Consider the following 288,358-nt stretch of genomic DNA (forward strand, 5'->3'; position numbering starts at 1 on the left):
TTTCCTCCTCCACGCGGCGCTGACGACGGCGATTCGCAAGCACTGGGGGACGGGCATGTCAGAACCGCCGCTTTCGCTGGGCTGCCAATACGTTGTGAAGATGGCAGGGACGGTCAAGGCGGTCACGTACTTATTTAGACGCATGGTCTCGGAGACCATCGCCCCACTCCTACCCCTGAAAGGGAAATGGGATGCCGACTTAATGACGGACATTCCTGAAGAGGCATGGTCTAGCATAGTGGAACGAGCCCGGAACGGGACGCGCAACGCTAGGATCCAGCTGGTGCACTTCTATGTCCTGCACAGGGCCTACCTGACCCCTGACAAGCTGCATACATATTTCCCGTCCCACCCAGCGAGCTGCCCGCGTTGTCCGGCGGACGTGGCTGACTTCCAGCACATGTTCTGGTCCTGCCCCCAGTTAACTTCCTTTTGACGGGAGGTAGTGGATATTCTGGGGGAGATCACGGAGAGGGACTTGCAATTCACCATGGCACACTGCATCCTACACTGGTTCCCACACACATCAAAGAACAAAATCACTAGTAAGTTTCTGGATCCAGGCCTACTCTTAGCGAAGCGAGCCATAACATCCCAATGGAAATCAAGTAGGGGTCCCACTATAGAGAGATGGAAGGCTGAATTACACAAGTGGGCCCGTTGTGAGGGGGAGCTCCGCATGCAGGCCGCGCTCAGGTCGGACAATGACACGGCTCTGGAGAGAGCCAGGGCGTGGGAGCCGTTGGTTCTCGACCTCCAACTCCTAGACCTAGAGGATGATGATACCCCAGCGCAAAGCCCTGCTCTGGGGGAGTAGCTGTCTGAGGCGGGGATGGCCTGGTCTCCGCCACTTGTTCCCTTGCTTCCTACGTGATGACTATCAATCTTAATTCATTTCTCCTGATGATCTGCCTTGGGTTCGGGTTAGCAGAATGATATGCAGATTTGCATTGGTGGTACTCTGACATGCCTGGGGAGGGTGGGGGACTAGGGGAGGAGGAGAGGGAGGGGGAAGGGGGAGGAGAGGGTGGGGGACTAGGGGAGGAGGAGAGGGAGGGGGAAGGGGGAGGAGAGGGAGGGGGAAGGGGGAGGAGAGGGTGGGGGACTAGGGGAGGAGGAGAGGGAGGGGGAAGGGGGAGGAGAGGGAGGGGGAAGGGGGAGGAGAGGGAGGGGGAAGGGGGAGGAGAGGGAGGGGGGGGAAGAGGGGTGAGGAGGGGGGGAAGGGGGGAGGAGGGGGGGGAAGGGGGGGGGAGGGGGGGTGAGGAGGGGGGTGAGGAGGGGGGGGTGAGGAGGGGGGGTGAGGAGGGGGGGAAGGGGGGGTGAGGAGGGGGGAGGGGGGGTGAGGAGGGGGGAGGGGGGGTGAGGAGGGGGGTGAGGAGGGGGGGAGGGGGGGTGAGGAGGGGGGTGAGGAGGGGGTGAGGGGGGGGTGAGGAGGGGGGGAAGGGAAGGGGGGTAAGGAGGGGAGGAGGGGGGGAAGGGGGTGAGGAGGGGAGGAGGGGGGGAAGGGGGGGAGGGGGGGAGAGTGGACAGGACGATGAAGGAGTTTGGGGGAGCTGGGCAGAGGGGGGGGTGTGTTTGGCGAGGGGGCTGAAGTTTGGTTGGAACTGTTGTTAGTTACAAAAGTGGGGGGGGACTGAGGGGACCAAAAAGCGGCCTTGCCATCTTCCAGACGATAAAAGCTCGCTAACCCATGTGACACCTCCCGGGATGGACCTTCCTCCACGATTGCGCCGCTCAGCCTCCGGGATGTGAGCTAAATGGCTGTGTGAGGGTTGGAAAGGGGACCTGTGTGCACATGGATTACTGTCTGGAAAGGAGAGTATACTATGTCATGAATACCTGTTCTTGCTGCAATAAAAATATATTTACCAAAAAAAAATGATGACCTACTAGACAGTAATGTTACGCGTACGATGTCTGATAAGATTGCAAATGTCCTTCAGGCGGAGTCTGTCCCTGTCGGTTATAGGCTGTGTTGCCCTACTGAAAATGGTAGTGCTGCCCAGACTCCTATAGTCCTTTGTGATTCTACCTCTCTTTATCCGCCGCCCTGTATTTTGCTCCTTTGAGCGCACAATGGGAGACTTCATTTGGAACGACACTCACTGCTGTGTCACACTATCTAAATTGTACTTGCCAGTGTACTGTGGAGGCCTCACAGTGCCCCACATGGAACACTACCATCTGGCAGCACAACTACAAAGGGTGGCTAGATGGGTAAGCGGGCAGTATCTGGAAGACATGGCTGTGCATCACCAGGCCTGGTCAGTTCTGTCCATCCTACGTTTATTCCACCCTGGGAGCCGCAACAAGATGCCTGGGCAGTTAATGCTGGCAGTGGCCCATAGGTGCTTCAAACGAGCAGTATTTCTCACCAGTGACTATGTCCCATATGTGCCTGCTTTGCCCATTTTTGGGCACACTGAGCGGCCTAAATAGCACCACGAGAACTGACCTACTCACTTGGCAGGAGGCGGGTTTGCAGTCACTGGGTGATCTACCATGATGGTCAACTGAAACCTTTTAATAAGCTGGCATCGGAAGATGGACTACCTCAGGGCCAGTTCATGTTAAACACCTCCTTGCTTTCTGAACTGAGGGCGCGGTGGGGCGACATGTCGCAGGAACTGGCAACGCAGCACACTATCCAATACATTCACACCATGGGCACGGGGAAGCACCTTGTCAGGTGGCTTTCTGACTCTTTGCACATGGGTCCGGCTTTCATACCTTTAAAGGCTATGTTTTCCCTCATACAGCTCTCCAGAATACGCAGGCCATATCTCATGCTGGAAAATATAAACAGATATTTTGGACATACTGATGCCAACTGCTGTCTCTGCCAGTAGGTGGATGCTGATCTCATCCACATGTTTTGGGGCTGCACTGCTCTGGCCACCTACTGGCGGGAGATCACCACACGCCTCTCCAATAGCACTGAGCGTAAACTGGGCAGCAAAGGCATGGAGGCATGGTTTCGCTCCCTTCACAAATTGGGCGCAGGCAGAAAGTGTGGCGCTGAGATGAGAAGACACCCTGGAGTTACTCAAGACTCCCCTAGCATCCACCTGAAATGCCATGCTCCTAGATCATCAGAACCCCAGGCAGAGGTATCGATCCCCACACTCTGAGTCCAGCAGCACACCTGAGATAGATAAGTCGGGAACTCCATAGGCACTGCAGACCGTACTCCACATCCAAGGCACAAATTTATCCCCCAGTCATTCAACCCCCCTTAGTCAGCACTACATGCACTTTGTACACAGGCAAGCTACTGATTGGCAGTGTACTAGAAATGGGCGGAAAACGGGGATTGAATCACTTTGGCACACAGCTGGGCTATATACAAACGACCTGGTTACATTGAACACTGAAGCTTTTTTGGTATTACATCAAAAAATGGGTATTTGTATACTCCTAGATAAGGCCATGCTCATTAATTAGCCATGCCCACCTTCAAGTGTTCTTCTCTAAAAAGATTTAAGTTTGTCAACCAACCACACATAATCTCACATCTATCAAAGAAAAAAAGGTGAGGAGTCAGAAAGTACCTCACGTAAGCAACACCTCTAGAGCTACTGGTTGGTACTCACCAGTTTGCTCGCATTGTCATCATCGGTAACTTTCATGACAAGAAAAGAAAGGGTAAAGTAAAAGTTGTGCCCAAGTCCTAAATTTGTGTGAGAGAAAGTAACATGTAGATGATCATATCATCCATTAACCGCCTGGACCCCGTCAAGTGCAAAACAAGAAAAATATATTTCAAAGCTAAAATGAGTTGCGGCCCATTTATTTCATACATGCTTTATATTCAACAGTGTCCACACTCAGATTTAAAAAAACGGCATGTTTAGACCATTTTAATTGAAACGTCCGACATGTTTCATTGCCTCGCACATTTATGGCAATTTCATCAGGGCTTGGGGACGCATCTCCACCTCACTGATGCTTCTAAAAAGATCTGTATTAGTTGACAAACAAAATAAAAGAAAGATAGTGCCAGAGACAAAGAATACACACATAAATTGTTATTCTGTGTCAACATTACCACACTTCTCTTGAATTATGTATATTTCATGCCATATTTACCAAGTAGTTGCCATGTGGACTCCTTCCAGCAGCTCACTAGGGAAGTTAACAACTTTTCCCCATAGAGTAAAAAAGCAGCCACCAGCAGCGTACCTGTGAATACATACATGCATTATTTCACCATTAGGAAATATTGATACTAACAACATTAAGTCACACTTTCCATATTTACCTAATAGTCTTCCGATGCCCTCTTCAAGTTTTTAGAAAATATGTGGTTGCTTTGCAAGGAGGTAACAACATGACCCAAGTATAATGCATTGCAAGCTCTATTAATTAAAACTTGTCATCCCGCTCGCCCACTATTAATAACAGGCTCCTGTGCTCAGTTTGTGCATCTGGAGACAAAGAGTCATACAGCCACCCTTTGGCTAACATCTCCCCACTCACTGCTATACCAGAGGTCTAAGCTCGATGACTCCACGGACGCCGAAGCAACTCGTGCGCCGTGTGAAGTACCATGCCGTGACCCAGAAGGGGGTCATTAGGCACTCTCGCTCACCTGGATGGAGAACAGTTGTTAACCAATCTGACACATCGAGCATAAGCGGGAGCGCTTACTAGACGATTCACCAGTCCAATAGACATGCATCAGATGCACGGGCGCCATCTTACAGTTATCATTGGCCACCTACACAGCAATTAGTGTCTGTTACACATTGCAGTGGCTGAATTTGCTACTCTGTTGGTATTGTAGTACTTCATCTATATTTTAAGGAATTCAGATGTTACCTAAATCGCACAACGGGGGACTTAATCAGCACAAAACACAATTCTGAATTCCCATATCTCAACTTCGTGAATTGTTTTTCAAAAGTTACCATCAGTTAATAAATAAAAGGGGAGGGGGGAAACTAATTGTTGCACTAAAACATATGCATGCCCGATATAGGTGCAGGAACATAAAACAATCCCATATGGTATTCGCCCATGGTGGCCCTCAAAGAGCCCGATTCTCATCTGAACTCTCCGCACCAGCGTAAGGCTGCCCTCACCTTCAGGCTTTTAGTGTGTATATATATATATATATATATATATATATATATATATATATATATATATATATATATATATGGTGTGAGTATGAACATATATCACCATTTATTCCAATAATGGCACCATTGCACATGGGTCCTGATGTATGTTGCCTCCTATTGCGGAACATTTAGGGAGCGTGACCTTATTTGCCTACCCTATTCCATTCAATAGTGTCATTCAGGCCCCTTTGATCTACTCTTTCTGAGAAAATCCAGCGAGGCTCCTTCCTGACTAGCATATCCTCAATTGCGTATGCATCACCCATTACCCTCTCCAACACTGTCCACTTCAAATCCCTGCAATTGTGTTTAGCTTCCTGGAAATGCTGGACCAGTTGCGTCGTCAACTTCCGTGCCTTAAGGGTGCTGATATGCCCTTGGTCTCTCACTTTTACTCTCCGTGAGGTGAGCCCAATATAATGTAGTCCACGGGCACATGTCAGTCTGTAGATCACGTTAGCGGTGCTACAATTGCTGAATTTATTTTGATACCAAATGTTTCCATCCACCAAGTGAACACTTTTGGAAGCTTGGGTCAGTTCACAGACCGTACAATTCCCACATGGGAAGTGTCCTGATGCTACCCCGTGTCCTTTTTCTGTGGGAGTAGGCGAGTGTGGACCAACCAATCTCTCAGGTTGGTTGCCCTTTTAGATGCAAATCTCTGTTGAGGCATTTTTTTGGGGCAAGTCTCCAACAAATTCCAATGCTTCCTAATGATTTGCCTAATTTTGTAGACAGGGGGTCAAAAGTAGTCACAGAGCTGAGCTAAGCTATGCAGTTCCCTCCTCCACGTTAATCTCCCCCCCCCCACATGCACAGTTATTCTACACTGGGATACTATTGGATGCAATCCTGCTTGGCCACCGCGCACGCAGGTCTCTCAAACACTGACCAAGGCATCACCACCATACCAACTCATGCCACGTCACGTTAACAGAAGAACGCTACCTACTTATTACCCAGTTGTTGAAATGTCTATGTAACTAATTATGCACAAGACGAATATATTTGCATGTTATTCTCCCATGTTAATCTTAAAACAAATAAAGAAATTTAAACAAAAAATAAATTGCAATGCTTGGAAAAGTGCTTTTAAAAGGAGTGGCTAACAAATATTAACTATATAAACACATGTACATAATGCATAAATACTTAAAATGGTTTCCGCAGGACAACCCATCAAAATGCTGGTACACTAGAGGTTATTCTTCGCATAAGGGAGGGTAACTGTGGCATATGGAATGGGAACAACCATGACAAAATGCTACCCTTACCCTACTGGTCATTTTTGACTTCAAGGACAACCATGTATATGGACATCAATATTGGAAAAAATTCTTGCAATTGCATATTGTGTAGTTTTGTCCGAAGGTGGTACCCATAGGCTATGGGGAAACTCATGACAAAATTTAGAGCAAGTATTACACTCCACCACTTTCATCTGTCATAAACTACCACTGCAAGAACAAAAGGTAAACAGTATCTTGACAAGTGCTATTTACTTTCTACAGCTTACAAAGAGATCAGCACATTATGTTTTAGGTTTTGTGAAATAAACTCAGCAGTGAAATGTCCACTCTTCCTAGTAAATAACAAAATGAAATAAAAATCAAAGACATTTTATACATGTTTTTGCCATTTTTCTTTATTGTGAATTCACAAGAAATTAATTATTTGAATAAAACTTCCCATCTAGTACTTTGCACGAATGATAGTGTCCTTACAAATGATCATACATGAAAATATATTAACTAAAAAGCAATACTTTAAGCCAATAAGATAGCTTATATTCAACATATGGTCTATATCAACGAGTAAATGTAGCCAGAACTACATTTGTTTCCTTTCCCTGTAATTCATCAATTCATGTCTTGCTGCAGTATATACACTAGAGGAACTACTAAATTCTGGCAATTTGTTGTACAAATACTTTAGGTTCCCAGTGCTGTTCTGTGGCACTATGTCCTCTTCTGACTAACGCAGCATTTCTCATGTACCACAAAGAGACGTGAGTACTGTTCCCCGGCATATCATGTCAGCAACATAATAATGATGGTATCTAAAATAGACACTTGTCTGTGTTGTGTTGTTTGTTACATTAATCATGCAGCTATTATAGAACTTCTGCTGTGTCAAGCCATGAGGTTTATATTATGCCAGGAAAGATTCTGAGTCAAAGGTTATATGATTTCATGATAATATTATGTTTTCTATCACCTTACGTTTTGACACCCAGGTTAATAGAACGGTGAGTTGCTGTTTTTAGATTATCAGAATTTGAAGAAAATTAAATTTTCTTCCTAAAGAAATGCGGGTGTCAATTGATATTGGTCTCATCATCTCCTGTTTAGACTACTGCAATGCCCTGTATTTAAATATCAGTTAAACTTCCCTAAATAAGCTCCAAATGATACAAAATGCGGCTTCATGACTGGTTTTATCTGTACCTAAATACGTATCGGTAAGGGAAGGCTTGAAATGTCTTCACTGGCTAACTCTATAGAAAAGGGTGTCCTTTAAAGCACTTTGCCTGACACACAAAGCCCTTTACTCGCAGGAACCATGCTATCTTAGAACTGCCCTGAACTGGTACGTATGCTCCCAGGAGACTTCTGAGATCATAAGGGCGCCATAAGGCAGCTGTTTTGTGTTGTAAAAAAGCTAGGTGGGGGAACTTGCCTTCACGGTGGCAGTGGCCAGGCTGTGGAACTCCCATCCTGAAAAGATCAGGAGCCTGAGCTCGCACCTACCATTTACTTAGCAACTCAAACCTTGGCTTTTTACCGATTGGCCTCTCGCCTAGAGAGTATTACTGAGGGTATGCGTGGTCTGGGCTAACACTGGTCATCCGGTTGTTGTCCATTGATAGCACGTTAATACCTTGAAGTCTAATGCACTTTATAAATAAAAAAATATAATAATATCCGTAAAAGGGTGTGTGATGTCAATTATGCTACCCCAGCCATTGTGGGGAATAGACATCTATGCATTTATAAGCCACATTCAAATTTGTTTCAATGATGAAGTCAGCAATGCAGCTATCAGAATGCATTTTTTTAAATATCAGGCTGAAGTTAGCTTCTTATTCCGCAAGCTTCTTAATCGTGGGCTGAAGTTAGTTTCGTATTTGGACAGCATTTATTTTGCAGGCAACATTATACTTAAAACCCTTCAAAGCCACCGGGGGAGCAAAGGACCTCAACCCCCAGCATTCCAAGCAGCAGTTCCCCACCGCCACCGTCACCAGCGTACCAGAAGGTGCTTATCTGCAGCTTGGGGCTCCCTCAAAGCGGAAACCCTTCACGGCCACCAGGGGGAGCAAGAGGACCAAAACCCCCAGCAGTTACACGCCGCCACCAGCGCGCCAGGAGGCGCTTATCTGCAGCTTGGGGCTCAAGTAGTGCTGGAACCCTGCACGGCCACCAGTGGTACGAAGGACCACAACCCCCAGCTTTCCAAGCGGCAGTTGCACGCCGCCACTGTCACCAGCAGGCGCTTATCTGCAGACGCCAAGGGCGGGCCCGTCCTAGCCAGTAACAGACTGGAGAAGGCGAGTCTGGGCCACCCCTCTGACACTCCTGATCCTAAATCTACTTAAAGGTACTGGTTCTTATACAGTTTCCAACATTGGGTATGCAGGACTGTCCCAGATTTCCAATAAAGTACTGATTGAGCCACCCTTCCCTAATTGGACACGTGGGGCATACCTATTGTTGAATAACCAACTTTTTGGACTACTTTGGCTATCAGCTATCACAACTGGTTGTTGTTCGTGATGGAGCAAGGTGGTGAAACAAAATTGTGTACCCTTTGTGAAATTATACTCTAAATAACTATAACTTGTATTAATGAAATATTGTGCAAGAATTAAACAACGTAGAATAAGAAATGCACCAACACAAATACACGTGGGAAATTATTCTTGCTTGTGTTGCAATCATAATCAACTAATTATGTGATTTTGTGATGTCCTAAACTAATAAGCAGCTTTAAATTAATGGAATGCGGCATATATGTGCTTTTGTCTATGTGTCTTTGTGTAAAAATGCGAAGATAAAGTAAGTATAATGCGCTTAAATGTAGCTATTTGCTAGGTAAATACTAATTGGGAAAACCTTAGAAAGGGGGATGTAAACAGAAGGGCTAATCGACTTAAATTAACCTTCGTTTGTGTTTGTTTCTATGATAGTTTCCATTTCTGAGTTGTGAGGCCTAAGAAAAATGGAGTCACTTGATTATTGTGGCCACAATATGAACCGAGCAATGCGTGAGTCAAAGACTAGATTCGAATGTGGGCTGCTTGTGCATGGAATGAGAAAAGTTCAAGAACAGACTGGCCTGGAAGTGCAGATGGCTGCCAAGTGATGAGCACAGTGGTACAGAACGTGAGAAAGTTTGGTAAAGTTACCAACCGAGAACTGGACTAGGCTGGACGCTTAATAAAACAATCGACCCATTAGAAAATTGCGGACGGAAGGAAATATAAGTTTCGATGACGAGATGTTGTACATCCACTGCAAAAATGTCCAATCAGAACCCGTATTTAAGTCAAAAGATACACTTTTAGTTAGCTAGAGGTAGTGAAAAAGGTGCTGATTTTACTGAAGGGGAATCGCTTCCTTCAATTTCCTCTCGAGATGCTGTCGGACTGATGATTTTTCCTGAGATGTAAGAAACCTGCCTAACTCTGTTTTTTTTACAGGGAAATGCACGTTATCTGAGAGTCTAGATAGGGAGATTAGGAGCATAGGTAAATGTTTGGGAACTATCTGTCTTTTGCTAAAATCTGAACTTTTCCAAAATGATAAAATGTTGGTTCTTAATTTTCCTTAAATAAATGATTTAACTGTTCTAAATCTGAATTCTTATATACTTAAATGATGAGTTTTCTGAATAAAATAATTAAAAGTGAATTATATTAGACATGCTGATTTGCTATTAATAAAAATCTGTTAAATAGAGAATCAAGCTGGTCTTGAGTATTCCTACGCCTAATTACTTACTAGCAGATCTATCGATCTCGATGGTGGTGTGTCTAATGAAATTATCGTATTTTATAAAACCATGGTAAATACATCTAAACTGTAGGTGTAAATAGTATAAATATGAAGTTTAGTTTTTAGGCACTCCGCTAGGTTACAGCAGCTTTTCCTTTGAAATTTCACAAATCCATGGAGTAATGTGCAAGTGTTTAGGAGTGATTTGCAGTGTTATGGGCCCCACTGTTTGATAGAATGTCAGAAATTATACTTCAGGGAGAGGTGACATGTCTTTAGAAATTATTTCTGGAGAAGCTCTGCAACAGTTAATTAGCTTGGTAGCAGAGCATTGGTTGCTATAGAATTAGCTAGGATCATGTACAAAGTATTTTAAAGGGTGTTTTATATTATGTGCATAATTATGACCAACATCTGTTAAGTACGTATTACGTTATATGTAGTCCTGAAAAGGCTTCCGAGGATTGCGTGAAGCTGGTTACTCTGTCTGCAGGCAGAGGAAATGTGGCAAGTGAAGTCACACGTCGCATTAGTCTGTTTCAAAGGGTAGTATCCTCGTATACTACGGTGGTATCTGCGCCTATCACAAGTTGTGTCGTCGCACATCACAAGTTTAGGGACCTTATGTGTGAAAGGATAAATGCATAGTGAGGGCAGTCTATGAAATCTTAGCCTTCAAGTACAGGGGTCATTGTGTATTCTGGTTTAAAACTGACTGCTGGGAGAGTAGTATGACTTAACCCGAGCTCGAAAGAAGGGTAAAGGAGTTGCGTCTACTTTACTAACGAAAGAGAAATTCTATGGTGGGTTAGAGGTAAGCGCTGCCTACTGGAAATACGGAATTATTGAATATATGAATAGGGATTTCCGTATAAACGTGTGTAAATGAAATAGCAATATGCGTTCTTGTGAAACTCTGGGATTGACTCTAAGGAGGTGAAAAAGATCTCTGTATGTGCCTTCCTGGAGAAACAGGTTTGTTATTGTCTGATAGAAGGGTAAGGAAGTGGGTTGTGCTACTTTATCGACAAGTCAAAGATCATGTGGAGATATGCGTCGTCTACTTCACATATGGGATATCTGCATGATTGAAAGTCTATCACTTTTATTTTAGCGAAACAGATTAGTGGAGTTGTTTTGTGTAAGTTACTGATTTTGTAAAATATCTTGTAAATACGGCTTCTTGAAAAATCCTTGTAAAGGAGGGGTCAGTCGGCGCTGCAGAAGCCGGAGCGTTGGTGACGTCAAAAATGTCGTGCTGGGATTGGTCCTCATGACCAAGACAGAGTAGGAGTTGATAGGTTCATCACGAAGAAACAGCAAAGTGATTGGTTAAGCACTAAGAAGACGTATCTTGTTCTAATTGGTACGCTAGTGTAAACAGTGCTGTGATAGGTTGGTGATACGGAACAGCAACAGGGAAGTACGTGATCTCTTGAAAGAAAGGGAATTTATTGAAAAATGCTTTTCTATTACGAAGAAGAAAGGAAGAAACCTTCAAGGTTTAAGAAATTAAAAAGTGTATTTGTGAAGGATAAGGAAATCGTGACCAGAGGGGGAAAAATACTTCCTCCACCAAAAACGCCTGCATCTTCTATGCTGTCAAAGTATTGTTACCATACGTGTGTTTGGTTAGAAAACTGTACAAGATATACTAGAAATGATGGTGTTTTGGCATTTCCAGAAAGAGGATCGTTTGATGTGGCGATTTTGAGAAATCTGAGAGATAAAATTATTAATCTTGACCCGAGACCTAGACCATCTCAATTTGAAGCACTAGCTGAATGGGAGGATGAGATGCATGAATTGGAAAGTGAGAGATTGTGAAGACATATCAGACCCAGAGGACGAGGTAGAAATCTTTGGGAAGAAACACATGAGAGTAGAATGCGTACATGGAGAGATGCTAACATGTGTGATGGTATGTATCCGGTCAGATTAGTGGATGATTATGAAGGGCGGAAATGTACATAAAAGAGAAACAATATAGAAACAGGGAATCAGAGCTATGTGAAAGTGAATCAGAGGATGCTGTAATGGAGGAAATATTAAATGGAAGACTACCACTGTATCAACCAGGTTCTTTATGGACTACCCCGAATGCCCTAATGGTAGATGATTGTCTTTGGGTTTCACTAATTCTATCATCAAATTTCAGAGAGTTCCCTAAAAGAGTAGAAATGAGATATATTCAGAGTACACCGATTGGGAAGGCTAGAATTACTGGTACTCCTGTTCAAATAAATGATTCGCACAAGACTGTGCAAAGAATTGAAAAACAAAATAGTGAACAACCAGATATCTCTGATTATGAACGTTCTGCACATGAACTGATCCCAAACCTTACAAAAAATATGGAAGCAGTGACTGTCCCAGTAACGATAGGTTTCAAAAAAGAGAGGGTACCCCACTTTCACCAGGGAACAGGGTAGGAAGACAGAAAGTCAAAGGGGGAATCCCTGGAGTCTACTTGTTCACCTATGCCCTCAGCCCTGTCTTGTCAGGGAAGAAGTACCTTTAGTGCACTGTATATCAGGTAATATAAAAAGGCTTCCACAAAGAAATAGAATTGTTAACAATCTAATTTTATTAAAAACCAATGTCTAGTCAGTAAAAAAAACAAGGCAAATTCATACAAATCATTACAATGCAGTTTAAAATCCAAGGAATGTACCTTGAAGGGATCATACATAAATAAAAACAATGTTACACAAACACAATAATAAAATGCACAGCTAATGGAGACGCGACATGTGCGCCCAGCCTAGCATGCATATATGTGAGCCTATTTGAGAACAGGCACATATACAATGAAGTGAGCCCATTCTTCGAAAATATTCGAAACTGGGCCCGCTTTATTGACGATATATTTTTTATCTGGCTAGGAACTAAAGAGTTATTGGAAGAATTCCTTACCTGGCTCAATCTAGGGGACCCTAACCTTAGATTCACAGCAGCGTACAGCAGGTCCAGGGTTACTTTCTTGGATATCTGCATCAAGAGTCAAGATAAACAACTAAAAGTAGAACTGTATAAGAAAGAGTCAGACCGGAATACAATTCTACATTACTCCAGCTACCACCCAAAAAGCCAGAAAGACTCGATACCATTCGGGGAGTTCCTACGGCTCAGGAGGAACTGCACGGATCTAGCAGATTTCCATAAACATGCCAAAGACATGAAAAAGAAATTCAAAGACCGAGGCTATCCGAAAAAACTGATTGACCACTCGCTTAAAAGAGCACGATACTACGACAGGGATTGTCTAATTAAGAAAGTCAGTACTAAGAAGACACAGGACAAAATAGTGATGGTGAGCCAACACTCAGTCATAGCCAACCAAATTAAGAACATCATCAATCACAATTGGAAAATTCTGAACAACGGTCCAGATGTAACTCCCCTTGAGCGTCCCCTATATGCATATAGGAAGAACAAGAATCTGAGGTCCAACCTCGTACATACGTATAGGGAGGACAGGATCGAGACCCAAACTACCCTAAGTGGACACAAGGCAGTTGGGAACAACAAGTGCGGAAACTGTTGTATTTGTGAGCTATGTATAGTAACCAAGATAGTGGAACACAATGGAACCACACACGCAATCACCACCCTCAATAACTGCAGAACAAAGAATGCTATATATATGATCCTGTGTCCATGTGACCAGGCATATATAGGAGAAACTGGCCGAGAAGTCAGGCTCAGGATAGGGGAACACAAATCCGCTATCAAGAACAACAAGGAAAATGCCCCTCCAGTGTCTCATTGGAAGGAAAATGGACACACAGTAAGAGACCTCAGATGGGTCATCCTAGAAAGAATAAGAGAACTAACCAGATCAGGCGACAGCACGATGAGACGCAAACAACAAGAACAATGGTACATGGTCAAGTTCAACACCATCAGGAAGGGATTGAACTCCAGGGAAGAGTGGGAGGCCCTTATCTAGCCAGTCAAACTAGGAACTGTACAACTTATTACATATGTGCCTAATGGCACACCTATATCCTAACACCCAATAGCCCATCCTAGAAGCATGCCTCCCTATAAGTAGACACTAAATGCTAATCAATATGGTAGGAGTATACTGTCAAACTAGGAACTGTATAACTTATCACATATGTGCCTATTGGCACACCTTTAATCTAACACCTAATAGCCCATCTTAGAAGCATGCCCTCCTATAAGTAGACACGAAACGTTAATCTATATCGTAGAAGAATACTGTGAAATATAATTACATCCGTGACCCCCTCTTAGATAGACAGGCAGGCCTTAACATCAACCTTGGCGCTGCAAACAATGAAATACTGGAAAATATACAAGGTTAGTAATATTAAAGTGGGTTAGAGCCAGGACGTTATTGCATGGAATTTATGATTGAGTAAGAACACAGTTATATGACACCCTCTGATGCCCGCCGAAAACGAGACTCTTATACCGAGTATGATAAATGAAGTACAGTTATCCAGTTGTGCACCAAAAATGCCTACACACTGTATAGGAACAGTGTCCCGAAAAGTCGCCTACGTTCGATTTGCGGACGAAGGCTGTGGTTCCTAGGCGCAACCACATATTTTTCAAACCGACGCGCACGTTTACATTCATGTATCACCTAATAGAGTAGAATTATAAGAAAGTTACAGTTCGATTGCATTGAGGAACAGTCCGATCTTGATACAACTACGCCCAAATATCACCATTCCAAGATGGCGCCCACGGGGATTCTGCAAACCGGGACGTCATTAATTGGCACATAGAGCTAGTATTCTCCAGTTACACATTTTAATATCTGAAAACAAGGTGGAAGTACAGGGCAGGCTTTGTCCTGACACATAAGTAATAAGGTGGGAGATGATACCGCATAAATCTTGCACCGCTTCACCACTTAAAGATGGCGCCCACGTTGGTTCCGTTAATCGAGGCGCGTAGCCACCGCGCGCTTAGCCAGGTGCATTCAATCTCACACTCGCGCTCACATGTAAATATAGGCACCACAACTCAACACTAGAGCGAGTGAGGGAACGAGGCAGACACGCGATTCCGGTGAAATCCAGGTAAGAGACCCCTGAGTCCGCGTTTCCATACGAGGGTTTACTATCCCTATGGGTAACCCCTGGGAGATCTTCTACACCAGTGGGAGTAATGGGCCAAGGTTCTTTTAAAGAAGTTAATTCATTAGCAACCTAGACGCTATGTGGAAGGGAGGATGTTTAGCCTCCATGCTTGGATCCCCTGTTAGTAACTAGAGACAGGACGCTAGCCCGTAATTAATCTCAAGGGTAGTGGGGATGTCCCTAAGCAGTCAAGTACCCCACTAAGGGCATGTCAGACTACCATATAAAAACAGAAGGTGCATAAAAGAATGTAAGCCTTGTTCCATATATAAAAATCGATATACAAACTGAGAAGGCTGGACACTAGCAGTGAATTTATGAGAGTATGAGAGGAGTAGTGAAGGGAATGTACCTTTTTAACAAGAGGCTTGGTAGAATGATAAATTAGATAGGATCGTAGAAAAAGTATTAAATTGCTCTTCTGTACCTACTTTGACAGAACATATCCAGTTCTTGGGAATACCGACGACATTCTATGCCCGTTCAAGGAACGTTTTAAAATACCTAGAGGTAAGACATACATATATCAACCACTAGGTTATAAACAGGAATATGGGCAAGACACAGAAAAGATACCATGTTTTTTACCCCTATAGATATCTGAAAAACTGTGAAATAATTTGACACTACAAAAGGAAGACACCCCAAGAGAAGGAGCTCCTAGGTCAGGAGAGAGGTAACTAGAACAACATAATTATCCTGTTAGATGATAACATATATCATGCATTAACTCCTGCTAACACATGGATATCATTTGATAGGAAATATCCACACTAAAGCTTGCAGAATCAAAGCGTAACGCAAAGCTGATCCTATACTGGAACTTCTCCTACATTAGTTGGGGGTGAGATTGAACTTCTTTTACTTTATATAAGGCCCTTACAGTAGAATCCCTCCCTAGTTTAAAGTAAAGACAAAACCGGTCTTCCACACTGAAAATGACTCGGAGGGAATGTAATGCTATGTGTTTAATAAATATACTGCAAATGTGGTTGGGTCGTACACTAGATGTAACGCACAGCATAAACAAAATTGAGTTCTCTGATGTATTCGATTGTCATATTACCAGTATAAAGAGGTGTCTCTATTGAGCAACTATCTAACAATTAGAAGATAGGGAACGACAGGCAATACTGGAATCTCATCCATAGTGGGAAAATAAGCAACACCCATCTAAGACAGGAGGAGTCAAGATAGACTGAATAAAGAGAAACTGGTACCATGTACGATAAATGACTCCATACGTTTCTTCCCATATATCTACAGATACGGTGTAACTAACCGCTTCTTGAAACCCCAGCAAGAAAAGTCCTGAGGAAGGTGCCACATAATCAACTGTACTGCACCGAAACGCGTCGACGCACTGTTTTTTTGACAAAAAGAATCCAGTCAGGGCCTGGTAAACTTTAGATGGATATCCAACATTATCACTAATGTTTACATGAGTCTAAGTGGTTTAGGCCGTTGGATCTAGGATAATTTAGTGGCAGAGATATCTGTGAGCCACAGTGATACAAGGGGTTTTTGTCATGATATGTAGTTTTGTCTTTTGTCCTTAAATTGCCAATATGTTCTTGATATGTCTCCATTAGCTGTGCATTTTATTATTGTGTTTGTGTAACATTGTTTTTATTTATGCATGATCCCTTCAAGGTACATTCCTTGGATTTTAAACTGCATTGTAATGATTTGTATGAATTTGCCTTGTTTTTTTTACTGACTAGACATTGGTTTTTAATAAAATTAGATTGTTAACGATTCTATTTCTTTGTGGAAGCCTTTTTATATTATCTGATATACAGTGCACTAAAGGTCCTTCTTCCCTGACAAGACAGGGCTGAGGGCATAGGTGAACAAGTAGACTCCAGGAATTCCCCCTTTGACTTTCTGTCTTCCTACCCTGTTCCCTGGTGAAAGTGGGGTACCCTCTCTTTTTTGAAACCGGTTAAGTACGGCCCTGTGCTGGAGAGTCTAGGTTTTTTGTGTTGACTATTACAGTTTTTCCTACCTCAATAAAACCCAATAGTCTCCCTCCAATCATTTAATGGACACACTAAAGACCTTTGGCTTTAGTGAGGAACAACTCAACAAAATATTGAGCTCCAATAGAGGGAGCAATAACATCACAGTCATCCCCAATGGGGGGGAGAAGTGGAACCAACTCATTAACCTTAAAAAGAAAATTATCAGAACAGAACTGCATGCCGACTTTATGACGCAATATGTTAGGGCAGGGAAGATACCAATAGGTCTCCAAACCTGCAACGAACCAGGGTTGTTTGTGGATAACCAAAAGTTCCTGGAAACATGGACTTTCATATGTAATAGGTGTAGCAGAGATCTTATGCTGCTCATCATCGAAACTGCACAAACCACTGTCCTGATAGAAATAAAAGAGATGGAGGAACTAGAGAAGGTCCTACTAGACAGCAATGTAATGGAGGATGCGAAAAAGAGACTAGAGGAGATAAATCAAGACATGAAGGGATACTGTGAATACTTAACCAACCGGAAGACTCAAAAATTAAGAAAGGACATAAATAAATTCAGTCAGGAGGTCGTGTACCCATTTCTGAGAAAGGACTACTATACAGAGAAGGCCGAATATAATAGAAATGAGTGCCCTAAACCTAGATTCCAAACAAGGTTCCAGCCGAGAAGACCCAGACATGTACACTTCTCGGGTACATCAGAGAGTTGCATAGAAGAGGAGGAACAATGCAGAGAAGATGCAGAGTATGCTGGACAGAATAGGGAATATGAAACCCCTTTTTTAGAGCAGCGCCCACAGAAAAGCAGAGGGAATTTTCGGGGCAGGGGGAGAGGCCAATACCCGAGGAGACCAGCCCAAAGAGAGCAGGATCAAGAGTACCAGCAAACCCCAGCCCCTCAGGAGTACAAAAGAACCAGGAACAAAGTATATTGGCATTAGAAAAAACACCAATTATAAACCTATCCCACAGAACACTAACATACACAGAAAAGCAAGTCTTAGGGATGGGTTTTAACTTTGTTCCTACAACAGGCATCAACAAATTTCAACTTGAGAAGGACCTAAGAGCCTTTTTTCGCAAAATCCGTCTACGCCGGTTCTTTGAGAACAGGCCAATCAGAGAACAACCCCAAGATTCGGGTCTGAGAACTAAGTCCACATTCACCCCTAGCCTAGGTATGGTCGACAAAAACTTGGAGATTTTTGAATCCATCGTAAAAATAGAGATAGGTCTTCTACTAGAGAAAAAGCATTTTCAAGAACACAATATCACTAAGGATCAGAGAGAGGCTATTAAATCCTTGTCCAATGACAGCAGTATAACAATAAAACCTGCGGACAAAGGGGGAGGAGTAGTAGTATTCGACACCAATGACTACGACCAAAGAGCACTGACCCTTCTAAGTAATGAACTGCACTATTCGAGAGTTCCGCAATCGAGATTGAATAAACTAAAAAAAGATGTGGAAATATTGCTCCTTACAGCCCTAACGGAGAGCAAAATAACTGAAGAAGAGTGGAAATTCCTAAATAATACTAATCCTAAAACCCCTGCTTTTTATGGACTACCAAAAGTCCACAAAAGCCTCAACGATCCCGCCCTAAGACCAATAGTGGCATCCATCGACTCATTACTTGAACCTTTGAGTCAGTATGCGGACGGATTTCTTAAACCATTAGTAGCTGAGCAAAAATCATATATCCGAGATACGGCGGATATGATAGCCAAAGTGGAAGGGACCCCGTTTGATGAGGAAAAGGAATTGATGGTGACTCTCGACGTAGAGTTACTCTACACCAACATACCACAAAAAGACACCATTGTGGCAGTCAGGATCCTCCTAGAAGAGACCGAAATAGTAGGGGGCAATAAAGAATTCATTGTTCAGTGCGTCTCTATGGTACTCCTCAATAACATTTTCCTTTTTAAAAGAGACCTGTATATCCAAAAGAAGGGGACCAGCATGGGCGCGACATGTGCGCCCAGCCTAGCATGCATATATGTGAGCCTATTTGAGAACAGGCACATATAAAATGAAGTGAGCCCATTCTTCGAAAATATTCGAAACTGGGCCCGCTTTATTGACGATATATTTTTTATCTGGCTAGGAACTAAAGAGTTATTGGAAGAATTCCTTACCTGGCTCAATCTAGGGGACCCTAACCTTAGATTCACAGCAGCATACAGCAGGTCCAGGGTTACTTTCTTGGATATCTGCATCAAGAGTCAAGATAAACAACTAAAAGTAGAACTGTATAAGAAAGAGTCAGACCGGAATACAATTCTACATTACTCCAGCTACCACCCAAAAAGCCAGAAAGACTCAATACCATTCGGGGAGTTCCTACGGCTCAGGAGGAACTGCACAGATCTAGCAGATTTCCATAAACATGCCAAAGACATGAAAAAGAAATTCAAAGACCGAGGCTATCCGAAAAAACTGATTGACCACTCGCTTAAAAGAGCACGATACTACAACAGGGATTGTCTAATTAAGAAAGTCGGTACTAAGAAGACACAGGACAAAATAGTGATGGTGAGCCAACACTCAGTCATAGCCAACCAAATTAAGAACATCATCAATCACAATTGGAAAATTCTGAACAACGGTCCAGATGTAACTCCCCTTGAGCGTCCCCTATATGCATATAGGAAGAACAAGAATCTGAGGTCCAACCTCGTACATACGTATAGGGAGGACAGGATCGAGACCCAAACTACCCTAAGTGGACACAAGGCAGTTGGGAACAACAAGTGCGGAAACTGTTGTATTTGTGAGCTATGTATAGTAACCAAGATAGTGGAACACAATGGAACCACACACGCAATCACCACCCTCAATAACTGCAGAACAAAGAATGCTATATATATGATCCTGTGTCCATGTGACCAGGCATATATAGGAGAAACTGGCCGAGAAGTCAGGCTCAGGATAGGGGAACACAAATCCGCTATCAAGGACAACAAGGAAAATGCCCCTCCAGTGTCTCATTGGAAGGAAAATGGACACACAGTAAGAGACCTCAGATGGGTCATCCTAGAAAGAATAAGAGAACTAACCAGATCAGGCGACAGCACGATGAGACGCAAACAACAAGAACAATGGTACATGGTCAAGTTCAACACCATCAGGAAGGGATTGAACTCCAGGGAAGAGTGGGAGGCCCTTATCTAGCCAGTCAAACTAGGAACTGTACGACTTATTACATATGTGCCTAATGGCACACCTATATCCTAACACCCAATAGCCCATCCTAGAAGCATGCCTCCCTATAAGTAGACACTAAATGCTAATCAATATGGTAGGAGTATACTGTCAAACTAGGAACTGTATAACTTATCACATATGTGCCTATTGGCACACCTTTAATCTAACACCTAATAGCCCATCTTAGAAGCATGCTCTCCTATGAGTAGACACGAAACGTTAATCTATATGGTAGAAGTATACTGTGAAATATAATTACATCCGTGACCCCCTCTTAGATAGACAGGCAGGCCTTAACATCAACCTTGGCGCTGCAAACAATGAAATACTGGATAATATACAAGGTTAGTAATATTAAAGTGGGTTAGAGCCAGGACGTTATTGCATGGAATTTATGATTGAGTAAGAACACAGTTATATGACACCCTCTGATGCCCGCCGAAAACGAGACTCTTATACCGAGTATGATAAATGAAGTACAGTTATCCAGTTGTGCACCAAAAATGCTTACACACTGTATAGGAACAGTGTCCCGAAAAGTCGCCTACGTTCGATTTGCGGACGAAGGCTGTGGTTCCTAGGCGCAACCACATATTTTTCAAACCGACGCGCACGTTTACATTCATGTACCACCTAATAGAGTAGAATTATAAGAAAGTTACAGTTCGATTGCATTGAGGAACAGTCCGATCTTGATACAACTACGCCCAAATATCACCATTCCAAGATGGCGCCCACGGGGATTCGGCAAACCGGGACGTCATTAATTGGCACATAGAGCTAGTATTCTCCAGTTACACATTTTAATATCTGAAAACAAGGTGTAAGTACAGGGCAGGCTTTGTCCCGACACATAAGTAATAAGGTGGGAGATGATACCACATAAATCTTGCACCGCTTCACCACTTAAAGATGGCGCCCACGTTGGTTCCGTTAATCGAGGCGCGTAGCCACCGCGCGCTTAGCCAGGTGCATTCAATCTCACACTCGCGCTCACATATAAATATAGGCACCACAACTCAACACTAGAGCGAGTGAGGGAACGAGGCAGACACGCGATTCCGGTGAAATCCAGGTAAGAGACCCCTGAGTCCGCGTTTCCATACGAGGGTTTACTATCCCTATGGGTAACCCCTGGGAGATCTTCTACACCAGTGGGAGTAATGGTCCAAGGTTCTTTTAAAGAAGTTAATTCATTAGCAACCTAGACGCTATGTGGAAGGGAGGATGTTTAGCCTCCATGCTTGGATCCCCTGTTAGTAACTAGAGACAGGACGCTAGCCCGTAATTAATCTCAAGGGTAGTGGGGATGTCCCTAAGCAGTCAAGTACCCCACTAAGGGCATGTCAGACTACCATATAAAAACAGAAGGTGCATAAAAGAATGTAAGCCTTGTTCCATATATAAAAATCGATATACAAACTGAGAAGGCTGGACACTAGCAGTGAATTTATGAGAGTATGAGAGGAGTAGTGAAGGGAATGTACCTTTTTAACAAGAGGCTTGGTAGAATGATAAATTAGATAGAATCGTAGAAAAAGTATTAAATTGCTCTTCTGTACCTACTTTGACAGAACATATCCAGTTCTTGGGAATACCGACGACATTCTATGCCCGTTCAAGGAACGTTTTAAAATACCTAGAGGTAAGACATACATATATCAACCACTAGGTTATAAACATGAATATGGGCAAGACACAGAAAAGATACCATGTTTTTTACCCCTATAGATATCTGAAAAACTGTGAAATAATTTGACACTACAAAAGGAAGACACCCCAAGAGAAGGAGCTCCTAGGTCAGGAGAGAGGTAACTAGAACAACATAATTATCCTGTTAGATGATAACATATATCATGCATTAACTCCTGCTAACACATGGATATCATTTGATAGGAAATATCCACACTAAAGCTTGCAGAATCAAAGCGTAACGCAAAGCTGATCCTATACTGGAACGTCTCCTACATTAGTTGGGGGTGAGATTGAACTTCTTTTACTTTATATAAGGCCCTTACAGTAGAATCCCTCCCTAGTTTAAAGTAAAGACAAAACCGGTCTTCCACACTGAAAATGACTCGGAGGGAATGCAATGCTATGTGTTTATTAAATATACTGCAAATGTGGTTGGGTCGTACACTAGATGTAACGCACAGCATAAACAAAATTGAGTTCTCTGATGTATTCGATTGTCATATTACCAGTATAAAGAGGTGTCTCTATTGAGCAACTATCTAACAATTAGAAGATAGGGAACGACAGGCAATACTGGAATCTCATCCATAGTGGGAAAATAAGCAACACCCATCTAAGACAGGAGGAGTCAAGATAGACTGAATAAAGAGAAACTGGTACCATGTACGATAAATGACTCAATACGTTTCTTCCCATATATCTACAGATACGGTGTAACTAACCGCTTCTTGAAACCCCAGCAAGAAAAGTCCTGAGGAAGGTGCCACATAATCAACTGTTTTTTTGACAAAAAGAATTCAGTCAGGGCCTGGTAAACTTTAGATGGATATCCAACATTATCACTAATGTTTACATGAGTCTAAGTGGTTTAGGCCGTTGGATCTAGGATAATTTAGTGGCAGAGATATCTGTGAGCCACATTGATACAAGGGTTTTTTGTCATGATATGTAGTTTTGTCTTTTGTCCTTAAATTGCCAATATGTTCTTGATATGTCTCCATTAGCTGTGCATTTTATTATTGTGTTTGTGTAACATTGTTTTTATTTATGTATGATCCCTTCAAGGTACATTCCTTGGATTTTAAACTGCATTGTAATGATTTGTATGAATTTGCCTTGTTTTTTTTACTGACTAGACATTGGTTTTTAATAAAATTAGATTGTTAACGATTCTATTTCTTTGTGGAAGCCTTTTTATATTACCTGATATACAGTGCACTTAAGGTCCTTTTTCCCTGACAAGACAGGGCTGAGGGCATAGGTGAACAAGTAGACTCCAGGGATTCCCCCTTTGACTTTCCAGTAACGATAGGACCTGTAATACCAGTATTCGAGAATCAAAGAATAAAAGAGCCAAGTTTGACAATACCTTTACAACAGAGTTTGCAGAAAATAAAAGGAAATATTTATCCAGATGTGTCAGAAATTAGGCTAACTAATAATGTGAATCCGCCTGAATTGACCCTTAAACAGAGTATACCATACAGATATGCAACTGGAGCAGAATCTAACTCTGCTACTCCTGAAAAAGTGTAGATAAAATAGATTTAACAAACACCTGTAGGACCAAAAGTATTGGATGTAGCAAAATTAAAAGTAGATATGGAGGAATTGATTATTGGAACAATTGGAAAAGAGAGACTAAAACAATACCAAGACAATGAACTTATGTTTATGTGTAAAAGTATGACATGGAAGGCGAAATCAATACATGCTCAATTGGAGAATTTGGCTGTTGAACTAGAAGTAGTGTTTGCAAAGAATAAATCGATACAGAAATCCTATAGAGTAGATTTTTCAGAAAAGGACATTGAAAACATGAATACGGCAGGAAGATTGTCCCAAATAAAAGAACTAATTGTTCTGTTACGAAAATGGGGAGATGTGAATAAATGGAGAGCCAAATGGGCAAAGAAGAAAGAGGAGACTAGTGATAAATCTACATTAGCATTTCCATTTAGAGAAAAGGAGACAGTTGTAAATGAATTCCCAATGAGAGAAATACCAGGAGGAGGATATGTGCATGTCCCATGGAGTAGACAGGATATATTATCATTTACAAATGATTTTCCTCGATTAAGAGAGAAACCGGTAGAATGGTATCGACAAGTACATAGATTTGTGAAAGTCTCAAAGATGTTGTGAGTTGATTTGGATGGATTGTTTGATATAGTTGTACCAGCAGATTTGTGGACTGAATGCAAAATTACTGTAAATTGGCCAAAAGAGGAATACCCACGAGATAAAGTAACAGGTGCTCCATCGCCTGAAGTAATGAGAAAATATGAACAAGTGATTGTGTTTCTGAAAAATAAAATTCCACCAAAAGAGACCGCTTGGGTGAAAATAGACAGAACTACACAAGAACCAAAGGTATCTGTACATTCATTTTATGAACAACTGTTGTTAGTATTTAAACAATACAGTGGGTATGAAGAGTTGAATGAGAAGGACATGAGCCACTTTATTTACAGATTTGTATATGAATTGAGACCAGAAATTGGATATATGATTAGGCACAACATGATAGGTTGGCATTCAGGGACTGTAGATTATGTTTTAAGAAAAGCAAAGTATTGTAGTGAGGAGATTGATGCAAAACAAAAGAAATTAAAAGAAAAAGCTATGTGGGCACAAGTGAAGATAGCAGAACACCAAGTGGCACAAATGGAAAATAAAAACAATGATACAAATCAAGGAAAACCAAGAGGGAATTTTCCAAAAACGAAATTAGTAGGGTATACAGATGAACTTAAAAAGAAGTTCCTGTGTCATAATTGTGGCAGGTTAGGACATTGGAAGAAAGAGTGTAAGTATCCGCCAAGAGTAAACACAGAATATGTATCATTGAATCCGCAGGTGCAGAATGAGGTAATTCGGCAACAACCCCAACAGTCGCAGATAGTTAATCAGCAAAGTCAGGTGCCACAACCGCCACTTCCACACAGTGTAAATCAACAGAGATACAGTGCAGAGACAGGATTCAGCGGAGTAGAGTATGTAAATAGATCGTCTAGAGAGAATGCTTGCCCTCAGTATTGGTTACAAGAGGAAGGTGGGAGTGAGTCGGATGAAAGTTTCTGACGGTGCCTGAGAGAGGGAGAAGAGTGTGTGCTTGGAGCCACTCTTGAAATAGGTCAGTCTGGTCCATTTGTAAGCGGAAAGGTAAACGATGTAGAAATAACTTTCCTAGTGGATACTGGTGCTACCCGTTCTACTGTTAGATCAGTGGTAATTCAAAATCTTCCTCTCTCGGGTGAGTCAATCCAAGTTGTAGGAGTTGCCAACAGACAGATTAAGACATCCTTAACACAACCAGTAGAAGTTAGAATTGGAAATTTTAAAGATATGCACCTATTTGCGGAGTGTGACAGTGGTCCTGTAAATCTATTAGGAAGAGATATACTGTGTAAGATGAACTGTGCCATATATTGTTCACCAGATGGCATAGAATTGCAAACCCCAGATGAAGATTGTCTGTACAAAATGACCATACTTATGGTTGAGGCAGAACAGAATAGATTGTTTCCCGTCTTTGATCGAGAAAAGATACCGGATGAGTTGAAAAAGGTAGTGACAGAAAAGGTGTGGGATTTCACAGGTGAAGATATTGGATTAATGAAAGATGTAGATCCTGTAAAAGTCTCTGTAAAAGAAGGTGCAAGTTATCCTAATATATCTCAGTATAAAATGACTGCAGAAAGAATTGAAGAAATAACACCTGTGATCAATAAAATGATTGAACAAGGTATACTGAGAGAGATAGAAAGTAGTCCTTATAATTCGCCAATAATTGGATTGAAAAAGACAAATGGAACTTTCAGAATAATACAAGATTTGAGAAAGGTTAATAAAATAGTTGTCCCATGTTGTCAGATTGTACCAAATCCAGCAGTGATTTTATATCAAATTCCACATGATGCAGAGTGGTACACTGTGATTGACCTGTGTAATGTGTTCTTTACGGTTCCATTGCACCCAGAGAGCCAACCAATTTTTGCGTTCAGATTTGGAGACCGTATTTTGGCATGGTGCCGAATTCCTCAGGGGTATACTGAGAGTCCATCTATCTTTAATCAATTGCTAAAGAAGTCATTAGAGAGTTTGAGTATGCCTGGGGAGTCAGTACTGGTTCAATATATTGATGATCTACTTGTGGCATCAAAGACAAAAGATGGATGTGTGACAGATACTATTGCACTATTGAATAAGTTGGCTGAAGAGGGACATAAGGTGTCACCATCAAAATTGCAATTTTGTCAGCAGGAAGTGCAGTATCTAGGTCATAAAATTGCTAAAGGAATCAGACAAGTAACTACAGAAAGAATCAGGATGATACAAGGAATGCAGCCGCCAAAAACCAAGAGACAAGTGAGAATGTTCCTTGGAATGGTAGGTTATTGCAGACAGTGGATTAGTGGATTTTCATTGATCGCAAAGCCACTTCAAAGATTAACAAGAGCAGATATCAGAGACCCTATAGTTTTGACTAAAACTGAAATGCAAGCATTCGAGCAGCTGAAAAGAAGTTTATGTGAAGCACCAGCTTTAGGAATAACCAATTATGAAAAAGAATTTGAGTTATACTGCAGTGAGCAAGAAGGATGTGCATTGTCAGTTTTGATTCAAAGACATGGAAAACTGAGGAAACCTATTGCGTATTTTTCATCTGTTTTGGACCCTGTTGCAAAAGCATTGCCAGGTTGCTTGAAAGCAGTAGCAGCTACAAGCATTAGTTTAGAACAAAGTGAAGGAATAGTGATGGGATTTCCTGTAAGAGTGTATGTACCTCACTATGTGGAGATTCTCCTTACTAGAACTAAGACACAGTATTTGACTAACAATAGGATGACCAAGTATGAGAAGGTAATTCTAGGAGCAGAAAATGTGAACATATCTATATGTGTAAATGTGAACCCTTCCACGTTATTGCCTGACACAATGGAAACAGAAGTGGGAAATGAAGTTGATCACAAATGTCTGGTTGTTTTTGAATACTGTACCAAACCAAGAGCGGACATTAAAGATGAACCTTTTCCTGAATCAGACTATGTGATGTTTGTCGATGGTTCATGTTTAAGAACAGATGAGGGTGCTTTGAGTGCAGCGTATGCTATCTGTACTGTGGCAGATGTATTGGAAGCTTCTTGTTTGAAAGGAATTCGATCTGCTCAAATAGTAGAGTTGATTGCCCCGATTCGAGCATGTGAGTTGGGAAAAGAAATCAAAGTGACCATATTGACTGACAGTCAGTATGGCTTTGAAGTTGTTCATGATTATGGACAACTGTGGTCCCAAAGAGGTTATATGACTTCTGTAGGAACACCCATACGAAATGCTGAATTTGTACGAAAGTTGTTGGATGCCATCCAGCTGCCAGACAAATTGGCTGTGGTAAAATGAGCAGCACACAGAAAGGGGGATGACTATATCACCCAAGGTAACAGGTATGTAGACTCAATTGCTAAATACTGTGCCAGAAATCTTGCATCAATTAATAAGGAACGGGAAAAGGAGCATGTTCCAAGTACTTTAATGCTAACAACTGTAGTTGAGACATGGCAGGAAGTAAGACAAATGAAGAAGCTGATGAGGAAGAGAAAAATGTCTGGTTAAAAGCAGGGTGCAGACAAAGAGAGGAAGATGAAATCTGGGTTTACAAAGATGAAAGACAAGTAATGCCTGATAGCATGATCTCAAATATGGCCCGAATGTACCATGGTCAAGCACACATTGGAAGAGATGCCATGCTTCGCTTGTTTAGACAGACATGGTATAATCCCAAGTTTAGGATGATAGCAGAGAGTTTGTGCCAAAGATATTTAGTCTGCCAACAGTTTAATCCAAACAGGAGAACAATTGTGAGTTTGGGAACCATAGGACGGAGGTAGGTCCATTTACAAGAATGCAGTTGGACTTCATAGAACTACCACCATGTAACAGACTCAGGTATGTCTTGGTGATCATCTGTCTGTTCTCCCGATGGGTGGAGGCCTTTCCAACGAGGAGGAATGATGGTCTAACTATTGCAAAACTGCTCTTAAGAGAGATCATACCAAGGTTTGGTTTCCCTGTGAAGATTGAAACTGATCGTGGTCCACATTTTCAGAATGAGCTCATGCAAATGGTATGTGAAGCACTGGACCTCTCTTCTTTTGTTGTTTGATACTTAACCGGGGATCAAGAGAGTGTCTCTGACTCTCCCTACCTCTCTCCTTGTTGATATATATCATAGCAGCGCACAGCTGTGAGAGCCTTCTTTTACCTCGAGCAAGACAATAATAACTTCTACTATTGCTTGTTCTTTTAACCAACATCTCACTATGGCGAACCTGGGTCTGACATACTCTGAGGCGGAGATCGAGGAGTTGATGTCAGATGCTGCAATCTTTGCAGACCCACACATATCACAGGCGATAGCCAACACTGCTGAATGGGACAACCTGTCAGAAAAAAAGAAAGAGCACATACGTACTGTCCTTCATGGCACGATCTTGAAGGGCTATCTAACGACAAACACAGCCCCGAAAGGCCTTTTGGTGGCTAATGCCCCACGCATCTTTCTGAACGATGCTGCCTTCCGGAAGGACTGGGCCGCAATCGCATGGCACTGCACACGCGATTGGATGGTCTTAATAATCAAAACAGCATTAAGACTCTCGGAATCCCTTATGATAGAAATCAGAGAAACGGAGTCTCACTTCAAAGCCACCATCACCGGCTACAAAAAACGACTAGATGAACTCAACAAGGAGATGAACGAATACAAAGACAACCTAATGCAATCAAAGGTGACAAAACTTCAAAAAGACCAAAAGAAGTTCGAGTTCGAGAAGGTATATCCCTACTCTGCAGCTTCATTCACTCCTCCAGCACGCAATGCCAACAACTCAGACTACTCAGATGATGACTCATCTAATAGCAGCGGTTCTAGTAACAACTCTTTCAAACAAACGAAAAGAAGAGGGAACCGTGGCAACAGAACCAACAGAAGTGGACATGGAAATCAAGGCAACCACCAACAGTGGTTCCCCCCACAAATGTGTGGATGGGCACACACCCCTATGCTTTCCAACAGCCACCCTATCCTTTCATGGGCTGGAACCCAGGCTTCATGCCCCCGGCCAATTTTCAACAGCAGTATAGACAGCCTTTTTTAGAGAGCGGCCGGAGAGGCCGAGGCAAGAGGAGAGGGAACACCAGAGTAACCTGGCAGGAAGACGACTCAGTAGCGAACCACAACCGGAGCAACCAGCAGCCGGGTCCGAGCGGAGTTTGAGTCTAGTGACCAACCTATCCACCAGAATACTAACTCCGGTGGAGATCCAAGTTTTGGAAAAGGGGCTGGGTTTTGTCCCTACAGCCAAACCAGATAAATTCAAATTGCACTGCGAATTAGCAGGGTTTTTCCGTAAACTGAAACTAAAAGCGTTTTTTGATGGAAAAACAGACCCAATGGAATCAGTTAGGAAAGGTGACACAGGCTTAAGACCTAGCTCCACTTTCATCCCGCCCTCACACACAATACCAGCGGCCATAACTGCTTTTGAGCAAGCTGTATTTAAAGACCTAGAACATTGCCAAAACCCGCGAACATTCGGGAATTTCAGTACTGCTGAATTCGAGGCATTGCAACAATTAAAAAACGCCACCTCCTTAACCATAAAGCCTGCGGACAAGGGCGGAGGGATCGTCATCCAGGATACAACTGACTATGAGATCACCTGTAAAAACCTACTCGGTGATGTTAGAAATTACACTCCACTGGCATCGGATCCAACCCCTGACCTCACAAAAAGGATCAGCTCCCTGGTAAAACAAGCAGAGGATCAAGACCATATATCCAAGAACGAAGCTGCATTTCTGAATAACACGAGTAGCATTATACCCTACTTCTACACTTTGCCGAAAATGCATAAGAACAAACTACCACCACCTGGACGCCCAATCGTCTCAGGAATTGGGTCGCTTCTGGAGCCGTTATCACAATTTTGTGATCACTTTCTAAAACCGTTAGTACAGTCTACACCAACCTACCTGAAGGACACAAAGAGCCTGTTGCGTCTACTGACAGAGATCACATTCCCTGAAAACTCTATCACCCTTGTAACATTAGATGTGGAAAGCCTCTACACAAGCATTCCGCAGGATGATACAATCGAGGTCCTCAAAAAGGTACTTGATTCAACCAACTGGGAATTCCAGACACCGAAAAAGTTCATTATCGATTGTGCCACTATAGCACTGAAAGAGAACTTTTTTTCATTCAAAGACCAACTGTACCTACAATGCTCTGGGACATCCATGGGCAGTACCTTCGCGCCGAGCGTGGCGGGGCTGTATGTGGCAGATTTTGAGGCCAAACATATCCTACCACCAACCGCCACCTTTTTTTCGTCAATGCTTTTGTGGAAACGCTACATTGACGACATTCTGCTCATTTGGAACGGTAGTGATAATGACTTGGAAAATTTTCTTTCATGGATCAACACCTTAGACCCTAATTTAAGATTTACCAACACTACAAGCAGAAGAGAAATTGTGTTCTTAGATGTGGTTATCTCAATCAGTGGAACGACACTGGCCACAAAAACCCACAACAAACCGACTGCAAAGAATAACCTCCTGCAATTTAACAGCTTCCATCCGCGTCCGCTAAAAGAAAATCTCCCTTACGGACAGTACCTCAGGCTACGAAGGAACTGCAGCACGACCACAGATTTCAAAGACCAATCAGTCAATCTGACGGAAAAACTAAAAAATAGAGGCTATCCTACCTCCACCTTAAATAAAGGATTCAAAAGAGCTAAAAATCAGCCAAGGGAGTCCCTCCTTGAAGAAAGAACTAACAATTCAGAACAGATCCCACTCACCTGTGTCACCACATACAGCAGTCTCTCAAACATCATGAAAAAGAGCATAAACAAACATTGGAATATTGTGAAAACCTTTAAAAAGGACTGGGAAAAACCCCTTTTTTCTTTTAAAAAGGGACGCAGTCTAAGAGATGCGCTGGTCCACACACGCCCAAAAGAGAAACCACAAAACACGACACCATCAGTGACAACATCATGGGGTCTCCCAAAAATCACCGGGCACTACCCCTGCTCGGACTGTAGTGTCTGTCACTTAACACAACCTACCAAAACTCTGGTGTTGGAAGAAGGGAAAGTGTGGACGCAACGTGACCATACTAATTGCAACTCATGCAATGTGATCTATTTGATCACGTGTCCCTGCCACCTCCGGTACGTGGGTATGGCTTTCTATTCCAAGCCTCGTTTGGATTCTAAGCGCGCCCCGCCCAGGTGGGCGTGTGCGCTCCTAGCCTCGCTCTGAGCGAGACACGCCCAACCCGGAATCGAGCGCGCAAACGAAAACAAAGCGCTCTTATACTCATTTACCGGCCCCGCTCTCCATCGTCGGGGTCCGGTTCAGAGGGATCTTGCAGGTTGACAAGCGGGTTGTGAGCGCTGAGGGCGTGAGTCTGCATCCCCAGCGGAACGTCTATTACGATCACCATAAGCTAAGTACCTGTGTGCTGTATGGGTTATGCTGACATTTAACTCCTTCTTTTCCTAGGATGTGCCAAGCGCGCTCCAACCCCCCTCCCGAGACCCATGGTGCTAGTAGCGCCCAGTTTTAAAAGTGAGATGCTCTCCATACTTACCATCTTAGGGGGGTCACCGACCATTTGGTCAAATTGATCCCTCCTCATGGAGAATTCACATCGTGTTTTTATCTCCCTCACTACAATAGTAGTTTTTAACCACCTCTAGCACTCCACCTCTTAGCATGTACAATATCCCCAAGGGCTACTTGGATGGTGCATAAGTTATCAGTTATTGTGTGCACACAAAGGTTTGCCACCATCTTAGGAGCACTATGATAAGTCTACGCTGGCATATACTAATCGTATGTATGTCCATATCTGTTTGTCTGTGTATTTTCTCTTACAGGTGCTGATACACCCCTGAAATTGGGGCTTTTTTGGAATGAGCAATTGCTCTTCTAATTTTTAAGCACTTTTTTCACTTTTCCTTTTTTCACTTTCACGTCCCCAGGTTAGGGTGGACTATTAGAGTGTCCATACCGCCGGGGTTTAGTCCTGAAGAATGCCATGGTGAATATATAACACAAGTAAGGCAGAAACATGTTGACTGATTAATTTTAATAACTCGTGGTATTTAGCTGAATTTAACCAAAATCCTAACAACCTTGGCCCTTAAATTCAGACACATATACCACTTACACGTGTCTTAGGGATCACTCATTAAAAGTTTTTTTTGATACCCTGTTAGTCACTTTTAATTTTATAATTTCCACAACACGTCCTCCCCACACGACCAGCTCCGCAGTCTTTCTGGCGTCGCAGCACACCGAAGAGACACTCGGTCTCTTCGGTGGGGCCCGATGATGAAGCATGACACTGACCAGGTCGGTGTGTGAGGGCTTTCCTACTCAAATAGAGTGACTGTGATCAAAACTACCCCCTTATCTTTTTGCTCCATATTTCTGGTAGCTTTGTGCTTGACCAGATCAGACCTCTCTTCTTTTGTTGTTTGGCACTGGACATTAGTCAGAGACTGCATTGTGCTTACCGACCTGAGGCTTCAGGAGTGGTAGAGCAAGTCAATGGAACAATTAGGATAGCAAAAATTTGCCTAGCAACAGGATTAAAGTGGCCTGATGCCTTGCCACTTGTTTTGATGACCTTAAGAAGCATTCCTGACAGGAAAACTGGATTAAGTCCACATGAGATCTTGATGGGCAGGTTAATGAGACAAGCGTATGTACCAGTTGATACATTGTTAACAATTAATGATGACATCATACTGGATTACTACAAAAACCTGTCTGACGTAGTAACTTCTGTGTTCCATCAGGTGGGAACTGAATCAAACACCAAAGAGAAAAGTCCAGCTCATGATCTAGTCCCTGGAGGATAAAGGTACACCGCAGAAGAAACTGTTTGGTGCCACGCTGGCAGAGACCAAGACAAGTTGTTCTGGTTAGCACTACTGTGGTTAAATGTGCTGGAGTAAAGAGATGGGTACATACTAGCCATACCATTCGTGTGCCTGAACCTGAAAATCTTGATGAGGAAGGTGAAAGCACAACTGATTCAGATTCAGAAGGTGAACCAGAGACGGAAGATCAACAGGAAAATCGATGATTAGAAATATCAGATGCTAGTTCTGCATCTGAAGGAGAAGAAGAGAGTACTGAAATACCGATTTCTGAAGATCGAGAATTGGTAAAGACGACACCAGTAAGGACAAGGGCAAAATAAAACTGGTGAAGAAGAAAATTCTGAGAGACAGACTGAAAGCTCTGAAGGCAGGAACGAAAATCTTGACACTGGGAAGGCGGAAACAACTCATGAAGAAGATGAGATTTCAAGTACCAGCTATGGAGATGTTCCTAACAGAGTGAAAGAACTGTCTAAAGATAGAGCTGACTCTGAAAAGGAAAGAGACACTGTGAAAGTCATTATCAATGAAGCTGTTGAAGATACTGACAGTGAAACTGATGACAGTGCAGATGAAACTCCATTGAGGAGGAGTCCAAGAAAAAGGGCTTGGAGAGTGGAACATAATACCACAGAGCCTAAGACTAAAATATTTTGTAAAGTAGATAATTGGCCTAAAGCAAATGATGGACTGAGATTTAAACTGGTTAAGAAAGAAAACCAACAAGAAGAGCAAGTACATGAAATAACCAGTCAAAAAGAAGCATTGGGAAAGGAAATAGAAGTTGTGCAAAGGCCAAAGAGAGTGAGAAGGCCAAATCAGAAATATAAATCACCTGAGTGGACGTATATAATACTACCTCCAATTGAGGAAGTAAACAGCAGTCAAGAAAATTTGAGTTGCCCAAAAACGAATGGGAAAAGTGAGTAAAAAGTTGGATCTGGAAGAAAAGTGGTAATTGATCAAAAGTAAAATTGTAAAATTTCAGAAAAAGGAAAGGATAGAAAGACAATTGAAAGTAGAAAGAATTTTTTTTGTAAGTAACATAAGGTCGTAAAAATCTTGTTAGAAAACAAAGCTTGTAAAGACATTAGGTCGAAGAAAAACTGTTAGAAGCATTAGGATTTATAGGTGACATAAGGTCGAAGAAAAACTGTTAGCAAAACTTGCTGTGTAAAAAAAAAAAAAAATGGTTACTAATGACCATAAAACGAAATGTTCTATTTTTAGAAAATGGTGTAGAATGTGTTTATTTTGTACTGGATTATTAATATTGGTATGGATAATTTTAGCTATTGTTATTCCTTTCCAAGATAGCTTAGTAAAACTGAAGCAAAATGAAAGCTCAAATGAAGAGAATGTTAAATCAAAATCAAATAAGCAGCATGTATATAAGCCATAATTGCATCAAGATAGTTCTATTAGTGATTTTACAAGGAATACTTTTTCAAGACTATTAACTGAATATGTTAGAACAATGGATGCTAGTTACTGTTATGTATGTGTAAAATTGCCTGCATCCGTTTCTGAGGGGGTGACATATCATCTCCCACTTACATATGGAGTCACATGTAGTGTGATTGCAAGTTTGTTTTATCAAACAGGTAAATTGGAATATCATTATTCTAATTCAGATGAAGTGTTTGCAAAATTGAAAATAGATAGTGCATTGAATAAGGAAAGACCTGCAACAGTTATGGGGGAATATTTCTTGGAAATAAATGAATTGAGTCATGATTATGCATTTAAAAACAATTTAACTTGTAAGATGAGAGTAGAAGAAAAGACATTTTAGACATGGTTGAAGAAAGGAGAATTGCTTATAAACGTAAAGAAAAAGTGAATCATGAAAAATCAAAATATTGGACATTTAATGATGAAAATATTGATGAAAGAAATGTGATTGTAGCAATAAATATAGACACTCCATTGTTAGGAAAATTTTGCATTAGGAAAGACAATACCATGTATGACAATTATTTTGTGGGATTAAGTCAATGTAAAGATACTTATCGCATCCTAGGGGGATGGGGACTTAAAGGTGGGAATGATCCTGTTTTTCCTGGAGTATATTTCATTTGTGGAATTAAAGCTTATTATAGGTTGCCTGACCATTGGTATGGGACATGCTATGTGGGTTTGGTCTTTCCTAAAATTTTCCATGTAGATAGAGGAACAAATGGAATTCATGAGATAGGTAAACCTTTAAGTCGTAGAAAAAGAGAGAGTGTTATGGAAATAATAGGTGATGTTTGGAGCACTGATACCAGCAGTGGGAATATCTTTCAATGCAAATCGAATTCGGATATTGTCAACGATAGTAGATCGATTGTCAACATATACAGCTGATGGATTCCTAATGGTAAACACCGAAATGGTTGCTATGAGAACTATGGTAATGCAAAATCGTCTTTCACTTGATATTATATTAGCAAAAGAAGGAGGAGTTTGTGGTATTTTGAAGGTACAACTTTGCTGTACATACATTCCAGATAAAAGTCAAAACATTGAAAAGTATATTACAAATATTACAGAATTGCATAGAGAAATTGAACCATTGGAGGTTGATGGTATCCTTGAACGACTTGGTAAAATATTAACAGCAATTAAACATTGGTTTCAAGAAATAGGTAGTTCAGTTATAGGTAAAATACTTATTCCAGTAAAAGTGATAATATTAGTTATTTTAATGATAAGGTTATGTTGCATATATAGAAAAAGAAGGAATGTCAGAAAGTCATAAAGAAAGTGATTCAGAAAAGACGAGAAAGAGAAAAAGGTGATATAGAAATGGAAGAGTTTTAAGAAAATGTTTTCAACGATACAAGAGATAAGGATACTAAAGTGTAGAAATACTAACAAGAAGAATTTGGAATATGTTTTGGGAAAATTAAAAAGTGCAAATTTGTGGGTGGTATTTGGTGATAAATCACCAAAGGGGGGAGTTGATGGAGCAAGGAGGTGAAATAAAATTGTGTACCCCTTGTGAAATTAAACTCTAAATAACCATAACTTGTATTAATGAAATATCGTGCATGATTAACCAACGTAGAATATGAAATGCACCTACACAAATACACATGGGAAATTAATCTTGCTTGTGTTCTCAGACAGAGGGAAAACATGGCGGCAGTCGGCTGACTGCAGCAGTGCTCCGCTCCCGTCTTGTCTCTCCTGATGCCTGACTCTTGGTGAATTTAGCTCGCCTACGGTATCGGCAGTCAGGACCACATTATTCAACTTCGCTTCGCTCCGTTTTGGTGGATTTGTGATTTGTGATTGGAGCTGTTCTCGATGTGCCTCGATCGGCCGGTCAGTCTCGGCGTGCGGGAAAAAGGGCGCGGCGGTTCCCTGGAGTCGGCTAGCAGCGGAGGTGAACGCCCACGTCCAGGGAAGCCCACAGCTGAGCTGCTACGCTGGGAACAAGCAGCCCTGGAGCTCCGCAAATCAAGGCGGATTCGGTGCCTCCGCAGCGTTACTCTTACCAGCGGTGCTTTTTACAAAATTAAGCCGGCATCTGGTACTACTGTTTTACCGCCCGAGGTCCCACCTTTCTCCCAAACAGCACAGGAGGGTGAAGTCAAGGGGCTTTCTACAGAAGGTGATCTCTACACAAAAACGGAAACAAACGCCAGAAACCTCCAAAAAACTGTAAGTTTGCCTCTGGGACACATGAGCACTGCAGAGTCTGCTAGGAAGTTAAGAGGTGCAGCTAAGGGTGTATTGGGGATTAGTACATCTAGTATATCCCGTAAAAAAGGAGTTAAAAGTGCGCCACAAGTATTGGAGGAGGAGGCTGGTAGGGAGGTTTTTGAGTTTGGGAAAAGCCCTCTTTCAAACTCTCCAAATTTAAACGCTGTTCGGGAAACATCCTCTTATCTGTCAACTGAGGTTAAGGCAAAAAGGGGCAGGAAACGCAGTAAAGCTAAATCCTCCACAGACTCTGTATCTAAAATAACTCCATCTCTGCGCTCATATTTCAAGGTTGTCCCACAGATATTGAATATTGACAAAGAGCATTCGCAACACAGAAGCAGCATCACGGAAATTTTGCCAGGTGTAGCGATCATGTCAGGTAACGGGCATGTTCTGTCCCCTGTGATAGAGAGCATAGAGAGCATAGAGTTAGCCCCTGTTAAATCCTCAGAACCTCAGCTTCAACCCATTAATTCTGATACCTCTTACATAACAAGACTAGAAAAGAGCTCATCTGTCGTGCCTGACGCAGAGAATCTAATGCTTAAGAATACTGCAGACCTAGCTGTGCAAAACATTGACATGTCAAGGGAAGTAGGTGAAACAGTACTTCCCTCTGCCTTAGCAGCATCAGCAGCTGGACTCAGCGCCTCTATCTGCGATGTCATTAGTATTGATCCAGTTGATCCAGTTAGCATGGAAGACAATTTTGAGGCTGGCATATTTTCTGAATTACCTATAACCTTCCAAGAATCAAGCGAGGTGGCCGGGTCACCCTCAGAACCTATTTCTGTGGCTTCAATACAATCAATGTTCACAGCTCTATCAGCGGAGATTAAGCAAGGCTTCGCCGAATCAGCCTCTAATCAAAGAGAGATAAGGAGCTTTTGTGAGTCTCTCGATGAGAAAATAGTTACCTTGTCACTAAGAACCCAAGCATTGGAGGAAACTGTGGGTCAGATAACGATGAGGGCCGAGGGCACCATCGAAGATATTACTAGACTGAGAAGAGACGATCAAGCTCTGTCAGAGAGAATGGAAACCTTAGAGAACAACGCAAGGCGTAGTAATATACGCATTTTGAATGTTCCAGAAGGAAGTGAAGGTACAGACATCAAGAGTTTTATAATCACTTTACTAAAGGAAACCTTAAATCTTTCACACTCCACTGAGGAGTTAGCAACGGACATACAGCGCATACACCGGGATCCCTTCAGACTTAACCCACAGCGGACTAAACCCAGGAAAATTCTGGTAAACTTTCATACTTACTCCTTGAAGGAGCATATTCTGAATCAAGCGCTTAGGTTAAAATCACAAGCATATAAAGGCTTCAATTTCCAAATTCGTTCTGATCTGTCCCGGTTCACCTTAGACAAACAGTGGGAGCTAGGCAAGAGGATGGATGCCTTTCGCAAATTTGGTGCTACGGTACAGATGGGTTTTCCTGCGTCACTCAAGATAATGTTAGACAACAAAATGTACAACATTAGATCAGTGCAGGCCGCGGACGATCTTCTATTATCTTTTGGTAACAGGAAACAGAGGGAGTAAAAATTGTGAGGAGTTGAAACCGTATAATAATAGCACCATCAGTGTAGTTCTTAATGCCTATGTGCCTATGTGCAAAAACAAAAAAAAAAAAAAAAAGTCTTGTTGAAAATCTGATTGTTTGCTAAATATCGAATTATCAGGAAAAAAACGGGATTAGGGGGGAAAAAAAAAAGAAAAAAAAAAAAAGGAAAAGAATAAAGGAATAAAAAAGGAAAGAATATATAAAAACAAAAAATAAAAAATGAAAAATAACATAAACTAATTAAACTAACACAAGAATAGCATTTGCCCATAAGATGTGTAGAACATTCAATGGCGAGTTAACACTAAATACAGTAGAGGCACACAGAGGTCGAGACGGGGAAGAGCTAGGGGCACTTACTTCCGGAAACTCTTCCGGGTGGTGAGCACAGGGTTTTCCCAGGGGGGGAGGGTTGGGCACGGGGGGGTGGTGGGGCATAAGCACATTTTCATAAAAAAGCTCCAATCATTGTGTTTAATTAAGTTTGTGGATACAAGGTTTTATACTCATCTCATTTTAGATAACATGAATCTATACAAACAGTCATATACTTTACTAGTCCTACAGTTAGCCTTACCAAGCAACCTAAAACCACAACATGATGAGTAAACTCAAATTATTATCCTGGAGTGTTAATGGTCTCCGCACCAAGCCCCGAGCGAATAAAATTATGCAATATCTTCGTGATACTGATGCGGGGATCATTATCCTCCAGGAGACACACCTAACAGAAAGTGAGATACACGAGTTGGTCCAAAGGAATAGATGGATAGTATCTTCTATTTCCACAACACAAGGTTCTAATATACGGGGGGTTTCGATCTTCTTCAAAAAATCAGTAAGGTTTAAGATAAAACAACAAAAGGTGGATCCTGGAGGGCGTTGGGTCATTGCAGCAGTAGAGTTAGGAGAAGCGAAGGTAACATTAGTGGGCTACTATGGTCCAAATATCGACGACCCCTCTGTATTGAAAACCCTCTTCAATCATCTACTAAATTTCCCAGACCCGGTGATTATAGCTGGGGATTTTAACATCACTTTAAACCCACTTCTAGACAAATCCCCTAACAGCAGACAAAAGACCACTTCTAAATCTAGATCTTGCTTAGTAGGCTTAATGAACCAATACGATTTTATCGACATTTGGCGGTTTAGGGAGGGTCTGAGGCAAGATTTCTCATTCAGGAACTCGAAGTATAGACACAAATCAAGAATTGATTTTATTCTCACTAGTAGAGTTCTGGTTGATAATATTACCTCAACATACTATAATCCAATGCATCTCTCTGACCACTCCGCAATAGTGTTAGAACTAAATTTGGACACGCCACCTTTAATAAGAATGTGGTCCTTTGATAGGTCGCTACTCACAACAACAGAGGATATCGAATTTCTACAGTCAGAAACTTGCCACTTTTTTAACACTAATATAGGTACAACCCCAATAGGAATTCTATGGGATGCATTTAAATGTACATTGAGAGGTCTTATTAAAAACAAAGTGGCCTATAGAAGAAGACAATATGCAGAGGAAGTAACCATTATCGAAAACAATATCTTACTACTACAGGCCGATATAGATAATACAGGAGTAATCGACAACGACCTCGCCGGAAAACACGCTGAGTTGGATAGGCTAAAGCACTCACTATCCGCAGTTCTAGAGAAACGGGTCCTTCAGAGATGGGAGGCAAGTAAGCTTTCGCATTTCCAATATGGGGAGGGAGCAGGGAAATTACTTGCCTGGAAAATTAAATCAGACCGGGTTCGAAATAACATTTCGTCTGTTACATCCACGGAGGGCACCTTTTCAAGGGATGATGAAATTAGAGTAGTCTTTAGAAATTTTTTTCAATCCATCTATAAAGATGACCTAAACGTTACCCAGAATGACATCACGAGTTGGCTAGCAGGTATCTCTCTACCATCTCTAACACCAGAACAGAACCACTCTTTGGATGAGGAGATAACTGTTACAGAGGTAGAAGAGGCAATAAAGAAAGCAAAGGGAGGAAAGGCTACAGGCACGGACGGTTTGCCAAGCGAAATATATAAAAAACTTATCACTCAGGTCTCTCCAATTCTAGTGACTCTTTTTAACCAAATTCTAGGACACGGCGAAATACCACCTGAATCATGGGACAATGCCTCTATAACTCTTATTTTGAAGCCCGGCAAACCTCCTACAGACTGCGGCTCATATCGACCTATTTCTATATTAAACGCCGACTATAAAATCTTTGCCACCATATTGGCCAAACGGTTGGGTCGGGTGGTGCCAGATATTATAGCACATAACCAAAAAGGGTTTATAAAGGGGAGACAGCTCTGTGAGCTCACGTATGAATTACTAGGCTCTATAGACATCGCTATAAAGGAGGCTATCCCTTTGGATGTCCTCACGTTGGATGCAACCAAGGCCTTCGACAGGGTGAATTGGTTGTACCTGTCGGAGGCCTTGAGGAAGTTCAATGTGGGGGACAGATTTCTGAGAACGTTGAATTTGTTATATAGGTGTCCATCCGCCGCACTTTTGATAAACGGGGGTTTGACTGAGACCTTCAGGGTCACCAGGGGAACTAGGCAGGGCTGTCCCCTGTCACCCCTTCTTTTTGATGTTTATATCGAACCCTTCGCCCAAACCTTAAGAGACAGCATACTCATTAAACCTTTTATTTTTGGTGGTTGGGATAAAAAGGTGGCACTTTATGCAGATGACATTATGATTTTTACAACGAACTATGATGAAGCATACCCAGAAATAATTGACCAGGCCCTAAAATTTGGTAAAGTCTCTGGGTACGAGATTAATGCCCAAAAGACAGAGTCAATGTCCTGGAATAGTAACTCAATTGGCAACAATGGCACATCTAAAACTCAATTTCGATATCTGGGGATCAATATAGTTAAAGACATCAATTTGATTGCTTCACTTAACTTCAATAAAATAGCTGCAGAGTGCCGGAAACATATGAGAGACTGGTCACACCTTCCTCTCACTGTTTTGGGAAAGGTCAACCTAGTGAAGATGAGTATCTTACCTAAAGTTTCTTTTTTGTTCAATTCTATTCCACTTTTTTTCGATTCAAAATTGATTGCAAAGCTACAGAGCGCGATTACCAGCTTTATCTGGAATAGTAAGAGCCCAAGAATTTCGTGGAAAAAAATCAGGCGACGGAGGGAGAAGGGAGGGTTGGCTGGCCCAGATCTCCAAATCTATGCATGGGCTTTTCAGCTCACGCACACCCGTATGCTACTTAAAACCCCTACTTTAATAGGGCTGGGCCTTCTTTTTTCTACGTTACTTGAATGTGAAGGAGTAGACCAATCTGCATTTTTGTTTAAATTTGGTGACCCCAAATTCTTCAAGAAAATAAAATTGAAAGTTCTACAAGGGATTGCATCTACCTGGTATAAAGTGAGGCATGCGATAAATGTTGGATACTACTCTGGGAGGGCTCCCATATGGGATCTACCCGTCCCCCCCTCATGGACAACAGATGCCCTTATTAACCCGCTAATAGAGGCGGGTATAAATAGGTGGGACGACCTGTTTATGGATGGGACATTACTTCCATGGGACTATTTAACAAACAGAGTAGGCACAAGTTTCTCGAGATTTAAATATATTCAGATTTCCAGCTGGTCACAGGCATACAAAGAGCAGCCAGCACGGATTAGTAAGCTGCCTATAGGTGGCAATAGTGACTTAGTAACTTGCCTCTTGGACAGTCCAGTCGCAAAAAAAGAAATTTCATGTTGGTATAACAAAATAATCGATGAAATAGATGCCAACTTTCATCTACCGACGTCACTATGGGCTGAATTAATGCCAGGCGTAGATGTTGAAGAACTTTGGATAGCTTCTTGCTCAATGCTCTGGGACTTAGTTAAACCGGCATGGCTTCGTAGAAACCACTTATTCACTATACATAGGGCATACTATTCCCCTAAGAGGTTGACTAAGTTTTCGTTAACAGGCCCAGTCTTATGCCCAAGATGCGGGTTAATCGCAGCATCAGACACTCATATGTTTTATGAATGTCCAAATTTATCCGCTTTTTGGGAAGCCATTAGTAATAAGCTTTCACAATTCCTGGGTGAACATATCTCCATAGACCTTGCTCTTGTTATATTTGGTCTCAAGAATAAAATCCGAAATGCCGCAACCAATCTAATATTCTACTCCATTCTAGCGGCGCGTAGGGAGATATGTAGGCATTGGAAAGACGCTCAACCACCTACAGAGCATGAATGGCGAGTCTCACTTCTTCAAATTTCCAAACTCGATCTTGCCAGAGCAGGAAACCCCAATAGGAGAGCTTTTTGGGCAATGCTGGGATAGTAGCGATAAACCTGGGTTTTTTTTTTTCCCTTTCCCCAGGTCCTATGATTAACACGTACATTGCTTATCCTTGCTGCCATGACTGTCAGTCTTGGAGCTATGGGGGTCTCGATAATTTGGACACTATCTCCTGAGGCACATCCCTAAGCAAAATCATGTTTGGCTGTTGTGATTGGTGCTGAGGGGAACCGGTCTTCTTCCCTCCCGAATGAACTTTCTCCTACCAGCTATAAGCTGAGACAGCACTGCACGCGACCATTCTTTTCTTTGCTCTGTGGCGGTCCTTTGGTTTTGATAGATTGGAGCTATGCACGTAATATGAGGATAAGAAAAGAAAAAAAAAAATAAAAAATCTTGCTTGTGTTGAAATCATAATCAACTAATTTTGTAATGTCCTAAACTAATAAGCAGCTTTAAATTAATGGAATGCGGCATATATGTGCTTTTGTCTATGTGTCTTTGTGTAAAAATGCGAAGATAAAGTAAGTATAATGCGCTTAAATGTAGCTATTTGCTAGGTAAATACTAATTGGGGAAACCTTAGAAAGGGGGAGGTAAACAGAAGGGTTAATCGACTTAAATTAACGTTCGTTTGTGTTTGTTTCTATGATAGATCCCATTTCTGAGTCGTGAGGCCTAAAAAAATGAGTCACACGATTATTGTGGCCACAAAATGAACTGAGCATGCGCAAGTCAAAGACTAGATTCGAATGCGGGCTGCTTGTGCATGGAATGAGAAAAGTTCAAGGACGGACTGGCCTGGAAGTGCAGATGACTGCCAAGTGATGAGCACAGTGGTACAGAACGTGAGAAAGTTTTGTAAAGTTACCATCCGAGAGCCGGACTAGGCTGGACATTTAATAAAACAATAGACCCATTAGAAAATTGCGGACTTAAGGAAATTTGAGTTTCAATGACGAGATGTTGTACATCCACCCCAAAATTGTCCAATCAGAACCCGTATTTAAGTGAAAAGATACACTTTAGTTAGATAGAGCTAGTGAAAAAGGTATAAAAAGTGCTGATTTTACTGAAGGGAAATCGCTTCCTTCAATTTCTTCTCGAGATGCTGTCTGACTGATGATTTTTCCTGAGATGTAAGAAACCTGCCTAACTCTGTTTTTCTTTTGCAGGGAAATGCACTTTATCTGAGAGTCTAGATAGGGAGGTTAAGAGAATTGGTAAATGTTTGGGAACTATCTGTCTTTTGCTAAAATCTGAACTTTTCCAAAATGATAAAATGTTGGTTCTTAATTTTCCTTAAATAAATGATTTAACTGTCCTAAATCTGAATTCTTTTATACTTAAATGTTGAGTTTTCTGAATAAAATAAATAAAAGTGAATTATATTAGACATGCTGATTTGCTATTAATAAAAATTAGATACATAGAGAATCAAGCTGGTCTTGAGTTTTCCTACGCCTAATTACTTACTAGCAGATCTATTGATCTCGATGGTGGTGTGTCTAAGGAAATTATCGTATTTTATAAAACCATGGTAAATACATCTAAACTGTAGGCGTAAATATGAAGTTCAGTTTTTAGGCACTCCGCTAGGTTACAGCAGCTTTTCCTTTGAAATTTCACCGATCCATGGAGTAATGTGTAAGTGTTTAGGAGTGATTCGCAGTGTTATGGCCCCCATTGTTTGATAGAATGTCACAAATTATACTTCAGGGAGAGGTGACATGTCTTTAGAAATTATTTCAGGAGAAGCGCTGCAACATTCGCATATAACAAAGTGAAGAAATCCCTTGCCAATAGACTAAAAAGTGAGTGAGGTAGATAAATAAGTGAATTCTGTAAACCAACCCAAAGTGAGGATCATGTGCTATAAGCACCTTCAACAAGAAAAATAACAGAGCTAAGTTACAACAATAAACACACGTTATCTTGAAAGAAACCTTTTGTTTACAACTACCAGTATTGTGTTGCAATGAAACTCAAAATTCAAACATATAGTCAAATATATAATGTTTTATTTAAAACTGTTATTGTGTTGAAAAAAGTTTTTTAATAAAAAATTCTAAGGTGCAAATACATAAAGTGACCAACTTGAATCAAACAATAATTTCATTAATACATTGCTATCGTTATCTCTATCCACTTCATTAAAAAAAACCCAATAAAAAAACAAGTTTAAAAAGCACAAGTTTAAAAATATACAGAAAACTGTTGATGCCGCGTTATGGTGAAAGTTTGACATATCTTCACCTTCAGGGCAATTTTATTTGCAGGAATAACAATAAAAACATTTATTATAAAAATATAAATATATAAAAGAATTTTCATTTGCAACACATATCTAATACAGCAACTTTAAATTCTCCCCTAACTTTACACACACTTGTAACTGACTTTTCAATAAGTGAATGTACAACAACAATTTAAACTGAGTATTCAGTTGTTGTACGTATATCGCATGTTCCATATGGTTTAACTATTTTATGGAAGAAATCTTTGTAGATGGAACGTTTATACTGTTCCACCTTGATGATAAGAGACTTGAATTTCCTGCATTTTTCTTTAGACATTATTTGCCTGTTTTGCGTGTAAAAGTAATCCATATTAGGGGAGAGATTACATGAGTATTAGTGAATTGATGAGCTGACTATGGGTTACACTCTTATCTAAGATGGCGCCTGTGAATTATGTTTAGCAACTTAGTCTGCTTATATTGTTCGAATCGGAATTATAAATTAGAAAAACAAATACGTCCGGACCTGTATTCAGGTAATCATGACTTAACGTAGGACTATTTGTTTGCTCTTTCTCGGTCTTAGTAAAAATTTAGACGAATCCCCCCATATATTTCTTTTTTTTGGTAGACTTATGGTTTTAGATTAATTCTTGGAGTAATAGTGATCCGTATACTGGGATATAAATCAGTATATATGTGGTGCCCATAACTAAATCGCGTCTGGGTCTAAGTCTGTTTTTGCTTTTTAATACTGAAATAAGAGGTAGGAATCGCAAGGGGTTGTGACCTATATTCGGGCACTCGTGGATCAACGCTGGATATTCGTGGTGATTTGAGGTAAGGAAGAAAGCTCTGGGGTGACTTGCGTGTATTTTAGAGTTTTAGATTAAGAAGGTAAAAAGGCATACAATATATAAATATTCTATATGTTTTTGTAGCTATTCAACGTACGATTTGGAGCAGGGTCCGGTGGATGGTCTATATTGATAAACGCCTATAGCGAAGGTGTGGACTTACCTGAGTTAGTGGAGTTTTACCACGAGCTAAGAAATGATAGATTTTAGGCTGTTGTGGACATATTAGTCTACCTTGGTAGTAATTATGTGCCTCTGTACGTCTAAGTCTTAGTTCACGGTTACCACCTCTGACGCCCAGAGGGACTGTCTCAATGCCAAAGAATCTAACCACTTTGTTAGTTTTGTCATTCTGGCAGGAAGCTACGTGTAAAGCTACAGGATATTTAGCATCACAGTTCAATATTGCCCTTATATGTTCCATTCAACATTGAGACAGTCCCTCTGGGCATCAGAGGTGGTAACCGTGAACTAAGACTTAGACGTACAGAGGCAACTTGGATTATGCGTCTGAGGTCTGTAGAACAAGGACTCAATTACGACCAGGAGATGCAGTATTTCCTGGGAGATTGAGCACTAAAATATGTAAACCCAAGATACAATACTGTAATACATCCGTACTGTATGTGGATCTGTGTTTGTTGAAAGATTACACAACTTATGAATAATTGATGTGAGTTACATTGCTGATCCTTCATGTCTTGATAACTCTCCTGTACTCTATAATGCTTTAGGACATGATTTTTTGAATGATATAAAATTTTGAGAGAAACTTATGTTAGATATATGTGAATAGGCAACTACGAATGTAATTTTATATTTGAACTTTTGATTCACGTATGACTGGGATCTGCACCGGGAGACTGATCATGTCTATTCACGGTGCTCACAATCCAGTTAACCTGGAGGTTCGCTGAGATCTTCTTTCTTTTTTCTGTCTCATGCTAACACTGTGATCATGAGTTCAGATAATTTTTTATACATGAAACCCTACCCCCCCTGTTTGTGTCAAAGGGCGACATCGTAACTTGATCCATCGACTTTTTCTTATCCATAATTGGCACGACAAATATCGACATAACAAAACTTGTGATACCAACCGCTTTAAAAATAACATCATAAATTCAGCGCTCTACAAGAGATAATATCTGGGTTTGATTGGGGACCCAACATGGACACATCCCCAATATAAGGTAACCGTTCTAGTCGACCGGGCACGCAGCGCGGTGACGTATATATAACGCCCTGGGAGACCCGGTCACGTGTCCAAACAGGAACACAGCCCGGAGGTCAGGACGCGCTACACGCCGCTCCAGAGTTACACACAGGTAAAGAGGGGAGATGGCACCCACATTGAGTTTGACATTCCTTATAGGAATTGGTCACGTCGAATTGGACGACGAGCTTGACTTCATCTAATTTTGGTATTATTTCAGCCTGGGGTTTCCCGTCGTTTTTTCGAGCCATACTCGGCATGAAAAAGAATCGGAACCATTGAATATGTAAGCCTGCACAACTCATCACCCTAGTTGCAATCCCATCACACATGGTATGGATTGGATGAATTCTTAACGGGCCCCTAATCATTTCAGAACAGCACCCTGTTCGACGCTTTCTCCAAGAATTGGAATCGCTAAATATTGTGACCTCCGAGCTTCATAGAACTTGCTATACTCCAGACATGTAAGTCTTTTACAATCCATTGATACTGTCTGTTAATGATATTCTAGATCCTGCCTTAATAGATGTGTCATTTACCTATGGGTAATTCTGGGTAACACTCAAAAGTGTCCACAAGTTGATATCTGCCCGTTTGATACCTTTTACGATGTTCCCATTAATCTCTACACTGTGTGTACTAGCTATGGAACCCATTTCATAGTTTGGATTGGTCACTGTTGCAGTCGTAAAGCTCTAGATAATGATATTTCTCTGGACGTACGTTTAGTGACCCATAATATTTGGTCTAGTTGCAGAACCGAGAACTTTACCCTGCATCTCATATACTCATACCGAGTACCATCGGTCACGGGCCCGGCTGGGTCGGAATTATCACCAGCTCAGCGGTGAGCCTCCATCCATTTTTTCTTACAGCCTCACTATTTTTGTGTTTCTTGACTCACTACTTTGACTATGATACTTAGTGATGAGGTTTTTCCCTTTCTGTTCTTGTCCATTTCTCATTGAATATACAGACCTTCTGACTTTGACACAGCCATTTAGGTATGTGCCCTTTTGTGCATCTAGTCACAGTTTCTATTACTGCTCACAACTCACAAAGCATGTAGTATGAATGAGTCGTACACGGATAGAACACTTTTCCGCTATGACATCTATTATTTTTCATATAATTCGTCTCATGAATGATATGTAAGTTCCTTCAACGTGCCATCACAAATTCACCAGTCACCAGCACGTCGACTAAAAATATCGGCATTTGACACACTTTCGACACAAATGTGTTGGGGTGGCACTGAGATGAAAACAGGTGAATTGCTGTACATTCACTGCAGTGGAAGCTAAAACAAGCATGTACAGACCACATACCGAGGTCTTGTTGTAACTACATCCATGCGAGACACATGCTCTATTGTCATTTATCTGTTTGTTTCAGCCCTGAGGAATCGCAAGTGCGATGAAACACGTGTCGGCTGGCTGTATACTTCATTAAAAGACTCCACGATTTACCCTTCAATTGGAGTTTTGTTGAAATACTTCTGTCATTTTATGTTCTAAAAGTGTTGTTGTATTGTTACTCAACAATCTATATACTGTGAATTGAGTGCATTGGCAACCCAGTCAGTCAGAAAAGTGGTAGTTTTTTTCTACTCAATCCGAGTGGTTAAAGGTTTTTCCACTCGCCGATTTGCACCCAAGAAAATTTTGTTTGCGAAACCTTTGTGCGTATGAACAGGCAGTGCACCCAGTGCTATAAACTGACCAAAAAGCCTTTGAATTCGTATCAAATTGTCAGTTGAGGGTAGCCGCCACGCACCATTTAACCTGTTTGTTCTCCCGTGCCACCTAGAATACCCCTAGGTCGGGACTTATCGCCTTTATCCAAAAATGGATCGTACTAAGGTGGCAGAAGAGTTATTTGAAAATCTAGCGAAAGGTATGTCCACCCAATCTGCTTCCACTAGCACCAATCCCCCTCGCAAAGAGGGTTTAAAAGACAAATTCCTCAAACTAGAGAGGTTGAAAAAATTGGAAAATTCAAAATGGTGGGATGGGGTCACACTGAAACAGTATCTGAGATTGAAACGCATTCCTAGAGGTTTAAGAGGCCAGATATTTACCACCTATGATGACCTAGATGCTGACCTCATGGTAAAATGGGAAGAATCTCTAACTAATAATTCCATCACTCTTATGGAAATACTGATTGTTAGCGCAGAGCGTAAGGTCACCAAACTGCAAGCTGAAATTGCAGTCCTGGAACAAGAAATTAAGGACCTAAATTTACCCGAACCCACAATCAAGAACTATACCATCCTAGACGAAATTCTATTAAAACACCAATCAGACATCAAGAATAGGAAAGCCAGACAATTGAGAAGGGACGAGTTGGATTATACTCGTGGTAGAATTTTCACATTTGATAAAAAGTATGACTCCCTGATCCCTAGCAGCTCTAAAGCTGACAATAAGAATAAAGCAAGCTCAGAACCGGCCTCCTTGTCATCCAGTAATACCTCTTTAAACTCCGTCAGTACCACTGGGGGGGGATTCAGATAATCCAGACAGACAAAGCATGCCAGCTTTTTTTCAAGAGGTTTTACGAATCAGGAAGGGCAACAGATACGTTCCGCCAAGAAATCAATCAGATCAAAAACAAGGAGGGGCAAGTGAAGCAAGTTCCGAAGACTACAGAAGGAAGCTGAGATCAGGAGCCAACAAGAACTAAACAGTGTAGATACTAGGGAAGTCCAGGTCATTAATCTCTCTAAACTACACCTAACTCCAGATATGATCTCCCTTTTAAGCAAGGGTCTCAACTTTAACCCTTATGCCACGGGGGACATCTGCAAGTTAAAGATTGATCTCTTTAAATTTGTAAGGAACTTAAAACTCAAGAAACATTTCTTTGGGTTGGAGAAAAGGGATAGAGGGACTAAAAACATACCTGTACAAAGCACCACTGATTCCCTATCAATAAAGGATGTGCATACAACCCACCTTCTCTTGTCATTGACTGATATGGAGGACTCTCCTCTAGATATGGATAGATTACTGGAAGAATTGGACATAGAATCCGACTACAGCATTGTCAGTGGGTTAAAATCGAAATCCAAATGGATTCCCACACTACCTGGTGGCAATGCCATAGACAATTTTCATAAACGTGTGGTAGAGGATCTAGACAACCTGAATCGTCTACGAAAGGACAGAATGTTTAAATACAAGGACAATCTCACCAATGGGGAAAGACGTGCACTCACTACACTCATGAATGACAACACCATCACTATCAGGGAGGCGGACGAGGGTGGCAACGTAGTGATAATGGACCGCGTAGATTACCACCAAGAAATTCTACAACAATTACGAGATGACTCCTGCTATTAACGCCTCACATACAACCCCATTGGTCCCTTAACACTGGAAATCAATTCACAACTTACAACTTGGAAACAGTCTGGGTTACTAAACGAGGAGGAGTACTTATACCTTAAAGTATTCAGACCAGCATATCCATGGCTATATACTCTTCCGAAAGTACACAAAAATCTCCCCTTTCCACCAGGGAGACCAATCGTTTCTGGCATAGGGGGCCCTACCGAAAGAATGGCTGAATATGTGGATCTCTTTTTGGGTCCCCTAGTCAGAAACTTACCTTCCTACATACAGGACACGAAACATATCTTGAGTACACTGGCAGACATTCAGTGGCAAGAAGGATCTCTGCTTGTCACGATGGATGTGGTTTCGCTGTATACCAGCATCAATATAGACCTAGGTATGCAGCCGATAAACAAATTTCTTTACAACAGACCAGCTACACTTTGGCAGCATACACTCATGTTGTCCACAATGATTGAACTGGTACTGAAAAACAACTTTTTTATGTTTTACAAAGACTGGTACCGCCAGAAGAAGGGAGTTGCCATGGGCTCGAAGATATCACCCTCGTTTGCCAACCTATTTATGGGTGCACTTGAATCCGACCTAATCTGGGGCAAGAAGGGTGCTGAATATATCGACTCTATTATATTCTGGGGTCGATATATTGATGATTGCATCCTAATTTGGTCCGGCTCAGAGGAACTTTTAAATGACTTCTTTAGACATCTCAATGAAAATACCTGGGAGATCCGATTCACTATGAATTGGAGTAGGACGAGCATTGAGTTTCTTGACATTGAGTTCTATATATCATCTAACTGTCTACATAGTAGACTTTTCAGGAAGTCCACAGCATGCAATGCAGTCTTGCATGCCTCGAGCTCACATCCCCCACATCAAATCAACGCCATACCATATGGCGAATTCCTGAGGGCAAGAAGGAATTGTAGTGAGGACTGTGAGTTCGGGAGATGTTTGAAAAGCATGAAGGAGAGATTTTACACTAGAGGCTACTCAACTAAAACAATAAAGAAAGCCAAAAGAAGGGTTAGAAAAGTCAAGAGATCCCACGCTTTAACCACTACACGAAAATCCACCATTTCTGAAAATGAACAAATCAGAATGGTGACTGATTTCAATTCACTCCATGATGTATTACGGAAAAGCCTTACCAAACATTGGGGTTTATTGAAATCAGAGAGAGCTTTGACAAATTGCATTACAGATAGACCACAAATTTCCTTCAGAAGAGGCAATACACTAAGGACCAAATTGAGTCCTACTGTGCCTCGTGACACGACACGTACAACTTGGATGACACAACATAGCCAAGGTTTTTACAAATGCGGATTCTGCAGCATGTGCAAATGGGCCAACCATGGTACAACTCAATTCACTGGTCCAGATGGTGTTTCTTTCGTCATCAAAAGTAACATTAATTGCACAACTAAATTTGTGATATACATCATAGAATGTGAATGTGGAAAGTTTTACGTGGGAAGCACCATCAGACAACTCAAAGACAGAATGATGGAACATATAAGGGCAATATTGAACTGTGATCCTAAATATCCCGTAGCTTTACACGTAGCTTCCTGCCAGAATGACAAAACTTACAAAGTGGTTAGATTCTTTGGCATTGAGACAGTCCCTCTGGGCGTCAGAGGTGGTAACCGTGAACTAAGACTTAGACGTACAGAGGCAACTTGGATTATGCGTCTGAGGTCTGTAGAACAAGGACTCAATTACGACCAGGAGATGCAGTATTTCCTGGGAGATTGAGCACTAAAATATGTAAACCCAAGATGCAATACTGTAATACATCCATACTGTATGTGGATCTGTGTTTGTTGAAAGGTTACACAACTTATGACTAATTGATGTGAGTTACATTGCTGATCCTTCATGTCTTGATAACTCTCCTGTACTCTATAATGCTTTAGGACATGATTTTTTGAATGATATACAATTTTGAGAGAAACTTATGTTAGATATATGTGAATAGGCAACTACGAATGTAATTTTATATTTGAAATTTGGATGTAATTTGTACTTTTGATTCACGTATGACTGGGATCTGCACCGGGAGACTGATCATGTCTATTCACGGTGCTCACAATCCAGTTAACCTGGAGGTTCGCTGAGATCTTCTTTCTTTTTTCTGTCTCATGCTAACACTGTGATCATGAGTTCAGATACTTTTTTATACATGAAACCCTACCCCCCCTGTTTGTGTCAAAGGGAGACATCGTAACTTGATCCATCAACTTTTTCTTATCCATAATTGGCACGACAAATATCGACATAACAAAACTTGTGATACCAACCGCTTTAAAAATAACATCATAAATTCAGCGCTCTACAAGAGATAATATCTGGGTTCGATTGGGGACCCAACATGGACACATCCCCAATATAAGGTAACCGTTCTAGTTGACCGGGCACGCAGCGCGGTGACGTATATATAACGTCCTGGGAGACCCGGTCACGTGTCCAAACAGGAACACAGCCCGGAGGTCAGGACGCGCTACACGCCGCTCCAGAGTTACACACAGGTAAAGAGGGGAGATGGCACCCACATTAAGTTTGACATTCCTTATAGGAATTGGTCACGTCGAATTGGACGATGAGCTTGACTTCATCTAATTTTGGTATTATTTCAGCCTGGGGTTTCCCGTCGTTTTTTCGAGCCATACTCGGCATGAAAAAGAATCGGAACCATTGAATAGGTAAGCCTGCACAACTCATCACCCTAGTTGCAATCCCATCACACATGGTATGGATTGGATGAATTCTTAACAGGGCCCCTAAACATTTCAGAACCGCACCCTGTTCGACGCTTTCTCCAAGAATTGGAATCGCTAAATTTTGTGACCTCCGAGCTTCATAGAACTTGCTATACTCCAGACATGTAAGTCTTTTACAATCCATTGATACTGTCTGTTAATGATATTCTAGATCCTGCCTTAATAGATGTGTCATTTACCTATGGGTAATTCTGGGTAATACTCAAAAGTGTCCACAAGTTGATATCTGCCCGTTAGATACCTTTTACGATGTTCCCATTAATCTCTACACTGTGTGTACTAGCTATGGAACCCATTTCATAGTTTGGATTGGTCACTGTTGCAGTCGTAAAGCTCTAGATAATGATATTTCTCTGGACGTACGTTTAGTGACCCATAATATTTGGTCTAGTTGCAGAACCGAGAACATTACCCTGCATCTCATATACTCATACCGAGTACCATCGGTCACGGGCCCGGCTGGGTCGGAATTATCACCAGCTGAGCGGTGAGCCTCCATCCATTTTTTCTTACAGCCTCACTATTTTTGTGTTTCTTGCCTCACTACTTTGACTATGATACTTAGTGATGAGGTTTTTCCCTTTCTGTTCCTGTCCATTTCTCATTGAATATACAGACCTTCTGACTTTGACACAGCCATTTAGGTATGTGCCCTTTTGTGCATCTAGTCACAGTTTCTATTACTGCTCACAACTCACAAAGCATGTAGTATGAATGAGTCGTACACGGATAGAACACTTTTCCGCTATGACATCTATTATTTTTCATATCATTCGTCTCATGAATGATATGTAGGTTCCTTCAACGTGCCATCACAAATTCACCAATCACCAGCACGTCGACTAAACATATCGGCATTTGACACACTTTCGACACAAATGTGTTGGGGTGGCACTGAGATGAAAACAGGTGAATTGCTGTACATTCACTGCAGTGGAAGCTAAAACAAGCATGTACAGACCACATACCGAGGTCTTGTTGTAACTATATCCATGCGAGACACATGCTCTATTGTCATTTATCTGTTTGTTTCAGCCCTGGGGAATCGCAAGTGCGATGAAACACGTGTCGGCTGGCTGTATACTTCATTAAAAGACTCCACGATTTACCCTTCAATTGGAGTTTTGTTGAAATACTTCTGTCATTTTATGTTCTAAAAGTGTTGTTGTATTGTTACTTAACAATCTATATACTGTGAATTGAGTGCATTGGCAACCCAGTCAGTCAGAAAAGTGGTAGTTTTTTTCTACTCAATCCGAGTGGTTAAAGGTTTTTCCACTCGCCGATTTGCACCTAAGAAAATTTTGTTTGCGAAACCTTTGTGCGTATGAACAGGCAGTGCACCCAGTGCTATAAACTGACCAAAAAGCCTTTGAGTTCGCATCAACTCTTTGTGCACAACACACAGAAGAACGGAAATTTTAAGTTCATTTTGTCTTGAATTATTTTATACACATTTGTGTTGTGATATTGTCGCATGTGCCTTGAAATTTTGAGAATTGTTTACTTTTATCAGTCTATGGATTGGTAATTGGGGAAAGCAGGGTGTGTCTCCCCTTTTCAAGGACACCACAGTAATAGAAGTGTCTGTAAGACTACAGTGCAATTCATGTGAGAGCCATAAACTCACACACCTAACAGCAGTAAAAAGAGTTTGTCTAGAAGGGTTAGGCAGCTGCAGTGGCATCTTTATTGTAAAGATAATGAGTGATAATTTAGATTGCGATAAATTGGCTGAAGAACTGTTTGAGAACTTGTGTAAGGGCAGCACAGTTTCAGAAGGTGTAAAAAGTCCAAATATGCAAAGAAAAGAAGGGCTTCCAGAGAAGTTCATTACATTGGAGAAACTTAAATGTAACGAAATGTCAAAATGGTGGGATGTGGCTAGGGAGAATTCCCAGAACCCCGAGATCCCAAATTATCCCGACGTATGACGATCTTGATGAGGATTTATTGAATGTGTGGGAAAAAGAGCTGACATCAAGCTTGTTTAAATTAATTGATATTCTAATAGAAAATGCTGATAGAAAGGTGCTAAAATTACAAACGGAAATAGCACAATTGGAAAGTGACATTTCCCTTCTAAATCTACTAGAAGCTACTGCTAAGAACTATGAAATTCTGAAAGAGATACTATCTAACCGTCAGACTAATATAAGACAGAGGAACGCACGGAAACTAAAGGGAAACTAAAGGGAAACGAAGCAGACTAAACTAGTGGTAGGATTTTCACATTTAATAAAAAATGACCATTTGGTTCCGGGAGATAGCAAAAAACAAACCTCTGAGCCTTTATCAACTAGCTCGAGTAGTGTCTCTCTTAGTACAATACCAACTAGTGCGAGTGAGAATGAGGCAGAAATGGGAACATCAGCTAGAACTCTAAACACTTTAGGGAATTTATCCTTCTTACTGGAAGTAAAACATATCAAAAGAGGCAACAGAGAATTACCTAGAAAAGGAATAAACACAGGAAAAGCAGGCGAGGTAAAAGAGGGGGCAGCACAAGGAGACAAGATGGGAATGAAAACCAGATCGTGGAACAAAAAGAACTAATACGTAATGGGACTAATCAATTAAATGTGATAAATATTTCTGATCAAATACTCAGTGATGATATGATTTCTGTACTCAAGAAGGGATTGGGTTTTTGTCCTGAGTATAAAAGAAATATATGTGATATGAAAATTGATCTTTTTAGGTTTATAAGATGTTTGATGTTGAAGAAATATTTTGCATTAAATCCACAACAGAATAAAGAGCATGATACAATGGCACAAAGTGTGACTCTGAGTACATCCACGATACAGGACATACACAACACTGTCCCCTTACTTTCAATCACTGAACTAGAAGAGGACCCTATAACCACCACCAAGGTATTGGACCACTTGGATATAAGAGCAGATTGAACACTCACTAGTGGACTAAAAATGAAGTCACGGTGGTCTCCTAACTTGTCTAGCGGTAATAATGTGGAGATCTTTCATAAATTGGTGACACAAGACTTAGATGACTATCTGACCAAACATGAACCTGCTCTAAGAATCAGTATTGACAACCTGACCTTTGATGAACAGAAGCATTAAAAAGCTTAGTCACAAAAGAAATTGACTATAAAAAAACAGATAAAGGGGGAAACACAGTGGTGATGAACTGAACCGACTATGAATGTGAGATCTATTCCCAATTAAATGACACTTGATGTTATGAACAGGTTCCACATAATCCTATGTTTACATTGGTGACAATGATTAATGGACTTTTAAAAGGATGGCATGAAAAATTTCCTCTTAATGAAGAAGAATATCTATATCTAAGGGTAGATCTGTCAAGGTATCCATGTATCTATACCCTGCCGAGGATACACAAAGATTTACCATTTCCATTGGGGAGACCGATTGTCTCAGTCATTGGAGGCCCCACAGAAAGATATCACAGTTTCTGGATATTGTCCTTTAACCATTGGTGGCTAACTTACCATCATATATAAAGGATACAGGGCATATACTTAATATATCGGGAGATGTAGTCTGGAATCCTGGAATGATTTTGGTGACACTGGATGTTGTGTCACTTTACACGAGTATCCGTAATGAACTTGGCATTAAAGCATTGAAGTACTTTTTTGGAAAACGATCTGCAAGCCTATGGGAGCATACCCAGATGTTGCTCACAATGACGGAAATCATCTTACCGAATAATTTTTTTCAGTTAACAGATAAGTGGTTCAGACAGATGCAAGGAGTAACCATGGGCTCCAGATTTTCACCTTCCTGTGCAAACCTCTTCATGGGGTGGCTGGAGGAGGTGATGATCTGGGGCCCAGATGGCAGCAACTGGAATAAGAATATACTGTACTGGGGTCCTATCGATGACTGTATCATGATTTGGACAGGGACAGTAATTGAATTACATGGATTTTTTGAATATCTAAACAGTAATGATGCAAATATTCGCTTCATTACACACTATAGTACAACTGAAGCAATATTTTTAGATCTGACACTTTATATCAAAGAGGAACTCATTTGTAGTAAACTATATCGTAAACCAACAACTCGATATTATGGAGGCCGCAATAAAGCAGGGTCCCTTTTGGCTAACTATCTTAATTCACACATATAACGCTCGCTCATCAAATCCATTCACTAGTCAGACAGATCCATACTATTCAAAGATCAAGATATTTTGCATGGATTTACAAACAAAATTCAACACCTGTATTCCCGGGAGTCCCCTGCCACCTCGTCTCTTATTGATGCATATCTCGCTAATGTTCCCTCTTCCTCTCATGACGCCTTGAACTTCTCATCACTTGACGCAGACTTAGCATTAGAAAATATTTGAAAGGCTTTACATTTTCTTTAAAAAGGTAAAACTCCAGGGCCAGATGGGTTTACAGTGGAGTTTTACTTACATTTCTCTAACTTACTACTACCTAAACTTTTACAACTCTTTCTTTATTTTCAGGACATGGGTGGAGCGAGTGGTACCTTTCAGGAAACCATCATTTTGTTTAATTCCCAAAGAGCAGCTAGGGCTCTGACATGCAACAACTTAAAGCGGTATTCCATTATTTGCTTTAATCAATGATAAACAATTTCATTTTAACAAATTTGCATTTTCATTCCATACAGTTCATAAACACTGTCAGTTCGGAATTACAAATGATACACACAAAATTCAACAATACATTTCAAATCATAACCCAATGCATTTCGGAACTGTACGTTCCTTCGTCGGGGGTTCTGTTGAAACACAAAAATAAAGGAAACATATTACTATTGATGCCTATCCTATATTCGTTGTAGCTTTAGCAAAATGTTGTCTCGATCAACACTTGTAGTAAGCGGGAGATAACAAAGCCTTACCGATTTGTGAGGTATTGAAAACACTAAAATACGCGAAATGCCACTGCTGATTGCTGGAATCTACATGTAAAAGACACGAAGAATTGCTTTTGTGGGTTGCATAGATACATGATTAAGTCTTGGTATTCTATCAAAGTGTATCCAGCTTACCTCTGTCGACAGCTGATTAGGTGGGGGCAATGACAACCTAAGAATACAAAATGAAACCTGTTCAGCCTTACATAATGAAGCCTTTAAAGATATTCAGTATTGGAAGAAATTAAAACTTTTCTAAATCAATGTATGACTGACGTGCGTGTAACTAGAGAAAAGCGTGGAATTTGAACGATGGCTGCATATAAAGAATATGTACAAAATAATTACAATCTATCGCTTAACGCGAAAAACCTATGAAAAAACAAACTATGGCGTTCAAACTTACCCGCAAGTGCGGGATGTTTAGTCGAGCCGCACGATGTTAACTGGTGTGACTCCCGAGCAGAGAAACTGCAGATAAAACAAGAATGTATTCACTAATACGTATCAAATTGTCTTGACAATGATACTTTTAGTTCGTCAAACCGGTTTGTCTTACCCGCTCGTTTTTGAAAATCCATCAAACAGGATTCCTCACACCATGTCGGTACCTTGACGAGAAGTCCGTCTATTTTGTTAATATGTGCTCAAATCATCGAACTAAAAAGAGGACTATTGTCGGCTATATTGGACTGCAAAAATACGCCATTTTGTAATGTGCTTGATATTCATAATTCGAATATCTGTTCCCTGTAAAGGAGATCCAAACGTTAAAGATGAACAATTGCCGAAGATAGTCTAGATGGTGTATTGAGAGTTAGTATCTCAAAAATAAAAATAAAATAAAATATACAAGCAGACATCAATCTGACATTGCACACATACTATTGCACCAAGCAGCGATTAAGGAGTGCGATTTCCACACACATTCATTGATTCATCACTTTCTGCCCAAGTGAAAATCTGCACCAACCCTCGGAAAACATGTCATTTGAATCTAACGCCAACATCACGGACAACCGTGCAACTACCAAAGTCTATACGGCTGACGAAGCTACGGAAATATACAAAGTGATAAAGGAAACTAAAACATTTGATGCCCAAAGCGGATCAGTTACTCAACAATTACGTCAACTAGAGTATTTAACTAGACGTGAGCTTAACCAACGATTGCATGTCTCGACCTTGATCCAATATCACCGGGTCAAACGAATTCCACGTGGATTAAGATTAGCAATACGCCCAACGTTATTCAGGTTGAACAACAACAAGCAATTTATGGAGAAATGGTACAGTATCCTGAACAAGTGTTCATTAGACCTAATACTCCTTCTGGTAGAAGAGTGGTCTAGAACAATCAATGAACTTGAAGAAGAAATCTACAATGTTAAAAAAGAATTGTCAAACAGACTGGAAACCAAACCGTGGGGAATTTTTTTTTAGAAGATTTGGATATACGCCTTGACAAATATGGTAAAGAACTACAGGAGACTAAACTCCGTAAATTTAAAAGGGATACCATTGACTATAAGTTGAACGAAGCTTATACGTGGGCTGAGGTGTATGCTCAAAGGAGATACAGTGGTAAAAAAACAACACAACCAGCTTCCTCAGAGGAAAGTGTCATCTCTTTGCGTACACTACAAGTTTCATATTTCTAGGCGCTTGACGGAAACGCCACCCTGGAGTGCACCCATCCTTTTAAACATCATTTAAACTATATTCAACCGGGTTGTGCACCTCCCATCCTCCTATTTCGTCAATTAACTCTGTCCGCCCACGGGCAGGTAGCACGCCATTAAGCATGCAATTCGAAGAAATTAACAAAAGCACTGAAGCAAGGGCTCACACCCTCGCATACAATGAAGACGAACGTCAACGAATTTATGCGCTGATTGAAGAAGACATCAGTCCCCCCACACCCACCCGCAATAAAGAGCAATGCCTTAAACAATTGTTATATCTATCTAAACGTCACATTAATCAAAAACTCCACGCGAGTACATTACTCAAATATCATCGAGCCCTCAGAATCCCATGCGGATTACGGATAGCCCTCAAACCGTCCCTCTGTAAGAATTCCAAAACTTTCAAGGAAAAGTGGAACGGAATATTAAACAAATGCAGCCTGGACTTGATCCTCCTCATTGTTGAAGAACTGGCCGGTATTCTTAAAGACCTAGAACAAGAAATCAAGGAAATTGACAGTGAACTTAAAGATTTATTGACACCAACTCCAGAAGAGCTCACCAACACACTTGAGGATATTAAAACAACTCTTGATAAACATCAAAGAGAAATTAATGAACGTAAAATCCGAAAATATCGAAAAGACACGCTTGACTACAAGCTAGACGAAGTGTACACGTGGGCCGATGTTTACGCCCAACGCCGACGTTACAGGCCTTATAACACACAGACCGACACATCATCTTCTGGAAGTGACACTTCTTACCGACCTCCACATAAAACTACCACCACAGCTCCTTCTAGTCAAACTTCCACTAACGATCAATCATCCACATCTACAACCGGACAAGAACAATCATCTACTGTTCATTTTTCAGGATCAGGCCCAGAAGCCACCGAAGACCCCGGAGGAGCAAGAAGAAAAGAAAAGGAAAAGAGTCCTCCGAACACTCGGAGCACGGTCACCAAGAAGGACCTCAAACCCAAAAAACTCACCTATCATCAACATCTCTGACACTACTATTCCTAAACATCAAATGGATCTCCTCGAGAAAGGTACATCATTTATTCCCGTGACTCAAACCAATCTACTTGAACTCGAAGTGAGCACTTTTAAGTTCACCAGAAAACTTAGATTGCGCCATTTTTTCGACAACATCTTACCTCCTAATACCAGTGTTAAAAGTGACCAACTCAAGGGCCTACGACCACCCAGCACCTATCAAGCTCCTAGTAGCCATAAGTGCATTGACCTATTTGAAAATCTTGTACGCAACGACTTGTCTAAAATACATTTCAAAAGTTCACCAAAACACAAAAACATCACACAAAAGGACCGAAACACCGCAGTACTTACTCAAAGAGTCAAAGAAAGATGGGAAGCTAGTCAGTTGGCACACTTTTCTTACGGAGAGGGATGTGGCAAGTTATTAGCATGGAAAGCCAAGAAGGATGCTATACGGAATCAAATTAAAGAGATTAAGAACCCGGGCACAGGTCAAGTCATAACAGAAAGGAAACAAATTGTAGAAGCGTTTCAGGAATATTTTGCGAATGTCTACACAGAGGACCTTTGTCCAGATAAGGTTGAGATTGAGAGCTGGTTACCCCTAATAAAACCACTTGCAGCGGAGGATATGTTGGAGTTAAATAAGGAAATTACTCAAGAAGAGGTGATGAAAGTGATTAAGGAAAGCAAAAGAGGAAAAGCCCATGGGCCAGACGGCCTTCCAGCAGAAGTATACAAAGCTTTAGGGAATACAATGGCCCCCACACTATGTCATCTCTATAATAAAATTTTTAGAGGGGACGTAATAATTCCAAGCTCATGGAACGAGGCAACTATTGTCCTATTACTTAAACCAGGGAAATCTCCAAAAAATATGGATGCGTATAGGCCGATCTCACTCTTAAATTATGACTACAAATTTTTCTCTAAAATCCTAGCTGACAGGCTCGGTAAAATCATTCATAAACTGATTCATGAAGATCAAAGGGGTTTTATTAAGATGAGATACTTAAAAGAACTTACCTACTCTTTGATAGGCATGATAGACTTAGCCTCCAAGTATGAATACCCCTTGGCAGTGATCGCGTTAGACGCTGCCAAGGCCTTTGATCGAGTTAATTTCGTGTACTTAAAAACACTTCTGCATTATCTCAAGCTAGGAGACAAATTTACGCAATCTATTTTTTCTCTGTATTGTGCACCGACATCACGAGTATTGGTAAACGGAGCTCTCACACTTCCTATTAGAGTAATGCGGGGCACCCGACAAGGATGCCCCTTATCACCCTTGCTCTTTAACATATATATAGAGCCTCTTGCATGTAAAATCAGAGCTTCAGAAGAGATACCCCCCTTTGTTGTGATGGACTGGTCAAAGAAACTTGGACTATATGCAGATGATATTATTGTTTATTCTTCTAATTTAGTTGGCTCTTTGGAAAATCTAGTTAAGACAACAAAGGATTTTGGTAGGATCTCTGGATATCAGTTAAACCAAGATAAAACTGAAATAATGACTTGGAATCTTAATACGGGAGGGGTAAAAACTACAGCAGTAATGAGATATCTTGGGATTAGGATTACCCAAAAAATTGAAGATCTGGCAAAAACTAATTTGGACAGAGTGAAAAAAGAGGTTGGTGACACGCTAAAAGGCTGGATGAACTTACCCCTGTCATTATATGGAAGATCTAACCTTGTAAAAATGGTGATTGTACCTAAAATTACTTTCTTGTTTGAGACTATTCCGTTGGGTTTTAAAAAGGAATGGCTGGTTAAGTTACAGAGTATGATAACATCATTCATTTTGGCGTCAAAGGCCTCTCGAATCTCATGGAAGAAAATAAGGAGGAGAGTAAATAAGGGAGGGTTGGCGGCTCCAGATATACAAATTTATGCATGGGCTTTTCGTTTAAAAAACTGCAGGATGTTGCTGGGTACCCTTCTTAGTTCTCAGATCGGCGGACTATTTGGAATAATGTTGAAAAGGTCAGGATACCATGAGTTTGGTTTTTTGTATAAGTTTGCAGACCCTAAATTTTTCAAAAAGGTGAGACTCAAGACTTTGAGAGACTTGGCCGAGATATGGTATAAAATCAGGAAAATATCTAAACTCCCCTATTTCAGCCATATGGCTCCAATATGGGAATCTCCTGGAGCTCCTTCCTGGACAAAAGACGCGCTAGCATTATATCTGAAAAAGGAACCTGCTTTGCAAAGGTGGAAAGATTTGTTTCAAGATGGCAATTTAATTTCATGGGGTTTTTGCCAGCAAATGTGGGGTCCAGTTTTTTCAAAATACAAATACTTACAGATTCAAAGCTGGGCAAATCACGTGGAATCAGACATCGGAACAGAAAATGACTTCGAGTTAAAATTGGAGACAGGGGCTTTTAAGAAGGAAGTAGCTTTCTGGTACTGGCAAATACTAGAAATGGAGGATGGACCATTCGACCTACCAGAGACCCTGTGGAAGGATAGCTTGCCAAAGATCGCGACAGAAGACCAATGGCAAGTAACTATGTGCATGCTATACAGAATTGTTAAACCTGCAAATCTAAGGCGAAACCTTTTATTTACCATTCACAGGGCATATTGGTCTCCGTATAGACTTTCTAAATTTAAAGATGGAGGGATTGTCGGATGTCCAAAATGTAAAGCTCCAAATGTCGATGACTTACACATGTTTGTATCTTGCCCAAATATCAAGCAATTCTGGATTGACGTAAGTGATTCTCTCTCGAAATCTCTGAACCAATGCATTGAGGTAAGCCCTGAATTAATTATTACTGGGAGATATGATTTACAAAATAGATTTTTGAATAATAATGTTAGACTTACTTTTTATGCCATGTTGCTAGCACATCGAGAGATATGTAAACTATGGGTCTCACCACTTAGTCCTATTTTAATGGATTGGATTTTGGCCATGAGGTACATGGCTAAGCTTGATATGTTAGACCGCTCTAAAAGAAATAGAGGATTTTGGATACCCTTCCTGTTAAATTTTGGTTGAATTACATTTATGTTAAAGTCTGATGATTAAGCCCGTGCCTGTCTCGCTGGTATATGGACTACCCCAGGACGATAAATAGAGATGGTGGAGGACACACATGTTGGGTCAGGTGGCCAAGAAGGACAGTTTAGAGGAAGGCCAGACTCAAGAATATGTGTTGTCTACGCCCCATTACTCTAATCCAGCCTAAGAGACAAAAACAGCCCAGTGGTGGATTAGTAAGAAGTTGTGGGCAGCAAGACGGCAAATGAGGATTAAAAAAAAAAAAAAAAAAAAAAAAAAGGACCGAGACACCCTCAAAACCCTGGCCAACAATCCACACATTAAGTGTGTCAAAGCCGATAAAGGAGGGGCCCTTGTGATCATCAATAGTACCATGTATACTCAACGCCTGTTTGAACACATACAAGATACCACCACCTACATGGAACTTGATAACAACCCCACCAGGGAGTTTCAAAGCATCTTACAAAACATAGTAGGTAAAGCACACCAATCGGGTTTCATTGAAGATCGCACGAAAAACTATTTGCTCAAGGAACATCCCAGAAGCCCCAGAATCCACATGAGTCCAAAGATACACAAAAATCTCCCATCGTTTCAACTAAAGGATCAATACATGAACCCACGGGCAGGTACATAGATAAATATCTTCAACCTTTGGTCACCAAATCTACCAGTTACATTAAAGACACTACAGAATTTCTTACCAAATTGGCCCAAATTCAAGTCAACACCAACGACTCATTGATACTGTGTACAGCTGATGTCAGCTCGCTGTACACCTCCATACCCCATCAGGGAGGGATTGAAGCTGTCGAATGAGTTCTCCTTGATAGCAACATTGACCCCCTCATGCAGACCTTCATCATGGAACTAATGGTGTACACGTTATACCATAGCTACTTTCAAGAGGATGACAAGTGGTATCTTCAACTATCTGGAAAGGCGATGGGGAATTGTGCGGCTCCAACATACGCCAATATCTATATGGAGAATTTTGAAAAAACACATATATGCTAATGTCACCTATGACAAAATAAAAATGTACGTCAGATACATAGACGATTTATTCATCATGTGGACTGATTCACAAGAGTCACTCAGCAATGCATTGACAGAACTCAACACCAAAGATGAACGCATCAAGCTCTCATGGCAAATCAGCAACACAGAAATCTCATTTCTTGATGTCCATATCAAGATCACTGAAAAAGGAATCATCACCGATTTACATCGCAAAACCACCGACTGCAATAATACATTGCATTTCACTAGTTTTCACCAGGGATCACTTAAGAAGCATTTGCCTTTTTCACAAATGTTACGTGTCAAACGGATTGTATCCGATGAACAAACTTACAACACTAGAATCAAGGAAATGCATCAACGCTTCCTAGACAGAGGCTATCCTGAAAACATCCTCAACGAAGCAGAAACACGAGTGGCTAACATCACCAGACAACAGAGCCTTTCCAAAAGTTTGAAACAACCCAACGAACGCATGGTCTTGATATCTAAATTTTCCACGGCCAGCAACAAATATAAGAAAATTATCCTCAACCACTGGCCGATTTTACAATTGGAACCAGATTTTCGGGACATTTTTCACACTCCTCCACTGTTTGCTTACACCCGCAGTAAAAACATCAAAGAAATTCTCTCCACTCAAACATCCACCAGCAATAACTATAAAGGAACCCAACCATGCTTAAACTGCAACAACTGCAATTGTATCATCAGAGGCAACACCATCAAACATCCTATGAAAGGCCACTCTATTAAACTACAAGTAAACGCCACATGTGACTCTATGAACCTTATCTACGCTTTGAAATGCCCTTGCGGACAAATGTACGTCGGCAAAACCGAGAGGAAAATAAAAGTTCGCATAAACGAACATAAATCCAACATCTGCACAAAGCAGGAAAAATCAAATGTCGCTATGCACTTTCACGAGTTCCATCACACCATTGCACAACTTCAATTCACAGTACTGGAAACTATTACTCGTACTGAAGGCATAGACAATCGCAAACTACTACTTAAAAAAGAACTGGAATGGATATACCGCTTACAGACACTCAAACCACATGGATTGAATGATCGTGTTGAATACAGTTGTTATTTATAATTGTCATTACACCTCATTGCTCTTTATTCCTCTCCATCCCTCCTCTGTTTAATTTCATTTCATGTCATTTTAGTTTCTTTTCTCCCTTACCCATTCCAAGATGGCCCCCGCGACTGCCTTTCCATCACCTCTTTTGTTTTTACTCCCGATGTTATTCCTTTCTCCATTTCCTGCACATCACTTTCCCTCTATTTACACCCCCTCGCTTGCGCCGCGCTAATCGAATCGGAACATCCGAACCTTCTGACTGAAGCAGCGACTCACTCCGCTACCTCCATGAAGTAAGCACTTTATTTACGTGCAGGTTCCCGTAGCAGAACCGCGACTTTTCTACTGCACCGTTCACCCGCCCACTCCTTTCACTTCCCTCCACCACGCCGACTCTCTGCCCCCAGCACCAGCGGTTGATGCTCCTCACTTTTTTATATCTCGCTGACTCTTCGCTCACGTACCTTCTGACCCGCATGTTTCACATCCAATCTTTTTTCTCGGGACACGACCCTATTGTTACATTGATCGGCACTTAAAACTTAATTTTCCTTTTTTGTTTTATTACCCGCCATCACTGTTTGAGCTTTATTATTTTTATACATATCTCCTCACTTTCCACCCTGACATGGGCCTGTTTCTTTCTTTTCAGCTCTCCTTGACAAAGGGCGTGCAGCCCGAAATGCATTGTAGTTCGCGTTTATGATGTACACGTTGTACTGTTTACTTACTGCATTGATATGATGAGAATATCATTGGAAAACAAACCTTTTTGAATGAAGATTAATTAATAAATCTACATTTCACTTTCAACTTTGGAATCATTGTGTTGATCATCCAAGGAGTGCCTCTTACAGGGGATTTACATGCATATCTTTGTGTACACTACAAGTTTCATTTCTGACAGTGACATCAACATCTCAAGACAACCGGCAAGTCAATCCAAACCTATGGAAAAAACAACAGATGCAACAACGGCACCAGATGCAACATCTTTGACCACATCTTCTTTTTTAGACAAGGAGGGATCACAAAACAGACCACCAGAACAGACAGTACCTTCAACATCAGAAAAAAGACAAGAAGAGGAAAGGGAAAAGGAAAAAGAAAGGTCTAAGGAGCAAAGGGAAAATCTCGTAATCAACATTTCACAACAGCCATCAACTAACTTTCAAATCCAAGTGTTGAACAAAGGACTCACATTTGTCAGCACTTATCACACAACGCATTTAGAAACAGAAATATCGTTCTACAAATTCATGAGGATCCTTCATCTCAAAAACTTCTTCACGCTGGTAAACCCTATCGAATCTGAGGACAATTCTTCGATTCAATTTAAACCTAGGAGTACATTCATTGCACCGATCTCACACAAAAGTCTGGATACTTTTGAAACTTCAGTCAAGGCGGATCTCAATACTATACAATACAAAAGGAAGTTGAAAAACCTCTCACAAGCAGAGTATAGCGCGCTGCAATCACTGGCTAAAAACAATGAAATCATCATTCAAAAAGCAGATAAAGGTGGAGGAGTGGTGGTAATGGATTCTGATTTTTACCTAGCCAAAGTCACAGAACACGTGATAAATACTAGGACTTACACCAAGCTGGACAAGGATCCTACAGCTGAAATAGCCAATACACTTAGTTCAATTCTTGATCAAGCAGAGAAATTGTATTGGATCAACACCTCCACCAAACGATATTTGCAGCAACTTTTCCCACGACGACCAAAGATATACTTTCTTCCGAAAGTTCATAAAGACTTAAATAACCCTCCCTTCAGACCAATTGTGTCAGGATGCCAGTCCATTTTTGAAAACATTGGAAGATTTATTGATTTTCACTTACAATCTTTTATCCAGCAGTGGTCGAGTTATATTGAAGACACATCTAATTTTTTGAGAAACCTTATGACAATCAACCTTGTACCTACAGACAATTTGATTCTATGCACTATTGATGTGGTTTCATTTTACACATCCATTCCTCATGCACTGGGACTGGAAGCGATTGAGTGGGCCTTGCTACAGGAAGAGAAATCAATCAAACTGATTTATTTGATCCTACAACTTCTTGAATTCTGTTTGGAAAACAGTTACTTCACGTGGCAGAATGATTTTTACCTCCAATTGAATCGAACAGCCATGGGGTTTCCAGGAGCATGCGTATACGCCAACATTTTCATGGCCAAGTTCGAGAATGACTACATCATGACAGACCCAACCTGGCAAGAAGGTCTCATTTACTACAAAAGATACATCGACGACGTATTCCTAATTTGGAACAAGACTGAAGCGTCACAAATAAATAAATAAATACATTTTTATTTGTTTTGGTACTCGACAGAGGACCACAAATATAAAACGGTTTACATAAAAATAAGATCAACAGTAATTAATATAACGTTAGAAATGACTTTAAAAATTTATAAAAATTATAACATACCCATTCGTTGGGTGGTTGTTTACACACAAGTAGCAGATTTTTTACTTTCGTAATTCTACATTTGGTATATATCGGGTCAAGATATCTTGACCGTGCTGCAACAAAATTTGGGTGAGGACATACAAATAAAATATGCTCAATATTCTGATCACCTCCTTGACAGAATTTGCATTTCGGAGATTCATCTGGTGACCATCTAACAGTAAAGGTTTGGACGGGTAGAATACCTAAGCGCAACATTGTTATTGCCCTTCTTGCACCATGGGTGAGGGTAAACCCTAAATATGGCTGAACGTGCTTGTATTCCAATGTTTCAGTGTAGAGTTTATACGAAGTTAACTTACTACAATGTGCAAAATCAAGATCGAAGCTCAATCTAGATGTAAAACATTTTAGAAAAAGCTTCAATTGAGAGGTAGACCAGGTGAGCAGAATATCTTTGCTAAGTTTAGCAATTTCAAATGCCGCTGTCATGTTCCTATAAAAAGTAAGCTTTATTGCGTCTGATTCAAAGGTCTCAGTCTTTAGCAAAGAACGCAATGATCCTTCCTTTGCATGCAGAATATGATCAGCCCATCTGATGACATTGGCGACAGCTGTAGCATAAGTGCTTGTTAATGAAAATTCAAGTCTAAGCGCTTGAACTGGTGTTGACTTTGAAACCTTCAGGATTTTTTTCAAAATTTTCCCTTCATTTAGGTCCATATAAGACCATTGTTTGATTGGAATGTGCTCAGTAGCATAAGATAATACCGGAGGAATTTTTACTCTATACACTTTTAACAAAGTAGAGAAGTGTCTGTTTCCTGTAGCAGAGTACAATCTGGAAAGGGCCCCGGCATGTATATCTGATTTTCACTTTAAGTTATTTATCTGTTTTGTATTTAGTAAGTTCTTTGTGAAAATCCTGCCGAGGTAGGTATATTCGTCCACTTCTTCTATTTTTACCCCGTCAAGTTTCCAACAGTATCTAACGCTTTGTTTCTTACAAGAAAAAGCTACCACTTTGGTTTTTGTTAAGTTTGGAATAAAAAAATGGGCTTTTGAGTATTCATTTAAGATGTCTAGAAGCTTTTGTAAGCCAAAGGGCGTAAGGTCCAACATTACTATGTCATCTGCGTATAACAGAGCATGTACACTTTGTGAGGCAATCTTAGGAGGCAGGCTTAAACTTTGTTGCAGATGGTATGGTAAATCGCTGAGATATAGTGAAAATAATATCGGCGCTAAGAGGCATCCTTCTTTAAGCCCGTTAGCCGTTCCGATTGATTTAGTTAATCCTTTTTCACTACCCATTTGCACCTGGGACCAAGTGTTGGTATGGAGATTAATTATAACCTGCAGTAGATATTCAGGAATTCCCAATCTCCTTAACTTTTTCCACAGCGTAGGTCTATCTACGCGATAGAAAGCAGTAGAATAGTCAATAAATGCAGCGTACACTGGCTGTGAATTTCTTACGGTGTATTTATCTATGATAGTCTGGAGAATGGAAATATTGTCCATAACCGAATGGTTAGGTCGAAAGCCTGCTTGGTGCATAGGTATTAAACTCTGCGAGAAGGCCCGATCTTTTAGTCTATCCAGTACCTCCGCGGCGAAGATTTTCCCTGTAGCGTCCATCAACGCTATTTGACGGTAGTTACAAGCAGCAATTTTACTCCCCTTTTTGTAGATGGGAATTATAATACTCCCCTGCCATGACTTGGGTATTCTCCCGGTTTTAAAGATATGATTAAAGAGGGGTAGTAGCATCTGACTCCACTCCTTTGGATTTGCTTGCAAGACCTTGATGGGTATTTGATCTGGACCTGACGCTGCGGTACTTCTTGCGTTTCTGATGTGCATTTCTATGGAAATTGCTGTGGTATCTGCTATCAGAGAAGAGTTCTTTTCCGTACTACTATCCGTATCGTTTCTGTCAGATTTATTTAAATTTTCCTTGTATAACTCAGTCAGATAATTTTCCCATTCATGAGGTGGAACTGGTATAGCGTGTAGCTTCTTTTTTGTTCCTGTCATTTTAGCAATTAAAGACCAATACTTTCGTTGATTGTGATTTTTTGCAGCAATTTGGATATCTACCCAGTTATTATCCTGCATTATTGTTTTATGTCTGTACTTTTCTCTTCTCAATTGATTTTTTCATTTGTTGATGTCTAGTTGACTTAAGGGGGAAAATTTCAGGTATTGTGCTCGAATGAGTTTGTTGAGCGTTTTCCTGATTACACTATTATTGTGCTTCTTATTAATTCTGGTAGTATTTTGTCTTAACATATCTGTGAGAGCACTCTTGAGTTTATTGATAATACATTCAAAGTTTGTAATTTGGTCAGGAGAATGAATGTTAGTTAAAAGTTGAGAAAATATAATCATTGCGGTGATGTTGTTCAGAGTCGCTGAATTCCAAAATATCCGTCGCTGATTTTTGTTAACTTCAATAGTGCTTTTATGGAACGCGATAGGATTTGTCGAGGAAGGATGAACCGACCAATCAGTTTTTAAGTGCAAAAGAGCATGATCACTTTCTTCTGAAAAGTTGATACTCAGATGTGATACTGTCTCCACTAGCTCCAAGCCACAATTTATGTAGTCAATTATTAATAGGGATCCGTTTCCTCGTCTTGTACAAGAGGCCGGAATGTCTCCTTCCACATTGCCGTTCAGAATTGTCCCATTTAAATTTGGCAAATACGTTAACAACAGTTTTCCTCTCTTATCAGAAGTTTTACCCTTGGGAAATTTCGGTATGGACAATTCTAGTTTTTCTTCTTCATAAAGATTTGCCCATTTTCTGATCTCGGCGTTTGAAATTTTTCCATTCAGATCGCCCATTATTAGATATGGTATATTTGCTCTATCTTCGATTATCTTTGTAATTGCTTCCATGGTGTCTGCGAAAGTGGAATCTTGGTTGGCGCCGGGTGGGGCATACATATCAAAAATTTGAAAAGCCTTTTTTGGATCGAGATTATGTGTTTTCAGCGAAACCTTGATACATTGAAAATTTTCAGTGTTAGATTTGACAACTTCTTGATCCCAAAAATATTCCTCGCTAAACAAAAGTCCACCCTTTGCATGGCCCCGGTTTGTAGCTTTAGCAGGAATATCATAGACATAATAGCCCTTCTGACCGAACGATTTTGTTGCCCAGGTTTCCTGCAAAGCCAGGATGCCAGGCTGATTTTTGATAGCTTCATTCATTTTATTTATAGTTTTTCCGGCCATGTTCCATGAAGTGATCGTTAAACCATTGTTAAACAGCGTGTTGTTGGTTGTAAGTTGCTTTGTTACTGTTTAATATCTCCGAAACCCATGCCCAAGACTTTATTGATTTGTTGTCCTCTGTAGCTTCTGGGTCATGACTCTATACTTTTCTTTCACCTTTGTTCACGTGAATTTTCAACGTGTCCTTCCTTAAGTGTGTTGATCGTAAGTCATCTGGAGTGAGATTTTTTTCATAACAATTATCATTTGGCATATCCATGTTTGTGCCAAAGAGACCAGTGATCGTTTTATTAGAATTAGTTTTCTTTGATAGAACTCTTTCGATAACATCATAACCACATTTGTGCAGTGTTTCTTTTTCATTTAGAATGATCCTAGGGAGCACTGATGACCAGAATGAGACCTCCACTATTTTACAGTTTTCTTTTATGGGAAAAATCACCAGGTCTATTTCTTTGCTTGTTAGAGATTGTAAAGGAGGTATTTGCTGTAAAAGGTTAATTATCCTTCCTCGGTTTAAAGGCGTATTATCAGTGGGAAAGAGATCTTCAAAAAGCAAATGCTTGGATAAGATTTGTTGTCCGCCAAGAGACATATTATTATGTTTTTCGCCTAATTTCTTATTTGTCTGTCCAGCTCTTTCAGTAAATATGGCAGGTATATATTCGTTTGCTCTGTGATTCAAAAACTTTACTGATTGTGTATTTTCAGTGACACTTGTTGCCTCCGATATGGAAATTTTTGGTGTTATATTGTCAACTTGACCCTCTTGAATTTTTTGAGGAGTGATTATGTTTTTAAATTTTAGCTTACGAGTTTTCTTTTTGTTTATTCTTCTTAACGGCTTCCTTCTCCTATGTTTCCCCTTTTTTTCTTGAGTGCTTTTTATTTGAGGAGACTTCTCTCCTCCGTCTTCATCAAGAGAGGGTTTGTTAAATTTTCCTTGTTCTTCCTTAACAATCCCAGTATTTTGCAAATTTATTTTATTTGTAGCCGAAAAAATGGGATACTGTTTGACGGTGTGTGAGGGCTCTTCTCTAAATAGTTTCTTCAAGGAGTATATTTTAACATCCTTTTGTTTTTTCCGGATTTTTTTATCTGGGTTTTCTAGTATTATTACGTCAGATGTTTGAGTACTGATGTCACATTTTGTTTGAGGCACTGTACTTTTGAGATGATTTGTAGAATCATTGTTGTTTTCCTTCATCTCTTCAGATATTTGTAGTTTTGTTATGGCATCAGCCTGTACTTTTTTCCTTTTTTCTTCTACTAGAAATTTTAGTATGCCAATTTGGACATCTAAAGTTTGGTCCGAGTTTTCCAATATGTGACCTAAAAACGAAAGGACCGATTCCAGAATTTCCTGTAGGGAATAGAGAGCCTTGGACATTGGTGTTGCAGTAATTGTTGAATTGATGTTTTTAGGAATAAATAAATCCAAAGAAGAATCAAGAGCTGGATCATGTTCTAATGGTTTTTCCTGGAACCTAGTGAATGACTTGTCTTGATTTGACTGTAGGTCCAGGTTATTGTCCATCGACATCATGTCATTTCCATTCGGTTCCACTACACAAGAAAGACTACCTATTCGTTTGATGGGTGTTAAGGACGATAAATGTAAGATTTCGCAGTTCGGATTTTGTGGTTCCTGTGTTGAAAATAATAACTTTTGATTAGATTCAACATCCATTACGCTAGAGTTATGAATAGTTTGATGATCCGAGAGGGGTAACTCTTTTGCCTCCATATTTTTAGAAATGTCGAGATTTATTGGGATTTCCTCAACATGTGTGGGTACTTGCTTTTTTGATGATACGGTTAGAAAATAGTTGCTGATTACCGGAGTTCTAGTTATCCGACCATGTTTGATTGCTTTATCAGAGGATTTTCTGACCGCTTCCTCAGTGCCCATTCGCTTCATGAATATCGTGCGAGATCTTAATTTTTTAAAAGCCATATTTCTTTCCTGCTATTGGCTTGCGAAGTGTGATTAGTGCTTCCTTCTCTATCGATGTTTGAATTGCACACTACTCACACAATCGTTTCCAATTCTGCAGATTCGAGTAATCAGATGTTACACTTACCACAATGGCATAGGTTGCTACTCGATCCCTGGATACCAAGTTCTAGTGGGTCACAGTTGGAAATGTAAATGAAAATGGTATGGCCCGTCCCATCCTTGGACGTCCCCGGACGGCCACAGACGGCCCGCCCTTTGCCTGGGCTTCGCCCGTGCTCCGTCCCGCGGTGCGCGTTACAGGGTTTATTTAAGTAGTGTGTTGTATTGTGGGGGCGTGGCACTGGGAGGGGGCGCGGCTCACGCGGGAAGAGGACCCAGCTAAAGGTGTTGGCTGCTGGTCCTCGCAGTCCCGGGGCCGGCGCCTCTCCCTCCTCTGCGGCCACAAGGTTTGTTACAGGCTTTTAGGCAAGTCCAGCAACAGAATTGGCACCTTATCAGCTACTCCAGTAGCGAGGCAAAGGCAAACACAGCAACAGCAACTTCTCTTAGACGAGCGTCACTCATTGGCCTCATTAAAACTCTGAACCAGGTGGACTCAAGAATTCAGTTTACTTCTCATATGGATATACAGGAGCTGCCTTTTCTGGATGTAATGGTCTCTTTAAAAAACAATAGCATCCACACGAAAGTATTCAGAAAACCAACGGACAGAAACACAGCTTTACTACATAAGAGTTTTAATCCGACGACTTTAATCAACAATCTACCTTTATCTCAGTTCATGAGAATTAAAAGAATCTCTTCAGATCCAATGCTTGCAATGAGGCACTTGAGGAGCAAAGACAGAGATACATTGAGAGAGGATACTGTCCCGAACGCCTTGATGCACAAATTAAAAAAGTCAAGGAAATGTCAAGACCAGTTCTCTTACAGAAGAAAACTAAGACATCAAATAAACGCATGGTCTTTGTGTCTAAGTACTCTTCAGCTTCACGTGACATCAAAAAAATTATTCTAAAACAATGGGAAATATTGGAGATTGAAGAAGACTTTGGACCTTTGTTCAAAGAAAAACCCATTTTCGCCAATAAACGAGCGCAGAACCTCAAAGAACTTTTGACAAATAACACTAGAACACAAACCGATGTAAGTCAAAAGATACACAAAGGCACAGGCAAATGCTGGAACTGCAAAAATTGTAACAACGCAATTGTTGGAAACATTTTGCTTCACCCCAGAACAGGTAAGAAGATCAAATTAAGACACACATCTACATGTGATTCTGAACATCTAATATACATGATCAAATGCCCATGTGGACTTTTATACGTGGGTAAAACCGAGCGCAAACTTAAGATCAGGTTATCTGAACACAAGAGCAGGATAAGGAACAAAAATGTGACCTCACCGCTAGCTCTTCACTGGATGGAACATCGCCACACGAAAGCGCAGATCAAATTTCAAATCATAGAAGTGGTACCACAGAAACTTGGCCAAGACAATTCAAAAATTTTATTATAAAGAGAAGTCTTCTGGATTAAAAAATTGCAAACTTTGACCCCTCTCGGTCTTAATGACAAGCTTGAGATGGCATGCTTTCTCTAAGTTAGGCTCTCAACACACCATTCACCGCAAATTATCACTGAGTACCCACACTTCATTACAACACTGACAGTGATTAACCAACCATACATAAATTGCCATAGGTTAGACAATGATGTATTGTTTATATGTTGTCATCCAGCTAATGATGGTTTGTTGATAATTAGGTCACACTAATTTAGGCAATGTAATTATGTGTTGAAGACTGTAAGACCATAAGACCATAAGTACATTCCTGATCACTGAAATTTGTGCAGTTTCACACGCGAAATCTAAATCAGATACGTTATACTTTTTTACATCTCAAAGCATTCAGCCGACTCCCTCGCCCCTTCATTTGCTAGCAAGATTGTTCTCCGCGTCAACAAAACCTTCTAAATTTAGTTTATTTTATTTTATTTTTATTTTCGAGATCCTAACTCTCAATACACCATCTAGACTATCTTCGGCAATTGTTCATCTTTAACGTTTGGATCTCCTATACAGGGAACAGATATTCGAATTATGAATATCAAGCACATTACAAAATGGCGTATTTTTGCAGTCCAATATAGCCGACAATAGTCCTCTTTTTAGTTCGATGATTTGAGCACATATTAACATAATAGAAGGACTTCTCGTCAAGGTACCGACATGGCGTGAGGAATCCTGTTTGATGGATTTTCAAAAACGAGCGGGTAAGACAAACCGGTTTGACGAACTAAAAGTATCATTGTCAAGACAATTTGATACGTATTAGTGAATACATTCTCGTTTTATCCGCAGTTTCTCTGCTCGGGAGTCACACCAGTTAACATCGTGTGGCTCGACTAAACATCCCGCACTTGCGGGTAAGTTTGAACGCCATAGTTTGTTTTTTCGGAGGTTTTTCGCGTTAAGCGATAGATTGTAATTATTTTGTACATATTCTTTATCTGCAGCCATCGTTTGGACAAAGTTCCAAGCGTTCAAATTCCACACTTTTCTCCAGTTACACGCAGGTCAGTCATACATTGATTTAGAAAAGTTTTAATTTCTTCCAATACTGAATATCTTGAAAGGCTTCATTATGTAAGCCTGAACAGGTTTCATTGGTATTCTTGGGTTGTCATTGCCCCCACCAAATCAGCTGTCGACAGAGGTGAGCTGGATACACTGATAGAATACCGAGAGTTAATCATGTATCTATGCAACCCACAAAAGCAATTCTTCGTGTCTTTTACATGTAGATTCCAGCAATCAGCAGTGGCATTTCGCGTATTTTAGTGTTTTCAATACCTCACAAATCGGTAAGACTTTGTCATCTCCCGCTCACTACAACTGTTGATCGACACAACATTGTGCTAAAGCTACAACGAATATAGGATAGGCATCAATAGTAATATGTCTCCTTTATTTTTGTGTTTCAACAGAACCCCCGGCGAAGGAACGTACAGTTCCGAAATGCATTGGGTTATGATTTGAAGTGTATTGTTGAATTTTGTGTATATCATTTGTAATTCCGAACTGACAGTGTATATGAACTGTATGGAATGAAAATGCAAATTTGTTAAAATGAAATTGATTAAAGCAAATAATGGAATACCGCTTTAAGTTGTTGCATGTCAGAGCCCTAGCTGCTCATAGGGGCTAGGCCACTTCCAGATATTTTCACGTATGTTAGCAGACATCAATCTAACATAGCACACATATCATACTATTGCACCAAGCAGCGATTTTCACACACATTCATTAATTCCCAAAGAGGGCAAGGATCCCTCGTTTTGTAATAATTATCAACCTATTTCTTTGATAAATGTAGATTATAAAATCTTTGCTAAAACAATTTCCCTGAGAATAGACCCTCTTCTTTCCATCTCATTGGTAAAGAACAGTGTGGATTTGTTAAAGGTAGATTGACTTCAGACAATTCTAGGCTCTTCTTCAATGTCCTCAATAAAGCCCCTCATCTCTCATACTCTTTAGCTGCAGTTTCCATTGATGCGGAAAAAGCCTTTGATACAGTTGACTGGTCCTTTTTACCTAAAGCGCTTGCATGGCATGGATTTGGACGTACTTTTATTTCTCTGCTCTATACTGCTCCAAGGGCGTCGGTATTGGTTAATCGACGGACCTCTCAATTTTTCCCATTACAACGGGGAGTTCATCATGGTTGTTCCTTGTCACCTCTTCTGTTTATATTAGCCCTCAAACCTTTCTTATCTCATATTCTTAATAACAAATCTATTTCTGGCTTTCAGTACGGTGAATGATACCTAAAACTATCTGCCTAGGCTAATGATATTTTGCTTTTTATTTCCAATCCAGTACCTTCTATCCCCCTTTTATTACAAGAAATGTTTGACTTTTCTTTAGTTTCAGGTTACAAAATGAATTCAGATAAAACAGAGACTCTTCCTATTACCAAATTTTACATTAAAAAATCTTTTGATCCTAATGGTTTACTTTGGAACAGTTCTAAGATTAAATATCTTGGTATTTGGTTTACTAGTTCTGTTGCTGATACTGTTACCCATAATATGAAAGAAGGTCTCAACTGAGTTGAGACGCTTCTCTCTTCTTGGAACCCGTTATTTCTCTCATGGTGGGGATGTTTGGATTCTATTAAAATGATGATTCTCCTTATATCCTTATATATCTTGTCTATGATCCCTCTTCCTATTTCATCCCCTTATTTTAAAAAGCTGGATTCAATATTATCTAAATTTCTCTGGAATAATAAGAAACCTGGATTCTCCCTACAATGTCTCAGACAGGCTAAATCTAACGGGGGTTCGCTTTCCTAATTTTTGTCTTTATCATAAAGCTTATTGTCTTCGGCAAGCTTCTAGATGGTTCCTTTCTGATGCTTCTCCTTTTCTACCTTTATGGCGTATTAGTGAACATTCTCTATAAGCACCCTTCTCTGTGAAAGAAGTTCCTGCTTTTTTCAAAGACGTCTGTAAACCTCCTCCCCATTATTTAAGCATATTTGCTCTTTGCTAAGTCCTCATCATCAATCCAAGATTCTTTCTAGACAGGACTTTCTTCAGTCACCTATATGGTATAATCGTCTTATCACTCAAAAATAGATTGATCTACTGGAAAACTTGGAGACTTAAGGGTATAATTTGGGTGCAAGACTTATTCAACGGCACGTCTCCCTGTTCATTTCCTCAATTTCAGATTAATTTCCGTTGTCCTTATTCCTTTTGGTATAAATATTCAATTCTTATGGAGGTAATTCTTCATGTTTTCTATTCACTTCCGGTATATGATGATACCCCTCCAGATGATAATCTTTTTAAGATCCTCACTCTCTTCCAGAAAGCTGCTCTGATTTACAACTTTCTAACAGCCCCGAACCCTGAACATACTAAAACAAAGCTGGAGCTTACTCGGGAGACTGAGTTGGGATGTGTTTGGAGCACTGATCTATGGGACAAAATTTGGGCTAGATCATTGAAAATTTCTAGATCTGCCTCCACTACTCAAACCATGTTTTTTGTCTATCGTAGATTATATCATAATCCAGTTAGCAGACTTACTACATCTCTTATTCACTTGCCCTCACACTGCCACATTTTAGAAATATGTTTGGGTTCGTATGTCACTTACTTGTAATTTACACTCCCCCTTGTCCATCGTATTCTTTTTTGTTGTAGTCTTTCTGACCTTGAGCTTACCCTGTTGTCAATGAGGTTTATTTGACCTCATGTTAGCTTTGGCATTTCAACAGATTACATTAAACTGGAAATCATCCTCAAAACTTCCAATCACAGCATGGTGGAATAATGTTATTTTGGCTACCACTAACTTCTTATTTGAATAAAGTTGCAAAACGACAATTAATTTGCAATTGTTCTGAAAATTGTAACCCCCATGAATGGTCTCTCTATTCCTTTTTTCAGTACCCTTAACCACTATAGTCATTTATTAACTTCCTTAATTGTTTAAGTTACTATATTTCACTGTATTATATTAACCGATCCTCAGTTGTATATTTTTTGCTCTACTCCTTCCTTTTTCCTTCCTTCCTTCCTTTTCCCCCATAGTTTCTTGTTTAAAAAAATTGTAAACAGCTTTCTCTTCTGCTGTAAGTTATCAGATCAGTCTCATTAATTGATATTTCATAAGGTATTGTTTGTATTTATTCTTTGTAGTTTTGCGGCTAATAAAGCTCATTAAACATTAAAAAAAGAATGTCCTATGTGGAGACTGGCTTTAGAAAGTTCCTATAAACGTATCGTCTATAAAAAGATACTGAAGCAAAATATTAAATGTTATTACTTGATATTTAAACTTTGACACATAATTGTTCATTTTACAAGGAATGTTTTATCACACTAAGGCGGCATACAACTGGCTTAAAGTGAACATGTACAAAATAAATGGCGACATATGTAAACCAAAAACATTCAGCATGGAAAAAATAGAAGTGGAGTAAATACTTGCAGATTATGAAGACAATATAAACTCTGCTGACAATTATGTTGGTAGCAACACTCATCAACAGCTATTTGTTTCTACTTTTTATATTTCGGCTATGGGTTTTTCTTTATCAGAGATTAGAGACAAAGAACAACTATGAGGAAAAAAAATCAATATCATATTTGTTTGCATGTATAACCAACACTTCTGGAGAGGCAAACCGTCTGTAAAGTAGCTATACTTCATGTACTCATTCACTACCCTAAAACCTAAACCCTGACAGAAAGCACTTGAATTAAAAAGTGATTTGTTTTATGCAATTTTTGTTTGCAAATTGTTTAATTGTTAGTTTTACATGCATATTATCTAGACACATCAACTCAACAGACAGCAGACACATCAAATGAAAATTGCAAGTATTATTTCATCCATGTGTCAGTTGGACAGCATCTACAATTTTCTCTAAATTCTTACCAATACAACATCAATAAGCATAAGCCACATCAATGAGAACATACATATAATCAACATCTGTACAGCCTGGGCAAGTAAATCCGGACACATGAAATATATTCTAATAAAGTAGCTGTGGTAGGTCTTTTACTTTGATTCTGTATAGAATGCGGGTTTGATAATGAAGGATAGACTATTTGTATACAAATTGCAGGCAGTAGCTTTCGGACTACATATTTGACTGCACTTTGTTGGTGTTGTCTGCTAGGACAGTAAAGGTGTTAGTACAGAAGCAGTTGCTTCTTAATTGCATGGCAGTCTGCAACTGAAGAATGCTTTGCATATGTACTCTAGATAAACAGTCATGCAGTGATATAGCAATGCAGAGAGAAACATTTTCCAATTTACTTCTTGCCCAAAAAGTCTCCAAATCTTTTTGATAAGAACTTGAGCCTCTCTGTTTACAAAAATGTTCAGCATGGAGCCAGAGCACTAACTTTGGCTGTCAAGTTTTTTTTGAGGTTTCAAACACACAAGCTATCATTGTTATGTTCTGAGCCTTTTTCCTGCTACTTCTGGATAAAGACTTCCCATTATTTTAGCCCTGTGGTTTCCTTATTGAAAGACAACAGGCCATCTTAAAAGCCACACACACAGCGCACCACACTTTTTTTAAAAAACATAATGTTATTTATTTTATAACAATACAATTCTCATATTCCACAGTGTTTATCTTGTACAGTGTACGGAAAATCCAATGCCAAAAGCTTTCCATTCATTCCTATGGGCCTTTATGCCCATAGGAATGAATAGGAAGGTATTCCTTAATTGCGATTCGCAATTACGGAATGTGTAGGAATCGCAAATATTTTTGCAAAACCTACATGCATAGGCAATTGCGATTCCTTAATTGCTATTAAGGAATCGCAATTGCCTAGCTTGATGCATGTGCCCCTTAGTCTTTTAGATAATAATTAAAATGCATTAAATTTAGCATGAACCATTTTCAATGCTTCCTTTATTAAGACCAATAACAATCTTTGTGAGCGAAGTTGATCTTTATGGGTGAAAGGATAGTTACTTTTTGTCTACAAGTCCTTAGGAATGCATTGGCTGGAGGCTGGCACAGTGGGTCGGGGTGGAAATATGGCTTGGCTGGAGGTAAATCCTCATGTACCTAGTAGGGTGATGCAGTGTTTTTTAAAAACAATATATGTGTTTGTAAGCCAATGTGACTTTCTGTAAGAGAACAATGATTACTTATTCGGATGGAACTCCAAAGGATTGCATTGACGTGAGGGCAACCAGTTTGGTGCCACCTGTGGTGACAAATTTTGCTTGGCTTGGGCAATTTACATACAGGTAGTGTAGAGGGGTGCTCTCTTTATTAGGATCGATATGAAAATTTGTGAGCCATTTTGATCTTCATGGGAGAAAGCATGATTTCTTACTAGCCTAGAGTACTGTAGGAATACACTGGCTGGTGGATGGCACAGTGGGCCCATGTTCTGGTGGAAACATTGTTTTGCTCAGGCTAAATCCTTATGGACATTGTAGGGGGATGTGGTGTCTTTTTTTAAAACAAACTACATATTTGTAAGCCAATTTGTTTTCCTATAAGAGAACCACAATTACTTATTTGGATGTAACTTCATTTGAATGCATTGAGGTGAGGGCAACCAGTTTGGTGCCATAAGTAGTGACAAATTTTGCTTGGCTCGGGCCATTTACATACAGGTGGTGTAGAGTGGTGCTCTCTTTGTCAGGATCAAGATGAAAACTGGTGAGCCAAGTTAATCTTCAAGTGAGAAAAAATGATGACTTACTCATCTATAACTCCGTAGGAAATCATTGGCTTGAGGGTGGAGCAGTAGGCACAGATGGAAACTTTGCTTGGCTCAGGCTAAATTACAATGGAGCTTGTAGTGGGATGTAGTGTGCTTGAAAAACATCATGCATATTTGGGAGCCAATGTGCTTTTCTTATAGGAAAACTACCTAATCTGATGTAACTCCACAGGAATGCATCAAGGTAATGGCAACCAGTCTGGGACAACTTGTCGTGACAAATTTAGCTCGGCTCAGGCAATTTACATACAGGTAGTACAGAGGGTGCCCTATTTATCAGGAACAATCTGAAAATTAGTGAGCCACGATGATCTTTAAGTAAGAAAGGATGGTTACTTATTTGCCTAGAATGCCATAGGAATGCATTGGCTGGTGGATGGCACAGTGGGCTCATTTTTTGGTGAAAATGTTGCTTACCGTAGGCTAAATTCTTATGGACGATGTAGGGGAGATGTGGTGTGTTTGAAAAACAAAATACATATTTGTGAGCCAATGTGGTTTTCCGATGAGAGAACTGAAATTACCTATTCAGACCTAATTGTATTGGAATACATTGAGGGGAGGGCACCCCATTTGGTGCCATCTGTGGTGAAACATTCTGCTTAGCTCAGACAATTTACGTACAAGTACTATGAAAGGAAGCTTTCTTTATTGGAATAAGATTGAAAACTGGTGAGCAGAGTGGATCTTCATCTATAAAAGGATGTCTTTTGTTGGCCTATAGCCCCGTAGGAAGGCATTAGCTGGTGGGTGGCACAGTGGACCTATGTTTTGGTGGAAACATTGCTTGGCTCAGACCTAATGGACCTTATAGGGGGGAGGTGGTGTGTTTGAAAAATATCATACAGATTTGTGAGCCAATGTGTTTTTACTATAACAGAACTGCAATTACTTATTCAGATATAACTTTACAGTAATGAATTGAGGAAAGGGCAACCTGTTTGGTGGCACCTGTTCTGACAAATGTTGCTTGGCTCAGGCAATTTACATATAGGTAGTGTAGAGGGGTGCTCTCTTTATTAGGATCCAGATGGAAATGAGTGAGTCAAGATGATCTTAATGAGAGAAAGGATTGTTATTTATGGACATTTTACTTCTAAGGAATGCTTTGGCTTGAGGGAGGTACAGGTGGAAACGTTGCTTGGCTCAGGCTAAATTCCTATGAAACTTGTAAGGAGATGTGGTGTGTTTAAAAAACATAATACATATTTGTGAGCCTATGTGTTATTCATGTAAGAGAACAACAATTACCTATTTGGATGTAACTATAGGAATGCATTGAGATAAGGACAATCAGTATGATGCCACCTGTTATGACACCTTCTGCTCGGCACAGACAATTTACATACAAGTAATATAGAAGGATGCCTCGTTTATTAGAATGTGTGTGACAATTAGTGAGTCAAGTCGATCTTGATGGGAGAAAGGGTTTTGTCTATAACTCCAGAGGAATGCACAAGCTTGAGGGTGGCACAGGTGAAAACAATGCTTGGCTCTGGCTAAACCGATATGGAGCTTGTAGGGGGATGTGAAGTGTTTGAAAAACATCATGCAAATTTGTGAGACAATGTGTTTTTCCTATAAGAGAATTGCAATTACTTATTCGGATGTAACTATATAGGAATGCTTTGAGGTCAGGGCAACCAGTTTGGTGACACTTGTTGTGACACATTTTGCCTGGCTCATGCAATTTACATACAGGTAGTGTGGAGTGGTGCTCTCTTTATTAGGATCAATATGAGGATTAGTGGGCCAATGTGATCTTCATAGGAGAAAGGGTGTTTTTTTATTAGCTGTTTGCCCCATAAGAATGCATTGAGTGATGGGTGGTACAGTGAGCCCATGTTTTGTTGGAAATTTTTCATGTGTCATGTTAAATCCTTATGGTTCTTGTAGGGGGATGCGTGTATTTGAAAAACATCAACCACATTTTTGAGCCAATTTGGTTTCCTATAGGAGAACTACAGTTTCTTATTCAGATGTAACTATTTAGGAATGAAATTGAGGTTAGGGCAACCAGTTTGGTGCAACCTGTTGTGAAAAATGTGCTTGGCTCAGGCAATTTACATATAGGTATCATAGAGGGGTGCTCTCTTGATTATGAACAATATGAAAATTGGTGAGACAAGTCGATCTATATGGGAGAAAGGATGGTTTCTTGCTCGCATATAGGTCCTTAGGAATGCCATTGGTTGGTGGGTGGTACAGTGGGCTCATGTTTTGGTAAAAACGTTGCTTTGCTCAGGCTAAAACCTTATGGACCTTGTAGGGGCATGGGGTGTTTGGAAAACCAAATGTATATTTGCGAGCAGATGTAATTTTCCTAATAGAGAACTGCAATTACTTATTCTGACATAATTTAATAGGAATACATTGAGGTGAGGGAACCCTGTTTGGTGCCACCTGTTGTGACAAATTTTGCTAGGCTCAGGCAATTTCCATACAGGTACTATAGAGGGGTGCTCCCCTTAATAGAAACCATATGAAAATTGGTGAGCCGAGTTGATCTTAATGGGAAAAAGAATGGCTACTTATTCCCCTATGACTCTTATGGAAGACATTGTCTTGAGGCTGGCACAGAGGAAACGTTGCCTCGCTCAGACTTAATCCTTTGAGCTTGTTTGGGAATGTGGTGTATTTGAAAATCATCTTAAATGTGTGTGCGCCAATGTGTTTTGCCTATAAGAGAACTAAAATTATGTATTCTTATGTAACTGCATGAGAATGCTTGAAGTGAATACATCCTGTTTGGTGCCACCTGTAGTGACAAAGTTTGCTTGGCTCAGGCAATTTACATACAAGTATGTTATGTTAAAAAATGTATACAGCGCACAAATACCAGTGGTGCCTTGGCGCTAGCAAACCGAGAAGCAGACAAAAGCATTAATCAGTGAAAAACCAGGTCTTTATGGCTTTCCTAAATAGCGTTAGGGAAGACAGATTTCTGATGTTGAACGGGAGGGAGTTGCAAAGCCTTGTGGCTCCCACCACAAATTTCCTTCCACTCCAACGTACCTTGAGGAATCTCTGAGAGAGTATCACTTTTGACTCTTGTAATCTCAGGCATCTGTATGGAGAGTATCAGTGCAGTGAGTGTTTCAGGAACTGAGGGCCAGTTCCATGTAGTGCTTTATAGGTAATGCACAGAGTTTTAAAACTGATCCGACTTTTGATTGGCAGCCAGTGTAGGCTCTGGAGGGGAGTTCCCACCGACTGGAATTTTGGGATATCCAGGAGAAGCCTTGCGGCCACGTTTTGGATCATCTGGAGCTTTCGTAATTGCTTCATGGGCATACAAAGGTATGACCCGTTCCAGTAGTCCGGTTTAAAAAGGATTGGGTAAGTGACTACCGTTTTCCTACTTTCTACGGGGATCAGAGGTAGGATTTTCTTAATAGTTTTAAGCAGAAAGAAACATGATGACAAAACTGCCTTCACTTGAGATTCAAAATCCAGTCTCTGGTCTATCATCACACCCAAGTTATTTGCTTTAGGGACTGAGATAGGTGCTGTTGCCAGGTATCTGGCCACCAAATCTGGAACCAGGAGGGGGGGAAATTACCGAACAGAATCACCTCTGTTTTCCCTGAATTTAGCTTGAGGCAATGCAAGCTCATTCATTCGCTGACTGCTGACATACAGGCCCTAAAACTATTTGCTGGTGGTACAGTATTTTAGCTGATGGCTACCACAATTTGGGTGTCATCCTCGAAGGATGTTAGAGCCATTCCAAAACATCTGATGAGAGCTGCCAATTCTGAGAAATACATTTTAAAAAGTGTAGTGTAGATGGGTGATCTCTTTAGAATCAATATGAAAATTCACGAGCCATATTGATCTTAGTGGCAGAAAGGATGATTACTTATTTGTCTATAGCTCCTATGAATGTATTGGTTTGAGAGTGGTAACATTGCTTGGCTCAGTCTAAATCCTTATGAAGCTAGTAGGGAGACATTGTGTGTTCAAAATATTTGTGGGCCAGTGTTAATTTTCTATAGGAAAAGTATGATTACTTATTCTGGGAAAAATCCTTAGTGATGCCTTGAGGTCAGGCGAGCCATATGGTGCCACAAATAATGACTGGCTTGGGCAATCTAAATACAGGTTTTGAAAAGGGGTTCTCCATTTCTTAAGATATGAATTTTGAGTGTGGCAAAGTTGTCCCATGTTTCGGTGGAAGATTGGTAGTGTCAGACTAAATCCTAATAGGCGTATTAGTGGTATATGGGGCGATTGAAAAACAACAAATTCATAATATGGCAATGTGAAGTGTGATAAAATGGAATTAGCTGAATTATTTAAGGTTGTGTTTTATATAAAACTTTGCCAACAAATAAAAATGTTAGCAGAATAAGATGCTGGCCAATAGGATGCTAACTTACAGGGCCATGTTGCTCTTTACTATGTTATGGCTGAGCTGTTCATCGAATCCTTCGGTGATAGAAAACATCATTGTTGGCTTGCTGTATTGTTGAAGTGTTTTTTCATTTTGCTTTTACATAGCGATAGGGTCATCATGACACTATTCTGTTTTGCATTAGGCACTTTATTATATTTGTGAGAAACTGTTGCAATGATTATTACTCAACTGTATATGCACTTTATAAATTCTGTCTATGCACTTTATTAATTTGAGAGGAACAGCAGTATTAAATATTTTAAATGTTAAGGTTTATGCATTTTTCGTAAACCTTAGTAATGAATTTTGCTTTTTAGATATCCTGCATTTATTAATAGGTTCAAACTGTCTTTCTGAAAGCTATACTTCTTTTGGTTTATATAAGTTAGTTTTACCTCCATTCTGTGATTTGCAATCATGATTGAGGAGTGAACTATTTCAGCTTTTAAAATTCTGCTAAAAAAATATATATATGAGAATTTACACCAGCGCTTAAGATGTTGGCTGAATAAGAAGCCAACTTCATCATCGTTATTGAAATGCTGAAAATGTGAGCATTGCTTCTTAGTTTAAAAAACAAAACAAATAAATGAAGGTATCAGATGTTTTAGTGGTCAAGGTTGGAAGGAACAATTCTTCATGCACAATACAAACTTCACGGATGAATTTACGCTTTTTTTTTAATTGAAGGTTTCAGCACAGAATACTTTATTGACAGACAACAACAATTGCTTCTTAAGTTCGGAGAAATCCGCTTCAGGCTGCGTTGAGCCCGCATCTGTACTTAAGACGACCCACTTTGAATGCAATTTAAAGGGCCCAACTGTTTACAGGAATTCAACGACATTCTAGGCTGACAAGTGATAGCACACTTAAGATAATTCAAAAAGAAACTTTGGCGACCCAACAATGCGAACACAATTATTGAAGTCCAACGTAATTATAATTATGATGAAGTGAAACATTGCCATCTGCTGTTTCGTTGGGTCTACGACAGCCTCGCCTGGCGTTCATTTTCCTAGCTTTCATTGTGTATGGCAACCCCGCATGATGAATAAAGAGGTCTGTGTTTTTTTTTCTTTTAAGGTGCTTTTGAGTTCGTGCGCACATTTGAAGACTGACAGTCGTGTACTCATTGACTCAAATAACAAACCGAAACAGTCGCCCTATAGAAAAGGCTACAGCAGCCAGACATCAATTACACGTACTGTGCTGATGAAAGGCCATGGTGGGCTCTATTCACGCAAGCCCGGGATATGCCTCGTCCGAACACAGACACATGAAACAACAACACACAACAAGCCCGCTCACATAAGAACTGAGCCGCGAGTACTTCTTCCGGATCATTTATAACCTCGGCCACGCCCGGCGGCGGCGCGACGCAGCGCTGTGTGCGTACGCTCCGCGTAGCCTACAGAGCCCGGGTGGCTTAATACTCAACGAAAGCATTAAGCATTCTCAAGTAAAACTTAGTGGCAAACCATAACTTATTTTCTAAACGGCACCACAGTAAGTATTCAAGTATATGCCACACGTGCGAGGTTCCCACCTATTTAGGCGGGGCTCTAAAATTCATGTATCTCACGAATATTCATAAACGTTGAGGGACAGGGGACTGCGCTGGGACCTGCGTTATGCCCCTGTTCGTTGCCTAACCCAGCCCCGCAAAGTGTGACACTTCAAGGGATAGTTTAACGCATAAGAAACGAATTCCATCCCCACAAGGACTGGAGATGGGTGAGCGATCAACTCTGTAAATAAGTGTGTTCTCTCTCTGCGTTACAGATGCTCATTTCCACTTTGCATTCACTGACAAACATAGCTGCCAGGGTTTCAGATTGCTTATGTGTGACATTTTCATAATTTCAGTGAACATATTAGTGACTTTTAACGACTATGAGTGACACTTTGTTGCAAGCAAAATCAAGCAATGAAGACACGGAAACAATGGATCCACATGCATTTCCACTCACATAGCAGCTGCCTTAAGGATAATTAATTGAAAGGGAACTGAGGTCCTTACTATCGCTGGGGTTTCCAAAAAGAATGCAAGCCCTAGGTGCATTCAGTCATATAATCATAACAACATTTTTAAATAGCACTTCAGCATTTCTATAAAGACTGGATTTTGGTGTAACAAATGTTACATCGCTCAATATACTGGCCTCAGGAGGAAAGACACTTTATTTTGCCTCATTTGGATTGGAGGTAGTGCTTTTTAAATTAGTCCAGTGCTTACAAGCAAGACGTAACTCATGTAGCTGATGTACAAACACTTGTCTTAAATAGTCAAGCTCTTACTAAGTGTTCTATCCAGCTGACGTGGTATGGAGGTGAGGCCTCAACAGTGACAAACGAAGGGCTATATTGGGGAGACAGTAATTATAGACACACTCAGTATACCGGTCTCAGGATAAAACCCACGTGGGGGATCCTCCCCTTTTATTAACACCTGGCCCGTGGTTGACCTGTGAAAGTATCCGGCTTATAGGCCGGCACACAGAACCGCAAACTATTACATCCCTCCACAACTTGGATCTTTAAACTCAGGTCCTGGAAGACCAGCAAGCACTTAAGAAGCCTTGGCATCAGTCTTTGATGTTTTAACACACAAAGTCTAGAAGATGCTGGTTGGGTCGGGGATTGGGTAGTAGGCTGTAGCGGTGTTGTTGACTTCAGATGGATGGTTCACATGGTGACAGTATGGGTGGTGGAGAACTGGGAAGCAGAGACCCTGATGAAATTGAGTCTGGGATGTTGATCTCTTCCTCTGTTCTGCATGGGGTATCCCTGTCCAGGTCCGGTGGGTGCCGAGGGTCCGACTCTAAGGACACTAATGGGACCTCCTTTAACCAGGAGATGTTTAGGGATATTTCCTTGCTCCCTTTCTGGGCTGTCACCATGATGCCAATTGCTGGCAATGACCGTCCATTTGCCTGGTTCATGGGCAGTCCGAAATTTTCCTCCAGGCCGGCGATCTTTGAGGAGGACTGTTGCACCTGGCCGGAGTGACCGGTGCACGGCGTGGTGTCGGATGCTTGCCTGCCGATTTTGCCGTTCTTGTGGGGTGTCCACCCTGGACACGTGGGGATCAGGTCTCTCCGCAGCCCCTTGGAACAGTGGCCCATTGTCGCTTCAGACCTCGGTGTGGAACCCAAATGTGGCAAACACTTTATCCAGGACGGGTGCCACATTGGCGAAGGCGGTCGACACGAATGGTTCCAATATGAGGTATTTGGTGTATGCATCTATGAGGACGAGCGTATGCTTCCCTCCCGGGAAGCTCCCAAAGTCTGTGCTGACTTTCAACCACAGGATGGTAAAGACCTCTTCTGTGATTATCGGGATCGGTCGCTCAAGTGCACTTGCCATCTAGCAGGCTGGGCAGTGGCATATTAGGTCCTCACCATCGTTTTGAGTCCTGGAAACCAGACCTTTTCTCTCATTCTGGTCATTATTTTGGTCACTCCTTGGTGATCCCCAAGGGCCAGTTGAGTTGCTCGTTGCCTCAGAGCTTGTGGAATTACCAGCCTCGGGCCTCGCAGGAGTACTCCATCTGACATGGCGCTCAGTTCGCTCCGCACCCTTCATATTTTCATCAGCTCTCCGCAGTCCTCAGGCACCCGCATGTTAGTTTGCTGGAGGTATATCTTCCATGACCCTTCTTGAACTGCTTGAAGAGTCCGGGTGTATATGGGGTCTTGCTCAGCGGCTTTCTTGATGTCTTCCAGCGTCATTGCCTGGGGGCATGCCGCAACGGAGATAATTTTTTATATACTGTTCCGCCTCCTCAAGGTCGTCTGTCTCCTCTTTCGGGGGTGAGTCTCGGGACAGGAAGTCAGCGGGGTTCCTCGCCCCGGGTCGGTAGACTACTTCCATTTGGTAGGGCTGGAGATGTATGGCCCATTGCTCAATTTGGGGAGGTGGATAAGGGGCTAACCTATTGAAAAGAGGGACCAGAGGCTGGTCGTCTGTTACCACAGTGAATGGCTGGCCTGTCAGGTACAGATGGAAATGGTTGCAGGCCCATTTTATCGCAAGCACCTTCCACTCAATTTGAGCATATCTTCCTTCAGTGGGGGCCAGCGACTTCCTGGAAAATGACAGAGCCACTCACCAGCCTGGCTCCTGCTCCTGGGCAAGCACTACTCCCAGCCCCACCGTACTGGTGTCTACCATTAGTTGTGTATGCTTCACTGGATCGAAACGGGCGAGGATGGCTTCTCCCAGTAGTGCGTCCTTGATGCTCTGGAATGCCTCCTCTTCCCACATTCCCCAGTTGCATTTGACTTAATCTTTTGTGTGAGCCATCAGTGGCTCAGCCTGGGTTGCAAGATCAGGGATAAACCTCCTGCAATAGGTGGGCATGCCAAGAAAACTCCTCACTTCAGTGGGCGTGGTTGGAGCTGGGGTGCTTCGGATTGCTTGTGACTTCTTCGGATCCACCTGGTGCCCTCCTGGTTGAACATGTATCCGGAGAATTCTAGAGACGGTTGAACCAACAGACACTTCTCCCGGTGGAATGTTGTGCAATGATCACTACGGCAGATCAGGATGTCGTTGCTGTCGTTTATCACCCCGGGCAGACCAGATAACATCTTGCGGATAGTGTATTGGAACACGTCTGCTTCGGAGAATATCCCAAAGTGCAGGTGTTTGTTACGACGCAACCCCAGGATGCTGTTGTGTGTGTGGAACGAGGAGTGTTGTGTTAGTCTCTACGCAAATTGTATGAAGCTCTTTCAACATTGTTGGGGCCGTTGTGGAGATTAAGCAAGCTATTGCCCAGAGTTGCAGAGTGGGACCCATGATTAGAATAGGCACAAGGCGAGAATTATCAGGTCTGGCGAAATTGAGCCCAAGACCCGCCAAGGCGGGAATTGAACCCTGGTCCGGGCCAGACGTCTGCATCAGGGTCTGCCGCTCTAACCATTGAGCCACAGTTCTCCACTTTATTAAAGGTTCATATGACCCTCTCGGCTTCACTATTTGCTTAAGGCCACCATGGTGTGATCTTGAGATGCTTCATGTTTTATCCAAAGTATTTGGCAAACTTTTGTCCATGCAAGGGAGGTTTATTATGCCTTCTGAGCTTCTTTAGCTGTCAATTGGTGGGCATGATTTTTCCAATCTTGATATTACCTCTTAAAAAACTGTTATGCTTCTATGTCTAAATATATGGTGTGCTTGTCTACATCAACCAGCATTTACCATTCATCATGTTGCACCAATTTCCCTTTTCCTCAAAATAGCCGGGGGAGGAGAGGTCAACGGATCTAGCAGCATGACTAGACAGGCAGTTATTTTAAACTTTTGCCTTCAGGGATTCTAGATTTGGGAAGCTCGCAATGCCTTTTATTGAAGTCTTCTTCTTGTCAATCTTCTATTGTCTGGCATGGGAAAGTTGTAGGGCCCTATTCACGAAGATACTTACGTGTAGTAAAGTTACGAGTGTAGAGTCTCGGCACTTGTGCCTGAGTCTTTTCCCTTGGGGTGGTCTATGTACTTGGGGCATAAACTCCTCACTTGGTGCAGAATCCCCACACTGAAAACTACATTGCGCCGATTCAGCCCTGAGTGCAGAGATTCTGCACTCGTAACTTTACTACACGTAAGTACCTTTGTGAATTGGGCCCATAGAGTGCAGGGGATGAGTGAGGCAGGCAAGAAATCTTGTGACACACAAAAGTAGCCCATCATCAGTCACTATGATCTCTCACTACAGAATATGGAGGGCCGTAAGGGTTTTCAGGTGCACAGAAGTCCTTACATTATGGATCTTCAGGTGTGCTTCTGGGTGGCATGGTTTACTACCTACAGTCACTATTCGCATGCAACTTTATCTCTATCACTTACCAGATCCAGTGTGATGGAGCAATGCTTGAAGTCTCCTACTAACAGGTGCAGATGCTCTTCTGGTGTTTGGGCAAAATAATGGAAAAATAATATGGTACAAAAATATCATGTCAAGAATATTGGGACATCAACAAATAATGGACGGGAATATCAGGTAAAAATATTGTTTTGAGTGTTCTTTTTAATATCAATGTAAAAATATTGACGTAGAAAATATTGTATGTAATATCATTTGTAAGTGTTAATATGTAATGTATTGTAGTGTGTTTGATTGTATGTTTTAAAAATTGTGTTTCAGTAAGATATTCCATTTATAAAATTGTTGCAATTTGCATTAGTTGTAATAATGTATATAATGAATTGCATTTTTTTTAGTAGCAGGATATTGGGTTTTTAGGGAATAAGGGTGGGTAGAGTTTCAAAAATGTAAATTGTATAGTCATAATTTTAAAGACACGCAAGTTAATAATTCAGAATTTTTAAATTTGTTATATTATTCTTTTAATATTTTTAAATTTGATGTTATGTTGAAATGCTTTTATGCATTTAAAATAAATATTTCAACTGTATAGATCCTAATTATTGTCATGAAAAAATTGAATTTCAATTTTAAGTAATCATTTTTTAAATGATATAATTACTTTTACATTTATGATTGTCAATTTACTTATATGATTTTATAAAGATGTATATAGAGATATGTAGTTTAGATGTGGGGTTTTAGAAAACATTTTTGTAAATTGTAGATGTAAATTGTACAGTCAATTTTAAAGATATGCAAGTTAATCATCCAGAATTTTTAAATGTATGTTATCATATTCAAAACTCCCACCTAGGAGCCTGCATCAAGGGGCAGACCAGGTCACTGCACTGGTTTTACAGTCCCCAACCCTTATAGCTGATAAGAGTCACAGCAGCATTAGTTGCTCTGTTAGGAGGATGAGCACTACCCAGGGGGTAGGTAGACCACTTGTAACAGATGCCCATTCCCCTAATGCAGATAGACATCTAGCCTCATCCAGTATGCAGGCTTTGTCTTGGAATCTTGTAGGACTCAGGGGCTCATTACGATGGCGGGTGGACATCAGTCCACCCGCCGGTAAGGCGGCGGTCCCACTGTGTGAATTTGGATGTGCCCGCCACTATGGCGGGCGCATCCAGGGCCCTGATCATTGCGGTTGGTGCTGCTGGCTGCAGCACCGTTCGCTGTGCCAAAATGCCATGTAGTGCATTTCTATGCACAACGTGGCAGGCACCACGCGGTGCCTGCAACCTTGTGCATGGAAATGTAGGGGGTATCAGGGGTACCCCCAGTTGACATACACCCTCCCCCCACACAGAGGGGGCCCGCAAGGAGCCCCTGAACCCAGCCTCCGCCAGCCTTCCATGGCGGTTCCACCGCCATGGAAAGACTGGCTGACGCCAGCATTGTAATCCGTTGGGCGTTGCCTGCTAGGCACCGCCACCATTTTACCCATGCTGACCACTCTGCCAGGCAATCGTGACAATTGCCTGTGGCGGAAGCGTGGAGGGCGGTCTTTGTGTTCGCCACGGTCACAAAGTGATTCCCCCGCCATCCTAATGTGGAGGGGGAAAATTGGAGGTAGATGGCGGAGGGACCTTCACCGGCACTGGTGGTCCTTCTGCCATCATAATGAGCCCCTTAGTTCCAAATTGGCCAATCCGGACTGGGGGGTATTTGTAGATCAACATGACGTATGTTTGTTCCAGGAAACCTGGTGCAGGGTGAAACCGCTGCGGTTTGCGTCTTTTAGAGCAGATGCTGCCACCAGGGGAAAGGGTAGGCCCTCTGGTGGGCTCTGTATTTGGGCTGGTTCACATATGGGTTGCACAGCTAAAAAGTTAGAGACCTCTTCAAATTACATTCTGTGCATTTTGCTTACCTTTATATCAAAGGCCAAAATTGCTTTGGTCAATGTCTACTCTAGACCTGTAAGTAATAGTCAAGAGTCTTCGACCTTGGACTAATTACTACCTTCATATCTACCATTCCTAATGATTATTCACTGATTATTGTTGGTGATTTAAATTGCTAATACTGGCCCCTGAATGGCCTCAATGGAGGAGCCCCCAGTGAAGTGTACCTTCACTGGGCAATCCCTGAGCCAAATATCCCCCCAACCAGGGCTTGGACACTGTTGGGGCTTCAGATCAAATATTTTCCTTTGAAACACTCTCAAAGGGCATGTAATGGCTGCGCAAAGTCAGATTCACCTGGGAACGACACCTTTAATACAGTAGGACACTTCCATTATAGATTATATTTTAGTAGAGATTAAGCTATGGCACAGGGTTTTGTACCCCAACACAACTGTGATCATAATGCCCTGATTTTGGAGGCAGCGATCCTGACCTCTGAGGCTACACCCAGACCAAATATCATACCCAGTGCAAGATTAACACTCACTAATTTCAGAAGAAGAGTTCGGTGGCCAACCTTACATTAATCCCCTGACAGGTTAGCAATCTTATATGAATCCAACATCTCATTTTTAGAGGCAGCTGAACATTCTATTGCATGATTGTATATCATTTCCCTCGTACGAGTTGCTGAGACACATAAAGCTTTGACATCTGTCCTGGCAGATTTCGTTTCCCATTTAAAAGTATAAGTAAACCCAAGAAGGCCTTACAGTCCTGGTTTAGTAACAACTGTCAAATGGTGCGTATGTTATTGTGTGGCTCTCCGTACGAATTGCCTATACGCGACGTTTACCGTACGAATCGCGTACACAGTCCCCGGTCCGGATCGTACTTGGCCGGTGGTACGGCATGTTTAAGAATCGTACGGTTCACTGTACGGGTGTATGCCGTACAGATTTTCCCTTGTCTTTGTACAGTTCGCAAGGATTCGGACGGAGTTTTCACCTACGGATCGTACTACGCGATTCGGACGGATTACTACGATTCTTACGGAAACAGCTACGAATACGAATCGTCGTACGGATTTGTTTCCCGAATCGGAATCGGCCCCATAATGTAAAAAAAATGAAACATATACATATAAAATATAATATATATATATATACTTAATAATATTTACAATTAATTACTCTAATAACTTCTAAATTGTTAAAAACATTAATTATACATTATAAATACATACATACACATATAACAATAATATAAATAAAAATATCAAAACTATATATCAGGGGGGGCGTGGCTGGCGGCCGAACATGGCGGCAGCATAGAGGACTAGCTCCGGCGGGGAAGCGACCTCTCCATCTATCCGCACGATAATCCGTGACTTTTTGTTACCTCCAACGGTAGCGCCGAACGCCCGGGACCGGGCGGGACTGGCAGCATGTTCCCGGACGAAAATCGTGCATTGGACGGCGGAGTTATCGTCGAATGCTGAACCAGCCGGAGCGCAGGCCCACCTCCGGGCCCTCGAGTGAAAACTGAGACCGACCAGAAGTGCAGCCTGCTCGGCTACTACAGACAGGAAGTGGTCGGTGCAGGAGGACCACGCCCAGTGACGGCCCTGCTCAGTGTCACTCGGCTCGCTGTATCCAGCAGAGGTTCATTGGAAGGGTGGCCGTACTTTATCAAGACTACCATCCGAACTTTACCCAACAGTCTGCCCTGCGGGGACCATCAAGGCGTCTCTCTCTTTGTGACGGAAGCCCCCTCCATCTTGAACTGAGGTCCGCATCGTGACTGCGCATTCTCCTGATACCCCACCGGACCGACGAACTGTATTCCCTCCGCGACCGAACGATGGCCGGGAAAGATGTGAAAGGCGGCACAACCCAAACTCCTATCAACCGCTTCACAAACGATAGAACCGCTTCCCCTCCGGCGGATGGGAGGAATCCCCCCGTAAAACCAGGAGAGCCTGGGGGAACGAAGAAGGCGACGCTGGATGATGTTATGAAGGCTCTTACGCAGGTCCAGACGACGGTGGGCTCTATCTCGACCGAAATCACCCTTATCCGTGCGGACTTTCACAAGATGGCCGAAAAGGTAGGCTCTCTAGAGCTTGTCACGAAATCGCTGGTGGAGGATGTCTCGGAACTGCAGACGGCCATGGAAGCGGTCATGGCGGAAAACAAGCTCCTTAAAGACAAGCTCGACGACCAGGAGGGCCGTTCCAGGCGGAACAATGTGCGCATTCTTGGCGTTCCGGAGACTGAAGGTGTAAGGGCTACGGATTTATACGTGGAGGAGCTCATCAAAACTCATCTTCAACCTAAAGGCCTGTCGACCTTCTTTTCCGTGGAGCGGGCCCACAGGGTCCCGGGAGGTCAACCGAAACCAGGGGCCGCGCCGCGGCCAATCCTAGCAAGACTGTTTAACTACCGCGACCGGGACGTCATCCTACAGGCGGCACGTGTCTCGCCACCGGTGAAAATCCTCAAATCAATGGTGGCATTTTTCCCGGACTACACGGCGGAGGTGGCCAGGCGGCGAAAAACATTCTTAGATATTAAAAAGGAACTTAGGAAACGTGAAATCCCTTATTCCATGATCTTCCCAGCCAGGCTTCGGGTGGTGGCGGAGAACAGGACATGGTTTTTTGATGACCCTGGCACTGCACGAGACTGGCTGGACGGCTGGCGTCCTGCCTCTCACTCTCGCCGCCCTGGACGGACTAAGAACGGCTCGCCTCACTCTGACCGCAACGCTGCCGGGGCCGAAGGTTCGAACAGTGGCAGAAGCTCTCCGGTACGAGATGAGGCTAATCTAAGTCTGGAGGTGGACCCTTGAACACATGTACGTGACATTGATGTTTGGGACTGTGGTTGGAACCGCCAAGGACACTGGGCCGAGGGCCTCCGTGGAGGGTACGAGGGGTCGCTAATTCCGGAGTGCTCCTCACCCCCAACGAGCAAGTAACTGTGTGTTTTCTTTGGGGTGGGTTTAAGCACTCTGCTAAATTGGGGTGGCGGGCAGTTTGGAGTCCGTGTAGCATGGAAGCAGGGTGGGTGGGGATGTTGGGAACGGGGGGGTTGTGTTGGTTGGTTAGTTTGAACTGTTTGGCTCTACTCCTCATTTTGAACATGCTAGTGGTCACGTCTGACCGTATTCCTGACACCGGGTATATTGCCTTTGATCCTCGAACACTGAAATGGCGCAAACACACGCTTAGATGCACAGGGATGGGGAATGCTCTACTTGATATGGCTCCGTCCCACCCTCTGGGACTCCCAACTGCACGCTCGATCACAAAATGGTGGATCTCTCACAGCCTACTGTAGTAACGCATGACACTGGGGTAGGGGCTGTACCACCACTACAGGTGTTGTCCTGGAATGTTCGGGGTTAGGAGATAAAGTGAAGAGAGGGCTAGTCTTACAATGTATTAAACGGCTGAATTGTGATATCGCCCTCCTTCAGGAAACACATTTGGTGGGGGTAGCCACCAAAGCCCTGGATAGGAGAGGATACCACATGGTAATGCACTCAGACTTTACTTCGGGGTCCCGGGGGACGGGTGTCTGGGTGAAGAGGACGTCACGCTTCATACATCACTCCACGAAAGCGGACAAACATGGCCGCTTCGCGGCGGTGTGTGGGCAATGGGAGGGCGTGCCCATTAACGTGGTGTCTGCGTACATCCCACCAGCGCTACATTCATCGGCACTTCCGGACCTGGGTAAATTTCTCTTAGAACTCCCGGAAGGGGATCTGTTGGTGGGCGGAGACTTCAATGCATTGGTTGATACTGACATGGACAGGTTCCCGGCTCGCTCCCTCCCCACTGGCCCAACGAAATTCAGGGACTTCTTGGAAGCACAGGGTCTGGTAGACATTTGGAGACAACTTCACCCCACTGATCGCCACTATTCATACTACTCTTCCACCCATGATTGCCTGTCACGCATTGACTATTTTCTCACACTGGGGGGTGGCAAACTCACTTTTGACAAGGTACAGATTGCGCCGCGGGGTATATCAGACCATTCTCCCTTGATCGCTACACTGTCCTGTTCGGCTACGGCTCGCAAACGACTCTATCCCATTTACCCTGGTTATCTTAAAATTCCTCCAATCCGAAAATCCCTCAAAACTGCCACTAAACATTATTTCCAGGAGAACTCCGGGTCGGTGTCCTCACCGACGATTCTCTGGGAAGCATACAAGACAGTACTGAGGGGCCAGGCCATTGCGACCATAACCGATCATAAACGTAAACAAAAACAAGAATTGGTATAACTGGAACTGCAGTTGGAACAGGCTAATGTGACTCATATGACCACACCGTCAGAGACCACTCGGCACGCGCTGACTCTCTGCCAGCAAAAACATGACGACCTTCTCTGCCGGAGGGTGTTGGAGCGTATAGAATCGACAGCGTGCAGAGTATATGATGTGGGCGACAAAGCCAATAAATTGCTGGCTTGGTTGGACAAAAAACGGGACGGAGGCAGGCACATTCTGCAGTTACGGGACCAAGTAGGGACGTATCACACGCACCCTCCCAAGATCGTCGACCTCCTGGCGGACCACTTCCAAGGGGTGTACACCCCAGAGGTGGTGGTCACGGCAGAAAAGGCGGAACTGGCACTTCAGGATGTGGAAGTGGAGGTGTTAACGCCGGAAGCGCAGACTGAGTTGGAAACGGACCTTACGGTAGAGGAACTCCGTATGGCGATGGGTGCACTGCACACGGGCAGAGCACTGGGCCCCAATGGGATACCGATCGAATGGTTCCAAACGATGTCGGACACACTAGGCCCGCCATTGCTGGCCATGTTTGAGAACTGCCGTGAGACCGGAACGCTACCCTTAGACCAGCGCTTGACGACGATAGTAGCTATCCCAAAACCTGATAAACCTCCAGAATGCTGTACATCCTATCGCCCGATCTCGCTCATCAATGCAGAGGCAAAGATCCTAGCGAAGGTGATTGCGAATAGACTGACTCCGCACCTCTCCCAGCTGATCCACCCAGACCAGTCCGGCTTTATGCCGCACAGGAGTACAGCGTTAAATCTCCGTAGAGTGCACGGCGCGTTGTCACGAGCACATTCCCTGACGGAGCCGGCGGCCATCTTGTCGCTGGACGCCAGGATGGCCTTTGACATGGTAGAGTGGCAGTACCTGTTCGCAGTTCTGCGTCGGATGGGCTTCGGACCGAAGTTTTTATCATGGGTCCGACTACTTTACACAGGCCCAATAGCCCACGTGGCGGCCAATGGCCATATCTCACGAGCGATCTCTTTAGCGCGTGGGACTCGCCAAGGCTGCCCCTTATCCCCGTTATTGTTCGCATTGGTCCTTGAACCCCTCGCGATAGTTCTCAGAAAGTCACCACTGCTGAAGGGCATCAGATGGACGGAGACCTGGGAGGATAGAGTATCATTGTATGCCGATGATATGTTGGTCTACGTGTCGGCCCCCGAATTGAGTGTTCCGATTCTATTGGCACTATGCGACAAACACGGTGCGGCCTCTGGCTACACGATCAACTGGACGAAATCGGTCCTTTATGCCAGTCCTCCCCGAACACTGTCCCTTGGTGTTGACCGATATCTCCTTCAAGTATTTGGGCATCCATGTCACTAGCGATACGGCCGTCTTCAACGACCGGAACTTGGCGCCCCCCCTCCTCCGTCTGAAGGCAGACGTGAGACACTGGTCGTCCCTGCCGCTCACACTCCTAGGCCGCGCTGCCCTGTTTAAAATGATGGCGCTCCCGCGCCTCCTTTACATCTTCGAAAATACTCCAGTTGTGATCCCGCCCTCCTACTTTCGGAGAATCACCGCAGTTGTCACCACTCTGCTATGGGGTGAGCGTCCCCCGAGAATAGCTCACCTCAAACTTAACCGCGGTTGGTACGATGGTGGGATTGCACTACCGAATGTGCAGCTGTACTACTGGGCATCCCAACTCAAAGTACTCAACCAGTGGATCCATGCATCACACAATGACCCGGCATACCTGGCGGACAGGGCCCAACTGGGAACACAAAGTCTTTTGGCCCCCCTCTATAACCCATGTCTCCTCAAGGACCTGATTGGCCCTACTAGACACACAGTCACCTTATGGTACAGGGCGCTCACCAAGCTACAGTGGAAGGGAATCATCACGAAGCTTACCCCGCTTTGGGATGCCAAGAAACTGGGCTGCCTCAGGACCAGTAAAGGGTTCACCCAATGGGATAATATAGGCATCTCTACGGTGGGAGATCTCTGGTCGTCCACAGGGGTGATTCCGTTCGAGCAACTTCAACAACAATATGCCCTGGGCCCCACAGAAACTTACAGATATATCCAAATCAGGCACACTCTCCTGGCGGTGTTGGAACCAGGAACTACAGTCCCAGAGTCCTCACCCCTGGAAGACCGGCTCCTTACGGATTTCATGCAAACAAGGGCCACCTCGCTTACATATCGTAAACTGCTAAATAATCTCCCAGACCCCCTACAGAAACTGCGAGAAAAATGGGAGGTTGAGTTGGGTGCTATGGATGAGACGGATTGGAATGCTGCTATGGCGTCTCCGAGAGAAGCTGGGGTATCGGCCAGGTTCAGGCTCGTACAGTTAAAAATACTACACAGAACGTATTATACAAGGACCACACTACACAAAATGCACAGGGCTGACTCCCCTCGTTGTCTTAGGGAATGTGGGGAGGATGGCACACTATTACACACACTATGGGGCTGCCCTCTCATCGCCAGATACTGGCAGCAGGTCATGCGCACGATCTCACAGGCCCTTGATACCTCCCTCACACCCGAGCAGCGCCTTTCTCTCCTAAATATATGGGAGGGCACTGATCTTACACTCAGACAACGGCAATGGGTTACAATTGGCACAATGGTGGCGAAGCGTGATGTGGCGCAGAGATGGGGGGTGGCGGAGCTACCTACTTTGGCGTTGTGGTGTAAAAACATGGACAAATTGATGTTGACTGAAAGAACTGTCTATAAACTCAGAGCGAACCCAAAGAAGTGGAATAGGGTATGGGAGGCTTGGAATAGGTACAGAGGGGACCTGTGTGACCCGCTGCAGGAGGATGAAGACGAGGACTCAGATGATGAGGAGGAAATGATTGATTAACCTGTGGGTTCCTGCGGGGTAGGTTTAGAAGTGTACTCTTGACCTTGGGAATTCAGCCCACGCTGTGCTGGGGGGTGATGGGGGTTGGCCTGGGGTTGGGGGTCGGCGTGTTCTACTAGCATCTCTTTTTTATATTGCTTTATGTCTATACACTACTATTGAGCCACTACGTTTGGTTTGGTTTTTATTTTTCATAAAAGGAACAAAACAAAAATGAACTTTAAAAGTAAAACTTCATGGCTCCGATAATTACATCCTGACGGTCTGACGATCATCTTCATCCTGTGCTGCCGGACCGGAGGGTTGTCGGCTGAATAGCTGTGTAGAAGTACGTGGTGTTTATGTTTATCTCCTGCCATGATTACTGTGTAAATGTACTGCTGTTAAGTGGATGATAAATGTCAATAAAAGTTTTACACCAAAAAAAAAAAAAAAAAAAACTATATATCACAAATTTTAAAAATGAATTTTAAATAAATTAGACACTACATTAACAAAAACAATAAATATTGGATAGCGTAAGGGTAAAAATTACTATTCCAACTCCAAAGGGTGAAAGAGTAGGGAAAGTGTTGGATAGCGTAGGGATTCAACTTACTATTCCAACTCCAGAGGGTGCAACAGTAGGGAAGATGTTGGATAGCGTAGGGGTAAAAATTACTATTCCAACTCCAGAGTGTGCAACAGTAGGGAAAGTGTTGGATAGCGTAGGGGTTAAAATTATTATTCCAACTCCAGAGGGTTCAACAGTAGGGAAAGTAGTGGATAGCATAGGGGTCAAAACAACTTACTAATAATTAAAATAACATATATATATTTTAAAATAACTATTTAATTATTAAATTACAACAAATTAATTAACAATACCAATAAATAATTATTTAAATATAATTACCAATTAATACATAATTAATAAATAAATGCAATTAAATAATAATTAGTACACATTTCTTAACAAATAATAAAAACATAAAAATTAAAAAATTTCAATACCAAAAAACAATAATTATTCAAAAAACATTTAGCAATTAATTAGTAATTAACAATACATTATTGATGAACACCAATAAATTATAAAAAATAGAATGTAATTACCTATTAATAATTAATAAACAATTATTTAAAAAATAAAATATTAGTAAAATGTATTACTAATTAATAATTGATAAACAATAATTTAATTATCAATATTCAACACTAAAGAAAATATTTACTTAATTACAATTAAACTACTTGCCACTCTATTACCCTATAACCTCACAAAACACATAATTTACTTAAATAAGTTATTACTAACTTCAAACATTTAATAGATATATTTTAAAAGTAGTACAAAAATTAACAAAAATTATAACCCTTCTACAATGACACTTTCCTCGAAATCCTGGACTCTACAGCGCCCCTACAGGAAAAAAAGTCTTCTCTAAGATTTACAAGCCTTGGTTTAATGATGGTCTGAATTTGGAGCATAGACATCTAAGAGCTGCAGAACGTCTTTGGAAATGCGCTCCTAACACTGTTAACCTTGAGCACCTTAGAAGGTTAAGGAATTCTTACAATAGGAAGATTCTTAAGGCAAAGGCAGACTTTTTCAAAACTCAGTTGAACCAAGCTATCAACCGGCCAAAACAACTCTTTGAAATCGTCAAGCAACAATCATGTAACACAACTAATTTTAGTGAGTTAAATGACCTGGCCAGTCCTACCTGTGACGTGCTTGCCAATTTCTTCCACGAAAAGACTAGGACCATCGAGCTAGACATCCAATCTAAGATGGCCCTCCCGCAACCTATCTCCAAGATCCTAAATTGGGCGCTTTATTCGAAGTACATTCTAATAATCCAAGGGAAGGCTAAAAAAACAATGCCTCTTGGCACACCTTCTGGACAATTTCTCAACAAACTATTGACAACACTCTTCAAGCAATCAACCCCTCCAATCATTTCTCGAACCCCATGCCTCCTGTCCTGTTCAAGATTTTAAAAACATCTATCTTACCACTATGAGCCAAAATTGTAAACGCCTCTCTGAGCCAAGGTGCCATTCTGGACTGTCTAAAAATAGGGCAGATCACTCCTATACTAAAGAAAGCTGACTCATCTCCATCTGATCTTAACAACTACCGTCCTATAACCAACATCCCCACCTTGGTGAAACTATTGGAGAAATGTGTACAAATTCAATTATGCAACCATATTGAGAACTACACCCTCTTAGACTGTTACCAATCGGGCTTCCACCAAGGACACAGCACAGAATCTGCACACACACACATTATGGATGATATACTAAAAATGCTTGACCACAATGAATCATGCCTATTGATACTTCTTGATCTGTCCTCCGCCTTCGATATGGTCAAGCATGACAACCTTCTGTCCTTATTGGAAAGAAGGATGGGCCTCTTGGGCACAGTGTTGCAATGGTTCTCCTCCTTCTTGACATAAGAGATCACAAAGAATCAAGATGAAGAATTCACTCTTGCAACGCTCCATGGTCACCCTTTGGGTGCCCCAGGGTTCTGCCCTTTCACCCATTCTTTTCGACCTCCTAATGGAGCCTTTTGCAAATGCACTGAAATCAGCGAACATTCTACATCACCTTTACGCAGATGACACCCAGTTGTATCTAAAAATCACCTCGCCTGATCACTTCATTGCCCTCAACACTACTCTACTGAACACTCAAGGTTGGCTCACTAACAACCATCTGATGTTGAATACCAAAAAAACGGAATTCATTCTCATCTCACATCTGAGCCACATTCCAAAGCTAGACCTCTGGTTAAAACACCTAACCTCCCTTGACTGTGTCCCCTTCATCATTGATCATCAAAATCCCTAGATATCTCCATTGACAAAAATTTGAATATGCAGTTGCACATCTCTACTGTCACCAAGGTAGCTAATCACAAGATGAGTATACTAAGGAAACTCAGACACTTCCTCACTCAGGCAGATCTAAAAATTGCAGTACAAGCCCTAGTACTGCCAAGATTAGACTACGGAAGCCTACCCTCTGTGGTCTCCCTAAATACAAGTTGGCCCCACTGAGAGCAGCACTGAATGCTGCGGCTAGACTGGTATCTGGAACCAAAAGAAATAGTCACATCTCACCAACCTTGAAAGCACTGAATTGGTTGCCGTATGAGGCAAGAATACACCTTAAAGTGGCATGCATGACGCACAAAGCACTTCACAACAATACACCCAGTTACTTGGAGCTAAAGCTTGAAAAGCCTGGAGGATGCAGACAATTACGAAGTGCAAGCACTTTCCTTCTGAAACCTCAATCGTTCCATAAGAAGAGAACAGGCTGTAGAGCTTTCTCAGGGATTGCACCAAAGATTTGGAACTCTTTACCTCCACTAGTGCGTGGAATCACTTCCTTTACTGCATTCAAAAAGGAAGTAAAAAGACTACTAATGAACAAATTAATCTCCTAAGTTTTAATTATAGGAGGTCACTAAGTCAACTTTAAGATCCTATCACTACTACCTATCTAAGATGGATTGGTATAGTCTACCGTATGTATGACTTATATCACAGACCTTTCTGCTCTATAATTGTATGTTGTCTAATGCTTAGTAGGCTCGTCATCTATACATTTTATATATCAACTTTGGATCGCTAGAAGTTATAATTTGTATGTTTGCTAGCGGTATGCACCTGTTACAACGCAATTTTTACTCCGCACTACCACTACAACGCAGGCATTACAACGCATACCATTACAACGCATTGCGCTGGAAGGCGCTCTAGGATAAGAGGTAAGTTTAATTTACTATCCAACACCTTCCCTAGGGTCCACGGGGACTGGAGTTAGAATAGTAAATTATACTTACCACTATCCAGCACCCCAAAGCGCTATGCGTTGTAACGGTATGCGTTGTAAATACCGCGTTGTAATGGTATGCGGAGTAAAAGTAAGCGTTGTAACGTCATACATCCTTTGCTAGCACAATCTCCTAACGTTCATAACTGTCTATTGTACAACGTCCTGCTGAATCGCGGTCTTCTATGTTTGTTATGTATATATTTTATATTGCTATTGTACAAATTGACAAATTTGAATGTGTGTATACCACCTCAACCATTTATATTCTTTTATTGTAAAGCGCTCTGATACCCCCGTGGGTCATGTTCAATTTATATAAAACTTTATAAATAAATAAATAAAAATAAACAAAATAAAATACATAACACTAATATTAATATCGATATTAGTAACATCGATATTTTTGCTATTGATATTACTAACTTTGATATTAACAAAAACAATATTTCTTACCTTCAGGTCGATATTCTGGTCGTCAATATTCTTGATTTCAATATTCTGTCCCTCCGAAAGTTTGAACTCAATATTATTGCCTGTCGAAATAAAAAAGTCGATATTTAGACTTTTTACCGTACAGAGGATCCTTGATAGTTTTAATGCCTTTGTAAATATAGGGGGCTTGGAATCAATACCCAAAAGACAACATTTATGGTCTTCAACTTACGTGGTTTAACTGGACCTAACCTCTGCCTACAAGGGCTTCCGTTGGAGAGGGTGTCGGTCATTGAGTATCTCGGGGTCACCTTAACTGAAAAAATGGCCTGGGGAGCCCACATTAACACTCCTAGCCTAAAGCTAATGCAGATCAAATTATACAGAAATTCTACTCATAAACCCATTGGTCCGTTTGTTGAAATTAAAAAGTGCCAAGGGGTGCCTCTTTGTATGGGGCTGAAATTTGGGGTCATTGTTCACCACAATGTATTACATGGAGCATCATTAGGATGGCGGGGGGACTTTGTCCCCCCGCCATCCTCATTGTAAAAGGGACCGCCCGCCATAAGGGCGGGGATCCCGTGGGGGCAATTAGGATGCGCCGGCCACAGTGGCGGGCGCATTCTGCATTCCTGGCATTGTAGCGGGCGGTGCACTTAGCATCGCCCGCCACAATGCCAGCAAGGCATGTTGTGCACTTCCATGCACAACATGGCAGGCACCGGGCAGTGCCATGTTGTGCACCGAACTGCGGTACCCCCATGTGTACCCCCCACCCCCCAGAGTACCTGGGGGCCCGCAACAGGCCCCCGCAGTCAATTCCTGCATGCCTTTCCATGGCGGCAATGCTGCCACGGAAAGGCATCTTTCCGCACCGATGGTAATATGGCTGGTGGTGTCTAACAGATACCGCCATCATATTAAACCCCTTTGCGCCCGGTCAACAAGTTGACTGGCCGGAAAAGCGCTGGACGGTCTTTCTGTCTGCCATGGTCCCCTCACCATAGTAATATGGCGGGGGAAATGGGTGGCGGGCGGGGTCGGATCACGGGCAGATCGCTACTGCCATGCGGGCGGTGGCGATCCACCCATGATCCTAATGGGCCCCTAAGACTGAGAATTTCTTTGCTAGACAGTTAATTGACCTCCCCCTTAGTTCCCACCTTACACTGCTTCATCTGGACATTGGGTTAAGGCCAATTGCTGATGAAATCTCCCTCAGACCCCTTACACTCTCGCATCATTTATGGGCTACCCCTGTTTTGGCTGAGTATCAGATAGAGTTCAGGTAGGTAATGATCAGTTAATAAAGAAAACATGTTTATATATTTCTCAGCCCATATCCTCTCCTTGATTTCCATCGGAATATGCTGAGCCACTTTCTCCCTTCTCGAGGGTACTGACCCCTCCCCTGCAATCGGCAGTAGCTGCTTACCTGAACCGGAAGCTGTAACCATAGTCGCTGCCGAACTCATGCCCGCTGCGGGTTGTCCCACTGGAGCCTGCGGGGGAACAAAAGGACATGGAGCCTTTGCAGCCTCTCTTGATTGCCGCAACTGCCTCATTACTGCCCTGGCGTCATCTGCCGTAGCCCCCTCACTCTCTTTCCCCAACCATGCTGCCAGCTGTGCAGCCAACTCGGGAGGCATATCCTCCCCATTCACAGGGGTGACTACAACGGGAATTGGTTGCCCCTCCTTCGGGACCGGGATCGGCGCCTCAGTCGGTGTATCAGGGTGCGCCGGCGGCGCCTCGGGAACCGGGGCCTCTTCCCCAGTTGCTCCCTTCTTGGCCCTTCTACCTCTCCCGTTAGGGACTACACCCGGCAATGCTGGTCCGGCGACTCACTTAGGGCCCCCTACACCGTTCATTGCCGCCATCTGTTTCTTCATCTCGGCCATGTCTTTTACGAGCATGCGGAGCATCTGATCGGTTCCGACCCGCTTTCCGGCCTTCTTGCCCGGCATTGTCCAACGCTGATTCTCTGAAAGAACAAAGACAAGAATTAAAACGCTCAAAATTGGCTCTTCGTTCCGTCTCGAGCTCACGTGCAGCGGGGAGGTGCAGCTTCAGAGCACAGGAACAAGAGGATGCTTCCTTGGCTTGTCGCTCCTTTTATCCTTCTTCGGGCGGGCGTAAACCCGCCTCCGGGGGCGTGGCTGGCGGCTTCAGTGTCTAGGACAACCCACTCTTGGGCGGGAAAAAGCGCGCCCCGGCTACGCCGCTTTGGGCATACCAGCCGAGACTCGCCTCCCGCCCAAGATGGCTTTCCGGGGGGATCGGGGTACTCCACCATACGTTCGGGGGGACCGAGTGGTCGCCCCTTTCCATTCGTGCCCTAAATAGCCTGACTCTTTTCAGACGCGCCATTAAAACCCACCTGTTCGCCTCTGTTAATTGATTCCTTTTCTTTTCAGCTTTGACCTGTTATGTTGTGGTACCTGATCAGGCGCCAGGACGCCCCTTCGCTGGGGCAGCTGTGCGCCGAATAAAAGTTATTAACATAACATAACATAACGTCCGCGGCGGACCCCCAGCCATGCTAATATGGAGGGGGTCATTCCGGCACGGATGGCGGGCTGATCGCCTCCGCCAGGCCGGCGGTTGCTACCTCCGTCCTGGCGGGGGCGATCCGCCCTCCATCCTAATGGGAGCCTTAGTGTCTAGTTCCCCCCCAATATGGTTAGATTGGGTGAGAATAATAAAAGCCACCCATATAGTGTTTAAAAACTTCCCCAAATTGTTTTAGATAGGAGTGGGAGTAGTAAATGTCGCCCCTTTAGTGTCCAACACCTTTCCCAAAATGGTTTAAATTGGACCACTGGATCACTGAAATGATTTAGATTGGAGTGGGAATAATAAATGTAACCCCTTTAGTATCCAACACATCCAAATTTTGAATAAAAAACATGTGTCCCACATTTTTCCATTTTTTATTTGTATCCAATTTTAAATTATTATGTTGTTTTACGTTTTGAATCATATATACTTCAAGTAAAATTTGTATATATAAAGATATGTAAATAAAATATTTTTTCATTATATTTCAATGATAACAAAATCAAGTTAATCATATTTATATACATTTGTAGGTTGTACATTTTCAACTCTTATTTTTCAATTTTTTCACTTTTTATATATAAATAATTTCAATATTATTTCAGGTTTATTAGTATATTTTAAATAATTGTATCTATTTTATACTATTATTCCATTTTTACTTTATGATTTTTGTCACAGTTCTTTATAACATTGTTTGTTATGTTTTATCTTTAATTGTTCTTTTTATGTATATATTTTCAACATTGTTTTAACATAGCTTTTATTAGTATATATTAAATATTATAAGATATTTTATACTATTATTTAATTTATACTTTACAATTTCTTCATAATTTTATAAAACAATGTTAGTATGTTCTAATTATTTAATAACGGATTTAGGTGGGAGGTTAAACATTTAGTTATAATGTTTGTGGGCTTTTGATATATTTAGATGTATTGTTTTTGCATTTTATAGCACTGCATTACTATGCTTTGTTAAACCGTGTAATGTTAGTTATATTTTGATGATGAACTGTTATGTATATGTATTTTTGGGAATGTAATGTGTTTTGCGGTTGGGTTTTTTAAATTGACCTTACAGTCAATTGTTTATTAGCTCGCTCTGTTGGCATTTTGAGTTTACTTTTTATTTTGTTTAAGGAAATCTGTGTTGGTTTATAATAAACCAATAGTTTTTACTTTGATTTCCCTTTTTTAGAGTTTCCTTGAGGGGTTCTTTTTTTACAACACTTTTCGTTTTTTTTATGGAACCAAGATACTTTTCATTGTTTCAAGGGATTTTGAATGGATTTGTTATATTTTTGGATTTCTGGATTAATTTATCTGATTTTTGGTGCATTAATCATTTTTATTACATGAAACTGAGAAAGTTCTGCAGCTGCAGAACAGTAGGTTTTATTTATTTTGGGTGGAAATGTGATATTATATTGATTATGTCAAATTTATGTACCTATTATGTGAAATTGTTTGGACTATGTGTTGTAAATATTGTATGTGATGGATTTAGTTTTATTTCATCTATTTTAATTGGTTATAGTTAAAAAAAAATTACAAATAATTTGTATTTTTGACTGATCTAATAAAATATTATGTTGATTGTGTTGAACAAAAATTATTAGGCATGTTGGTTTAGAGTTTGTCATACTTTTTGATCACTATGGTAGGTTAACATTTATCTAATAATATGTTTTGGCTATCATTTCTAAGTAATCTACTACTTTGCCATTTATGAAGAGTTTAACTTGAAATTTTAGTATGCCATACATTTTTTGGGTTTGTATGCTAAGTGTATGGCCAAGTTGGCTAACAGATTGCTCCATGTTGTAGTTGTTCATAGCTGTGCTCTTCTTGTAATGTTTCTATAAATTTGTGTGGTGTAAGTTGAGTTTTGCGTGGTGTCGGCGGAAGTCATTGTGGGTGCACAGTCAAAATATCGACTTGTAAATATTGGATGTAAGAAATATCGAAGTTTTGTATATCTATGTAAAAAATATCGATTTTGCTTATTGTGTGAAATATTGCGGTAAGTAATGTCATTAAAAATATCGATATTTAAAAACATCGTTTTAGTATGTGTTTTATGTTATTTTTTAGTAAGTTTTAAGTATAATATTGTTATAAGATGTATACAATAAAGTTTTATTAGTATAATTGTTTTAGGAGTGGGATGCTGGGTTTATAGTGGATAAGGGTGGGGAGTGTTTTAAAATATTTATAATGAATTATTTCAAATTTAAAATTAAAATTGGAAAACAATTTCTAAAATTTCAAAATTAAAAATAAATTTCAGAAGCAGGATGTTGGGTTTATAGGTGATACGGGTGGGGAGGGTTTTAAAATATTTATAATTAATTATTCATAATTTCAAATAAAACAAGAAATTTCAATTTCAATTTTCTAAATTATAAATACATTTTAGGCGCTGGATGTTGGGTTTATAGGGGATATGGGTGGGGAGTGTTTTAAAATATTTATAATTAATTAATGAAAAATTGAAAATAAAATAGTAAATTCATTATATAAATTAAAACATTTTAAATACATTTTAGGAGTGGGATGTTGTGTTTATAGGGGATAAGGTTGGGGAGTATTTAAAAATATTTATAATTTTTTTTATAAATTTTGAAATTTGAATATGAAATTAATTTTAGAAATTTCGAATTTAAATATTTAGAAGATTTAGATGTTAGGTTTATAGGGGTTAAGGGTGGGGAGTGTTTTAAAATATTTATATTTAATTAATAAAAATGTGAAAATAAAATAGGAAATTTATTATATCAATTTAAAAATTGTAAATACATTTTAGGAGTGGGATGTTGTGTTTATAGGGGATAAGGATGGGGAGCATTTTAAAATCTTTATAATTTTTTTATGAATTTCTAAATTTAAATAGGGAATTAATTTTAGAAATTTTGAATTTAAATATTTTGAAGAGTTAGATGTTGGGTTTATAGGGGAAAAGGTGGGGAGTGTTATAACATTGTTATATTTAATTAATTAACATTTGAAAAATAGTAGGAACTTAATTCAATACATTTTGAATTTTACATAAAATTTTAGGATTGGGTGTTGAGTTTATATGGGATATTATTTGAGAGTGTGTTTACATATATTTAGAAATAAAAATTTATATTTAAAAAAAGATATGAAAATTGTTTGTGTTGGCAGGCAGGCAGGCACCGGACGTGGCAGGCACCGTGGCGGTGGAGATCCGCCCGAAATCCTAATGGGGCCCTTAGTGTCCAGCACCTATCTCAATTTAATTTAGATTGGAGAGGGAATAGTAAATTAATTACGTTTATTGTCCAGCACCTACTACCCCAATTTAATGTAGATTGGAGTGGGAATAGTAATTTAAATAGGTTCAGTGCCCAGCACCTATCCCAAATTAATTTAGATTGGAGTGGTAATAGTAAATTAATTAGGTTTATTATCCAGCACCTACCCCAATTTAATGTAGATTGGAGTGGGAATAGTAAATTAAATAGATTCAGTGTCCAGCACCTACCCCATTTTAATGCAGATTGGAGTGGGAATAGTAAATTAAATAGGTTCAGTTGTCAAGTACCTTAGCTTGAACTGGAACAATCCACAGGAGCAGATGACTGTTCCTCAATCCCCTACTCTGCTTACCGCGAATACAAATTCACGAGAAAGCAAAGAGGGGGAAAGGGGAATTGGAAGAAAAGAGAGACTGCACTGCTTCACTTCTTTGTCTTGGGTCTTGAGCTGCCTTCTTCTGTATACCCGAAGAATAACCACAAGCAGGATATAACAACTACATATATTCAGTTACTCTACACGTGCTATATCTACCTCAAATACCTGTTTATTCTTAGTGCCTTGCTGCTCTCTAAATATCTTGTCTGGAGAGGTTTTACTCTTGCTTCACTATGCTGTTAGCTACTGGGTAGTCTCCTGCAACACAAGCACTAAGAAATAAATATTCGACATTGTATCTTTTCTATATGGATCTTGCTCTACTGAATTCTTTGTTACCTGTGTCACCAGAAACGCAGTTTGTAAAGTATCTCTACTGGAATAATACTTTCTCCCTTGTTGGTCTTATTACTTCCTCTTCTTGACTTTCTCTACTGAGTCTCCTTCCTGGCAATAGGTTGGTAAGTACTAGTATGTATACATATACATATATATTATACCCATACCTACTAATGTGCTAGCTGTATCTGGAGTCTCTCAGTTTTCTGTGATAACTTAAATGCTATTTAAATCTATAGTTCTGTGGATTTTACTAGTCTTTGACTAATGCCTTCTTGTTCTCTTCGAAATTAGTCAACTAGATATCCTTGAAAATGTCTCTGCATGTCTCGGTATTTCAATATCCAAAAAATATGCCCAAAAGTACTCAAAGTTCTTTCAAATGGGCCTTCCTGAAGACCAAATCATACAGTACACAATGACTTACTTGGTGAACTGGAACCCTCTTAATAGTACTCTCACCAAGCTCCTAGAAAACGATGTCCGGAGGCTGGAAATGACTGGAACTTCTGAAATGCCTCCCGGACTTCTGCCAAACGATGCGTTCAAAAATACCTTCTTTCTTGACTCTCGAAGCGGCAAGAAATAAGGTCTACAATTCACCAAATGCTCGAAATCCTCAAGAGAAATAGCAGCGTAACAAAAGCTGACTATTCTCCAAGAAAAGACGGTTGAAGTGCGCCACGCTAAGGATTAGCGCGCGCGACACAGCTGCTGCGAGATTCTTCCTGAAACACTAGACTGCCAACCGCTTTCCTGACAGTGGCGGCCATCTTGAAACTCTGCGATCCCAACGTGGTTAGTGTTCGGAACAACAATGCCACTTGCTTGATCGGAATGGCTCTCCGCATCCTGGAACACAGGCAACGAAGACTTCTTCCTCCCACAGGTGGAGTTCTAAACCTGAACTGGCCAGTCCTGACAGTACCTCTCACCAAGGCCCCCCTCTCGACTTCCCGGGGATTATGTGGATAACTGCGATTAAATTCTTTTACCAGTCTAGAAGCATGTAAATTAGTCTTAGGTTCCCAGGATCTCTCTTCAGGACCGTAACGCTTCCAGTCCACCAAATAGAATAATTTACCTCCTTTAATCTTAGAATCTAGAATTCGTTTTACCTCAAACTCTTCTTCTGCATGAATCTCAAGGGGAACAGGAGGATCCTTAGTTCTCAAGTCTGGTGGACTCCTTTTGAGCAAAGAAACATTGAACACAGACTGCATTCTGAGCTTGGGAGAAAGTTTTATTTTGACACTCACTGGATTCACCATCCTCTCTACTCGAAAAGGTCCCATAAATCGAGGTTGAAATGTTCGATTCCCCTTCAAACGAATGTTCCGAGTAGATAACCAAACCAAATCCCCCTGTACATAAACTGGACTTGGGTGTCTCTTCTTGCCTGCCTGCTTCTTGTAAGAGCTCTTAGCCTTAACTAGAATGTTGGTAGCTACCTGATAAGCCTTATGTAACCCCAGAACCACAGATTCCACAGCTGGGGAATCACTTTCTTGCTTACCTATTAAGGTGTTTGGATGTCTACCCGAATTTAAATAGAAGGGAGAAAAGCCTGTAGAGGAGTGCTCAGCATTATTATAAGCAAATTCTGCTGCCCAAATTAAACTAGGCCATTCCCCTTCATGATCCATCAAGAACAAACGCAAATATTGCTCCAATTCCTGATTGACCCTTTCCGTTTGTCCATCAGTCTCGGGGTGGAAACTAGTCGACAAACGGGAATCTACATCCAATCTCTTAAGAAAAGACCTCCAGAACGAGACACAAATTGAGGGCCTCGATTCGAGATCACCACCTTTGGGATACCATGATCTTTCACTACATGCTGGGTAAACAAGGCAGACAACTGCGTAGCACTCAGAATGGATTTCAAGGGCACAAAGTGACTCATCTTAGAGAAATGATCCACAACTACCCAAATTGTGTTAAAACCCTGGCTAGAGGGGAGGTCCACAATAAAATCCATGGAAATGGTATGCCACGGACACGGAGCTGGGGGCAAAGGAAGTAGTAACCCCTGAGGAGCCCTCCTAGGAGGTTTTCCCTTCATGCACTGCTCACAAGATGTCACATATTGTCCCACCTGAGCCTCCATTGCCGGCCACCAAAATTCTCTCTGAATCAATTCCAAAGTTTTCTTGGTTCCCTTGTGACCAGCCATTAATCCATCATGAAAATGTTGAATTACCAACTTCTGTAACTCTTCGCAAGGAACCAACAATTTTTCCTTGTAATAAGGTTTCCCATTCTTAATCTTCCTTTCACTTCCTTCTTTAACCCAGTCATTTAGCTCTTCCATGGACAGAGAAGTCATCAATTTGTTCTGGAACCCAGGGTATAGAATAGTGCTGATGACCTTGTCTGAGGGGATTATCACACCTTGTTCTTTCACTCGATCTTCTTCAACTACACCCATTCGGGATAAGGCATCCGCCTTTCCATTTACAGAACCAGGCTTGTAAGTCAGGACAAAATGGTAGTCTGCAAAAAATAGCAACCATCTTAACTGTCTAGGCGTAAGTGTTCGAGCAGATTTCAAGAATTGTAAATTGCGATGATCTGTGTATACCTTTACTTTATGCTTCGCCCCAAATAATTAGTGTTGCCACTCATGGAACGCATCTTTAACTGCCAACAGTTCCTTATCTGCAATAGAATAGTTTGTCTCTGCAGCAGTTAATTTGCGAGATTGGAATGCTACTGGATGTAGCTGGCCAGTGTTCTCATTTCTTTGCGAAAGAACCCCCCCTATGGCCAAATTGGAAAAGTCTGCTTCCACAAAGAAAGGTGCTTCTGGATTCGGATGTTGCAGCACCAGAGCATAGATAAAGATCTTCCTTAACCCTTGAAAAGCTTCTTCGGCATCATCCTTCCACTAAAACTTGACCTTTATTTTTAGCAACCGAGTGAGCGGACTCACCTTTTCTGAGAAATTCTGAATGAAGCACCGATAAAAATTGGCGAAACCAATAAAGCTTTGTACCTCCTTCACACTCTTAGGAGATGGCCATTCTTGAATTGCTCTCACCTTGGCACCATCCATAGAGACACCTTCAGGGGTCAACACAAACCCCAAAAATTGCACTTGGGTTGAGTGAAAGACATATTTTTCCAATTTCACAAACAGCTGATTTTCAAACAATTTACTCAAAATAGCTTGCACATGTTGAATATGTTCCGTCATGTTGGACGAAAAGATGAGAATGTCGTCGATGTAGACCACTGCAAAACGGTCTAAAAATTCCTTTAACACATCGTTGACAAAGTGTTGAAACACTGCCGGTGCGTTGCATAGCTCAAATGGCATGACCTGATATTCAAACAAGCCCAAACAAGTTGGAAAGCTGTCTTCCACTCCTCACCTTCAGCCATACGTACCAGATGATAAGCACCTCTTAAGTCCAGTTTGGTATACACTCTAGCTCCCTTCACTTGGTCAAGCAACTCTGAGATTAAAGGCAAAGGATTCCTTGTAACTGAATTCAGTGCTCGATAGTCGATACACATTCTCAAGTTGCCATCCTTCTTTGGAATAAAGAAGAGCGGAGAGGAAACTGGTGACTGAGATGGACAAATGAATCCATTAGCTAAGAATGTTTCCACATACTCTTTCAAATGTTGATTTTCAACCTCTGAGAGGGCATGTATCCGGCTTCAGGGTAAAGAAGCTCCTGGTAACAAGTCGATCCTGCAATCGTAGTCCCGATGAGGGGGCAATTTCTGGGCTTCCTGTTAATCAAAAACCACCTCCAAATCTAAATATTCCTTAGGAATTTCCTGAGTCTCCACTAAACAAATGGATCCAACCTGTCTGGCCAATAGCATAGCTGGCGTGGGTATAGACTTAACACCATTCCGATTGTGACAGTGCTCTCTACAATAGGGGGAATCCATGTCTATAGACCTCTTAGCCCAATCAATCTTCGGATTATGTTCTGTCAGCCACGGTAAACCTAATATAAGCTGGAATTGCTGGGCATCTATGAGGCTAAACTTCAAAACACTCACATAATGACTTGGTCCTTTCAAAGAAATTTCTTCTGTGTCAAATACTATGGGACCTGAAGAAAGATTGGTTCCATCAACCGCTCGAACTGACTCTGGCCTTTCTTTCTTGAGGAATTCGATTCCCAATGATTTTGCAAATTCAATATCACAAAAGTTCCCGTAGCTCCGGAATCTATCATCACTGAGATCTTGTCGACCACTGAGTTTCCAAAACTGATCCTACCCGAAATAATTAGATGGGGAGCCGAAGATTGTAATGTGTTAGCTAATTGTTGAGCTTCGGAGGTTGTCTTTTGATTCGCTACCACCAGGGAAACTTCCTCTACTGGTGGAGCCTGTCTTTTAACCAGGAATTATGATTGGGTTTCTTTGTACAATCTTTGACAAAGTGACCGGAGGCCGCGTCATATGAGCAATTCGTACGGAGAGCCACACACTCACATACGCACCGTACCCCTGCAATCATGGGGGTACGCACCGTACCCCGATGCTCTGTACCACTACGCACCGTACCCCGATGCACCCTACACCTACGCACCGTATACCCATGCACCGTACACCCATGCACCGTACCCTGATGCACCGTACCCCTGCGTACCATACCCCTACGCACCGTACCCCTATGCACCGTACCCCTGCAAACATGGGGGTACGCACCATACCCGGGGGTCCCTGTCGCACGCGGTTCAAGTTGAAATATGCTTTTACGGACGTTTTAAACTAAAGAGTCGTACGGAGTGTTATCGTAACGAATTGTAGTTGCTGGTTCGTGAAAAGCTGCTTCAATCCGTACGGACGTCGCGTATTGCATGTTCCGAATGCGATTGGTACGTATTTTTAAGTAGTATTTATAAGTCGTATGGTCTTTCGTACGATTCGTACGGAGATCTGCTATGGGTTCGTACGTACGGGGACGTTGAAGGTGTATGATTCGTATAGGAAAAATGCTCCATACGGCGATTCGTAGGGAATTTTACCGAATCGGAATCGACCCCTTAATGTAAATTGGAGTGGGAATAGTAAATTAATTAGGTTCAGTGTCCAGCACCTACCCCAAAATAATGTAGATTGGAGTGGGAATAGTTAATTAATTAGGCGTATTGTTCAGCACCTACCCCATTTTAATGTAGATTGAAGTGGGAATAGTAATTTAAATAAGTTCAGTGTCCAGCACCTACCCCAATTTAATTTAGATTGGAGTGGGAATAGTAAATTAATTAGGTTTATTGTCCAGCACCTACCTCAATTTAATGCAGATTGAAGTAGGAATATTTTATTAAGGAGGTTTATTGTCCATTACCTAACCTAATTTAATTTTGAGTGGAGTGGGAGTAGTTTTTTGATTAGGGTCAGTATTTAATATTTGTTATAGTTAAATATATAAAGTGTTTTATGTTTAATTTAAATTATATTGTAAGTAATATTTAATTTATTAATTTATAAATATAATGTAATCATGTTTTATGATAATTAATATTGAAAGCAAATTTTATATATGTTCTGAAAAAATGTATTTATTATGTATTTTATTATTTTTACATTTTCTACTATATATATTAATGATAAAAAGAGTAATTTTTAAAAACATTTGAAGTAATAGTAATGTTAAGGTAGTAAAAAGAAATAACACATTTTATTTGCAATTTTTTTAATATATAACTTCTAGAGTACATAAGTAAATCTAAATATTTTTTAAAAATAAACAGGAGAAATGTCATAACAATATATAGGTATTTGAATGTGTTTAATTTATACAAATCATTTTTCATTTGTATAGATGTTGAAAAAAGTACATTATAGGAAAATGAAAACAATATAGTGAATATAAATATATTTTACATTTGTATATATTTTGTACATATACTTTGATGCATTTTTATTTTTGCATTTTTACATATTTTTAATTAGTACATATCTTGTTATATGTTTAACATATTAGTTTCATATTTAAATCATGTTCTAAATGTTAACATAAAATCAAAAATATTTAATTACATTATATACTGTTAATATTTTACTATACAGTTTGTTCAATAATAACCTATTTTAGAACTATAACACAAACTACATTTATTTATATTATTAATATTAATACATATTTATAATATTAATAATTATTACATATTATAATATTCATTTGGTACAAATAAATAAAATGTATACATTCATTTAGTAAGTTTTTTTTAACATACTTATTTAATATGTAATAATATTTATTATATTTAATTGTACAATATATGAAGAAAATAATATATATTTTTTAAAAATAATATACAATTTAAAAAAAATTAGAATAATGTTATTTTAATTTTTAAATTATTATTTAGGGGTCGATTCCGATTCAGTAAAATCCCCTATGAATCGCCGTACAGAGCATTTTTCTCGTACGAATCGTACACCTTCAATGTCCTCGTACGTACGATGAAATATGATCCGAACCACAAGCAGATCTCCGTATGAATCGTACGAAAGACCATGCGACTTCAACATACGTACAAATCGCATTCGGAACACGCAGTACGCTACGTCCGTATGGATTGAAGCAGCTTTTCACGAACCAGCAAGTACGATTCGTTACGACAACACTCCATACGACTCTTTTTCTACGGGAGTTTAAAACGTCCGTAAAAGCATACTTCAACTCGAACCACGTGCAAAACTGACCCCCCTGGGCACGGTGCGAACCCCCATGATTGCAGGGGTATGGTACGCAGGGGTATGGTGCATCGGGGTACGGTGCATGGGTGTACGGTGCATGGGTATACTGTGCGTAGGTGTACGGTGCATCTGGGTATGGTGCATAGAGGTACAGTGCATCGGGGTACGGTGCGTACCCCCATGATTGCAGGGGTACGGTACGTATCTGAGTGTGTGGCTCTACGTACGAATTGCTCTTACAACGTTTTCCGTACGAATCGCGTTCTCATTCCCCGGTCCGGATAGTACTTGTTGGGTCGTACAGCAAGTTTACGATTCGTACGGTTCACCGTGAGGGTCCGTTTCGTACTGATTCTCCCTTGCTTTTCGTAAGGTTCGCACACATTGATACGTATTCTTTTCCTACGGATCATACTACGCGATTCGGACGGATTTGTACGATTCGTACGGATACGAATACGATTCGTCATAAGGATTGGTTTTCCGAATCGGAATTGACCCCTTAATGTTAAATAAATTATTTAGTCATTTATTTAACATTTTTTTTGTTGACATCTTTATTTGGGTGTTTTATTTTTTAACCGCTCGTTGTCTTTTTGGGTTATTTGAGAAGATAGAAGCTTGCAGTTGTGAGCTGCTTCGCGTCTGAGAAGGTAAGAGTAATTTTCTTTAAATTAAAACTATTATAAGTGTGTTTGGAAGGTAGTAGTGTTGTATTTAGGGTGTGTGGAGTTACGTTTTAGAAGTTATGGTGTTTGTAGTTGTTAATTTAGGTATTAATTTTTATTGACGTATTTTGGATTTACGGCCTAGTTAGAATCTGTGAATGTTTATGTTTATATTCTAGGTTTTTGGAGAAAGCATTTTTGTTTTAGGGAGTTTTGCGTCTTTTTACTAAAAGGAAGTGTATTTTAGTTGTATAAACTAATATTTATTTTACACTTCCTTTATTATTCCGTTTTTCTGGAGCGGTTTTTAATCTTTTTTTACGTTTTCGGGTTTTTTATGGATATTCCTGTCAATGTGGGGGGTGGTGCACTCAGCACCGCCCGCCACAATGCCAGGAAGGCATGTTGTGCACTTCCATGCCCAACATGGCAGGCACCGCGCGGTGCCTGCCATGCTGTGCATGGAACTGCTGTTGGGTACCATAGGTACCCCCCATGTGCCACCCCCCCACATCCTGGGGGCCCGCAAAGGGCCCCCATAACACAACCACTGCATGCCTGCCGCCACGGAAAGGTACCCTCCCACCTGCATCCTGATATGGAAGGCGGTGTCTAGCAAACACCGCCACCATATGAAACCCTTTTCTGCCCGGTCAACTCATTGGCCGGGCGGAATACCGGCGGACGGTCTTCCCGTCCGTCAAGGTCCCCCCGCCATACTAATGTGGCGGGGGAAATGGGTGGCGGGGGGTCAGGCTAGGATGTAGGGCGGATCGCCACCACCATGCGGGCGGTGGCGATCCGCCCTACATGCTAATGGGCCCCCAAGTGTTGATTTTTGTAAATGTCTCCACAGACATTGGTTGAAGTGGAAATAACATCCTTGTATAGATGTGTGAGGGTATATTTTGAGAATGGAGTTATCATGGCTTGTTCAAAGTCGATCACTATTTTTTCGGGAAAGAAGTCTGTTGTTTCTTCATTTATTTTATTCAACATTTCTGTGTATGTTGAAGTTTGTTTGTTTGGTAACACACAATATATAAATGGAATGCAAGTGTTATGGTATTGCCCATGTATAGTTTATAGTTGATAGAATGGCTTAGTGCACATGCTAAAAGTGCCATCCATCATCCAAGTTTGGATTATTTTTAATTTCTGTATATTGTTTGCTGTAGCAAACCTAATTATACCTTTATCTTTATTGTTGTCATAGAAGATGAAAGGTTCATCATTATGAGTTATGGTAAGTTTAGGGGGAATTATAACCTCTTGAAAAGTTTTAGGTGTGGGTATTGTTGGTCTTGTAGATTTTTTTGTTCTAGCTATAGTTCCTTTAATAGAAGATATTGTTGGTAATTGCCCTCTTGCCTCTCTAGGTACTTTAGGTAGTAGTTCTTTAAGTATTACACTTGTTGGTAGTTCTGAGGTGCTACTTAATACTTTCATGTTTTCTAGAGCAGATCTAACTTCTATTTCTGAGATATTTGGTGGTTGGTTGTGCTCACTTGTATGTATTACACTTGTTTCCCTGGTTGTTGGACGCCCATAACATTTGTTTGAGTAATACTTAGAACATTTCCAGTTTACTTTAAACCCTGTTTGTTTTTCCTGGGTATAAACATACCCCATATAGCACAACAAGAAGTTCCCTTTCTGGGATGTAATGAATTTGGCATCTTCAGTCATTGTGGAGTTCTAAAATCTAGAAAAAATATATATAACATTATATGACAATCTTTTTTATACCTTAGGCATGAGTATTAATATATGCAGTTTTAGTATATACTTACCAACTATAATGTAGTTGAATTTAAATGTAGATTTGTCCTTGTTGGGTGAATGCTGTTATAGTTTTTAGTGGTCTGTGAAAATAAAGTTAAGGATATTTTAGTCTATGTCTCAAATTTATATGTGGTGTTGACATTTTGTAGGACACAGTATTTTATGATTAATGTTTTACTTTTATTTTATAAACATTTTCTACAAGTTATAAAAAAGTTGGAAAGCTATGTAAAAAAGTCTTTCTTAAACAATGTTATACAGTATGCATGAATAATAGTAAATGTACATTTATTATATACTTACCAACTGTTATTTAGCTGTAGATGAATGTAGATGTTTTCTTAATTTGTTGCTGCTTTTTTAAGTGGTCTGTGTTAAGAAAGTAAAGTATATTTAATGCTATGTTTTTTATTTCTATGTGGTGGTGGCGTTTTTTTTAGGACTAAGTTAACATTCTCTATGTTTTTGATTTATTTTATAAACTGTTTTTTACAAGATTTAAAAGTCTGAATGGAGTTGGTATGATGGTTAGGACATTTTAGGTGTTTTGTTCTGTTTTAGTTATACTAAAAAAATGCAAAGTATACTTACTTTTGCAGTTAGCTGTTTTTTTGCAAGTTGAAAATGTTCTTATTTTTTATAGTTAGATCTATTGTGGAAATATAAAGAGATAAAACATATAATTTAGTATTTTTGTAAGTAATTAAAACGTAGGTTACATTTAAGTTGACAGTTTATTTAAAAATGTTTATTTAGTTACTTTTCATTATTTGTATTTGGCTTTATTTTAGAAGAGTCTTTGAGGGTGTAGAAAACCTGGCAGAGTTTCTCCTTCCTGATTTTTTCATTAAAGGTGTAATAGTTTTCAGTTTAGTTCTTTATATAGTGAGTATTTAATTAGTTGTTGTATGTTATTGGTCAGATTTATTTATTTGTTTTTGTATTGGTTCGTTTGAATATTTTTTAGTTTGTTAATTATTTTAGTTGAATGTAAATTGGCAACGTCGAGAATTAGTATTTTTTATTCTTTGATGAAGGACATTATAAAGGTATATTGTTTTAAAAAAGGTATTGTATTTATTTTAAGTATTGTAGATGTTGAGTGTATTTGTTTAAAATGTTTTCATTACTGTAGTAGCTTTTATTTATTTTATGTTGTATAAATTGTGTTAGTTATATTTGTTTTATATTTTAAATGTGATATGAGTGTATATATTCATTTTTTGAATTATAGTGTGGAAAATACTACTTTCCATGTATTTTTGAGTTGCCAATATTTCGGTATTGTCGATAATATTGATGTCTATATTTTTGTTATCAATATTTTTGATATGTACTATGTTTATTTATAACCTTCGATATTTTGGATTACGATATTTGTGTTTGCGATTTTTGTGTAGTCGATAGCTTTGCATTACGATATTGTGTTATCAATATTTTTGTAGTTTTATAAATAAGTATAGAACGTCAATTTGTTTGTTATCGATATTTAGAACTCGATATTTGTATATGTTGATTATTTCCTTTTCAATAATATGTCAGTGATTCGTCATTGTGCCATCCTCACCCTGTATTGTTTGTTTTGGCTTACTGTGCCAAGGTACTGTCATAGACATTCCACCATGGTATTTGGAATTTGAGTTGGCGCCTGTGTGTGGAGCGATGCAGTCTACCAACCCAAGCGTCTTCAAAATAGTTAGACTAAGTTGGACTTCATTTTGTTGTTAGAAAGGGCTGTCAATTAGTAAATTGTAGTGGTTGGCTACTTTTGTGACAGGGACATAGCCTAGAGCTATCATTTGTCGGGCCCATATGTGGTCAGTCCAGGCAATGGGTATATGGTACAAAAAAGACTCACCTGTACATTGCCACAAAAAGGGTTGTAATCCTCGGGGTGAAGATGCTGCTTTTAAGGGGGGAGCTGAAGAAAGGGATCCACGTCATACTCTGACCGAAAGAACAAGAAAAGGGTGAGTAAGCACCCCAAATACTTCATTTCTGCAGACTTAAAGCTTGAGGTTCCACCACCATGGTCAGCAACCATGTACTCAATGTAAGGAATTAGGACCCCCTGTATAACTCTAGAGCTCATAGGACAGGGTAAATTACCAATGTGGAAAAAACTTTCCTAGGCAGTGAAAAGCATGTATGTTACATAAATTTATGTAACATAATGTGGGGGATAACCCAAGCTCAGTGCAAGTAATGGACGACTATTTAAAACATGATAGTTATTCTTTTATTAGTGTTTTAAAAAAAAAGGTTTTAAGCATCAAAAAGCAATAATCAAAAACATATATATATATATATATATATATATATATATATATATATATATATATATATATTTACGCTCCAAAGTCCTTCCCACTCCTGGAAAAGAATACGACAGCACTCGAGGTTGAGGGTTACAAACGCGCTAGATTTTATTTAGCGGAGGGGTGCACACAGACGCGTTTCGGCGGTCTGCCTTCGTCAGTGTGTGATGCACTGTGTTTGTTTCCGACATTATTTTAAACAAGCATAGTCACTCCCACTTCCAGTCAGGTATGGACACAAACAAGGGGACTAATGCCTCGCATGAAACAGAAGCGGCCATCTTATAGTGTATAATAGATATAACACAACAATAGCAAATTGCTTTGTAAAGCCCACAGATGGGCAATCGCATTATTCCATGCGTGGCTTGTCACAATAAGGTGTCATGAAATCGACATAAACCATACAGCCGTGGATCGGCTAATGTCCCCATATACAATACACAGTCCAAGTCACCTGTACACAAAAAGAAAGTAAATCATTTCCCAAACCACAGCCGAAAAATGGGCGTAGCTAAAGGGGGTTGAGAAAAGTGGGATATATATGAAGTGAGATGCATCGCATGCAACAGCAGAAGGGGCGTGTATAATTATTCACAATATTCGATCACATTTCATATGAAAATTATAACATGAGTTCAAAAAGTGGAACATGTGTGATTAAAGTGCATCTTATATACAGTGGAAAGCTAAATATGTGGGAGACATCTAAATTGTACCCCTGTATTATTGCCGATCAAATTTAAATTCATTCAATCTGGATCACACGGTATTTGTGATATTTCCTAGATTCACAATGGGAAGTTGTACAACAGAACAGGTACTTTGAATTAGATAACGATGAAGTGTCTCTCACACACTAATATATACAAGACAGAAAATCAGATAGGAGTTTCAGAGCTATTGTGTACATTGGTATACATTTGTTCCATACACGATGATGTGAAAAGTTCTAATTACAGTTTAATAAGATGGACTATCATCTTGGAGTAATATATACCAATTGTTATTCTCTGCTCATTTCCCTAGATGGAAAGCCATCTCCTCCCCACTGTTAAGACCTTTGGGATGTTTCGTACACAGATCGATAATGTATCGGGACTCTAGTCTCCTTAATCTGCGTAGACGGTCACCTCCACGTATATTAGGGGGTACAATATCGAGGCCGAAGTACTGAAGCTTGTTCCGGTCTCGGTTGTGTGCCTCCGCGAAATGACGAGCCACCGGATAGGTCTGATCTGTTTTGTCGATGGCTCGCATATGTTCTAATATTCTGAGCTTGATCTCCTTGATCGTGCTCCCGATGTAGCGTAAGCCACAGGGGCACTGCAAGCAATAGACGGCATACTGTGTGCTGCAGGTGATGAATTTATTTATGTACATTTTCCTGCCAGTTTCTGTTATTGTATAAGAGAGTACGCGTTTACTACCTGCGCACGCTTTATAGCGGCCGCAGGGGTAAAAGCCTCGTTGCTCCCTTAAAGTGTTGGTTCTCAGGGACACTTTGTCTAGATGACTGTGCACTAGTATGTCGCCTAGTGATCTAGCTTTGCTGAAGGTTAGGAGTGGCTGGGTTGGGAGGTCTTCTTTGAGCACACTATCGGTTAAGAGAATATGCCAGTTCTTCCGTAGCATGGCTCTGAAGCTATCCGCACCTGTTGAGTAGGGAGTTATAACTCTGAACTTGCCCTTGTTGTCACCTGGCAAACCCCTTCGGTTGACCTGTTCAGAATTACTAGTCAGAAGGGACTGTCTCTCTATTTTCCTTACTCTATTGAGAGTGTTACTGAGTATTCTCTCGCCATACCCCCTAGCTCTAAATCGGGATATGCATTCCGAAGCAGCCGCTTCGAAATCAGAGGGTTTGGAACAGTTCCTGCGAAGTCTCAGCAGTTCCCCGTAGGGGATACTGTTGATTAATTGGGGTGGATGGCTACTGCTGGCATGCAGTGTGGAATTGCCAGCAGTTTGTTTTCTGAAGAGGTTAGTGTGGAGGTGACCGTCTTCTGCATATATTTTGAGGTCCAGATAGTCCGCTGCCACCGGACTCACTGTTCCCGAAAATTGCAGATTGATTTGATTATTATTTAGTACATTGATGTACTCCTGAGCTGTTTCAAGGTTACCTTTCCACACAATGAAAAGGTCATCGATATATCGATGCCAGCAGATGACCTTGCCCTCTTTGCATCCTACTATACAGCTCCTGGGTACCTGCTCCTCCCACCAGCCCACGAACAAGTTCGCATAGCTGGGGGCAAAGCAGGTACCCATCGCCGTGCCAGACTTCTGGATGTATAGCTGTTCCTCGAACAGGAAAATATTGTGTTTTAGACAGAATTCAACGAATTCTAGAATCATTAGATTATGTCTAGAAAATCGTAGTTGGCGTTGTTCTAGTGCCCATTTCACAGCCTCTAGTCCATGATTGTGTTCAATAACTGTGTAGAGGCTAGTGATGTCCAATACCATCAAAAGATAATCCTGTTCCCACACCAAATTATTCAATTTAGTTAAAAAGTCTTTCGTGTCTCGTACATACGAGTCCAGAGTAGACACTAGAGGAAATAAGGTGTGGTCCACAAAGCGAGACATATTCTCCGTAAGACTCCCAATAGAAGAAATGATCAGGCGGCCAGGTGGGCAGTCACGGTTTTTGTGAAGTTTTGGGAGGTGGTAGAAAGTAGGAGTCATGGGGCAGGTAGTACGTAAGAACAGATGTTCATCTTTACTCAGCATACGTTGATTATACCATTTAGAGATAAGTTTATCGTACTCTATGATACTCTGCTGGTAGGTCTCATTGGTGCATTTGATATAAAAGTTCTCATCTGAAAGTTGCCTCAATGCTTCCTTCGTGTAATATTCACGAGTCATTAAAACCACGTTCCCACCCTTATCAGAGGGCTTCACAATTATTTTCGTGTCCGTCGTTAATCCTTTAAGGGCTAGTCTCTGTTGTTCCGTGATGTTCTGGTGGGGATATTGTTGATTAGTTTTTCGATACTTTAATAGATCATCGTTCATAGCTTCCGAAAACACATCTATAGCATCCCAAGGGGATTGAGGAACAAAGGTGGACGCTGGTTTAAATCCACTATTTTCACTTTCTTGTTCGATACCCTGCATTTCCGCTCTCTGGGCTGGATCCAAGTCTGCAAGGTTCTGTGTATGTTCCAGTTCCAGATCAGTTAGTATCTCTACTGAGCGTAAGTCTTTACCGCTCAGTGCGTCTGTTGCTGTAATTCTTCGCCCGTGGTGTTCTTTATTTTGTAGATGCGGTCGCATTTTGAAATGTTTATGCAATTTCAGTTTGCGCGTGAAGCGGAACAGGTCTATTTTAGTTTGGGTGTATTCTAACTCACTATTTGGACAGAAAGTTAGTCCGAGGCTTAGGACTTGTTCTTCTTCCATTGTAAGCTCTCTGGTAGTGAGGTTGACCACCGTTAGATTTGTTGCCTCATTGTCGATGCTAGGGTTTCCTGAGGGGTTAGTGGTGATGTTCATTCCACTTGGATTGATGGCTGAGGCTATTGTTTTTTGTTGGTGCGCTTCCGATTGGTCCAACGAGATACTCGGGCGCCGTCTCTGCCTCTTCCTCTTGTTCCCCCCGCCTGCCCGTCTGGTTCTCCGTCTTTTTCTGCTCCTTGGGTATCCATGTCCGGGGGCTTGTTCTTCCCACCTCGGAGCCATGTGCTTTGGATTACCTCGTACTCCTCCTGAAAAGGAGTCTTGGTGCTTTTGTCTGCCACTTTAGGCCTTCTGTTGGTAGTGCGTATATCTGGGTCTGATTGATTCTCTTCCGATTCATTCTCAGTTATATCTGATTCGGAGGTCACTTCTCCAGTACCGCTTGTTGTTCCAGCACCTTCCTTTCTGCTCTTCTGCAGGGCCTTGCGTGGAGCGTCAAACTTTTTTGCATACGTGAGGACGCGTCCAGTTAGATAATCATTTGCGTCCCTCTCGTATTTCTCCTGTTTGCGGAGTCTTTTAACAGAGTTTAATTATTTTCACATGCACATGCACAGTATAATAGATGTTGATGTTGGGGACATAAGTGTTGAAAAATATATTGTTGTCTCTTGTTGCAGATGTTGGACTCCTGCCCACTTGGGCGGAATGGTGATACTGTCAAACACGTATTCTACAGCACATCAGATGGTGTATGCCCACTGGGGCGTTATCTTCTATTGGAAACACGCGCAATATGGATTCAATATTGTGTGACTTTTTCTATGTTGTGTGCGATATTGATCACAACTATTACCTTATAACATATGCGGAATTAACGCATTTCACTTCTGTAACGTAATGTGATGCTTTTTCATTTCTGATCTATAACTGCTTGGTCTCAGATGAGCTACACTGCAATCTTCAAGAAATTTATCGTATATAATATGGTGTACATAATTTCTTGTTACACAGTAATGTTGGATACATTATTCATTATTTATCAATATGTGTTTATTTTAAATGCGGTGTAGTTGTAACATTGTAGCACTACTAGTATGTCTTCATTGTCTATTATCACCTGGTTTGTGCAAACACTGTATCTTTCACTTTAAAAGTTTGGCGCGTTTACCTGCACTCCACCCGTGAGCAAGAGGTAGGCTTACCTCGAAACGCCTAGGGGTTGTTTTTCCGCCAAATAAATCTAAGCACTTAAAACTGTATTTGGGCTTCGACTCTGGTGTTTCAAGAAATGAAGATTGCGCCAGGAACTTGAAATATTTAGGGTTTGGCGACCCTGTCGAACGCCCGCTGTAAAAGCGGCAGGAGCACGCCATCCGTGTGTTTTTTCAATATATATATATATATATATATATATATATATATATATATATATATATATATATATATATATATATATATATATGAGTGCCTATACATCAGATGTGTTGTATATACCATGAGTAACGGGCGGTGAGCACTTTTATCAAAAACGACACAATACACATATACATCAAAAGAGAACAAGTATATATTAAATATACTTTGTGAAACAATTAAAAAAGCGAAAAATGGACATATTGTGGCAGGTGGTAATAGTTGTTACAATTCTCTACGCGTGTTTCGGCACGGAGCGTGCCTTCTTCAGGAGTGCCACGGGAGTGTATCCTAATAGATCAATCAAGGAAAAACATATACAACACTTAATACATATAATTACTTAATATGATACAATCTATATGTACATTTTTACACTGAGCTAAAAAGACTAATCAGTTGATGCTAGTCTGCTCAAGGGCTTTGCCAGGTGATACATCGTAAGAAAACACAATGCATTTTCAAGTGAATAGGTAGATAAAGAAGACTGTCACTTCCAGATTGAATCGGAAAAAGTTTATCAAGAAGGCATTAGATCACCAAGGTATAGTTCTACTGTCCAGAAGACCCAAGTGTATAAAAAATGATTGATTAACAGTTGCTCATGAAAACCCAGAAACGTCAAGAGCCAGAAGATGGCAGTCATCGGGAAATCAAGAAGGCACTTACAGACTGGATAAAAGGGTACAGTAGCCAGGAGATGGTTGGTGAACCATACAGGTAAATGGGTATGGCTTCAACAAGAGACTACCTGGAGTTAAGGAGGCAATGAAAAGTCCTAATGCTAGATTGTTTGTGAGAGATAGCAGGAATTCTCTCTTTATGACATAGGGAATTGTTTTGTAAGAGGATCTGGCACTGACTGGTCTCTTATTGTTAATACTATTCAAGTTTTCAAATGAAATTACATGCCTGTTAGGTGGCAGGATATCAAATTGCATAAAGGATGGAATAGTAGTATGGAGCTGGCTAGGACTATGCAAGCTTATATAGTTACCCGGCGTGGTGCTGTTAGAGTCAGTCTAAACAGGGGAAGTCTAGTTATTTATTACCGGGAGACATGTTTAATTTCTAAGTATGTTCTGTGAACTTACTTATGGTTTAGGACACTCAATCCGACTTGGATGTGGTTAGGCTAAAACCACGACCCAATGGTTTAGACGTCAATGTGTTAATCTAAAAACGAAAAAATTAACATATGTGGTTGCATATGATAGGATGGCCTGTGTATAGGCTTCAAGCACTATCGATCTACTTTGGAGATGTTTTAATTAAATGTTGCCGAATTCAGGCATTACTTAGTGTGACCTGTCGAGGGTTTTAAGAATGTACAGGGCGAGGCTCGAGATGGCGGGAACTCGGGTTGATTTAAATCAATGGAGTCACGTAATCTGGTCAGGCAAAAATAGACCGTATGGCACGGTTAGTAATTTGTGCGTGACACTCAATAGCATACTGCCTGAAGGTAACTAGTCACTAGTGGACGGCTGCATCAATACTTACTGAGGTCTGTAATGATGGATTGCTCATAAGTTCAACCGAAAGAGAGTGGGCGGCTCAAGACGATAAAGGCGTGGCGCGCTGGGACTACCGATGAGTAGGTCACGTTCTGCTATAAAATGGTGAGATGGGTAAAATTAGCGCAGTAATGTCGGGGAGAAGGGCGCATGTGTAGTTCGATAAAAGGTAGCGCGTTAAAAGATTGAAGCGTGCCATACAGTTACATGCTGCCTAACGGTCATTAAACAGTTGTGGAGGACTGAACCGTTACTTACTATAGATTGTGGTGTAAGGTAGTCTGCAGGTTTAACCAAGAGGGAAAGGCACCTTGGTTCGATGAGGACGTTGCGCGCTGGATCTGAAAATGTGCTGGCTACGTCATGCTATTGAATAGTAAATCGAAATAGAAATGGTGCGTCAAAATCTTGGTAGTGGGCGCATGTTAGAATCCAGAAGGGCCCTACGGAGTATAAGGGTAACTAAAGCTTCAATATGCCCAGGGTCGTATGGTGCAGGAAGGACGCTTCCCGTTGCTTTGCTGTACGTGTCTCGCTGGAAGCTGCCAATGCGGAAATGAGTGCACTTCTCCGGCATATGATATAGGTCCGCCCCTATGGTCACATGGTGCCCGATACTATGGAAATAGTAAACATACTCTGTGTAAGCGTGCCGGGGAGAGTCCCTATCCCGTCTTGATAATACTATGTAGTTTGCACGCAATATATAATTGATGCAAATTCCAAGATGCAGAATATGGGCTAGTTTCTATGAATATACTAATCCAGGAAATATAAGAAGGTTTTGTAAATATATAGAAGTGATATTGTGATACATAAATAGCGGTGGTGGCTTTACCACATCACATTATATGTTTAAATACCGACAAGACTGGGAAGTCAAGAGTAGTGAGAGATCACTAATAGAAGGAACGCAGAAATTAGAATATGATAAGAAAATGGGCAATATTGATGTACAGTGAACCCGTAAGTGTATATTAATTGAAGACTCAAGATACACATACAGGAATTAATAACAAGTGCTGTCTTAATGGGGACAAAATGGAAAAGTTAAACAGGCTCGAAAAACGAGCTAAAATTGGTGTAATGTAAAACTCATGAGTGGGGTCTGATCAGAGACCGATAGAACCCAGTAGTGCCCCTGAGCTCATGGGAGAGCAAAACCTACTGATTCTAGTTGCTGACTATCTAAAGGTTGTTAGCTGTTGAATAGGATGGCATTTTCCCAAAGGAGATCCAAGTTCAATCCCTTATTAGAGGTGTTCAGACTGAAGATCCAGAACACCTCACGTTTTTTCCGAATGTGGTCACTCATTAAGGCGGAGGTGTTCCTGATCTTTTCAAGGATGTACCATCTCTGTAGGAAGGTGGATACCTGACTATGGTTACCCCAGATTTTTTGCCTAGTGTTTAGCTGGTTTTCGACTTAGTTGGCATGGGATCCTGCTAATCAGGGCCCCATACTATCTGATCTCTCTTTAAAATGGACTCCATGTACCCTAGGTACATCTCCAATTGGATATTGGGTAACCTTATCAGCCCCTGTACAGTGTACTATAGGTACCCAGGGCATAGGTGCATCCAAGGCCTACCAGGGGCTGCAGCATATCTTTTGCCACCCCTGGCTGGCCATCCAAAATGACACTACTGGCTGATCACTCAGCTGGGGCAAGGTGGTGTAATCACCCCTTGCTTAGATATAGTATACCTATATCTAAACCTATATCTGGACACATATGCACATATAAGTCACTCCTATGGCAGGCCTTAACAATCCTGGAGGCAGAGTGCTTGGTTTTATGTGAGATGGTGCTCTAGCATGAGCTGAACCTGTCTGCAGCTTTCGGAACCAAGTCCCTTAACTGTTCTGGGATATTGCCATACCATATACCCGTATCCTTGCGGTTACTTGCCAACTTTGGTTTGGCTTTATCAAAACATGTCATGTAAGGTGTCATACGCTTTGGAATACTACCCCCTCGCCAGTTCTGGCGACGGGGGTAGCATTCCACCCTTCTAGAGGGAGAAGACATGTTACTTTGCTTAAACGCGGTTAAATCTAACCAGAGCCTCATCATCACAAAATGGATGGTGCTGCCACAGACACGAGTCTGGCCTCCTGCTGCTGACCGAAACTCCGACAGGGGAGGCCTGGACAATAGGTTTCCTGTCGCAGGGAGGTGTTACACCTCCCCAGACAGGAGATAGTGGATTGGGGCAGGGAGGGCTGAATGAAACTAGACACTGCCTGGGGCACACAAGGTGCCCCATGCAAAGTCCAGTTCAAACCGGTGCTGGGGCTTTCCAGCCCCAGCTCTGGCGCGAACCTGGACAAAGCAAAAGGGGTGTAACCACCCCCTTCCTGGGTCCCACCCATAGGAGGGACCTAGCAGGTGATCCAGCCCCTTGATTTGGAATAAAGGTAGGAGCTGTGCCAATGCACATTAAATCACCCTGACTGAAACTTTGAAATGAAACTCTGGACCCTTGGACATCCTACTCAACGTAGAAGACTGAAGAATCTCCCTTGTGGTCGAGGAGTGGCCACCCTGTGCAAGCAGGCACCATCAGTGCATCAAGACTTCTTTTGCTGTTGCTCCCGCTGGAGCTCGAATGACACAGACCGACAAGACCTGGACTCCCAGACTTCCAACAGCCCGATCCACAGTCCTAGCAAAGCTTAGACCTGTGGAGGCGACGTGGGACCGGCCATCTTGAAAAGTCGACGAAGTGCTTCCTGTGCAGCCCCCGAGGCTCCCTCGACGCTGTGCTTTGGGGTTTGAGAAGCCCCAGCTCCGAGCAGCCTGTGCTCCAAAGATCACTTCTCCACACTCACCGAGTGCTGCATGGGGCCCTTTTGCACTTTTCCTGCTCGACTCGTTGTCCGGTCACTTGCCCGTTGGCTAGTGGCCTCTGTGACAACGATCCATCGAAACTACACTGCTGGTCTGGTTGCTCCAGACTGGCCCCAGCTCCTCTGAAAAGGAGCCACCGATCTGACCTACCCGGTCTGATCCAGACGACATCTTCCAGTCCTGCGTGGGTTGCATTTTCCAAGGCTTGGTGACTCTGATTCGAGAACCGACACAGCCGACAGCAAGAGCCTTCGTGGGAATGCTCATGTTCACCAGCTGGTCATCCTCGATCCTTCCTGGTCAACGTGGCAGCGGAGACAAATTACTCGACAGCTCCTGATCGCAACCCGACATTGCCTGGTTCTGTCCTGGTTCCATCCTGGTCACTGGCTAGTGACCTAGACTCTGTCCTCTCTGCTTTCAGGTACTCTACATCTTCGATCCACCCTTGGATCCAACCGGACTCTTCTCTCCTGGCCGCCTGCAGCATCTTTTCCTCCAGGCTCCATAGAACTTCACAACGAAACCCAACACACTTTGGCACCTATGCACCGGCTTCCTGTGGGTGAGGTAACGATATAACTCCGGTGCTCCTGTAGTGGTTTACACCTCTAGTGTCCTAGTTTTAAGTGGCTAAGTTCTAGTCCAGTCGGAAGACTCCTAAACCTATAACTTTCAGATTTTTACGCACCATTGACTTGTATGGTAAACCCGGTTGCCTATAGACACTGCACCCGCATCCTGTGGGCCTCCTATGTCCTAACCTTCGTTAGTCCAGTATAGGCCCAGCGATTCCCAAGGCCCTAGGCCTTTTCATTGTTTGTGACGTGGTACTTATACCACTTTCTTAATATATGGTTTGAGTGGTAACCCGGCCTATCCATAATTGTGCAGCTTATTGTATGTTATACTGTGTTCTTTGTTTAACGCTTGTGCTTCTGTGCTCATAAGGAGTATAGGGGATTATTCTAGAAATAAATACATATATTTTGTAATATATAACTTGTGTGGTGTCCTTTCATTTGGTATTTAAAAGGATTGCATATTGTAAAACAGCTGGCTTCACATGCCCTCTTGAGTTTAGCTGAAGACTGCATTTGTCCATGCTACCCCTAGGATAGCTGGTCTATAAGGTTGACTTACAACCAATCACCATAAGGGTTGTTTGGACTGGTGCAAGGTGCTCACTAGAATAGTGAACATCATATACCAGGCCAACTTCTCACAATCTCATATCCGATGTGGAGTGTTGAAGCTCCAAAAAATGTTTGACCATGGGCGCATTGAGTTTCGCAGTGCGAATCGATGTTCAGTGAGGCGAGTCGCTATGGCTCTACTGATTTCACCCTCATAGCCTAGCTTGCAGGGACAAATTACGAGATAGATGACATTACTCGTCTTGCAATTACACATGGTGTTTGGTTGTATCAGATATCCATTATGTATATGGGAACATCCTTTAATTGCACTCTCACATGCCTTGCATTGTGAGTGTAGGCATTTATAAGGGCATTTATAAGTGCCTAGGATAGGTGCTGTTCCCGCAATAGTTTTTTGGACCAAAGTGGTGCTCTTATCAAAACGGGAGTGGACTGTCAAGTCCTTGATGTTTTTATTGCGTCTATGGGCAAATAAAGGCTTTCCCAGTTTTCTCTCAGCATGTTGGTTTACATTGAGTATGTGCCAGTTGGCATTTACAATTTGTCTCACAGTGTTATTCGTGGTAGAATGTCTATTGAGCATTGATGTGGCACTAGAGGATCTCTAGTGTCATCCCTTACCGGGCACACAAATATTTGTCTTCCCACTCAAAGAAGACTTTCAATCCAGTGTTTCAATTGTTCATGAAATTAATTTTATATTTTTAGAAGAATTTATCATCATCATTTCATGTTGTTCGTTCAATATGATTCTCATGTTTGTAAATCAGACATTGTCATAATAAGGCATCCAATGCATTTCGGGCATTATATAGCATGCCCTTCATCAGGGAAATAGACACTGTAAAACAAGGAATAATAAAATCATATCATCAAAAAGGTTCTGTGTGAGTCTTATTAACATCAATCATGACATAAACAATACAAGGTCTGCTTGATATGTGCTTATAAGTGAATATGAGCTGTGTGTGAATCACATGCTGTGGTTAGTATTAGTGAAAAAACAGAAAGAATCTTCTCAAAGAAAAATACTCTAACTCACATGGCTGGGTCTCTAACAATACTTGTAGTTCTGCAAATCAAAAATAAAGCAGTGTTACAAAAACAGCCTCACATAGGGAGGCAGTTCATAAGGCAAAAACATACTAACAACCAGGCTGGTGGTCTATAAAGTCCCTCACAACTAACCTTGCTCAAGAATCGGCGCGCGATTACGTCCTTCTCTCCTCGTACTCCGCGATGGCTCAATGAAATGCCGATCGCGTTCACCTATTTAACCTGGATTTTGGTCATGTGACAAGTCACATGGCATGGCCATAGAAGAAAGACTCATTATCGAAGGTAGCAAACCAAAGTATGCTGTCTTAAGTAATACCCGAGTCACTGATCTAAATGCTGGTTATCATGATGGGTGGCCAGGAGAACCGGTTGCGAAAAAATTCTAGAAAATATTGAAAAGGATATGTCTAAGCTAACGAGATTTAAAAAATTAGGTTTAAAAAATGGAAAATGGTTAAAAAGAAATACCGGGAATCGAACTAATCACTGCTGGGATGTTAGATGAGCTGTTCTATGGTTAGTGCTATTGTAGAAAGTGAAGAAATGGAAAAGAATATAAGGAGTGTAAGTGTCAGATGTGTGTATGAACTCACATAGTATACACAAGGAACAGTCAGGGGAGCAATTAATTAAAGGTAACATGCAAATTCAATTCTTTCATTTAACCCCAATGGTTTCTGGCAGGATAAATTTTGTATCCAATAGTTCTCTCTCTGCAGAAGGTATTTGGAATTGTCTCTGCCTTCTACTTTCTGGACCGTTTCAAGGATGATGAATTTGATCTGGGAGATGTTATGATGTTCTTCAACAAAATGGGAGGATAATGCAGATTTCATATTTTTCAAACGAATGTTGGACTTGTGTTCAGTTAGACGTACTTTGATTCGACGTTCCGTCTTACCAACATACATTTTGCCACAAGGACATCTGATTCCATAGATGACATTACTCGATTCACAGGTGGCATTTACCTTTAGTTTGATGGGGTAACCTTTTGAAGGATGACAGAATGTGTTACCACGGATTACGTTGTTGCAACTTCCACAATTAAGGCAAGGTTTCGTACCAGAGAATTTCGTTGCAGGTGTTGAGGTTGTACATATTTTGTGTTGAAGAATTTCTCCAAGATTCTTTGATCTAGTGTAAGCAAAGATGGGAGGTTGATTAAACGACTGTTTGAAATCGGGTTCAAGATTCAGTATGGACCAATGTTTTAAAATGGTTTGTTTGTATTTCCTGCTGGATGTAGAATATCTAGATACCACCACTGTACGTGTTTGTTCAGATTTAGTTTTGATGGTTAGAAGTTTCTCTCTATCCAATGTTTCAACCTTTTTCTTTGATTCCTCTAGTAGAGATTCAGGGTAACCTCTATCCAAGAATTTCTTTTTGACTTCTCTTAGTTTGACACCTAATGCATTTTCATCTGAGGTAATTCTCTTTACTCTGGCCATTTGTGAAAACGGCAGGTTGTTAATCAAGTTGGGTTGATGAAAACTCGAGTATAACAACATGTTGTTCCTGTCCGTTGGTTTGGTGTAAACATCTGTTTTAAACCCTGTTGGAGTTCTAGTGACTTTAACATCCAAGAAATTTACTGCGGTTTCTGATGTTGTCCATGTCAGTTGGATTCGTGCGTCCAGATTGTTGAATTTAGTGAGTTCCGTTATTAGTTTCTCCTCTGTGTTAGACCAAAGAATGAAAAGGTCATCAATGTATCTGATCATTGTTTTGAGATTGCGAGACCATTCTGTATTCAAAAAGATATGTTAATTTTCATACCACTGCATGAATATGTTGGCATACGAGGGTGCTGCCGAATTGCCCATAGCCATGCCGGTTAATTGTTGGTACCAAGCTTCATTGACCTTGAAATAGCTGTGATGTAGAATAAAACACATCAGCTCCATGAGGAAAGTTTGAAATTGTTGATCAAGATCTGTGTTTAAAAGAGCAGACTCTATTGCCTCTAAACCCATGTCATGGGGTATGCTAGTGTATAAACTGCAAACATCTGCAGTACACATAACTAGTTTTTCTGATGGATCCAGCTTAATTTGTTGAAGTATTTGCAAAAACTGGGATGTATCTCTGACATAAGTTTGCATCGATTGTACTGTCGGCTGTAGATACCTGTCGATAAGTTGACCAATCGGTTCATGTAAGCTCCCTCTCGTCGATACTATAGGTCGCATCGGGGGGTCATAGGTATTTTTGTGAATTTTTGGTGTCATCCGCAGTGTGGGACTCTTGGGATTGAGTGTAACCAAGAAGTTCTTTGTCCGGTCAGAAATGGTACCTTGTTTGTGTGCGCCATCAATGATGTTTTTTAACACTTTGGAGTACTCCAGTGTAGGATTGTGATCCAATTTGCAATACGTGTTTGTATCGTTGATATGTTCTGTCACTTTGTTGTTATACATATCCATATTCATTATGACGATCGCGCCGCCTTTATCAGCTTTCGTGAACATGATTTTGTCGTTGGAAGCCAATTTCTGCAAGGTGTCAAGGTCCTTTTGTGTGGTGTTCCTTCTTTTGGGTTTATAATGTTTGATCTTGCGGAGGTCTTGTTTCACCAAGTTTTCAAATAGGTCTAGCGTCTTGTGGCTAGTTGGAGCTTGAAAAATACTGTGCGGTCGTAGGCCTAACAGTTGGTCTTTCTCGATGCTCGGTCGGTCCGGTATTGTGTTGTCAAAAAAATGTCTGAGTCTAAGTTTCCGCATCAGTTTAAAAAAACTGACTTCAAGTTCCAGACTGTTTGTAGTAGTAGTTGGGACAAATGATGTTCCTTTTTGCAATAGGCTTAACTCATACGGGCTCAAAGTTTGGTCACTAATGTTGATTACTAATTGTTCTGAGGCTGAGTCAAAAGACTGGAACTTGAAGTCAGTTTTTTTAAACTGATGCGGAAACTTAGACTCAGACATTTTTTTGACAACACAATACCGGACCGACCGAGCATCGAGAAAGACCAACTGTTAGGCCTACGACCGCACAGTATTTTTCAAGCTCCAACTAGCCACAAGACGCTAGACCTATTTGAAAACTTGGTGAAACAAGACCTCCGCAAGATCAAACATTATAAACCCAAAAGAAGGAACACCACACAAAAGGACCTTGACACCTTGCAGAAATTGGCTTCCAACGACAAAATCATGTTCACGAAAGCTGATAAAGGCGGCGCGATCGTCATAATGAATATGGATATGTATAACAACAAAGTGACAGAACATATCAACGATACAAACACGTATTGCAAATTGGATCACAATCCTACACTGGAGTACTCCAAAGTGTTAAAAAACATCATTGATGGCGCACACAAACAAGGTACCATTTCTGACCGGACAAAGAACTTCTTGGTTACACTCAATCCCAAGAGTCCCACACTGCGGATGACACCAAAAATTCACAAAAATACCTATGACCCCCCGATGCGACCTATAGTATCGACGAGAGGGAGCTTACATGAACCGATTGGTCAACTTATCGACAGGTATCTACAGCCGACAGTACAATCGATGCAAACTTATGTCAGAGATACATCCCAGTTTTTGCAAATACTTCAACAAATTAAGCTGGATCCATCAGAAAAACTAGTTATGTGTACTGCAGATGTTTGCAGTTTATACACTAGCATACCCCATGACATGGGTTTAGAGGCAATAGAGTCTGCTCTTTTAAACACAGATCTTGATCAACAATTTCAAACTTTCCTCATGGAGCTGATGTGTTTTATTCTACATCACAGCTATTTCAAGGTCAATGAAGCTTGGTACCAACAATTAACCGGCATGGCTATGGGCAATTCGGCAGCACCCTCGTATGCCAACATATTCATGCAGTGGTATGAAAATCAACATATCTTTTTGAATACAGAATGGTCTCGCAATCTCAAAACAATGATCAGATACATTGATGACCTTTTCATTCTTTGGTCTAACACAGAGGAGAAACTAATAACGGAACTCACTAAATTCAACAATCTGGACGCACGAATCCAACTGACATGGACAACATCAGAAACCGCAGTAAATTTCTTGGATGTTAAAGTCACTAGAACTCCAACAGGGTTTAAAACAGATGTTTACACCAAACCAACGGACAGGAACAACATGTTGTTATACTCGAGTTTTCATCAACCCAACTTGATTAACAACCTGCCGTTTTCACAAATGGCCAGAGTAAAGAGAATTACCTCAGATGAAAATGCATTAGGTGTCAAACTAAGAGAAGTCAAAAAGAAATTCTTGGATAGAGGTTACCCTGAATCTCTACTAGAGGAATCAAAGAAAAAGGTTGAAACATTGGATAGAGAGAAACTTCTAACCATCAAAACTAAATCTGAACAAACACGTACAGTGGTGGTCTCTAGATATTCTACATCCAGCAGGAAATACAAACAAACCATTTTAAAACATTGGTCCATACTGAATCTTGAACCCGATTTCAAACAGTCGTTTAATCAACCTCCCATCTTTGCTTACACTAGATCAAAGAATCTTGGAGAAATTCTTCAACACAAAATATGTACAACCTCAACACCTGCAACGAAATTCTCTGGTACGAAACCTTGCCTTAATTGTGGAAGTTGCAACAACGTAATCCGTGGTAACACATTCTGTCATCCTTCAAAAGGTTACCCCATCAAACTAAAGGTAAATGCCACCTGTGAATCGAGTAATGTCATCTATGGAATCAGATGTCCTTGTGGCAAAATGTATGTTGGTAAGACGGAACGTCGAATCAAAGTACGTCTAACTGAACACAAGTCCAACATTCGTTTGAAAAATATGAAATCTGCATTATCCTCCCATTTTGTTGAAGAACATCATAACATCTCCCAGATCAAATTCATCATCCTTGAAACGGTCCAGAAAGTAGAAGGCAGAGACAATTCCAAATACCTTCTGCAGAGAGAGAACTATTGGATACAAAATTTATCCTGCCAGAAACCATTGGGGTTAAATGAAAGAATTGAATTTGCATGTTACCTATAATTAATTGCTCCCCTGACTGTTCCTTGTGTATACTATGTGAGTTCATACACACATCTGACACTTACACTCCTTATATTCTTTTCCATTTCTTCACTTTCTACAATAGCACTAACCATAGAACAGCTCATCTAACATCCCAGCAGTGATTATTTCGATTCCCGGTATTTCTTTTTAACCATTTTCCATTTTTTAAACCTAATTTTTTAAATCTCGTTAGCTTAGACATATCCTTTTCAATATTTTCTAGCATTTTTTCGCAACCGGTTCTCCTGGCCACCCATCATGATAACCAGCATTTCGATCAGTGACTCGGGTATTACTTAAGACAGCATACTTTGGTTTGCTACCTTCGATAATGAGTCTTTCTTCTATGGCCATGCCATGTGACTTGTCACATGACCAAAATCCAGGTTAAATAGGTGAACGCGATCGGCATTTCATTGAGCCATCGCGGAGTACGAGGAGAGAAGGACGTAATCGCGCGCCGATTCTTGAGCAAGGTTAGTTGTGAGGGACTTTATAGACCACCAGCCTGGTTGTTAGTATGTTTTTGCCTTATGAACTGCCTCCCTATGTGAGGCTGTTTTTGTAACACTGCTTTATTTTTGATTTGCAGAACTACAAGTATTGTTAGAGACCCAGCCATGTGAGTTAGAGTATTTTTCTTTGAGAAGATTCTTTCTGTTTTTTCACTAATACTAACCACAGCATGTGATTCACACACAGCTCATATTCACTTATAAGCACATATCAAGCAGACCTTGTATTGTTTATGTCATGATTGATGTTAATAAGACTCACACAGAACCTTTTTGATGATATGATTTTATTATTCCTTGTTTTACAGTGTCTATTTCCCTGATGAAGGGCATGCTATATAATGCCCGAAATGCATTGGATGCCTTATTATGACAATGTCTGATTTACAAACATGAGAATCATATTGAACGAACAACATGAAATGATGATGATAAATTCTTCTAAAAATATAAAATTAATTTCATGAACAATTGAAACACTGGATTGAAAGTCTTCTTTGAGTGGGAAGACAAATATTTGTGTGCCCGGTAAGGGATGACACTAGAGATCCTCTAGTGCCACATCAATGCTGTGTATCTTGACGTCGCAGGACCCTCGACGCCACCTTACGGTGCACCAAAAAAACGATTAACTGTTGAACTTTGAGAGGTAACAAATTGCTGTGCATTTATCCAATTCTAAGAATGTCTATTGACACATACTATGGTTTCTTTATTCTTGGTGACAGTTTTGGTTCTTAGTAACGAATCCCTATCGTAGAAACGGGCCCGTTTAAGGGCCTCCCGCACCAGCCGGTGCGGGTAGCCTCTATCCATAAACTTTTGTTTCATGATTTTTGCATGGGTGTCGTAATCAGACAAATTAGTGCAGTTTCGTTGTAATCTTAGAAACTGGCCAAACGTGATACTCTGATTCTGAGTCTCGGGTGAAAGCTTTCAAAATGTAGAAGCGTATTTCTACTTGTAGGTTTGGTGAACAGATTCACTTCAAGATGGTCCGTGTTGCATTGTATGAAAATGTCTAGAAATTCCACTTGTTGTTTACTTATATGACAGGTAAATTTCAGATTTACGTCGGTGGCATTGGGCCATAATAGGAATTCTTCCAGATTTTCCTGACTATCAGTCCATGTAAAGAAGATGTCGTCTATATAGCGGGACCAGTTCGTAACCGATTCGTAAAAGGGGGCCATATCGTTGTGGATGAATTTTTGTTCAAATTGGGCCATGTATATGTTTGCCGCCGAAGGTGCTACTGTAGCGCCCATACTTACTCGCTTTGTTTGTTTGTAAAGATGCCCGCCAAACTCGAAGGCATTTTCTGTAAGTACCACTTTTAAGCACTCTAATACGAATACTTTCGGACAGGGGATGTGATAGGTGTCTATAAACCAAGCTACAGCAGCTAAAGCTTCTACCTGCGGGATGTTACTAGAGAGTGCCTCTATATCTAGAGTCACTAATGTGTCGGTCCATTGGTTGAAAGGGCGGTTCTCTACTCTAGTGATCATGTCTTGTGTATCCTTGATGTAGGAGGGAATTTTTTAAATGAATGGATTCAACCATTTGTCAACATACCTCGATAAGGGTTCAGTTATGGAACCTATAGTTGAAACAATTGTGCGGTACGGGGATTGGTGAAATTTTTATGAATCTTAGGCACTCCATAGATGCAAGGCATCTTCCTTTTAGATGTAATGAGATAGTCATATTCATGGTTGGTTATTTCTCCCCTGGTGAGTGCAGCTTCAGTCAATTTTGCTATGGTTGAGCTGACCCGTTGGGTGAGGTCTCTTAGTATTTTGGTGTAGAATGATGTGTCGTTCAGTAGGGTGAGCATTTTTTCCTCATACTTTGTGGTGTCTAGAATAACTATACTGCCCCCTTTGTCACATGTTTTTATAAGGTTTTTGTTCTGTTTGAGGGATTGCAGACTGGTGAAGTAGTCTTTATCTAAGTTGTAAATGGGTTTGGGTATGAAGAGAGTTGCTTGGTCAAGGCATTTTAGTACCACTTGTTCGAAGATACCAACTTTGGGCCCGAGTTGGTCTAGGGGTGGCGTGAAAGTAGAAGGCACTCTGAGTCTTGTATTCATGGTGTCTACTAAGTTCTCTTGTTCATTAGTGAAATATTTTTTCAATCTAATTTTATGAAAGAGAGCTTGTATGTCTGTGTATAGATCGAATTTATTGGTGTTACAATGTGGCACATACGAGAGGCCTTTAGATAGAAGGTTGGAACATGCTTCATCTAGAATTTCAGAAGAAAGGTTAAAAATGGGTATGGTGGTTTCTAACTCCTGTACTGTTTGCTTGTGGTTTCCAGAAGGTTTGAGTTCTCTGCTTGTGGATGGTTCCCTCTCATTTGGGGGGCAAAATTCCCTCTCATTGGTGAGTGGAAATGAACTTGTTGTCGCCCCCCTGCGGGGCCCACGCTGGGCTAAAAAAGACAACTCCCATGTACTGCCCTATTGCAGCTGCTTTTCTCCGACCATGACCCCGGCGGTCTGCGGCGTGCAGGCGGTGTTGCCGGGTTAGCCTCGGTCTTTCCAAATGCAATCCTCCCAACTCGTAATATGGCGGTTGGACTACTGAGCTCACAGTGTTGGGATCACGGATACGGCACGACTCGGACCACCATACTCGTAATAAGGTCCAATGCAGATTTATGGAGGTGCCTCCAAATACTTTGATTGAAATGATAGTAACATCATTGTATATCAGTCTTGCCTGGAGCGCACACGCCCCTTGCTATTTAGGTGTACGACTTTACCACACCCCGCAGGATATATATACGAGGGCAACCACCGTAAAACCGTTGGCAGGCATTCGTACCTCCATCAAGTTTTGGAGCACTCTCCCTCTGTCCCCATGTGTCAAATTGCACAGGCCAAAATGGTCATGGTCCCATATCATTTTGAAAATATCCCCGTCATCCCCCCACTCGTTCTACCAAGAACTATACACACATATATGTACACTTATATGGGGGAATGGACACAAACGAGTTACCCTCGCTAAAATGCAGCTACCTATGGATCAGGGAGGACTTGGAGCTCCATCATTTGAAGCATATTTTCTTGCGGCCCAGCTCAAGTGGCTATCACGCTGGACAGCAGTACACACACTGGAAGAGACAGCCACAGATGCAGGACCACTACTAATGTCAATGATTCGACGCATGCTCCAACCTGGTCCCTACCCAACAGCGACCCTCTCCCTACAAGCGAGAATGGCTCGGTCTAGTATGTTCCCCGTCCATCAACTATCCCGAGCAACCCCACCATAAACCCCCCTCCTGCCCCCTAGGCCTACCCAACGGTCAACATTAAACCACAAGCACCTTTCAAATCTGGACTGACCACTCACTCCTAGAGGACACAGACAGCTTGCTCCCTTCAATGATATTGTAGAGGAGTATGGACTTACTCTAGTCAGGACAATTCCTTTTCCACAGGCAACTGGTCTCAAACTGCCGTCGCAACTGGCATATAACTGAAAGTGAACCAGTGACACACCCGGTCATCCATGCCATATTACGAATCGGTCCTGGGTGCCACATAATCACTTGGATATATATATCTACACATGAGCCCACAACTATATCACTAACCCCCATGCCACCAGTGGGAAGAAGAGTTCCAAAGACCACTGCATGACAAGGAATGGAAACAAGCATTGGAGTTGTAACGCCCGTATTAAAAATATACAATTTTACATATTACACTGAGTTTATTTAACACCTGAACGACTCCAATGCTACTACCCAAACACACAGTTCACATGCCCCAGATGCCAACCCCCCCAATACAACATTTCTCCATATGTTTTTAAGCTGCCCTACGCTGCAACCATATAGGAGCACAATTCACTGAAAAATAAGAGAAACAACAGGGCTCACCAACATAAATACATGAGACACTTGTGCCCTTGGTATAGTCCGGCGCCATAAACATCAGAGTTCAGATGCAATTTGCATCCCTAGCCTTCTCTTAGCAAAACGCGTTATCGCCATGCACTGGTGCGCACTAGTGGGACCCCCGTTGGCGGCTTGGATAGGGGCGGTCAGCAAATGGGGAGTATCCAAAGAAGACGCACTCCAATGCAAAGAGGCTCAGGGAATATGCAAACGACACATCTCCATGCATTGAGCAGTACTCCAAGATTTCAAACGTATCACCACAAGAACTTCATCCTCCCTGCTATCACCACACGCATCTCAAATGCCAACTGACACCCTCCAATCTATGACCACACATAGCACCCTCTCCAACTGGCCACACATAAAGGTTAGCTAGAGCATCATCCTACATAGCCCCTTACAAGGCCCAGGCATAGGATATGTGAGCTACACCCGTTTCCCCTAAGAATACAAACACACTGAAGTCATATCCACTCGCCCAGCTCCTCCATCTATATCATCCTCGCTTGTGCCTCTCATCCAGCGTACCCACAGTTTATACTCAACTACCCAAGTTCATTACGAGTTAATCGCCCCATATATATTGCATTCATCATACAATTCCATATGTAAGGTCAGTATGATAACACAGACAGGGACTAACAACAGAGCACAACTAATGTAATTGCAGCCTCCCAAGCACCACAAGGCTAGAAAGTAATAATAATAATAATATAATAAGGGAGTTTTATAAAGCACCTGGTTACGCTCAGATGGCGTGTCCCCGCGCTAAGACAGGAGAACTCATGCAGGCTGGGCCGCAGGGTCTGCTTGGTTTACCGTGTGTTGAGGTGTGTTTTCAACTTCTTCCTGAAGCCGGGTTCAGATGGCTCCAGGCGAAGGTCCAGAGGTAAGGCATTCCAGATTTTCGCCGTCAGGTAGCGAAAAGATCTATCTCCCATGCAAGCCTTTCTTATCCTAGGGACCTTTAATAGGCCTCCATAGGAGGAGTACAGGGCGCGCGTAGGCGCGTATCTGGTGACCAGACTCTGGAGCGGTGCTGGTGCCTTCCCAGTAAGGATTCGATGGCAAGTACAAAGGGCCTTAAACTCGACCCTGCTCTTTACTGGGAGCCAATGAAGGGTCTGAAGGGCTGCTATAGAAGCCGATCTTTTAGGAAATTTCAGAATGAGGCGGGCTGCCGCATTCTGCAACACCTGGAGGCGATTTATTACCTTACTGGTTGCTCCCAGGTACAGCAAATTGCCGTAGTCCAGGCGCGATGTGACAAGGGCATGCACCAGCGTCATACGGACTGACGTAGGAAGGAGATCTAGAACCTTCCGCAGGACTTTTTAGGACGCTGAAGCAAACACCCACCACACGGCCTATCTAAGGTCCAAAGGACAGGTCAGCGTCAAGCCAAACTCCAAGGTTCCTAGCTTCTTGACAGGGAGTTGGAACCTCGCCTAGGCATGAAGGCCACCATGCCGACGACCAGACAGATGGGTTCCCCCCCACCACGAGCACCTCGGTCTTACTGCCATTTAATTTGAGGCAGTTGGTGGACATCCAGGTTGCTAGCTCTTGCATGCAGGCTCTGCATCTGTCCACCGCAAGACCGGGCGCACGTGAAAGGGAGATAACCAACTGCGTGTCGTCGGCGTAGGACACTATGTGCAGACCATGGCCCTCAACAATAGGGGCCACTGGGGAGACATATAGATTAAATAGGGTGGGGCTCAGGGACGAGCCCTGGGGCACGCCCTGGCCCAAACCGATTTCCCTAGAATAACATTCGCCCTGGCGGACCTGAAAGCCTTTCCCTGTCAGGAAGGACTGGATCCATTCGAGTGCAGCACCCGATATCCCTCCACTATTCAGACACTGTAGCAAGGTGGTGTGAGCTACAGTGCCGAATGCTTCACTCAGGTCCAATAGGATGAGGGCCATGGTCTGCCCCTCATCCACCCCCTGACGTAGGGTCTCCACAGTCATCAGAAGCGCTGATTCATTTGAGTGGCGGGGACGGAAACCAAATTCTCTTTAGATCTTTAGAAGGTCCTCCGGGGACGGGGTGACAAAGTTGGTCAGTATGTGTCAATCCCCCCATTCCCTCGTGCTTTCCACAAACTCCGTCCCTGCAATGGGGTGACTAGGAAATGCCGAGTAGATTTTAGCTACCTTCTCGGCGAAAAAGTTCGCAATCCTATCACAGGATTCCACCGAACAATCATCTGGGGCGATGGCTGGTTTCCCATTGAGAGAGTTTTATAGAGTAAAAAAAGCTCCTTCGTGGAATTGCCAGCTTCACTAATTCTGGTGGCATAGTGTGCTGCTTTGGACTTCCTAATTAATCCATGATATATTCGCCTCTCGGTTAGGTAGATCTCCCTAGTTTTCGTAGAAAAGGCCCCTCGCCACTGCCTTTCAACTCGCTTCAGTGCTGCTTTCGCAACCCGTAGCTCATCACTATACCACGGGGCTGTTTTTTGAATGCGGCATAGTAGAATAGTACTCCTCACACCGAAGATACCACTATTAGAAAATCCATAACATGCATTTCTTTATGAGATTTTTCTGTGTGATGATGCAGTATCAATTAATTTATTAATTTGCTCCCTTAATGTAAACAATGAAAATCAAAAAAAAAGTTTAATTAAAAGTACAGCATTGTGTATCTGTTTGTGGGTATATTTTTAGAATGGTTTGAATGGCTCGCTCAAAGTCTGTAAGCGTTGCTTTGATTTTTTGGTAGTAGGGCATAAATAAAAGGGATTTTAGTGTTTTGATATTCACCATGTATGGTGTATATCTGAGTGAATGGTTTGGGACACAGTTTGAAGGTCACATCCATCAACCAGGTTTGATATTGGCTACATTTCATTAAATTGTTTGCTGTAGAGAAGATTAGAATTAGTTTCTCATTATATAGGTTTTCATGTGACAGGTTCCTAATTATGTGTAATTGTTAAATGTTCAGGCATGTTTATGTCTTGGTATTTTCTAGAGGCAGGTGTGGTACCGCTGGTGGCATTATTAGTTCATGCAATTAAACGTTTTAAAGAAGGGATAGGTGGTAGTTTCCCTTGTATGTGTTTGGGGACTCTAGGTATAACTTGCAATATTTCTCTTACTCTTACTTCTATTTCTTTCACATTTGAAGGGTGGTTGTGCTCTCTTACTTGAATTACAACATCATCTTTTGTAGATGCCCTCCCATAGCATGCATTCAAAGAATATATAGTACATTTCCAGTTTATAGCTTCTGATGATGCACCTTCTTGGCTGTAGGTGTAGCCCATGTGATTAGAAGCTGTTTTCTTTTCTGTGAAGTGATACATTTTGTGGTCCCTGTCCTTCTATCTGTAAGTAGTGAAATTGTAAAAATATATAATATGTTTTAACATTTAATCGCAATCACTTCTATTTTGTATGCTTTCATGTATGCTCTGTTGACATGTTTTGAGCGGTTTTGTAGCTTTTCCTTTGTGGGTATTTTAATGTGGAGCAGGTGCTTTCTTTTCTGTTGAATGAAAAAAAAAATGTTACATTTTAAATGGTACTTTGTTGATAGTTTGTAGAGCTTGAGGTCGTAAGGTTTATTTTTGTTTGCTATAAGAGTGAGTTCATAATTTGTTATTTATTTATGTATACTTACTTTTATATCTATTTGCTGGTTTGAAGTTATCGGTTTTAAATCTGTAGATTTGTTCTTTTAAGAAGTCTATGTAAAAGGATAAAATTTGGACAGTATGTTAATATTTATTTGCTGTTTTAAATTTTTATTTTTCATAATATTTACGTTTTAGATTCAATATAAGTATTACTTAGTAATGTAGATGTTCAGATCTATTTTGTTATTCTTCATGGTTTGTTGAGAGAATCAAAACCTTTCCTTTTCTTGCAGTGTTTGTCATTGTTATTTATTCAGGGCCTGATTAGGATGATTAGCATGGCTAAGTATTTAGGGGCTGTTTAGGATAGCAGTCGGACTTACGTCCGACCGCCATCCCTACGGAAATGGGACCCCCGACTTGGTGTTGGTGGTCCCATCATAAGAATTTAATGCCACCGCCTTCAATGCATTAAGGTGTATTCATTGTATTGGTGTGGTGCGGGCTGCAGCACCCGCCGCAGTACAAAGAAATGCACATTTTGCATATCCATGCACTATGTGGCAGGCACCATGTGGTGCCTGCCACATGGTGCAGGGATATGTAGGGGGGCACCTAAGGTTCCCCCCAGGGGCCATGTCATAGGTCAAGAAAGTAAGGAGGCCCGCTATGGGCCCCCAAAGTCTTTTTCCATCAGCCATTTCATTGCGGGTTAACCTTCATGAAATGGCCGGCAGAAAGAGACATTGTAATCCCTACGGCGGTGCCTTAGCACTGTTGTAGGGATACAACTGCCTCAGACACACCAACGGGCACCTTAAACGAGTCGGATACGTGGCCAGACAACCACCAGACAACCGCCCCGCCATCCTAATATGGCGGCTGGTAAACACTATTACGATGAGGGTGGGACCAACACCGATGGGCTGTCGGTGGCGGTACCCCCGTCATCGTAATCAGGCCCTTAGTTGTTTAATTAGTGTGCCTTTTCTAATGTTGATTTAATTGTTTTTTTAATGATTTTATTGGTTAAAGTTGTTTATAGTTTTATTTTATTGCTTGGTTTAGTATAGCTGTAATTTTATTGTATAAGTTGAGTCCTTCTGTGGTATACACTAATTTAGGTTTTCCTTTTTATGTAGAACTAGCAGCCCGTCCCGACCTTGTCCGGAAGCAATCAGGCTTCCCCGACCCCCGCCTGCCCGACATTGGCCATAAGCCCGGGCCCCCGTCCGCCCCGTCCCCCGGCTGCCCCGACCCCCGCCTGCCCTGACATTGTCCACTGGAGGCTTACCTCACACAATTATGCCAGAGGCCCAGTGTTGCAGTGGTGGCCAGCAACAGCGCCTGAGGCACTGGGGAGCTTTCTGGGTAAGTGGGGCTCTGGCGCTCTGTTTGCAGGGAGGCGAAGATGAGCAGAGGTTGCAGGGATAAGAGTAGGAGTTCAGTATGTAGCGGCCGGCGGGAGTCGGGAGCATGAGCACAATTATGCCAGAGAGTCCCCCGCCTGTCCCGATCCCCGCCTGCCCTGACATTGTCCCCTGGAGCCTTTTTGTTGTAACTCCCTGTCACCCGCGTGCCCCGACCTCGGCCTACCCTGACATTGTCCCCCGGAGCCTTACCTCAGCCGCCGCTCCTCAGTTCAGTGCTCCTCGCTGTTCCGCCGCTCCGCTGCTGCTCACCGCCTGTGTGCCGCTCCTCAGTGCTCCTCCCCTGCGCCATGTCTGCTGCTCCTCAGTTCAGTGCTCCTTGCCGCTCCGCCGGTCTGCTGCTGCTCACCGCCTGTGTGACACTCGTCAGTGCTCCTCCCCCGCGCCATGTCTGCCGCTCCTCCTCGCGCTCCTGGACGACGTCAGCACGCATTTCGCGGCCGGCGCTACTTCGAGGGGACTACTTTTTTTTAAATGTAATTTTTTTAAATATAACGTATTTTTTAAATTTATATAGCCTATGTCCATCTGCACACCTTGAGGATTCCAACGATGTATCGGGGGTGTGGATTGGCGCTGTGGTTCCCGAGTTTACCCGCCTCAAAGCCTCAAAGTTCTTCCTTAATAATAGTAGTATAGATATATAATTTGATATTTTCGGTCATAAATTTATATATGTATATTACCTACTGGTGGTCGCCAGTAGGTATATATAGTTAGGACCTAGTTACCATAGGAAATCCCGAACATTCTATTGGAAATAACTTTGGCGCTGAGTGTGGGATCTGCCTGTAATTTTCCTTAAATATGACTCGCTGTGCTCCGCTCCTTCCCTGAAAGTTTCGGGGGGATTCGTCAAGCGGGGGCCGAGAAAAAAGGGGGGTCCCAAAACGTGTTTTCCCCATGTTAATTTCCATAGGGACATTCTGACACGGCTACAGCTCGAACGGCTGAACGGAATTACATCAGATTTGGCAAAATGGTAAGGACTGGTATGCAGAAGTGCCTTTTGTATGTTTTGTGTAAATCCCGCCATTAGTTTTTGAGAAAATTGAATTTGAAATTGAGTCCAATGCAATTTTCCTTCGGACCTTTAGACACAGCTACAGCCCGAACAGCTGAATGGAATTACTCCAAACTTGGCAAAATGGTAGAGCCTGGTATGCAGAAGTGCCTTTTGTATATTTTGTGAAAATCCCTCCTGTAGTTGTCGAGAAAATTGAATTTGGGCAAATTATTTATCTATGGGCGGGACACCGTGTGTGCACGTCCGCGCACCCGTCCGCGGACCTTAGCGTGCGCACGCGGAATTCTGATTGGCTGTTGGACGTCTGTCAACATTCCAGTCAGTCGAAATGAGGAAGTTTTGTCCGTCATCTTGTTTTTGTGGCAGATGATAGTAGTTGTAAACAGAAGTGTAATAGTTGAAAAGGAGGCAGGGTAGAGATTCTTGAGGCCCCTAGGTTTTGTCATGGGGTCTCTAAAGGACCCTGAAGGTTGAAAAAATGACTTTTTTTTTTAAATCACGGGGTCCGCGCTCCATGCGCAGACTTCGGCTGAAAAAGACATAAAAGAAATACATTAAAATAACAAGTTTCAGTGTTTAGATGTTGGTTGAGTGCAACATTGAGTGATGACTCTTTCACCTTTGGGTTTAGGTAGGTGTTTTGTGGAGAGTCAGAATGGTAATTGGTAGAGAGCATTGGGGGTAGGTTGAAGATTTTGTGAGTTTGAAAGTGTTGAACATTTGAACCAATTAAAATGTTACTTTGGTTTTGATTTTGTGTGTGATAAAATTTGATTGGCTAGGTATCTGAATATGTATGAGAAATGAGAGGGAAACACAGCCATTTTGAGATTTTAGTGTTTGAGGTATACTTCTGAGGTGTGAGATTGACACAGAATTTACTGTTCAACAGTTTTCTAGAAGGCGAGTTGTTAATTTGTAAGGAGATCTCTGTTGTTCACTTTAAGTTTATAGGAAAAATGTTTTCTGTTAGTTATTTAATGTTTCTCTGGTATACTTATGGATTGAGTAGGGCAACATCAGATGCAGTGTTTTTTATTTCTAATTCTTGCTTGATACTATACACTGTCCAGGGAAACACTGCCGTTTTGTGACTATAGTGTCTGAGGTACGTTTGTGAGGAAATTTTGGTGTTCAATTTCTGGTGTGAGATTTACACAGTAGTAACTCTTCTTATAGAATTTAATAGTTTTTCTCTGCCCTATCTCACTCTTACCCTGCACCATCTCACTGTCTTTCTCTTTCTTTTAATAGTATACTAACATCAATAATGGTTGAAAATGAAGAGTCATTTGACATCGTTATAGAAATTTTTGTGACTGTTATTGAGGATGTTCCTGTTGATGAGAGTAATCCTGAAGGAGAGCTTTATGATGGAGGAGATGGCATGGACGATTTCTATGATGAATCCTTGGATTCGGATTTAATGGATTTTGGAGTTCATTCAGTTTGAGGATTCTTTTTGGGAGATTTTCAATATTGACATTGCTGAGGATGCAATCTTAGACGATCATTTAAATTTTGTAAATTCCCAACAATAAATTTAAATTTAGTAAATAAATATTGTATGGGAATTTATACTTAACTAAATGTAATTTATGAGGTAGTAGCAAACTGATAATTTTTTGTGTTACATAGTAAGTTTACTCATAAATACTTCCCTTCTCCCCCAAAATTTTCTTAAATGTGAATTTGACATCTCTTCTTCATGTCCTGCATCCTTTCTCTCACTCACTGTCTGTCTCTGATGCACAAGATTGCAACATAAGTAAGTTTAAAGAACAGCAAGTGTGTCTCACCAGAGCAGGAAATCATGCAGTAAGCGCTGTTTCTCTTTCTTTTAATAGTACACTAACATAAAATGATGAATGAAAATGAGGAGCCTACCAACATCTTCGTTGAAATACCAGCAACGTTTATTGAGGCAACTTATTCTGTGGTCTATAATGTTCCTATAGATGAAACAAATCATGAAGAACATAAAGGAGATACCATGGTAGATTTTTTTGACGAAACAGTAGATATGGAATTAATGGAATGTGTAGACATTGTTGAGTTTGATGAATCTTTTTCAGACACTTTGACGGAGGAAATTCCTGACGAAGAAATGCTACAAGTTCTTTTAGATTTTGAAAATTCTGATAAATAAATTTTAATTTAGTAAAGAAAAATTGTTTGGAAAATTATACTTATTTAAATGTAATTTATGAGGTAGTAGCAAAGTGATACAATTTTCCGGATCAGGTAATGTTAGATGTTCTTTTAAATTTAGAAAATTCTGAAGATTGAGTTTTTAATTTTTTTTTTAAAACTCCCGTAGGTCCGCGCACCGTGAGTGCTCGGTGCATGCACAGTGAGTGCTCAGTAAAAGCACGGTGAGCGAACGCTATCGCCGCCATTTTGTGGTTTCAGAAGAGAGTGAAAAATATAAGTTGAAAACGTTGAAAGGGGGTAGGGTAGAGTGTCCCTGACCCCTTAGGCCTTCTCAGGGGTCCTTCAAGGACTTCAAAGGTTAAAAATAATGTTTATCTTTAAAAAAATAACAAAAAATACGATAGGTCCGCGCACTGGGAGTGCCCGGTGAGTGCTCGGTGCGCGGACCTCAGTTAAAATTAATAAGAAAAATAATGTTAAAAATCATATTTGAGTGTTTACATGTTAGTTGGCTCTAGAAAGAGCTGTTGTGTTCATTGTGTTTTTTGGGGACCTACAAGTAAGTACCAATGCAGAGTCTGATGTTACAGAGAAAGGCTCTGTTCCCTTCATCAGTGAAATGTACACCATCTCTCCTATAGATGTCTTGCATGTTGTAACGCAAGTTGTTGTGTTATATACAACCTATTCCATAGTCTCTCATGTATGCAGAAACAGATTTATTTACATGTTTCCTTGCTTTCTCAATCTGCAGACAAAATTGATTGGACCAATTCCATTTTTGCCTTTGGCATATATTGGAATAGACAAAGGCAGTTTGAGGAAAAAGTGACATCAATTGTCCAAAGATGTCCTTCAATAGCATTTCCAGACCAACCCCAGTCAAAGTGCATAAGTCGTTTCCACCACAGTGCACAATTATGAGGTCAGGGTGTGGGAGATGCATGAAGGATTTCACCAATGGTATCAATTGGTGACATCTCAATCCTCTCTGGCCAATCCATAAAATATCCACATTTGGTAAATCAAGGTTGTGAATTCCTCTGTTTGTAGCGTACCTTTCAGACCAGAAAATGAAGCTGTGTCCCACAATCCATACTGAAGGCATGCTCAAGGCAGATCTGTTTGTACTCAGATGAGGGCTGTAAATGAAATGGCAGTTGGAAAGCTTGCAGTTTAGAAAAAAAAGAGGATGACATTCACTGCACTTGAAACTTAAGAAATGATTGGTGCTTTCTGAAAATGCAACACAGCATATTAGGGTGCATAATTTAGTTTTTTAAAAGAAGCAATTCTAATGGTTCAGGAAAAGGTCATTGAAAGGAACATTGCACATGATTAGCTGTTTTTTTGAAAGCTCAAACACCCTTGCTGGATTCATTTGCAACATAGTATGATGAACTTTTTACCTGTGTTCTTCCTTAGGGGGGAGTTAACATGGTAACAGGTTGAATGAGCAGTAGGGGGATGGGTGAATATTATGTGAGTTTGAAAGTGTGGAAATGTAGAACCAATTGAAATGTTAGTTTAGTTTTGAAATAGAGTGGGAAGACATTTCATTCGTTATGACCAGATATATGTGTGAAGACTGAATGGTAAACTGTGCCATTTCTGGTTCCAGTGTCTGAGCTGCATTTCAGAGATTCTGCTTAAGAAAATCTGCTGTGTGTTTGATACTGTTCTATATTTTCAAAAGCGATTTTAAAGGTGAGTAATGGTTCATTTAATATAGAGAGTGTGTTGTTTGCAGTATTGGGAAGCATAACAAGCATATTGGGCTTCATTACTGTTGTATTTTGAAAATGAGTCAGGTTTCTGCATTGTAATGTAGTGCTCATTTAAATGGGCTGTGCTCTGTGTGTAAAACGATTTACCATGCTAAATGTTTTTTGATAAAATGTGTGGCTTAAAGATTTTTGACAAGGATCACAGTGAGTGTCTGTGTGAATGAAGGAATTATATTTTCAACTTTTTCCATAATGTTACCTGTATTTTCTGACAGTTTGCATCTCTTAGCTTATAGGGTATTGTTTCAATTTGGATTGTGTCTTATGTTAGTATGTAATGCTGGGAAAAAATGAATGGTGCATATTAGAAATGACATTTTGAAATGAGTTACGTTACAGCAATGTAATGTAGTGCATATTTAAATGGGCTGTGTTCTGTGTCTAAAACGTTTTACCATGCTAAATGATTTTTGGTAAAATGTATGGCTATAATATTTTTCACAAGGGTCACACTGTGTGTGTATGTGAATTAAGGAATTATATTTTCATCTTTTTTCATAATGTTAGCTGTGTGTGCTCACAGTTTGTATCTTTTAGCTTATAGGGTAGACTTCTTTTTAAAGTGTTTTTCATGCTTGGATTCAATGCTGGTATAGAGATAGTGTAATGGTTTCATTGGACTTGTAAATATGCTCCTTTTTTACAAGCACTTTGCGCAACCTTTAACATGGGTGCAAGCAGTAAATGTATGGAGAGGCTTAGGAATAGAAGATAGAAAACAATATGAAATGGTGTGGGAGATGCATAAAGGATTTCACTAATGGCATCAATTGAGATGGAATATAAGATAAAGAGGGGCCTATTTACAAGCCTCTTGCGCAATGTTTAACATGGGTGCAAGCAGTAAATGCAGTGATAAAATTGGCACACAGACAAGAATATCAAATGGTGTGAGACATGCGTAAAAGATTTTACTAATGGCATCAATTGAGATAGAATATAAAAAAAGAGAGGCATATTTACAAGCCCCTTGCGCAATGTTTAACATGGTTGCAAGCAAGAAATGCATGCAGAGTGATAAAAATGGCACACAGACAAGAATATGAAATGGTGTGAGAGATGCGTAAAGGATTTTACTAATGACATCAATTGAGATAGAATATACAAAAAAGAGGGGCATATTTACAAGCCCCTTGCGCAATGTTTGACATGGGTGCTAGCAGTAAATGCATGCAGAATGATAAAATTGGCACACAGACAAGAATATGAAATGGCATCAATTGAGATAGAATATAAAATCATTTACGCATCTCTCACACCATTTCATATTCTTGTCTGCGCAAGGGGCTTGTAAATATGCACCTCTTTTTTGTATATTCTAACCCATGCATTCAGTAAGACACATTTAATCACTCACTCGTACATTCAGTCATGTACCTAAAAAGTCTTTCATCCAGACACTTATGTGACATCATCAGCAGTTGATTGCGGGTGCGCAAAATATAGTTAGTCCAACTAACTAAATAGGTGCAATTTCAAAGGTTTTTTAAATGCTAATTCCTAACTATATATGACCTGAAACCTATGGTTTTTTCAGTGAATATATTTTTTCAGTGTATATATATATACATATATATACATACATATATATATATATATATATATATATATATATATATTCACTGAAAAAACCATAGGTTTCAGCCTTATATAGTTAGGAATTAGCATTTAAAAAACCTTTGAAATTCACTGAAAAAACCATAGGTTTCAGGCCCTATATAGTTAGGAATTAGCATTTAAAAAACCTTTAAAATTCCCTCAAAAAACTATAAGTTTTAGGGGTGTTATAGTTAGCTGGACATTTCACTCATACAAAACCATTGAGATTGCTCCTATATAGTTAGTTGTACTAACTATATTTCGCGCACCCGAAATCCACTGCTGATGATGTCACATATTACATTATTCATGACATGGTCAGTGACATCACTGATGACATCTCAAATGACATCACTGATGACATCATCCAGTGAATGTGATTTGCTTCGTTATTTAAATATGCATTACATATATATAGCAATTTGCATTGAAGAATGAGTGGATATATAAAAATAAATATTTGGATGGAGGATTTAGTAGCAGTGTAATTGACTGTTTACTTGACCAATTTATAGTGTCTCACTAAATATAGTGGATAGTGACTAAACTGTTTGAATATCTGTATCACTTTGTCAGTTGTTGTGTAAACTTGTTCTCCAATTGGTTAATAGCTATGTGAAAGTCTATATTAGTTATTGATTAGTTAACTGAGTATTTGTATGGGAGATTGAATGTGTGTGTGGTTCGGTGGGGGGTGTGTGACTGCCCAAAGATGTGTGAATAGTTGATTCACTAGATATATGAAGTTAAAACTACATGTTATAACAGTTGTTTGGGTGAGTGAATATCTTTATGGGTGTGGTGATGAGCAAATATTTTTCTCAATGGTACATGTCCAACAAACTAGAAAAATAAAAGGCAGTGTATGTGTCAGTTGTTGTATATAAATAAGTATACATAAGACTCAATGATTGTGTGAGTGACTGTATGGATAACTTTATACTTGTAATAATGATTTTATAATTCAGTAAGTATGACTTACTATCTAAATGAATAGATGAAGTTGTGTTTTTATAAGTGTGTAGCTAAGTAAATATGTAAGTATGATCCATTGTTTGCATAAGTGAGTAGGATGACTTCATATGTGAATAGGATGTGTGCTGGTGTGTAATGTCGATTTAGGTGTATAAGTATTTTTGATAGTGTTCTATTGTTCATTGACAGCATGTATGAGTGAATCTACAGGTAAGTGATTAGATATGTGTATACATCTATGAATCACTGAGTGGGTTTTTAGATACTTGTATTGCTGTAACAATGGATTCAAATATGATACTCTGTATTTTACAAAGAGTGATGAAAGATTTTACTAGTGTATGAAAAGGTGTATGTAATTGTCACGTGGATGATGTCATCAGTGATGTCATCAGTGATGTCATTTGAGATGTCATCAGGGATGTCACTGACCATGTCATGAATGATGTAATATGTGACATCGTCAGCAGTGGATTGCAGGTGCGCGAAATATAGTTAGTACAACTAACTATATAGGAGCAATTTCAATGGTTTTGTATGAGTGAAATGTCCAGGTTACTATAACACCCCTAAAACGTATAGTTTTTTGCGTGAATTTAAAAGGTTTTTTAAATGCTAATTCCTAACTATATAGGGCCTGAAACCTATGGTTTTTCAGTGAATTTCAAAGGTTTTTTAAATGCTAATTCCTAACTATATAAGGCCTGAAACCTATGTTTTTTCAGTGAATTTGCAAGGTTTTTAAATGCTAATTCCTAACTATATAAAGCCTAAAACCTATGTTTTTTTTAGTGAATTTCAAAGGTTTTTTTAATGCTAATTCCTAACTATATAAGACCTGAAAGCCCACCAGGAATCTCCAGTATGCACCAGGGGACTGCATTGCAGAGAGGTGTAATGAAGCCACGCCCCTTATTACACCTCTCTGCAACGCAGCCCCCGTGCATGTTTGAAGAGGGGGAACTAATTCCCCTTGCATACTTGGGGCCCCTGGGGGCCAACTATCCCACCTGGAACCTCCAGTATGCGCCAGGGGGCTGCAGTGCAGAGGTGTAATGAGTCTATGCCCCTTGTTACCCCTCTCTGCAACGCAGCCCCTGGCGCGTTTGCAGAGGGGGAACTAATTCCCCTTGCATACTGGGGGTCCCTGGGGGCCAACTAGCCCCCCATGAGGCTCCAGTATGCGCCAGGGGGCTGCATTGCAGAGAGGGGTAATGAGGCCACACCCTTTTTTACACCTCTCTGCAACGCAGCCCCTGTGCATGTTTGAAGAGGGGGAACTAATTCCTCTTGCATACTGGGGGTCCCTGGGGGCCAACTAGCCCACCTGGAACCTCCAGTATGCGCCAGGGGGCTGCATTGCACAAAGGTGTAATTAGGCTATTCCCCTTTTTACACCTCTCTGCAACGCAGGCCACTGGCGCGTTTGCAGAGGGGGGTCTAATTCCCCTTGCACACTGGGGGTCCCTGGGTCATATCTGCCCAAACGCCGATATTCCGAACGATTGAAAATGACTTTTCTTGAGAAACATTTGGATTTGGATTATCATGTCCTATACTTTGGAATTTTTGAAAGACTGACTTTGAGGATGCTATACATTACTCAAGTCTGCCCGAATTGTGTGGGTAAAATTGATACCTAGTCACTTTGAATAAGAATGTACTTACGTCTCGTCTAACATTTGGAAGAAATATCTAGTTATATGACAACAGGATACCAACATAACTTGAAGGAAATAAGAACACCCTGAAGAAGTTCTGTTGTACAGAACAAAACGCGTTGGCCGGCTGTGGTACATAAACTTAAGGAAAATAAAAGCATTTCAATATACACCAAGATTCAGTGCTTCAATAAGGACTCTAAGTGATATGATTTGATTGGACTTATTGTGCAAGTGGTGCTGTGCCAAACTTTGGAATATTCTCCACTACTCCACTACTCTCTAATACGCACTCTCTACTGCTCATTCTCTACTACTCTACTACTCTCTACTACTCTCTCTCTACTACTCACTCCCTACTACTCACTATCTACTACTCTCTACTACTCACTCTCTACTACTCTCTCTCTACTACTCACTGTTTACTACTCACTCTCTACTACTCACTCTCTACTTCTCACTCTCTACTACTCTCTACTACTCACTTTCTACTACTCTCTCTCTACTACTCTCTACTACTCACTCTCTACTACTCACTGTACTACTCACTTTCTACTTCTCTCTACTACTCTCTCTACTACTCACTCTACTACTCACTCTCTACTACTCTCTACTATTCTCTCTCTGCTACTCACTCTCTACTTCTCTACTACTCACTCTCTACTACTCGCTCTCTACTACTCACTCTTTACTACTCTCTACTACTCACTCTCTACTGCTCTCTACTACTCACTCTACTACTTACTCTACTACGCTCTACTACTCACTCTGTACTACTCACTCTCTACTATTCACTCTACTATTCACTCTACTACTCTCTACTACTCACTCTCTGCTACTCTCTCTACTGCTTTCTACTACTCTCTACTACTCACTCTCTACTCTCTACCTCTCTCTACTTCTCTCTCTACTAGTCTCTACCTCTCTACCTCTACCTCTCTACCTCTACCTTTCTACCTCTACACCTCTACCTCTCTACCTCTCTCTACACGCACACATATACACATATATATATATATGCATATGCATTTATATATATATGTATGTGTGTATATATATATATACATACATATATAAACATATATAATCTGCATATCTATATAAATACAAACATAAATGCATGCATACATATACTTATATGCATACAGATGCATGTTATTTACATGAAAGTTTTAAAAACACTAATAAAAGCAAAGCTAAAAAGCCACCTCATTACAAACAGAATGGCTTTACCTTAAACGAGGGCGAGATCTATTGCATTTTCAATGCTTGTTTACTTTGGTTCCATCAAGAAGGCATTCAGATGTGTCACACATTTGCCATAAATTCTGAATGTTAGCAGTCTAGTTGCTCATTAGATCACTGTAGTAAAGCTACTGCTCACCAGGGAAGCCTGCTGCTGGTGTTCAAAGTGCATGTTTCAGTCTGCATGTCAGAATCTTTTTAATGAAATAGAAGAGGATTTGAGAAGTCACTCAAAATGTGCCCTAATTTTTCTTTCTGAAGCACTAATCATACTTTCTATGGCAAAATGAGCCCCCTCATTTTTTTCCTTTTTAAATTAAATGTTTTCAGACTTACCACTTCATTCCAATCAAGATGGCTTCTGGTGTGCCATACTTTTGTCACAAGTAAGACTGTTAGCGCTCTAGTTGTTCTTTAGAACACTCTGGGACATTTTGTCATTGGGCTATACTTGGGCTACATCTGGGTGATATTTGGGCTACATTTGGGCTCTTTTGTCTCTGGTGGCCATCTTGGGAGACTGCATGTCAGAATTCTTTAATGAAATAGAAGAGGATTTGAGAAGTTACTCAAAATGTACCCTAATTTTTCTTTCTGCAGCACTAATCATACTTTCTATGGCAAAATATACCCCCTCATTTTGTTCCTTTTTAAATTAAATGTTGTAAGAGTTACCACTTTATTCCAATCAAGATGGCTTCAGGTATGCCATACCTTTGTAATAAATAGGACTGTTAGCGCTCTAGTTGTTCTTTAGAACACTCTGGGACATTCTGTCATTGAGCTATACTTGGGCTACATCTGGGTGATATTTGGGCTACATTTGAGCTCTTTTGTCTCTGGTGGCCATCTTGGGAGACTGCATGTCAGATTTTTTAATGAAATAGAAGAGGATTTGAGAAGTCACTCAAAATGTGCCCTAATTTTTCTTTCTGCAGCACTAATCATACTTTCTATGGCAAAATGAACCCCCTCATTTTGTTCCTTTTTAAATTAAATGTTTTCAGACTTACCACTTCTTTCCAATCTAGATGGCTTCTGGTGTGCCATACTTTTGTCATAAGTAAGACTGTTAGCGCTCTAGTTGTCCTTTAGAACACGCTGGGACATTCTGTCATAGGGCTATACTTGGGCTACATCTGGGTGATAGTTGGGCTACATTTGGGCTCTTTTGTCTCTGGTGGCCATCTTGGGAGACTGCATGTCAGAATTATTTGATGAAATATAAGAGGATTTGAGAAGTCACTCAAAATGTACCCTAATTTTTCTTTCTGCAGCACTAATCATACTTTCTATGGCAAAATATTCCCCCTCATGTTGTTCCTTTTTAAATTAAATGTTTTAAGAGTTACCACTTTATTCCAATCAACATGGCTTCAGGTGTGCCATACCTTTGTAATAAGTAGGACTGTTAGTGCTCTAGTTGTTCTTTAGAACACTCTGGGACATTCTGTCATTGGGCGATATTTGAGCTACATTTGGGCGCTTTTGTCTCTGGTGGCTATCTTGGGAGACTGCATGTCAGAATTTTTTAATGAAATAGAAGAGGATTTGAGAAGTCACTCAAAATGTGCCCTAATTTTTCTTTCTGCAGCACTAATCATACTTTCTATGGCAAAATGAACCCCCTCATTTTGTTCCGTTTTAAATTAAATGTTTTCAGACTTACCACTTCATTCCAATCAAGATGGCTTCTGGTGTGCCATACTTTTGTCATAAGTAAGACTGTTAGCGCTCTAGTTGTTCTTTAGAACAGTCTGGGACATTCTGCCATTGGGCTATACTTGGGCTACATCTGGGTGATATTTGGGCTACATTTGGGCTCTTTTGTCTCTGGTGGCCATCTTGGGAGACTGCATGTCAGAATTTGTTTAATGAAATAGAAGAGGATTTGAGAAGTCCCTCAAAATGTGCCCTAATTTTTCTTTCTGAAGCACTAATCATACTTTCTATGGCAAAATGAACCCCCTCATTTTGTTCCTTTTTAAATTAAATGTTTTCAGACTTACCACTTCATTCCAATCAAGATGGCTTCTGGTGTGCCATAATTTTGTCATAAGTAAGACTGTTAGCGCTCTAGTTGTTCTTTAGAACACTCTGTGACATTCTGTCATTGGGCTATACTTGGGCTACATCTGGGTGATATTTGGGCTACATTTGGGCTCTTTTGTCTCTGGTGACCATCTTGGGAGACTGCATGTCAGAATTTTTTAATGAAATAGAAGAGGATTTGAGAAGTCACCCAAAATGTGCCCACTTTTTTTTCTGCAGCACTAATCAAACTTTCTATGGCAAACTATACCCCCTTATTTTGTTCCTTTTTACATTAAATGTTTTAAGAGTTACCACCGCCGGTTCAGGAATTTGCAAGTAATTTTTCCAAAATTTAGGCCAGCTCCGCTCCACTTCTTCCCTGGAAGTTTTGGGGGGATTCGTCATGCGGGGGCCAAAAAAAAAGGGGGGTCCCAAAACGTGTTTTCCCCATGTTAATTTCCATAGGACGAATAGACAAGGCTACAGCCCGAACCGCTGAATGGAATTACACCAAACTTTGCAAAATTGTAGGGACTGGTACGCAGAAGTGCCTTTTCTATATTTGGTGAAAATTGCTCCAGTGGTTTTTATGAAAATTAACTTCAAAAACACATATATATCTGGGTGGAGCCTAACCACACATCTCATCGTGAGATCTGATTGGCTGTCAGCACTTCATCCAAGAAGTGTTGGCAGCCATCTTGGGACCAATATACATGATAGCACCTCATTAAAAAGCAATGTAGTTAATAGTTACATTATAAATCATGTGTTGATGGTACCATACTCATTTTAGGAATTGTGGTGTGTTCTAAGGTGATTTTACCATGTGAAAAAGCCTTCTGCTGGGATATCATGAATCATGTTTGAAAGACAACTATTATCTCACACTTTTCCCAGAGTGGTTTGGAAGGGGATCTATAAGCTAAACTGAAAGCATATTTTCTGTAAATTCACATTATCTTTCTCAGTCATGTGAGAATGAAGTCTGACATTCTCAGTAAAACATGTACATACAACAAGGACAGAGACTGTCAGTTGATTCCTTTGTGTTCTACTGCAGCCTCCTAGAGTGTTCTAAATAACAACTAGAGCGCTAACAGTCCTACTTATTACAAAGGTATGGCACACCTGAAGCTATCTTGATTGGAATAAAGTGGTAACTCTTAAAACATTTAATTTAAAAAGGAACAAAATGAGGGGTATATTTTGCCATATGAATTATGATTAGTGCTGCAGAAAGAAAAATTAGGGCACATTTTGAGTGACTTCTCAAACCCTCTTCAATTTCATTAAAAAAATTCTGACATGCAGACTGAAACATGCACTTTGAATACCAGCAGCAGACGTCCCTGGTGAGTAGTAGCTTTACTACAGTGATCTAATGTGCAACTAGAGTGCTAACATTCAGAATTTATGGCAAATGTGTGACACATCTGAATGCCTTCTTGATGGAACCAAAGTAAACAAGCATTGAAAATGCAATAGATCTCGCCCTCGTTTAAGTTAAAGCCATTCTGTTTGTAATGAGGTGGCTTTTTAGCTTTGCTTTTATTAGTGTTTTTTCAACTTTCATGTAAATAACATGCATCTGTATGCATATAAGTATATGTATGCATGCATTTATGTTTGTATTTATATAGATATACAGATGATATATGTTTATATATGTATATATATATATATATATATTCACTGAAAAAACCATAGGTTATAGACCATATATAGTTAGGAATTAGCATTTACAAAACCATGAAAATTCACAGAAAAAAACATAGGTTATAGACCATATATAGTTAGGAATTAGCATTTACAAAACCTTGAAAATTCACTGAAAAAACCATAAGTTATAGACCATATATAGTTAGGAATTCTCATTTACAAAACCTTATTTTACTCACACAAAACCATTGAAATTCCATATATAGTTAGTTGCACTAACTATATATTGCGCACCCGCAATCCACTGCTGATGATGTCACATATTACATCATTCATGACATGGTCAGTGACATCACTGATGACATCTCAAATGACATCACTGATGACATCACTGATGACAACATCCAGTGACTGTATGTTTCTGTAAAGTTAAAATATGTCTTACATATTGAAGAATGAGTGGATGTATAAGTGTCTGGATGAAGGATTTAGTAGGTGCATGACTGACTGTATGAGTGAGTGATTAAATGTGTCTCACTGAGTGCATGGGTTAGTGACTAAACTGTCTTAATTTGTGCATCATTATGTCTGTTGTTCTGTAAACTGTTGCATGTGTTGATAAGTAGCTATATGAGTAACTATATGGGTTATTGATTGGTTGCCCAAGTATTTGTATGGGAGACTGAGTGTGTGTGTGGGTGGCTGGGAGGTGTATGACTCTGTGCATAGATGTGTGAGCAGTAGATTCACTAGATGTATGGTTTCAAAAGTGCATGTGGAAACAGCTGTATGGGCGGTTGACTGTGTGCATGAGTGTATTGGTGAGTGAATGGATATCTCAGTGCTACATGTCAAAGTAAGTACATATGTAAAACACAGTACATGTGAGAGTTGACATATATAAATAACTGTGCATAAGAGCCAGTGAATGTGTGAGTGGCTGTATGGGTCATTGTGAACTTGTATAAGGGATTGTATAAGAGAGTAAATATGTGTTAGTATATGTTTGAATAAGTAAAGTTTGTATAACTGTATAGTTGAGGAAATGGAGGTGTGATTGATTCTTTGCATGACTGACTAGGTGTGTGAGTAACTCCATGGATGAGTGACAGTCTGTGAGTGTCTGTTTACACTGATTGTATCTAAGGTTATATTAGAGTCTGAAGAGGTTCATCGTATTATCACATGAATGATATCATCAGTGATGTGATCAGTAATGTCAAATGAGATGTCATCAGTGATGTCATCAGTGATGTCATTTGAGATGTCATCAGTGATGTCATTTGAGATGTCATCAGTGATGTCATCAGTGATGTCACTGACCATGTCATGAATGATGTAATATGTGACATCATCAGCAGTGGATTGCGGGTGCGCGATATATAGTTAGTGCAACTAACTATATATGGAATTTCAATGGTTTTGTGTGAGTAAAATAAGGTTTTGTAAATGCGAATTCCTAACTATATATGGTCTATAACCTATGTTTTTTTCAGTGAATATATATATATATATATATATGAGAGCTCGAGTGTAAAACACCAACCACACTCACGGGGCTTCCAGGCAAGGCTTTAATTATGACAGGTCGCTAGATAGCTGGAAAACCGGGAACAAAGTTCATGGTAATTGTCCTGCTTCGTCTTGTGTCCTGATGCGTTTCGAAGGCGGCTGCCTTCTTCTTCAGAGGAGTACGAATTGATTTGCAGGGTAGTAGCAGGAAACACCCTTCTTTTATGTTCAGGGCACGTCCCTGGATGGGCGCAGTGCCTTGTGGTATTTGTAGTCCTGCCAGTGATGCCTACTCGCATATTGCGTGCAAGTTCGAGGTTTTCATTAGTCGTGCAACGGCCCTGTCCTGGAGACCTCTCGCCAGCCAGGCAACGCGGTGATATTGGAGCAAGGGAGAAGTATATGATCATCTCCCCACAAGCTGGATGCTCGCCGTCTCGGGCTCGTTACATCTCGTTGCGTGGCGATGCTCGGCGAAATGCAGTACATCTGCGACGCTCATTTCCCATCAAGGAGCCGTTCACTCTTCTCAGGCGGGTGCAGCAAGGAAGGTGATGGGACCTTCCAATATGTGAGAGCTCGAGTGTAAAACACCAACCACACTCACGGGGCTTCCAGGCAAGGCTTTAATTATGACAGGTCGCTAGATAGCTGGAAAACCGGGAACAAAGTTCATGGTAATTGTCCTGCTTCGTCTTGTGTCCTGATGCGTTTCGAAGGCGGCTGCCTTTTTCTTCAGAGGAGTACGAATTGATTTGCAGGGTAGTAGCAGGAAACACCCTTCTTTTATGTTCAGGGCACGTCCCTGGATGGGCGCAGTGCCTTGTGGCATTTGTAGTCCTGCCAGTGATGCCTACTCGCATATTGCGTGCAAGTTCGAGGTTTTCATTAGTCGTGCAACGGCCCTGTCCTGGAGACCTCTCGCCAGCCAGGCAACGCGGTGATATTGGAGCAAGGGAGAAGTATATGATCATCTCCCCACAAGCTGGATGCTCGCCGTCTCGGGCTCGTTACATCTCGTTGCGTGGCGATGCTCGGCGAAATGCAGTACATCTGTGACGCTCATTTCCCATCAAGGAGCCGTTCACTCTTCTCAGGCGGGTGCAGCAAGGAAGGTGATGGGACCTTCCAATATGTGAGAGCTCGAGTGTAAAACACCAACCACACTCACGGGGCTTCCAGGCAATGCTTTATTCATGACAGGTCGCTAGATAGCTGGAAAACCGGCAACAAAGTTCATGGTAATTGTCCTGCTTCGTCTTGTGTCCTGACGCGTTTCGAAGGCGGCTGCCTTCTTCTTCAGAGGAGGACGAATTGATTTGCAGGGTAGTAGCAGGAAACACCCTTCTTTTATGTTCAGGGCACGTCCCTGGATGGGCGCAGTGCCTTGTGGTATTTGTAGTCCTGCCAGTGATGCCTACTCGCATATTGCGTGCAAGTTCGATATTTATATATATATATTTTGGTGTTTGAATGTTTGTAGGCAATGCACATTTTGGTTTTTTTCCATTGTAAATATTTTAGATATATAATTTTTATAAATCTAAATATTTGGATAACAAGTTTTGTGTGTATTTAAAGTAATTGTATAAAGTGTTTTTAAAAAATCTTTTTATTAATGAGTATGTAATTATTTTGACGATAATATTGTAGTCGATATTGTGTGAACTGATATTTGTGACATACATGTTTATTTAACTCGTTGCGTGCGTCGGACAGCCCCCAGCCGTCCAACGTCACAGTGGGCATGTGCAGAGGATCGCCGGGGCCCTCCGAAACACACCCACTCATTAATTCCCCAGCACCGCAGTGGAATTTGCGCCGCGGTCTAGGGGTTAAAGGTAACAATTCTTTGTTTACGATATTTTTGTTTTCGATATATGTAGAAACTGATAACAGTATTTGTGTTCTCAATATTTGTGGTTTTTCTAGTTAAGTATACCACCTCTTATTTTTGTTATTGATATTTAATTCCTAATATTTTTGTGATTCGATATTTTATGGATCAATATTATGTCAGTGATCCACTTCTGTTTCTCAGGCCTGGTAAGCCTCTTGTACAGTTGTCTTGACATGTAGTCTGCTGGGTTGACAGACACTGTTTGTAAATCACCTAGAACAAGTATTTCTGCGGCTTAATGTGCTGTTGGAATATTGGAATCAGTGGTTTATAATGAGTTGAAATTAGATCTTGATATAGGTAAAGATTAAAGTGACGACACCCCCAGAATGATGGTTGCCTCTTTTTAATGGGAAATACCTCTTTTCAGTACTGGTAAGGACCCAGATAGCATACATCAGAGGTGCCTATTTGTTGCTGTACTGCTGCTGTAGAAGAACATTGCCAATCCTAATGGAGCTGACAAGTGAAGTCAGTTTATTCTTTTTTAATTGGCTCTAACACCATATTGAACTGAAACATTCTTGGTGGCTTGGAATGTGAGTTCCTTCTCTGGTCTCCATGACCAAGTTCTACTGGTATTTAAACATTGTTATGATGCTTCCTATTTCTGACATGGATTAAGGAGTCACTGTGGCTTGTATACCAGCATATGTCTTGGGGTCACTGTTCACGTAATTAGTAGATAAGTGGTATCTGAAGCTCTTGATGTCAGTGCTGTGGAATTCATACTTCTGTTTGTGCAAGGTGAGGTCTTGTCTAGTAGTCTCCTCAGCATGACACATAGGTAATCATAGAGCTCTTTTAGGGATGTGGCATGTCCTAGGATATCAACACTGGCACAGATTATACTATTTAGTCCCAAGAGAAATTCGCAAATGCAATTATGCAATAATGTCCCCTCTCTGGAGATTCCAGACTATAAATGCTTGTAGTGCATCAACCTGACATGGTAGAGAAAGTTGTGATATACCTAGAGTGTTGATTACATTTCAGCTAATGCTAACTAGTATTAAGTACTGATTTGTAGAACCAGCTGAATTTGTTGACTTTTTTCACCAAGACATCTACATGCCATTTGATGTTCCTCTCACACTTGATTGCTGGTTTGGTAGGGTCATAATTATGCAGATTTAGCCTGCGTCCAATTGTTTTTTTTTTTGTTTTGGCTATCACCACCAGGGATTCAGGGACGGTGGGTTCTATAATTTAAAAAAAATAGTTCTTCCTCTTCCAAACCTTCCAATTCCTCTTGCATCTTCTTGCATCTTTTTGCAGAAGTGAATGAGATGTGTCAATACCTCAGTGCCATTGACTGGATGGTGTCATTGATGTGTAGGGAAGGGAGCTTGGGCCTGATTACTTGTTTGGTGGTCGTGCAGCAGTGGCAGTCCTTCACCACCCACTGTAGGACCACCAAACCTGTGGTGTGACCACCCGCCTGATCAGGAATTATATTGTGGTCTGGCTGGCAGAGTGTGTCGGTCTGCAAGGCTCATAGAAGAGCCTGCAATGCAGAATGCCTCAGTCAGACAGCTGACTGCTCCTTCCTGCACAGTTGTTTAGAAAGTGGGTGTGCAAATACAGGAAGCACCACATGTGCCCTCCCCGCTTACACCCCTAGCCAAAATCTGTCTGGTTTCCTTTCCGCCCCCTTTTTGTGGTGAAAATACCACCTTTGAAATGGCTACGAAAATGCAATTCGTAATATGCTTGGCAGTTGCAGACTGCCGGCCCAGCAGGATCCTTGATCCCGGCGATCTCATGGCCGTCCAACCACTGCAATCCTAATACTGATGGTGGGTCCGCAGTGTGGTGGTGGTCGGACCACCACCACAGATTCGGTGGTCCTATGTACTGCCAAACTCATAATAAGCCCCTTTTTCTTTCAAGTACTCTGTTCCAGTGAGTAGAATGCTAAATATCTTGAGCACCGCAACAAGTTTGTACGCTTGTATGCTCAATGCAAACTAAACCAGTTTGATGTGCCCTGTTGTGCTGCAACTAATAAGGGGTTCAGTGGCTTGTTTGGTAATGTAGAATTCAACTCTTGACTACTGACCATTGTTGTGAATGTATATCAAGACCATGCCTCATCTATGTTGAACCAGCCTGTTAAGCTGCCCAAGATAGACCCGGCAGCGTCTGGATACTTTATCAACTTTGATTACTTCTCCTTAGATGCATTGGAGCTTCCACTGACCCCACCACTCCTGCTTTCGAACTAAAGGTACGTGACTTGTATTGTTGGCTGAAAAGAACATACTGTGTTTCTCCATAGTTACACCTTTGAATTACACATTTGCATTACTTTTCCTAGTCCTATGGATTGAATTTGTGACTGTGTTCTTCCTTCTTCTGAATGCTAAATGTTTCTCACAATGCTCTGCAGTACACACTGTAAATTTGGTTCTGAAACTACATGCATCATCACATCATGAGCAAAGAGGCTTGCCCCTGGTGAACCTTTCAACTGTTCCAGTTCCGAATTGAAGTGTATTGGACAGGGTATTGTTTGATGTGTATAGTCCCAATGAACTCTGGCAAATTCTGCATTTGTTTAACATTTCTTTGAATTACATTATCATCCCCAGTACAATTGCAGATGTTTGGGATATTGATACAGTATACCAAGGGGCGGATTCTGATGCGGGTTGGAAATGCTTCCCGACTGAATCGGGTTGGAAATGGTTTCCAACCCACTCGGATCGGGACAGTCCGACTGACGGAGTACAATGCATCCGGATGTTTCCCGATATGATTAGGTTGGACTCCCATTGACTTCAAAGGAGCATATGATCCTAACCACATCATAATTGGGCCCTGGGTCGTTCCTGATCCGATTTGGAAGGAGCAAATGCCATTAGGAGGCCTTCCTAACTACATCAGAATCAGGCCCTAGGTGGGAATGCTTTCCAACCCGCATCAGAATCAGGCCCCACATGTTAGACAATCTAGAGCATTCCTCTGTATTTTTTTGGATGAGTTTTATGATTGTACCAGTAATTTTGATGAGGTGTTCTGTTTTCAACATTACGGTCACCATTTCCTACACAAGGCTAGTACATCTTGTGAAGTGTTTAACTTTACACAATGGGGATATGGCCCTACACTACCAATGGTTAGAGCAAAAGCATTTCCACAAAAGATTGACTGTTGTTTTGGTTATGACACATCTGACCCAGCCTCAATTTATTATAGGCTTGCATCATCACTAGCAAAGAAAAATATGTTAACTGACACTAAGCTGATTTACTCTGTGTCTTTCCTTTCCCCACTCTCTGTACAAGGTTTTGCTGTTGGAGGGATACATTAGATGTAAAATCTATCTGGAGGAATAAAGATTGGAAGGTTCAGAGAGCTGAGGCTTTATTCAGAGCCTGTTTAATACCTCAAGGATGATTGCCCGGACCAAAATTGTGTAACAGAAAATGTGCCTTGGCTTAGCCAAGATAAAAGATTTTAACACACCAAGGGTTCCCATTCTTACATGATTTGACAACTGCCAGTGGTTAACATCAGATGATGAAAGCACTATTGATACTATGCTGTGTAATAGTAGACATAACTCATCATATCGAAATTCGAAGGGATGGTTAGTGTGGCCACTAGACACTAAAAAGTGTTAGGATAGATCCCATCATGGCATTTACAGCTAACAGGCCGGACATTCGTTATGTGCAAAGTGAAAATTCGGGAGTGGTAACCACATACAGTGTTGGAAATTGTGCCTTGATTGGTGAAAAACCCTATAACTGTCTCATGTACAACAGCACTTGTCCCTTCTATCTGATGACCTGGACTTACAAGACTTTTTAGTGGTTCTTTGGAAACCAGGAGATATGAAAAATATTTCAACAAGAAGCTGCTGAAATGTTGCATGAGATTGACAGGGCCAACTTAGAACAGGCTCTTGCAGTAGTAGTCAACAGTATCATCTTTATCAACTTTATCATCTAGAATGTATTCTTTAGGTGACATTGTCTCATCTGCAATAGATGTGCTTCAGCAAGACTTATCTGCATTACAACATAGGCAGTCCCATTCTATTGTAAAGCTGGACACTACAGACAATACGTTCTGGCCATGTGCCGTGGCGACACATTAACATCACTAATTTCTTTTCACCATATCACCTTTCTGAACAGCAGATAGCTGCATAATACACAGTGTTACACATTGAAAGGCTTGAGAAATTACCTTTAACCATTGCTGAGATCATCCTCGGATTAAATTATATTTGGGAACATTACACTGCCAATTTCGGCTTTCCACTTTCAGTACTGTCTACCACACCATAATGTCGGCAGATATGAAGTGTTAGGTGAAGGGTTCATATATAAACAATGGGAGCTTCCGTTCACATTCTGGTGCGGAGTAAGGATGCTGAAGACGTTCTCAGTGGCTTGGACTGTGAAAATACTGGGTCCCTAGTATGCCAGGACATTTTGTTGCACAAGGCATGTAATGCATCTGTGGAGAACCTGTCTTGCTACATGAAAGGGTCTTCAGCGGCCATGATAAGTCGGGCTTTCAGATTACTCTCAATCAATCAATCAAAGAAAATGTATTAGATCCATTTAAGAATACATATCATAAAAGTACAAAGCAATAAAAACATTTATAATCGAATCAGTTTATACACAATACCTAATTTAATTCTTAACGCCAAACATGTTAAAAAGACGACTAAGTCTGGAAGTTCATTTCATAAAAACTAATTATAAATGTCCGAATTACAATTAGGTTAATAAAACAAGGTAGTCAATTATCAATATTCATAAGGCATGTGCATAACAGTTTTCCTTCTCCTTAGACATGCCAATAAAAAAGTAGCTACTGAGAAGCATACAAATAGGTCCAAGAGTTTCTTTAAAAAGTATAATGCCGGTGACCTTGATTAAAATTCAATTTCTTAAAAATTGGGCGTAAAAATCTGATACGTTCATTCTTATAAAACCCACAAACAAGAGTATATGAAGGTCTGACGGCGCTGAGACGCAGTCACAGGGGCAAGGTACCAAATCAGTATGTCTAAATCTCTTCATAGGAAAACCCAGCAGGAGTGGTATTAGGTTCAACCGGAATCTAAGCAAGATAAATCAGTGCTGCAAGTTTCTTATATGGTCTAAATGTGAGAAACCCCCAGATGATATTCCTGGAGAAGTATGATAGAAATATCCCAGTGACCTTAGAATAATTTGCACTTTAGCGCTCATACATCAATTTTTTTTCTAAGAGTATATACTTCAATTTTCCCTTTGTTATTGTATTGCACAAGTTTTGGTTAAAAAAAGTTTTTTCAATCCTTGTGTCAACAGTAATGATCTTACATACCAAAGCCAGGGAATTTTACAAGTTTTATACAATTTTTAGTTATAACTTGAGTCAAGTTCACTGTGTCCCTGCACCAGATCGAGTGCCACAGGTGTACAGCGGCGATCTTAATGCTGTCGATCAGGTACAGGATTTCTAGTTCATTATGATAGTTGTTATTAGAATATGATATAGGAACAGCATACAGCTTCTTATAAAATCTATTCTCCAAGGATTGGAGTTGGGTTGCAGTAGCCATTCTCCATACCTGTGCCCCATAAGTTGCTGCTGGTACTATCTTCGCTTGGTATATTTTCCTTATTGTTGATAAAGGTTTAGACCCAAATCTTTTTGCAAAGGTTCGGATTGCTGACATACCCCTCACCATTACGATCACCGTTATTCACCATAGGTACCCATGACTGTTTTTCGTCTAAATGAACCCCTAAATATGGGAACAAATCTATAATCTCCAGTTTCCGTGGACCTATTGTAAAGTTCAGGGATCTTTTTGAGGATGAAGTCCCTGTAACAAGGACAAATGCCTTTGTTTTGCTTACCTTCAAGCCCAGAGAAGACATGAATGCGACATAGACCGTTATTAGCTGTTGAAGGGCCAGACCTGTTCTTGCAATTAAAACTGCATCAAACTGCATCATTGGCGTATGCTAAAATAGGTATGGGAGTGCGGCCAAATTTAGGAACATCTGGGGTTACTCCTAGAAGAGCTGCTTCAACTCCATTTGTGTAGACAGAAAACAAGAAAAGAGCGAGGACACAGTCCTGCCTAACTCCCCTTTCTATCTTAAATGGGCGTATCAACTTTCCCTCTTTCCCGTATCTAACAAGAGCAGTTTCATTGGAGTACATTTGTCGGAGGAAGCAGATTATTGTCGAGTCCACCCCTAACAGCTCCAATAATTCCCAAATTTTTGAATGAATGACACTATCAAATGACTGGCTTAAATATATAAATGCCATAACAGTCTGGCCAGACTTTGCTCTAGTATATTCACCAGTAATTAATGATAGATTGAGGCACTGGTCTATGCTATGGTGCCACAACCAGACTGAAAGCCATACTGTGATTGCATGAGAATATTCTTTTCGGCTGCCCACTCTTCCAACCTTTTTAATAGTAGACGCCCCATGAGTTTTGCCGGGTTGTCTAATAATGAAATTGGCCTATAATTCTGGGGGTTATCCTTAGGGCCTTTTTTATGGATGGGAACAATAACACTGGTCTTCCAGGAATCTAGTCGAGTAGTTTTTGCTATGCCATCAAATATGTTTGTCAGTAAATGGGACCATAGATCTTGGTAATCAAGAAAGAGATCGAAAGGCACTCCGTCTCGGCCTGGTGCCTTATCCCTAGTACACTTACTCAGGGCTAATTTTGTCTCCTCAACTGAGAATATCAGTTGATCTGGCTGCAACGACTCAGTAGGCCCGTAGACAGTGGAAGATGTATTGCAGGTAGTAAAAATCTGTTCGAAGTGAGCCACCCATGTGTCTTCGTTAAGATGTGAATCTAAGGAAGGATCAGAATTATTTTTAAAGAAGGGTGCATTAGTTGTCCCCCCAAAATCTTTGTGGTTGTTTATGCTTGAGAGAATTTCAGGGAACACGAGAGGAGGTGATCTGAATAGGAAAAGGAAGTTGAGAGAGCAATGGTACATTTGCAAATTCAACACGGTGCACAAAGATCTGCACTCCAGAGAGGACTGGATGTCCATCATTTCTTAAGATTAGCCCTGTAGGATAAATTCTCGTATTTAAAATATTATTGATTTTTCTGGAGTTAATAGGGGATCACGCCATTGATATTGCCTTCAGGATAGAATATATAACTAAAAGAAAGGGCCCAACTTTATTCATTTATTTATGTATTTGATCTATTTATGTTCCCTTCTTTGAGGAACATATATTTAAGAGGAGCTGCTGCGTTGTACATCATTCAGGGGCAGCTTAGAATTCAGAAATAACTAGCGCCTTAACCGGGAGTAGGACAAACCGTCATTGAATAAAGTTTTTCTAACATAGGGTGAGAACTTTAAAATAAAAGAAATGCAGACTCGGACTCACTAGGAAAGGAAAGTGATGACCCGGGTCACGTGTTGATGCAGGCGCAAGGTTAGGTCAATTTCATCAGCCGCGATCAGCTATTTGAACTCCTGATTTGCTTTGCGCTGTGTTTTTATAAAGACGTCTCCAAACTGAAGTAATGGAAGCACGCCGACTCTCTGTATGAGGTGAGTGCTTCAGAAACGGGGGCTATGATTAATGCCAGAATTATTAGCGAGGGTAGGGGGAGTTAACATATTGATAGGCAGTCCCTTTCAGGCATAATAAAACTAACGTTGTAAACCATGTGGAACACGCATGAGAGATCTGGATAGAGGGAGCCGTATTGATATACATAAAAGCCGCAGTGGGTACCATGGAACCTGTGGGCATTAAGAAATGTCATTCCGTTAATATTAAGAACGGGCACGGCATGTACTGCTTTGAACCAAGGCCAATCAGGAACAATAAAGCATGGTGTGTGTGTCACAAGGGATTTAGCAAGCACAGGAGGAAAAGTAAGAAGCCCCGTAGTATACTGCTGTCAATGAAGATATTGCTGGTTATCAGGAGTGGGCAGAGTGTGAGGTTTATAGAAACCATACAGATGATTCTATTGTTCATTTACAGCTCCTGAAGGGCCAAGAGTCAAGGGAGGACCCCAGGATAAAACAAGTGCATATAAAAGTAAGTAAGCATTTAGGCATAGGAATTGCAGTATTGTCAACAGATTTAACTCTACATAGGGAGGATGTATTTGTTCCTTTTCTAACCCATGTAGATTAAAGTATATGATCTTGGACAGGAAAACAGCATACAGAAAGAGAGTTCGAATAAGGGTCAGACTTCACCAGCAGACCCCCGGTTAGTAGAATTGGTTCTCACGCCAAACTAGAGCAATGTTTATTAATAATACAGTGAAGTCCTTAGCCAATTGATAACAATAGTCTTATGTTGTAGGCATTTTTTTATTTGATCGAGTGGAATCTAGTAACTGGCAGGAAGAAATACCACCAAAAGACGTTATAGAGCTTCCAATTATTGAAGTAATCTCTAGTAAGTAAAAATTGTAGCCATACAACCTTGCCTGATTAAAGTCAAGGTTATCACCAAATTCTAAGTAGACCTTGTTGGTTTTTGTGTGGTCCACAGCAGGTGATGATTTTTTATTGAAACAATACTTGGCGGGCTGAAGAAGTTGTTGAACCCACAAGATAGAGGTCAACCTGCGCCTAAACGACATATAACTAAGAATGATAGGTAAGAGTTGTATGACTTGAGTGGGAGGAGTAGGACGTGGCGTATGACAGCTTCTCACATATTCTTATTAATGCAAATATGTGAGAAGCTGTCAAACGCCACGTCCGCGATTTAAACACGGGACGGTTTAGCCCTACAGCCTACGATCTGAGGATTCTCTCCAGCTCCAACCCGGGAGGCCTTTTCAATACACAGACCCCCAGGTTGTTGCTCGCTCGGATGACTGGAGTCTAAGGGCCCATTTGACTTTCCTTCTACACGTTGCCACATCATTTACAGTGGCATTTTTGGTGTCCTACCCCGGTCCCTCCACCCCCCTTATTCACCACCATTCTAGTCCAGATGAAGAGCCCGCAGTAAGGTGCAAGTGAACCTACACCAACAGGGGTCGAAACGTCGACTTACTCCCTTTTACATGTCCTACCCAAGCTCAACAGAACATTTTTGACTGTGTGTTAACCATTGGGATAGGATTATATATTTACAGAAGTGTATATTGGCGATACCAACATGCCCATGTGCTGTCAACTTGCTAAATGTACCGCTGTGACCACATGTGACTTCAGGCTAACTCTTTTTACACTATCTTGATCCTCACTAAGCACTTACCTCCCCTTCCCCACTCCTTTCACCCACGCCTCTCTTTGGGCATTTAAAAATGTTAAAAAAAATTCTTGAACAAATGTATGCATAATCAATTTATGAAGAGGATGTGAATAAATAACATCTCTCTTAAACATGAGTTCTATAAAAATGTTCTTTGTTGTAACTAAATTTTGCGAGGGTTTACTGGCAGACCATACATTCACACCCTAGACACGTAGGTTATAGTTTGCATTGATAGAGCGGTAATTTCGTCTGGTAATTTCTCGATACCAAAACCTCATGCTACCTCTATTTACCACTGAAAAGGTGTTGAGCCCTTCACACCATGTATTACTTTCAGGAGATTTAAATAAACCTGAACAGTCAAAAATGCAATTATTATTTCAAGCCAATAAAGAGAGTCAAGTATTTTAAAGGGTTTTATTTTCTAGTCAAAAGTTACGTTTTTCTCTGACCCTTTATTCATTAGTAAAATATCAATCAGGTTACAGAATTTGGAAAACAGGAAAAATAGCATTAATACAGAACACATTACAGTCTGCATATAAGTATTACATGTAGGAAAGAAAATGTGGCGCAAAATGTCATTCAAAACTCTTAAAAAGTTTCTAAGAAAAATAATCTTGCAAGGCTAATCAATAATTAAATAGTTTGCAAAAATCTCCCATTAAGAGAAATAAATGCATAAGTCAAATAAATCTTTTCAGACCTAATTAATTAGTCAAAGCATAAACTTAAAGTTTAGCATCTAATTCTATCCTAATCCACTGCACTCCTGTCTGTGTCTAAAGAGCAAAACAGCCCGCCCTTCACAGGACCTCAAAGGAATGTGGCCTGCAGTGCCAAAATATGACGTGCCAGGACTGTGGAAGAAAAAAAATCACCAGGGAACCCCCCACCTGACTCTCCTCGGACGCCCAAGGCTGCACCCGTGACGATCTCGTACCTAACCCATAGAATGTCTGGTCTAATCTGTTCCTTCTCTCAAGAGCTCACATGTCCCCTGAAGCCTAATGAGCCTAGTAACCAAAATGAGCAAGAAGCCATATGAGCAAAAAGCCAACCACGCATACAGAGAGGTAGTTATTTATACTCTAATTCTTGGCAGTCTACACAAAAATGTTGCATCTTCAGGATAACTTGTACATGATTGGTCAGCCACAATGGCATGAGGTCTAACCTTACTGACTCATTGAAAATTCTAGAGCATACCAGTTTTAACAAAAGAAGCGCAAATGATTTAATACATTATATATGTTTGCAACTTTTACTAGGAAAAATGTTTCATTCTAATTCCTCCTTCCTTCCTTCCTTTCAGAGCGCAGTCAGGACGGATACTTTATCTAACTGGTACATTGGCACAATCACAAGAATGTTTCAAAGTTCAAAGAGGCCTTGACTTCTTCAGGGTTTGAGTCAAACAGATCTGCGCATGCACTCTTCTTTCATACAAGTCATAGCCTTGCTGGATTTACAAGCAGCCATGTTTTCTTAGGCCCCAAAAATAAAACAGACACAAAAGAGAATATTAATGTCATGTAAATCAGCCATTATGTTTCCCTCCCTCATACTAATACCCCTTATAAATGTTTACCTAGCCAAGATATTAGTTTCAAGCAGCTTTTCTATTATTTATGACAATATTTAAAATAAATGTGCAATGTGCAACATAGCATTTTTATGCTTTAGTGTAAAATTTAAAAGCACACACAGTTAATACAGCACACACAGTTAATACAGCGCACACAGCAACATGCTTTAGTGTTTTAGATAGCTTTTCATGCAAAAAGCATTTAGCCCCATGTGTAGTGTTTGGTGCATTATTAATTCACACGCATTATAAAAAGAGGTGTTTTAAACTAAACATGTTTATCAAAATATGCAACAAGCCAAAGTCTTTTAAGACAGGAATAGTGAATTTAGATTGCAAGGGATGAGCTGGGAAGAGAGAAACACATGCTATTAATCTTCAAAGCTAAAAAGGCCACTTTTCTCTAGACTGCAAAAACACATGTTAATTCAGCATAAGCATTTCAGACCGACTTAGGCCTCACTTTCATATTTTTCATGTGCCATGTTTTTAACTTGCACCAAAAGGTGCGTGGCAATTTAAATGCAGTCTGTCTGAAGCACAAAAATAAAACAATGCCTGACTGCAGATGAAATCTGCTCCATCAATCCACCCTTCTGATGATTCAAATCATAATAGAATGATTTATAATTCATCACACATATTTCATTTCACTAGTGACATTTCTTATTGCAAAAGCTGAGCATATAGCAATTCTACTTCTATTTCTAAGGCAAACACAAGTCTTATCTGTAATCAGATCATATATAGCCAAGCTCAAATGTTTTAGTGCAGAGTTCCGTAAGTAGCTTCTTGGAATTGTTAGTCTTCTTTAAAATATGTAACTAAAATAATAAAAAAAGAATTCAGCATTTCTTTGCTCTTTTGTCATCAGCTTGCCAACAGAATGGCTCATACAGTGTGGCATTTTGTACCTTTTTCCATGCAAATTTGCCTACTTAGGTGCTGAGAAACTCTGACAGAGCACCATCAATCATTTGCACTTTTTTTTCAACCTAGGCTTTTCACTCTTATTTTCACTTTTATCAGATTCAGATGTTTCACCACAGCATTTCTCAGATCAAAGTCGTTGCACCATTCATTATGTAGATCTTGTGTAGCAGCTGCAATCTGGTGAGAAACTGCACACTACACAGCAATGGCTTGTTGTTCACATCATTTTCTTTCCACAAGTGCATTTGCATATGCTTTTTCAAGCCACTTTGGTGTTGCTGAAACACAGTCTTTTGCTAAAGGTAACTCTGTGCTGCCATTGTGTTGCTTTATTATGCTTGAGACTTCAGGCAGATAGCTACAATCCATTCCTTGTCCAATCCGTTCTGCACTCATTATCTTTGAGACCACATTATGATCTGATTTCAGAGAAACTGGCAATCTATACCTGGGCATCAGTCTTTGCAATAACACTTTTGCCACTATGCAGTTGTCATTTTTCTCAAAAACAGTTCTGATACAACCCTGTTGTGCTGCTTCAAAAACATTTTCCTGAGCCTCTTTTAATTAAACTGTGAAGATTCCATTCAATGTATATGCTGACAGAACACAAATTTGTGCAACTGAATTATCATTTCTCTCTCCCATGACAGCAGTGACTCTCATTTGAGCAGATATACTGCATGTTATGGTAAGGGCAATCAATTTCGAATTTTGGGCTGAGGTAACTACTGAAAGCCATGAAGCTGTGACAACATAATACATAAGGAGCATAGCATGTGCTGCTTTTAATGTGTCACATTTCAAACATGGGCCATCTACAAAATGGACATTGTTGGGCTGACTCAGACGTTCATCCTTAAAGTCTGATTTTGGCTTTATGCATATTTTCATGATATTTAGACACTCATATCCGGTTTCAACACAAATCAAATCATTTGCTGACATTTCTGTGAAGTTAGGGTCAAAGGTCATTGGTAAATACATCAAAGACCCTTGAAAACATTCATCTTTTTGAAAATGCAATGAGAGAGCGCAGCCCTCCCTCTCACTGCAAATTGGTGTATTTTCTTTTAAATAAACTTTCATTCCTAGTGGTGGGACGCAACATTCTTTCTCTTTCAACTCTAGGAATGCTTTTGTGCAGTTGTCCAATGGAAGCGGATCAGACACACCCTTCTGTATCAGCCTCAGTAAAGGCTTAGCCACTAGGGAAAGGTTTAGTAACCACTCTCTACAGCAGCTAACCATTCCCAAAAAATTCCTGACTTCTTTTTGAATTTGAGGTGGATTCATCTGGTGAATTATTTCCACCCACTCTGGTGACACCTTTCTACCTCCCTTTCCAATTTTGTGTCCCAGGTATTCATATTCTTTGTGACAGTACTCCTGGCTATTCTCATGCAATGGCACTGTGACATGAACTTGGCAAAAATCAGTAAAAGTAATACATTCTTCAGCACATAGAATGTGAAAAAATGTATTGGCTGGATTCGGTACCACGGGACAACATGGAAAAAACATGCTTTTAATATCCTGCACTATTCTATTCTTTTAATTTTTTTCTGTGAGCCTGTGGTCAGATTTTCCAGCAGTACAACATCCATACCTGAATTTGCACAAACCAAAACACCTTTACTTCCATCCTGTGTTCTTTTAATCTGTACCCAATCAACATCCTCTGCCGGCACTCCACTCTTCAGGAAAATAAACACTGCTATATTTTCCTCCATAACAACAGAAAATGATGGTGCATTCATGCAAACCCTTTTCTTGGTCTTCTCACCTGGCCTCTGCACAACAACTTTAGATTCAAACCACAATTTAGTCTGCATAGCAATGTAAAAGAACATTTCCAAATTAATGCACAACTCTTTTAATATTTCATCAAATCCATCTACTTGTGGGTACCACAGCATAAATTTGTCTCTCAATTGTGGGATCATGTTCAGAAATGCTGCAAATTCACTTTTATTCTGTAGCATAGGAACATGCACTTCTTCCACAATTTTTCTCAATGAGTAAGCAAAAGCTTCTCCCTCATTCTGCTTATTATTTTTCTCAACTAGATCTGGTGGCTTCTTTTCCTTATCCAGTTTCTTTTCTAGGTCTGGTGGTTTCTTTTTCTTCTCGTGTTTTCTTGCCCATTTGTCTCCTAATTTCTCAAACCCATTGCATTAAAAAATATATTTTATTTCTGCAATGTGCAAGTGCATTCCTGAAGAATACATTTTCTCATTTGCTTCATCATCCATATGTACCCTGACACTTTTCTGAAATGGAAATCTTCCTGAAACATCAATTTCATAATTTTGAGCCAAATCTGTCAGTCCAATGTGTGTAGTCAATGCACAAGCAGCTGTTTCCTTACTCAGGGAAATTAATTTTTTCCTGACACTGGTTCACATTTTTATTATTTAAACAGCAGGGACTGTTAATTTCTTCATGTTCATATGTAGAATTTAAAACATTAAGCTGTCTCTCCTTTTCAGGGCCTGTGTTAATATGTTTTCCCATGCTTTCTATCTTTTTAATCACTGCTGCTTCCTCAAAGCAGGTTTGACAAATCCCATTTCAAATATATTTATTTTATCCTGCGCTGTAGATGTTTTAAAGGCCATTTTCCCCTCACCTTTCAGTGCTTGGGGTAATTTCGGTTCAATAATCTGTGAATTATGAGTTTCTGAAATAAACCCTGCCATAGTCACTGATTCTGCAGCTTTTCAGTAGGGACCATATTAATTGGGATAGTCATAATTGTTCTAAGCATGATCTGTGCATCTGCAGTTAGCAATTCTAGGACTGAATCAGGCACATTTGAAGCAGTAACTCCTGGAGGTATTACTGTCAGTGCTGAATCAATAGGTAATGGGTCAATCTGAAATGTTTGCACAGTTTTCTCAATCTGTGTTTTTCTCTGTTCAACAGAAGCAGTGGCCACTGCAGTACTTACTGGTACACTGTTTTCAGTATTTTTAATGGGAACCACATAAAGTGGTGGACACTCAGTTAACAATGCATCCATTATTTCATCCCCTGAATCATTATTTATTTGAAGCTCTTTATCATCACTTATTCCCTTCTCCTGTATCTGGTGCTTTACCTTTTTATCCTCACTTGCTTTCTCTCTTGCTGTCTTTTCCCACCAAGCTTAAAGCCTCAAATTGTGCAGCGTTAGATGGTGTATTTATTTCACATAACACTCCCATTAATTTGTCAATAATTTGCAATTCGAAAGTACCATCTTTTGGAAACCTCAAATCACCCTCTTTTTCAGTAATCTTGCACCATTGGTGAACCCACATACATGTATTTTGTCCCAAATTGGTAGACATAAAATGCACAGGTGTTCCTTCAGGAGCATCACCAATAAAAATTGAATTTTTCACTTTACCTGTTAACAGCTTCTTTAAACCTTCAAACATTTTCATTTTTGCAATAGTTCGATGCAATTTCTTTTTTCCAAAGCTGTCAGTCTCAATTTTAGTCAGTTTTACTCCTACCACTGACCCTCCACAAAATCTTACTGCAAATGTCTCTTAATCAATAACTCTGTTAGTAACAACATAAATACGTTCGCTATTCTGCCTGTTCCACTAAATAAATTATAGATTTATATTCACTGTGAGTAACACATTCCGCTTACCCTTCACAAAGTAAGACCTTCCGTTTACTCCTCAAACACTACAGGTAAATCCCTTCCGCTTACCTTTCACTCAAGCTCAGAACAACCTGCTACTCCTTTGGACTTATTCTTTAGGATATATCTTAGGCCAAAGTTTCACCAGCGAACCCTTTTGCTGTCAATCAAGCTCAGATGAACCTGCTACTCCTTCGGTGTGACCCTTTCTATGTGATATCAGACCAAAGTTTCACCAGCGAACTCTTTGCTGTCACCCAAGTTCAGAAGAGCCTGCTACTCCTTCAGTGTGACCCGCATTCTAGGTGATATCACACCAAATTCTAGCAGCGAACGCTTTGCTATCAATCACTCACACAGAAAATAGTCCCTAATTTAACACTGCCAGCCCTACCTAGCTTCTCAGTGTTATTCCAACAGATGAGTAACCTCAGTGCAGTGTGGCTTCCATTTACCACCGCTATTCCTTCCCGGGATTCTCCCACAGGTGTGCATACCTGTGTTTCCAGACAACATAAAACAAGACACTTACTTTAAAAGAAGAGTTAAAACATGTAATCAATAACCAAAAAATTATGTCATATGAAATTACCAATATAATCAATAACACCATCAATTCAAAATGAGCAAAATGACACCAACAGTAAAAAAAACCTTAATATTTTCAACACTTCAAAAATACATCCTAGCACATTAACAACATTTCACACCCCTATTGATACTCACACTACTTCTTGCATCACCTTCCAGTACTGCTTTGCCAGTCTTCAGGTTCTGAGCATTGGAGTCAGGAATCAGGACTTGGACATTGATCTAACTTGGGCAATTATTTTACTTCCCTCTTAAGGTCTTAAGGCTGCACCCGTGATGATCTCGTACCTAACCCTTAGAATGTCTGGTCTAATCTGTTCCTTCTCTTAAGAGCTCACACGCCCCCTGAAGCCTACTGAGCCTAGTAACCAAAATGAGCAAGAAGCCATATGAGCAAAAAGCCAACCACGCATACAGAGAGGTAATTATTTATACTCTAATTCTTGGCAGTCTACACAAAAATGTTGCATCTTCAGGAAAACTTGTACGTGATTGGTCAGCCACAACGGCATGAGGTCTAACCTTACTGACTCATTGAAAATTCTAGAGCATACCAGTTTTAACAAAAGAAGCGCAAATGATTTAATACATTTTATATGTTTGCAACTTTTACTAGGAAAAATGTTTCATTCTAATTCCTCCTTCCTTCCTTTCACAGAGCAGTCAGGACGGATACTTTATCTCACTGGTTCATTGGCACAATCACAAGAATGTTTCAAAGTACAAAGAGGCCTTGACTTCTTCGTGGTTTGAGTCAAACAGATCTGCGCATGCACTCTTCTTTCATGCAAGTCATAGCCTTGCTGGATTCACAAGCAGCCATGTTTTCTTAGGCCCCAAAAATAAAACACTAACAAAAGAGAATATTAATGCCATTATGTTTTTTTCCCTCATACTAATACCCCTTATAAATGTTTACCCCTTATAAATCTTTACCTAGCCAAGCTATTAGTTTCAAGCAGCTTTTCTATTATTTATGACAACATGTAAAATAAATGTGCAATGTGCAACATAGCATTTTTATGCTTTAGTGTAAAATTTAAAAGCACACACAGTTAATATAGGGCACACAGTTAATACAGCGCACACAGTTAATACAGCGCACACAGCAACATGCTTTAGTGTTTTTGATAGATTTTCATGCAAAAAGCATTTAGCCCCATGTGTAGTGTTTGGTGCATTATTAATTCACACACATTATAAAAAGAGGTGTTTTAAACTAAACATTTTTATCAAAATATGCAACAAGCCAAAGTCTTTTAAGACACGAATAGTGAATTTAGATGGCAAGGGATGAGCTGGGAAGAGAGAAACACATTATATTAATCTTCAAAGCTAAAAGGGCCACTTTTGTCTAGACTGCAAAAACACATGTGAATTCAGCACAAGCATTTCAGACTGACTTAGGCCTCACTTTCATGTTTTTCATGTGCCATGTTTTTAACTTGCACCAACATGTGCGTGGCAATTTAAATGCAGTCTGTCTGAAGCACAAAAAAAAACAATGCCTGACTGCAGATGACATCTGCTCCATCATGACTAGACTGTTATAACTACTGTATATGTATGCATATATAAGGTGTCTCAACAAAATGGTGTAACTGTTTTATTCACTGTTTTGACACTCATTATAACTTTTGTCTGCTTCTGTCTTTTAATCAATGCAGAACATATTTTCTATCCAGGAATCCCTACGGTTGAGAAAATATATAAAAAATGTCCCTTTGTGTATTCTGTGAATATTTCTCTGAGCGAAAGAGAGCACAAGTGACTGAGGGACATGTCATAGGTCTGCCACCATGATTCCTGAGGGAACAAGGTTGTCTTGTTCAGTAGTTTCCAGAACTGTTCACTCCCTTCCCAACCTTAGGAGGGGGCTAACAGTGGCACTATGAGCTAGCTGGTCCAAGGGACAACATATCCTGTGGGGGTGCATGGAATCAGCCTGGCACCATCCTAAGTTTATGCCATCTGCAAATGCGCAGTACCTACTGATTGTGGAAACTACATGACACCAGTGCTCTTCAAAATGAATCTACACATTCCCGCCTTGTTTGGGAATCTAGTTCCTTGCTCTGCCTAACCTCTGTACTTATCTGACTCAATTGCTTTGGTGAAAGTTGAATATATTATTACGACTGACGGCCACTTTTTAAGAAACAAACTTTTTGACCTTTTTTGAATGTGAACACCATTATTTGCGCTGTATTTATAGAAGGCTGCGTATTACGCTGCAAACTAAAGGATTGAGCCAGATATACTGTTTATGAGGATGAGGATGAATATACTTAGATCCTTGACATACTGGACCTGTATGGATGGTACCGCCTTGTCCATTTTTCTAGATCATTCATTTATGTTGCATCCAATGTTCAAATGACTGCAATATTTCTTGCGCATCCCAAGTTCGCGTGGAGACTGCATAATTAACTTTGACACTATGTGCGTTTTCTTTTTTATACTCAGGATTGTATCTGCTCCGGTCATTGTTTTGCTTTGACTCTTGGATTCAAATTGATTACATCTTTAAAAGTCCTGTAACTCTTCTCAAACAGTGAGTCTTAACCAACAAATAAATACTGTGATTGATACTCTATGAATTATTATGTTCCTAAATGAATATTCTCATCAATCAGTAAAGATGTCAGAAAATTACATGTAGGGCACTCCAATCTTGTGGCGATTCCTTTTGTGTTTACTTTGTCCATCATGTTTCTTTGTCCTTTGTGCCCTGATATGAGTACTCTACAATTTGTATAACATTGCTTTATTTATATAAGCTGTGGAAACAAGATGGAGATTAAATAAATTGACAGCGAGAATGTTTATTTATTTTTTGTAAAGTGTATTATGATAAACAAATATGTGTTTTAAGATGTATTTTAGTTTATCAGTGTAATTTTGAAAAATTTGTAAGAGGATCTTCTTATATATATGTTTCAGATTATACTGTGTGGCTCCTGAAGAAGGCGTTGTCCACGCCGAAACGTGCGTCGAGTTTCACTCGCCGCTGCTCTTGGACACCAACGATATTAAGTTGCCGGGGTGTCCTTATATTATTTTATGACTAAATATCTTTGTATGAAGTGTATGGTTTTTAACTATTGTTGTGTCATCATACGGTTCTGAAAGTTAGTAAACTGAATGATTTTAACTGTGTTCATTAAAATTATGGTTGTTTTTATATAATTTTTCTTGATTTTTCTTTCTCCGCTGTCACTTGTTTGCCTATACTGTGACTGCCTAGGAATTTTTATTCACACATTGTTATCCCTGCCCTAGGAGTTTGCTGACACTACTGTTCAGGGGGTCCTTGTTTTTCTCAATCTGGGGTAAGACCATACTGAGTGAGAAGGGCGTACTTCATTTCAGTGTAGATGTGGTCATGCCCCTTCCCTAAGGCTAACAATGTGTCCTTCCCCTCCACTGGGAAGTGCTTCCACAATCCTGCCCCCCAATTTCTCTGAGGGAACCCATTTCTTTTTTTTTTTAGAGTTTTATATGACGCGAACTAGACGCGAGACACCGGGTATCAAAGCTCTTTACATAGCACCAGTTTTGTTACAGAAGGACACATTCATTTTTGTTAGGCACAGGGAGATTAAGTGATTTGCCCAGAATCACAGGATGTTGAGTGTCGTTGCCGAGACTCGAACCCAGTTCCCCAGCTTAGAGATTGACTGCTATAGCCGTAAGGCTACATCCTCTTCCCATTTATGTCAGGAGCTGCCTCATAGCCCTGAAACCACCTCTGGATACCAGCCCCCTTAGTATACTCTTTCCTTATATTTTTCGGAATGTGCACCATTTTCCTAGACTGCACTGATGCAATGCTACCACCCTGTGTGCTAGACATGGTCTTCAAATCCCCTCCTTGAAGCTCAGCTCCTGAGTTAAAATCAGCTTTCTCTCCTCTTTAGCCAGCTTATCCTTCTGCATGTCCAAGGCATCCTTCTCTGTCTCTCGCTTGAGTTTGGCTAGTTCCAACTGGAACTATCTCTCCATTTTAAGCTTTACCAGCTGGTGCTTTCTAGCTTCCTGCCTGTCCCCCAGTTTCTCCGGGGACAGATGTTTAGAGGACACATTGCTGCCAGTTCTGGACTGTGCTCTCCCCCCAGGCAGCTCATGATTCAAAATCCACATGCATGATCTGTACATCTACCTCCATATCCTCATGTTCACCTCAGTATGCCCCAGCCTTCTTTGCTGTCAACCAAGCCCTCATCGCCTTTTGCAGCTCCTCTGACTTAGTGAGGCCTTTAGTAAGACATTTGAGCTCCTTGAGTAACTTTTTGACCTGAGGCAACATATAGGTTTCCAACTGCTCTAGCTCATATACCAAATCTGCAGCTTCAACTGCTGGCTCACCAGCCTGAGACATGATTATGAATCAAAAACTCAAGAGTTGAAGAGAAGATAATAATCAAAAAAAGTATATGGTTGCGTAGTGATCTGCGAAATTGAGTAGTGTACACCAATCACTGTATGTAAAGTACAAACACAAGTCGTAGCCTCACCATTGACCATCAATGTTAGAAATAGTGTCTCTTGTTGGCAGTGGTTTGCAAGGATTCAGACAGCTAATATAACCCCTGCTCACTCCCTTGGTAGCTGGCACAAGCAGACTGGCTTATCTCAGAGGACATGTGTAAATCATTTGTGCATACACACACAGTAACCAGGCTTGCAACGCCCATTTGGCTCAAAGGGTTTCAACCCCCCACCCCCAGTTGTGTGTGTCAACCCGGGCTGAGACTGCTTCCCAGGCACACACGCAGACAGTTTTTGAGCTGTTGTGGACAGGCTGGTTTGGCGCCGTCTTACTGCAGCCGCACCCGAGTACTTCACAGGTCTTTAAAAGACCATTTACTTGTTAACAAGGCTTAGTTGTTCTTTCACCCCTGCATCTTCACTCTGTCGATTTCTGGAAAAATTAACCCCTCCTGAAATGTTATTAGCCCCCCCAAAATGTAACTCTAGTTGCACCTCTGACAGTAACACAGTGAAACTACTACAAAAGGAGTCCACACCAGTTTAGAAAAATAACCTGTATTTATCTGAATACAACAAGACCAAAATGACAAAAATCCAATATAAACAAGTAAAGATATCACTTTTCAAAGGTTAAATAAGGTCAGCCCATAGAAAATGTTGCTTAGAGTTGGTGGGTGGATTTTCTCACCAGTTTGAACTTTCAAGGGCCCAGAAACTGGATTTAGCTTATGGTAGGTGGTGAACTCCACTCTGCTGATGGAGCTTTGCCAACTCCAAGCTCTGCTTGAAGCGCGGAGTTCTTCAAAGCTTCGCCACCAGCTGGTGGAACAGAGTTCACTGTTAGACTCGCCATCGCCACTCACCCCTGCTTGACTCTGTCGGACTGCACTCTGTCTCCGTCTGTGCAAATGATGCTGGCGGGGAGGGGGTGTGTTCCAGGCAGGGGGTCGACACTTCCTCTTTGGGAGGTGGGAGCATTGCTTTGCAGCTGCTGTCCCAAAAGTTCTCAGACTCCGCCGCTGCTTGCTGCTTGCTCCCTGCTCTGACTCAGCTCTGAGAGTACCTCACCTAAGCTTCACTGGCTGGATCCCGCTCTTGCAGGACATGGTGTGAGAATGACACTCCAGACCTAGGAGCCTGACCCCACAGATAGCCCCATGTGACCTGGGGGAGCAGGTCCTGCATAAGCAACATGCCGGCCTCACTCGTCACTGCACCACAACCAGTTGATTTGCTTCATCTGTGCTGGTAAACAGGGTTAATTTCATGTATGGGACCGGAGGGCTCTGTGCATGCCCCCAATTGCAGGCAGAATTTTCTTTGCATGTGTCTGGTGCATTTATGGAAGGGGTGTGTGCATCTGAGGAATGTGCGCCATGCCATCTTGCCTGGTTTTGAGACTGTGCCAGGAACACATGCACTGAGTTCGGTGTGATTGACAAGATGTCATTTGTTTTTATTTTAACTGTTGTTGACTTACTTTAGTAGTGTTCGTGTGCACTCTGCCAGCTCACGGAACTCCATGGAATTCCAGTGAGTTTTTCAGTAACTCCTTTCCATGGAGTGAAACTCCGCGAGCTCCACCCACCCTTTGATTTGGCACCACTTGGCAAGTCAGGGCTCTCAGCAGAAGACCCCAGGTACTGGTAGGTAAAATCTTTGACGGTTCTGAAACGTCTTAATAGGAGGTAAGCACACACAAGCCCTTAGAGAACCTTGTAAGTAGGATTCATAAAGCAAAGTCCAGCCCTTTTACTCCCAGGATAGAAGCAGCAAGCCAGCACAACAAAGCAACAGTCAGAGTGTCAGTCCATTCTACAGCATCCAGCTCTTCATCCTAGCAGAATGTCCTTTAGTCCAGAAATTTTCTGATTTGAGAGTTTCAGAGGTGCCTTTGAAGTAGGCAACCTTCAAAGGAAAGTCTTTGTAGTGAACAATATCCTGCCTTTCCCTGACCTGACTCCAGGCACACTACAGGGGAGTGGAGACAGCTTTATATAAGCACAGCCATATTCAGCTATCAGTTACAATTCCTCCCATCAATCTATCCCAGTAAGGCGTATCAGCCTGGTGATGGCCCATCAGGATATGCAAGGCACACTTCAGCTCCCCTTTGTGTGACTGTCTCGAGTGAATGCACAAGAGCCCAACTGTCACCCTAACCTAGACATGGATTCAGCAGACAGGCAGAAGCACAGCATGGTTAAGATAGAAAACACCCACTTTCTAAAAGTTGCATTTTCAGACATACAATTTAAAAATTTAAAAACTTCACCAAAAGATAAATTTTTTAAATGAATGTTCAGAGACCCCAAACTCCAAATCTCTATCTGCTCCCAATGGGAAATTAAACTGAAAAGATATTTCAATGCACCCCCTTGTTACCCTATGATATAGATAGACCTTGCAATTGTGAAAGAAAACTAGCAGTATTTTACAATCAGGACATGTAAAACACAATAGTACATATCCTACCTTTAAAATACATTGCACCCTGTGCATGGGGCTGCCTTGGGTTCTCTTAGGGGTGTACTACATGTAATAAAAGGGAAGTTATGTGCCAGGCAAGTGGGTGTACTTGCCAGGTCAAAATGGCAGTTTAAAACTGCACACAGAGACCAACAGTGGCAGGTCTTAGACATGTTTGCAGGGCTACTCATGTGGGTTACACAATCCGTTCTGTAGGCCCACTAGTAGCATTTGATTTACAGGCCCTGGGCACACCTGGTGCACTTTACTAGACACTTACTAGTAAATCAAATATGCAAATCATGGATAAACCAATCACCAGTACTAATTACCAAAGGAGCACTTGCACGTTAGCACCGGTCAGCAGTGGTAAAGTGCCCAGAGTCCTAAAACCATCAAAAACTAAATGTAGCACACAGTCAAAAACAGGAGGCCAGAAGCAAAAAGACAGAGGAAGTCACGGCAAAAGATGCCATGTCTAACCTTGGAGATATCATGGCTGCCAACCATAGAAGTAGTAGTAGACGGGGTAGCCTGAGTATGCACAAAAAGATCGGGGCTCTTCGCATGCTGGAAGGGTGATGCTGCAGACTCTGAAAGGAGAGGATCACCATTCCGCAGGTACCCTCCAGGTTCCCCATAGCCCCCCTCATTTTGACTCACTGTTGTGATTGGAGACTCAGAGCCTGGGTTACCCACTAGGGCCTGCCGAGAAAGGCTCAAACCAGCTGCAGGGGAAACATTCCATGTGGTCCAGCCTCGTAACTATGTTGCAGACTTGGATATTCACAGGCTTAGCAATATTATTGTCTCCTTGCGACGTTCTCCATCAAAGAAGGTAGAGATTCAACCTCCCTCCCCCATCCCCCAAGTGTGCCGCTTCTGTTAAAGTATCCACCAGAAACTCTTTCCCTGGTGCAAGTTGCTCCTTGCTGCAAGCATTAAGCACAAATGTTAAAATATTTATTTTTTTGAGAACTTGAATTTTCATTCGTCAATATACAACCTGGCAGTCAGAGTATTCACAGACATAGCATGGCAATATATGTTATACATGAGTAGGTTAATCAAAAATTATTGAATAATAACATATGCCCAAGTCTGCTTTCCCATTTTCAAGGGGATTAATACGGGGTCCCACTCCCGGAGCTAGGAATGTACCTTATAATTATCATATGAAATCACCGTCTCCGCTCTTCCCCAGTGTCGTTGTGTTCTGCCTCATTGGTGTCAGAGCCTGCGTCTGAATCTGTTGTCGCTGTGGAATCAGGAGCTAGAAGTTTGTCTGTACGAGCTTGCCAAGTGTCCTCAAGTTTGTCATCCTTCCTACTAAGGCGTATATCTGTCTCCTCAGGTAGGGCCCACTCAGCCACATCCCTATGCCAGAGCGCTATCATCGAGGCACGCTGGGACATCCATGTGATTGCAATTCTATGTTGTGACAGTATCATAGCTAACTGACCAAATCTATATGTTATCTTGTGACCCTTCTGGCATTTAAAGAGGCCCAGTAAACAACATTGGGATGGCAGCTCAATATGAAGTTCTGTGGCACTCACCATTTCTACCACAACTAGTTGCCAGAAGGAGTGTATTGCATTGCAGGACCATGCTAAGTGTAAGAAATACTCCCCAAGTGTTGCAGTACGAACATGTATCTGGGTGAGCCTCAACCATTTGATGGAGGTCTGTGGGCGTTAAGTAGGGTTTTTGCTGAAAATTTAAATGTATCAGCCGAAACAGGGATTGCTAGAAACTGTGCGTATTAGGTCACATGCCTGTTGCCGGTCTGCATCTCCCATTGGAATACCAAGATCTAAACTTCAGTCCTCATGGGCCCGTTGTTTGGTGTCTTCTGTAGCCAACCGCATTACTCTGTAAAGATGCGCAATTAGCTATCTACTTACACCATAGGGTAGCAGTATCCCAAGGCTTTGATTAGGCGACAGCTGCTGGATAGCACGGCCAGGTGTGCTTGGCTGTTTCTACTAAGCCCATTTGCTGTAAAAATTGCCTGTGGCGTAGACCAAACTCTTAGTGGTCATTTTCAAATGAAATGAAAGACAAATCTGGGTACAAGTCGTCCCATATTTTGCATCCTCCCTCTTTCCATGCTTGCAAGGACATATTGGCATAGATGCATCAAGCTAAAAACCGGTAGCAAACGGGCAGATTCTCAGAATCTGCCCCTTTGCGACCGGTATTTTTGCATTTGGGATGCATCATCCCAAATGCAAAAATCACAATTTAAGAAATTGCTAAATTGTGATTACTTAAATTGCGATTGCATTTAAGGAACCTCAAATTGAAATTCCTTAAATGCAATGTGTTTAAGGAAAAAAATTACCGATTTCGCTAATAGGGGGAGCAAATTACCATGAAGTTGGACTTCATGGTAATTTCCAAAAACCTTGAATAATGCACTAAAGTGCATTTTTCAAAGTTCCATTTTACACACAAACATGCCCTTAGGGCATGTGTGTGTGCCAGATGTACCCATATGCAGATTTCAGGGGTGCAACAGGGTGTCCTTTTGACAACCTGGCACCCATGAAATTGCAACCTCAATTTGTGATTCTTTAATTGAGAATCGCAAATTGAGATTTTCTTCCCATTCATTCCTATGGGCCTCTAGGCCCATAGGAATGAATGCGGAGGTATTCTTAATTGTGACTCGCAATTTGCGAGTCGCAATTAAGGAATTTTAAGAAATCTCAATTTTTTTAGCGAGTTCTTCTTGCATAGCCTTTTGCTATTCCTTATTAGCGAATCCTTATTTTTCGCTAATAAGGAATCGCAAAATTGATGCTTGATGAATCTATGGGATTGTTTTTAAAATCCAGATTGGAAGCTCCCTGTGGAATGCTGTGTGCTTAAGTACTGTCACTACAAACTGTTGCCATACTCTGACTGTCTGTCACACAATATACAGAGTATTTCTTGGTGTACCCATTCCCTCCATTAGCAGCTCTGAAAGACGACCAGCGTCCACTATTTGCGCCAAGAGCCACGTCTCCCAACTAGGGCCTGTGTCAAGCCATCGAACTGCATGTTGCAATTGAGCCGCATAATAGTGGAGGTCCAAACGTGGGACCTCCAATCCACCCGCTGCATACGGCCTAGTCAATGTGGCCAATACCACTGTACTATGCCCACAAACCCATAAGAGTCAATCAATCAATCAGGGGAATTGTAAACGAGCTACTCACCCGTGGGGGGTGGGTCGGGAGGGGGGAATGTCCGCAGATCTGCTTAGCCGTAGAGCCAGCTATTGAGGGTCTTCCTGAAGGTGTTCCGGGAGGGGGCGCGTCTGATGTCTGCCGGTAGCTCGTTCCAGGTCTTGGCTGCAATGCAAGAGAAGGATCTTCCGCCAGTTCTGGCTCTGTGGATGCGCGGAGTTTCGGCCAATGCGAGGTTGGTAGATCAGACGTTTCTTTTGGGTCCGTGGATGTTGATTCTGTCATTAAGGTATTTGGGTCCGTTGCTGTGTAGGCATTTGTAGGCATGAGTGAGGATTTCAAAGATGATTCTTTTCTCCATGGGGAGCCAGTGGAGTCTTCATAGGTGTTGACTGATATGTTCGTGCCGGGGGATGCTGATAAGATGAGATAAGAAGAGAGTTCAGCTGACAAAACATTTGTGCCGGGATTAGGCACAACATATTTTGGAGGGAGTGCAGACATCTTCGCAGGAGTACCATCTTAGAGATAGAAAATCTGCCAATCATGGATAGGAGTAGTGTGTTCCAAAAGACTACTGAATGTTTGAGAGAGTCGAGCACTCTGCCCATATTAAGCCGCAACTGTTGTGCTCTATTGGGCCTATCTGTATTCCCAGGTATCTGGACCGATTAACTCGGATTCCCGATACATCTCCGAATTCCTCCAGTAGATGTGAGAGCGCTGGCATTGCAATTCGAGGTGAAGAGATATAAAATAGTGCATCATCTGCATAGAACAAAATAGTATGATGTGCATTTCCAAATTGTATACTGTTGGGCTCTAATTGCCAATGGCTCTATCTCAAAGGTTAAAAGGAGTGGGGAGAGCAGGCACTGTGACCCAATGTCCACGCCTCCGAGTGGGAGATCCCCACGTGAACTCTGGCAACAGGGTTTGTGTAAAGCAATTTAATCCAATCTCAGAATAGAGAGACAATCCCTATTACCTGCAGTACCTTAAACAGGTAACCCCAGTCAGGTGTAGCAAACGCTTTCTCTGGGTCAATAGAGACCAGCACCATCTCGTCATCTCGACCCTGCATCTCATGTAGTATGTGTGTAAGTCTTCTAAGGTTCATTCCTGTGTGCCTGCCTGGAATAAAACAGCACTGGTCTTCATGAACGAGGCTGTCATGTGTGAAGCCAGTCAATTTGCCATCAGTTTACACAAAATTTTCATGTCTGAGTTGATCATCGTGACTGGCCAATAAGACGCTGGGTTCTTTCTGTCTCCCCCTGGCTTTAGGAACACACAGATCTCCCCCTCCCACATTCTTGGTGGGACATCCCCTGTGCCCTGCTCTTCAGATAGACTTCTAGTAGGCACTGTATTTTCTCCGCCAGGTGAGTGGGTAGAATTCGGCAGGGGAACCATTCCCCTTTCCCCCCAGGGCCTTTGATTGGGGAAGCATGTACAACACCACTCTAAGTTCCTTGAGTCACAATGGGCTTCCAGCTCCTTGTTAGCTTCTTCTGGTAGCTGCGGGAAGACTAAGCTGTTTAATAATGGGGTGTATCTGGTCGAGGTGATGTTTGGGTCTGCTGTATACACTTCCTGTAAGTGTGACTTGCACATTTCCACTATGTCCTGCCTGGTAGCCACTGACCTGCTCTCTGGTGTGAGTAAATGTGTTATGTATGGGGGTGTTCCCTGCACAATACCCATGCCAAGAGGGGCCCTGTTTTATCTCCTTCTCTATGTAGTTGCTGTTTGTGCTGTTTTAGAGTATACATGTTGAGGTGATCTCTGATGTCCTATATTTGCTTGTGCACTTCTTGCTCTTCTGGGTGTGTTAAGTCTCCTGTTTGCATGGTAGCCAAACCCATTTTCTCCCTATGCAGCTCTAATTGCAATTGGCAGCGGTTGCCAAATGTTAGCTCCATACAGGTCCCCCACATTACCGATATCAAGGCCTCCCATTCTATGGCCCTACGCACTGTGGTACCCAATTAATGTCCAAATAAGTAGTCATGGTTTGCAACAATGTCTCTCGACCTACTGGACCAGTCAATATCTCTGCAGGCATTTTCAATACTGTCCCCCTGTTGGCAGCCTGCCCCATCGCATTTCTTAAGAGACAGGGGAGTGGGCAGGGAGAAAGTGTCCCATATGTGTTATTTCCATATCTTCCAGTCGACTTTGGCCAGAACGTAGTATTCTGTCTAACCTACTACATGTTATGTGTTATGGAGTGGCATGCATAAGCTCTCTGTGTTGTGTTTCACTTTCTCCATTCATCCATAAATCCCAAGTTATGCATGACTAATTTAAGGGCCGCTCTCCTATCTAGGTCTTCGTCCAGGATGCAATTAATACCTCCCAGCCATCGCTCTGGGGCCTCCGTCTCCTGCATTGCCAGATCCTGCATGGCCAGGAAAAACGTTGAGCTGTAGGTGTTAGGGGCATAAATGTTGAAGAGGGTAATACCTTTACCATCGAGGAAACCTGAAAGAATACCTACCTCCCTCCCACATCTGCTTCCATATAGGTCAGCGAGAATAGGTGACCTGGCTCCAACACACATCACTGTACCCCTGGCATTGGTAGAGTATGAGGACTGATTTATCTGATCTTGCCACTCGTTTTCCAACCTGGTTGCTCGAGCATTGTCTAATTGAGTTTCTTGTAGGTCTGCTAAATTAACCTTATGCATTTTGAGGAAAAAGAGCACCCTGTAATGTTTTCTATAGTAACCCAGCCCCATTACGTTCCATGTAAGGAACGTAAGGAACTACTCCCCATTGTCCCTGGGTTGCAGTTGTGTTATCACCCCATCTCATGTAGTTTAGCATACTTCCAGACTGCTATTCAATGAAACCGGCAACTAAACATCTAAAACAAAAGCAATGAACGCCCCCGCCCCCACGGCAAATATGGCTCAACTATTGTCCTATCTACACCCACCCAGAGCATGTGCTAGACCTGCACAATGTCCCTACCCGTCCAACTGGGACGGTGACTTCTAGTCTATTTACAAACTCCTGGCCCGCATAACTGAAAGTACCCTTGATCCATATTACTACCATGATATGGGATCAGGGTTATTGCAGTAGTGTTGCTAAGTAAATGTTCCTCCATTAGGGTTTCACCCCCCGCAGGGCCCAAATGAAAAGGCATACCAACTTCTCTGAGTGCTGACTGCACGCCCATATCCCTAGGCCCATTCTCATCTCCCAGGTAACAATAATATAAGTGTCAACGTTCTTACGATTCTCCGGCTGGCGGGGCTGTCTCCGCCATAGTATGAGGCCCAACATCAGGTAAGTGACCACCTTTCCTTTCAGCGTTCCAGGGTCTGACAGTTGCCCGTCTATACTATCCTCTGGTATACGTTCAGGAGTATTCTGTAGTTGCATTTTTCCATCATCGTTTCTCGTGACTCTGCAGACCTCATGGCTCTGTGTTGTGGTTCCTTGTGGTGTTCCTCCTCTGTAACAGAAACCCTTTGTCCATCTGCGGCTAGTACCGGTTCGTACTGCTGCCACCACGTTTCCCATCTCCAACCATCCCAAACCTCCTCTGGGTGAACTAAGAAATGTGCTTTCTCTGTAAACAGTACCTTTAATCGCGCAGGGTTTAACAGCATATACTGTAGGTGCAATGCTCTAAGTTTTTGTTTAATTGCAGTGAAGGATTTGTGGCTCTCTTGCACCTTCTTTGTATAGTCTGGATATATAGCTATGCAGGTGTTACCAGAACTGATTGACAGGGTGTTCCCGGGCAGCCCAGCATATACAGTCTCTATCTCAGTAGTTGAGAATTTTGGCAATAAGGGCCATGGGGTGCACTGGGGGATGGATGAACCAGCGCTTTGTGAGCTCTCTCCACAACAAAGAATTGTGATAGACCCTGAGGTTGCAATTCAGTGCGCTCCCAATTCTCCAAACATTGTTCGGTGTTGTGCCTCCAGCTTTCTTCAGAAATCCAAGCACACAGATGCTGCTCCGACGGGAGCGACCCTCCGCATCTTCCACCCGATGCTCCAAATTCCACGGAAGTTGTAGTCATCTGGGAAACCTGTTGTTTCAGGGCCGTGACTTTTCCCTGAAGCTCGGTGATGTTACCCTCTGCAGTCTCAATCTGGTTTGCTACCTTTTACAGGTCCGCTCATAGAAGGTTTACATCGATGGAGGCTACCAGTGACTTATTCTTTAATGTCGTTCGCAATTATCAATAACTGGCAAGAGTTCTGCACGTGATGGCTCCGGACTCGCGTGAGGCAGACATTCCTCAGCCACCTCCCCCCCTGTCATGTGAGTCTGTGGGACTGCTGGCCCAGTGTAGCATATTGTATAATAGTATTGGCAGAATGCGAGCGTGGAGCTCCGTCTTTGCCTATGATTGTATGTTAATCAATTGAGGCAAAGGAATCTTCTACACTGAGGACGTATAGTGGAGACCGTCAGCACTGCACTGTATTCGTTGGGTTGTCCTGCCTAGAAAGCCGCCACACTTTGCTTGCAGGGGGATCATCAGCGGCCTAACTCAGTGCTGGTGTGCCCTGGAGTGCTCTTGCCATGATATTTAGAAAATGCAATGATTTCTATTATCTTGAATATTTGCCTACACACAGCAATATAGTGTCACTACTACTTCAATCATAGTATAAAGAGATACCTACAAAAATCTATACTTAGTATAAAATACGCCACAAATGCAGAATTGTCCTAAAAGTCAATAAATGAATTAGCATTAGCCTATGTCCCTTTCATAGAAGTGACCAAGCACTACAACATTATATTAGATGGAACAATAGTAAAAATGATAGTAATACAAAAGAAATGAAAAAAACCTCTTGCGTCAGTAGGTCTATTTCAAAGACACTTGAGTTGGTCACCTCCATCAATCGGCACTCAGGCATAAACTCAAATTTCTAATCCTATGGTGGAATGTCTATGACAGCACCAGGTCTCAAGAAGCACAAATTAACAATGCAATGGAAGTGTAGCAGAATTTCTTTCAAGGAACACTTGGAGGAAGCCATACAACACTATACATTTCTCAAAATACTTATAAAGGAACAAAGCTGCCAAATAACTAAAACTACAACAATCCCTAAAAGAGGTGAAACCAAAAATTATCCTAGAACACTAAACAAATGCACCAAAGGCTCGCAAGCAAGGTGTGACTATTTACTTTTAACCAAGCTTACCCTACCTTGAAACAATTGCCAGAAAACCACTATAAAAAATCATGATCAAATAAATCAAACTAAATCAAACTAAAACCTGACATGAATTAAAACCAACACAATTGTATAAATAATACATATTTAACAAATTGTACAATCTTAATATAAATTGCAAAACAAAGAAACATAATTTCAGAATAATGAAAACATTTATACTTATTACTTATAAAGAACACCCTCAAATAAACAAGGAATTAATGGTAAAGTAAACCACACATAAACAACAATTTACATAAATGTAAAACACAGAACGTGGGTTCACCTAGATCAATCCGCACATCTATTTACTCAGTCACAGTATGAGGAAAAAACCATTAAGTCTCAATACACCGAGTGCGGGTTGCTCTCTAAGATGTCATACACCCACCCACTAGGGTGTTAATTAATCCACAGATTCGAAAATCTTGGCTAAATTATTTGAACACTACACCTGAGCACACCCAATAATTATATCTATAATCCAGTCTTAATGTACAATACAGAAACAGCAACAATACATTTTGGTCCTTGCACAATGTAATCCAATTTCCCACAGTTTCCAGTTAGGGGAAATAATCCAGTCTCACTCCTCAATCAGATCTGTGTGTTTTTTATTTTCCAATCAAGCAGCCGACGCGCGTTTCGCCCACAGGGCTTTTTCAAGGCTTGAGGTGATGTGCTGAATGAAAAGTTTTTGAGGTCAAACTGATAGGATTTGAATCCTTAGAGAATCTCAGCCCAAGTGTGAATGGGCTTCAATAAAAACGATGTGTTCACTCTCTATATTTCCCAATTAAGTGCATGAGTCCCCTTTACGATCCATTTAGAAAGCTGCTGGTAATTTTCAGTCATGCAATTTGAAGACTGCTTACAGCGTCATGTTTCTTTATTCCCCTCGTGTCGGATCCTGATACATCCAAAAGGCTTTAGAGAGTAGATTTTCGTGGCGGTGTCTGTAGCTCTAATCCTTTCGCATGGTAAGAAGACCCTCAAATAAAAAAGGAATTAATGGTAAAGTAAACCACACATAAACAACAATTTACATAAGATAACACAATATCATTACACACATTCGTAAGAATACTGATAACAATATAATCTATTTAAGACAAGCAAATCAAATACAATCTCAGCTTATTTTCCCTGTAAAAAAAAAATTATAATTACAAATACAGCCACCATCCCAAAAATTGATCTTGACTTCTAACAAACAACCTTTAAATAAAAACATAGAAAAATTCATCCTCATAACTAGCATACCACACATAAACATGAAAAACCCCAAATCAAAATACTTAAAGCTAGTTAAAATATAACAAATTAATAAAAATCTAACTAGATTAAAGCCTAGTGCATGCACCCCAAAAACAATGAGAAACCCCCCCACTAAGGGCCTTATTACGATGTTGGGCAAACTTGTGTCCGCCCGACATTGTCGCGGATATGGGTCGGACCGAGATCTGGTCGGCAGTCCCGACTGCCTAATTATGTTTCGACCACACATGGTGCCGTCGCATACTCACATTTCCCTATGGTAGCATATGTTACAGCCATAAACCGGCCATAGCACAAGCTGCCGTAGGGAAATAGGAAGTTATGTTCATCCCTGCGGGCCACAACCAGAGGCCGCAAACAGAAGAGGTCCCTGCTAGGGGCCCCCAAACTCGCTTTCCGACAGGGTTTCCATGTCAGAAAGCCCAGCATAGAAAGCCTGCTGGAAACCGAGCAACGTAATCCGTACGGTTTAAAACACCGTTTATATGGGTTACAGGCCGTTCTCCGACTGGCTGATGGGCTCCTTGAGCCCATCAGAATCGAGCCGGAATGACTGACTGCGTTCCAGTGGACGTGCCGAACATTCCGGAGGCGGCAGCTGAGCAGTGGAGGCGTTGCCGGCGAGGAGGAATCGCCAAGCGGGACATCTGGCGCCGCAAGCGGAGCTGCGCCTGAGGCCGGAGGAAATCTGCAAGACCGGGAGAAAACTGATTCGAGGAGAGAGAGCTTCCCCTGCGAGCCGCCAGCACAGGACCACAGCGCCAGCAGCGTGACCCCAGGTAACGGTTGATCAGAACCGGTGCCCGAGACTTGCGGAAGGGGGCGCTGCAGGCGGGCTGTGTCCTGCTGGTTTGGGAGCAACTGTCCTTTTAATTTTCCATGGTTGGAAGATTTTAATATATATCCCTGTAAATACAACACAGTTCCTATATGTGCTACAGAGGACTGGGGAGGTGACAGCCTTAATCATTTTACGCACAATTAATATGGCAACTGCCTAAATAGGATCCTATCAGAGAGAAACTTGGTAATCACGGGTGACTTAGAAGCTTACTGCCCTTGTTGCTGCTGCTTTACTTTGGCCACAAATCTTCTGCTGACCCTTAGCTGTGACCACGGACCCTCCCCGCCTGTCTCCCGCTGCCCGGCTGCTCTTTTTCCAACTAGAGCGGGGCCGCCGAGAGGAGACCGGCGAGTGGCGAACTACATCCCCCAGAAGCCCTTGCGGTGATCCGTGTCACCTGGGAACGCCAGGCGGCGCTTTAAAACGGCATCAGTCCCATTGAGTGGGGGAACTCTTACTGCCCTTGTTGCTGCTGCTTTACTCTGGCCACAAATCTTCTGCTGACCCCTAGCTTTTACCACGGACCCGCCCGCCTGTCTCCCGCTGCCCGGCTGCTCTTTTTCCAGCTAGAGCGGGCCCGCAGAGAGGAGACCGTCGAGGGGCGAACTACATCCCCCAGAAGCCCTTGCAGTGATCCGTGTCACCTGGGAGCGCCAGGCAGCGCTTTAAAACGGCATCAGTCCCATTGAGTGGGGGAACTCTTACTGCCCTTGTTGCTGCTGCTTTACTTTGGCCACAAATCTTCTGCTGACCCCTAGCTGTTACCACGGACCCGCCCGCCTGTCTCCCGCTGCCCGGCTGCTCTTTTTCCAGCTAGAGCGGGCCGCCGAGAGGAGACCGGCGAGGGGCGAACTGCATCCCCCAGAAGCCCTTGCGGTGATCCGTGTCACCTGGGAGCGCCAGGCGGCGCTTTAAAACGGCATCAGTCCCATTTTGAGTGGGGGAACTCTTACTGCCCTTGTTGCTGCTGCTTTACTTTGGCCACGAATCTTCTGCTGACCCCTAGCTGTTACCACGGACCCGCCCGCCTGTCTCCCGCTGCCCGGCTGCTCTTTTTCCAGCTAAAGCGGGGCCGCCGAGAGGAGACCGGCGAGGGGCGAACCACATCCCCCAGAAGCCCTTGCGGTGATCCGTGTCACCTGGGAGCGCCAGGCAGCGCTTTAAAACGGCATCAGTCCCATTGAGTGGGGGAACTCTTACTGCCCTTGTTGCTGCTGCTTTACTTTGGCCACAAATCTTCTGCTGACCCCTAGCTGTTACCACGGACCCGCCCGCCTGTCTCCCGCTGCCCGGCTGCTCTTTTTCCAGCTAGAGCGGGGCCGCCGAGAGGAGACCGGCGAGGGGCGAACTACATCCCCCAGAAGCCCTTGCAGTGATCAGTGTCACCTGGGAGCGCCAGGCGGCGCTTTAAAACGGCATTCGTCCCATTGAGTGGGAGAACACTTACTGCCCTTGTTGCTGCTGCTTTACTTTGGCCAAAAATCTTCCGCTGACCCCTAGCTGTTACCACAGACCCGCCCGCCTGTCTCCCGCTGCCCGGCTGCTCTTTTTCCAGCTAGAGCGAGGCCGCCAAGAGGAGACCGGCGAGGGGCGAACTACATCCCCCAGAAGCCCTTGTGGTGATCCGTGTCACCTGGGAGCGCCAGGCGGCGCTTTAAAACAGCATCAGTCCCATTGAGTGGGGGAACTCTTACTGCCCTTGTTGCTGCTGCTTTACTTTGGCCACAAATCTTCTGCTGACCCCTAGCTGTTACCACGGACCCGCCCGCCTGTCTCCCGCTGCCCGGCTGCTCTTTTTCCAGCTAGAGCGGGGCCGCCGAGAGGAGACCGGCGAGGGGCGAACTACATCCCCCAGAAGCCCTTGCGGTGATCCGTGTCACCTGGGAGCGCCAGGCGGCGCTTTAAAACGATATTAGACCCGTCTCGCGGGACGCAGGGCGAAGCCCGGGCAAAGGGCGGGCCCTCTGAGGTCCCCAGAGGACGAAGATGTCGGGTTGGGTGCACCCCCCCTAACATATTATGCACCATACCAAGTAGGATCAAAGACATTTCCTTAAACATTTTTTTTTCATGGACTAGTGTCAGAACTGTACCAGACTGTGCTGTGGTTATTGCGCTAGCGTAATAATCGTTCGAACCAATAATCCTTATTCTAAAATGTGTACTAGAGGTAGCAGAAGTAAGACAGCTGCGGGAGGGGCATCTGTGATTGGGCCAATAGATAACTTTATAACAATGACAGATGATGCAATTGATCTTAGCATCTCACTCCTTGAACGAGGGGTATCACGAGATCTGGAAATTGCCAAACGCTCCTCCTTAGGTAGCATCAAATTAGCAAAAACTCCAGTCAGTTCTAAAAATTTACAGACAAGTAGCTCTCGTGAAACTCGAGTTGACCTTCATACTCTACCTAACGAGGTCAACCTATCGGCATCTAATCCCCTAATTGACTCTGATCTGAGCAGCGAATTAGAAAGGACACCGGACCTCAATATTAAGTCTGCATCAGAGCTAGTAGACTTAGTGGAAGACAATAACGACATAAACTCAAGAGTTAGGCACGAGGGGGCTATTCGAAAGCAAACCCAACAGTTGATCCAATCTGTTCCCTCTGTCATCAGAAAAAGTAACGCACCAAAAGGAAAGCATAAAAAAGGCACTAATAAACACCTAAATGCTAATGGAATAAATCATTCTATAGAGACAATAACCGAACACAGTCAGGTGACCTCTCATGCACATAAGGACAAGCTCGATATACCTATAGCTAATGACCAATTGGTTGAAAGATTCGGTGACCTTCTAAGCATTTTTATGTCACCAATAGAATCTCCTCTTGCCCGAATAGAAAAGCAACTAGAAGAATTAACAACCTATATTAAAAAAGCTCTCACTGTAGCTCCAAAAACCACTGTAGGACCAAAGACAGGTATTAGTAAATCCACATCTTCTCTATCAAAACCTAATACAACCCCAGGCGTTGTGGCAAAACCAAAACCTACTATTTCTATAAATAAGGAAATTACCACTAATAAATCTCCACCAATTATTAGTTCTGTTCCCAGTGTAGATACAAACAGCCACATTTCAAACACGCAGTCAGGGAACACTCATATAACATCTCAAAGTGGAAGAAAGACACCTAATCAACCCAATGAGACAATACCAGCTTTTCCAAGGTCTAGGGTCCCCCACGAACAGCCTTATAATTCAAGACAGATCCCCTCACGTATTGCCCTGCCTCCTGAGTGCGGGGCTTATGTGTTGGTTCTGGTAAACGTTCCAAAACTTAGATTTGACCAAGAGGAAACTTCCTCTTCACTAAGAAACAAGACCTTACATTGGCTAACTGCTAATTGCAATTTCCCAATGGAATGTTCAGGAGAGATTATTCACACTCAGAGAGTAGGTTGGATAGGTCCCTTGCGGAAAAAATTCGAGGGGGACTGTATAACCGTGAATTTCAAGAACCCACAATGGGCCGAAAAGACACTGGTCAAGGCCCCTCAACCCCCCACGTGGGAATTTAACACCACTCTCCTCCCACTGGGTTATTTTTATAGACATTTAATTACAACTCATCCAACCATGGCAACCAACCTGACTACTCCTTTTTATGATTAATTTCGACCTCCTGAGAATAATACTTCCTTCTTCCACCAGAATTCTAAATTTACTTATCCGAATGGCCCAGAACAATGGCATCCAACCCAAAGCCATTCACGACCACTGACCCATCCTTACCTGTCCTCCATACCACACTATGAGCAGAGAGATATTCGATGGCGTCAAGTGGCTGCGGCATCAGCTAATCTTTACAGCATTCCAACCCATAATAGATTCGATGCACTGTCAGGATTGGACTTTAACGATTGACTGTACAATGCCAGGCTTGACGGGGTAAACGTACATAAACTAAAAATGGGAGAACCATTAACAAATCAAACCTCTGAGATACCGGAAATTGATATTACATCTACTTACGGTACACATATGTCTATAGTTTCCCTGCAGCACTGGTCTGATGATCTGGCTATTTCATCACCAATTTCTGCTAATCCTGGGACAACAGATAACATAATAGATATAGTAACTCCTTTTAATTCTAACCTAACTAGTTCCCAAATATATTTTACGTTTTGGAACATTGCCGGCCTGCCTTCTAAACAGACAAACCCAAACTTCCTGACGCAGGTTAATTTGAGTAACATCATTTGCCTCCAGGAAACCTGGGTTATAAACCCAATACATATATTGGGCTACAAAACCTTCTTCTCTGCAGCTAAAAAATCTTCCTCCGGACGATGTAGTGGTGGTCTAATCACCTACATTGACAACACCCTACATAGTGAGGGCATCCTTCCCTTAAAACTGGAACAAAATTACCAGTTAATAGCCGTATAGCGCACCAAACAAGAATTATATGTAATAGTACATTTTTATAATAATTTGAATACAGTTGATTTGATTAACCTTTTCTCAGAGATCTCCTTGGCCCTCCAAGACCTACGAAGTAATCACATTAACAAGCCTTGTACAATAGTGTCGGGTGGAGATTTTAATCTTTATCTATGCAGAAATAACGACACTGATAAGTGTGGTATCATCGATGAGGATGGCAATACCATAACACACTTCTTTCATTCGACTGAAGGCGAAAAAATGAATGAAACCCTGATAGAATTGGAATTAGGTTTCGCTAATGAGCTAAAGACCCCTCCAGTACCCTTTGTGCCAACATTTAATGGCAGGGGCTTAACAAGTTTGATAGACTACGTACTCATTTCATCTTGTAAAGGCCCGAAAATTGAATTATTTGAGGTAATTAAAAACCCATTAAGCGACCACTTTCCAAATACTCTCGCCTTATGCGAATCCAAATCGCACAAAAAAAACATGTTATTATGAATATGCTAGAACAACAAGAGCTTGAATTGGGATCTCTGAACGGCTATACACTAAAATGGGGAAATATTGACAAGGTAGCTGCAACTGAGAAAATAGTTAGGCAAAGCCAGTTAGATATATTAAACTGCCTTGACTATAAGATAAATCCTAAAGAATTTTTGACTAGCTTTAATACTATTGCACAAAACATCAAGAGAGAACTTACAAGGGTGCATAAACAAAAAAGCCAGGTGAAAAAAGGCTGGTTCAGCCCGGCATGCACTAAAGCATACTCAAAGTTAAAGGAAGCTTTGAGTAGAGAAAAGAGAGATAGAGGAGAAGTTAGTAGACTAAGAAAAGAATAAGCTTTAGTCTTAAAAAATAGAAAAAAGGAGCTAAAAGCTGATTTGTTGGAGCGTCTCAGCAAAAGTACGGAATTAAAAGATAGTACAAACTTTTGGCAAGTAATTAGATCCCCTTTTTTAATAGATAGAGACGAACAACCATCCATTGATGTCGCAATTAGTGACTTTGAATGGGTGAGTTATTTTTCCAAAGTTTTTAGCAAAGAGAATATTCAAGAAAAGGACTATATAGATCCCCTGTCCCAAGTAACTTACCCGATAACCCTGCAGTTCTCATATGAAGAGGTACAAAAAGCGCTAAAAACCTCGAAACAAGGTGAAGCCCCAGGTCCAGACGGGGTTCCAGTAGATATTTTTAAATACGAAGCAGATCTCTGGTCCCCCGTACTGACTAATGTCCTAAATGCCACTATGGAAGTGGGCTTAATAGAATCCTGGAATGTCTGACAAAATATCGAAAACTAGAATATCGAAGTACAAAAATATCGGAACAAAATTATCGATGTCAAAAATATCGGGATCCTATACTTAACTATATATCTACACAAATATCGATTTTTTAATATCGACATACAAAAATATCGTGTACTTTTATATCGACCACATTTATATCGGAAAACAAAAATATCGCAATCTGCAAAATGTAATGACACTTACAAAAATATCGAAATCAAAAATATCGTGAACATAAATATCGGATTTTAAAATATATCGACTTTTGTTAACCTTTTTTAACATAATTAAGGAACGCTTTATATGTTTTCACATCAAAAATAACATACAACACTTTTATTTCTACTATACAAACACCATAAAATAAACTATTTTTTTAAATCATTTAAAAATATGTCACCTACACATATAAAATTATTCTATGATACTGTGTATACTTTTAAAATTATTCTTTAATTTTATATTCTAATACTAATTAATGTCAACAGAAATTCAAATCTACTAACTAACCAATCAGAAGCCTAATTTTTTAAATGAACCAATAGTAAAGTAATTACTACTGACACTCCCCTATATAAGCAATGAAAACGTAAGCACACACTACTTGCCAAAAGTCACAGAAGGAGATTCATCTCTATCTGAATTGCTGCCCAACAAGTAGAAGAACGAGAGTGAAAACCTACTATTACATCTACTAAGTAAGTAAATAAAATATATCCTACATTATTTTCTATTTGTATTTACTTACCTGCTAAATACCCCGTGGCCCTTTGCTATTCATACTACTTAACATTCTAAATAATGATATAAAAATATTTTTTTTAGATACTACCACTACTGATAATTGTACTCCAAATAATTGTGAACAAAAGATAGGAATACAGAATCAGAAAATTATGTAAGTAATTTGACATTGTTTTGTTTTATGCACATTAATCTAAAAACCCAGAAATAATGACTTTTGCACACCATCTTTGTATTTTTCTATAGATTTTGCTACAGAAAACTGCACTAATACAGAACTAAGGCTACAGTACTACATCTATAATCCTTTATATTAAGTAAGTACATGAAATAGAAAGTGCTTCATTTGCTAGTAATACTTAATTACTTGCTAAATAACCAGTACCCCTTTGCTATTCATTGCAGTGAACATGCTAATAAATTATCTGCTAGTATTTGTTTAAGAGACCACGAGGACAGATTATTTTACTCTAAATAACTGTGAACAAAGCATAGGAATACTGAAGCCAAAATATATTTAAAGAATGGCACATTGTTTCATTATGTCCAAATAAATCTAAACACAATGAAATAATCATTTTTCGCCCACATTTTTATTTTTCTATATAGATTATACTACTGAAATCTGCTTTACTACAGAACTGAAAACATCAGAACTATATCTAAAATACATTGTCATAAGTAAGTACATGAAATAGAACATGCATATTTCGTACTCCTAATGATTTTCATGCTAAATACCCGGTGGCTCTTTGCTATTCATAGTACTTTACATCCAAAATAATAACATATTATTATTTTTTTAGATACTACAACAACTGATTTTTCTTCTCAAACTAAGTGTGAAGAAAGCATAGGAACACAGAATCGAATAACTATGTAAGTTAAGTTATATTGTGTCATTTTGTGGTCAAAAATCTAAAAACTTACAAAATAACAGTTTTCCTCAACATATATTTTTTTCTCTGTAGATTCGACTTCTGAAAACTGCACTCCTCATTAACTAAGGACCCCAGTAGTATTTCTAAAATACATTTTAGTAAGTAAGTATTATGCAAATGCAATAAATGTGTAAAAACAATTCTAACATTTCTAACTGTTTTAATAATTTTCTATGACATATTCTTTATTTACAGAGCAAACACAGTGAATATATATACAGACAACATACAGAACTTCACATTCTAAACAGCAGTAAAAGTAATAACTAAGTAAGTATATTAAATGACATATTTACCAATTGTTTCAAAAAACGTACCAACATGGTGAGTAAAGTAACTCATATGTTCCTTATTTTTTATAGATAACACTACAAAGTATTCTACAGAAGTTGAATAAAGAATTAGACCTGCCAAATACCAACAACAAAAATAATGTAAGTATCTTCACAATGTGACAAATGAAGACACATCTTTGTAGTAAAAATGAGCTTTATAATTGCGAATTTACTTAAAAATTAATAAATAATATACTACTTTCATATTTCTCTGACCAGCTACAACAACATCAAAAATATTTACCCTCAACTAAAGAAACAAGAAAGTCCAAAGTTTAGCTGTACATTGTAAAACACGTAAGTATAAACATTCCTACTTATCACTAACATAGATTATTGATCACATTTAAATTGATATTAACTATTATATATATTTTATAGATATACACAGTACAAAATGACCGAAGGAGCCGAGTTTGTGACCAGCCAAAAAGGAAAATTATTGTTATGCTCATGGGTTACACGTACACACAGGAAAAACAATATGGCATGAAAGTGAATTGGAAATGTTGCAAATATTATTCCAACAAGTGCTACGGCAGAGCAACAACAAAAGAAGCAACAGTACTATATACTAGGGAACATAATCATCCACCTAATATTACAGAAATAGAAGTCAGAACAGCCATGGAAAGTATTAAAGAAGCTAGTACTGGATCCCAAAAGCAAACTAATGTAATTTTGAAAGAAGCCATTCCAAAAATTCCCAAAACAGCCTCCACCCAAATGCCAAACCTCCTATCATTAAAAAGAACAATAGCACGGACCAAAAAAGCGACAACTTCTTCAACACCATGTCCTAGAACATATCAGGATATTAGTTTTAGTGCTAACGAAATAATAACTTTAAATAAACAACCCTTTATAATTTATGACAACGAAAGCAATGATAATAGACTAATCATTTTTGGTACCAGTATGAATTTAGTGAAACTGCAGCAAAGCCAATATTGGATGATGGATGGTACATTTAACATCTGTCCCAAACCATTCTTCCAATTATACACCATACATGGCCTCTATCACAACTGCAATATCCCTTTATTATATGCACTATTGCCTAACAAAACCAATTCTACTTATATGGAATTATTAAATGTCATAAAACAAAAAACCAATGATTTCTCTCCGCACAAAATCATTCTTGATTTTGAGCATGCAATGCTCTCCACTATTCTAAAGATCCACCCACATACCTCCATTCAAGGGTGCTATTATCATTTCAACCAGTGTTTATGGCGACACCTGCAAAAAACTACCCTAAGTGTCGAATATGCGACAAATTCTTCTTTTGCTTTTCAAATAAAAAAACTTATAGCACTTGCCTATGTCCCTACAACAGATGTAGCTGAACATTATAATATTATCATAGACAGTCCATTTTATAAACAAAACGAGGCTAGATTAACTCCTTTTCTTGATTACTTCGAGGACACATGGGTAGGCAGACTCCACAGATCTGGGCACAGGAGAAATCCAAAATTCCTTATTCCCTGGTGGAATGTGTACCATAGTACCCTTAACGGGGAGTCCAAAACTAACAATGCCGTTGAAGGTTGGCACAATGCATTTGTCCAATCAACTGGCAGAAGCAAACCTAGTCTCGAAAAATTCATAAAATGCCTACAAAAAGAACAGAGTTATCAAGAATTCCGAATGGACCAATCTGTTACCGAAATTGTCCCTAAAACATCCAAGCAAAATAAACAAATGCACAAGTACCTTGAAGAGCAGGTTAAACTGTACCCTAATACGAAAGGCATAGAATACCTAAACATCATAGCCAAAACACTACTGTAAATAAAGCCGAAACTGTTATAAAACACCAAAAGTAGCACCTAAATATGTTAAAAAATGTAACGTGAGCTTTTAAAGTATTTAATGTATGCAATATATAATGATATTATTTTAATATATGCACACATTAAAACAAAATAATAAGTTCAATTCAATTCCGTCATAAATATGACATTACCCACCCACCAAAAAAAATAGAATGCAAACACTTACCAATGTAGTTCTCTATCCAAGACCGTCCATTACCACCAAAGTAATCCAGGTAGAGCAAAAGTAACCCAAAAAAAAATGTAAAAATACAACTGTTCCACAATTAGGAATTCCACGCGGTCCTTAGCCATCGAACTACCATAAAAACCCGAAAAAGTGGAAAAAATGAAAGAATCGCTCCGGAAAACCCAAAAAACTGTAAAGAAGTGTTTGTAAATCACTGTAGGATTAGAAAAACTAACACTTCCTTTAGAAAAAAAACGGAACTTCCGATGTTGCGAACACCTAGGAAAAAAACATAGAAAACAGACATTCCCACCCACAATATTTAACTAATAATGACAGAGTAACATATTAACATTGATGAGTTAATGTTCGATATACACTAAAATACTTAAATGAAGTCTATAAATAATTAGTAAACTAACTAACACGACGTGTATATACCATACGTAAATATATTATTTCTAAATCTGAAACATAGCTCCCTCACATTCAACAGCACTAAATATAAGCTCACTAGTGTCAAACCATAATATTAATACACATATAATATATAAAATGAAGCTTACCTGCAGCGACGTGAAGTGTCTCCCAACCGCGATCAGCCCTTCTTCAAAATAACCCAAAACGACCAAACGCGGTTACAAAAGAAAGCACCAAAAAGTAAATAAAATAGTCCCATTAGTAAAATATAATATCTATACAGAACTAAATGTGTTAAAAAATAATTATTAATTTATGTTATGTAAAAAAAATATTATTTTTTTCCTACAAAGAAATCATGATAAAAATGTAAATTAATATAATAATGTAATATGATGAAAAAAATGATGTTTATGTTAACAATGTAAAGAATTTTAAGTACATTGTCAGAAAAAGAAAAAATTTATTTTGTAAAAATGTTAAATGTTTATTTATATTGTACAAATGTTATCTTCACAAAAGAAGGTGAGAAAAGCTGTACAGAAAAATATTATTTTTATTACCAATTTTTTCCTGACAAAACAATATGTGAAAGAGATAATAAAGAATGTTAATGTCATATGAAAATGAAGAGAAATAATAATGGTTCTGTATAGTTGTTATTAATAGTGGTTATAAAAGTTTATTTAGAAAAAAATGTCAATAAAAAGATATTATTATGCATTTATGTTATATGTTAAAATGTAAATAAATAAAAGTTAATAAAATCATGCTGAATATTGTATTTTCTTATCTTAGTAAAAAGGTATCAATGTAATAAAAAATAAATATATGCATATTTCAAATGGGTATATGTTGGACTATCATAATGTAATGAAGAATATAAAAAATCCAGTGTACATTAAATTACAATACATGTAGCACAGTAATTACATAAATATTAATATTCCTACTATACTCTACAGCAAATGTTAATATGTACTATACACTAATTAATTTCTATAGATTATTCCAATAGTAGTGATCAGTAAATTAAACTTGATGTAATATTATATATGTTACAAATTCTGTAATTGATTAAATTACAAAAACATATATATTTATCCTGTAGAACTAGGTACCAAAATAAATAAATAAACTCTGAACTCTACAAATAGTCCTTTACCCTAAAAACAGAACACTGACCCTGAACCCCAAAAATAGACCTTAACCTAAAAACTGAAAACTGACCCAGAACACAACAATAACCCCTTGACCCAAAAACTAAAAACTGACCCTGAACCCTAAAATTAGCCCTTTACCCAAAACCTTAAAACTGACCCTGAACCCTAAAATTAGCACTTTACCCAAAAACTAAAAACTGACCCTGAACCCTAAAATTAGCCCTTTACCCAAAAACTGAATACTAACCCTGAACCCTAAAATTAGCCCTTTACCCAAAAACTAAAAACTGACCCTGAACCCTAAAATTAGCCCTTTACCCAAAAACTAAAAACTGACCCTGAACCCTAAAAATACCCCTTTACCCAAAAACTGAAAACTGACCCTGAACCCTACAAATACCCCTTTACCCAAAAACTGAAAACTGACCCTGAACCCTAAAAATACCCCTTTACCCAAAAACTGAAAACTGACCCTGAACCCTAAAAATACCCCTTTACCCAAAAACTGAAAACTGACCCTGAACCCTAAAAATACCCCTTTACCCATAAACTGAAAACTGACCCTGAACCCTAAAAATACCCCTTTACCAAAGAACTGAAAACTGACCCTGAACCCTAAAAATACCCCTTTACCCAAAAACTGAAAACTGACCCTGAACCCTAAAAAATACCCCTTTCTCCACAAACTGAAAACTGACCCTGAACCCAACAAATACCCCTTTCTCCACAAACTGAAAACTGACCCTGAACCCAACAAATACCCCTTTCTCCACAAACTGAAAACTGACCCTGAACCCAACAAATACCCCTTTCTCCACAAACTGAAAACTGACCCTGAACCCAACAAATACCCCTTTCTCCACAAACTGAAAACTGACCCTGAACCCAACAAAAACCCCTTTCTCCACAAACTGAAAACTGACCCTGAACCCAACAAATACCCCTTTCTCCACAAACTGAAAACTGACCCTGAACCCAACAAATACCCCTTTCTCCACAAACTGAAAACGGACCCTGAACCCAACAAATACCCCTTTCTCCACAAACTGAAAACTGACCCTGAACCCAACAAAAAGCCCTTTCTCCACAAACTGAAAACTGACCCTGAACCCAACAAATACCCCTTTCTCCACAAACTGAAAACTGACCCTGAACCCAACAAATACCCCTTTCTCCACAAACTGAAAACTGACCCTGAACCCAACAAATACCCCTTTCTCCACAAACTGAAAACTGACCCTGAACCCAACAAATACCCCTTTCTCCACAAACTGAAAACTGACCCTGAACCCAACAAAAAGCCCTTTCTCCACAAACTGAAAACTGACCCTGAACCCAACAAATACCCCTTTCTCCACAAACTGAAAACTGACCCTGAACCCAACAAATAGCCCTTTCTCCACAAACTGAAAACTGACCCTGAACCCAACAAATACCCCTTTCTCCACAAACTGAAAACTGACCCTGAACCCAACAAATACCCCTTTCTCCACCAACTGAAAACTGACCCTGAACCCAACAAATACCCCTTAAATAAAAGATAATTAAGTACAATAAAAAAATAATTAACCAATACAAAATAATTTTTATCAAAGAATTGAGTAAAAAAAAATTTAGACTATATAATATAAAGTACTGAACTAATTATAAAAAATTAATTAACAATTAGGTGTAATGTATTGAAAAATATGTACATTTATTAATTATTGTTTTAATTATTAATAAATTACTTCCCACCCTTATCCCCTATAAACCCAATAACCCGCTCCTAAACCAAAAAAAATTATTTATTAATCATTTATTTTTCTACTTGTAATAAAACAAAATAAACAAATATCTACATATATAGTTGAAAATATATATTAGTTAATTATTAATTAATATTTATTAATTATCAATTAATAATTAATTAATAATATAGACTATATGATCTTAATTAATTAACTAATTATTTATAATGAATGAAATTATATGTATAATTTAGTATTTGTTATTAACATATATTATTGAATTATTTATGAATTACTTCCCACCCTTATCCCCTATAAACACAATAACCCGCTCCTAAAACAAAAAAAGAAGATTTTGCTAACTTTTATTTTACAAAATGTATATATACAAAATTATCAATTATCTACATATAATGTTTAAAATATATAATTCTAATTTGATAATTTATATTTATTAATTATCAATTAATAATTAATTAATAATATTAACTATATGATCTTAATTAATTAACTAATTAATTATAATTAATGAATTAATATTTATAATTTAGTATTTGTTATTAACATATATTAATTAATTATTAATAAATTACTTCCCACCCTTATCCCCTATAAACCCAATAACCCGCTCCTAATACAGAAATAACATTATTTAAAAAGTTATATTTTACTAAATGTATAAAAAAAAATTACCAATTATCTACATATAATTTTTAAAATATATAATTCTAATTTAATAATTAATATTTATTAATTATCAATTAATTAATAATTAATAATATAAACTATATGATCTTAATTAATTAACTAATTAATTATAATTAATTAATTAATACGTATAAATTAGTATTTGTTATTAACATATATTAATTAATTATTAATAAATTACTTCCCACCCTTATCCCCTATAAACCCAATAACCCGCTCCTAAAACAGAAATAACATTATTTAAAAAGTTATATTTTACTAAATGTATAAAAAAAAATTACCAATTATCTACATATAATTTTTAAAATATATTATTCAAATTTAATAATTAATATTTATTAATTATCAATTAATTAATAATTAATAATATAAACTATATGATCTTAATTAATTAACTAATTAATTATAATTAATTAATTAATACGTATAATTTAGTATTTGTTATTAACATATATTAATTAATTATTAATAAATTACTTCCCACCCTTATCCCCTATAAACCCAATAACCCGCTCCTAAACATAAATATGTATTTTTTATAATTTTATTAATTATTGTTTTATTTATTAGAAATCAGCTTTTTTATTACTTTCCCATACCATTATTTTGATTTTTCCTATACTATAGTTTATTTCCATTATTACACGATATTTTGTTTTTCCGATATTTTGACACTCGATATTTTTTATGTCGATATTTTTGCATACTCTTCTATTTCGATATTTTTGTATCCGATATTTTTGCATACCTATATTTTTGTCCTACGATATTTTTACTTCGATATTTTGTCTTTCCGATATTTTTTTTTCGATATTTTGTCTGATTACCAGAATCCTGGAAAACATCCATATTGGTCCCCATATTTAAAAAAGGGGATCGAAATAGCCCATCTTGTTATAGACCTATCTCGCTCCTGGACGCGCTCGGGAAGATGGCAGGTCGAATTCTCCTCGACCGAATCCAGGATTGGACAACTAGACAGAATATTATTTCTGAAATACAATATGAGTTCCGAGAGGGGCTAGGTACAGTAGACCAAGCATTAAACCTGTCGTTATTGGCAGGGAAATACATGGAGGCTAAGGGGTCTACGCTGCATATGGTGTACATTGATTTATCTGCAGCGTTCAATTGTGTAGTACATTCGAGGCTGTGGAAAATCATTTTATCTATGGGCGTTGACCCCTCTATCATAGATTTTATCCGGGAACTGTACACCGGAACAACAGGAAGAGTGAGATTTGGTACCAAAGGGGAACTCACTGATAGTTTTAGGGTGGAAAAGGGGGTCAGACAGGGATGTGTGCTGGCCCCTTTTTTATTCACCCTGTACAAAAATGGGCTAGAGGCCGCAATGTTAGAAGGAAGTAAAGATCTCCCCTCAATTGATCGTCGACAGATACCAGCTTTGTTATACGCCGACGAAGCGGTCATATTAGCGAGAACCCCTGTTGAGCTCCAGCGAACATTAGATAGATACTGTGCCTTCATGCTGAGTCTAAACCTGACCCTGAATGTGAAAAAAACATTTACTATGCATGCAGGGAAAAGTACGGCAAAGACTAGAAAACTGTATGTAAAAGGAGAGACACTGGACAGAACTGTAACATATCCATACTTGGGGATTGTAATAGATGAGAAATTTAAGTGGAAGGTGGCAATCAATGCAAGGAAACTGGCCTTCCTAAAAGCAACAACAGCACTAAAATCATTTTCACAAAGACTGGGACAGAGACCACCATTGGAACTTTTAAAGATTTATAATGCTAAATGTGTTAGCACTGCCACGTATGGTGCGGGTATATGGGGTTTTGTAAATGTGGATGAAATACAAAAAATAGAAAACTCATTTATAAGATACTTATTAGGTGTACCGAAGAGCTCCTCCACATATGCTTGCCATCGAGAGCTGGGCATAGACTGCATATCAGACATTATAAAAACCCATCCAGTAATGTTGTGGCGCCGAATTTGGGTAACCGAGCAATGCTATTTAACAAGATCAATTATACAAGATATCCTGAAACTTGATCATTGTGGAAAGATTAAATGGCTAACATATGTCAAAGCCCTACTAACAGACTTAGGGTACGAAAAGTTTTTTGTACAACCATCAACGATAACTGAGATCTCAAAGGTGGAGTTAAAAAGAGCATGTTTAGCCCATTTGTGTGAGATACGTCTGTTAAAAGTAATACAGAAACCATCTGTTCAACAGGGCCTACTAGTTCAGACTGTGTTCTCTATTAATCCTTTTTTGACGTATAGATTGACCCAATTTGAAAAATCATAAATGACACATTTTAGACTGAACACCTTTCATTTAATGGTCTATTTTCCCACACAAAATGATTGGACATCGCCCTGTCTGTGCGACTGTGTTTCATCACAATCGACTATTCACACAGTTCTATTCTGTAAATTTTATGTGGAACCACGAAAGCGCTGGTTACTCCCCATATTGAAAATTTGGGGCTTGCCCCAATGCCGTCCAGCATATTTGGCGCTTCAGTACCTCGAAGATGAAAACATAGCAAAAGCGATGGCACGCTTTTTAAAATTCTGTATTCGTCATCGTGTAAATCTCTGAATAAGATACATTTATTTGTTTGCTCAAATCGAGGTCTGGTGAAGATATTGTGAAAACTGCACGAAATGGATAACCTTTTATGAATTGAGACTTTTATGTATTGAGACTTCCTATTGAATATTGTCTTTTTATTGCATAGAGATAACTATATTTTAAAAATTTTAACCAATTTTTTTTGTTTTTGTTTTTAATTTGAGAAAAATGTAAAATGTATTACATGAACTTTCATGGTATTTCTATGATTAACGAAACACCGAATAAAGTTGATTTGACTGATTGACTTAGAAGCATTATCAGGGAAAATGGGTGGAACCTTCCTGCGAAAAGACTGAGAGTCAATTATTGATTATATGTTAGTCACTGCCCCTATTAGTTTAAGAGCCACGAGGTTGGAAAACCAATTTACAATTTATAGTGGCCATGCTATGCTATCACTACAGATAAAAACAGCTAGAGTGGAATCTCCCAAAATTTTAAATATAGATACCCCAATAGTGGCAAGAAGAAATGGAATACAACTAAAATGGGCCCACGTTAACCAACCTAAACTGACTGCGAAAATGATATCTGCTACACTTAATAATATAGCAACATGTCTAGATCCTGGGACCGAAGTAGACGAAATGGTAAAGGCCTTTTGTGATCTCCTAGAGCAGGCAAAACTGACCCTTACACGTCCTAAAGATATTAATAAGAGATCTGAAAGGGGATGGTATGACTCAACATGTTCAGCGGCAAGGAGAGCTTTGATCCATGCTCTGAAAAGTAGACCCAGAAACCAGTAGGAAATCAAGGAACTGCAGGCTAAATACAAGCTTAATAGAAGAAATAGAGAGAAGGCATTACAAAGAAACTATACGGGAGGACCTTAGAGATGCAGCAAAAATGGGAAACAGCCACGACTTCTGGAGGATAATAAATGCACCGCATTTTAAAAATCCTGCAGACCATACATTAGACAAAAATGTAGATGAGGAAGCATGGGTTGCCCATTTTGAGAGTATCATCACCTCTACACCCCAACCCCCTGTTCTAAATATGGAAGATGGTCCACAGGCGTCTTCTTCTTTCTTCTCACTCAGTGAAGTAAGGAAGAACTTGTTGTTGTGTAGTTAAGGCAGGGCCCCCGGTCTGAACGGTGTACCAATAGATCTTTTTCAGGGAATACCAGACCTATGGGCACCGTTATTGATGAACTTGATGAACAGCATAATTCGAGCCGGCCCCCCTCAGTCTTGGTCTGTTGGTGTTATAGTTCCTATATTTAAAAAAGGGGACAGGTCTGACCCAAAAAACTACAGGCAATTTCCCTGCTGGACACGACAGCGAAGCTAATGGGATGGCTCCTCCTCTCTAAACTAGAGGATTAGGCCAAAGATAAGAATATCCTAATGCAGGCCCAATGTGGTTTAAAGCAGGGAAGGGGCACTGTAGACCAGTGTCTAAACCTGTCACTCATAATAGAAAAATATACCAGGATGAAGGAGGGGAAGATGTACATGGCTTTCATGGACTTGGCAGCGTTCTACTGTGTGACCCGTGAAAAGCTGTGGACTATCATGAGGGAGATGGGAGTCGATCAATTAATTTAAAATTTTATTATACAGATGTATTCCAACGCTATGGCCTCGGTACGTTACACAAAAAATGGAGGCTGTACACGCCCATTCAAAATCGCCAGAGGAGTTAGGCAGGGCTGTGTTCTTGCGCCATTTCTCTTCTCCATTTATACAAATGGAGCAGAAAAAGCACTTATCAAGTCTACAAGAGATGTTCAAGTATTTAATTCACAACCTCTACCTATCTTGGCATACGCAGACGATGCGGTGTTGATAGCCAGGACTGGGTTCGCCCTTCAGCACCTCATAACTTTGTATGTATCGTTTATGGATTCACTTGATTTGAGGGTGAACCGTATCAAATCCTTTGCTGTGATAGTGGGGACAAGGAAAAGAGAGAGAACACCGTACCTCCATGTGGAGAATGAGAGGATTGAGGTGGTGGATTCCTTCCCGTATTTGGGGGTTCTTATTGATTTGGCATGGACAAAACTAGTACAAGGACGCAGGGGGGTAATGAAAAGAACCCTGTTTATCAGGCTAAAGTTACAGCAGCAGTGACGTATGGGGCGGGGAAACGGGGCACTGTCGAAACGCGTACACTGCAAACTATAGAAAACAAGTTTTTCAAATCTGTAGCTGGCCTCCCCACTTCGACCCCTAACAATATTTTGCACTTAATACTGGGACTCCCCTATATCACCGACTTAATACAATTGACCCCTGTCCTTCTGTGGCACGCCACCTGGAGAAGGGACACACTCCCCCTGACACACACAATAATTAAGAATTGCTTAAACATGGATAAGTGGAGGAGATCCAGATGGTTGTGCTACGTAGAAAAACTCCTAAACAAGATTGGGTTACCCAAACTGTTTCAAACTCCAGATGAATGTAGAAAGATCTCTAAAGAAAAGGTAAAACATGTGTTTAGGACGAGGGTAGAGTTTGAGAGAAGGGAAACTCATGGTAAAAAGCAGGCAATGGTGAACTACAGATCAATCCCCCCAGTGATAGAGAGAGGATATTTCTTTTATCTGTCAGACGTTACAAATGCACATCACAGATTCATATTGATTAGGTTTCGTCTGAATATGATCCCTCTTATGTTAGGTTACCCTGGTAAAATTTATAACCATGCTGATTTAACTTTGTGCCCCTGTGATGCTTGTCAAGACAACTGATCTGCACCTTGTTTTATTCTTCAAATTGTATAAGAAGGAGAGGAATAGTTATTTAAAACCGATATTGCAGAAGATGAATTTTAAACAATATAGGGAGGCACTATATTTTTAAAGAGTCTGTCAGATCCTTGACTTGTTTTACATTAGCTTCGTTTCTATAGGTGTGCATTAAAAAAAGGAAAAAACCAGCACTAGAACCAATCACTGGATGAAAAGTGTACAATAGGAGTAAAACCATTGAAACTGACAATCTTTTATAGATTTAATTTAAACATATTTAGTAAGGTTAAAATGAACTATTGTATTTTGGATTTTAAATGAAATTGAAGATCGATTTTTTTTTATACATGTACTTTTATGATAATTTTGTAATTGATCGAATAAAGGATTTTGACTATGACTATGACTGGCCGGTTTCACTTCCAACCGCCAAAATTGTAATTAGGCTGTCGGAAGTAAAACAGACAATCTTGCTCGGAAAGCCACCAAAGGTCGGAGGCTTTCCAACAGAGATCATAATTGGCTCCTAAGTATGACCTAAAAGCACATAAACATACAAATACTAACCTAACAAACAATATACCCCTCAAAGACAAATTGATTCTAGAAAATAGATTCAAATTATACATTCATTGGAGAACTGCAATGCAAAACTGCTAACCTGTACAGCTGCCGGCATCCAAAACATATTTACTTTGCAAACCAATGGAACAAATTAAAACAAATAATATAATTATTTTTTAAAGGAAAGGTACAAAATATATGAAAAACGCATACGTTTGTAAACTAGTTTACATAACGTCTATAGAAAAATAAATATATATTAGAAAATACTGTTAAAAATGCAAATAAAAATTTCCAGTATTTTTAATATAAAGCTTGAAAAATGAAAAATCTTTTTGGTAAAAGATGTCAACACCAGTATGCATGTTAATGTCTATAAAAACCTTACAAAAATGTACATGCAAAAATATGTTTTTTATTAATGCAAAATTTTAGAAAGTGTAATTAATAATAAATATGAACATGAATAAAAATTGTTAAAATAAAGTGTGTTAAAAATAAATAGGCTGTACATCATAATACAAATAAAATAAAATGGTATTAATTCCAAACTAACCAACATCACCATTCTAAATGCCACCAAACTATACTATTAATTTACCTTACACTGTTTGTGCTCCCATCTTAACCACTTTCGAGAAACCTTTCCTCTTTGAGGGGCTGAGGGGACGAGATTTACTATTCTCACTCCAACTTTAACTATATTGGGGAACACATTAGACTTCAGCGGTGTCAAATTTACTCTTCACTCACCAAACCTATGCACTTTGGGAAAGTGTTTGCCAGTGGAGATGAAAGATTTACTATTGCCACTCCAAACCAAACCACACTGGGTAAAGTGTTGGACTTTGGTGAGGAGATGTTACATTTAGAGTTCACATTCAAATCTTAACTATTTCTTATTAAAATTAAAAATGGAAATTATTAAAGAGACTAACTAAAAAAAACTATTTATTACAACTAGTAACCTCTAAAAATGTATACATACTAATGTGCTTCCTATCAATACAACATTTTAAATGTAGAAAAATCTAACATTTAAAACATAAGTTCAAAATTAAAATAAATCTTACAAAGAGATGATACACTTTATTTCAGAAATTGTTATGAATTAATTAAAACACTAAATACAGATAAAAATTTAACAAAAACAACATTTAAAAGTATTCATTATTATAAATGTAAAAAGCATATATATTTTTCTTAAAGAAATGAGTATACATTTTTTAAAAACATTTAACAAAAACATACACAGTAAATAACAAAATAAACTAAATTTCTCAAAAATAGAACCCTCTTAAACACTTGTACATACTAACACCTTGCATAAAATATATATCGTATTAATACCTCATTTCAAAATTAAAAATTATTCTAAAACTATCTAGATATCTACACTTGATTTCACAAATATTGAATAATTAAAAAATAAAAATAAACAATAAACAAAAATTATCAACCAAAAATGAATACTTTTTTAATCATTGCAAATAATATTAAAAAATAAGAATTAAAAAATAATTCATTTAAAAAAACTCTTCTTTCCCAATCTCCTACAAAAACTACAACCCACACTAAAAAACTCTTAACAAAACTAATATACATTCATTTTTGTAACAAAAACATACACACTAAATACCTTAAATAAAATTTACATAAAATAAATAATATTATGTGCGATATTTAAAAACATGATAGTGTATACAGTAATAAAAAATCACTAGAAAACAATACCCTTATCTGTGATAAAAAATGTCACGATATACAATATGACATTAAGGTTGAGCACCTCTTTAACAGATGAGTGATATGGTATGACTTCTTTATGCTAGTAACAAGTTGGGCTTTGGCAGGAAGGATGTCCTTGTGGTGAGCTATGGCAGATTTGGGGTCCGGATAGTTAAACTGTGATCTGTCTAGAAGTGAATAGCAAAACAAACAAGATGATGGACGGAATGTTGCACAGTGGCAAAACATTCATCCCCAGTCACAGATCTGGGTTTCATCCATTGTTATTTTGCTCACCAAGCCACCCCAGTTCAGACATGGCCATATGCAAATCAGTCTTGGCCCTGTGCCTCATGGGAACAGTCCAGCCCGAACTGCCAAGTCATGTCTAGTGAGCAAGGGACCCATGTCTGGGCATACCCTTCCCACATAGGGTGAATAGCAAAACAAACAAGATGATGGAAGGAATGTTGCACAATGGCAAAACATTCACCCCCAGTCACAGATCTGGGTTTAATCCATCGTTATTTTGCTCACCAAGCCACCCCAGTTCAGACATGGCCATATGCAAATCAGTCTTGGCCCTGTGCCTCATGGGAACAGTCCAGCCCGAACTGCCAAGCCATGTCTTTCTTGGACCGGAATCAAGCATCCTAGGACCGGTTTCTGGCTATCAGCCGTCTTCAGCCAGGATAGCTTGACTCCAGTGGCGTAGTGAGCAAGGGACCCACGTCTGGGCATACCCTTCGAACATAGGGTGAATAACAAAGCAAACAAGATGATGGACGGAATGTTGCACAATGGCATAACATTTACCCCCAGTCACAGATCTGGGTTTAATCCATCGTTATTTTGCTCACCAAGCCACCCCAGTTCAGACATGGCCATATGCAAATCAGTCTTGGCCCTGTGCCTCATGGGAACAGTCCAGCCCGAACTGCCAAGCCATGTCTTTCCTGGACCGGAATCAAGCATCCTAGGACCGGTTTCTGTCTATCAGCCATCTTCAGCCAGGATAGCTTGACTCCAGTGGTGGAGTGAGCAAGGGACCCACGTCTGGGCATACCCTTCCCACATCGGGTGGATAGCAAAACAAACAAGATGATGGACGGAATGTTGCACAATGGCAAAACATTCACCCCCAGTCACAGATCTGGGTTTAATCTGTTGTTATTTTGCTCACCAAGCCACCCCAGTTCAGACATGGCCATATGTAATCAGTCTTGGCCCTGTGCCTCATGGGAACAGTCCAGCCCGAACTGCCAAGCCTTGTCTTTCCTGGACCGGAACCAAGCATCCTAGGACCGGTTTCTGGCTATCAGCCGTCTTCAGCCAGGATAGCTTGCATCCAGTGGCTAGCCTGGCTGATGACGGCTGTAATACCGGAAACCGGTCCCAGGATGCTTGTTTCCTGTCCAGGGAAGACATGCCTTTGGCAGTTCAGGCTGGACTGTACCCATGAGCCACAGGGTCAGACTGATTTGCCTATGGCCATGTCTGAACCGGGGTGGCGGAGTGAGCTAAAGAATGGTGATGGATTAAACACAGATCAGTTGACTGGGGGTAAGTGTTTGATTTGCTCAAACGCTCCGTCCATCATCCCCTTTTGTATCGCTTTGTTCACCCTAGGTTGGGAGTGTCAGGATTCTGGAGAACCTCAGGATCAGGGTGATGCTGAAAGGGGTCCACCTCCTGATTTCCCCACACTCTGACTGTACATATAACACAGAGCGTAAAGGCAATCAAGCGAGGGATAACACAGGGAAGGTAGGGATGGGGTCTGGAACGGATGGGATAGCTGAAACGACAAGAACAAGAGATATTATTACATCAGTTCTACCTACTCTCATTCAATTCTCGCTAGAGGAACGATACATACCACTGAAATCAGGAGGGGACCTCTTTCCTCTAAAAACATAGATACTTCTCTATCTCTGAGTGCTACCTGGAAGAAAACCACAAATTACTAACAGTTCCACAACCTTCTGTAAAGCATCACACGGGTCAACCATACACCACACATACCCTTAAAATGCTTCCTTTGCAGCTGTAATAATTCTCTCCAGTAACCCAGTGAATATGATTAGGGATGTCACCAGAAACCTCAGTTCCAATCACTGAAGATCAAGAGTTCGATATATGTATATCTTCCAAGTCATTCAAGAACAAAAAATGATAAAGTCATTTAGCATTCCTAGCTGGGCCCAACTATTAAAGGAACACTAACAAAAATAGTTCAGAACGAATGCGTCCTCATCCGAGGCTTACCGACTTCCTTTTCCTATTGTTTGGCAAAGGTCTTCAAATTATAGTTGCACCAACTTTCAGTTCATACAGTAACCTCTGCCTCGTCCTCGCGGCAGCCGCTCACGAGAATGCACCAAACGCGGTCTGGCTTCAGCAATCAGTTCAGCTTCAGGCTCTAACAATGTCAAAACGAATGCGCCCACTCTACGAGCACAGACAATGGGAATCTTCCCTCGCGGCAGCCGCTCGCGAACAGGGAAACTCCGACTCCTCGCAGAAAACGTCCTCTGCAAGCCGGCAAACAATACTCGGCTTTCTCCTCGCGGCAGCCGCTCGCGCAGGAACAGCGGGAAAGGGAAAGCCTTCCCCCTCGCTATCTTTGGGATGATCACGTCGTTCCAAATCTTCAGTTGAACGGGCAATCTTCAAAATCTCTAGTCCATGAAACAAAAGCTCCCCTCACCAGGGAACACGACCACACTTCTCTCCTTCAGGATTCAAGAGAAACAATCAAATACAGCGCCATCTAGTGGCCACCACCAATTTATAAACTCTGTTCACCTATTACTTGTGGGAGTTGTAGTTCTGTAGGCGCCATATGCGATTCCTGACAGTATGCCCCCCTTAACGGCGCCTTCTAGCACCAGGTTTCCCAGGATTCTGAGCATGGAATCTACGAATCGCAAGAGGGGCATGCACCTCAGTACTGGGTTCCCAGGAGTCATCTTCCGAGTCGTATCCTTTCCAAGATATCAAATACCACAGGTTACCCCGTTGGTATTTGGAGTCCAAGATACGACGCACCTCATACTCCAGTTGACCGTCTCTCATCACTGGAGGGACCGCTTGACGTCTCCCAGTTCTGGCAGGTTTCAAAAGACTGCAATGAAAAACCGGATGAATCCGTAAGGATGCGGGTAACTTCAGTTTGTATGCCACAGGATTCACCACTCGCAGCACTTCATAGGGTCCGATGAACCTAGGGTGAAAGATACTGCGGAAGCGGAAACGTATGTTTCTGGTCGACAGCCACACCTTATCCCCCACTTTATATACTGGCCCCTTCTGACGTCGTCGGTCTTCCCACTTCTTGTATGAGGTTTTTGCCCTTTCCAACAGGCAAGATGTCAGCATGATAACCCGTGTTGGCCCTAAAAGGGGATTCCCCCGTAGAACTGTGCCATGCGTTGTTATAGGATAATTCGGCTAACCACAGCAAAGAGACCCAGGAATCATTGGCCTCTTCGGCGTAACATCTCAGATATTTCTTGAGGGTCTGGTTAAGCCTCTCGGTTTGACCGTCAGACTGTGGGTGAAAGCTCGTAGACAAAGCATCCTTTACTTGCAGAGCCTTACACCAAGTACGCCAGAACCTAGCGACAAACTGCGGGCCACGATCCGATACGATGGTCTTGGGGATTCCGTGCAACCGCACCACTTCCGTCAACACCAACTGCGCGGTTTGAGCAGCCGTAGGGAGATTACGACAAGGAATAAAATGACCCATTTTGGTCAGGCTATCCACCACTACCAGAATGGCATCGCAACCCTTATCCAACGGTAGTCCCAGTACAAAGTCCATACTTATCACTTGCCAGGGTCTGGAGGGGGTGGGAAGAGGCATCAACAACCCTTTACTTCTGGTTTGTTCACTCTTGGCTCTTGCACAAATTTCACACTGCTCAATCCATGACTTCACATCATTCATCATTCCTTCCCACCAGAATTGTCTCTGCAACATCTGGAAGGTTTTTGTGTGTCCCGGGTGACCTGCCACCATGGCGTTATGACACCAATTAAAGGCCATCAGACGCAGTTCATGCGTGGGAAGAAACAGGGCGTTATTCCGCATAGGTAGTCCATGTTTCAAGGTACGTTGTTTTTCTTTACTTGCCCAAGTTAGCCATTGTGAGGAGGGACGTTGTTTACGGACAGCTTCCAGGAACATTTCAACAGTAGTGGCACACACGACTCGCTCTGGAGGCAGGATCGACAACTGTTCTCCCTTCGATGAAGCTCCGGGATCCAATTGGCGGGACAAAGAGTCTGCCTTTCGATTGTCCGCCCCAGGACGAAAGGTGATTGTAAAATCATATTCTGCGAAGAATAGCATCCAACGCATTTGGCGCTGCGAAAGGTGCCTAGCAGTCTTCATAAACTGCAAATTTCGGTGATCAGAGAACACCGTAACTGGATGTTGACCCCCCCACAAATAAGGCCTCCACTCTTCAAATGCCCTTTTGACTGCCAACAGTTCTTTTTCGGCCACTGTATAGTTCACCTCTGCAGGATTCAGTTTTTTGGACAAGAATGCAACCGGGTGCAGCTGACCGGTGGATTTATCTCTTTGTGACAAGACTGCTCCAATGGCGATGTCCGAAGCATCAGCTTCTACAATGAACGGAACATCGGATTGCGGATGTCTCAAAATAGAGGCAGAACAAAAAGCCTTTTTCATCTGATCGAAGGCCTCTCCTGCCTCCGAATTCCAGCAGAATGTAACACCCTTTCTCAACAACCGGGTCACTGGAGAGGCTAGTTGGGAAAAATGGGCAATAAACCTCCGATAATAATTGGAGAAACCTAGAAAACATTGCACATCCTTCACACTTCTAGGTACTGGCCATTCTTGCACTGCCTTCACTTTTCTTTCCGCCATCCTAAACCCCTGAGGATTCAAGATCACCCCCAAAAACTCCACTTCAGTCACTCCAAACTCACACTTACTTAATTTACAATATAAGCTGTGTTCCAGTAATGTCTGAAGAATCAATTTAACCTGACTGACATGCTGTAATGGATCATCGGAATAAATCAGAATGTCATCGATATAGATGACAACAAAACGGTCAATATATTCCTTCATGATATCGTTTAGAAAGAATTGAAATGCCGCAGGGGCATTGCAGAGCCCGAACGGCATCACCAGATATTCAAACAGCCCAAAGCGCGTTTTAAACGCCGTCTTCCACTCATCGCCGTCCTGAACTCGCACCAGATGATACGCCCCTCGTAGGTCTAACCGGGTGTAGATGTTGGCTTCTTTCACCTGGTCTAACAGGACGGGTATGAGTGGAAGAGGGTAACGATTTTTAATCGTGATCTTATTTAGCTGTCTAAAGTCTATGCAAGCGCGCAGCTCACCGTTTGCCTTAGAAATAAAGAAAAGAGGCGAGGCCGCTGGGGATCGTGAAGGTCTTATGAACCCCAACGAGCACAGATGTTCTAAGTACTCTCTTAGATATTTTGTCTCAGAGTCAGACAACGCATAGACCCTACAAGTAGGAATCTTGGATCCTTCAACCAAATCAATGCGACAATCGTAGTCGCGATGAGGTGGAGGTTTCTCTGCCTCCACCTTGCTGAACACGGCTTGATACTGATGGTATTCTACCGGTAGAGTCACCTCCTTCTCCGCTGCCGTAGCCACCCTGAAACTCTGGGCCAAGGATAGGGTATGTGACCCTTCCTTGTCTTGCAAACATTCGGATACACAATACTCCGACGTGAACTGGATAGTTTTCAACTTCCAATCCATCAAAGGATTGTGTCTCCACAACCACGGCATCCCTAGAATGACTTCATATTGCGGAGCTTCGATCATATTTAGTACAATAGATTCTACATGATCCCAGGGATGTCCACAAAGAGTCAATTCTAAGGCTTCAGTATGTTCTACAATGGGACCAGACTTGAGAGGGGTGCCATCCACCGCCAACACCAGCTCTGGTAGTTGAGTGGGTACTTTCTTTAAACCTAGCTTCTGCACCAACCCGTAGTCTATGAAGTTTCCAGTAGCCCCTGAATCCACCATTGTATTCACCGATACCTTTTGCTGGCCTGATCCCAAATACATGGGCAATATCACATGAGACACTGCTTCCATTCTATCCACTACCCCCAAGGACGGTATTCTCCATTCCTTAGGAGGAGCAGGACTACTCTCAGCCCCCTCGTTATCCTCCTGTACAGCATAGGTGTTGTCTGCTACTACTGCCACCATCTTTTTGGCAGGAAAAAACAAACCCCGTTTTTGGGGTTTAGCCGGACATTCTCTCACATAGTGCCCCTTTTTGCCGCAATACATGCACAAACCCAGGGCACGTCTGTTCTCTCTTTCTGCCTTGGTTAACGGAGGGCGAACCGCCCCTATTTCCATAGCCTCGGGACCTGAATCCTTCTTGTGTGTAACACTCTCCACCTCATACCCACTCCATGTTCTCCCTCCTCTTTTCCGCTCACCTCCCCTCTCTGAAAGGCGGTGATCCAACCGCAAGGTCAAATTAATCAATGCTAAACAACTCGTGGGCTGAGGATCGATCTGGGCCAGGACGTCTTTCATATCTTCATTCAACCCCTGATAATACAGTGCCATTCTTTTCTCTTCGGGCCAGGCCGTTTCGCCCACCAATCTATTGAATGTTGTCATATAGGTTAACAGATCCTTTCTCCCTTGACGTAACCTCAACAAATCACGATCGGCACTAAGGGTGGTAGCCCGTCTATCAAAAACCCTCTCCAACTCGCTGCGGAAAGCATTCCAGTCCGTCAACAGAGGATCATCTTTGCGTACTAAAGGGACAGCCCAGTTTGCGGCCTCCCCCGTCATATAAGAAATCGCAAACACTACCCTAGAATGATTAGTAGGGAAGGAAGCTGGCCTACATGAAAAATGCAAGGTAATTTGCGTCAAAAATCTCTGTATCTTAAGAGGATCCCCTGCATAACGCTCCGGACTAGCCAATGGTATCGGAGGAGGCACAGTAACCTGTATTTGGGGTACCCCTGCAGAGGCATCAAAAGGATTCCTAGCCTGTCTGTCAAAACGTTCTTTAAGAGCAGTAACTTCTGCCCGAGAATTAACCAACTCCTGCTGAACAAGAACCAATGCCTGCATCACTTCATCAAGTGTGGTCATCTTTCAGCAGACCCTGACCGGGAGGTTCAATATTTCTTGGGTATTTGATTCTGTCAGGATTCTGGAGAACCTCAGGATCAGGGTGATGCTGAAAGGGGTCCACCTCCTGATTTCCCCACACTCTGACTGTACATATAACACAGAGCGTAAAGGCAATCAAGCGAGGGATAACACAGGGAAGGTAGGGATGGGGTCTGGAACGGATGGGATAGCTGAAACGACAAGAACAAGAGATATTATTACATCAGTTCTACCTACTCTCATTCAATTCTCGCTAGAGGAACGATACATACCACTGAAATCAGGAGGGGACCTCTTTCCTCTAAAAACATAGATACTTCTCTATCTCTGAGTGCTACCTGGAAGAAAACCACAAATTACTAACAGTTCCACAACCTTCTGTAAAGCATCACACGGGTCAACCATACACCACACATACCCTTAAAATGCTTCCTTTGCAGCTGTAATAATTCTCTCCAGTAACCCAGTGAATATGATTAGGGATGTCACCAGAAACCTCAGTTCCAATCACTGAAGATCAAGAGTTCGATATATGTATATCTTCCAAGTCATTCAAGAACAAAAAATGATAAAGTCATTTAGCATTCCTAGCTGGGCCCAACTATTAAAGGAACACTAACAAAAATAGTTCAGAACGAATGCGTCCTCATCCGAGGCTTACCGACTTCCTTTTCCTATTGTTTGGCAAAGGTCTTCAAATTATAGTTGCACCAACTTTCAGTTCATACAGTAACCTCTGCCTCGTCCTCGCGGCAGCCGCTCACGAGAATGCACCAAACGCGGTCTGGCTTCAGCAATCAGTTCAGCTTCAGGCTCTAACAATGTCAAAACGAATGCGCCCACTCTACGAGCACAGACAATGGGAATCTTCCCTCGCGGCAGCCGCTCGCGCACAGGGAAACTCCGACTCCTCGCAGAAAACGTCCTCTGCAAGCCGGCAAACAATACTCGGCTTTCTCCTCGCGGCAGCCGCTCGCGCAGGAACAGCGGGAAAGGGAAAGCCTTCCCCCTCGCTATCTTTGGGATGATCACGTTGTTTCAAATCTTCAGTTGAACGGGCAATCTTCAAAATCTCTAGTCCATGAAACAAAAGCTCCCCTCACCAGGGAACACGACCACACTTCTCTCCTTCAGGATTCAAGAGAAACAATCAAATACAGCGCCATCTAGTGGCCACCACCAATTTATAAACTCTGTTCACCTATTACTTGTGGGAGTTGTAGTTCTGTAGGCGCCATATGCGATTCCTGACAGGGAGGGTATGCTCAGACGTGAGTCCCTTGCTCACTTTGCCACTGGATTCAAGCTAGCCTGGCTGATGACGGCTGTAATGCCAGAAACCGATCCCAGGATGCTTGTTTCCGGTCCAGGGAAGACATGGCTTTTGCAGTTCGGGCTGGACTGTACCCATGAGACATAGGGTCAGACTGATTTGCATATGGCCATGTCTGAACTGGTGTAGCGGAGTGAGCGCAAGAATGGTGATGTATTAAACCCAGATCAGTTGACTGTGGGTGAGTGTTTGATTTGCTCAAACGCTCCGTCCATCATCCCCTTTTGTATCGCTCTGTCTAGAAGTGAAAGCACTTATTCTTGTACCTTACTCCTGAAACCAGATGGAGTATTTTTAGTAGCTATAGTTGAGTTTAGAAAGCTTTATTAAGAGGAAATACAAAGTAAAAAATCATGACAACAAAATATGGCAGTATAATGAATCAGGAAAGTAGTAAAATTGAAAAATACATACATCAACCCCAAATGGGGTAGATAAACTGTACTTAAAAACAATCTTTTTTTTGTTTTTTTTTATAAAGGAAAAGGACTTAGGGGAAAGAAAGAAATGAAAGAAGGGGGGGGGGAGAAGAACAACTTGGAAAATAAACTCAGTACTCTACATTTCCAAAAATACAAAACAGTAAATAAAAAGGCATTATTGAAATAAGGAAAAACAATTATGAAATATTTCTGGAAAGAAAACCAGTTAATGGCAACCACATTAAATCTTTCTTAATGAATAAAGGAACATTGGTGGCAGAAGCACGATCAAGTCTATGATGATGACACAACAAGTTCCACCAAGCATTATAGGATATCTTGGACGTATCCTTCCAATTAGTTGTGATAATCTGAAGGGAGATGGCTATAAAAAGATCTATAAACTTATGAACAGTGCAGTGAACATTCCAGATCGGGGAAGAACCACCCAAGAAACTGTGTACTATCTCAAAGGGAAAAGCAGTAGCTAAAATATCATTTAGTTTTAACCAAATACGAGACCAAAGGGACCTAACTAACGGACAATAAAAAAAATATGTAAAAAAACGCTATTCTCGTGAGAACAGGACCAACACTTTTTAGAATCAAATAATTTAAATTTATGTAAGTCAGAAGGAGTGTAAAAAAGCCTGTTGTAAAAAAAATAAAAGGTCTGTGTAGTGCTAGCAGATCGAGAAACTGTGTGTATTTTGGACCAATATATTATCATAAACCTGTAAGGGGAGTTCTTGAGCTAGATCCTGTTCCCATAATAGTTCAGAAGTGGGCCGAGAAAGTATTTTATATATAGTATAAGCCTTGAGAGGAGTGGTAAAAGAAGGTAGAGGTAAAAGAGATGGAGAAGTAGTGGATAGTGAAGCATTATGAGAAATAGTATAGGTTAGAGCCTGTTGGAGCAATGGGTAACGGGAAGAGTATGTGTTGGAAAGATGAAATGTATTGCAAATATCAGAGAAGGAAAGTAAAGAGTTCTCAGTAAATAAATGATTGTAAGTTATAATACCTTTATCAATCCATTCTTTCCAAAAAAGTGCTCTGTTATTAAGCTTTAGGAATTTATTATACCAATTCGGAGTAAGAGAGTGAAGCTCAGCATGTGAAAGAAAAGAACGAAACAACGAAAGAGCAAGTGCTTTAGAGTGCTTAAAGGTAGGGGTGAGAAATCTGCTCGGAGGTTGGGATAGGCGAGTTGCTGTAAGGAAAGAAAAAGGAGCAAGTTGTGCAAGTTCTAAAGAGCACCAAGCAGTAAGGGAGGGAGAAGAAGTATCTGTCAAAAAAGACCAAATTTGTTTGAGAGTAAAGGCCGAATGAAAGCGAGAAATGTTAGGAAAGTTAACCCCACCTAAATCTTGGGATTGTTGGAGGCGAGAGAGAGAGATCCTAGCTTTCTGATTATTCCATAAGAATTTCGTGAGAAGACGATTAATGGATTTAAAGAAATAGTGTAGGAGAGAGATGGGAAGCATGGAAAGGTAAAAATGAACAATAGGAAGTAGCATCATCTTAACAGTTGCAAGCCTCCCCCACCAGGATAAGAAAAGAGGAGACCAGCCATCTATAAGTGAAGAGACTTTCTTAAGTATATCTTTGTGATTAATGATAATAGTTTCTCTGATGGTGTTGGCGTAAGGAATACCTAGACACTTAATACTCTTGGGATTCCATTCAAAACCAGAACCTTGAAACAGGTGAGAGAGACAAAATTTATTAAGAGGTAAAACTTCGGATTTATCTATCTTTAGCTTATATCCGGAAACTAAAGAATAATCCTCCAATAAAGAGAAAAGTGCAGGCAAAGAAGAAGCCGGATTAAAGATATAAAGTAAAATATCATCTGCAAAAGCATTGAATGTAATCTCGATATTCTTATAAATGAAGCCAGTATAAGAAGAGGAACGTCGTATTTTTTCCAGAAAAGGTTCTAAAGCAAGAACAAAAAGAAGGGGCGATAATGGGCAACCTTGCCTAGTACCCCTATGTAAGGGGGAATAGTGAGACTGTAAGCCATTAGCCCAAATAGAAGTGGAGGGGGATGAATATAGAAGTTGTATATACTGAATAATGGTGGGAGTAAAACCATGCCATCTGAGCGCTCCAAACATGAAATCCCAAATCACGCGATCGAATGCCTTCTCCGCATCTAATATATTAGCGGCAATAGGGTAATCCATCTCAGAAGCAAGATGTATAATGTTAAGAAGAGTTCTCGAATTATCAGTTATAGATCTACCTTTAACAAAACCAGATTGATATATATTGACAAGGTCAGGGATAATATTATTGATTCGAATGGATAAAATGTTGGCATACATTTTACAATCCTATTAATAAGGGAAATAGGGTGATAGTTTTTGTAGGAGGAAGGGTCTTCATCCTTTTTAGGAATGAGACAGAGAATTGCTTGCGTAAAGGATCCCTTAGATTCTCCCTTTGTAAGGAAATAATTAATCAAGGAAAGTAAATGTGGTATTAAAACAGATTTAAAATGGAGATAGAAACGCACTGTAAAGCCATCTGGACCAGGTGTTTTGTCTTTAGGCAAAAGAGTAATGGCATTTATAATTTCTTTGTCCGAGATAGGAATGTCCAGAGATGAAAGATCTACATGATGATCAAGAGGTTTAGGAATGGATTGGAAAAAAAAAAATTGGGCGGAGGAAGGATTGGATTCAGGGGTATAGAGGGAAGAGTAATATTGAACAAAACAATCAAGGATTTTGGCATCAGTGGAGTGTGAAATGCCCTGAGAGTCAGTAATGGTTGCAATGTTAGATTTTTGTTTTTTAATTTTTAGATAGTTCGCAAGAGATTTGCCCGCCTTGTTGCGCCCACCATATATTTTAGCATTAAACTTGAGGAGATTGTTGGAGGCAGAATCCCAAGAATATTTGTTGTACTGCATTTTAGCTTGAATAAGAGAAGACAAAGTATCAGAAGAGTTATTAGTAAAATAAAGATGCTCAAGCTCTTTAATTTGTTTCAAGATAAGAGTAGATTGGGAGAGGTCTTTTTTCTTTTTGCAAGAAACAAAATCAATAATCCAACCTCTGGCAGCCGCCTTAAAGGCATCCCAGATAAAATGAAACTCAGAAGTAGATTGGAGGTTAGTCTGAAAGAATTCATCCATAAAAAGTGTAAAGTGATCAACAAATTGTGAGTCTAGGAGAAGAGAGTTGTTAATGCTCCAACGCCGAGAAGCAGGGGTAGGGGGGATAATCTATGTCTAAAATAACAGGGGCATGGTCAGAGATGAGTTTAGAGCCTATTTCTGAATTGGTCATAAACTGAAAGACATACTGGGAAAGAAAAATGTAGTCAATACGGGAGTGTGATGCATGCACTGGGGAGAAAAAAGAAAATTCAAGAGAGTCAGGGTGAGACATTCTCCAAGAGTCTATAAGGCCTCTAGAAGAAATTGCTTTATGAAAGGATTTCTGCATCTTATTAAGAACATACTTGGTTTTTGATTTTCTATCTAAAAAGGAATCCATTAGCTGATTACAGTCACCACCCACAATTAAGTCCTCAGACACATGCGAAGAGAGGAGTGAAGAAAAGTCATTCCAAAAGATAGGGTCAATACCAATGGGGCCGCAAACATTGCAAAAAGAAAGCTTAGCATTAATAACAATGCTATCTAAAAACAACCATCTGCCATTATTATCATGAAGCTCATTTAACATTTGAACAGTTAACGATTTATGAAATAAAATAATAATACAATTTTTGTGATTAACAGCTGGGGAGCAAAAAGCTGCCCCCACCCATTGTTTACGCAATGAAGACAAATCATGTATAGTTTAGTGCGTTTCTTGCAATAAAGCAACTTGACATTTTAATCTCGCTAAGTGAGAGAGAACACGTTGCTTTTTAACAGGATTCCAAATACCTTTAACGTTCCATGAGATAATTCGAAGACCAGTCATAAGTGAAAGCGGAAAAAGATTAAGCAAAGGAAAGTGAAACGTACCGGAGAGATTACAGGAAGAGCAAGAAAGTGTTTAGAGATGACAGAAAAGAGCAAAAGATGTACTAAGAGGAAAAGGATAGAAGAAATAATCCAAACAGATGTCGATACACGTGAAAACCAGAGCAGAGCAAAAGAAACAATAGAAGCCATACGATATAATGGAAAGAAAAGAAAGAATGCAGGAAAAAGACAGCAAAGGAAAAAAGGAATGGACACCACAATAGCAGAAAAAAATAAAAAAAATGAAAAATAAGAAAAAATGCATGGAATTGTAGAGAGAAGAAGAAAAAGATAGGGAAGCCATAAAAGCAATAGAAAGGAAGAAAGGAGAGGTAAATAGAATTAAAGCAAAAGAGATGACAAAAGACCAAAGGGCCTCAGTCATAGCCAGGAACCACAAAGGGAAAAAAGACAATAATGAAGGAGAAGGGAGACGGTAAAACCAGAACAACCACACTACCAAGGAAGGGCACCGAGAAACATATGTCGAAATACAAAATAAGATGAAAAGGAAGGGACGGAACAATCTAAAAAACATGGGAAGGACTAATAAATACAATAGCACCAGGATAGACAAAAACATAAACAAATGCTTACCAGAAACAGAGGGATCATTCGACTGGAAACATCAGACAAATATACAGACGAAAAGGGGAAATACGAATCTTCTGCTGAGGCACATGAGGACTTGTTTGTTGGAAGCGTCAATAAATTCCAGAGAGAAAACAGAGCATGACGACAGAAGTCGCGGAGCTCCGATATCCAGTTTCTCATCCTTCTGTGCGTATCACATATGCACCTCTTCTGCCACCGCCCACTCTGAGACATCTCTCAGCCATTCATCACAGCGTGGGTGTACTGACGCCACCATCTGATGGCAGTATGGCATTTTACCAGCACAAGCCCCAACAGTGGACCCATTCAGTATAGCTAGGACTTTGCATCAGTAGGGCGCTAGTGATGAGCAGGACCAGGCCGCATGTAGAAAGTCAGCCCCATCTCCCCTGCATCAAGCACAGGTTGCTTTGTGCGAGGGATAAATGGCATGCAGAGTTTTGCGTGCAAAGTACATGTGATGTATATAGTTGTATTGTGTCAATTTGAAATGAGCATTTGAAGATTTTGTCCTCACCCCTCCATGTGCCGTCTCCAATTCCATAGTGGAAATAGTATCCTCCGTCGCATCCTCCCATTTGCCCTGTATTTTAAGTGGCGGTGCCAGCCCGTCAACTCATAATGCCCTATACACTATGGAAATCAAAAGTCTTCCTCCTGCCATATCCAGTAGCATCAATACCGTCTGCGACGGTGGGGGTGCCTCTGGAAAGTATGGCCATATCTCACGTACAGGGGCTGAGAGTTTTCCATTCTACAGATACTGCCTTGTGACTATCACAAAGGCAATAATCATCTATTCCCTAGTGAGAAAGTGACCACCTGAGTAGAAGTCGCCCAATTTTTCGCATCCCCCAAACAGCCATTTGTGGGCCGCCATGGCTTGTGTTATTTTTAGAAAGGTTGCAGGGACCATGTACGCATATTGACAGTGCAAGCTGGATCACGTGTTTTACTGCCATTTCCCATGTGCGACATACCTGGCGGACCACATATGGCATATAAGACGACACAACTGCCCCCCTTCATCAGCAGTGTAGGCAACTCTTCTGCGCCATAGGTGCCCTACAAGAGGTGCTTCTCCCAGTTATCACATGGGTATACCCAGTGTATTCCTCCTCACTTTACAGGGATATAACACACACTTTGTCCTTTCCCTCTTTACCAACAATAGTGTTACTACCAGGAAATGATTTGAAAACACCTGATCAAACATTTCCTCATTTGGGGGCCCATTAGGATGGCGGGCGGATTGCCTCCGCCAGGGTAGCGGTGGCCACCGCCACCCTGGCGGAGGCAATCCGCCCGCCATCCTTCCCTGCATTCCCCCCGCCATATTACGATGGCGGAGGGGACCGCAGCGGTGAAAAACACCGCCCGCATGTTTTCCGCCCCGGTCGCCTTGCGGCTGGGGCGGAAAACCAGTAACATGGTGGCGGTGTCTGTAGACACCGCCCGCCATATTACAATGGTCTGGTCTCAATGCCTTTCCGTGGCGGCCACCGAAAGGCATGCGGTGTTCACTCTGGGGGCCCCCTGTGGGCCCCCAGAGTGAAGTACAGGTGGGGGGTGCACATGGGGGGGTACCTATGGTACCCCCCTTCATTTGCATATACAAAGCGGCAGGCACCGCGCGGTGCCTGCCGCTTTGTATATGCAAATGCTGACAAGCATTTCTAGCATTGTGGCGGGCGGTGCTGAGCGCTCCGCCCACCACAATGCTAGAAATGCAGGATGTGCCCTCCACAGTGGCGGGCACATCCTAATGCCACCCCCGGGACCCCCGCCCTTATGGCGGGCGGTCCCATTCCCTTCTAGGATGTGTGTGCTCTATGTTGTGTGTTAGTTAGTCTAGTGTGCGTTTTTTTTAACAGCACCAGCCCGGGGGCCTATTACATAATTTTTAGTCACCCCACGAGCCAGGTTCTTTTTAAACTATCACTATTTCCCAAACCCCACAATACACTCACATTTATTCAAAGCAACCCCTCACCAACACCACACATAGTCTAACAAGTGCTCCCACGTCTCCGTAGGTCGCAGCACGCCGTACCCCCGTAGAGGGGTACGATGACCCCGATGATGAAGCATGACACCAAGGGGCCTGTTGGTGTGTGAGAGAACCCTGTGGGACCCCACATGTGGAGGTAAGTTTGGGGGCTATAAAATTGCCAAGCCTGACTGGCTGCGTGCGGTCGGCTAGAAATTATTTGATCTCCTCCAGGGCAGGCCGGCCTGCTCGATGCGGTTCAATAAGATGGTATGGTCAACCGTGTCGAACGTGGCCGACAAATCCAGTAGCACCAGTGCCTGGTGATTGCCCCTATCTGCGTTTGGCTCCAAGGGTGTCCAGGACAGCCAAAATCACTGCCTCCGTGGAGTGCGCTGGGCGGAAACTGGCTTGATTTGGTTCCAGATAGTCTGAGCCTTCAATAAAATCGGACACACAGCAGGCTACGTGAGCCTCCAGTATTTTTGCCAAAAACGGGAGAAGGGAAATGGGGCGATAATTGACCGGGTTACTAGAGTCAGCCCCAGGTTGTTTTATAAGGGGGACTACCGTAGCGTGTATAAAGGCGCTTGGTACCTTACCTTGGGTCAGTGATTCATTGAGGAAAGGAAGCACGCTCTGAGGTAAGGCGGGGAATATCTCTTTAGAGACATGCGGGGGACAACAGTCGTCGGTGATCCGGATTTAACCCGGGACATAAGTGCCGTCAAGGTTTCAATACATAGAGGTTGAAGAGTGTATTGAGTGCTCTGATTCTCTGAGATATCTTCCAGTGGTTCCCAATTGGTGGTGTTGGGAAGGCTGGCTTTAATGGAGGAGATTTTATCGAGAAACAAATGGTTGAAAGTGTCGCAGAGTTCCTGAGTAGGTGTCTGCGTTGGCAAGGTTCTCGTGTCATTGCATAAATCTTTTACAATTTAAAAAATGTATTTTGATTTATTTTGAGCGTTGAGAAGTTTAGCTGAGAAGTAAGCTGATTTGGTAGTGGAGATAGCTATTTTATAATCTCTACGAGCTAAAATGAAGAGATCTCTGTCTTCGACTGAATATCTTGATCTCCATTTCCTCTCAATTTGACGTAACACAAGTTTTTGTTGTTTGAAGTCTTTAGAGAACCATTTATGTGCCTCGAAATTGTGGGCCCGCGAGAATTTGACAATAGGGGCATGAATGTTGCTAGCTGATGACAGCCATTCTGTAACTTTCCCCTCCATGATGTTGACATCACGGCAGAAGGTAGGTACTGAGTTCTCCAAGGTTTCGATAAAATCTGCTTGTTTAAGGAATTCCATTTCCTGGTTTCACCCCCCACCCGTGCGACAGGCTTTTTATGGGCGTTGGCTGAGATAGTAAATTGAATCAAATGATGGTCTGACCAGATACAGGAAGAGATGCTAGATATAAAGAGTGAGATATTATGAGTCCAGATATGATCTAAAATGTGGCCCTTTTCATGAGTGGGATTATGGACATGTTGAACTAGGTTTAAATTGGACAATGAATCCGAATATTCAACAGCTTGTGGTCCCCCAGAGCCGTAGTTGAACCAGTAGTTCATATCCCCGGCCAAGAACACCTTTGCGTGGTTTATCACTAACGTGGCGATTTGTTCACTTAACGTAGTGGGGAAGGTAGGCATTACCTGGGGGGACGGTAGATGAGGAGTAGTACAAGCGAGCCTGTCTCCAGGTTTAATTTTATGACCAGGTTCTCTACGTCTGGGTGTACAATAGGGGTTAAGGTCGTGAATTTAAAGTTTTAATTGCTTATAGCAGCAACTCCACCTCCAGCCTTCCCCGAAGACCGGTTTGCTGATAAGATGTAATAATCAGAGGGGAGGGCCGCTAAAATGTCAGGTGAGGAATCCTGGGTTAACCAGGTTTCGGTGAGGAGAAGGATATCTGGTTTATCCGTTGTGAGCAACAAGAAGATGTCTAATTTATGTTTTACCAATGAACGCAAGTCAAGATAAGTAAGGTGGAGAATATTTTGTTTAATGTCTGCAATATTGGTGACTACAGGAAGTTGTAGAGTAGAAATGATGAAAGTATCCCTTTGGGGAGAAGGTACAGATATACCATTCGTTGTAATGTAATCAAGAGTGGTGGGTGCCAGAGTAGGCAGGAATATCCCAGAGGGTCTTAGTGATAGTAGCGTATCAGAGGTGTAACTGATGATTTGACCATGGTCCTTGGCCCCTGGGCCCGACCTGGCGCGGACTGGCGCAGACGGGCTTGCCTTTGGCGCGCCTTTGGCCTAGACTTTCAACACCTGCTACCATGACTTTACTCTAAACCATGGCTTGCTCCACTTTTACTTTACCAACAGATGGAAGTTCCATGTACCTCTCTTCTAGACCGGCTCATGGGGGACTGACTCCTATTTATTCCAGTATGTATTCAGTCCTCAGTCTTTTAATGTTACAGCTCACCAGGGACTTGTGCAGAACTTCACGACATAGAGAGTATGTTTTATGTTAAGTGTTGGTTTTGTCTTGAAGTGTTTTTCCTTTTACCTACAGGTCACAGCACCTAAGTGTATCTTACCAGCAAATCGCAAAGTCACCTTATATGTCACCATCTTTCCTTCCACAGGTGATATATGAAGGCGCATTGGGACACGCAGTAAATACTTACGTGCTCTATCTTTATCTTTGCAGGCCCACGACTCAGAAATACTGACAGGGCTATAACTGTTCAATATTGAATGCCATTTTGCAGTTGTATTATAATCTATTTTCTAATTACTTGTATATACACATAGCACACATTGTTGCCAACCTTAGTGAGTGACAGAGGGATCTGAACCCGTCCTGACGAAGAGGCAGTCAACCTCAAAACATGTTGACAACACCAGGAGAACTAGCCCATTGTTAAGCTAGATTGTCTCCGCCACACTATTTTTAACGATACCAGCCTATGACTAATAAAGAATTTTTGCTTTCATAAGGCCAGGTATTCTTTTAAATCTCACTTTTCCATATCACTCCTGACCCTACTCACACTCACTCAATACACTTCACATAGCACTTACAATATCTAAGTGCTCCAGCGTAGGCGCTAATCGTAGCACGCCCCGTCCCGCAGCGGGGCGGGAAGACCCCGATGATGAAGCATGACACCAAGGGCCCTTTTGGTGTGTGAGGGGTATTTTAACAAATACTGTGTATGCCTGATATACTCTGGCTCACAGGAAACCTTCTAGAGGTGGACCTTGTTGTTTATTTATACATTTCCCTGTTCCCCAACATCCCCTGATCGAAACTTACAATAGGTTTGACTGCCTTTCCACTCTTTGCGGCGTGGATTGACCAAGGGCTGCCAATTATTCTAATGATAGCAAACTGCGCGGACCTGTTACACCTTTAGAGCGCTCTTGGGCTTCCTGCTTGGTCATCGATGATGCCCACGTGCCTCACAAGCCCTGCACTGCGGTGCCTCTGAAGCCTTGCATTGCTGTTGATTCTACATTATCGAATGCTTTCTCTACGTCACTAAGTCTCCTGCGGAAGCTAACACGATTTTGTATTGGAACGTTGCTGGCTTACGCAATAAAAGTATTATGAGCGAGTGGGTGGATTTTACCTCCAAATTTCATATCTTATGTCTACAGGAAAATTGGTCAGTGGACCCAATACACTTAGCTGGCTTCAAAACATATCCATGTTTAGCGATTCAATCCAACAGTAGACGTACCAAAGGGGGTTTGTGTATCTATGTATCAAACATGCTGTCTCTTTTGAATACAACTGTGACTGTTGCCACTGTATTTTATGTCATTCTTCAAATGTCTGCTCACTCTTCTATTGCTATTGTAAACTTTTATAACAGCGGCTGTACTCAGGAAATTAATTTAGCTCTTAATTGTTTAGACCATGACTTGTAGACTGCCTTCACGGTTGACTTCAAGAACCCTATTTTCCTGTGGGGCAGTGATTTCAATATACGTGCTTTCCCGCATCCATCTTATAGGGTCTGTGGCATGATTTTTCCTGACAATAGTGATATCACTCACTTCTCCCATTTAGCCTAGGGTACTTCCTAAATGATTGTTTTTTAAATATAACCTGTCTTTTAGGAATGAACTTATTAGTACTTCGGTCACAGGGAGTTGTACTTACAATGGCAGAGGTAGGAACAGCGTGATAGATGTTATACTCTTCTCCCAGTGCCATTCCGAGTTGGCTTTAGAATTTTCTGTACATGGTATCGCTATTAGCGATCATTTTCTCGAAAGTGTTGCCTTGAACACCAATCTTTTGACCCAAAGGGGGATGCCCATAGAGCTAGCATCTTGGAGAACATTGACATTTCCCAATGTAATGGGTATGCATTAAGATGGCCTCTGGTGGACCCATTCAATTCTTTAACAACATTAGTTAGGAAAAATAGGGAGGCTTTTAAACTGTGCCTTGATGAGAACACGGATGCACACGAGTTTATACACACGTTCGATCATATAAAAAAGGGCATCAGCGAAGGGCTCTATGTCAACCGGAGTAAATCTAGGGCATCCCATCCTGGCTGGTTGACTCAGCATGTTCAAAAACACATAGAAGTTCAAAACTTGCCCAAGCAAGAAAACAGAGACAGGTCTTGGAGGTACAGGAATGCAGAGCTACATATAAATTGGCCATTAAGCAATGGAAAAAAGCCTAAAGGAGGACACTTGGAATTGCTTACTTGAAGCAAGTTTGTCTAGCGACAACATTACGTTTTGGCGTATTATTATTACTCTTTCATACGACCCTGCGGACTGCCCCGAGACAGCCATTACTGAGGCTGCATGGCTATCCCATTTCACAGATTTATATTCCTCCAAGAATGATATTTCGATTTCCCTGCCCACTGCACCTTTCACTAGTGAGACTGACACTATCTCACCCATTAACCAAGGGAACTATCCGGTCTTCACTTTGAATGAAGTAGTCGCACCATTAGAGACAAGCAAGGGTGGCAAAGCCCCTGGCCCGAATTCTCTTATTGTCCCCATATATAAGAAAGGTGACCGTAAGAGTCCAGCACAATACAGGCCAATTTCCCTTTTAGACTCTTTAGTGAAGGTGGCGGGTGCATTCTTCTGAATTGACTGCAGGACTGCGCAGAATCTGATAACATTCTCTTGGGCCTGCAGCACGGCAGAAGGTCTGGGTTGGGGACCACAGAACAGGCCATTAAGCTGGATTTCCTCATTGGTAAATACATGCACATTAAGGAAAGGAATCTGTTTTTTGTTTTCGTAGACCTATCTTCTGCTTTTGATTTTGTGGTTCATGAAAAATTATGGTTTATTATGACTAGCCTGGTAGTTGAATGCACTATTGTAAATTTCCTTAGAGACTTGTATGCTCTAGGTCGAGGCAGGGTATGCTAATGCCTTAACGGCAATTGCACCCAGCCCTTCTATATAAGCAGAGGGGTACAACAAGGTTGCATACTCGCTCCCTTCCTGTTCAATCTCTATCTCAACAGTATAGGTGATTCCTTGACAAGCAAGTGCTCTGATTTACCCCAAGTAGGCCACCGTCCAATCCCGGCACTTTTTTATGCAGATGATGCGGTCTTAATGGCATATACTCCCCTTGGACTCCAACGTCTAGTTGGTGAATTTGCCAAATTTATGCAGGACCATGGCCTGAAAATTAACACCGGTAAAACCTCCGCCATGAAAATTGGGCACCAGACTTGCCCTTGGACCTGAATGGAGAAGAGTGATGTTTGTCTACACTACAAATCATTGTATCCCTGTAAGCCTTAGAGGCTACAGCAGGGCACTGGTCCACGTGGAATATAGTGCATGCTTATGTTCCAATAAAGACTCACAAATCTTTAATAACAGTGCGAGCATCAGACAAATATTGTGGACACACCCAGAGGAACCTTGAGCAAGAATCAACTGCAAGTAGTATTAAATTTAACGCTCCATCCATATTATTAGGACCACAGTTGTCCAAATAAATGCAGCCGAAAGGTTTGTTGGAAATCAACAGGTGTGTTTGCGGTGAATGGGCCATGGCAGAAGTTTTAATTTGTTGAAAAATGTCACAACAAAGGACATAGTTTTTGGCCTGATTATATAAGTCATGCCACCAAAAATTATGCTGTAGTAACACAATTGTGGCTGCTACACCTGCATGTACAGAAGCAACACTTTCTTGCGCAGCTATCACTAAGGCTAGCCTGCGATCCTGGTTGGGAATCAGACGATCACCAATTCCTGGAATCATAGTAAAGGGAACATTTTGTTCACTTAAATGATATGTATACCTGGAAAGCCCCTTGGTAAAGGGGTGCCATTACTTGTAGCATTAATGTCAGCTAGTACATCGTCATCTACCCTTGTATGAGTAATTACAGCACCTGTTGCAGTTGAAACTGCAGATTTGACAGCTTCATCTCCAAAGAATTCCCTGCAACGTGTGCTCCCACACGCTGATGACTCAATGTCGACGATTGGCTAAGACATATGAATCTCCCCAGTCTTACATATGATCAGTCCCAAATTTTGGAGGGTACCATCACTGAAGGAGAAGTTAGGGCCGCTATAAAAAGAAGCAAGAAGGGAAAGGCTGCAGGGCCCGACGGGCTACCTGCAGAAATTTATAGAATCTTAGAGGATGAGATAGCACCCTTCCTAACTAAGATGTTCAACCAGATCCTTCTTGAAGGGCAGACTCCCCCTTCATCATGGGACAACGCATCAATTTCACTCATATTGAAACCTGGGAAGCCTAAGGATGCCTGTGAATCATATAGGCCAATATCAATCTTAAATGTGGACTATAAGATCTTCACCACAGTTTTAGCCTCTAGGTTGGCCCTGGTAGCCCAGTCAGTCCTCCATATAGATCAAAAAGGAGTTGTAAAGGGGCGACAGTTATATGAACTGACATACGACCTGATAGGGGCAATAGATATCGCGGTGTCACAGATATTGCCCTTGACTGCTCTCACCCTGGACGCAACTAAGGCCTTCGACAGGGTTAATTGGGTTTACCTGTCAGGGGCCTTGGCCAAGTTTGGAGTGGGGAGGAGATTTCGTCGTGCAGTTAGTCTGTTGTATGCCAGCCCAGCGGCGAGCCTATTAATCAACGGGGAGTTGTCAGACCCTTTCAATATAACTAGAGGGACTGTGCAGGGTTGCCCGCTTTCCCCCCTTCTGTTTGACTTTTATATTGAGCCTCTCGCACAACAACTGTGGAGAGAGAATGCCATCAGTCCTTTTTGTCACAGAGGGTGGGAAAAGAAGTGGCGTTATATGCTGACGACCTGCTTGTTCTCACATCAGAAGTAACTACGGCACTCCCTGTCATATTTGAAATTGCTGAGGGGTTTGGAAGGATATCAGGGTACCAGATCAATACATTAAAAACAGAGATGCTGGTCTGGAATGATGATGTGAGCTCATTGTAAATACAGGCGGGTGAATCATTGCGTTATCTGGGCTTAAATATCATAAAAGATCTTAACAAGCTTGCTACTGTAAATCTTACAGCAATTACTAAAGAGTGTAGGAAATTAATGCATTCATGGTCCCACCTTCAATTATCCTTGATTGGGAGAGTTAATTTGGTTAAAATGTCCATTCTGCCTAAATTTTCATTTCTTTTTAACACCATTCCCCTTAATTTTGATCAGACTCATATAACCAAAATACAGTCAGATATCACTTCTTTTATCTGGAACAAAAAACTACCAAGAATAGCCTGGAAGAAGCTTAGACGGCGATGGGAGAAGGGGGGATTAGCCGCACCATATTTAAAATTATATCTGTGGGCTTTTCAGCTATCACACACGCAAATGCTCTTAAAAAGACCTACTGACTATGGGGTAGGATTAATGTTTTCAGCCATGTTGGAAGGGGAAGGTCTCAGCCAGTCGGGATACTTATTTAAATTTGGCAACCCTAAATTTTTTAAAAAGATCAAATTGAAGGTCCTGCTTGGTTTGGCGAAAATGTGGTCTGAGGTAACAAAATCAATTAAACAGGGGTATTACTCCGATAAAACACCGCTTTGGGGGTTGCCTGATAGTCCAGTTTGGTTGGTAGATACTTTAGCCACTCCCTTGAGAGAGGCAGGCCTTAAAGAATGGGGGGATCTCTTCTATGAAGGGGACCTGCTTTCATGGGAGTACTTACAGAATAGAATAGGCCCAACCTTCTCGAGGTTTAAATACATACAAATGAGCAGCTGGACACAGCCATATAAAGATTCACCTACAAAAAGAAACAGGTTTCCTCTTGGAGGGCATAGTCAATTAATAACCAACTTGGTAAGTATCCCTCCAACCAAAAGTGAGATCTCACAGTGGTATAAACTCCTACTTGAGGAATCTGATGAGGAATTTAAGCTACCAGCTCAACTTTGGGGTGACTTAACAACGAGTCAAGATATACAAGAACTTTGGTCAACCTCATTTGAGCTTTTAAAAAGCCTAGTGAAACCCTCATGGCTTCGCAGAAACCATCTCTTTACCCTTCATAGGGCGTATTACTCTCCCCAAAGATTATCCAAATTTGCCACAGGAAACTCAGTGGCATGTGCAAGGTGCGGGCTGATTGCAGCTTCAGATATTCACATGTTTTTTTAATGTCCCCGGATTGCTGCATATTGGGATGCTATAGGTAAGACTCTTACGGCATCGTTAGGTCTCCCAGTTATCATGGATCTACCTTTAGTGATCTTTGGAGTCCTGAGGACATCTCAAAATACAGCCAGAAGCCTGGTGTTTTATACGGTCCTATTGGCAAGGAGGGAAATCTGCAGGAGGTGGAAGGATCCCCTTCCCCCTTCCCATGGGGACTGGTTAACATCCAGTCTACAGACAGCACGCATGGACCTAGCCAGACCAGGAGATCAAAGTAAAAGGGCTTTTTGGCACATGCTTGTATGGGCACAATAAAGATCCGGGTTTTTTTTCCCCCTGGGTCAAATGATTACACTACTATGGTGCCAAAATCCAGAAGATATCCGGTCATAGCCCGGCCCAGGCTTTGTAGTAGGCCTCCCCATTGGTAGCCAAAATTGATATCAAGCTAGTGACAGCTGCGGGATTTGTGGCCTCCCCCCTCCAAAAGATCCCTTCCAGTTATAAACTGTGCCAGTTGTACCTATGCTTATTCTAGATGGCTTTCTTAAACCATGGTGAATATGAGGACAAAAAAAAAAAAAAAAAAAAAAAAAGCTGATGACTCAATGTACGAGCGGCATTGGCCTTGGCAATCCATCTTTTAGGTCTGCCACCTTCACCCAAAGGGATTTATGCTTTTTTGTGTTGCCTTTGGCCTTTGGTGTTGCCAAATTGTGGTTAAAAAATTTGACACAATAATACGAATCACACACTATTAGTGTGGGGAATTTAGGATCTGTATGTGCCAGTGCAAGCAAGCAACAAGACTTTTAGTTCAGTTAACTGCTCAGTGTAGGTCCCTAAGGACTGTGTGCAAGTTTTTTGTGGTTGGAATTTTCTGTCAAACATCATACCAAGAACAGTGGCGCATATCACTGAATATTGGTGCTTGGTACCTACAGCTGGTTGGGCTGAACCATCAGTATAAATAATATATTCATACTGCTCGAGAGCCAAAATATTGCTGGGCATAGGATAAACATGCTTATATCAAAGAAATTCTTGTGCCTATAAAGTACAGGTCAAAGACGAAGACTACATCAACAGTTGTTAAGGATGTTGCACATTGTACCCATGTAGGGTGGAGAGCTTTAACATTAGGAATGCTTATGGGGTAAATGGAAAATATATAAAGGAAACATCTGTGCCCCACACTTGCTCCCCTCCCCCCTCTTACCCGTTGTACAAGGCCTGCTGACACTGAACTGATGAACTCAGGAAAATATCAATAATTTTTGAATAACAGCACTACCCAAACCAAGACATGTAAAATTGTTTGCTTTTGCTTAATTATTGTAATGCACGAATTGTAACATTGTCATCAATAAAAATGTTTTTTTTTTAAACTATTAGGAATGCTTGCTTTGGTAACAGCATCTAAGGCTAGAATGGGAGTAATGACAATAATGTGTTTCCCCTGTGCAAGTGGCCTCTCTTTAAGTTTAGCCATCTGCACGGCAGTCAGCATCCTTTCAGAGGATGCAAAATGCATTTCCGCACTGGACTATAAATGTGATTAATATGCAATGGGCACTGTTTCACCTTCATTATGTATGTATGTGTGTTCTTATATAGCGCTCGATTTTATCCTTGGGCATCTCGGCGCTTGCCTTGGGAACCAGTCCTGGTTTTTCCCTGTGAGATCACCCGTGCTGGGCATCCCCAAGGTGAAAGCTAGGCATCCCGCCGCGGGGGAGCCGTTTTGGAGATTAAGCAAGCTTGTTGCCCAGAGCTGCATAGTGTGAACTCGTGCTTAGAGTGGGCACCGAAGCGAGAATTATCGAGTCCGTGGACAATTGGGTTCAGGACCCTGCCGCGTCAGGAATCGAACCCTGGTCCCGGGTCTGACCTCAGCTTCAGGGTATGCCTCCTCTAACCAGTGAGCCACACTTCTCCACCATTATAGGTAAAATAGGTAAAGCCACTGGCACTCGCAACTATACGGATGACCAGGTTTGTTGTATTGACACGTGTATGTAAGTGATGTGTTGCAGGCTAATCAGATTGTAGTGATCTGAGTATGTCTGTGTGTTCTGATGTCCAGTGTAAACTGGAAAACTCAAGAAGAATTAATTCAAATAATGATTTAATGCTTTGTACATAATCAGGTATGTAGGTTCTGCCAAAATTAAGGATTTCAGTTTCTGCAGAGTGTTTGGAGGCTACAGCAGAGTACACTTCTCTAGGAAGTGAGGTGCCAGGCTTTTTTACTTCATGTGCAAGTTTGTCACCTAAAAATAAGACACTTAGAAATGCTATATTAGATTTCTTGAAGTTGAACTTGTATCTAGATTCAGTGAATCCCAATATTATGTGATCCACTCTGGCCAAATGAGTGTTTAACTCCTCATCTGTTAGGTGGATATCACTGCGTAGGACAATGGATCTGGGTCAATATCTTGTAGAATTGACACTATGCGGGCAACAAACAGTCCAGGATGGTTCTTATACCCCATAAGGAGTCAAGAAAAATGATGCTGTTAGCCTAGCGTCGAGAAGGCTGTCTAAACCGTGCTTTCTGGCACTATATTTTGGCAGACAAAAAACATTGGAAATATCCAAGGTTGTTTTTTATTTTTTATGGTTTATATTATTCATAAGTGCCGTACTGTGTGCATTTTGAATGAACGTGTATGACTGTTTAAATGTCTGTAGTCTAAGACTATGCAATATGAATGATCTGGTTTTAAGACAGGTAAAAGGGGATTATCATTTGAGAGACAGGATTTAATTCCTCCTTGGTACTCCAACTGGAAGAGTATTTCTCTAAAAGATGCTTTAGCATCCCTTTTGGGATATTGTGGGTGCACTTGTGGGCTGTACCGTATGGGCATTATATTATAAAGGGAGTCCTTCTCCCAGCCAACATAATTGCGATGTAAAGCAGGGGCTAGTGTAAGAGCTCATTCTTCTGCATATGTTTGTTTGACTTCATCAGGGAAAAGCGCAGAAAATTAGTACATCCTTACCCTGTGGGGATGTTTAGACAAACTGCGGTGGCCAATCGACCTCTGCTAGGAGAATGTCGTATGATAAAGTAAAATCTTCCCAGAATATTACTGTAATGGAGTGCTGTGTGTCACCCTCTATTTGTACATCCAAATGATATAATCTATCTGGAGGGCTACGTGTCTGTCTGGGGTTTCAACTGTAATGAAGTAATCAGTAGCTGTTACTGCCAGAAACTCATGGAGATTCTGGTGCAATATAGTGACTTCTACTGTGCTGCAGAGGAGAGTCACCACCCACCTCCTGTTCAGGAGGAGAATTTCCAGTGTTTGTGGCATATTTGGAGGTTATAGCTGCAACTTTCTTTTTCTGAAATTAGGGCTTAAATTGAGGAGGTTTCTCCTACTTTATCTTCACGTCAAACAAGCGTTGTGAGTCCGTCTACAGTTTCACACACTCTTCCTGTCTCCTGTCAGAACGTCCTAGTAGTGCTAGGGGCACTCTTGTGGTCTGATACCACGTGATGACGTTTACTACCATCATTTTCATTTTCTTTGGTGTGTTATTTTATCCTAGCCTGAATGTATGAGGTACTGCATATGCCTTGTTTCTCTTAAAGGTGTCTTTCTTGTAATCTTGCAGTCTTACAGTGGGAGCTGTCACAGAGTAGAACAGCCTTAATTTGAATTTGAAGGGATTTGTATAGCGCTCGTACACCTGGCGGTTTCTTGGCGCTAACTGGCAACTGCTACTCAGTGGGTCGGAAAGGGGGAAAGGTGAGCATTCAGGATGGGAAGGCTTGGGTGAAGAGGAAGGTCTTAAGGTCTCTGCGGAAGAGGGGGTACTGGGTGCAGGTTCTGAGGGACAATGGGAGAGAGTTCCAGAAGGCTGGACCCGTGGTTGCAAACTTGGAACCACCCCACTTCTTCCGTTTGAAGCGGGGAACCAAGAGAAGGTGGTGAGAAGAGGATCGGAGGTCTCGTGAGGGAGTGTAGGATTGAATGGCCGAGTTGATGAAGGAAGGGGCAGAGCCTGTCCGGGCTTTAAAGATGGTGCAGCCGAGCTTGAATAAGACGCGTTGCCGGACAGGGAGCCAGTGCAGGGAAAAGAAAAGAGGGGTTACAAGGTGTGATTTAGAAAGGTTAAAAACCAGCCGAGCGGCCTGGTTTTGAACAAGCTGGAGATGCCTCATAAGGTAGTCGGGCATGCCATGGTAGAGGACATTGCCATAATCTAGGCGAGATGTTACCATGGCTAGAAGAATTAGTTTGAGCGCGTCTGGGGCGAAAAATCGAGAGACTCTGCGGATAGTCCTGAGTGAGAGGAAGGCTGAGGAAACCACAGCGGAAACTTGAGAATGTAGGGAGAGTTGGTTATTGATTTTGAATCCAAGGGTTTTGACAGAGGATACAGGAGTGGGAGGGGAACCTAGTGAGGGGGGCCAGAAGGAGGAGGTCCAGGGACTGGAGCAACCACCTGTCAACACCAACTCCGTTTTATCGGGGTTGAGTTTCAGGTGGTTGAAATTCATCCAGTCCTGGATGAAGGTCATGATGGACTGAACTTTAGACATAGACTCAGGGGTAGAGGAAAGGGAAAAAATGAGCTGGAGATCGTCTGCGTAGTTATACACAGAGACCTCCAGTTACTGTAAAGCAAAGATGAGGGGGGCAATGTAAAGGTTAAATAGAAGGGGGGACAAAGAGGAGCCCTGGGGGACACCACACTGGATGGGTTGAAATTCCGCAGAGAACTCTCCCAGACGAACTGCTTGAGTCCGGTTGCTCAAAAAGGAGGATAACCATAGTAGGGCTGTTCCTCTGATTCCCGCCGCTTCGACACGTGAAAGTAAGATGGTATGATCCACTGTGTCGAATGCGGCGGAAAGATCTAAAAGGATCAAGGCCTGATGTTGATTGGTATCCATTCCTTGTCGGAGGTTGTCCAGAACCGATGTTATAACGGACTCAGTTGAGTGGGCCGGGCGGAAGCCGGCCTGTCTTGGGGCCAACACACCATGACTTTCCACGAACTCGCTCAGGGTTTTTACCACGTGCCGTTCCAATACCTTAGCCAGGAAAGGCAAGAGGGAGATTGGGCGGAAGTTGACTGGATCGGAGGGATCCGCTCCAGGTTTTTTTAGGATCGGAACGATCACTGCCGATTTGAGTGCCAGCGAGCTATTTAGGAGCACTAAAGGTGGTGAAGGGCAGTAGGTGTAAATCTGCTTTAGGATGTAGGCGGGGCAGGGGTCCAGCGGGGAGCCGGACTTGACCAGCGGAAGAATGGAGAGAAATGAGTCGGTCGAGAGGGGAGGAATTGAGTCCAGATGTGCAGTGACTGGAGGACGGCGGGGGTCAGTGAAGGTCCGGGATGGAGAAGGAATTTTACTTTTGATTTTGCTGATTTTGTCTAGGAAAAAGTGATTAAGCGAGTCGCATAGTATTTGAGAAGGTGATGGTTTGAGTGACGCTCTGTCGGAAAAGGCAAGATCTTGGACGAGAGAGAAAATTTCTCTTGGCCGATTCTCCGCGAGTTGGATTTTAGAGGAGAAATAGTTTTTCTTTGTGTCTAGTATGGCTTTCTTGTACTGAATGAGAAGTTCAGTATAACGGTTTTTAGCAGTAGGGCAGTAGTTCCGTCTCCATTGTCGTTCAGCTTGGCGGAGAGTGAGTTTTTGGTTCTTTAGGTCGTCTGGGAACCAGCGGTTTGCATCTTTGGGGCGTTTGGTTGCGATGCGTTTTAGAGGAGCGATGGTATCGCACCCGGCCCGCAGCCAGTTGGTGATAGCTTCTGCCTGCCCAGAGGAAGGCAGCGCGGTCAGATCAGGGCTGGAGGAAGAAAGGAGAGTCGATAGGGCTTCGATGTCAACACGATTCCATGAGCGCGCCCAGAAATTTCTAGCTGAGGCGGGCTTAAGTGGTGGAACAGGGGATAGGGAAAAGGTGATTAGTGAATGATCTGACCATGGACATGGGGAAATAGAAAGGGAATTGACCGGGCAATCACGTTGCCAGATTTGGTCCAGGATGTGTCCCAGCCTGTGTGTGGGAGTATTGACAACTGATGTGAAGTTGAGCGACAGAAGAGAGTCTGAGAACTCCTTGGACGTAGCGCATTCCGCGGGGTCGGAGGGCCAGAATTAAAATCTCCCAGGACTATGATGGAGGCGTGGATAACAACCAAAGTCGCCATTAGGTCTTGAAAACAGGGGAGGAAAGTTTGGGGGGAGGACGGGGGTCGGTACACAAGGACACAAGTCAGAGGGGGAGTAAAGGAAAGAGAACGAACCACTAGACAGTCTGAAATTCCCATGGAGGGGGAGACTAGAGGGTGGAAAGTGAGTTCCTTGCGGGCGATCAGGGCGACCCCTCCACCGGGCCTGCCAGAGGAGCGGTCGGCTCGAATGGCATAATAGGTCGGGGGGAGTATCGCTAGCAGGGAGGGAAGGGAACTGTCCGAGAACCAGGTCTCGGTAAGAAATAATAAGTCAGGTTTATGGGAGTCAAGTAGGGTGAAAAGATTGAGCTGGTGTTTTACTGCCGATCTTGTGTTTAGGTATATAGCAGTTATTGCTGTGGGGGGAAGGGCATCTGGAAGCCGATTAGAGGGGCTGGTATTTAGGGACATAGACAAGGTGTTGGTATGGACTAAGTTCTGTGAAGTTAATAGTCCGAGATTGGAGATGCGAGCTAAGGTAGCAGCCGGTAGAGTCCACTTGCCTTGAAGGGCGGTGAGTTGCGAGTGGGAGTATTGGATGGGAGAAGCAGGGTGAATGGCCTCTGGTCTCGGTCGGTCGGTCGCGGACGGGCGCAGACGGGCTTTCCTTAGGCGCGCCTTCGGCGCGCAATCGGCGCGCCCGCTGCGCTCGTCTGCTGCGCTTCCTGGGGAGGCACATACTTATGGAGTGGTGAGTAGATGGGCGGTGGGCGTGGCCTCCAAGGGGGGCGTGGCCTGTCGATCGGTCGAGGCGCTGGCGTTTAACACGCCGGTTTCAGCTCAGCGAGGGGTCCGCTTGTCAATTTCAGAGGCTTGGGGTGAGTGAAGTTCGATTTAAAAACACAATAAATCACAAGAAAACAATTTTAAAAATGAAGCTCTCTCCCGGCTTTCCGCCTCAGGAGCAGCGTATTTGCAAGTAGAGACGCTAGTGATCAGCGTCCCTTTTATGCTGTGGGCGGTGGGCGTGGCCTCCAAGGGGGGCGTGGCCTATCGATCGGTCGAGGCGCTGGCGTTTTACACGCCGGTTTCAGCTCAGCGAGGGGTCCGCTTGTCAATTTCAGAGGCTTGGGGTGAGTGAAGTTCGATTTAAAAACATAATAAATCACAAGAAAACAATTTTAAAAATGAAGCTCTCTCCCGGCTTTCCGCCTCAGGAGCAGCGTATTTGCAAGTAGAGACGCTAGTGATCAGCGTCCCTTTTATGCTGTGGCGGTGGGCGTGGCCTCCAAGGGGGGCGTGGCCTATCGATCGGTCGAGGCGCTGGTGTTTTACACGCCGGTTTCAGCTCAGCGAGGGGTCCGCTTGTCAATTTCAGAGGCTTGGGGTGAGTGAAGTTCGATTTAAAAACACAATAAATCACAAGAAAACAATTTTAAAAATGAAGCTCTCTCCCGGCTTGCCTTACCAAGATCAGAACGTGTGGGATGTGCATTCAAAAGTAGGAGAGAAAGAGAGCGGTGTGGAATGTACTTTGGTCTCAAAGTGGTGTTATGAGCAGTGGTTCAAAAATGTGCACTGTGTTGTACATTGAGAGATGAAGCATGTGATTCTATAAGCAGTGGTGCACAAATGCGCATTGTGTTATACTTTGGCAAGTATTATTAAGTTCTTACTATTGGCTTTGACATGGCCTCCTGTCATCCTGAATTCTGACTAGGCCATGCTTGAGCTTTCCTGCACTTTTAGGAGAATTCTTGCAAGTTGTTTGGGGTAATCACATTCAAGGATTGTTTTGTGAGAGATTGTTTACTGTACCCTGGAAGGCTTTCATAAGCTTCGTTAAGATAAAGGCTGGAACAGCAAGAATGTAAAGGGAACGTGGGAACTCCTTCCTGCGGTGGAATGCTTGCCTGAAAGCTGGCTAGTTCCAGTAAGTTTCCTTGGCGCAGAGGGGAAGACTCTTGAACCTTCTAGTGTGTGTTTTGAGACTATAAAGCTGAGAGTTGTTGACAGCCAAGGTGGGAGCTCACTTATGGAGTAGAGTTACTGCTGTATGACGAACAGAACCTCAGTCCCAGTCGAGAGTCCAAGCCAAGCTGTGAACAGGCCCCCCAGGTTGAGTTGGCAAGGATGTGGAGTGGACCATCTTTCTGATTATTCTTTTGAGGACATCCAGTATAGTGTTTGCTTGAATTTTATCTCATACTATTTGTTGCTTGTTTAATCATTAGTATTATTCATGCATTTAACTTTTGCATTTACCAAGTGTGTTATTATTGCTTGCATATAAATATTAGCTTTATATACATTTCAATGTGGTTCATTTGGCATCTGGGAAAAGCCTTTCTGTTTGAGAGCATTGCATTAATGAAACCCCAAGCTTTATTCTAAAAAGAGGGTCATTGCATTTTGTAAAATAAAACCCTTTTCTAGGTGTTGTTGTGTTTTATGTTTTGCTCCGCCGTGATTAAGCCACCATGTGGAAGTGGAATTTGTAGAACTCTGTATTATCTGAAAGGCGGAGCAATTCATTCCTTCTCTGTCGTATTGTTTGTCTGATGAGTCCTAAAAAATGGAACAAATACGACAAGTATCAGAAAGCTGATAGCTATCAGGTGCTTTTGTGTGTGACCACCCAAATTATAGCATCTGTCAGATGACTCTGGTGGCAGAGAATAACCTCAAGATTTTGCTTTTTCTTTCGGTTTTGGCTTGTCCCATAGTTTTTTAACAAAATGCGGATTCTTGGCAGTATCCTTGTCAGAACTGGGCTTGCCCAGTTGTGGTTTACTGGGTCTGGTTCCCAAATTATTGTGACCCAACGAAGTATACACTTCAGCAACAATTAAGGTAGCTTGTGTTCCTGGTTGAGAAGTGCAACATGCATGAGCTGCTGATGTATAGCCAGAGAAGCTGCTTCACCTTTAATGTTAGACAGAATCATTGAGGAGATGACGGCAAAGTTTCCAATTAGTTTCATCCCCAAATCCAGGACAGCAGCTGCCCCGTTTATGGTCAGTATTTGTTTTAACACCTCCAGCAAGACTGACGTAGATGGAGTACCATGCGTGATAGTATAGACTGTAGCAAAAACTATGCCCCAAGTGCCGCAGTCACCTGTAATGGAAACATCCCATGGGGTAAGCACATAAGGCCTGATTATGAGTCTCCTCAGGGTGGTGCGGCAGTGGCGGTCCAGCCACCCCCGAATCGGCGGTCCAACCACCCCATTACGACCTGGGTGGTCAAACCACCATTGCACTGCTGCAACCCCCAGGAATCAGAGATCCTTGGCAGTGGTGCAGCGGTCTTAGGGCCGCAATGTGCTTGGCGGGACCATCACCGTCCCACCAAGCATATTACGGATCGCCTCTCCCCCACGGTTTTCATGGCGGCTCCTCCTCCATGAAACCTGTGGTGGAGAGGAAACAAAGAGGGCCCTACAGGGCCTCCTGTTGCCTCTGGACCATGGGGTGCAAGCAGGGGGGCACATGCTGTGCCCCCTTGTGTGCATGCACCCTAGTAGCATATGCAACGCCATGGGAACGCAAAAAGAACTTCCCGTCAGTGACTGAAAAAGTCATAATCTTGAAGGCAGTATGCTCACAGGTTTGGCGGTCCTGGAGCAGGGTGGTGGCATGGCGCCTGCTCCAGGACACCAAACTAGTAATCGGACCCATGGTCAATATACTGTGTTCATCTTGTGGTCCAGTAAGTGGAAACACAGCTTCGATTTGATTGATTTTTTTGGCCACCCAAAAAGGAATTTCCTCTCTATTAGTGTAATTGTTGCTCTTAATTGAAAGAATAATTACAGGATTTATTTGTGGTACTTCAGGCAACTGAGATTGCCCTGTCAAGTCCGCCCTTGCTGGAACAGCCAGTAAGGTGTGTGAAACATACTGAGTTATGCGTCTATATAGTCCAACTAGACCAGTGTATAATTGTTATAGCTCATTAACATTGAGATTCTCTAAATTAGGGAATAGTGTATAACCAGCAAATCCTGGCCAGGTGACCTCTTCATTTTTAAGGTGACCCATGCATATGTGATTAAGGATGGGAATTTGGGCGCCTCAGAACCAGGTTTGAGTTTCCAATGTGAAAGTTGAATTTCTAAGAGCAGGTATGCTCTGTATGTCTATGGTGGCTACACATTAGTGTATTCATGAAATGTGCCTGTATTAGTTGCCACAGCGAGAAAACTGACCCAAGAATAATAGACTTCTAAGCGATAGCCATCATGGGCTTCAACCACAAAGATAAAAGTCACCACCTGCACCGCCAAGGCCATGCAAAGTTACATGTGCAAAGACTTTATGTTTGCAATTGTCAGCAATTGATATAGGCTGTGGCTGCCAGCAGCAGCTGGTATTAAGGGGTATAGCCCCACCTACCAGCATCGGAGAAAACTGCTCACTGCTTAGTGCTCTCCCGTTAAACTTTAAAGTAAAAAACTATGTAAAATATTTTTTTACTTACTTATGTCCCGAAGAGTCTTGCTGCACAATGTGCGCATGTGCGAAAGCTGGGAGAGAACTATTCCTCGCCCTCGAGGCACAAGCGAGGAGCGAGGAGGCGGGTTACATCAGCCTTGTGGGAGTGGCGGGATAAAGTGCCGGTAAATGTGTTTCAAATGGGGCGATAATGAATTGGCCCAGGGCGCGGTCAATGGAGCGCCATTCAGGGTAATATGAAGGGGAAGGGGTGTCTAACAGTGCATTGAGTGCGGGGGGTGGTTACAATTGCAGCACTCCTTTCGCCTCCGTAAATTAGGCTTTCTCTTTTTTTTTAAACCGTTCTTTATTGAAATTGTTTTTTTTTTAGCAATTAAATCAACCCACCATCTCCACCCCTAGAAGCCCCCCCCCCCGATACAGGCAACATTCTATACAATACAAATACATCATCTTGGTGTTGTCCCAAATAAAATAGTTTTAAATAAGGCGTTACAAGAAACAGAAAAAACTAAACATAAAAGGAAGAAGAAAAAGAAAAGCAAAATAGAATCCAAGGACATCTCCATTATAGTAATTAAACATCATTACTAATACGGTTCCCGTATCCATAATCTGACCGGGTGCCAGATTTCTAGTCCTTTTTTTTTCTTCTTCAAGCCCTTCCAGCTATATATACTATTTTCAGGCTATATGTAGCTAAAAAGCGTGTCCGCCATTGTTGAAATGTAGGTGGATATTGATCCAACTAGGCGGATGTCAGTCAAATCCTTAATACAGCCATTGAAATAAATAGAAGTCCCTGCAGGGCATTTGGTCTAGTATCCCTATCTACCCCTAGTATTATTCCTGCTGTTGTAATCTCTACACTAGTCTCTAAGATTCCGGATAGAAATATAGAGGTTTCTCGTTTAATGGTGTCTAAGGTGTGGCATGTGGCCAGCATATGTATCAGATCGGCTTCGGGCATCGTACATCTAGGGAAAAATGTACCTTTGCCTACACTCCATTTGGATATCCTTCTAGGGGTGTAGTAAAGTTGGAAAAACGTTTTGTAAAATTGTGCTTGTAGTTTGGTGGACATTAATATAGAGCCTGACAGTTCCAATGCTTTGTGCGTTAGAATCTCTGAAATACCTAGTTTATTCTGCCAAATACGTGTATGTTTATCTAAATCGTCTGGTAGTGCTGCAGTTAAATCTTTATAGATCTCTCCAATTTTAACCCTATCTGTTTTGACCACTGTTTCAATTGCTAAAGTTTACTGGAAGGACCCGCTGCCACACCCTTCTTTAGAATGAAATCCCTAACTTGCAGGTATTTATAAAAATCACGAGATTCCAACCCATATTTAATTTTTAAGGAATTGAATGAGCAAAAACCCATGGAACGAGCCGAATTGTGAAATTCCAGATCTGACCCATCGCCTCATACAGGAATCCATAAAGATTCCAGGAATATTGGTATTACTTTCTAACGTAGTATAATAGGAGAACCTACCAATCCCCAAAGGTTTTCGAACCTGGTTCCAGACGGTATAAATACCTTTAGGTGTTTTAAAGCGCACTTTTTTAAAATGACAATCATATGTTAATTTCCATAGGTGGTTACTTGCCTCATTGCCTAGGATAAGTTCCTGTGGAGTTGGAACTGACCGGACTGGACTAAGATCTTGCCTGGGGGTTAAGAGTAGACGACTATATTTAAGAATTGTAGCCCACCAATACATTTTTTAAAGTTAGGCAGCGCTAAACCGCCTCTTTCCCTTGGATGGGTAATAAATCTATGGGCTCTGCAAGTTTTTCCATATCCCCAGATAAAGCGAGAGAAGATGTTGTCTATTTCCTTGAATAGCGATGGATCAAAGTTTAAACAGATTGTACGAAAAAAGTACAAAAATTTAGGAAAAAATACCATTTTAATAATGTTGCACCTTCCAATAATTGTTAAATGTAAATTGTGTAACCTAGTAAGTTTTTTTTTGTTTGTTTCAATAGTGGGTCCAGGTTAAGGGTCACTATGTTATTTAAGTTTGAGGTGATATTTACGCCGAGATATAATGCATTATCCACAACCCTTTCATCAGAAAAATGTATTTTATTATTAATTATAATCTGGGTTTTTGTTTGGTTCAGTTTATACCCAGAAATCTCCCCGAACCTTTTCGCTTCTTCCTCCATTACCTTAACTGCCGCCCTTGGATCGACTGTAACAATCGCTATGTCGTCTGCGAAAGCTAAGGTCTTAGTATCACCGTTGGAGGTCTTCATAGGTTGTATAGATTGGTTCATTTCCAGCCTCAAGATAAATGGATCGATACATATAGCAAAAAGTAGGGGAGAGCAGGGACAACCCTGTCTTGTACCTCTCGTCAATTGGATGGTATCAGAGATGTCCCCATTACCATAACCACTGCTTCAGGAGTGGCATACATCTTCCGAACAGCTTTAATGAATTGCTCCCCGATCCCACTTTTTGACATGGCAGTCCATAGATACTGCCAGGAGACCCTATCAAATGCTTTTTCTGCGTGTAGCAGTATCAGGCCCATAGGGTCTCCTGCTACTTCAGCCATGTCAAAAAGAGTGATCACCCTCTGAAAATGATCACTGGTAGATCTCCCTGTGACGAATCCATGTTGCCTAACTGATATAATTTTATGGATTATGGGTGCCAATCTACTTGCTAACATTTTTTAATATATTTTGGAATCGTTGTTTATTAGGGTGATTGGACGATATGCACCTAATTCTGTGGGATTTTTATTTTTTTCGGGAAGACAATTATTTTAGCCTGGGCCCAAGATTCCGGAGGCTGTCCACTCTGAAACACATGAATAAACAACTTAGTTAAGATGTCTTTTAGTATACTACTAAATGTGGCATAAAATTAGGCTTTCTCATTGGGTAAGGCTGAGGCGACCGGGAGTGATAATCCATTTAGTTTTTGTTTAGCATGCAGCTCCTATTTCTTGAGGGGTGTGTTTGTTGCTGGAAAAAGGCGCCTGCAGCCGTGGTTTCAAACGGCATGACACATGTGCAGGTAAGCCTTTTCCCTTTTTTTTGAACCCCAGGACTCGTGTGAAATGTCGGATCCTGAGTCCGGAGCCCCTCACTGCACACAATCTATTCAGGAGCCCATTTCCCCTCGTGGTGTGCCTGGAGAGTATGACTCTGCCTAGCCAGTAACACCGATTCCTTCCCCCTCACTCGGTTTCTGCTACGGGACCTTCGTCCCCAAAAGGGTAAAAATTGAAACACTGAAGAGTGGTATGGTATGTGCGCAGTTCTTGAGGGAGTGGGCGTAGAATACTGAAACGGGGCTTTCTGTGAGTGTGAGATTTGCTATTGCTAAGCAATGTTTTATTGGTTTTAAAGACGCTAAGAGGCCTCCTTCTGCCCGAAGAGGCATCCTCCTGCCCGGGTGAGGTGGTGGGCTTCATAGTGGATGAGTTGGTGGTTGGTGGCAGGGACTTTTGTGGAATGTAGCTGGCCCGAGGGTTTGTAGTTTTTTGGAGGGGACAGCTCAGCCCTAGCAGGAGCCGAGGCAATTTAATATGTTTCCTGGTTCTCAGCTCTCTCTTGATGATTAAGCTTAGGTTTGGAAGGGGGGTGGGGGCAGGTCTGGCTGGCCCTATTTTTTTCTGCTGACCTGGCTTCTCCCTGGTAGCGGCCACAGCAGTACGAGTGGCCCAGGGGCTCTTGTAAGAGTCACGGGGCCAAGGTGAGTATGAGCAAACGAACTCCCAGTGGACCCACGTTGCATTAAGCACTGCAATGTCTTCTACCCCAGGAGGTAGAAGTGGCTGGCCTAGTTGCTGATGCGGTTCATACCCGGCTAAGGGTCGCCAGCAGGGAGTGGACGCATGGCCCAAGGGAGACTTGTTTGGGCCCTGCACTCACGCATTACTTTCACTCCGCTTTTCCATGTGCTGTCTCATAACCCCTGCCCAGAGCCTGAATAGGAAGTGCGGGAAAGAACGGGATCGTTTAGGATAGGATGTAGCCAGGATCGCATGGTTGGAGACAAACAGAAGTAGGGGTGCGCCTGCTGCCACCCTGACTGAAGGCTAGAGGTGGGAGAAAGGAGCACACCCCAGTCGCCAAGTCACACCCCAGATGAGAACGTGACAGCAAGCAAGCGATGAAAGCATGCAGCTGAGGTTACAGGTGGGCTGTGAGAGGGCGTCCTCCTTTGGCCTCCAGTTACCGACTCGGCCAGCTCCAGCGGCTGCTGGCGCCTCCCCTCCCTCCATCTCGATCGTCTCATGTCTCACGTAACTTAAGTAATGACCGGTTACTCACCGGTAATATTCATTACTCCGAGTCGTAGCCCTCCCCGTCCCAGTCCTTACCAATGAGCATAGCTCCTCCCACCAGAAACTCCCAAGCAACTAAAAACCCATCCCTTCCCTCCAGGCCACACCCACACCCTAAGGCATATAATCATGTTACCCACCCATCCACATCCTGTACCACCAAGCACAAGAAGCCGAACAGGGAGGGAGGGATGGGAACCAGGACTGGGACGGGGAGGGCTACGACTCGGAGTAATGAATATTACCGATGAGTAACCGGTCATTACCTCCTCGTCAGCCCTCCCTGTCCCAGTCCTTACCAATGAGCAGATACCAAAGCAAGAATCGGCTTCACATAGCAGAAAAACAGACTCAAGCCGCACAAGCAGAAAGTCACACAACCCGAGCAGAACGCAAGCCAGCGTTCCCAAACCCAGGAGAAACAGTCCCACATATCACTCAATGACTACAGGACATAAAAGCACGAGGAGAACACCCAGCATCATCCACACAGAATACGGCCAGGGAGCCCCATCCCGGAAGCAAGCCCAATGAGCAGCCACCCCAGAGGCGGAACCTCGAACCGACCCAGGCGTCAACACACCACAAGCCCAACAGCAGGCCGCACAGCCAACACAGCCACCGAAGGAGAGCAGCCACAGAAGGCCCCAGAACACGACCAGCAAGGGAACACCACCCCATAAAAAAAGGCACAGCAGTGAAGGAGGCACACCGCCAGAGCCCGCACAACCTCCAAACAGAGCAGCAGCACCCAAACCCCAGTAAGAGGAACAGGACAGAAAACAGGCAGAACCAGAAACTCCAACAAGGAGCAAAGGAACTAAAGAACGGCGCCAGGGGGAAACAACCCCACAACCACCCAGACACCAAGGGGCGCACCAGCCCAACGCCCGAACCCCGAAAGGCCAACCATCCGCCCACAGAGCTCGCAGGGAGGATACAGGCCGACCCAAGTCGAAGCCAACCATTCAGAAACCCAAGACAAGCCCCGGAATCCAATGCAGACGCACCCTGTGTCGGACAGCAATCCAGGAAAGAAAAACCCCATGACAGGCACAGGACAGGAGAGGCGAAGGGCTCCCGAACTGAGAAAAAACTCAGCCAGAATACCCCAAAGCCAGGAGGTCCAGACACACCACAGCCAACCCGCAAGTTGACCAGACACCCCGAGACAGAGGGGAAACAACAAGGGACCACCGGCAAACACCAGCAAGGCCCCACCGCCAACCACAACAGAGGGAGCCAAGGCCACCCAGACCAAACCGGAGCCACCAGGACAAACGAGGCCCGACCCAGACCAACCTGCAGCAGGACCCACGGAACCAGCGCAAACGGGGGAAAAGCACACAGCAGGCCCCCGTACAACAGAAGGACAGGGCAACCACCCCGCAGACAGCGCCTGACCAAACCAGAGAACAACCTCAACCCAAGGCAATCCCCGGAGAAGCAAAACAGGCCCAACCACGGGACCCTGAACCAGGACAGCAAGAGGCAGAACTCGGACAGGGAGGGAAACACCCCACGCAGGAGAGCCGCCCCGGGAAGAAAACCCCCCCGGTAGACGAAAAGTCCAAGGGGCCACAAGGAAGAAAACGCCCCCCCTCCCGGCCGAACAGCGGAACCGTCAAGTGAAGCCATCCCAGCACAACAAAGGCGGACCACCAAACACACCACCAACACACAGTCCGACTAGACCACCACGAACCTCAGGAGGAACCAAGGCAGAAAGAGGCCAGGCCAACCGAACCGACCATGGGACAGACTGAAAGCACAGGCATTCAGGATTCAACCCCAGACCAGAGCGAGCCAGCGCCACCAGAGGCACAAGAGCAGCAACAGCACCCCGGTCCAAACGAAAGCACCACATGAACTCAACAGCACCTGGTATACCCAGGCAACCTCCCAACTAGGCCAGAAACAGCAGAACCCCAGATCCATTAAACAAGATCAGGTGCACCCAGGCAGGCAAGGCCGTAGGCACAAAACCCCCATGGGACACTAAGAAAGCAGAGGCAGGAAATGAACCCACCGTCCAGAGGGAGCCTGCGACAGCAGAGGCACAAAACACCCCACAGAGCACTAGAGCCCAGGTCAGAGGACCAACCCCTCTCAAGACCCAAAGGGACAGCCCCGCAAGAGGCCCAGTGCAAGACACGCCAGGGGGAACAAGAGCCAACGGGCCCAAGGAACAAACCTCACAGCAGCAGGAAACAGCCGCCGAACATGGAGCCGCCGGGGAGTAGAGGAAGACTGAGCCCCCAACCACCACTGTAGTCAGCGGGGCACCGTCAGGAAAACCCCACCAACCGAGGCGCCGCAACCACCCAACGAACAGCAGCACCTGAGTGATGCAAAGAAAGGAAGACTGCAAGTAAAGGAACCCCAAACCGACGCAGGAGTCAGCAAGCACCCAGAGAAAGGGCCGAAACCGGAAGGAAAGAAGGGGAAGAATCAACCTACCGAACAAGGCAGGAAACACCCGGAACCCCCTAGCAGGCAATGAAGCCGTGGGAACCGGCATAAGAAGAATGCGTCCCGGAGAACCCGAAGGATCGACGAGGGAGACACAAGCGTGCAGCTGCCATAATCAGCACCGGACGGTAGACCCCAGAAGGGCCCCGGAACAGAAACAGGAGCGAGTACACCCCCCGACCCCGCCGAAACACTAGCACCCACAACACCGCCCCCTCAGAAACGAGACCCGAGCCCTGAGCAAAGAGCCCGACACAGCGCCTGAGAAATGGGAAAAGGGGCAGCACAGAACACAGCCAGTAGCCCACCCCAACAAGGAGGGACAAGAAGAAGAGGAAGCACTCCGTAGACCCTGGGACAAGAGGAAGGAAGGGACACCCCGGCCCCATTCCATACCCCCAAAGGGCAGGGCCACCAATAAGAATGAAACGCCGCCCAAAAGCAGGCCCACAATCCCACGGATCCCAAAACAGTAAAGAGCCCGCGAAGGGAAGCACCATTATGGGAGTCCCCCAAGCAGTACCGTCCTCCAAGGCAAAACCCAGCGAGCAGACACAGCGGACCCAGCCACCGTCGCCACCGCACCAGGGGATTCAAAGGAAAAAGTCTGCCCAGAAATGCAACTGCAGTCCCAACATAGAAAAAGAGTCAGAGGGACCCACAACCAGCAAACCAGCACAGAACAAACGGACAGTCACACGAAGCGACCGAACCCAAAAGCCAGGGCAAGACGCAGCCCGGACCGCAAAACTAGAGGTAGCAAAAGCCAGCTTCAAGGCCCCCATCCCGCATGACCACAGGAAAAGAAGGAACCGCAACCACGGACACCACCAGGCACCGAGCTGCCACACCAGCCACCGAGATCCACTTGCTACACAGCCAGGATACCCCAGCGAACCACCGTAAAGGAAACCCCCAAATGTCCAAAAACCGGGGAAAGGCATGTCCGCCAAACATCCCCCACACCCACTCCTGCACAGTATACACAGAGATCGAGGAAAGGGGAGGCCCACAAGCCCCAACAACAGGCGAATGGTGAAAAAGTCTACAGACTGTCCACCCACCCAGGGACTATGGAACCAAAAAACGACCCGAACACGGAGCAGAAAACCACGAAGGCTCGCCCCCCGGACCCAACCAAACCAAGACAGGATCCACGTGGCAGAAGCAACCTGACCATGCCCAAAGGAAGGAGCAGCGGAAGACCCAGCAACCACCACCTCCCCGTGACAGCAGAGCCCAAACATGCCAAAACCACACATCTCGAACAGGGGCACAGAACAGAGAAAGCAGCGCCCAGACCAAGCAATGCAAGATCCACAAGGGCCAAACAGGGAATGCCACAACCCACAGGCCAGCAGACCAGTCCAAACAAGACAGAAAGAGGGAGTTCCGGACACCCCCAAACCCCATGGACCCGCCAAAGCAGCAACTCAAATGTACCCGAAACAACAGGTATCCAAGGGGAAGAAAAAAACTGCCGCCAAGCAGACCGACACCACTTACCTGAAAGGAGGCCATACCGCCATGCCACTGGCGAGCAGAGAAGCCAGCCTTGCACGACACACCTCACCTCCCACCCCAGGTGAAAACGCCAGGGCAGGGAACCAACCCGGAAGAGGCGAGGCCCCAGCAGGAAGACAAGACGCGCTACCACCACGGGACACCGCCCTAAACAAAAGCAACACCCCCAAAAAAAGGGGCAGAGAGCGACCCACGGCAGGAGAAAGAGGCCAGGGGAGGAACCAAGGACACGCAGCCCCAGCACACAGAGTCCCGACCCCCAAAAGTACCAGCCCCATGCATGTGTCACGAGGCGCAGCCCAATATATACAGAACACCAGGGCGCCCCCAAACTGAAGGACAAACGGAAAGCAATTAAATGCATATGGACACCTGTATAGCGCACTACTCACCTGCAAGGGTTGGAATAGGCACTGAGGCAAGAATTATCGGGTCCGTGGAAGTTTGAGCCCAAGACCCGCCGAGGCGGGCCAGAGAAAGAACAGGCAGCCCAAAACAGGACCGAAAGAGAGAGCAGCTACCACACGCAAAGCAACCTGCCTCCAAACAGACACGGGAACACGAACTCCGGGACATTCCAAAGGAAGCATACAGGCACAGCATTGCAACCACGGCCCACAGTGTGAACCAAAGCAACGCCCCCTAAAAAGGGGCAGGGAGCGACCAGCGGCCAGAGATCACGAAGCCCCGGTAGACAGAGCCTCGTCCATTTAAATGATCAAAGCGTTTCCCCGCAGGGATATTGCAGAGTCTGTTCTCGCGGCCGCTTTATACAACGCTCTGTGCGCATCCAGTACGATATTTGCAACGTGTACTGCCTCCCATGTAACAAAAACAAAAAAGGGAAACACGGGCCCGAGACGAGCACCGAACCCCCAAACACACCTCCAAGGAGGAGCCAAACCGCCCCGCCACTGGCGAGCAGAGAAGCTAGCCGCGCCCAACACACCCCCCCTCCTTCCCCGGGTGTACCCGCTAGGGCAGGGAAGATACCCGGAAGAGGGGAGGCCGCAGCAGGGAGACACCACCCCACACCAGGCAGTCAAGGCCCCCCAACCCCACGGTCCCGCTAAAGCAGGGACTCAAAAGTACATGACAAAAACAGGTACAACAGGGGAACAAACGGCCGCCCAGCACGCCGTTTCACACTTACCCGAAAGGAGGCACCGGTCCAGTACCCCCACGACGAAGTTGCCAGGAAATGAATTCCGCAGAAAAAACAAACAGGATGTGGATGGGTGGGTCACATGATTATATGCCTTAGGGTGTGGGTGTGGCCTGGAGGGAAGGGATGGGTTTTTAGTTGCTTGGGAGTTTCTGGTGGGAGGAGCTATGCTCATTGGTAAGGACTGGGACGGGGAGGGCTGACGAGGAGGTAATGCCACTGATGTTATTGGTACTGGAGGGATGCCAGGCATACTTTACTTTCAGGTGTGTTTGCTTTCCCAGGTGAGTGAGTGCACTGAGTTGCACAGTGACAGAAATAGACACGAAATGTGAATGGGACGAACAATCCCACGATGGATGTGTGATGTCGACGACGTAAAACATTATTTGAACTGATGCAGGCCTTTGTTTGACTTGACATGTGTGTGGCGTTCAGCATCCTGAATCCAGATCGAAAGAGGTGAGGAAGTCTGTGAGTAGTGAGGAAGTATGTTAAACAATGCTTGTCATTCAAGAACGAGTGAGTCAGAGAAGATAGACGTCTGGGCGTGAAGGGTCGTCAATGTTATTTTTTTAAAGGGTTTAGAAGACAACTGCAGACATTTGAAGCAATGATAGGTGGTTGTGTTGAAAGGATGATAGAAAAATTATATCATGCAAGATAGCAAGAGAGAGGAGGGTGAATGGTTTGGTGTTCTGGGAGTTGATAGTCACCCTGTGCATATGAAGGCAGCATATTTGAGAATGATAATTAGCTAAGTGACAGTTGGGTGAGAAAAGACAAAGTAGTGTGACAGAGAGAGAAAAGTGTGGGCAAAATGTAAGCACAAATAGGTGGGCCTAAGGAAATGCCAGGTGTGTTCTGATATCTAAGCCCTTTGAGGGGAACTCTGATGCAAAGTTATTAAGTGAGAGGGAGGAATGTGAGACTGATGTGCAAGGGATGAAAGAAAAGCAATAATTGCAGAAGTCAATCATTAAAGGTAGAAAATGAGCATTAGGCACTGATAGAAGATTTGATAGACCTGAGGGTGAATGTGAGGGCATGTTTGTGTATATCAAGATAAGCTCTAGTTTTTTTTCCATTTGTGGAGGAGTGCACATATTTTCCCTTTAGAACATTGATATTGATTGTAATTTGAAGCTGGTTTGATATTATTTTGAATTTGGACTCATGGCAGGGCTTTTGTTGGTTACCAAGAACTTTTTTTTCAGCTTAAAAAAACAAACCTGGCTTACCTCGCCCAACCAAACAAGACTGTGCTTGAGTGCAGTGCAGCGAAGGGTGAGTGATGTCTGTGTGAGTGCAGGTTGAGCAGTGTGCCTGCTTGAGTCCAGGGTGAGTGATGTAGATGGGTGAATGCAGGCTTAGTGATCTGTCAGGGAAGGGTGAGTAATGGGTCTATGAGTGCAGGGTGAGTATTGTGCCTATGTGAATGCAGGGAGAGTGATGTATGTGTGCAAGTGCAAAAAGACTTGTCTGGCTACACCCAAAGATGTGTTGGCCAAGCCACCTCTTTCTCAAATTTGCTTGAGAATGCATCATTTGCCCACTCTTTTTTCAAAATTTTATCAGGGGAAGAACCCACGACCCCCCCATAGGTGGTTCAGGCTCACTTGCTCGCCACAGTGCAGTATTTACACCTCGCCACTTTCAAATGTCACCAGCCGCCACTGGTGGCTGCGCCATTTTAAAAACTGTAAAGGAAACAAAGTATGACAAAGCAAACACACATATTGGTAATCTTTGTAAAGGTTCAAGCTTGAACATCCAACAGAAATAATTAGGTGCTTCCTAAAATACTGCAGAGGTTACATCCCCAACACCATGTATTTCTCGGATGGTAGGTGTAAGGGTACTATGGGCATGCACAAGTACTGCATGCCAAATAAGTACCAGATTGGTCATGCCATGTTGCACAGATTCTGCTTGGAAGAACTGTCCCTTTGGATAACAGGACTTCTGAATGTAGGGACTGAGTCTCTCTACCACGTTAGTACCTGTAGGTCCAAATCTGGCTAGCTCACTGTGCCTCACCTGTACTCCTAACCTTTCCAGAGTAGCAGGTAACTTTGGCAAATCTAGAACATGAACCTCTAGTCCTCAAGTGCTCAATGGAAACAGATCACCACCTTTGGGCTCTCGCTCATGCATGTTCATAGTAAACAAAAGAAAGACACGTAAGGAGTTTACAATGTATTTATTGAAACTATTAGGGTCTATTTTGAAGCATGTGTGCTGCGGTAAGTAAACAAATACAACTGAGCAATGTAATCAGCATTACTAGCAGGCTATATACAATGAACAACCCAAACATGACAACTAATTTACCTGTCTGAGCCTACCCTCACTATGTGAGCACAGAGATATATTAGTGATCTGTAGGATTAGCAACAGATCCCATACGTGGTGTGTGTAGTTAGGTGGTCCACCTCATAGGTGTAAACTCAGTTTACATAAGACTGCTGCTACCGTTTAAGGACTCGTCTCACTGCTGCAATTTTCCTCTCTGCCCCCCAAGGGACTGGGTCTCAACAGGGGTGGCATGGTGGGCAAAAGAATGATGGATTTAACCCAGATCTTTTGACTGGGGAATAATGTTTGCATTGTCAGCATTCCGTCCATCATTTGTTTGCTGTAACACCCCAAGGGGGCAAGACATGTTTATATGATAAGAACTACTTGTTCGAAAACTACAGTTGTGCTACAGTGTAAGGTCTAAAAACATTAGGAGATGTTGCTGAATGGGGACATGAAAACAGTACACCATGCTGTCCGACCTTGTACAAAATGTTTAGGCTGAATCCCAAGAAGAGTCACAAATAATATGTACAGTGTATTTCTAAAATAACATATTGTCACAAAAACAAATATATTATGTGTGGCTGCGCAAAGCAATGACATGCTAAAACAACTGATACAGGAAAATAAGGAAGAACCAAAGTTGGCCGAAAATGGAAATTATTACACTTGGTTGGTTCCTATCTCCCTTTTTAAAGATGGGTACTATTATGAATTCCCTCCAAGACTTTGGCAAATCTTCCGTTATTGGTGCTTGGAGAACATTAGTAAGTAACGGTGCCCAAAGGGCAGTATTCTGCATAAAAAGATTAATAGGGACGCAATCCGGCCTGGGTGCTTTACCAACGGGGCATTGTAGTATAGCTCTTGCTTGACATGTGATTTCAATCATGTTGCTTAAACTGAGGACATTGTCAGGGGTAAATATAGGGTGATTGTAAGGACAGTGTGGGTTAAGGTTACACTCTCTAGGTCAACCATCTTAGTAAAATAATGTACCCACTGATTGGAGATGTGACACTCTATTTTGGCATATTGTACTCAGTGAAGTACAGTCAATTAACAATTTCCCAAAAAGCCTTACTATCACTAGTTTGAGTCACTGCTTCTATATCTTCCCAAGCCACCCTTCCAAGTTCTTCCTTGTGCTTCTCCAATAGCACCTTATATGTGTGTCTAGCAATTCTGATGGCCTCTCTGTTATGACATGAAGTTTTTATGACAGAGCTAAGCTGTCTATGGCAGCCGAGCGTGAAGCATTAAACTATCTGTAAGTAGGGGTGGCCTTTGGGGATTTGATGGGTGTCAACATACTAGAGATCGACTAACAGATCTCTTCAAAGCTACTCAGTACTTCCCCTGTATAGGCATCAGCTGATAAACAAGTAATAACCATGCCTTTATTCTTTATTATAAGTTCAGTGACACGTTTATTTGGATCCACTTTCTCCCATTTGATTAGTGCTCCCTTGTTCGAGCAATAGCTTAGATTTAGATCTCATTAGTATCTTTGTTCCATTGGAGGTATTAATCTAAACTAATTAACAGAGGGTTGTGATTGCTTGCACAATTGGCTAGACACTTAGAGTCTATAATAAAAGGCGTGAGGTCCAAGGATAAGAGTATAAAGTCAACTATACTGCTATTCACATTAAATTTAAATGTCGGAAGGTGTCAGTTACCTCCTGAAAGAAATAGGAATAGAATAACAGTTTGTTATTAATCATAAGCTGATTAAGTGCCTCCCCATTGATTGTATGAATAAAGTGTGAGATGTCTTCACCTTGCCAGCCCATAACACTGATTAGAACATTGGAATGTTGGTAGCTCCATTGAAAACAATAGAGTGCTCCGGGCTTATAATGGCTGGTATAAGCCTGGAGCTCCAACATTCCAATGTCTCTTTGTGCACAGCTCTGGCTGTGAACAAAGGTTTCAAGGACCCTGACGGGATTCCAATCCCCTCACGCTCCCATAAGGCTTTGTTCTTTTTTGTTAGAACATTCTGCCCTCTAGTAGCAGAATGTTCTAATAGCCTTATAGCCCTTCGTAGCTGGGCTATACCGGCTATTAAAGTCCCTCTCCCTTGTTAAAGGCCCTCGCCTTCGGCTCGGGGCCTTTAACGCTGGAGAGGGCCTTTAATAGCTGGTATAGCCCTCTACGGCGGGCTATAAGGCTATAATACAGGCTGTACGTTATGCTGGCTCTGCTTATTATTAGAAATCTCCAGCACAGACGATAAATGTATGTGTTCTACTTCTCCTGAAAAAATCTGATAAAAAGCACATCTAGATCCTCAATTGCATGAACTTGCTTGGTAAAAATATTATAATAAAAGTTAATTAGTAGCATATCAGGAAAATCTAGAAAGGATAAGAACAGAATTTGGAAACAGGGAGTGTTGTTCAATGCTTCAACTTAGATATTTGGAATTTTAAGGGAACCTAACACTGCAAGGCCCCCTTAGGGAAGACAATAACACAGAAGGGGGCCCCTGAGCAGATATGTAGGCAAGGGAACAGGGGGAACATCACTATCAATCAAAGACAACCACAGTGCCTTAGGGCAGACTACTGGCTAAAGGTATATATAAAATAAAAAATAGATTAATGTTGTACCATCCCTCTCCCCTGATTGCACTTTTGGGGTACTAAAGACGTACCTGCTTCATTAAAGAAATACATAGCACTGTCTCTACTAATGGTGAGGAAACGGAGGATTGCAATTAGTTGTAGTAGAAGACTTGATCCCAAGGTAGAAACATTGATCAAGCACTAGATCTTCTGCAATGAATCTGCAGATACTACCTGCACAGGCACAACCACATAACATCTAGTCCCCTTTGAGAAAATATTTAATATCAGAAATCCAGACACAGACAACTTTTCACAGATGAGCTGATAGATCACCAAATAGGGAAAGACAAAGTGTAAGAACTTGGGTTACAAGTTAAGGGTGGTGAAACCCGTCTCAAGCAGCAACCACTTTTTTAGTGAGGATGAAGTCACAAGCAAACCCTAAATTAACTTGTGCTCAACCCTCGGGCCCCTCAGCACAAAGCAGTCAGGCTTAACTCAGTGCCACGGTGTAAAGTATTTGTGTAACACCTCAAACAGTAATATAATAAAAACACACCACAAAAGCAGTATTAGAAAAATAAAGTGATTTTTAATCAAGGGCAAAATGACAAACATCCAATTAGTAGAACTGGAGATATTACGTTTTAAAGTTTTTAGAGGAAATAGAGCAAAAAGGCGTAAAATGCCAACTGTTGATGTATGGTTGCTCCGGATCTGGACAGAGTCACAAGTTCAGTAGGACTGCAAGGAAGTGTGAGAAAACTACAGGGACCCAGTTAGGCCCACTGAACACAGGTCCTTAAATCCTGGTTTGCAGAGCGGATAGTGGATCTGTGTCGAAGATGCGTCTGCACAGCCAAAGTGATGTGTCAGTTACAATGTGAAGCAAGGCTGTGGTGCGAGGTCCTTTTGTGTCAAGGATCCCGTTGACAGGCTAAATATGTGAAATCAGGTGTCGAGGATGTGGCGCACAGTCGGGGTGATGCGTCGGTTCCATAGAGCTGTGATGTTGCAATGCGGAGTCTGCCATAGTCGTTGAGGATGCCATTGATGAGGGATGTGAGGGCTTGTGCGGTTCTGAAGGCGATGGGTCCTATCCACGCCGCAGCAGCGATGTCTTGGGTCTGTTTGGGGTTGCGTTGCGCAGCAGAGGGGATGCATCAGTTTCGCTTGATCCACAGAGGCTGATAAGCACCTCAAGCCCACTTCCAAGTGTCCAAGACCGGGGTGGCACCACTTGGCAGGGTGCAGATGCAAGGTGATTTGAAAGTCTGTTATGTCCTTGAGGTTTCAGTTCAGGAGGCCATCCACCTATCCTTGGTCTAGTCCTTTTCACCCAGGCAAGAGGGCCTCAGGAAGCAGGTCACCATAGCAAAGCAGGAGCACAGCAAAGCAGGAGTCCAGCACACTGAAGTATAGCAGAGTGACAGTCCTTCAGCATCAGAGTAGACCAGACCTTCTTCCTGGCAGAGTATCCACAAGTCAAGAAATGTTCTGAAGTGGTGGTGTCTGAGGTCTTTCTTTTATGTTCTTTTATAGTTGTGCCTTTGAAGTACACTGATGCCCTGCCTTCCTTGACCTGGCTTCAGCATAACTACAGGGGGTATGCAGCCCTTTGTGTGGAGGCAGGACACAGCCTATTCAGGTGTAAGTGTGATTGGGCCCTCCCATCCTCCAGTGATGGCTCATCCAGCCACACTTAAGCTCCCGTTGTGTGTGGCTGTCTAGGAGGAATACACCTAGCCCCACTGCCACTTAGAATTAGCCAGAGACAGGCTGCAGGCATCAAATGGCTAAGGCAAGAAAATTCCAACTTTCTAAAAGTTTCAGCACTTCGTCCAACATCTTGTTGTGTTTGCTATGTTTGCCCTAAGTGGCCAAGGTTATACCCAGAGGTGGGTCCCTTGCTCGCTGTGCCACTGGATTCAAGCTAGCCTGCTGATGAGTGGTGATACCCCAAAACTGGTCCAAGGATGCTTGTTTCTGGTCCAGGGAGGACCTGGCCTGGCAGTTTGGGATGGGCTGTTCTCATGAGTAGCAAGGCCAAGAGTGAATTGCACAAGATCAGGGGGTGTCCTGGTGTTTGGGATAAGAAATGGGGTCAATGGAATGTTTATAGAGGTGAACTGTGTACTTCCCCCTCAACTGACATGGCAATGGCTAGACCCGGTCCACCCTTGTAATCGTGCCTGTGGTGCATTGCTGAAAAAGTGCGTATTCTATGTCAAGACTGTAACTCATGACTGTTTGCTAAACACTACCTCTGCTTTTGTTCAATAAAATATTTTAAACAAAAAAAAAAGACTTAATTGCATATGGCTGGTCCCATACTGGGGTGGCATAGTGAGCAAAAGAACAATGGACTAAACACAGATCTCTTGACTGGGGGTGAGTGGTTGAAAAATTTCAGCAATTCGTCCATCATCTTGTGTTTGCTATTCTTGCCCAAAGTGGCCAAGGGTATGCCCAGGGGTGGGTCCCATGCTGGCTGTGCCACTGAATTCAAGCTAGCCTGGCTGATATGGGGTGATACCTCAAAACCGGTTCTAGAATGCTTGTATCCAGTCCAGGGAGGATCTGGCTTGGCAGTTTGGGCTGGACTGTTCCCATGAGGAGCAGGGTCAAGACTGAATTGCATATGGCTGGGCCCAAACTGGGGTGGCATAGTGAGCAAAAGAATGATAGATTAAACCCAGATCTCTTGACTGAGGGTGAGTGGTTGAATAGTTTCAGCACTCCGTCCATCATCTTGTTGTGTTTGCCAACTCTCTAAAAGTGGCATTTTCAGAATTGTAATTTAAAATCTGACTTCACCATCAGTTACAATTTTAAATTGGAATTCCAGAGACACCAACATGAACCAATTATCCCTTCCCATTTGGCAATTACACTTATGAAATGTAATAAGGAAAATCCAATGTTATTGTATGGGCGAGATAAGCCTTGCAGTAGTGAAAAACTAATTTAAGAGTTCTTCATTAGCAGGATATTTAAAACTTAAAAGTACATGTCCAATGTTTTTAACCCCTCCCCTGCTGGTGACGGAACCGCTCCGTCATCAGCCGCGGTCGCGCTGTGCTGATGACGGAGCGGTTCCGTCACGGCCCGCTCGGCACGCCTGCGCGGCGCGGATTCCGCACCTGCGCTGAGCGTTCCATTGAGCGGGCGGGGCCGTGACGGAACCACTCCGTCATGAGCACAGTGCAACCGCGGCTGGTGACGGAGCGGTTCTGTCACCAGCATGGGCGCGCCGCCCCGACCCCTTAGCGCGTGGCGGAATAGCCGCCGCAGCGAAGGGGTTAATACATTGCACCCTTCCCTCTGGGTTTTCCAGGGCCCACTCGAGGGGTGACGTGTGTCTATTTAAAAGGAAGGTTTGACCTGGCAAAAGGTTTATTTTGCCAAGTTGAATTGTTAGTTTAAATAGCACACACAGGCTCTGCAATGGCATGCCTTAGACATATTTCAAGGCTACTTAAGTGGGGGCAGGGATGTAAGGTGGGAAGCAGCACATTGGTGAAAGAGCAAGAAAACACATTCACTTGTGGGGTACTCTGTGGGAAAAAAAAGAAGTTGTGCTCCAGGGAAGGGACAAACCAAATAAAAGGAAGACTAGCTGTCAAGAAGCTAGCGATTGAGATTGAGAAGAAAGTCAATAAAGGCTAATCACCCAAAGTTCCCTTTAAGTATTGGTATTGTACATACTAGGTCTTCGACAACATGGAGCTAAAAGATGTCTGTAGGTGAAACCTAAACATTTGAGGTAAACATGGATCTTGAATTAGCTGTGGAATAATTGCTGAAACCAAAATCCACATGGTTGCTGGGTTTTTTGATCCATAAATGTTTATGTAATTAAAACGAGATCACACATTTTACCAACATAGTCGATGAACGTTTATGGACAGTTATACTGTAACAGTACTCTCAGGCTTCTTAGCTTGCCTACAATGAAAGCAGGTGGCCCTAATATTTGGTGCCCATGAAGTAGCATGCATTTTACATCAAAGTCTTGAGCACCACTAGACTAGGGCATAAGAATAGTCCTTTTCACTAGCAATGGGATCCAAGTGATTACAGCGGGAAAACAAATCAATGTGAACAAGGCAAGGGTCAATCCTGTTGATGAAATGCATCGACAGCAGTTACCAAAACATAATGAACTTGCCAAGGAGACACTTTTCGACAGAGAACACAACCTGCAGCCAGTATTTATGTCACCCAGTCAAAATGGACTTTTATTACAAAAGAAATTGACCACTTCAATACAATAAATGAGATAACAATCTGGATCTGTAACACCAGATGTTAAACATGTTACAGGAAATATGTGCTGGATAAAAAACAGACTGCTACAGCAGGTTCCTCAACAGAAATGAGGGCGAAGTATGCTGGCGTGTTTCAGGATCTCATTATGAGTGTCCTGGTGGATGAAGAGTTATTTATCTACCCCATAAGATCTGCCCCACAGGGATCAATATTTAGATGGTAACCGAAAACTCTCCATAACAAGTTTTCTCCATCCAAATGGGTAAGAATAGACTGGCTTTGATTCTTTCTGCACTGAAGTCTGCATTTTACAGGGTGAATTTCAGCGGGTATAACTTGACGAAAATAACCTGTTGAAATTTGTGGGTGATATAGTTATGACTACTAAACTCTCAATTCAAATCCCGTGCAAACATGAAATTAAACACTATGAGCCTCATTCAGAGGCACGTTTTTAACTCAAGTGAATTAAAATGACAAGTAATGTGAATTTGCTGCACTTCCGAGTTGGTTTCCACATGCATATTTCACAAGGAAAACTCTAATTAAATTTGCAAAGGCAATTATACTCAGAAAGAGGTAAAACCTATAGTAATCATTTACACAAAATTCAACATCGCAGGTTAACCTTCACATCAGGCCAAAAAAAGTAGAATTAGGAGTTAATTGTGTTCTGTGGAAATACTGTGCCATGCGGTATTATATGGTTTTTTTTCCTAGTCTTTCTATAGTTACCCAATGACTTATTAAGCAAGTTTGACACTTTCAGACAGTTCTGTCTTTTTTTGCACTGCATTTTTCTTTAGTTTAAATATACTATTTTCAAGTCTAAGCTACAAGCCCCATTCTTCAGCATGTTGTAGGCTAACAAGCATAACATAACATGACACAGCACAGCACACCACAGCACAATACAACAAAACACAGCACAGCTCAGCAGGACTTATCACAACATAAAAAGCAAGGAATTGATTTAGATGTCACATGAAATATGGGATCATTCGGCAGCAATAGGACACTTTTTCCAGGAAGAAAACCTCTGCCTTACCATATCACAATGCTGATTCATGCCTTACAATAACAATTCAAATTATTCTACAAAGAACTATTCAATTTTCGCCCCTTAACATATATACAAAATTCATTTTTGGGAAGGGCTTTTGCTGTTAGTAACTGCTGCCATGCTGATATTTTTTAGGTCTCGCGACCTATCAATGCGCGCAAGCGCATTGAGCGGAGCGAGAATTCAAGTGCTCAAAATACTCGTGAAACGAAGGGTTTCGTTCGTGCGGTTTTCTTTGAGTACACGTGAATCACGTGACCAAACAAGCACGCGCATCAGCCTCCCTCCCTCCCTCCTAATTGCATTTTTTCACGGCCGCACAGCACATCAAAGGGCTTCTCCCAGCGTGTGCTGTGCGGCTTCTCCTCCCCTAATTATTCATGGCTGGCTGCTGGCCGGCCGTACTTTCAGTTTCCCGGCCGCTCTTGTTTTGCATGTTTTGTATGCATGTAGAACACGCCTATTATGGTAGCTTTCTATTATTTTGCTCTTCTCAAGTACTTTCTACACCACATTCACCTCATTGAAAATGCTCCTTTTTAAAAAAAAAAGAGCTTTGTATGCATCTCTGGATCCTTAGACACATCGTTCCTTCTTACGTTTGCAGCCGGGTCTTTAGTTCTGCACAGCATGGAAATCTTTGTTTTATAATACCCATCTAAGGTCCCTCAGTTTAATTGCTCTTGTCCAGGCAGATGCTCTTTCTCCTTCCTCCCAGCCACCCACTAGAACGCCCTTCCGTTGGACATTCATGCTCACCCTACCAGTCATCGCTTTAGATAACGTTTGAAAACCTGGATATTCTTTTAAGTCTGCTTCTTTCTCTAGCTTTCCCTGGTACGAGACGTGATGACAGTACACTGCACACACAGCATTAATGTGTTCAAACCTAGGACAGAGGTCTCCAAAGCTTTGGTGTGGCCAAAAGCTCCCTTTTCCTCAGGTTTGCACCAGGAAGCAAAATCGTGGATGAGAGAAGAAAGCGTACGGAAAGCTTGACTTCTCACAAGAGAAATAAACTTGACTGCAGTGATAAACTTGAAGCCTGTAACAGCAGTAAAATGTTTACGTAGAGTCTTAATCCAAGTATCTTCATGAATGATTTGTCTCTGCGACAGAATCTATGCAGGCTGCATGAGAGAAGCTAATAATCTGCAATAATCTGGTGTATGTTTCATGCAGCCTGCATTGGTATCGAGGTCGACCACTGTAGCCGGAAGGCCACATCCTCTACCCCATCTAACTCCCGGACACATGCAAGATTGTATTACCTTATTGGAAGATAATAAAAGGTATATGTTTCTATGAGTAGAGGTACCCCGATAGAACAGTTAGAGGTTGTCACTCACTGCCAGGCGTTGGAGCTGGTTCACTGATAACACACTGCAGCCAATCGTAAAGCTTCTTGCCTGTGCCGCCTGAAAGCTTCTGAAAGCTGTGAAAGAACACAACTGTTACCTTCGGATTGCACAGAATCTCTTTTACCCACCTTTTCAGTATAACTGGGTCCAAACTAAAGATAGGTTTGACCTATTGGTCGGAATGCTTGGATCAAAGTTCGCTGGCGGCAGAAAGATCCTAATACTGACAACAGAAATGCATACAAGTGCATGGCGCCAAGCATTATCATGAACCGCGGCGTTTCAGCTAGCAAACATATCGCCAGAATTACTACCGGCGACGTATCACTCCGCCAGAATCATCACCGTTCTAATCAATAATATCACATCTGAATTGGCATATCAGCTAAAAGTAAAAGTACAATTGTTGTGATTAACATCCCATGGGAATTGATCGGTTAGAAAATATTCCATCATAATTACAGCCTCCTAAAAGAAAATACCTTCTAACTTACTGTGCAAGAAAATAACCGCCCTAGATGGACTGTGACACTTAAGAATATCCCATCAGAATGAATAGAGCGAGGCATGTTGTGGATTACACTTTAAAACCGGGCAGACTGCTTGATTGAAACGTAAAAACATCACATAAACACAGGGAGGGAGGGGATTAAAGATCACAGACAAGTGCAAGAAAAAACAAGCACTGGCGTTGCCAATAGGTTTCGCATTTGGAAAGTTGGAGCTATTGGTTTTGTAAATGACATTTTATATTTATATATTGTTATTGACAATGCCAATAACAATATATAAATATAAAATGTCATTTACAAAACCAATAGCTCCAACTTTCCTACTGCGAGACCTATTGGCAACACCAGTGCTTGTTATTTTTAAGAGCTAGAGGTAAATCACTGTCTTTCATTTAGTAAACAAGAACATGCAATTTCACTACTTACAGATCATATCAGCTCACAATGTTGTTGAATCTCTCCATGCTGAGGCAGGACTTTGACAATACATTTATTGAGGAGGCAGAAGGCTTCCCAGAGAGTCACTGCGCTTTGGAAGAGGTAAGACTTTGTTTCTGTCTCTATACTTCCAGCCCACAGAGTTAGTTTCGGTCTCCACGTTCCAGCTTCTCTTACACCTTTTTAGGAAAGATGGCTGACCCGTATGGTCAGCAAAAAAAGGCAGGGGCATTGTGCTGCCAATATGTACATGTAATAAATGATTGCAGGAAAGTAGGGATGTAATTTTTTATATCAAAGACATTTCTTGATCTCAAAATTCCAATATTATCTTCATATATATCACAACAAACAAACCAGCGTTTAGTGCTTAAATAAGGGTTGTTATTGGTAAACATATCAATAGTAGCCATACCATGAATCTTAGAAGGCTAGACAGCTGTGTTGATTCTGCTGGCATTCACACACAGGTGAATTGCTTAGCACGTACTGCAGAGACCATTGATCCTCCAAAAAATTATTACAAATAATATAAAGGGTGTCCTCGGGTGTACTCTTCTCAAGCTCCTCATCTTCTAAAATATGTCTTAGTGGAATAAAAACCAACAGAAGGAAGAAACAGACATAGAGGCTTAGGCAAATTCTAGGGTCGCTTTTTATTTATCTTTTCAGGCTCCTAAAACATCTGATGTTGGCAAGTACTGAGAGTCTATGCAGAGGTTGTGCCATGAAATAGTGTGCACCTTTCTGTGGTACAGGATGAGCAAGGGGAAGTGGAGGAACCCATATTAGAGATTTGAGCTGAACCATCAGTCAGTGACTTGACGTGTAGGTGTAATGGGAGATAAGTTGTGAAAGAAAACATGAGGAGAAGGGCGTACTGACTGTACCAAAGTCCCAGGGAATATAGTGTTATGGTCCTAGTTGAAAATCTATAGGAGGCTATGTATGTTCTTACTGGGATCAGGTATGCCCTCTCATTGGCACCTGCACTGAGTGTCAGCATAGGGTAGGAATAGTCTCTCCTTTTGATGTGTCAACATGTTTCGACCCCTGCCTGCTTAGCTGGTTTCCACAGGACTAAGAAAGTTGGTGTAGTCTCAAACAACAAGAGAGGGGTCCTCCTTAACCAAAGGGACAGAACGCCAAATTGACAAATAATAAAAAACAACAATTCCCTTTGTATTTGTTTGGACAAACCGATAATAAGTCATACACCATTCATCCAAGCATACCAATATCGCCAGAGAATACTGACTGTTTGCAAAAAGTCAACATATGGATGTTTATTCTGTAAAAATCAGTTAAAAATTCATATGAAAAGTACAAATAATAAAAACGTGGATTACTTCAAAGTAGAATAACTCTCTAGATACAGAGCCACACCAAAATTACCCAAATATCATACACATTATTGCAAAAGTCACAGCAAATAAACATGGGAGATTATCATAGACATTAATTTCTTATCATTGTTACACATTAATCAAATAGAAATTCATTGCTCAAACTACTATTTTGTACAGTCTCTTGTTTGGCCAAGATAGGGTTAATTTAGTGCTTTTGTAGAACCAGCGCAACGCGTTTCAATGGGTTAAAATGATCTGACCACCTTCTCCAGGAAAATATCTTGGGGTCTCCCACAACTTCAGATCTATTATAAAAACATTCTATAAAAACCGAATTTAAAAATCATGTATGCTCAACATAACTTATTCATATTAGATTATATACATTCATAATCAGTTAGAACAAATCGCCTACAGACATAGGAAGCCCCCCTTTTTTTCGTTTCCCCTTATGCACATCCATGTACAAATACAATTGAATTTTTTTCAATATCTAATACATTGCTTTATAAAACATTTAAAACAAATAAAACTAATAATGAGACCTAGTTTTAACAAGAAACTTTGGTTATATTGGAATCTCGACTTGTAACACCACACATTCTAATGTCAATCACAACTCACACAATCATATGTCACACCACATCAAATCAAATCAAATTGTTCTGGACCCCCATTTGCAATAGTAGCTATGAAGGTTAACCCACCGAAATTGGTGATGTATTATCATTCAGTGATCACTCTTAGGAACTGGCTCCTTAAGAGCAAATGCCACCCATCTATTTCTAGGGTATGCCCATCAAATGTACGGCTCTCTCTGTGAGCCTAAAGGACAACAAAAACATAATTTGTAGTATTCCTGACTCAAAGAACATTGTCTATGCTCTGTATTGCCATACATGACTATCCATGATGTATTACCTTAAATGAAATATAGTCTTAATATATTCTGAATTTTCTGTCACTCGAGTGTTGGCATTGAACAATCTCAAAATTATTGATCATCCTTACGGTGGTTGCATAGGTAAGCTTCTTCAAGTTAAAATCAATGGGGCCAATTCAAAGAACTAATCTGAGGCAAAATCCTAAACTTACTACATTTGTTATTCACAGAAGGCATTTAGTAGTATTAAAGTTAAGATATTGTCTTGTTAGGATTTTTTCTTAAGTTAGGCTTTTGTCTTAATTTAAATGTAAGTTTGTCTTAAGTTTTGGTTTTAAGACAAAATCCTAATTTAAGACAAAATCCTAACCAAGACAAAATCTTAACTTAAGACAAAATCCTAATTTAAGACACAATTCTAACTAACTTTACTACTACTAAATGCCTTTTGTGAATACAAAAAGTAGTAATTTTAGGATTTTGTCTCAGATTAATTCTGCAAATCGGCCCCAATGCCTGTATGTAGCAAAAAACACACACAGGGTCCTTTCACTAATTATTCACCAAGAGCTGTTCATCCACAGATTCCAATCCTTTTAATTTTGATAAATCTTCAAAGGAGCTTTAAAACTATTCTCCCCTTCGTTTTACTTTTTTCTTTTAGACAAGGTAAGGAATCTAAGCTCTCCATATGCATTTTAAGGACCACAGCTCTTTAGCCCCAAGGTACCATTTCTACAAGGAATTATATAAAACAAACCACGATAGCCAGAACTTCACCCACTATATGTGTGCTATTTCATTGTTTATTGAGGGCTAGTGTGGGGACGCGCAATCTCTGGAAGTCCAAACAGAACATTTTCCCCTCATTGTTCTTCCTCTTCCCTTCTGTATTTACAGAATTTCCCCGGGGACTGATATCCCTTTAAATCTTTCGCCTGGTCTGGTCATGTGACGGGGTCAAATGGGTCTCAAGGCTTGAAGACGGAAGACGCCGAAGCTGGCGTTCGTTCGTTGGAACCGGCTCATGAAAAGGAGGAGGAAACGATCGTGAGGACTTTCGAAGTGCTGCCTTGGAACGTCGCAGGACCATTTCGGGAGAAAGAAGAATCACCCGTCCTCGAGGAAGCTTGCAAGGAAGAGGAGAAAGCAGACAGCGGAACAGATGGGCAGCCAAAACCTACCTGGCACCGCGGAGACTCCCGCAATGGCCCAGGGGAAGGGTTGTGGCTGAACAAGGTACGAGGACGCCTTGGGCTGGCTGTAGGGAACAACCGAGGCGAACCGAAGGGTGGGGGCGGAAAGGGAGAGAACACTTAGAACCAAACCGGGTTTACCTCTGCATAAGTGAGAGCGCAAGCGACACTGGTGATGGTAGTGGTGACTTTCCCTTACACTCCCTTGGCATACCCACGCCATCAGAAGGAAGGAGAACCCCTTCCTGACCACTCTTGTTTTTTTCTTTTCTTTTCCCACAGTCCTATCCATCAATGCACTAACCTCCAAACCAGCCACAGAAGGGGGGAATACAGCGACCCACTCAAGTAAACTCCAACAGAGTACCGAGGAAGAAGAAAAGCGGACTACATCTCCCATAACCCCCTGCCAGAAAGACCATATCACTAATTCCTAAACTCCCTATAAGAAGACTATCTCCCTTTTTCCCACAGTAGTTGTGGTGCTTAGTCCAATATTAACAAAGGGACAACATTTACTAAGTTTGTTGGCAATTTTGATTGCCGTGTTTTTAACAATGTGTATTGAAAAAAGGAAACTTGGTAAAATTAGTTATTGTCTGTTTAGATTTTTGAAAAAGGGCATTTAATTTAAAAATGCATATGGAGACCTTAGTTTACCTATCACGCCCATTAACATTAAATGGCAAACCAGCCCACAATAAGCAATGAAATAGCACGCATATCGCGGGGTGAAGTACTGGCTATTGTGTTTTATTATATAATTCCATGTAGAAATGGTGCCTTGGGGCTAAAGAGCTGGGGTCCTTAAAACCCATATTTAGCTTAGATTCCTTAACTTGTCTAAAAAACAGCACCTTTAAAACAAAGGGGAGAACATAAAGGATTGAAATCTGTGTGTGAACAGCTCTTGGTGAATAATAGTGAAAGGACCCTGTGAGGGATTTTTGCTACATACAGGCATTGATTGTAACTTGCGGAAACTTACCTAAGCAACCACAGTAAGGAGGATCAATAATTTGAAGATTGTTCACTCCCAGAACTCGAGTGACAGAAAATTCAGAATATATTAAGACTACATTTCATTTAAGGTAATACACCATGGATAGTCAAACATGGCATTAGAGAGGCAAGATGGCGGCCGCTACTAGCGGCTGAGCGGCAGCACTAGCAAGGACGCTGGATTCAATTTGATTTTTGGCATGTAGACCTCAAGTTTTCTTGAAAGAACCCCCCAGAAAGAAACTAAAGCCATAGTCGACGAATGGAGACAACATACCGGCTCTCATTTGGCCTGACCCGGGCGTTGGCGGAGTTGTGCGCCGACAGTCCTTTGGCGTTTTTCAGCAGCGTACCAGCCGCAGCGGGCGGAGCAGGCGGAGCTGGCAGAGCTCACGGAGCAGGAAGGCGGAGTGGCTCCAGAGGCTCCAGAGTGAACATCGCTGTCGAAATCAAGGTGGAGCTTATGGGCTGGGTGTTTGCTAAGCGGTGCAGTCCGGGTGAGAGACGGCGGCGGTGCAGGATGCCTCTGAAAACAAATAACCTAGGGAAAGCGTCTGCCAAAAGGAAGGTGGTGGAAAATATTAACCCTGCTACAAACATGCAAATGAATCCGGGTGGCGTTAATATTCAAACCGAAGCGGACGGAAAAGGAAAAATGAAAATACAGGAGCCATCAAAGGAGCCATCAAAGGAAATGAGACCCCCAACAGTCAGGACCAGGCTGGCCACAGCCAATTTGAGCATTGTGGATATGTTTCAATCGAGCTGGTAAGGAGAAGGAGACTAGAGCTCCAGGAGGCGAGGCAGATATAGAACTGGAGTCAGAGGCTGAGAGATTGGGTGCGATCGAACCGCCTGAACCCACGGTAAGCCAAAATATGACTGGTGATTCCGAGTGCTTGATTGGGAGCATGACCCGGGGCCAAGGTTCTACTCAAGACCTGGGCACATGTTGCATGTCAAGAGGCGATGAGAACGATCAGGGTGAGGACCCTGGAAGTGAGACTAAGAGCTTAATAGGGGTCGATACCAGCACCAGCAACTGCCCCATACCCAAGAAGGTTATGAGCAGCACAAGAAAAAATCACGATAAGGTACAATTAGGAACGGTGCAACCAAGCGATATCCTCCAGACAAATATGAATCATGAGCAAGAAAGGGAGGTGGAGAAGACTCCAAGCGAGGGTTTTGTCTCAGTGCCTGAGGAGGCAGATTGGTCCGAGGATGAGGAACAAAGCTCGGACAAAGATGGCAGTAACCCAGAGACAGAGAGTGACCCAGAGGGGGATCTGGTTACTACGGCAGTTAAAACGATGGTGCCATCCAAAAAACAGACGAAGTTGGCCTGGGACCACTCGCCGACGACACTGCTCCAAGGCAATTCGATTTGAGAACATAACTTTGAGGATACCCAAGAGGCTAGTCAGCGAGCAATGCTGGAGGCAATTCACCATGAAATAATTGCACATCTGGAAGAAACCAGGCAGGATAGCTTGAAAGCTCAAGCGGCCATAAGGAAAATGAAAAGCGTGGTTAGAAAGCTATCCAAGGCCACTGTGATTGTGGGGGACAGGGTCTCGAACCTGGAGGAAAGAGTTGTTGCTACAGAAAATGAAGCCGCTGCAGCCACGGCTAAGGTGGAATCATTTGGAGCACAGGCACAGGATGTCCAGTGGAAGCTGGAAGATTTAGAGAATAGGCTCAGGAGGAACAATCTAAGAGTTCTTGGCGTCCCTGAAGGTCGGGAAGGGGGCGATGTTAAAGCTTTCATAGTGAACCTATTTGAGAAAGCCTTTCCTGAGCTGGCCAGCTGGAACTGGGCCCTAGAAATTCAAAGGGCACACCAGACACCGTTTAAGATCCGCCGGAACATGAAAGAAGGCGATAAGCCCAGAGCAATTTTGATATTCTTTGGGAATTTTATCCTAAGACAATCTGTGGCAGAGAAAGCAAGACCGGACGCGAGGAAAACCAGCGAGGGGGTCACCTTCTTCGTTAGACTGGACTTTTGCCATACTACGGTGGAGCGGCGGTGGAGGCTACGACAATTAATCAAGCCCTTCCAGGATAAATAAATCCAGGTTTATCTTATAAATCCGGCTCAGCTTGAAGTAATTTACTTCGGCAAAACAATGTACTTTTCTTCAGAGATCAAAGCTCAAGAGTTCCTGGACTCTGTATAGTAATAGGAATAGAAGCAATCTAATAATTCAATCATGCACTAGGGGTATATACACTGGGGGGTAGGGCTGTGGGTAACAGCTATAGGTTTTGTGTTGAATTAGGTTCAACAGATATGTATTGGTTTTGGTTTTCTTGAGGTTTACACTATTAAGTAGGTTTAGTGAGTCCACTGCTATGCTGCACCAATCACATGCACAGACCTTGTCTGCGCGCCTTGCCAGGGAGGGTGTGTGGGGTGGGGCCCAAGGGGGTGGGGGGTAAAGTAAAGGGGGGGTGGGCTGGAGGGAGGGAGGTGGCTGAGGGGGGGAGGTGGCTGAGGGGGGAGGGGGGTGAAAACATTAAAATGAAGAGAGTTTGTATCGTCAATGTATTCATAAATGTAAGAGCAATTTCGAAACAAAGGACATATTCCTTTCATGCACATACCAGTTATCTAGAAAGGTTGATGAGATGGCAATGTTTGATATATAGCTATGCCTAAGCTCAGGATTGGATCTCTTAATATAGGTGGATTAAATCACTGGAAAAAGAGGGGTAGGTTTGAGCAATATCTTAATGTGGTGGGTCTAGATATCATAAGTCTACACTTACCCTGGAAGAAAAAAACATTGGCTGAATCTAAAAGGATACAAAATGTTGTCTTGCTCGTCCCAGACCTCTATGATAGGAGGGGTGGCTATTATCAGTAAGGTTGGTCTAGGGGGCGAAACGGTGCAAGGCAGATGCCATGGGTAGGTGGGCGATCTGTGAAATGAACTTGGGATTTACTATATGCTCGGTGTATGGATCTAATATAGATAATTCGGAGGTCTTCAGTCGTATAGAGAATGAATTGTTAGACTGGCCAACTCCTATAGTATTATGTGGGGACTTTAATATTTCAGCTAATTTTTTGGATGATAGTCCCTACGTAGGTAGGAAGCCGAGGGTATATAGAGCGGTAACCTCAATGATGCAGTCACATGGATTAACTGATGTGTGGGGGAATTTAACGGCTGGTGACCCTGGGTATACGTACTTTTCGCACCCTTTCAATAAATACGCAAAACTGGATTATTTTATGATCTCGGCCACCCAATTAAGTAGGGTGGAAATTATCAAACTCCCAAAAATTATGTCAGATCACAACCCTCTAGTTTTAACTATGGATATCAACAACCACGAAAAACTCCCAGGCCCTGGACCTTCGACAGGAAACTATTAACAGATGCGGAGTACATAAAACATATGAAGGGTTGGTCACAGGCCTTTTTTGATGCTAATAGGTATAGCGCATCTAGGGGTGTAGTTTGGGACAGTTTTAAGGCTGGATTAAGAGGGGAGAATAGCTATACTACTCGGATTTGGAAAAGGGTTCATCAGGAAAGAGAACTTTTGATGGGTAAGTTGATTGAAGCTGAGGCACAACACAGATGGGATATAACTCTAGGGGACAATCCACTGCAAGTTTAGAAAGGGTAAATTCTATAAAAGCAGAGATCCAGAAACAACTGGCTAAAAAAGCGGCAGCAGAATATCAGTCGCAGAGATCCAGATTATACGAAACTGGGGAGCAAGCAGGTAGAGCACTGGCACTACGAATTAGGCAGGTGGCCTCCAAGAATACAGTGACACAAATAGAATATGAGGGTCAAACGTATGACAAATCAAGTGAAATTTTAGACCCCTTTAGAAAATTTTATCAAGTATTGTACCAGGAGGAGGCGGAAGCAGAGGTTCCAAATACAAGTTGGTTTGATATGGGCACCAAGCTACAACAAGCCCACATAGATTCTTTGGAGCAAGATATTACTTTGTGTGAAGTATTGGAGGCCTTGCAAGATCTGGCAAGTGGGAAGGCGGCGGGTCCAGATGCTATACCGCTTGAGATTTATAAGAGTCTAAGGGATGAAAGAACTCCGATGCTTCTGGATCTGTTTAAGGGGGTTATGAATACCGGAGTAATACCTGAGTCTTGGACAGAAACTAATATAGTGATTTTTCACAAAAAAGGGAAACCAAAGATTAATCCCGGCTCCTACAGACCAATATCTCTGATAAATAGCGACAATAAACTCTATGCAAAGATCATGGCCGTTCGCATGGGGAGGATTGTAGCGACCTTGGTTTCCCCCTGGCAGCATGGGTTTATTCCAGGTAGGGGTACTACTGACCACATTAGGAGAGCTATTACCCTATTTGACATCGGGGCTGCCAGGGGGGAGAGGGTCGCGATGATCCTCCTCGATGCGGAGAAGGCATTCGACCGCGTCAGATGGAGCTTCCTATGGAAGGTTTTGGAGGAAAGGGGATTTGGCCCAAGATTTCGTCAGGCAATTCAGGCAATGTACTCCACACCAACGGCAAGAATCCAGTTGATGGGTGAAAGATCCGGGAAGATAAGTATAACAAGGGGTACGTGACAGGGGTGCCCATGTTCACCAATCCTATTTGCGCTATATATCGATCCCCTAATTACCCAAATAATGAATTGTGTTGCCATCAAGCCAGTAGTCACCAACGGGATCCAGACCAAACTACTCGCATACGCAGACGACCTAGCAGTTATCACTAATGACCCAAAGTCTGCTATGAGAGAACTAGTTAATATTACTGGGCAGTTTGGTGGTTCTTCGGGCTATCGTTTAAACGTGGGGAAAACACAAGTATTATGCTCTAAAAAGTTATCCAAGCAGGATGCCAGGTATGTGGATTCTGTCGTCTACCTGGGTATAATTATAGATGCAGAACCCGGAAAAATAATTAAGGACAACTTCTCACCACTTATGCACTCAATGGAAAAAGATTTCAAAAGGATGGACTCACTCCATTTGTCGATAATCGGTAGGGCTAATGTCATTAAAATGACCATGTTTCCTATGGTTCTATATAAATTCAGGGCAATTCCTTTCAAAATTGAAGAGAAGGTCATCAAGGAGATTGAAGCCATATTTATGAATTTCTTGTGGCATTATGGTAAAATAAGGAGATCAAGTAGATACATGTCATTGCCACAGGAAAGAGGTGGGTTGGGGCTGCCTGATCTAAGGAGTTATCACTGGGCATGTCTTCTTATTGATATGGCAATCCTATTCCATCCAGGGGGGCCAACCTTCAGACAGGAAGATATACCATCGATCTTCCAGTTAGCACTGGGTAGCAAAGCAATAGGTGTGCTGTTGAGGAGAACTCAGAAGAGTTATTATAAGAAACTGGGTTATAAAATATTGGAAGATACATGGCGAATGTGGTCAACTGTTAAGAAAATTCTAGCTATACCCAGGTACC

The sequence above is a fragment of the Lissotriton vulgaris genome, chromosome 3_1, assembly GCF_964263255.1.
Source record: "Lissotriton vulgaris chromosome 3_1, aLisVul1.2, whole genome shotgun sequence".
In the NCBI taxonomy this organism is placed as follows: Eukaryota; Metazoa; Chordata; class Amphibia; order Caudata; family Salamandridae; genus Lissotriton; species Lissotriton vulgaris.